Source organism: Geotrypetes seraphini, chromosome 7 (genome assembly GCF_902459505.1).
Source record: "Geotrypetes seraphini chromosome 7, aGeoSer1.1, whole genome shotgun sequence".
Classification (NCBI taxonomy): Eukaryota; Metazoa; Chordata; class Amphibia; order Gymnophiona; family Dermophiidae; genus Geotrypetes; species Geotrypetes seraphini.
This window is the reverse complement of record NC_047090.1, coordinates 141,779,787-142,068,144: the sequence shown is the minus strand read 5'-3', so window position 1 is coordinate 142,068,144 and position 288,358 is coordinate 141,779,787. Positions and strand designations below refer to the sequence as shown.

Genomic DNA, 288,358 nt, shown 5'->3' with positions numbered 1-288,358 from the left:
GTGAGTGGTGTCCGTGGTGGTGGCACCCCTCCCCCGCCATCTTCACCGCCCACCCATTCCTTCCCGACCTGCCCCCATGCCTGCCCCCTCCCCATACCTCTTTAATTTTCCCAGCGCGAGCAGCTTTACAAAACTTGCTCACATCGTGTGGGCTCTCCCCCCTGACATCACTTCCTAGGCACAGGATACGGAAGTGATATCAGAAAGAGCCGACACCCACGCGGGCAGCAGGTTTGTGATACTACTCGTGCCAGGAAAATTAAAGCAGTATGAAGGAGGGGAAGGCAGGGGCACTCACACAACAGGGGAGTGGGAAGGAACGGGGAGGGGGGGACAGAGAGGACAGGTGCTGGCACCTCTACGAAGATGGTGCCCGGGGTGTACTGCCCTCCCTTACTAATAATAACAATTTAATAATAATTTTATTGTTATATACCGCCATACCAAAAAAGTTCTACGCGGTTCACAACAAGGTGAGCTAATACACGGGATACAGATAAAATACAAATTAGAATAATGGTCTTAAAAACAGATAAAGTCAGACAGCATTTACAATATAATGCAGAAAATACCGGCATGGCAGGGAAAGAAGTAATACATAGAACAGATAAAATACATCAAGTTGAATATAAGGAACTTGATTGAAAAAAATGAAGCAGAATGCATTAAGATACCAGCCTATCAAGGAAATACTTTCTTTTTTTTTTTTTACAGAAAGGGTGGTAAATGCGCGTAGTCTCCTGGTAGAGATGGTGTTGACAAAGACTGTCTGAATTCAAGAAAACATGGGACGGGCACATGGGATCTCTTAGGGAGAGGAGGAGCTAATAGATGCTGCAGATGGGCAGACTGGATGGGCCACTTGGCCTTTATCTGCCATCATGTTTCTATGTTTCCCTTAGCCTTGTGTTACTCAACTACCAATTCACCATCCCATCTTCAGAAGTGACTGCTTCCAGGTTAGAAAAATATTAACCTGCCTAGTGCTTTGGATTCATGTTTGAATAGAAGGGGCTGGAGGAGTTGCCGTACAGTGAGAGATTAGAGAAACTGGGCCTCTTCTCCCTTGAAAAGAGGAGACTGAGAGGGGACATGATCGAAACATTCAAGATAATGAAGGGAATAGACTTAGTAGATAAAGACAGGTTGTTCACCCTCTCCAAGGTAGAGAGAACGAGAGGGCACTCTCTAAAATTAAAAGGGGATAGATTCTGTACAAACGTAAGGAAGTTCTTCTTCACCTAGAGAGTGGTGGAAAACTGGAACACTCTTCCGGAGGCTGTTATAGAGGAAAACACCCTCCAGGGATTTAAGACAAAGTTAGACGAGTTCCTGCTGAACCAGAACGTATGCAGGTAAGGCTAGTCTCAGTTAGGGCACTGGTCTTTCACCTGGGGGGCCGCCGCAGGAGCGGACTGCTGGGCATGATGGACCACTGGTCTGACCCAGCAGCGGCAATTCTTGTGTTCTTATAAATCAAAATGTTTACTATCATTATTACATTAATGGAGCAAAATCAAAGTTTTGCTCCCGGTTCTTTTTAAGAACCAGCTACAGCTAAGTACTGTGTACACACTCCTCACTGTGCCCCTATAGTTTACAGCACATTACCTGTCATACTCTACTGTTTTGGATTTTAATGCATTTAGGTTAAGTAATTGATTTATTGGGGTTGATTATGTGTGATCCTACGCTCTCTATTCTTTGTTTATATGTGTTTTGATTTACACCTCTTGAGAAAGCAGCAAGCGGTGCTGTGAAATGTCGGGGCACGTCTCAACCCTGAGCTTATACCTTTGTGGAATAAATAAGTGCTTATTTTGCATAAACTCTCCTGATGCCTTTTGCTGCCTGTGTGTGCAGACAACAGCTGATGTCTGCTGCTCCGAAGCAAAACGGTAGGTAGAATTTCAATTTTCGTAGGTATGCGAATCAGTTGCTGAGCTTTAATTTTGACATTATTCATTACTAGCTGATGCCCCGGCGTTGCACGGGTATTTAATTATAGCAATAACACTGTAAATGGATTCAAATAAAGATACTTTATAGTGGTGAATGAAATTATTTATTTACAGCTTTATAAAAAGTACAATAATCAAATTATAATGTGAAATATTTGACAAAATGAATACAATACAACTAACGCAAAACGTGATTATAAACAACATTTTTAGTTTCACCTCCTGGAGCAAGAACATATAAATTCTTGGGTGAACCCACCCTTGATCAAGCAACATAGAGTTGTCCATGGGAAAAACAGGGGGATCTTAAATCCAGTCCACAGTATGTAATAGTCTGTCCCAGTGATTTGTTGATTGTGATAGAGAATGCAAGTCTCACTGGAATTTGCAATCTCTTAAACTGAAAAGGAAGATGTGTTGCAAGTTTCGTTCAAATCGGGCAAGCCGTTTTTGCATTGGCAGCTTTTTACATTTTTTCCATTGACATGAATGGGTGAAATCTGATTTTCTGTTTGTAGCTCCGCCCACGTGTGCAGGTGGGCCGCGAGACCCCCAGAACATATCATCCCAGGTAGTGAGGGATCTGCATACCAAGTTTCGTTCAAATCGGTCAAGCCGTTTTTGCGTGATCGCGGCACATACACACACACACACACATACATACCTCCGATTATATATATATAGATTGCTATTTAAAAAAAACAACCAAAAACCAGCCTAACCATAGAAACAGATGTAGAACTATAGAATATGATATCAGATAAGACAGGTATGGCCCCTCATCTGTCTAATTATTTCAATGTTGTAGACCAGTGTTCTTCAACCACCGGTCCATGGACCAGTGCCGGTCCACAGAAACTTCCTGCCGGTCCACAGGGCCAGCATGTGCATCAGGCCCAAAACAATGTTCTTCAACCGCTGGTCCATGGTGCGATCGATGCGGCATTATCTTCGAGCCAGCTCCCTCTTCCTTACAGATTCGGTGCACAAAGCCACGGGCAGTGGCTCCTATGGGCATCCTGCGCCTGTACCGGAAGCCTTCTCTCCGATGTTACAACGTCAGAGGGAAGGCTTCCAGATGAGGCACTGGACGAGCAAGGTGCAATTAGTACTATTATGGGGGCGGGGTCTGGGGTGGAGATTGAGTAGAGATGGGCGGGGTCTGGCCCACGACTTAGCCCAGTGTTCTTCAACCGCCGGTCCACGGACCGATGCCGGTCCACAGAATAATTATTTTATTTCTGCTGGTCCATAGGTGTAAAAAGGTTAAAAAACACTGTTGTAGACTACTGCTACTATTCATCACTTATAAAGTGCTGAAAGGCTTACACAGCACTGTACATCTGACCTCGTTTCTAATCGTATGCTGAAAGGCTGGAGAAGCTGGGGCTCTTCACCCTGGAGAAGTGGAGGCTTAGAGGGGACATGATAGAGACTTATAAAATCATGAAAGGCATAGAGAAGGTGGAGAGGGACAGATTCTTCAGACTAGCGGGGACAACAAAAACAAGAGGGCATTCAGAAAAACTGAAAGGAGACAGATTCAAAACGAATGCTATGAAGTTCTTCTTCACTCAGAGGGTGGTGGACAATTGGAATGCGCTCCCAGAAGAGGTGATAGGACAGAGTACAATATTGGGTTTCAAAAAGGGATTGGATGACTTCCTGAAGGTGAAGGAGATTGAAGGATAGAGATAGAGGGTAACTATACAGGACACTAAATGAATAGGGAATACACAATTTAGGTAAAGGATCACTTACAGGTCATGGACCTGGGGGGGCCGCTGCGGGAGCGGACTGCTGGGCACGATGGACCCCTGTTCTTATGTTCTAATCTAATCTAATTCTTAGTCTTATATAATGAATCATCTCCTAAAAATAGGAGCTTGGTTTGGTTTACATAATTAGATCACAAAGAAAAAAAATTACTTGGAGCTATAGCCTAAAAAGCAGTGAAACATAGGGGCTGTTTTACAAAGCCGCACTATTGGCTGCCGCGTGGCAACGGCCCCGAAGCCCTTTAAATCTCTATGGGCTTCGGGGCCGTTACTGCCCTGCAGCCGCTAGCGCGGCTTTATAAATCAGGCCCATAGTGGGTTTTTTTTTTTTTTTTTTTTTAAAGCTTTGCAAAAGATTTGGGGCTCCTTTTATTAAGCTGCAATAGCGGTTTTAGCACACGCTTAGCACCCGCAGAATTGCAACGCGCGCTAGACGCTAATGTCAGCATTGAGCTGGCATTAGTTCTAGCCGCGTAGCGCAGCTTTAGCGTGCGCTACAATTCTACACGTGCTATCGCAGCTTTAGTAAAAGGAGCCCTTGATCTCTGGCTTTGCCTCACCCCTTTATCCAAAACAAGGAGTGAAGATACTTTTACAGATCAATCAAATAAAATCTCCACAAAGTTGCATCATATTACTGAATGACATGTTGAAATATTGATGTATTTCACTGTTTTTCCCAGGCTTTTGTGAATGACATTATTCCATTTAATCTGTTCACCGTACCTGGGAGGCCGTGCCATGTATCTACCACCTTTACCATAAAGAAATATTTTCTAATGTTACTCCTTGGTGCATCATCCTATGGCCTCTGGTTTTAGAATATTTTTGCCACTTGAAGATATTTGCTTCCTGGGATTTCATTGTCTGTCTTATCCTCCCTCTTTGGGATAATGTATATTTAGCTGAAATTTTATTTTAGATAAAATGTAGAAATCAAAATTGATGTATTCAGGTTGGGACTTACTTAGGGTTGCAGAGTTTTCATTTGCAACACTAAGTTAAGTAATTTTTGGATTCTTTAACTTGCATACAGTAAAACCATGGCTTGCGAGCATAATTCGTTCCAGAATCATGCTTGTAATCCAAAGAACTCGTATAGCAAAGGAAATTTCTGCATAAGAAATAATGGAAACTCGGACGATTCATTCCACAACCCAAAAACTTTAATACAAAATACTGTACTGTATAAAGTAAAAATATATAGAGTAAAATAAATTAACCTGCACTTGCAAGACCTCGCTCATGTAAAACAAGCCACTACACTCCCGCAGCGTCAGAGAAAGAGAAGAACCATCGGCTCGGTTGTGATGGCGTGATGCTCGTGTACTGTACGTACTTGTATTGCAAGACCTTACTCGTTTAGAACAATCCACAGCGTCAGAGAGAGAAGAACCATTGGCTCAATTGTTATGTACGTATACTGTACATACTCGTAAGACAATGCTCGTTTATCAAGTTAAAATTTAATAAAGAATTTTGCTCGTCTTGCAAAACACTTGCACACCAAGTTACTCGCAATCCATGGTTTTACTGTATTTTGAAAGGAGAGCATATATGCTGGATATTTCAATAAGTTAGAATTGTTTCTAAGGCATTTGGATGTTTGTCTTTCAAATCCAACATCTAGTTTAACTGAGTGTTCATAATGTTTGGAAAGCACTTCTTTTTTGTTTTTTCATAAGACCTCAGAACCACCACTCCTCCGTCCCATCAAAGCGTATATACGGGGAGTTACAAATGGTGAAATCCTCACCGGTCTCTTCAAAGTTTTAAATAACATGCATTTCTTAGTGTATTATTACTTAACTTAGTAATGGTGAAATCTTGTTTTTCATGCGGACTTACCGTTCAGTCCGCATGAAAAACAAGATTTCACCATTACTAAGTTAAGTAATAATACACTAAGAAATGCATGTTATTTAAAACTTTGAAGAGACCGGTGAGGATTTCACCATTTGTAACTCCCCGTATATACGCTTTGATGGGACGGAGGAGTGGTGGTTCTGAGGTCTTATGAAAAAACAAAAAAGAAGTGCTTTCCAAACATTATGAACACTCAGTTAAACTAGATGTTAGATTTGAAAGACAAACAGCCAAATACCTTAGAAACAATTCTAACTTTATTGACCAGATTTCTAAGGAAACAATCAGCCTTTTCATATAAGTTTGAACGGATATTTCAACTAAGCAGCCTGTAACCACAGTGTGCACTAAGAATTTGTTTGCTGCATTATAGCTTACTGCCACAGCATCTACAAAATCCTGAGTGGAGTAGAATGGGTACAAGTGCATCAATTTTTTACTCCGTCAAAAATTACAAAGGCTAGGGGACACTCGATAAAGTTACAGGGAAATACTTTTAAAACCAATAGGAAGACATTTTTTTTCACTCGGAGAATAGTTAAGCTCTGGAACGCGTTGCCAGAGGTTGTGGTAAGAGCATATAGTGTAGCTGGTTTTAAGAAAGGTTTGGACAAATTCCTGGAGGAAAAAGTCCATAGTTTGTTTTTAAGACATGGGGAAAGCTACTGCGTGCCCTGGATCGGTAGCATGAAATGTTGCTACTCTTTGGGTTTTGGCCAGGTACTAGTGACCTGGATTGGCCACTATGAGAACAGGCTACTAGGCTTGATGGACCATTGGTCTGACCCAGTAAGGCTATTCGTATGTTCTTTAGATCTACGGTTCTCAGGCCATATCGGGCAGTTTTTTCAACAGCAAATTTTGCTTGAATGAACTCTTTTTGATATTTTGTTTCTCTAATGATTGGTTAGGGAAACAACTGAAGTGTTACTTTGTCTCCAACGTATAGCCAGTTGGCTTGCGCATGATTAGTGTTTTGAGTTTTCCCCTTTGTGAATTTTGACTTCAAAACCTTAATAGTGCAAGTTTCTGGCTGTAGTTTTATAAATCCTGTTGGCACTTAGTATCAAAACTCACTAAGTACGATTTTGTCACACATTTAGGGCTCCTTTTACTAAGGTGTGCTAGCGTTTTTAGCGCACGCGCTAATCTTAAGCATGCACTAAAAATGCTAGCGCACCTTAGTAAAAGGAGCCCTTAATGTTAAGAAGAATTTCCTAAAAAAAAAATTTTTTTTTTAGGATCAATGAAAGATATCTTAATCCATAGATAACCAATAGACATTCAATCAGTCCATGGTTTTGATTTCTGAGATCCTTTTCCTTCTAATCAAGTGATGATTACTACATCATTTAAATTTGATGGTATGCATTTTCATTTGAGTGAATTATTTTTGGTGTATTTATTATACTGTATATTTGATTCACTCACATTTTTGTATATTTTGGGAGGTACAGATTGTGAGCCCACTGGGACAAACAGGGGAAAATGCTTAAGTACCTGAATAAATTCATGTAAACTGTTCTGAGCTCTCCTTGGAGTGCTCTGAAATTTTAGGGTTTTACCAGATTTTACTATTGTAAATTCTGGACCCATGGCCCCGCCCCCAGACCACCCAGTTCCAACCAGCCCCGCCCTGTTCTGCCTCCCCTGTCTCTGCCCCCTCAACCTGTTCTCGTGCTCAGAGCTGCATCGGGAGGGCATCTGCGCATACATCGGTGTGATACGATGACATCACATGCATGCGCACATGCGCATGAAGTCACCGCGTTGCATCCATGCATGCGCAGATGCCCTCCCAATGCGGTCCTGAGCTGGAAAATTTTCAAAACCTGGACAAAGTGTCAGGTTTTGAAAAGCCATCCAGATGCCCGGACATGTCCTCTAAAAAAAAATAAATAAATAATAACATAAGAATAGCCTTACTGGGTCAGACCAATGGTCCATCAAGCCCAGTAGCCAATTCTCACGGTGGCCAATCCAGGTCACTAGTACCTGGCCAAAACCCAAGGACTAGCAACATTCCATACAGAATCTTAAAGAAAACAAGATTCTAGAATCCCAAGGACTAGCAACATTCCATGCTACTGATCCAGGGCAAGCAGTGACTTCCCCCGTGTCTTTCTCAATAACAGACTATGGACTTTTCCTCCAGGAACTTGTCCAAACCTTTCTTAAAACCAGCTATGCTATCCGCTCTTACCACAACCTCTGGCATTGCGTTCCAGAGCTTAACTTATTTAGGTACATATACGAGTAAATCCGAACGCCTGGTAGCCCTATGAAATTTAGGTGTGCATGTTATCAAATAGGGCATATGAAAGATCCATGCATGCATATTATGGCAAATCTAGTGCAAATCATAAACTGTTAACTCTATGTTATTTATGTTTAACCTGTAACCCATTCTGAACTCTTTGTAGGAAAACGGGATAGAAAACAAATTAAATAAATAAAATATATATTTTCTAATTACTGTCAATTAAGTGCTTGTTAACTCCAATTGATTGTTAGTGCTTAATTGCCTAATTAGTTTACAGGTGGATCTAGGGTCCGTTCCCAAATTTGGGAGACATATAGAATCGTTTTTTTAGATTCTGATCCGATTATTTGGAAATTCATTTCAGCTCTTTGGAAAATCTTTTTTTTTTTTTTTTTTATCTTTATTCATTTTAAAACATACACAAAGTGCATACAGAAATATAACAATTGGCACCAAATAACTGCACTTATTACTAACAAATAATAATATAGACATATTTTCCCCCTTCCCCCCAAACCGGATGTGTGTAAAACTTAATAAAATGTAAGGCTTGGACTATTACTTGGTGGATACAAAATTTGCTAATGAGCCCCAAATCTCATTGAAGTTTTTACCATGACCCTTTAGTTCCGAATTTATACGTTCATATCAATAACATAAGCACAGGGATTTCCACCAAAAGGTGTGATTCAGTTTATCACAATTCTTCCAGTTTTTTTTGTATATTTTTCTGGGGGTAAGGCTCTTTGGAAAATCTGAAGTGGATTCCATTGAAATTTTTGAACCTGTGGCCTCACCTGCTATAAAATAAATTTTTAGTGTGTGAGTTCAAGTGCATAGGCCCCAATGAGGCTCAGGACAATGGCCAGAAATGGGTGAAAACAAAATGAATGCTAATTCTGTGCCTATCACTGGTTGAAATTTTCACTTTTGGGTCCAGTTTTGGAGGTTCTGATGCCTAAAACTCAGGCTTGTTTACGTACTGCTAAGCTCTTCCTCGTCCTTGGTTACCCTTGCGATCAGGCAATGGAACAAAGGAAAGAAAATCCACAAGCTGAGAAACAAAACTAAAATTCACAGGGATCTGCAGTTTCAAATACCTAACCATTTACGTAGTATCGGATTACCTTTCATCCTTGCTCAGTTGAGTTACATCCACCTACAAAAAGAATGAAGAAAAATGACACATATTGTCCTGACACGAAGAAGAATGTTTTGGCCTTTGAAAGCTAGCCAAAAAATGTTTTAGTCCATTAAATAGGAATCGCATTATTTTCCTGTTTTTGGCTTTATTTTATTTCTATTTATTACCTTTTAAAGTGGACTAACCCTGCAATTACACTACTTTATCTAAAATGATACTGTATTTTGTGTATGTAATTTTCCATTCTAAGATAAATAATTAAAGCTTGAACTGGCAGAAATGGGTATGATGGTATTATGCCTGGTTCAGATCCTATATATCAGAAAGCAACAGTCCATACCATTCAGCAGCATCTCATTGCCACTTTTTCTTTTTTTTTTTTTTGGGGGGGGGGGTGAGAGATGGGGGAGGTGAGATGATGGAATTTCATATACTGCCTTCTCCGAGGACAAGCAGGCATAATATTCTCACATGTGGGCGAATTCATCCACAGAACCCAGTATGGACACTGCCAAGAGCACTATCACTTTAAATATTTAGGCAGTACCTATCCTGCATGCATGGTGGTGCCTTCCCACCTGACTTTGGTTCACGGGACCATCAGTTCATAGTTTTCTGTTGAGCTAAGAAGCTGTGTCTTCAGTTTTCTTTTCAATGCATCGAACCTTTGCCTTATTTTCTTTGTGCCTTCTTAGGGTTACTATATTTGTCAAGCCAAAAAAGAAAACACCCGGCCCCACCCATGCCCCAACCCCCACTCTACCCACAGTGCCCTGCCCTGACTCCCACTAGCCTGGCCCCTAATCTGCCCTACCCTCCCAGCTCTGCCTCTCTCTCTCTCTCCAGCCCCCCACCCGGGCCACTTCGGAGTCAGGTATGGCTCTGTCCCACATACCTCCTCCAGCCTGCAATTTCAAAACTTTGGGCAGCCGGCAGTGTTAGTGTCATGATCTTTGTTGCCATCAGCCTGCCCTGGAAGCCTTCATTCTGCATGCTTCTGTTACCACATAGGTGGGAAACAGCAGAGCGAAGGCTTCTGGAGCAGGCTGGCGGCAGCAAGATAATGTCGTTAATGCTGCCGGCTGCCCAAAGTTTTGAAATTTCAGTGCCAGAGGAGGTATGTGGGGACAGGGGAGATGCAGAGAGCCATACTCATCTCCTGATGAGGACTGAACTAGAGAGTGAATCCAAAACCCGGACAAACTCCCTCCAGTTCCGGTAAATCTGGACGTCTGATATCCCTGTGCCTTCCTATACTTATTTTTCAGTGTTTTCATCATACTTTCTTGTTTTTATCGTGTTCCAGTATTTTACCCAACTTTGGTTCATTTTTGTCAGTTTTTCATTTGTTCGCCTTCGGGTCACTACAAGCCCTTATTTCCTCCTGGGAGTGTTGACCAGTTTTGGCATCCTAGTTACTTAACCTCCCCAGGCCTTTGAGCCCTTTGACTTAGTGTTGGCCATTTTTCCCTCCATGTCAAAGGGGGTACTGAGTGGCTTTAAGAAATGTTCTCAAAGAAAAAATGTTGGTGATTAAAAATGATGTTTTTGGGTAAGGTCCACAGTGTACTTCACGCTGTCTGCGGGATCTATCTGGGTGAAAACCTAAAACGATAAGGTTATTCCCCAGAAACTGATATTCACCTTCATTGTTGTTGAACTAAACTTGGTTAAGCCGGACCACTTCAGGCTCTGACCCACATAATTGTTGTGTCCCATGTCTGGGTTCTTAACATTGGGACATTCACTGTGACCTCTGTCTCCACATGCAAAAGAGGTCACTGAAAGCCTGAAAACTTCAGTTTGAAAAACTTTTCAGTACTGTGTCATCATCGACATCAAGCATGGTGAGGCACTCAGAACTCGACACCTGGCATCCTATGACTCGAGCATCGACATGTGCATTGAAAATGCATCCAGAGTGTCAGGTGTTGGACTTCTTACTGAGACAGGACTCTACTTCTTCTAAGCCTTGCACATTGAGAGACATGGCACATAAGAAAGCTAAGAATCACAAACATTATTCCCTTCTAGGTATGGCACTGTGTCCTCCCAAGCATCAATTTTCTCAATGCATAATTAGCATCAATGCACCGAGGACCACTCTCCTTCCATCCAACTGATGTCTCCTCGTAAACATGCCTCAACATTAAGATTTCTCATGTCCCAACATCCAGTACAGCAGCCTACTTCCATGCTGTCTCTTACAGTACCAGCACCGTCTCTCCAGGAAAAGATCTGGGCCAAAATGGTGGGCCTTCTCTTTCCCAGTACATTGTGGGATGCACTGGGGAGGGGCCTAAGGCCCTGATTGGCATAGGGGCTTAAAGGCCCTCCCATAGGAGGGGCTTTAAGCACCTGGGCCGGCCAAATCCCTTAGGCCTTTTCGGGGGTGTGTGGTGTGGCTTAAGGGATCTGGCCAATTGGAATCTTAGGCTGAAACAGGGAGGGAAAATTTGGTCGCTGTGGGTATGAGGATAAGGCCATTTAGTGCCCCGTGGAGCGGTTAATGGCCTTGTCCCTGCAATTGAGGGAATGCATGCAAAATACTTATTACCCCTTGTGATTGTGCAGTCTATCAGCCTCTCCCTTCTTCCTCCTGATTTCTGTGGTCCAGACATCTCCCTCCCTTCACTGGTGATTTTCATTGTCTTTGAGTAACATGAGCATTTAAAGAAGTCACGCATGGCTGCCTGAAACTTCTCTTCTGACGCAACCGGAAACAGGAAGTTGCGTCATAGGAGAAATTTTGGGCAGCTGCATGCGACTTGATTAAAGGCTCATGCCGCTCGGAGACAATGAAAATCACCAGCGAAGGTGAGGGGAAGGGAGTGGGCTGCTTTACCGCATGAAGGGTGCTGAAGGGAAGTGGAGAGAGGAACAGATGCTGAAGGGAAATGAGGAGGAGAGAGTGGGGAGAAGACGTTGAAGGAAAGTGAGTAGGAGAGAGAGGGGAGCACATACTGATTGGAAGGAGGGGGATAAAGGAAAAAGGGCACATGCTGGATTTGGGAGACAGATACCAGATCTGAGGGGAAGAAAGGAGGAGAGAGAGAAACAACCCCCTCTTGGGACAAGAGTTTACCATCCAGTCATTGCATATTTGATAAATCACTCTCTGAGAAATGGTAAACGCTGGTTTATATCTATTTTTCAAAATTTTAAGTTCAAAAAACGTTTCTTTTCTTGTTTTGCACTTTTGTTTAAAACATGTGTCACTGGAGCATTGTTACAATCTCACTTATCTTATGAGGAAAAAGTCCTGTAGAGTCCCAACGCGGTCCTGTTTCGTTATCTGCTTCAGGAGACCCAGCTGTAAAGTTGAAAAGTTTCTCACTCAAAAGATAGAACTGAAATGCTGTTTAAGATGTCCGTGAAACTGATTCGCTTGAAAAATCACTAAGCGAATCAGTTTCACAGACATCTTAAACAGCATTTCAGTTCTATCTTTTGAGTGAGAAACTTTTCAACTTTACAGCTGGGTCTCCTGAAGCAAATAACGAAACGGGGCCGTGTTGGGACCCTACAGGACTTTTTCCTCATAAGATAAGTGAGATTGTAACAATGCTCCAGTGACACATGTTTCAAACAAAGGTGCAAAACAAGAAAAGAAACGTTTTTTGAACTTAAAATTTTGAAAAATAGATATAAACCAGCGTTTACCATTTCTCAGAGAGTGATTTATCAAATATGCAATGACTGGATGGTAAACTCTTGTCCCAAGAGGGGGTTGTCTCTGTCTTCAGAGTTTCACTTCTCTGAGCGTACTTCAAAGTAATTTCACTCTCTTGGAATTGGTGCTCATTATAGTCAGTTTGTTTCTATCATATTTAGACTTTACTGACGTTCTATAAAAGCATATTATCCCTGTTTTTTGTTAGATACGGAGTTGCATCCATCTTTGGCATTAACTTAATGTTCAATTTTTCTGCTTTCTTTTCAAAATCTACGTTTCCATGTCTTACCTTCCCTTCCTCTCTCTCTCTCTCTCTTCTTCCGTCCTATTTCCATGGTCTGGAATCTCTTTCCTTCCTTTCTCTCCCTCCCTCCCTCCTTCCTTCCTTTCCCCTGGTCTGGCATCTATCTCCTTCCCTTCCCCCATGCCCTGGCATCTCTCCCTCCCCCCTCCATGGTCTGATATCTCCTTTCCTTCCCTCCCTCCCATGAACTTGGCTTCTTCTTTTGTTCCTCTCCTCTCCCTTCCCTCTCTTTCCCCAATTGGGTGCAGCAGCAACAGAAGCAGCATTTCCCTTCCCCCTTTCCTGTGCAGGAGAGGCATTTCTCTTCCCCTTTCCCTCCCTCTCCCTTTCCCTGTACAGCAGCAGCAGCAGCAGCAGCAGCAGCAGCATTTCCCTAGGATCCTCCTTTCCTATGTAGCAGAAGCATTTCTCTTTCCCCTCCCCTTCCGTTCTCTTCCTTGTGGAGCAGCAGCGTGTCTGGCCAGCTCGTTCCGTTCAAAACCGCTGGTGGAAGCTCCTTGTGAGATCCGCGCCTGCGTCTGAAGCCTCTCTGATGTTGTGAAGTCAGAGAGGCTTCCGATGCAGGAGTGGATAGCGCGAGGAGCCACCAACCCGCGGCTTTGAATGGAACGAGCCGGCCAGATACGCTGCTGCTCCAAAAGGAAGGGAAAGGGGAAGAGAAATGCTGTTGATCGCGGGCTGCGTGTTTGAGACCGCTGAGCTAGAGGGAGCTGAAGTGAAATCCCATGGTAACTGTAGAATTGGCCTTTGGTAGTAGCAAGGGTGGAGGCCCAGTACGTTACAGTGGAAGCTAGTGGCAGGCAGCAGTGAAAGATTATCTTGGACCTTGGGCAGTTTGGCAGCAACGGTGGTAATGATTCTGGGCAGGAGGAGGGGAGCAGACACTGCACAGAAGGCAGTAGGAAGTTATAGTTCACATAACTTCCTATCACCAATTTTTGAGGGTGCCATGGCCCTCGTGGCCCACCTTTCTGATGCCTATGTGTAGCCTGATAAGGAGTTAAAATATTAAATACTATTCTCTCTCTGATGATGCATCTAAATACAATGCTTAGAACCGATGCACTTACTTTTCTTGAGTCAACAGGGCACAAAGGAGAAGAAAAGATAAATGCATTACTGGCACTTTTTCAAGGTTCTGGGCTTCACGTATAGGAGTACCATGGCTACCGCTACAACTCAAATAATGTCTGATTTCTTCAAAGCAAGGGCTCTCAACTGGTGGCATCATTAGACAAAAGTATTTGAGGAAAATGGTGGCACAGGGGAGGCAACCCATATTTCTGTACATCACAGCCCTCCTTTTCCTTCCCCCGATCCCTCTTTTTCATATTTCTTTCCTCCGCTTCTTCCATCTGCCTCTCCACCTCTCCCTCTTCCTTATCTGCTACGGTTCTCATTCACGTGTGACACAGATCATTCTGGACTCCTGAAGAAGGAGTGTTCTTCGAAACATGGACCATGTTGGGTCCTGCTCTCTCACAAACGAGAATCACTTTTTGGCTTACTACAATTCATTTACTTCAATAAAGTTCCTGAGCTTTGTACATCATTTCTGCAGTTTTTTTTTGCTTTTGTCGATTCCCTTCTCTGCAGACTAATTGGACTTGTTCTCATTCTGGCTCGAGCCTAGTATTACAAAGCATGGGTAACATAGAATGACACTACATGGCAAAATTGGTAAAACAAGCGTGCGTGATGAAACACAGCGTAGAAAACGTGGAACAGCAGACACTGTGCGGCAGACATGGCATGAGAGATTGAAGCATGGTAGACAGTGTGGCTAACATAATATGGCAAATATGACGCATTGTATATAGTAGATCAAATGGATACACTCTGGGCATATATCAAAATATTCACAGCATTTACTAAGTCACACTTATATTGTGCTCAGAGAACCGTTACAAGGTAAAAACACCCTGTCAGTGAACTAGAAAGTCTACCTTTGAAAACAGTTCAAGTTCTCAGTCATTGCACAACGTACCAAGGATGGAGGGGGGCAGACCGCCACGGGTGCATGCCCTAGGGGAGTACACAGCTGTCAGGGTCTGGAACCTCCTGGGATCTGCCAGTCTACCCCGGCGACCAAGAAAAAGACTAAGAAGCCGGCGGGAGCGGCAAAAACGTCCTTTAAGGAACACCCTCACGATCTGGCTCTATCCCACCCCCTTTGTGACGCCACCGAACAGCGTTCTCAGCCATTGGTCAACCCAGGCAAGGCTGACCAATGGCTGAAAATGCTGTCTGGTGGCATCACAAAGGGACAGGGCAGGCAGGCCTAGTGGCTGGCAGGCAGGTAGGTACAGGGGACAGGGCGGGTAGGTAGGCAGGCCTTTATCCCCACCCCCCAGGCAAGCAGCAGGAAAGCCCCGGCCTCTCCCTCCCAGGTAGGCAGCAGGCAGGCCCGGCCTCTCCCTCCCTACCCCCCTGGCAGGTAGCAGGCAGTCTCCAGCCTCTCCCTCCTCATTCCCCAGGAAGGTGGCAGGAAGGCGGCAAGCAGCAGGCAGGCCCCGGCCCACTTTCTCCTCCCCCCCATCGTGCGTACTTTTTATTTTTACTTCTGGTGCCTCACTCGCTGAGAGTGGCACACAAGGGTTGTTGGCTGCCTGGTTCCCGCCACTTTTGCTGAGAATGGCAGACAGGCTGCCTCTTCTTCTGCTCTCTCAGGGCATAGCGGCGCACCAGTTTTCCTGCCTGGTCCCACGCTGCTATGCCGTGAAAGAGCAGAAGAAGAGGCAGCGGCATCTGCCGTTCTCGGCAGGGACCAGGCAGCCCTTGTGTGCTGCTCTCAGTGAGTGAGGCGCCAGAAGTTTAATTTATAAAAAAGGTACGCATGGGGGGAGGAGGAAGAGGGCAGGTTTTCAGGATCTCCCTAATACATATGCATAAATGAAATCTTCATGCCTACTAGTCCTAGTGTATTCAAATCTCTTTTATGCATATTCATTAGAGCTATCTTGAAAAACCTGACCTGTCGATGGCCTTTGAAGAGAACGAGAGGGCACTTGCTAAAGTTAAAAGCGGATAGATTCCGTACAAATGTAAGGAAGTTCTTCTTCACCGAGAGAGTGATAGAAACCTGGAACGCTCTTCCGGAGGCTGTTATAGGGAAAACACCCTTCAGGGATTCAAGACAAGGTTAGACAAGTTCCTGTTGAACCAGAACGTACACAGGTAAGGCTAGACTCAAATAGGGCTCTGGTCTTTGACCTAAGGACTGCCGCATGAGCGGACTGCTGGGAACGATGGTCTGACCCAGCAGTGGCAATTCTTATGTTCATTGATCTATGTGGTTAGCAAGAAAGCAACTGCATACGTATGAGCTAAACAAAAATACTTTCCAGAATCTATACAGACAGGGGCAGCTCAAGACAATCTGCTGCCTGAGGCAAGGGATGAGCTGGGCCCCACCTTCTACTGAGCATCCAAAATGGGGATGGGGCAAGGCCTTCCCCAACTATTAGGCAAGACTAGCTAGCTGCCTATGGCAGCAGCTTCTTAGAGGGTAATAGCTTCAGTAATACAGTAAATGGCAGCAGAGCCTCGCATACCACTCCTTTTAGGCCCAGGTTTCCAATGTTTAAAGCAAAATAATAAATCCTGCCATGTTTCTCACCACACATACAGTACTTTAATTTGTTTTTCAGCAACCCCCCCCCCCCCCAACAAAGGAGATAGATGATGCTCAAACAACAAGGAGCAAAATGAGAAGGAAAAGCTCAGTTTAACACACCATAATAAAATTAGTTATATGGGAGCTAATATTCTACCTCCCCACAACATGTAGATCAGAACTAGAACATTTCTCTACGGAAATCACCATACACAAAAAAAATAAATCCTGATTTTCATGTTATTTGAGCAATAGCAACACAAAGCTCACCATTACCAGGCACATTGTGAAATACAAAACCTGAAAAGGGGCTCCAGATTTTGTACTGAATACAGTACAAAAACATCTGCAATTAATATTGCCCAAAGCTAACACATTTCAATTAATAAATTCTAAATAAAGCATATTATTCTGACTTTGTTTTCTGTACGGTTTCATGTTCTGTTATGGTGGTTCCAGTTATTTGTCTACTTTCCTGTCTTTCTTGTTTCCAGTGGCTGTTGTCTCCTTTTCAATTCTCAACTCTCCTTCTGCCTTGTTCCTTTAATATACAGTATGGGGCTCATAATCGAAAGTTAAATACATCTAAAAAACCCAAGTCGGCACGTGGACAATCTAAAAGACAGGTTGTCCAAGTGCCAATAATCAAAACGGCTTATTAGACAAATCCAGGGACTTTTTAGGCCTCTGAATCCTGCTGTGCACCCAGAGCTGAAAGGCATGTTTTTGAAGGAGTGGTTAGCGCAGGATGTGGGCCGACCTAGACTTAGTCGTCCTGCAGGGATAATCGAAGGTTTGACGAGACTGCCTAGATGGAACTTATATGCTGTGAGTTAGACAATGTAAAGACACGTATAAGTGCCCAAAAGATATCCAAAGTGACCAGAGAACCATTGCAGGGACAAAGTAAAGACCCCTTACACTCCCCCTCCCCTGTGTTCACTGACCCCCTCAAACCCCCACAAAGTTCAGAATAAAAATGCACATACCTGCCTCCAGAACATCAGCACTTGGCATAGGAAAGCCTAGCAGAGCTGCACAGAGGTGTCTTAAATAACCTGGGGTGGGGGTGGGCTAGTGAACCATAGAGAGGCAGACCCAGGCCCATAAGCCACTCTAACCACTACATTCATGGTTGAACATGTGAGCCTACCAAAACCCTATTGTACTGCCATATAAGTGGCACCTGCAGCCATAAGGGTTATTGGAGTTGTAGACAGGTGAGTATAGTAGGTTTTTGGGGTGTTTTGGGGGGGGGGGGCTCACCATAACCTATAAGTGAGTTCTGTTGAGATGTTTATGTGGCACCCTTTTTGTGAAGTTCACAGCAGTGCCCTGTAAGGTGCCCCACTGGTCTCCAATGTCTGGATGGCCTGTAGGTCACAATGCTGACCCCTCCCATATCCAAAAAGTCTTGTTCTGAGCATTTGGGTGAATTTTTGTTGAGAATAAGGTATAAAGATAGATGTAATGGCGATCTGGACAATCAAATGCATGGACGTACAGATAGACGATTTACAAAAAAATAAAAAAAATTGGATGTACTTTTTGAGAATGGACATTTTGCTGCTGCCCACTCAATTAGCACCCTACGTCCAAATCGGATTTAGACATATCTTTTGATTATGCCCCTCCACCTATCTCTGACATACAGATTTTTCCTTTTTTTTTAGTTTTTTTGCTCCTGTCCACTCAAATTTCAGCCTGCTCCTTTCCACTTTTCACCTGCCTATCAACTTTCCATCTCCTTCTCTCACCCCCTAGCTCTGCCATTTTCCATCTTGCCCCTTCCCCAGCCTCTTATTCCCACTTATCTTTCCCTATTTCTCGTTACCACATGTGTATCTTCTGTACTAGTGCTGCCCAATTCAGGGCACTGCCACTGAGGAGTTATACGGGGGCCAGCAATATTCATTGGTAGCCCCTGCATAGCTAACTGGGCATGTAGGACCACATAAAATGCAGTCCTAACTTTGCCCCATTAGCTATGAGGGGCATTTTTGACAGGACGTTTAAGTCTGAGGTTGGACGCTTTAGGCAAAACATCCACAAACCCAGCAGAAAAAAATGTTCATTTTTAAAACTGCCAGACATCTATCTTTTATTTTTGAAAATGACCTATATATAAGTTTTGGTCCTTAGGACATCTATCTTTTTTGGCCATTTTCAAAATTAAAAACTTCTACATGAAAAACATACAAAAGCAAGTTTTGTAGATGTACCCAACTATCTTGTCTGATGGTGGCACTGGAATCCCCATCAGCTGAGTCGGATTTGGGGATTCCTGCTGGCTCAGGTGATGGGGATTCCCCCTGCTAGGATCAGCTGAGCCGAGGAGCCCTACACCCCTCACTCTAAGCAGACTAGATGGGCCATTTGGCCTTTATCTGCCGTCATGTTTCTATCTCCCAACATCCCCGGACCCCTACACCCCTCCAACATAATGGACCCCCCATACATACCAGATTCTCCCCAACATCCCCCATCATTGTTGTACCCTCCTCCCACATTCCCGGACCTCCCCAATACCTGCCGATGACAGATTGGCAGAAGAGAAGCTCACTTCCTCCTGCCTACAGGGCTGCGTGCTGTGAATGATGGGCCTTTTCCCTCCCAATGCATCTTGGGATGCAGTGGGAGGAGCCTAAGGCCGCAATCAGCTCATGGCAAGCCCTCAATGTGCTGTTTTGTACCCCATCTCTGGGTAGTGGGTGGGGGTCATGCCTTAAACCCTCCAGTGGTCATCTTGTCATTTTGGTCACCTTTGAGGACTAAGACCTGTTTTACTTTGGTCTAAGTCCCAGCGTGTAAGTTCCACCTAGGATATCCTGGAAAAGCTTCGATTATTGCTTCAGGACGTCCAGGTGAAAGCCCGCACGATTGCTGCCCATAACACACCTCCTAACATGTCCCTTTGAGCTCTGAACACACAGACACTGCTGCTGAACATCCAGAAAGTTTGTTTTGATTATCGGCACTTGAACATCCCTGCTATTAAGACGTTCAAGTACTGACTTAGGCTGGCCTTTGACGTTTTAAAGTTTTGATTATGCCCCTCTATGTGGGTGCTGGTATTGAATATCAGCTGGCAACTCATACAGTGTTAGTTGTGGCCTGAAGCCCCTCTTGACCCCTGGAGAACATCTGATCCACCATCCTGCTCATTGCCTTCCCTCTCGTCCCCTGGAGCCTGTGGCGTAGCGAGGGTGGGAGGCACCTAGGATGGTGGCGCCCCCTTTTGCCCTCCTCTCCACCACCTTCTCCATCCATGTGAAACCCCCTTTTGCTCCTTGCATGCCCCCATGTCAAACTTGCTCCCTCCCTTCCCACCACGTACCTCTTTAAATCTTCGCCAACACAAGCAGTTTTCCTGTCTGCTGCTTGTGGTGGCACCCCCCTATGCCCTCCTCTCCACCACCTTCTCCATCCATGCAAAACCCCCTTTTGCTCCTTGCATGCCCCCATGTCAAACTTGCTCCCTCCCTTCCCACCACGTACCTCTTTAAATCTTCGCCAACACAAGCAGTTTTCCTGTCTGCTGCTTGTGGTGGCACCCCCCTATGCCCTCCTCTCCACCACCTTCTCCATCCATGCAAAACCCCCTTTTGCTCTTTGCATGCCCCCATGTCAAACTTGCTCCCTCCCTTCCCACCACGTACCTCTTTAAATCTTCGCCAGCACAAGCAGTTCTCCTGTCTGCTGCTTGTGCTGCCATTGACTTTCCTTCTGATGTCATTTCCAGGCCCTGTGACCCAGAAGTGATTTCAGAGGGAGCCAGGCTGGCACCAGCAGCTGGCCAGAGTAATTGCTCATGCTGGCTAGATTTTAAAGAGATACAGGAGGCAGGGTAGGGAGGGTGTGAGCATGGCATGGGGGGGTGGAGAGGTGCTGACACCTGCACCAAGATGGCACTCAGGACAACCCTCCCCCCCTTACGACGCCACTGCCTGGAGCATATCTGATCTGCCCTCCTGGTCCTTAAGCACTTCTGATCCCTCTCCCATTCCCCAAAGTGAATCCAATCCCCCCTCTTTCCCCTCAGATGGGACCTTCTTTTTAACATAGTAACATAGTAGATGACGGCAGATAAAGACCCGAATGGCCCATCCAGTCTGCCCAACCTGATTCAATTTAAAAATTTTTTTTTTTTAAGCTAAGATATTGAAGATGGATGACGGCAAATTACTGTGTGTATAAAATGCCTTTGGTGTTTGTCTGAAGTCCTTATGGACGTGAGGTTAATAAATCTAAGAAAGAAAAAACAGCAGCCCTTCTCAATTAGGAGCAATGAATATTGACAAGTTCTGGTATGTGACCTGTGCTCTGCTGTAATCACCCTCTCCTCTCTCTGGATCTCATTTCTCACAGAACTCAGAGCTAAGAGACAGAATCAAACCTATTCTAGCCACTCATATGCCTCATGGGACTATTAAAAGGTCGAATCTTTTCTGCTTTACAAATTTGCACCATACTGATGATTTTTGCCAACCATAAAGATTTGAAGTGTCCCCTGTATGTTTTTCCCCCTCCCCATGGTTTGTTCACATATCACAAAAGTCCTTAGCTAGGCTCTGCGCCTTGGGAGGTGAAGCTAATTTAATACTCCTGGAGATTCAGCTACTGGCTGCAAATCATCAAGAGGCCATAAATAAACCTACCACCATATAGAAGAGACAATGAAGTTACATGTACACCTACTACCTCCAATTATAATAAGAGCAACAATTACAAGGTTGCACTCCTACAGCCACCCTGATGGGAAAATGAGAGGAAAATGTTCCATTAGCCTAATGAAGAGAGCATGAGAGAGCTACGCTTCCATTTTCTCACTATTAGTCCCCACAGAGTGTCACAAGCCTAGGACGAAAGTGAGAGTTTGAGAGTAACAATTAAACTTTCTGGCAATTAGCCCCTCCGACTTGCATACAACTAACCTGATGAGAAAATTAGAGTCAAATTTTTGAGTGTCTCGCCATTATTCTCTACAAGGTATCACTCATTTACTAGAGAAGCTTACATGGCCTTAAAATAAAGTTTGCTGCATGACTGAAATGCCACTCCCAGAATGCGTGCTGGAACTGCAGATTAGTGTTCTAACTGGTAATTGCTACGGAGAGTCAAAGCAACGAAGAAGGTTCAGTATAATTGATATACTGCAAATGCAACTAAGTGGTTTAAAGGGAAATCTCATAGATACTGTATACATAGAGGGGCATAATCAAAACAAATGTCTAAGTTGAATTTGGTCATATGGTGCTAGATGCCCAAAAGTCGGCAGTAAGAAAATGTCCATTCTCGAAAAATATGCCTAGAATATTTTTTTTTGCTTTTGAAAATCGTCCATTTAATGTCCAGGCTATTGTTCATACAGACTGCCATCTTTATACCACATTTTCGACCGAAATTTTGTCCAAGTCTCAAACACCCAGAGCAAGATCTTTTGGATGTGGGAGGGGCCAATCTTGTAATGGACTGGCCACCCAGACATTTCAACAGAGCATTAGGGCACCTTACAGGGCATTGCTGTGAACTTCACAAAAAGGGTGCCACATAAACATCTCATCAGAACTCCCTTATAGTTTATGGTAAGCCCCCCAAAACCCACTATACCCACCTGTTTATAACCCCAATAGCCCTTATGGCTGCATATGGCACCTCTATGGCAGTATGGGGTTTGGGAAGGTTTTGGTGGATGCACATTTTCCAACATAAATGTAGTGGTTAGAGTGTCTTACGGGCCTGGGTCCTCCTCTCTATGGTTCACTAGCCCACCCCCTAGGCTATTTAAGACACCTCTGTGTAGCTCTGCTAGGCTTTCCTATACCAGGTACTAATCTTCTGAAGACAGGTATGTACGTTTTTATTCCGATCTTTGTGGGTGTGTGACGGGGTCTGTGAACACTGGGGGAGTGTGTAGGGGTCGTTACTCTGTCTCTGCAGTGGTTATCTGGTCACTTTGCATACCTTTTTGGCACTTATACCTGTTTTCACATCGTCTAACTCACAATGATTAAGTTCCATCCAGGATGTCTAGTAAAACCTTTGATTATCCCTGCAGGATGACTAAGTCTAGGTCGGATTATCCCTGCACATCCCTGTACACCCCCCCTAACCACTCCTGCAGATATGATCTCTGGGCGCACAGCGGGATTCAGAGGCCTAAAAGGTCCCTCAACACATCCAGAAAATTGATTTGATTATCGGCACTTGGACAACCTGTCTTTTTTAGTTCGTCCAACCTGTCTTTTAGTTCGTCCAAGGATTTAGACGTGTTTAAGTTTTGATTATGAGCCCCATATTCTTTCACTTTCACCTTAGTCAGATCCTAGGCTGGGACTGTGCACTATTCTGTAGTTATCTCAGTGAGAGTCCTTGCCAGGGGCACGACCTTAAGGGGATTGTTTATGAAGTGCGTGACTTGACACACCAGCACGGTATCCATCACTGCAGTGGCATGCATTCAGCGTGTACCAGTTGCATAAGGCAGTGGTTTCCAAACCTGGTCCTGGATAGGGTTGCCATATTTTCCTAGACCCACCCCCAGGACCGACTAGTTCCGCCCATTCCCATCCCCCCCCCAACCCACCCTAGCCCCGCCCTCTGATTCCTGCTCTTGCGCGGACTTTTTCCCTGCCTGACACAACTTTTCAAAACCTGGACAAAGTGCCATATTTTGAAAAGCCATCCGGTCCCCCGGACATGTCTTGAAAAGGAGGACATGTCCGTGGAAACCCGGACATCTGATAACCCTAGTCCTGGAGGCTCCCCAGCCAGTCAGAGTACTGTGTGCAATTCTGGAGGCCGCATTACCGCAAGGATGTGCTGAGACTGGAATCAGTCCAAAGAATGGCCACCAGGATGGTCTCGGGACTCAAGGATCTCCCGTACGAGGAGCGGCTAGGGAAGTTACAGCTCTACTCACTCGAGGAACATAGAGAGAGGGGAGATATGATCGAGACATTCAAGTATCTCACGGGCCGCATCGAAGTGGAAGAAGATATCTTCTTTTTCAAGGGTCCCGCGGCAACAAGGGGGCATCCGTGGAAAATCAGGGGCAGGAAACTGCACGGTGACACCAGGAAGTTCTTCTTCACTGAAAGGGTGGTTGATCGCTGGAATAGTCTTCCACTTCAGGTCATTGAGGCCAGCAGCGTGCCTGATTTTAAGGCCAAATGGGATAGACATGTGGGATCTATCCGCAAAGATAGATAGGGAGGGTCATTGGGGTGGGCAGACTGGATGGGCCGTGGCCCTTATCTGCCGTCTATTTCTCTGTTTCTATGTTTCATTGTGGATATCCTAAAAGCCTGGCTGGCTGGTGTGCCTCCCGGACCAGGTTTGGGAACTACTAGGACAGGGAATAAGCATGGACTGTATTGTGAAGATAGCACATGATACTTTACATAAGCAGGAGCACGCTACAGGGCTTCAAAGAAAGTTTGGATAGGTACCTAGAGGACAAAGGGATTGAGGGGTACAGATAGGAGTAGAGGTAGGTTATAGGGATAGGATTAGAGGCAGTTACAAAATTAGTCAGGGACGCTGTTCAGGCAATTAGGCCTGATGGGCCGCCGCGGGAGCGGACCGCTGGGCAAGATGGACCTCTGGTCTGCCTCAGCGGAGGCAACTTCTTATGTTCTTATGTACTGCACGCTGCCACTTACGCAGTCAGAATGGATTCACTTATTAACTATCACTACAATCACGGTGCAGTAAAATACTTTTCTGCGTGAAAACCATATGGGGACATGCCGAGAACACTCCTGACACTGCACGACCTTTGCTCTTATCACATGTGAATATTTTTATCTAATGCATAGGATAGGGAGAATTCTATACATGGAACCCAAAGTTGGGCGCTGGGAATCGACGCTGTCAATCACGTAATGGCACTGTTTGGAGAATCGCGGCTACGTGGAAGGTAGACACCAGAAATGTAGGCCAGGGTTTTAAAGGCCTACATTTCTGGTGCCTAGTTTCCATGAGAATCACATCTACAGAGGCGCCTAACAGCGCCTAAGGCCACTTCCGGTGTTAACCATGCCTACAGTGGCCATCGGAGCTCTTAGGTGCTTCTTTAGTTGGGATCTAGGTGCCATTTTTGGAGGCACCTTTAGGCGTCTCCATTTTTTTAAATGATGTTTTAATTGCTTTTTAATTGGTGCACTCAATTATTGTGCTGATTGAACCAATTCAAATGATTAAGTTAGTTGGTCGTAGGGCGCCTACCATTGCCTAACTAATGGCACTGTTTTGAAAATTTGCTGCTTAGATCGGAACTCCTCATACTCAACTGAAGGCCTAATGCCTAATTTCTGGGAATGCTCCAGAGCGGCCCTTGTCCTTTCTACCCATTTCATCTTTCACCTTTTCAGTACTAGCTAAAGACAAATTAGAGGCAGTCTCTGAGTTACAGATGCCTGACTTAAATACAACTTAAGTTTGTGGGTTCAAACCCACACTGCTCTTGTGACCCTGGGCAAGTCACCTAATCCCCCTATTGCCCCAGGTACATTAGATAAATTGTGAGCCTGCTGGGACAGACAGGGAAAAATGCTTGAGCACCTGAATAAATTCATGCAAACTGTTCTGAGCTCCCCCTGGGAGAACAATATAGAAAATGCAATAAATAGTGTGAAAAGTTTCAGCCTCTGATAACCAGAGCTGGTATTGTGACATCATAATGCTTCATTCCACCAATGCCTAAGAGCCAGCCTCATCAGTGATGTCACAATGGCTTGATTGTCCTATACTTGACTCACTTTTACTACACTTTGATTTCTAGAGTGGCGCAGTGGTTAAAGCTACAGTCTCAGTACCCTGAGTTGTGGGTTCAAGCCCACACTGCTCCTTGTGACTCTGGGCAAGTCACCTAATCCCCCCATTGCCCCAGGTACATTAGATAGATTGTGAACCCGCTGGGACAGACAGGGAAAAATGCTTGAGTACCTGAATAAATTCATGTAAACCATCCTGAGCTCCCTTGGGAGAACAGCATAGAAAACTGAATAAATAAATAAACATGGTTGCAGCTTCATTTGATTTCACTGAGCAGTATTTCCAGTGGGGCATAGACTCCTACTCTTCTCTTGTAGCAGATTCAGGAATGATGCATGGCCACATTAAGAACAGGGTGTGGTTGTGTTAGAAGATTGTAGCGGTCCCGGCATGTTTTTTTGGAATAAGCTAAACGCTAATAGCCTGAACATTTCTGTACCTTCCCCGACCCTGAAGAAGAATGAAACGCGTCGGTGGGGAATGAAACAGTAATGGTTCAAAGCTAAGTTTTCATATAAATTTATAAACGCATTTATAAATCGATTTAAATATCGATTTTAAGAAAAGAGCTGGCACTTTAACAATGAAATGAAATGAAAAACTATAAATAATGTATAAAATTATAATTAGATTGAGATAGAGATGAATTGATACAACACCGGCTTTTTAAGTTCCGATGAGGACAGTCACCACACAGGCTCTCCAGTTGTGAGTTTAAGTGTGGCACCCTAAGGAACTTCGGTGGGATAATTAATTATCTAAGGATTTGCATCTAAAAACGATTTAGTGGAAGAGTTTATTTAATTGGTGCCACTATTTGTTTTGATGTACCTTAGAAGAAACACTGGTAGGGACAGTTGGCCCTTTTGTCAGCTGGGAGCAAAGGTAAGCAGCATGAATCTTAAAATCTACAAGTTCTGAATTACATACAAATCTAACTTAAGAACAGCTTTAAAAACGAAACTCATTCATAACCCGGGGACTGCCTGTACTTCTAGGTACACTACACATTTCCCTGTCCCCAGAAGGGCTTATAATCTAAGGAGCATATCACATGAACTAGATGAAAAAATCACCATGGGCCATCCAGATTCAGGAAAATCAAGTAGAAACAGTATTTTGAATGGATTAGAGGCGGCTCTGTGTTTCACTTTTTGATAGTTGTATAAACCTCCAGTTTCTTCAGTGTTTTTTAAACTCACATCAATGAACCCCTGAGGCAGGCATTGTAGGACACAACACAGGCACGCTGAAACAAGGCCTGTGTTGGGTCCTACAACAATAAATTCTACGTGATTTTCCTGAATCTGGATGGCATGTGTCTATAATACTGCCAGAGGGTTGTTATCAGCTACTGTCTCTGTTGGAACAAGCTGCCCGAATCCCTACGGCGGGCTCCGTCTCTGGCAGTGTTCAAGGCTCAGTTAAAAGCCCACCGATTCGAGAGTGCTTTCGACTCCTGACTCCTCTCACCTTGGGTTCTGCATCCCCAACCCTATATGTCATATCTGTCTGTCCAAGTTAGATTGTAAGCTCTTCCAAACAGGGACCATCTATAAATGCCAAAATGTACAGCGCTGGGAACGCCTTTCAGCGCTTTATAAGTCATTAGTAGTAGTAGCACTTTTACAATCAATGGTACAATTATCTGTTTTCTCCTTCTATAGCACTATCAGCAGAGTTGTGATCAGATGCTGTCTCTGCTGCACTTTTAGCACTGGTGCAAATTGGCTGCTTTCTCTAACTGCAGAGCCAAATTTACCAAAAGCAGCCACTCTTTTCACTCTGCCAGAGCTATTTGCTTTGCTTTTTGTCGCCAGCAGGCTAATTGGTGCAATCAAAGCAGTGCTGGGGACAGTGAGGGCAACCAGGGATGTGATCCTGCTGCTGGTTGTCAGCAGGACTTAATGGAGGTAATTTTGTAAAGCTTTTTTTTTCTGCAAGAAACTATAGACTGGTCAGTTTGACTTGGGTTCTGGGAAAATGGTAAAAGCTATTCAAAAAATAAAATTACTGACCATATACACAGACACAGCTTAATGGGAATGAGTCAGCATGGGCTCAGCAAAGGCAAGTAATAAATTAGTGGTAGATTTTTTTTTTTTTAAAGATGTAAAGAAACATATGGATAAAGGTGAGTTAGTTATTTTATTTAAAACATTTATAGTCCACTTGTCAATCCTTCTAGATGGATTACAAAAAATACATTCATAATTAAAACTAACATTCTAAAGACACAACAATAATAAATGATAAAAATCTCAGCATCTGCAAACACAGTCAATAATTATGCAAATCTGTATGCCTTCTGGAACAACAGGGTCTTCTACGAGAGGGTGCTGAAAAGTTCTCAGCCCAGCCAAGACGAGAATGACATGCCCAAGACATCTAATAGATGATATCACCCCCCTCCCTCCCAAAAAAATGATATTTGAGTGTCCAGCAGTTTGCCATTCGAAAATGGCCATTTTTGTTCCTCCAGTTTTGGATGTTTAGCTAGAAACATCCAAGTTGGACATAGATGGTTTTTTGGGTTTGGTTTTGTTTTTTTTCCAAAAAAATGCCCCTCCAAGGATACAATCCAGCTGTATTTAAAGGTCTCTCAAGAGGCAGTGTCCCATAATTCACACCTGATGACAGCCACCTCACCACCCATAGATAGAGTTTTAGGATGTTTTGCAGATCAGATATTATGACAAACTAAAATTACATTAATGTTGTGATGTCATCTCAGGCCAACACACTGCAAAACACTAAGCAGAAACTTATGCAAAAGCAAACTCAGAACCTTACCACAACATAACAACACTAACTTCCAAGACTCAAAGAGCAACAGCCTTACCCATGAAAAGACAGCACAGTAAATATTACTCTGGGCCCTAAAATACCAATACACCACCTGGTGAAGAAAACAGAACAAATGGGACTGCTACAGTTTTCTACACAGAAACTACATACAGTATAAGCAGAATACTGCACCATGGTCATATGCGCAAAATATAGACAGTCCCTTAGAAAATATGAAGCAAGGGACACAGATATATGAATAACAAAAAAAAAAAAACCCTGAACTAAAAGAAATAAGAATCTGCATACACACCAATATTAAAGAAATAGAAAATGAAACCAAAATGTCAGAGGTGAGCATATGTGACACCCGGGGCCCATCATTTTTTGACACACCCCTCATCTATTTGAAAAATATGATTTTTAGTAACAATTCACATATCGCACAACAAGAGTGTACCTAGGAAAAGGCAGCATCTTAAATACTGCAGTGAGCACTAGAACACCAACACATACATTGTAAAACTAAACATGCTAAACAAGTCAATGGCAACAGAAACCCTGTCCTTTTCATACACATAGAACAGAGATACACCTCGTCCAATATGGAATAATCACAAACTAAAAATAGAAATATGTAGACAAAAGTTAAACTGAACCGCCAAGAAACCAGACTCTGCATACAATACAACACCACAACACCAAAGAAACAGTGACACATGTCCCCTAATACTGTGCAAAATATAATGCCAGTAGATGTAAATTTGAGAAAAACTGATACATAACAATCAGCACTTTACAAATCAACAAACAGAAATAAAACAAATAATGAAAAATAAGAAAATACCATTTTATAGGACTAATCCATTTCAGAGGTGAAATCTTTCTTCAGAACAGTACAGTAAACTGCTGTTATGGTATCCTGTTCTGACCTGATAAAAGGGGTTTTAGTCCAAATAAATTGCTTTATTTCCATTTGCTATTTATAAACTTTTATTAATACAGTTACAATACTACTTGATTCTAAGTAAAGAAACAAAAAAACTTTCTACCTTTTGTCATTTCTGCTTTAATCATCTTCTCTTTGCTCTCTTCTTTCTATACAGCATTTGTCCTCTCTCCCTTCCATGCAACATCTGCACCCCCCTTTGCCCCTTCCACCCAGCTTCTGCCATCTCTTTCTATCCCTTCCATCTACTGCCCACACTCTCTCTGCCCCTTCCATCCACTGTCCACTCTCTCTCTCTCTTCCATATGGCATCTTCCCTCTTTCTATGTCCCTTCATTATCCTGTGCCCCTTCTCTCCTTTGTACATGATTCATTTCAGCTTCACTCCCTCTCTATTTTTCTGTTTCCACCCCCTCCCCTATGCTTTGGCATCTTTCTCTCTCTCCTCCTTTCCTTCCTCCCCACTCCACACCATGGTCTGGCATCTCTTTCCCTACATGCCCTGGTACCTCCTCCCCCTCTGGTCTGACATTTGTCTCCTTAGTTTCCCTTCCAGAGTCTGTTATAGGGGAAAACACCCTCCAGGGTTTCAAGACAAAGTTGGACAAGTTCATGCTAAACTGGTGAGACTGGACTCATTTGGAGCACTGGTATTGACTTTGGGGTTGCCGTGTGAGTGGACTGCTGGGCAGGATGGATGATTGGTCTGACCCAGCAGCGGCAATTCTTATGTTCCCTCCCCCATGCTCTGGCATCTCTCTCCTCTCCTTCCAATCCCCCTTCCCCTCCATTATGTGACATCTCCTCTTCTTCCTTTCTCTTCCTCCCTCCTTCCTTTACCCTGGTCTTGCATCTGTCTCCTTCCCTACCCCCCATGCCCTGGAATCTCTCCCTCCCCCTCCATGGTCTGGTATTTCCTTTCCTTCTTTTCTTTCCCTCCTTCCCATGGACTTGGCATCTCTGGTTCCTCTCACTTGTCTTCCTTCTCCCTCCTTCCCTCTTTCTCCCCAATTGGGTGCTGCAGCAGTAGCATTTCTCTCTTCCCCCCTTTCCCTGTGTAGCAGCAGTATTTCTCTCCCCCTTCCCTGTGCAGCAGCAGCGTTTCTCTTCCCCCCTTGCCTGTGCAGCAGCAACATTTCTCTTCCCTGCCCTGTACAACAACTGGCCAGCGTTTCTGGCCAGTTCCTTGCTGCAGCCAGTTTTCCATTCAATGCCACGGGCATCGACACCTCGTGCGATCCGTGGCTGCGTTGTAAGCCTTCTCTCTGACGTCGTGACAGAGGGAACGCTTCCAACGCAGCCGCGAATCATGCGAGGAGCTGACGGCTGTGGCTTTCAGTGGAAAAACTGCTGCAGGGGAGCCTGCCAGAAACTAAACACCCGCCAGAGGGAGCACAACCTGGGCCGCAGACACCCCTGATTTAAAATTTACTGCCACTGTTGCTGGTTAAGGAATGAAGTAGCGGCAGAATAGGGAGGGTAGCTGGCTGTGCACCCCCTTGGGGCGTGCATCCAGGACGGACTGCCCCCCCCACGCCCCCCTTGGTACACCACTGATGCATTTGTAAAAGATTAACCATACAAATCACAGACAATAACAGATACTCAAAAAGAGGTTTACAACATTCCAAAAAGTGCTTAAATGAAGGAAAAAAGGATCTCAGAAATCCACGCCAAAGGTCATTACAATCTCAATTGTGGATGGGAGTTTCGTTCATCGATCCTTAAAATACTTTCAAAATAACAGGATTGCATACACAAACTAACAATCTTATCACATACTAAAATCATCCATCTTTTTTTCTCTTTTGTCTAATTTTTAATTTTTTGTCCCTTTAAGTTGATATAATAATAACCAACAGTTTTATAGAATGTCATTAAACACTCACCAATCACCGTGCCGAGGCAGCTAAGAGACTGCAAGTGAATTAAAGCATGAAATAAATCATATCTCAAAAAATGTTGGTTGTTTACCTTGAAAAAGCCCGATGTGTAGGGCGAAACGGGTCCCATTGGGAAGCACAACATGTGAATTCATGAAAAAATCAATGGTTGACACTGAAGAAGAGTTTTCACATGCTCTATAAAAGATAAGCGTTGTGCTAAGCGCCAGGCACTTTATTTCTTGAGATATGATTTGATGTGATCCTGAAGTCTGGAGATCTCTTGAAGATTGAATTTTCTTCTAGTGTACTGGGCATTCTATTGGATTCTTCACTTTCGTTTCAAAGCCAGATTAACCATCTTTCAAAAAAAAAAAAAAGTTTCTATAGCCTTCGTATGTTAAGGAAAATTTGTTATTTGTTTCATTAACAACATTTTGCTGTATTAGTACAAACCATAATTCTGGTGCAGCTGGACTACTGTAATTCCATCTATGTAAGCTTGAGTAAAGGCAATTTAAAATGGTTACAGATAATCCAAAATAAAGCTGCAAAATTTGGTCATGTATCCCCTTTTTTGATGACTCGTCATTGGCTTCCTGTCTGCTTTAGAGTTCAATTTAAATGTGCAAGTGTGATATTTAAAATTCTACATGGAATATTCATGCCTTTAGGTCCTTTGTCTTTCAACTCTTTATTTCCTTAGATTCAAGAAATTCCCAGAAGTACAAACTTTCTTTTCCATCTCTCTCAAAGGAAAGAAATCGGTAGATTACATCACCCGATCTTTTCAAACATCCTTACAGTGATTTGGAATGAAATTCCCTCTAACATAACAATACTTTTTCTCTTCAGATTTTTCATAAATCTCTAAAAACATTACAATTTCAATGTTTTTTTGATAATTGTTCAAACAAGTGTTAATGATCTATTATTAAAGACTGAGGTTTAATCTGGTGTTTTGAGGAAGTTTTGTCATCTTAATTTGAATCAGGGCCGGATTAAAGGGTAGGCCCAGTAGGCACGTGCCTTGGGCCTGCGAAGTTCAGGGGGACCCGATGTGCTGCTACGATGACATCACATCATGCCTGGGTTAGAAGGCTGCAGGTGGCAGTGATGGTTCTGTGTATATCTTCCCTGCTTCGGCAGACAATGCTGCTGTTGGTGCTTGCCTGCACCGTTGCCCATCTGCTTGCGGCCTGCCCGCTGGCTCCATTTAATTCCACTCACTGCTGCTGCTCCAAAAAAACCAGGCACACGCAGCAAGTGCACGCTGCCAGCTCATAAGCCTTCTCTCCATCAGAATTGACGTCGGGGGAAGGCTTATGGGTCGGAGGTTCAGTTGCTGCACACGCCTGGCCCTTTTGGAGTTGCGGCAGCAGCGGGGGGGGGGGGGTGTTAAATGGAGTCGGCGAGCAGCGACAAGCAGTGGCGGCGGGCAGGGGGTGAGTGGCGGGAGGTGGAATCAGTGGCAGCCGGTTTGGGGGAAGGCAGGCAGGCTTCGGGGGGAGGAAGGGAGGATTCTGTGTGGATCCTGCACTTCTTGCCATGAGACTGGACCCACAGCAGCACCAAATGAAGTACAGTATGTTTAAACATTTCTTCTGCTGCCATCAGACTGCTGCATGATAAAAAAAAAAAAAAGAGATCAAGTGTAGGCAGCCTCAATCAGCCTGAGAGGAGAGCTGAGGGGGAGGAGGCAAGGAATGAAGAGCCAATAGGAATAGGCTATGAAGGAGTGAAAAAGTACTGAATGAAGGATGGGAATGAGAAAGAGGAGACAGGAAGAGAAATATAGGGGTGGAAAGATGATAAAGAGTATTTGGAGAGAGGGATAGAGTGAGCAGAGATCAATGTCTGGTGGGAGAAAGGGAAAGAAAGAGGACAGTGAAGAGTAGAAGTAGAGAAGCAAAAAGGGGAAAGAAGTAAATAAGAAAATGGGTACATGTGGGCGGGGCAGGGCATGGTGGGGTACCCTGGGCAGGGGACGGGGCATGGTGGGGTGGTGCAGGGGGCCCAGTGGACTTGTGTGCCTAGGGGCCCTCTATGAATTAATCCTGTCCTGATTTGAATTATTGATATTTTTTCTATCAATCTATGTAAGTATATAAACCGAGTCGAGCCCCTAATTTAGAAGATGCTGTATATAAATCTAAGTATTAGATTGGATTGGATCTGTACTGGGACCGGTGCTATTTAACATATTTGTAAATAATCTGTACATGAGAATGACAAGTGAAGTGCTTACATTTGTAGATGACCCATAACTATTCAAAGTTGTTAAAACATATATGGACTGTGAAAAATTGCAGTAAGACCATAGAAAATTGAAAGACTGGGCATCAAAATGGCAGATGAAATTTAAGGTGGACATGCACATTAGGAAGAATAATCCAAAGCATAGTTATTAACTGCTAGGATCCTCCTTAGGAATCCGCACCCAAGAAAAAGATCTTCCGCCTAGTGTGGTTGTGGCCAGAAAAGCAAACAGGATGCTAGAAATTATTAGGAAAAGGATAGTAAATAAGACCAAGAATATTATAATGCCTCTATATCATTCCATGGTACAACCTCACCTAGAATATTGCATTCAATTCTGGTTACCTCATATTGTGTCCAGTATTGGTCGCCGTACCTCAAGAAGGACATGGCGATGCTTGAGAGGGTCCAGAGAAGAGCGACAAAAATTATAAAAGGTATGGAAAACCTTCCATATGAAGACAGGTTAGAAAGGCTGGGGCTCTTCTCCCTGGAAAAGTGTAGACTCAGAGGAGACATGATAGTGACTTTCAAGATCTTGAAAGGCATCGAGAAGGTAGACAGGGACAGATTCTTCAGACTATTGGGGACCACAAGTACAAGGGGGCACTCGGAGCTGAAAGGGGACAGGTTTAGAACCAATGCTAGGAAATTCTTTTTCACTCAGAGGGTGGTGGATACCTGGAACGCGCTGCCGGAGGTTGTGATAGGACAGAGTACACTACGGGGTTTTAAAGAAGGATTGGATAAATTCCTGAAAGATAGGGGGATTGAGGGATACAGATAGAGGTAGAGATGGGATATAGAGAGAGTATAGATAGAGACCAAGGGGGATTTAAGGGTTCAGACAAAGATCACCGTACAGGTCATGGGCCTGATGGGCCGCCGCGGGTGCGGACTGCTGGGCGCGATGGACTTCTGGTCTGACCCAGCAGAGGCAACTTCTTATGTTCTTATGTTCTTATATCTCTAAAAAGATATCGTGGGATTAGAAAAAGTTGTAAGATCAACCAAAATGATAAAGTTTCAAGTTTCAAGTTTATTTAAAATTTCTTATACCGCCCAATCAAGCCTTCTTGGCGGTGTACAAAAACACCAAAACAATGTGCCAAGGGGGGCGCTGTTGAGCCCGACAAAGATGGTCGTCTGAACAGCAGGCTCCAGCAACCTTCACCATCTTTTTACTCTCTGGCTGCACTGCACTGGTGTTAGACCCCTCCATCCAGCTCCATCCACACTATAAACGATGGCTACAGCTACTAAGGGCAAAAGGCACAAGCCCGACCCTCCCTCTCCCGCAAAGGACTCTAAATTGGTGACACAGGATGGCCCTGAGGCTCCCTCCATGTCTGATTTGTGGAATGCAATCAAAACAGTCCAGGATCTGATGACTGAGACCAAGGATGCCATCTCTGAGCTTAAAGATGACTTATCTTCAATCCAAACTGAACTGACCACCTTCAAAGTGAAAATAGCTGATCTGGAAATAAAATCAGCAACCACAGATGCCAATGTTAAGGCATTACAGGGCCACGTGAAACGCACGCTGGCCCTGGAAAAAGAAATGGAGGACGCCAGTAATCGTTCCCGCCGGAATAACTTGAGTCTTTTGGGGGTCCCGGAGGGGCAGGAAGGCAATAATATGGTGGCGTTCTTGGAGTCCTTCATCCCCAAAATCTGCACTTTAAGCATGATTTTGAAATTGAACGTGCTCACCGCTCTCCATCCTCCAGGTTCCCGCGTGATCGCCGGCCACGACCCATAGTGCTTCGGATCCTCCGCTACCCGCAGGTCCTAGAAATTCAGCAAAAAGCCCGATCACTAGCGCCTGTGACCCACGAGGGAAATAAGATCCTTTTCCTCCCAGATCTGCACAAGAACACTGTTAAAGCACGACAACAACTGCTTGCATTCAGACCACAACTAAAAAAGATGGGAGCCCGCTTTTCTACCCGGCAAGAATGAGGGTAACTTACCTAAATCAAACAAAAGACTTCACTGACCCGGAGCTTCTGGCTACTTACATCGAAGAGACTTCACCAACCCCGATTGACTCTGTGTGAGCCTGTTTCCCTCTGTGCCTGATGCTCATCTGCCATGCTGCCTCTGAAACTGACTCTTTCTACATGTTATTCTAACTCTACAATTGTTATTTCCATGATTATTTCTCTCTCTTTTACTATATATCGCTTGAATGACTCCTTCTCTAATTTATTTTTCATTTTTACTACCCTTTTACCTTTCCACTGCATCGCAGGACCTCTAGGCATGTTCGTTACTCTCTTCTTTTTACAGACATGTGACTCTGCACTGCAAGACCATGCACCTCAGCCATTTTGTGTTTTTTTTTTTTTATATTATATTAAGTTACTGGACTATTATGCTCACTCTACCTGCTAAAACCCTTTGAACCTCTCACTCTTTTTCTTCTCGTTGGTGCGGATGTTAATTGGTAAGCATAATGAAAGTACAGTGGCTTTAAATTTACACTTTTAAATGTCCAGAAACTTAGATGATGAATGTTTACTACATAGGTTTGGTCTTCTGCAATTTTTTCACACATGATTCAATTACTGTGCCACGGATTTTAATCTTTTATTTATTTTATGAATTTCCTTACTTGTATTATCCTATGACATCATAGGCTTTGCTATCTGATGTCATTTATACTAGATCAGAGTGCTAATGTCCTTAGTGGGACACACTGACTGCCTGAGTAGTTCATCTTTCTGTATTATTATGCCTCTCTTTCCATTTATTTATCCTCCTGAACTCTATAATCATTATATATTGTTTTTAGTTTCTTTCATTAATGTTACTTCCACAGCAGGCATTCATGGCTGACTGACATTGAATGTGCCTCTTTATTCTGATGACTCACTTGTTTTAGTGGTTGCTGTTGATTGCCATTGTTGGCATAGTTCATTCATTATAAACACAGCACTTAAACTTTTTGACCTGTTGTTTACTTTAGTTAATTGTGCATACAGCTAGAGCTACCTTTTGCAATACACTGATCAAATGGTTGCTGAGTTTGTTTTGTTCACTCGGCTATCTGTCCCCTCCTCGGCCACCCAAAGTTTTTTTGCTTGCTGTTTTATTACAGTGGGCTCTTTCTCCTTTCAGGTACATCTCTTACTCCTCTACTATAATCCTTTTGTTGATTTCTCATTTTTGTTATAAGATGCATACATCTTCTGCTTTTTTTTGCCATAGTTGTATTTACGTTAAAGAAAAATACAGGGACTCATATATGAAAACCCTAGTCAGTAAGAGTATTTATGATAAAAGATGATAGACTGACTACATTGGTAATAAATGCCAGCGGGGAGAGAGCTGATGACGGCTTAGAAAAACGCTCAGAAAAAGTGAAACTCTGAGGGGGGTGAATACCTCCCCTTGGACAAGAGTTTACAATCCAATCATTGCATTTGCTATTTGGAGCATCACTCTCTGACCACAATTCTTAAAAGCTTGCACAGATAAGTGTATAGTATCATTCAATGAGCAAGAGATTTTGTGCATGATACTTTTGAACAAAAATTTTTTTGTCAACTAAAAGTCATTGAAACAATTGAATTTTACCAGCGGTCAGAGAGTGATGCTCCAAATAGCAAATGCAATGATTGGATTGTAAACTCTTGTCCAAGGGGAGGTATTCACCCCCCTCAGAGTTTCACTTTTTCTGAGCGTTTTTCTAAGCCGTCATCAGCTCTCTCCCCGCTGGCATTTATTACCAATGTAGTCAGTCTATCATCTTTTATCATAGTTGTATTTACAGCTTATAAGTCCCACACCAAATTTTGTCTGGCTTATATAGGTATCTCAACCATGCTAAATATCATATATCCATGCTTTCAATGTCATTATCAATAACATCTTTAAATATCAAAGGTCTAAATAATGTGATTAAAAAGCGGAAATTATTGTCTTATATTGATGATCTTAAATCAGATATTATTCTGCTTCAGGAAACTCATCTCAATGAATCTAGCTCAAGTAAATTTCTTAAACAAGGCTTTTGTGCGCCATTGTTTTCCCCTGCTCTGAATGGAAAAAATGGTGTAATTACCCTAATTAAACATCATCCATCCATCTCTATTTTATCTAGCTCTCATGATACTTATGGTAGATGGGTTAGTGCCAAACTTTCTATATCCAATCGCACATTACGCATTTTAAATATATATGCACCAAATTTAGATTCTCCTGAATTTTTTCATAATTTGGCCAATCATATCTTACAGGATCCCGACACCCCTATTATTATTGGAGGTGATTTTAATCTTATTTTAGATCCTTCCAAGGACAGGAAATCACATGCCTCCTACAAGAAACCAAAATCATGGTATGCATTGCATGATATTATAGCCCAGCTTCACTTAACAGATCCCTGGAGATTGCAGCATACTGCCCTTGATCAATTTACGTTCTTTTCAGCGCCACACTCGACTTACTCCAGGATTGATTACTTTCTTGCCTCTTCTTCTATCTTACCTCACATCACCACCTCTGATATTCACTCTATCACAATTTCTGATCATGCAGCTATTTCCCTGACTTGCTCTTACTTTTCTCTTACACCTCGCAGTAGGCAATGGCGGTTCAACTTTTCACTCCTTGCTGAAAACCAATTCTCTGAAAGTATTACTGCGGCCATCCAAGAATTTTTTCATTTTAACATCCCCACTCAGTCCAATTGGATCAACACCTGGGATGCCTTCAAAGCTTTCATACATGGAACAATAATTCAATTTACTGCTAGACTCCACTCCTCTAGAAAACGAACCCTACGAGACCTTGAATCTCGCATACGTGAAGCGGAAGCTACCCATATTTCAGACATTACTGATATTACAGCCCTGACTACTCTTCGTAACCTTAGAATCCAATACAACTCTTTATTGAGTTCATCTGCTGCCAATTCAGTCTTCGTCCAAGCGGCTTCGTACTACGCAGAAAATAACAAACCTGGACATCTGCTTGCGAATTATTTGAAAAAATCCCAGGATAAAACTACCATATCATCCATTAAGGACCCCGCAGGAATACTTACTACAGATCCTTCAATCATCTCATCCGCCTTCCATAATTTCTATCAAGATCTTTATTCTTCAGAAATCACCTCCTCTGAAGCTAATCTCAATTCCTTCTTATCTTTCCCGCACCCCACTCTTTCTCCTACGGATTCTCTCTCACTTTCTTCTCCCTTCACTTCCTAGGAAATCACGGATGCCATTAACTCCATGGCTCCGAACAAATCTCCAGGCCCGGATGGCCTTACAATAGAATTTTACAAAGCCTTTCTACCAATTTTACTTCCACATTTGCTTCCTTTCTTTCACTTCTTGTGCAATCAAGGTCATTCCACAGGCTCCTTTACAGAAGCTAATCTCATTGTCTTTCCTAAACCGGGTAAGGACCCTCAAGAGGTCAAAAATTACCATCCCATCTCATTAATCAATGTAGACGCAAAAATTTTCGCTAAGATCCTTGCTTCTCGGCTTCAAACCGTACTTCCTCTGCTCATTTCCTCGGACCAATCTGGTTTTCTAAATAATCGTTACTCTTCTAATAATACCCGACTCTTGTCTCACATTATCCATCACTCATCTTCTCACGCAGATAGACTGGTAATCATGGCTCTTGATGCCGAAAAAGCCTTTGATCGTCTAGAATGGCCCTTCCTATTTCATATTCTACGTTGGTATGGTTTTCCTGATCCCTTCTTATCTATGATTAAAGTTCTCTACTCTCATCCCACGACACGAATTATGATAAATGGACTTCTTTCCCAACCCTTCTCTCCATCCCGTGGCACAAGACAGGCTTGCCCCCTATCTCCCTTACTCTTCAATCTTGCTCTTGAACCACTTTTATCTGCTATACGGAATGATTCTCGAATTGCTGGCTTTCATTACAATGATTTTTCAGTTAAACTCTCGGCATATGCCGACGATGTTCTTCTTTATGTTCATCCAGAATCTATTATCTTTATCCTTGAACAAATTAATCGCTATTCGGCGATTTCTGGATACAAATTAAACATCAATAAATCTGAACTTTTACCTTTAAACTGTATAGATATTCAATCTGATTCTTCCCAATATGGTTTCATATGGTCCCCTTCTAAGATCAAATATCTTGGATTGTATTTTGGGCCCTCTCTCGACTCCACCTCACGACTTAACTCTGACTATATCTTCTCTATTATTCGCTCCTGCACTTCCAGATGGTCCCCCCTTAATCTCTCCTGGTGGAGTAGACTATCTACAATACGTATGATGATCACTCCGAAAATTAATTACATCCTTAGTATGCTTCCCTTTCTCTTCCCTCACTCAATTTATTCTCGTATTGAACACTTACTCACTTCCTTTTTATGGCAAGGCAAACAGCCTCGGATTGCACTCCATAAACTGAAATGTTCTAAGGAGCAGGGAGGAGTCAATTTTCCTAGCTTTCGCGAATATCACCATGCATTTTTTATGTCTCAGGGCTCCTTATGGCTGAATGTTGAGTCTATGCGTGTAAATCCTACGTGGTTACCTTTGGAACTCTCTTTAGTTGATTCTTATATATTGCATCATGCTCCTGCCATTCCTCTTCCTCAATTGGCAAAACAAAACCCGATTATGTTAAGTACTTGGCAGGCGATCAATTATATTGACTCCCTTTCAAATATGAAATTGGCTGATTCAGTATCTGCACCTATCTGGCATAACCCCAAACTCAAGATAGGCAATGCGGTGATGGTTTGGAAAACTTGGCAACAGCGAGGAATTTGGCATATTTCCCATCTTTTGACTAATGACAAATGGATTACTTTTTCAGATATCATGGCCAAATATAACATCCCTCCCTCTCAATATTTCAATTGGATTCAACTCCACCATTGCCTTTCTGCGAGGTATCCTTCTCCAACTTCTCTTCATACCACTTCAGACCTACACTCTATGGCTCTTTCCTTCTCTGCATCCCATGGACAATCATCTAATTGGTATAAATATATACATTCAAAATGTTTCCCTGCAATTTCGGCTTCCCTGACTAAGTGGGATTTGGTGTTGCAATCTCCGTTAACTGATCGTATGTGGACGGAACTGTGGATTAGGATTTTTAAATCGCTCCACTTGGCCTCCCATAGACAAACTGCGATTTTTCTGTATCATCGAGCCTTCTGGACTCTGTCCAAAACAGCTAAAATTAAGAGATCCACGGATAGCTCCTGTTGGACCTGTAAATCCTCTGAAGGCTCCCTACGACATATGTTATTTGATTGTCCCCATTTACAGATTTTTTGGTCCTCTATCTGGAATGTGATTACCAAACTTTTTATTATTAATGACCCCTTCACATTGGATGTCTTACTTCTGGGATCCTCGGCACTGTCCTCACCTTTATCTTTGTATCATGATCGTCTTTTGACCCTTTTGTTATTCATAGCTCTTCAATTAATTTTACAAAATTGGAAAGACTTCTCTAACCTCAGCCTCACTCATTGGTGGAATTCAGTATGCCTATATGCTAAATACGAGAAACATATGGCAGAACGCTCTAAGTCACTATCCACTTATGATAATACATGGTCTATACTAATAGACCATTCTACTCAAGACCTTTGAAATAATGCTTATGAGATCATTTATTGATTTAATATCACTCATCAATTTGTTTTAATCTTTCACACTTTTCATTGGTGTTCCTTATCTGATGTATCTCAGGAATCAATATGACCCTCTCTCCATTTATAATGCCAGATTCTATTAAGCTTTTGTATTCTCTATGGCTTTACATACTAGACTACATTATGATGCTATACATAATTCATGGTCCTGCCATCCTATTTATGTATTTATCTTGCAATGTACTATGACCAGAAGACTGTGTTAGTTTTCTCATTATTATTTGTTGCTTCTATCCTTGAGTATCGATAATATTTCTTATTGTGATATGATGTACTGAAGGGAGCTGTCACTTGGTTTTTCTTGTTAGGCTTCCTCGGAAGCCTTTGTTGTATATTTTCTATTTTATATCTATGAAATCAATAAAAATATTTTGAACAAAAAAAAACAAAAAACAATGTGCCAAATAAAATATAATTTACACAGAAACAGACCAGAGGAAATGACAATTTTTAAAGACATTGACGAACGGGAACAAAAGGAAAGAAGGGTTAGAACTACAATTGATAGAGAGAAAGAGAACAAACAAGGGAAAGAATGACAAAGGGAGGGGGAACAGAAGGTAAAACCTTTCTTGAATTTCAGTCATCCTTAAAAGGACAGTTTAGGTGAAATCTGTTTTTTATTAAGCAACAAACTACAACAAGTACAAACAGCAGGCCGAAAGTCAAATATAGAACACATAGCTCCCCTCCCCAAGAGGACTGGACTCTTATGTCTTCTCAGGTTACAAAGCGCCCCATCCCCCCTATCCCCCCCCCAAAGCAGACCCCTCCCAGAACCCCACATCCCCACCTCCCCCAATCCCCCACCCCCCAGATCAGACAGGCAGAATGGAATACAACTGCAGTCTATTCAAGATACGACTACGAACCCGGGGAGATAAACTGTCCAAATAGGGAGTCCAAATATGAACAAAGTCTCTGCTCCGGCGGCGAGAGGTAGAAACCAACGTGGCCTCCCACCCTAGAAGGTCATGTAATTTATTCCTCCAGTACCAGAAGGAGGGCGGGGTATCTGCCAGCCAGAAATTCAATATACACTTCTTCCCCAAAATATAACATTTGCTCAAAAACAGTTTCTCCGCAGAGGTATACACAGAAAACAAAGAAAAATGAGTGAACAGCATATGATATGCAGAGACAGGAACAGACACCCGTAGGAGACCCTGAAGAAAGGAAGCCAAGGCCCCCCAAAAACTCTGAATACTCTCACATTCCCAAAGACCATGAAAATAAGAGTTCACCTCCGCTTGACAGGTGAGACAGTATTGGGTAGCGACACAACCCATATGGTAGGCCTGGCTCTGGGAGGCATACCCTCTCATCAAGGTCCTGAAGTGGCACTCTCGGAGCTCCGCACTATGCACCAGAGTAGGAATATGGCGAATAGCCCGCAGCAAAAACCCCACCCCAAGCTCCTGCCCCAAATCCCTCTGCCAAGCCTCCAGCACCACGGTAAAATCCCTCGGGGGCCCTAGGGCCCCAAGCTGTTTGTGATATACAGAGACCGAGATCCCAGAGGCAAGGTCCTCTCCCCCCTCCAAAAAGGCACGAAAACTGATCCCAAAATCCAAAGAAAGAGAGCTCTGAGGAAGGGACTGCACATAATGCTGCAATTGACAATGAGCAAAGAGAAGGCCCGATGCAGGCAGACCACAACGCAGCAACTCATCGCAAGAGAGGAGCGTCCCATCCTCCCGCATCATATAAAAAAGAAACTCAAACCCTCGAGCCCGCCAGCGCCCAAAAACAGAGGGAAGCAGCCCCGGGAGAAAGGAGAGATTACCGGTCAGGGGCAATAACACACTAACATGAGGATCCTGGCGCCATAAAGACAGCACCCGGCGCCACACTTCCCAAAGGGGGCGAAACAAAACACTACGGCGACAGAACCCCGGCAGAACTGCCATCCGAGACTGCAATAGAGAGAGCAGATGAGAAGGATAATAATAGTCGCGCTCCAGGAAAATATCAGTATAAAGGTCAGTACCCAAGACCCAGTCCCGGACATGGCGTAAAAGACACGCCTGATTATAAAGAGCCATATCCGGCACCCCAAAACCGCCCCGGTCCCAGGAGCCCACCAGCAACTGCCACCGCAACTTCGGTCTCCGACCCCCCCAAAAGAATTTAGACAACAAGGAGGAGAGAGCCCGGATATCCTTACGCAAGAGATACAGCGGTAAAGTCTGTAAAACATAAAGCCACTTAGGGAATAAAACCATCCGAAAAAGTTGCACCCTCCCCATCAAAGAAAGCGGCAGATTACGCCAAGCGGCCAACACGGAACCGGTAATGGAGAACAAATGAGCGACATTCAACCGGTAGAGCTCCCGAACATCCATGGACAACTGCACGCCCAAATAGCAAAACGAGGAATCCGCCCATTGCAAGGGAAAAGTCCCTCTCCAAGAACGCCGCAGACCTGCATCAGAGGCCAAAGCCTCCGATTTCTTTAAATTTAAGGTGAACCCAGAAAAATCTCCATACTCCCGTACACTCTCCAAGAGAGTAGATAAGGAACGCTGCGGATCAACCAAAAAGACCAAAAGATCATCAGCGAAGGCCGCAATCTTAAAATGAGCGGCCCCCAATTGAAGACCCTTGATGTCAACATTAGATTGCAGCTCTCTGATCAAGGGATCCAAAGAAAGCACAAACAGCAAAGGCGACAGGGGACAGCCCTGACGGGTCCCCCTACTGATGGAAAAGGGGTCCGAATAGCCACCATTCACTGAAATCCGCGCCACCGGATCACTATATAGTGCTAATAGGGCGTTAAGAAAAAAAGGGCCAAAGCCATAGGCCCGCAGCGTAGCAAAGAGGAACCCCCACCGCACCCGATCAAAAGCCTTTTCGGCATCAAAACTCACGAGTACAGCGGGGTCACCGTCCATAGCAGACTTCTCCAGGGCCAGCAAGATACGGCGAAGATTCTTAGATACCGGCCGATCACGCACAAATCCTACCTGCTAGTCCGATATTAAAGAAGGCAGCACTCTAGCCAAATGATTCGCCAGCACCTTAGCCATCAATTTCGTCTCAAAATTCAGCAGGGAAATGGGTCTATAGGAGTCCGGCAGAGTGGGGTCCCTACCCGGCTTAGGAAGAACTATTATCTGAGCAGAATTCAAATAACGTGGCAAAAACCCCTTAGCCACATTCAAATTAAAAATTTCAGACAACACCGGAGCAACCTCATCCACCAGCACCTTATAAAATTCACCACGGTAGCCATCGGGTCCCGGAGCCTTGCCCAACGGGCTAGCACGAATCACCCACGCCACTTCCTCCGCCTCCACAGGGCGTTCCAACATTGCCAAGTCAACAGGAGAGAGATGGGGTAAATCCAAGCTGTCCAAATAAACCCCCCCATCAAGCACATCCGGGCCAGGCGCGGCATACAAGTCAGCGAAAAAATCCCGCAGAATACGACTAATATCCTCAGTCTTATGGTAAAGCGTTCCCTGCGCATCGCGCAAAGCTGTGACCCTCGCGGACCCACGAGAGGAGCGAGCTAAATGCGCCAACATCCTGCTACTCTTATTAGCGAACCTGAAGAGCTGGAATTGATAGTGTTCCCGAGATCTCTGAGCCCCCCTATGCAGGAGCTCATTCAAGGCCTGCTGCACCTCCAAAAGCTGCGTCTTAAGCGCCAACGTGGTGGCACCTGCAAAGCGGTGCCGCAGAGTCCGAACCCTATGCTCCCAGGCCAGAATCTCTCTCTGACGCGCTCGAGCCTCAAAGGCAACAAATGACACGATTTCCCCATGCAACACTGCTTTCGCAGCCTCCCAATAGAGTATGGGGTCCTCTCGATGCTGCAGATTCGCACTTTGGAAATCCCTCCATCTAGTCAACAAAAATTCGTGAAAGCGGGTATTACGATATAAATGACAGGGGAACCTCCATGAAACACCTCCTCCCCGAGGTGACCCCTAAAGCCACCGCAGGCCCACCCAGGCATGATCCGATATTTCAATCGGTCCCAGGATGGCTTCCTGAACCCTAGGGAGGAGATCCCGGGAAAGAAGAATAAAATCAATTCGTGAAAGCATCCCATGTGCTCGAGACAAATGAGAATAGTCCCGCTCCACCGGATGAAGAACCCTCCAAACATCCAATAAGTTCAAAGAGGAAGCCAGCATGCTAGCCCCAGTGCAGGCCCTTAACGACTCCCGTCCCACCGAAGAAGAACGATCCAGCCATGGATCAGGGACCTCGTTGAAGTCGCCCCCGAGAATCAAGGGAATATCGCCAAACTGCAACAAAAGGTTACGCAACTTCTGAAAAGATTTGGCAGAAGGATTTTTAGGAGCATAAAGATTACAAAACAACAAAGGCTTATTGTTAAGAGAGACCGAGGCAAGAATGTACCGACCTTCAGGATCCCGAAGCACCTTATGTACCTGCAGGTGAAGGCCCTTACGAAAAAGTATCACTACACCTCCCTTCCCCCCCAGAGCCGGAGCCTCCAAATGCGTATCCACCCACCAAGAGCAGAGCTTAGCATGCTCTACAGAGGGCAACCGGGTCTCCTGTAGAAAAGCAATGGAGGCCCTCTTACGATTCAGTGCTTGCAATATTTTATACCGCTTAATAGGCGGATGTATCCCCCCCACATTCCAAGAAATCAGATTATGTTCCAGGAAAGACTAAAAAGAGCGCCAAAAGCAGATACAGAACATCCCATCGCAGCATGCCAGAGGAGCATCCCAGCCACCACCCCTCCAACCACACACTCAAAAAAACCACCCATCCCCCACCTGTCTGAACCAAAGGAAACCCCAGTCCCCCCCAATCCACCCACCCCCTCCCCCTATCCCCCCAACTCCCCCCGACCCTCCCCCGCCCCCCCAACCCTTGCCAAACCAAATACTGCACCCCAATAGGTGCCACTTCCAGAAAGCAGGCGCGCCCACTGCAGGCCTCCCTCAAACCCCTCAGCCCCCCAAACCCCCCCCAGAAACTAGCAGTCAAAGACCAACACTGAAAGGGAAAGGAAAACTATCTGTGCCAGGGACCAGGACCTCCAAACCAAAACAGACCCCTACCTCCCCCCCAGGCATCCCACGAGCAAACAAACACTCTTCATCCCCACAGCCAACAAGCGGACCCAACAGCCAGCACCCACACGTCTCTCCCCCATCCACTCCTCCACCCAGGCTATCTGACACACCGATACAACCCCCCTAAACAAACCCTACTACCCCCCTCTCCAGAACCACGCCGTCACCCCTCCACACTCATACCGATACAGACCAAACACTCTCCCCCTTTCCCCGACACAGCAAGGCAAAACAAACACAAAATGCAGAGAACCCAACAAATGAAGCACTGTTCATAGTGTGGAGTGAAAGCAGGTGAAGTCCCAGCGTCCAAGGGGGAAGACCCACAGGGGAGACAGCGCAACACCAACAAAGTCAAGGTCCACAGCTGCGAACTCCCAGCACAGCCAACCCCACCGAAGAAGACGGTCAGCAAATCACGGTGCCGCCTCCGGAAACTTTTCCTCCACAAACCGCCGGGCCTCCTCTGGCGTATCAAACTGGTGTGACCGGCCGGAGTGCATCACCCTCAGCCTCGCTGGATACTGAAGAGAAAAAGGAATACTGCGCCGGACAAGACTGGAACAGAGGGGAGAAAACTTGCGCCGAGCCTGAGAGACCTCCGCTGAATAATCCTGGAAACAGAGGACCGGCTTGTTGTTGTAGAGCAACTTCCTCCCCTGGCGCAGGGCTCTAAGGACTGCAATCTTATGACGATAGTTGAGCAGACAGCATATGACCACCCGTGGACGATCCAGGCCATCTCTCCAGGGCCCAGGCGGTGCGCCCGCTCGATATAGAGGGGGCCCAGCTGCTGCGGCAGGGCCAAAGACTCCATCAGCCACTTCTCCAAAAAGTCCCCCAGGTCAGAGTCCCCCAGAGACTCAGGCAGACCCACAAACCGCAGGTTGTTCCGGCGGGACCGGTTCTCCAGGTCCTCCACCTTTGCCCGGAGCGCCGCCAGAGAGGTAGAGTGGCCCGCCTGGTCTTGCGTGAGCCTTTGCACAGCGTCCTCAGTAGAGCTGACCCGCTGCTGTGTCTCCCTTACCTCCGAGGACAAAGCGGCAAAACGCTGATCCAGGGTGTCCAGCTTGTCTAAAATACGTTGCAGCTTGTCCCCCAGTGTGCCCTCCAGCGCAGCCTGCACTTCCGCTGTAACCTCCGCGACCCAGAGGGAGCTGGGGGTTTTGGGCGATGCAGGCGCCACGTGCGCTGCCATTTTACTATCAGGCTGCTTCCTTCGCTCGCGGTCCGTCCTGTTCGGACGAGCGGCCATCCCCCAGACAGCCGCTGTGGGGACACCCGACAGTGCTCCCCTGCTTGCAGACACCGGGAGCCGAGGTATTCAATGCTGATTAGCAATTACTGCTGCGGGCGCGCCGGAGCCACGAGCCTGTCCTGCTCACAGCCCCATGCTTCCGCCGGAAGTTGGATAGTTTAAATTACAAAAGCATCAAGGAAGAGAAAAGTCTTTAACTTCACCTTAAAATTGGCAAGAAATGTTTTTTCACTTAAGTAATTTGGGATACTATTCCAAAGAGAGGGGGCACTAACAGAGAAAATTGTAGTCTTCATTGTGCTGATATGTTTCAATGAGGGAATGGTAAGACTACAACAGGAACTCACGGCAGCCATTTGGTATGAGTGATCTGCATAGGGCAGGATCGAAGGAAGATCCCTCCTTCCCCGAAAGACCGCTAGACCACAGGTAAGATCCGGGGAGGTCCAGGAGGCGGGAGAGAGGTGGAGGTGATTCCAATATGAGGAAATCGCGAATAATTGAAATTGCGAGTCCTAAAACCACGAATTGGGAGGGGGAAGCGTATAGTCATATTATATTATATTAAATTTATATTTATTCATTATTTAAATCTTAGCAAAAAACTGTAGCATTACAAAATTGGGAACTTATCTGTCAGTCTCAACGGAGCCACCTGTTTAACTTCTTTACACCTTCATCTAAAGCTAGTTCTCACTCACACAATATCCAATACATTTTGTTCACATATATTTTTTCCATTTCTAGCACAGTTTTGCAATGTAAGAGATAAATACGAGTACCACATATTGTTGACAATTATCAGCATGGTATCAAAAATGCATGGACACTATTACCAAGAATTCTTTTTATATACAGGGACAATAGGTTCCATCTACAAAAGGCAGATGGGAAATAAAAAGATGCCATTGCCAAAAATATGGGGTGTTATTGGCAGGAATAGGAATTAAATCCTCGACTGATGTTACCAAGAAGGCCAACATCTGGCTTGTGAGATTTCTTGGTCTAGTAGATAACATCCTATACCTAGTCTGGGGGTCCAAGGGAAACGGGATGAAGAGGTGGAATAATAAGTGACAATATCCACTTAATAATGACTTTCTCTTTTGTTCTCTTTGTGATTCCAGATTCCTACCTTGGCACACCTAAATTTAGGCATGATTGTTCACGGCAGGTAAATGGTAAATGGCCATGTCTAATTGCAAACCCCTGGAAAAAGGAAGCTGATAGTGAATTCAAATGCTCAATAAATGAGATACATATCTTACAATGATCCAATCAATGTTCAAAAATTATCCTTTACTAACTTTATATTTCTTTAGCATTATTCTGTTTTCATCATTCTCACTTGCACACAATTCAAAACAAGCAGGGCTTTGTTTTGCTTGTAACAGCTTCCTCAGAACCAGGTTTCCCCCCAAAAACAACTGTTGTGAAGCATCCACACAAAAAGTGGCTGATTCTTGCTGTATCATGGCCTAAATGCGTCATACAGAACATGTAACATAATATTCTATAAGCTTTGTGCATTAATTTGGAGACATGCCCATATCTTGCCCATGTTCCACTCATGTGCACACCCCCTTACAGTTACACTGCCTCCTGGATTCTATTTATGATGCCCAGATTTGTGTGCCTAAATTTGGGTATGGTCCCCAGATGTGCATGCAAATAAATTGACTAACAAGCTGTTAACCATGAAATTGGTTGTTAGCAACCAATTATTGAAGTTAATTGGCACCCATTAGAATTTGCTTGCACATCTGGCTGCGTGCTGTACTGCTGGCTGCGGGATGTCTCTCCCCCTCACCCTATTTTTTTCAGGGTGCAGGGAGATCTTTTCTAGTTAGTCCCTGTTTTTTCTCCCTCATATTTGGGTTTGATTGGTGTACTATAAGGCAGTGCATCTAACTCACTTATCAAAAGGGGGTATGGCCATGGGTGTGTGTTAGGTGTGTGCCAAAAATATGTGCATGTAGTTATAAAACTTGGGCGCCAGAATTTACATCTTGTTTCACCTGGGAATTGGTGCCAAGCTTGATTCGATAAAGGAGGCGTGTCTTTTATAGAATCACACTTTGGGCCAGATTCTGTAAACGGTGCTGAATAGGGAAGTAGTGATCATCAAACAGTTTGGTTTGATATAACGGCTAAAGTGGAGAGCAGCCGCACAATACTTAAAGTCCTAGATTTCAAATATACGGACTTTAATGAAGTGAGAGAGTACCTGAAGAAAGAGCTGTTAGGATGGGAGGACATAAGAGAAGTGGAAAGACAGTGGTCTAAGCTGAAAGGAGCGATAAAAATAGCTACGGACCTTTATGTAAAGAAAATAAATAAAAACAAGAGAAAAAGTTTCAAGTTTCAAGTTTCAAGTTTGACCTTTATTTGATAAATCGCTTATAATAACATCTAAGCGATGTACAGTAATAAAAACCATCAGGGTGTGGTAATACAATTAATTTACAATAATTACTCATAAAACAAACAAAATTAGACGAACAGGAGGGGGTGGGAAGGAAGGGGAAAAGTTACAATCTTGTTCTTAGTTAAAGAAAGACATCGAAAGGGAAGCACATTGGGTATTAAAGGGTAAGAAAAAATGTTGGACCTAAAAAATGCTAAAAGGTGGAATATCATATGTCAAACGCGTCTTGAAATAGGTAAGTTTTTAAAATTTTCTTAAAAACAGCGAGGTCAGTTTCGTTTTTAATGAAATTTGGAAGGGAGTTCCACAGTGAGGGGGCTTTTACAGAAAATATGTCATTTCGCCTAGTGCCTATGACTTTTAATGAGGGTACTGAGAGCAATTGCGAAGAAGAAGATCTAAGAGAACGTGAAGTTTTGTGTGGGACAATCATTTTAGCAATATATTGAGGTTCATTGAAGATTAGAGATTTATAAACCAGGAATAAAATTTTAAATGTGATTCTATGGGTTATTGGAAGCCAGTGTGATTTAATTAGTAAGGGGGAAACATGGTCGAATTTCTTTGCGTTATGGATTAGTTTGATTGCTGTATTTTGGATAATTTGGAGGCGTCTATTTTCTTTTTGAGTTATATTAATTAGAAGAGAGTTGCAGTAGTCCAGTTTGGAAATAATAAGTGAGTGAATTAAAATATTAAGGGATTTAGTATCTAAGAATGTAGAGATTGAACGTAACAGTCGTAGTCTGTAAAAGCATGATTTGACTATTACACTGATATGATCGTGATAAGATAGATCGACATCAAGTGTTACACCTAGGATTTTTAGCTTAGGTACTGATTCTATTAAAATATTGTCGAGTGTGAATGGTATTTTTTGGGATATATCTCTTTTCCAATTGAAAAGCATGGATTTGGTTTTTTTGGTGTTTAAAGCCAGTTTGTTATTACTTAACCAGGAAGCCAATATGGTTCTCCAAACTAGTGGTGGAGAAAATAAAGGTGAAAGAGTTGACGTTCGTGAAATATAAAAAAACCCAAGAAGAGGAGTGCAGAAAGGACTACAGAGTGAACCTGAAAGAAGCCAAGAGAGAGATACGCCTGGCGAAAGCACAGGCTGAGGAACAAATGGCTAAAAATGTAAAAAAGGGAGATAAAAATTTTTTCAGATATATTAGTGAAAGGAGGAAGATGAAAAATGGAATTGCTAAACTAAAAGATGCTGGGAACCAATATGTGGAGAGTGATGAGGAAAAAGCAAATGTGCTAAACAAATACTTCTGTTCTGTGTTCACAGAAGAAAATCCTGGAGAAGGACTGAGATTGTCTGGCAAAGTTATACGAGAAAATGGAGTAGATTTTGCGTCGTTTACGGAGGAGAGTGTTTATGAGCAACTTGAAAAACTGAAGGTGGAAAAGCGATGGGACCAGACGGGATCCATCCCAGGATACTGAGGGAGCTCAGAGAAGTTCTGGCAGGTCCTATTAAAGACTTGTTCAACAAATCTCTAGAGACGGGAGTGGTTCCCGGGGATTGGAGGAGAGTGGATGTGGTCCCTATTCACAAAAGTGGTCACAGGGATGAAGTGGGAAACTACAGGCCGGTGGTGAGCCTCACTTCGGTTGTTGGAAAAATAATGGAAGTGTTACTGAAAGAAAGGATAGTGTACTTCCTTGAATCTAAGGGGTTACAGGATCCGAGGCAACATGGCTTTACAAAAGGTAAATTGTGCCAAACGAACCTGATTGAATTTTTTGATTGGGTGATCGGAGAGCTGGATTGAGGACATATGCTAGATGTAATTTACTTAGATTTCAGCAAAGTCTTTGATACTGTTCCTCACAGGAGGCTGTTGAACAAACTTGAAGGGCTGAAGTAAGGACCCAAAGTGGAGAACTGGGTTAGAAACTGGTTGTCGGACAGATGCCAGAGGGTGGTGGTTAATGGAAGTCGCTCGGAGGAAGGAAAGGTGAGTAGTGGAGTCACTCGGGGTTCGGTGCTGGGGCCAATCCTGTTCAATATGTTTGTGAGTCACATTGCTGAAGGGTTAGAAGGAAAAGTGCCTTTTTGCAGATGATACCAAGATTTGTAAAAGAGTAGACACTGAAGAGGGAGTGGAAAATATGAAAAAGGATCTGCAAAAGTTAGAGGAATGGTCTAATGCCTGGCAACTACAATTCAATGCGAAGAAATGCAGAGTAATGCATTTGGGGATTAATAATAGGAAGGAACCATATATGCTGGGAGGTGAGAAGCTGATATGTACGGACGGGGAGAGGGATCTTGGGGTGATAGTGTCCGAAGATCTAAAGGTGAAAAACAGTATGACAAGGTGGTGGCTGCTGCCAGAAGGATGCTGGGCTGTATAAAGAGAGGCGTAGCCAGTAGAAGGAAGAAGGTGTTGATGCCCCTGTACAGGTCATTGGTGAGGCCCCACTTGGAGTATTGTATTCAGTTTTGGAGACTGTATCTGGCAAAGGACGTAAGAAGACTTAAAGCGGTCCAAAGGAGGGTGACGAAAATGATAGGAGGCTTGCACCAGAAGACATTTGAGGAGAGACTGGAAGCCCTGAATATGTATACCCTAGAGGAAAGGAGGGACAGGGGAGATATGATTCAGACGTTCAAATACTTGAAGGGTATTAAAGTAGAACAAAATCTTTTCCAGAGAAAGGAAAATGGTAAAACCAGAGGACATAATTTGAGGTTCAGGGGTGGTAGATTCATGAGCAATGTTAGAAAATTCTACTTTATGAAGAGGGTGGTGGATGCCTGGAATGCGCTCCCGAGAGAAGTGTTGGAGAGGAAAACGGTGACTGAGTTCAAAGAAGCGTGGGATGAACACAGAGGATCTAGAATCAGAAAATAATATTAAATATTGAACTAAGGCCAGTACTGGGCAGACTTGCATGGACTGTATATGGCCGTTTAGGGGAGGGTGGGCTGGAGAGGGCTTCAATGGCTGGGAGAGTGTAGATGGGCTGGAGTAGGTTTTGACGGAGATTTTGGCAGCTGGAACCCAAGCACAGTACCAAGAAGAGCTTTGGATTGTTGCCCAGAAATAGCTAAGATGAAAAAATTGAAAAAATTTAATTTGAATCAAGTTGGGCAGACTGGATGGACCATTCAGGTCTTTATCTGCTGTCATCTACTATGTTACTATGATTATCTGGAGATCATTTCTTTCCCTCTGCATAATGTTAACAGGCCAACTCAGGAGGAAATATTCAACTCTGTCTCTCAAAGGTTTACTCCTGTGTACCCTACAAACTTCACAGAAGTGAGGTCCTTGTTCAGCATCAAAGGGGGAAGGAAAAAGCAGGGTTGCTGGCCACACAATTCAGCTGTTGGTTGACTGAATCATGGAGCATTATGGCTTTCAAGAAAGCTTCCTGCATGCCTACTTTATAAAAGCAAAGTGTTGCATTTAACAGCTGGTCATAGGACAAGTTGGAGGGAGCTTGAAAGAACTCAGGAAAGGTGGTGTGTAACAGTGCTGCGGGTGAAAATTTAACAAAAAAAGAACGGGGTAAAAGATGAGGATGGAGTGGTGGGGAGTTACATTCTAAGCTCAGCATCACCTTGGTGCTGCAGTGCTAAAGACTTTCCGGCTTTGAATGGCCTTCTTAGTGCTTTATGAACCAGTGAGCATAAAATGGCAAATCTGAGTTCGACCTTCCACCCTGTAAGAGTTAAGAAATGATTATTATTATCATTACTGTGCTTTTACTTTATTGGTTAAATTAACATTTAGTTTTTAGGATTGCTGTGCAGTATACATTATTTTACCTACTGTGTGTTCAAAGTAGTCTTGTCACAGCAACAGCATGCCAGCGTGAAAAAGCTTTTTAACAAATAGGCAAATACATGTCTTTTGTGAATTAAAAGGTGTAATTATATCAGCTTCAATACATTTGTGGGTGAAAAGCTAAAAATAAGTGGAAATGAAAATGTTAGAAAATATTGAAAATTAAAAAGTACAAAAAAACGTGTTATTTGGTTGAGAATTATGCATGTTTCTATAAATTAAACATAGCTATTAACGTTTTCTGTTCATAATGGGCTTGGATCTCTTCAAGTCTTAAAGACATTAGAGTTACAGAATATTAACTACATGAAAAAAATAATGCATGCCTTCATATTTATTTCATCTCAGGTTTAAAAAAAAATATATTTGATGCCCATATTGTTCTTTATGGACAGACTATGTCATAAGAACATAAGAACTACCATCTCCGGATCAGACATTCGGTCCATCAAGTCTGGCGATCCGCACACGCGGAGGCCCAACCAGGTGTACACCTAGCGTAATTTTAGGTCCATATGCCTCTCGTAAGGAGATGTGCATCTAGTTTGCTTTTAAATCCTAGAACGGTGGATTCCGCAATAACCTCCTCTATTACTTTAATTTTACATAAGAACATAAGAATTGCCACTGTTGGGTCAGACCAGTGGTCCATTGTGCCCAGCAGTCCACTCTCGCGGCGGCCCCTAGGTCAAAGACCAGTGCCCTAACTGAGTCCAGCCCTACCTGCGTACGTTCCAGTTTAGCAGAAACTTGTCTAACTTTGTCTTGAATCCCTGGAGGGTGTTTTTCCCTATAACAGCCTCCGGAAGAGCATTTCAATTTTCCACCACTCTCTAGGTGAAGAACTTCCTTACGTTTGTACAAAATCTATCCCCTTTTAACTTTAGAGAGTGCCCTCTCGTTCTCCCTACCTTGGAGAGGGTGAACAACCTGTCTTTATATACTAAGCCTATTCCCTTCATTATTTTGAATGTTTTGATCATGTTGCCTCTCAGTCTCCCCTTTTCAAGGGAGAAGAGGCCCAGTTTCTCTAATCTCTCACTGTACGGCAACTCCACCATCCCCTTAATCATTTTAGTCGCTCTTCTCTGGACCCTTTTGAGTAGTACCATGTCCTTTTTCATGTACGGTGACCAGTGCTGGATGCAGTATTCCAGGTGGGGGCGTACCATGGCCCGGTACAGTGGCATGTTAGCCTTCTCTGATCTGTTCGTGATCCCCTTCTTAATCATTCCTAGCATTCTATTCGCCCTTTTCACCGCCACCACGCATTGCGCAAACGGCTTCATTGACTTGTTGACCAATATTTCCATGTCTTTTTCCTAGGGGGTCTCTCCGAGTACTGCACCAGACATCCTGTATTCATGTATAAGATTTTTTTTACCTACATGCATCACCTTACCACATTACCTATCCACGTTAAACCTCATTTGCCATGTCATGGCCCATTTTTCGAGTGTGTTTATGTCCCGTTGCAGGTCTTCGCAATCGTTCTGCGTCTTCACTACTCTGAATAGCTTGGTATCATCTGCAAATTTAATCAACTCGCTCGTCATACCAATTTACAAGTCGTTTATAAATATGTTGAAGAGTACGGGTCCAAGCACCGAACCCTGCGGCACTCCACTTGTGGCGTTTTTCCAGTCCGAGTATTGTCCTTTTACCCCCACTCTCTGTTTCCTATCCGCCAACCAGTTTTTTTATCCACATGAGTATTTCACACTCGATTCCATGGCTTGCAATTTTTTGAAGTAGTCATTCATGCAGGACCTTGTCGAACGCCTTCTGAAAATCCAGATAGACAATGTTGACCGGCTCGCCCTTGTCTGTCTGCCTGTTTACTCTCTCAAAGAAGTGCAGCAAGTTGATCAAGCAAGATCTTCCCTTGCTGAAGCCGTGCTGGCTGGTCCTCAAGGTGCTGGCTGGTCTGTCAAGGTGATCAATGATGTGGTCCTTTATCAGCACCTCTACCATCTTTCCTGGTACCGAGGTCAGACTCACCAGTCTGTAGTTTCCAAGATCACCCCTCAAACCTTTCTTGAAGATCAGCATAACATTCACCACCTTCCAGTCCTCCTAAATCCTTCCCGATTTGATTGACAGATTGGTTGAAGCAGTTCAGCTATAGCCCCTTTCAGTTCCTTGATTACCCTCGGAAGAAGGTCATTTTAAAAGCATCACCACATGTAAATAGTGACCTTTACCTGTGAAAATAGACTCCATATGTAAATAGCAAGTTTAGAAGACCACTATTTACAGGTATAGATGGTTGGCGCACTGAGAAATTGAGGGTGTGTGTTGTGGGCATACTGGAGGAATTCTATATGTGGATGCCTCCTTTAGGTGCCTATTCTTAAAGAGCATTCATGCTGTTATGGAATATCAGTGTAACCCAGTACTGGGGAGAAAGACTCTCTAGTCCAGTGCCTCACAATCTTTTTTCAGCCGCAGCACCCTAAACTCGGGGCTGCTTCTGGGGGTCCACTGAGCATTGATGATGTCAAACTCATGTGCGTGGTGTCGACGTCCACGCATGCTCGGGGGCCCTCCAGAAGCAGCCCTGAGCTCATGGCCCTTCCAAAACCCAGACAAACTGCTGGGTTTTGGTAACCCCTCCATCTGGTAGCCCTAAAATTCTGATACACCGGGGGGCAGAGAGGAGGAGAGGCACCGGCGCCAGCAGTGACAGTTGCTTATCTCTCACGGCACGCCCGGAATCTCATCACAGCACACTATTGTAGATAGGTTCCCCACTGTTCATTGAAACTACTTATGTTCTTTTGTTACCCGTATTGAGCTTTCTTGGAGGACGGGATATAAATCGAAATAAATAAATACATGAGCCACAGACTTAGGGTGTACGTAACTTACAGCATTCTGTATGGTTTATATGTAAGTGCCACCCATGCTTTGCCCATGCTCTACCTCTGCGTATGCCCCTCTTGCAATTTAGGTGCTCCCTTTCAGAGTAGTGCGTAAGGGCAATATTGATATTTATATACCTATGTGTCTACATGTGTGTGATAATGTCAGTATTCTGTACACAAAGAATCCCAATAAGATGGTTATTTCATCAATATTAATCTAACTTGGAATCACATATAGCTCATAAATATTTCTTATTCCAAGTAATAAATGTCCGTTGTAATATGTATAGCTATGATAAACATTTGAGCGATGAGTGGTGTTTCTGAGGTCCGAAGCTTCAGTAAAATTATGAAACTTATAACTATTAAGAGTGGTTCAATCATATATTACAACAGACATTTATTACTTGGAATAAGAAATATTTATGAGTATTCTGTACACGTGCATATAGGCCCTGATTCTATAAAGTCTACCTAAAGTTAGGTGCTGATAGCACCGGTTCTATATAACTTAACACCCATTATAGAATCATGCTTAGGTGGTGCTCAGCATCCTATCGTTTAGGCGTCTCCAATTTATGCCAGGGTTTCCTATGCCTAACAGCACCTGATTCACAAAGAGGTGCCTAACTCAAGAACATGCCATTTGGCCTTTATCTGCTATCATGTTTCTATGTCTCTATGATCCACCCCCTAACCACAGCCACTTTTAGTGTAGTTGCTTTGGGCTAGGCACCTACTTTTATAGAATCAAGATTTTTGAGTTATGCGCCTGACTTGCAATTCAATTAAGGCCGATTGTGAGGGGTTTGAATGCCAATATCAGCATTGATTAAGCCTATTGCTCAATTACAGTAGGCACTGATATCGGTGCTTAACTTTAGGCGGAGTTTATAGAATCACAGCCCTTGGACCAGATTCTATAAATGATGCAAAAAAATTTGGCGCCATTAAAATTCAACATTCAACACTATTCTATAAAGGGATGAGCTCAACTTTGGGTGCCGAATTTGGACCTCAACTTTGGATGCAGGTCTTCGCTATTTTGTAACATTGCATGCATCTATTGTGAATGTACCTGAGCTGCCTGTGCCCCTCCCATGCCCATGCCCCCTTTTGGGTTGTACAAGATCCAATTTAGGTGCCCATTGTTACAGAATAGCACGTAACCAGATTGATGCCAAATCATAACTAGTGTCAATTAAGTGCTTGTTAGCTCCAAGAATAAAATCATTGGAGCCCATTAATTAATTTAGACGTACGTATCAAAAATGGGTATTTTTTCCACTGCTGACTTTAGGCGTCTAGCACCATATGCCCAAATTAGACTTAGACGTATGTTTTGATTATGCCCCTCCACATGCATAGCCCTCAATGGAGACTATATTGTTTAACTTGCATTTTTACCAAACTATTAAAATCACCCTCATCATTTATTTATTTTCCGCATATCCTACAATTCCATGCGGATTACAAATTATTCAGGTACGCAAACATTTTTCCCTATTTGTCCTGGCAGGCTCACACTCTATCTAATGTACCTGGGACACTGGGGGATTAAGTGACTTTCCCAGGGTCACAAGGAGCAGTGCGAGATTTGAACTCACAACCCCAGGGTGCTGGGGCTGTAGATCTAACCACTACACCACACACTCCCCATATACACACTATGGCCCTGATTCTGTATAGGCCTTTAGGCAAGCTTAGGCGTCTTGCGGGCCTCCCTAGGCTCCCGGAGGCGCCTTCAATATAGGCGGCCTGCCTGGGGAGCATTTTTTTTTTAAAAAACGTGCATCCCGATTGGCTGATTAGACAGCTGTAGGACGCCTACAGCTGCCTAAAATCGGGACGCACTTTGTAGAATCAGGGCCTATATGTTGTTACTATATAGTCATGTGAAAACATTAGGACACCCCATGAAATATTCCACAAAAATGTGTATTTTCTCTGGCAAACTTCAGTCTGGCTTTGATGTTTCTCTTAGAGAGCAAAGGTTTCCTCCTTGCACACCTCCCATGCAAGTTAAATTTGTGCAGTCTCTTTCTGATTGTTGAGGCATGCAGTTTCACATCAACAGTAGCAAGAGCCTGTTGTAGGTCCCGTGATGACATTTTAGGGTTTTGGGAGACTTCTTTTAGCATCTTGCGATCTGCTCTGGGGGTCAACTTGCTTGGACAGACAAACCTGGGCATTTTGGCACTTGTTTAGAAAGTTTTCCACTTAAATACTATTTTCTGGACCAATGGAATGGCTAATGTCAAATTCTCTCGAGATATTTTTAAATCCATTACCAGACTTATAAGTTGCTACAATCTTCTTTCTGAAGGCCTCAGACAGCTCTTTTGATCTCACCATGGTGTTCAATCTTACTTCAGTAGTCATGAGCACACCAAACTAAATGTCAGGTTTAAGTAGGGCAAACCTCCTTCAAAATGCTTAGTAACGATGTTCTAATCATGTGCACCTGATGTGATACACCTGAGTGTGATTTGAGCCATTTTAAGTGGGAGGATATGTGAATATGTGAGGGTGTCCTAATTTATTCCTCAGTTAGAATACACATTTTTGTGGATATCTTTTATTTCATGAGTAAATCAAGGAAATCTTTTGTTGTTTACCTGCAATTATATCACTTTCTTTTCCAGAGATAAATAAAAAAAAAGATTTGACATCGATATGTGATCATTTCTTAAGAAAGACCTGAATATTTCATGGGGTGTCCTAATTTTTTCACATGACTATATATATATATACATACAACAAAGGTGATCTGAAAAGTTTGATAAAAATTTATTTATTGAAAATATTTATATCCCGCAAATCCAACAATGCTAAGCAGATTCCAAAAGTATATATATAATCAAAAAATAAAACAAAATAAGACAAAATCACAAAAAGTACAAAATCTATATAATAAAAGCTAAAAAAAAATCCACACACACAAAAACAACAAATTTAAAACATCATAAAAACTGGATAATTAAAAAACAAAACAAAAACCAAAACAAGTCATACAACTAAAAAAGGTATTCAATTAAACCCACCTCAGGCAAATTTATAACCTCATAAATCGACGTTGCAAATAAGGCTGTTTTCACACCTTTCATGAACTGAATCAAAGTAGGAGCCTGCCTTAACTCCAAAGGAATAGCATTCCAGCAAACCGGACCCTGTATGGAAAACATAGTTTTATGAGTTACAGATAGTTTCACAAATGTCAAAGATGGTACTTTCAAACTTGCCCCATCCATAGAATGTAATGTGCGTGATAGCTGATAGACTTACAGACCAGAGCACAACACTGTTGGGCAGTTATTCTGCAACAGCCTAAAGATAGTGCATAAGACCTTAAATTCAATTCTAAGGTCAATCGGTAACCAATGTAGAGCACACAAAATCGGCGAGATATGATCGAATTTAGATGCCCGTACAATCAAATATGCAGCAGCATTCTGTGCCATTTGCATTGCCTGCAAAAATGCAAGTTAAAAAACTTAGTATATACTGTATATACTTTCTCAGATATGGGGTCAAAATGAACAGGGCCATTTTGAAGGCCAGAGTGCAAGGCAGAAAAGGTGCAAAAATCACTCCCTATCCACATGGTACAATGGGTGGGGTGGGGTGCCAGGGGTTGCGATGCACAGGACGTGATTCCAGCTTGGAATGTTCCTGAACATCATTTATTTTGTTTTTCAAAAATAAAGTAAGTTAATATTCAAGTTAATTCTTAATCTCCTCAATTGGTTATGTGATGTCTATATGTATTATCTTTTAAAACTAATAACAAGAATAGAAATTAGGCCTAAAACTGGGAGTAGGGATGTATTACTCTGTATGGCCAGCTGTCAGTTCTTGTCTTTTGTGACAATATTTCTTTTCTTTTGTAATAATTTACTGGAACATATTCAGTGTCAGCCGGTCATCTCTGATCCTTGAGTACTTTAAGCTTGATACACTTACCAAATTGCATACTTCACTTTGAGTATCGTATATTACAAGCACACACACACACATACACACCATACCACCGTGGAAGTCTTTGATGGCTCTCTTTGAACTGGCTAATTGCTATTATATATGCTGTAAGCTTCCATGCAAAGGATTATAGAAGGATCACCTAGACATTTGATAAGTATTTCCTTTAAGAACTGAGATGTATTTGTGCATTGCAGGTGAACCTGATTTCCTATAATGAATGCTTTTTATCTATATATAGAGCATGCCAAGTTTCCTGGGAAGGTAAGCTTTGTGTATATCCTAAATATTTATGGTCTCTATCTCCTGAGCAATATTGATGCTTTGCCATTAACAGGCGATGTTAGCATGACACATTCAGTGGGTGTTGGTTGTTTTTTTTTTTTTTTTTAAATTCTGTGTGGAAATAAACCCTAGCTTGTGCTCAGTTTAACAATTGTTTATCAATATATCAATATTTGAGGACATACAAGTCTTAAAGACAGACATAGTATATTCTAAATTCTTGTATAGGGAATTTTGGCATCTTAAACACACAGAGTGTATAGGGACAGACTTAAAGATCTCAATCTGTATACTTTAGAGGAAAGGCAGGAGAGGGGAGATATGATAGAGACGTTTAAATAACTACGTGGCATAAATGCGCATGAGTCGAGTCTCTTTCAATTGAAAGGAAGCTCTGGAATGAGAGGGAATGAGATAAGAGGTAATAGGCTCCAGGGTAATCAAATGAAATATTTTTTTTTACAGAAAGGTAGATGCATGGAACAGTCTCCCAGAAGAAGTGGTGAAGAAGGCATGGGATAGGCACATGGGATCTCTCAGAGAGAGAAAGAAATAATGATTACTGAGGATGGGCAGACTAGATGGGCCATTTGTCCTTTTCCTGCCATCATGTTTATTTACAAATACATAAAAATAGATTCATTATTACAGGTTCATAGGTTAGTTTACTCTTCCATGATACTCTCCACCCTTTAACCTGGAGGCCTAGTATTTATTAGGGTTATAAACTGGTCACGACCCAAGATACAAGTGATTTATCATGTGTTTCCTTTCCAGAAGGGCAAAGAGATGCAGATTCAGCAAACAGGTCATACATAATGTATGTAGTTAATGATCTTACTAGTTCTAGAAGAATTCTAGCTTTATACTAGTGATATATTAATATTTCTAAGGTGGAATTTTTCCAGTTCCACAGTCCCTCTTGTGGTCCTTGTGATCTCTATAAAGAGCGCTATGGACTAAACAAAGTTGCTAACCTCTGAAATCCCTTATCAGTTTGTTCCAGAAACACTATATTACTTAACTGAGCTACTATGACATTGGTACAAAACACAAATAATAATAATTCCAATTATGACTATTAGTATTTGAACTATCTTCTTCTTCTAATCATGTTATCCTAATTCATTCTCTTGTAATAGCAAAATTAGACTATTGTAACTCTTTGCTACTTAATATTACTCAAAAAGAAAAACGACAACTTCAAATCGTCCAAAATACTGCTATTAAATTAATCCATGACGCCAAAAAATTTGATCATGTAACTCCTCTCTTCATCGAATCACATTGGCTCCCTATTTGCCAGCGCATAGAATTTAAGGTTTTGTTACTTATATTTAAAAATCTGATATTCAATCAACCCCAATGTATTTCTAAAATGTTGATTCCTTATAGTTCCACACGCACACTTAGATCTTCTTCCCAAAACTTACTAGTTGTTCCTTCTTTAAAAATAATAGGCACTCGACGATTAGATATGTTCTCTGTAGTTGGCCCCCAATGGTGGAATTCATTGCCCCAATACATAAAAATTGAAAAAGACATTTTATCTTTTAAGAAATCCCTAAAAACATTCCTTTTTAAACAGGCTTTTAATATCTAAAATTTATTTTATTTTTAATTGTGCTTTTAAAATTCCCTTATTGCCTAATGTTCTTTCCTTTAAATGTATTTCCCAATATAACAGATGTAACTTTTACCCCCCTTCCCTCCCAATTGTTGTTGGTCATGTTGGATTTCTATTGTTTCTATATACTGTATGTGTTTTACTTAATTGTATTTTTTACTATGTACATCGCTTTGTATAAAGATATAGCGATTCATCAAATAATTAATAAACCTTGAAACCTTGAATCCCTTTACTTTGAAGGTCTACTAGCTTTAACAGAACTTTCTAAAACCCACATAGAGGCCTATGAGCTAAGACAGGCTGCAGTTTCTCATGAGAACCTAATAGAAAAACAAACAAACCTTGAAGCCGTCGACCTATTCTGCATTCATGTAGGGGTTTATTAAAAAGAACATTTCTCCATTGGGGGAAAAGAATCAGAAGAGAATAGGGCTACAGCGTTACAGCAGAAAGAAGAGTGCTTTCCATGTATCTGAAAATGCAACAAATAATATGGCCGGGACATGTCGTTAAGTGGAATTAAGTGTTTTAATAATGTGTTCTTTGTTAATGCCAATCCCAGCTTTCCACAGCCTCGGACACTGAGCAGCAGCTAGCTAAGTAGGAACAGTCTGGTGCTGAAAGAATGTTTCAGCACCAGTTTGCTTGTTCCTATTTGCTTTCCAAGCCTTGTGATCCAAATTGTTATGGAGCCTGTAAAAGGATCTATTTCTATTAATTTGGCCCAGTCATTTCTCTTGTTCTGCTCATATTCAGTTTCTTTAGCAGTTCCACTGAGTAAATTAATTGAGACTGAAGTGACACCAGCAGCCAGTCCTCCGTTCTACGGTTTCACGCATAAAACCAGCCTCCTATCTGCCCTAGAAACAGATATGCTGCACCTGCTGAGAAGGTGAAGAAATGCTGAAATGAATGTTTCAGGTCCATTTCTGCACTAAATATAAGCACTGCTTGTTGGCCTTCCCGGTGAAACAAAAAGAGAGGGGCTGTTTTAATTAAGCAATCTCTGGATCCTGTTCACCTGAGAGTTTTGCCACAGGCATGGCATAAAAGAAAACCTTTGCTCAGATAACAGCACAGGACTCGGCTTTGTTTTAATCTTGATTGGGGGGAGGGGGGGGGAGGGAGGAAGAGACAATACTTCTGTTTAAATCCCAGTGCTTGAGTGACTACAAAACTTTAAAGTTGTTCCCAGATCTGATCTTGACATGAAGCTGGGCTTTTATTCCATGGTACCTCTTACATGTACCACTTTAATAAACATTCAGGGGAAGGGGAGGGGGAGGGGGGGGAGAGTAGCAACGAGGAGGAAATAATGTCCAAACCCCATTTGGTATAAAACTTATAATTGTTAGAAGTTTAATAAATCCACTACTGGTATCTTTGTGTAGCTATTAATCTTGAAATTACCAGCTTTATTCCTTTTTGTTTATATATATGAATACATATATCTTATCTTGAAAATATTCACATTCTATCTATATAAGTGCTCAGTCTTGTATTTCCTGCATGGAGACCATAGCAAGAATATTCCAGGACCATCATCGCGCTTATAGGTCCTTCAACTCAAACATAATAATCACCCTTAATATTTCTATTCAAATTGAAAAAATTCCACTTATCTCAATCAGCTTGGATGATGAGGTGATTATAAAATAGTGCTATGGCTTCATGATGATTTCTTCTTTTTGCCAGTGTAGTGTCATTCAATATATAAGTGTGCAAATTGTGCCTTTGTACAAAAAGTGCTATTCACATACTCCTCAACTCAGTCCTGAGTTTCACCCCTATGGCTTCATCAGGAGGAGTTTAATACTGTAAAACAAACCATACCATATTAAATATAATTTTAAAACCTTAAAATATACTGGTCCTTTATTTTGCACTTATTAATTTTTATTTTTGTCAGTCTGTTGTTTATAAATCTTAACATGTTGCCTTATAATATATAAATCCATTCTAACGTCCTTTCGGCCTGACAGAAAGAGTCCGGTATTGTCCGAACCTTAAAACCTAAACCTTCAACTCTCAATGGTAAATAATTCTGCTATATATCAATCTTCTAACCATATAACTAAATTCCCAAACTCTAAATCCATATACCTAATCAATCTTTTGACACACATACCTGGTAAAGATAATGTGTAAACACTGTATAAACTCGTGCATCGTAACACCGTTGAAAAAGTCCTTAAATCGTAGCTCATGCATTGTAACACCATCACTGGAGCTCAGGTATTGTAACATCATTATAGAAGCTCATAAACTGTACCTCACGTACAGTAACACCATTATGGAAGCTCATGTATCGCAACACCGTAATTGAAGCGAATGTAAATAGCATTAATAGCAGTATAGAAACTTTCAATACACATAAAACATGTCTTCTTTACGGTGGTGGCTGCTAGCCATTGCTATGACTTAAGAATGCACCAAAACATCAGAATAATTATTAAAGCCATCTTAGAAACTGGGAAAATAACCTTTTGCTAGTTCCCTGCTTGTTGGAGAAAGAAAAATTTTGTTGAATAAAGGCCTTTATTCTTTGCAGGAATTTGTTTAGCTTCATAACCTGCTAAATGTTTCATGGTACCACTAGAGGGCAGAAGAGATCCTTGCAGAATATGAAGAAGGCCTGCAGTATAGTTACAGGATATTGTATAATGATATATCTATTTAAAAAAAAATCTCTGTGATAGCATTAATGATGTGTAGCACACTGGTTTACTCATACCTTTTATTTTACAAGCCTTTTCTGGAGTAGCCATCTCTTTAGCCTAGAACACGCTTCCAGAAATACTTTGCTTGACACAAGACTATCCCTACCTCAGGAAGCAGATGAAAGCATGGCTCTTCTCCTGAGACTTTAATGGAAGAAGCAACTAGGTATCTAGTCCTGACGAACTCCCTCATTTATTCTAACCCTAGCTGAGATTATATTCAAGCAACTTTTCCTTAAATTACTCACCCTTATTTCTATCTGATTCCTGTTACTCTTATCTATTATGTTCCATCTCCACTTACAACCTATGCTGTCTGTTAAATACTTTGTGTACTGCATTGAGGTATATTGTGTTAACCATGATATAATATGTACTGTTATTTGAATATGTGAGGTGCTGTATTTTGTTTGGGTCTGGGATATAGTTATTGTACACCACCTTGGGTGAATTTCTTCAACAGGCAGTAAAAAAAAATCCTAATCTTAATCTCTCAAAAATGCACCTACACTGGAAATCTAATATATATGTTTGAAAATGTGTGACATGTACTTCTTAATGTTGCCACCAGATGAGAGATGAGTGTAGCGGTCTCTGGTAGGGGAGAAGCAAAAAACATAACATTTGAAATCATTGTTTTATAATAATAATAATAATAATAATCATAATTTATTCTTATATACCGCCAGATCAAGATGGCTCTAGGCAGCTCACAACATATGGAGCTGATACATTCAATGCAGATAAAAATACATCAAATTATAAATATAAAAGAACGCTTAGAGAATTAAAACACAATGCTTTAAGATACAAACTTAAAAAAATAGTTGTGTCTTTAACAATTTTCTAAAATCAAAATACGAAGAAACCTCTAGCATAATTTTTCCAAATCAGACATTCAGTTTGGCGGCCTACATACAGTGTACAACATGAACAACAAAGTACAAGTACAACCTGTTTAAGTGTTAACATCCTTCAAAGTAGTCTCCCGGGTTGTCTTGTGTGTCATCCAGTTTGTGAGAGACACACTGTGAATGCACAGTATTACAAGTCATTTCTGCAGTACCACCTGCATCGTGTAGTATGGGAGAAACATCCAGAACTGTTGCACAATGCCTTAATCCTACATGACGATGCTTTGAAGTATGTTAAAAGTTAAACATATTCATTCTCAAGCTGATTTATGTGTTTGATTTAGTGAAACAGCTAACATTTATTACTTGTTTGTTAATAAAACGATGATTTCAAGTGTCATTTTTTTTTTGCTTCTCATCTACCAGAGACCGCTGCACTCATCTCTCATCTGGTGGCAACATTGAAAAGTACGTCACACACTTTCAAACGTATATACTGTATTAGATTTTTTAATAAAATAATTTATATTCCGCATATCTTACAATTCTATGTGGATTACAAATTATTCGGGTACTCTAGCATTTTTCCCTAACTGTCCCAGTGGGCTCCCACTCTATCTAACGTATCTGGGGCAATGGGGATTAAGTGACTTGCCCAGGGTCACAAGGAGCAGTGCAGGATTTGAACCCACCCACTGCACCACACACTCCCATAGTGTTGGCGCATTTTGGAGAGAGAAAAAAAAAACCTAGTTGCCGTGACTCATTAATCAACCCTCATATTAGTTTTGAAAATGTTGATCTATTCTGCTACATTGCCTTTCAAGGAGGCATTCAAGACTCAGTAGGGTTTCATGGTCTCATAAGGTTTGCCTGGAGGAGCTGGTCCAACCATTAGATAGGACTAAGCAACTATCTATGACAGCAGCTTCTGGAGAGAGAGAGAAGCGTCATGGAAAAGTGTGGCACAGTGTGGAAAAGTGCGGAGAGTGTGGCATAGTGGTTAAAGCTACAGCCTTGGCACCCTGGGGTTGTGGGTTCAAACCCACGCTGCTCCTTGTGACCCTGGGCAAGTCACTTAATCCCCCTATTGCCCCAGGTACATTAGATAGATTGTGAGCCCACCGGGACAGACAGAGAAAAATGCTCAAGTACCTGAATAAACTCATGTAAACCGTTCTGAACTCTCCTGGGAGAACGGTATAGAAATTTAAATAAATAAATAAGCGTCATGGAAAAGCTGGAGTCAAAGCAAAACGTTAGGTCTTGACAACCACACAAACTCAAAAGAAATAAGTGTGTGGGGGGGGGGGATGAGAGAAGTTTTCAAATACTGTACTCCTTTTACCCAGATGAGGGGTGGTTCGGGGGTGAGTAGTTTAATTTATTAAAAAAATTGACTCTACCGCCTTTACTGAGCAAACAGGACAAGGCAGTGAACGATCTAAAACAGTGTCTCGCAAACTTTTTGGCCAGCGGCACACTAAATCCAGTGCCTCGGTCGGAAGGCACCCGGAAAGGCGCGGACGTCGATGAGATTACGTCACGCGCATGCGTGGAGGCCCATCTGGCTGTGACCCGCTTCAGTGGAGGGATCCGGGAGCTGGGGGGAGAGGAGAGACGCCGGCCAGGAGGAGAGTCACCTGCACCGCGGGACTTCCTAAGGGATGTGCCTCTCACCGTGAGAAGCACGTCCTGTAGGCAGGCAGCCGGTGTGGATGACTCTCCTCCTCGCCAGTGTGTCGCGGCATACCTGAAATCTCAGGAGGCACACCGCTTGCCGCGGCACACAATTGACGATACACTGATCTAAAATATAAATGTTTAAAAGAATGCCATTTTTAGATAGGAAAGCACAAGATGGGGGGTGAGGATGGAGGGTATACACTAGAGAGTTGCACGGGGACAGAAATCCCACCCGTCCCCGCCAGGATCCTCTCCGTCCCCACCCATCCCTGCAAGGAATTACCTCCATCCCCGCCCGTCCCCATAAAAAGCAGCAATTACTTCTGACAGGATCATCAATTCCACAGTTTCTTTTGTGTTTGCGCTGCTGTTTTCCTTGTGGAATCTCTTTGGTGGAACCCTTTTTTTGTTTTCTGTTCAGGTAATTAACTTATAAAACCTCTCTTTTACTAAGGCTGACGTGTCCATTATATTATATGGATGAACCCTGCTTCCAAAGCATTCCATCCCCGTGAGAGTCCCGTTGGCTAGAGGGGGGTCCCCGTGGGAGTCCCGTGGGTTAGGGGGGATTCCTGCGGGACCCCCGCGGGAACCGCAGGATTCCCGCGATCCCCGTTCCTGTGCAGACCTCTAGTATACACAGCTTTATGCTTCACTGTTAACAGCACTGTTTGTCTGTGTCTTATTTTTGTAAAACACACCAGTTAATAAGAAGTGGCATTAATGACCACGTAAAACAAAGCAATGCCTTTTTTTTTTTTTTTTTTACTGGATATGTATTGAAAATTTGTGATTAACGTAGTACCATAGGGAGGAGTAGCCTAATAGTTGGAGCACAAGCCTCAAACACTTATGATTTTAAAGTGTTTAAGGCTTGTGCAGATGAGGACAGTCTGAAGGGATGGGGCAGGGACAGAACTTGCAAGGACGGGATGGGAATGGAGACAGATACTTATCAGTTCGGGCTTTCAATCTTAGGTTCTGAAAAATCTTCCAGTTTTTTAGACAATACCAATGCTGTGAAAATCTATTAAATGAAAAAATGGTTCAAAGTGTTACCCTTAATTTAGAACCTGAAAGTGTGAGGAACATTACCTAATGTTAAACATTCAAAATTGCATCTGTGCAGTTCTGATATATATCATTATCTCACTCATACATTTGCTGAGAGGAACGTTTCCGTTCAAGCACTAATGCATAGCGGTGGAGTTTTTTCGCCAATGACTGAAGGTGAGCCTACCTGTTTTATGTTCCCCGGTGGGGTTCCTTATATCTGAGGCTTTTTTCTCCACTTTCTACTCTGTGTGCTGAATGTCTGGGCTCTTGTGTGGTGTAGATCCCATGGGTAAGGGAACAAATTTGTCCCCGGCTCATTCTCTACCCAGGATTTCACTTTTCCTCTGTTGTTCGCATACTTAAATTCTATTACAGTGCCACTTGGATTGAAGACAAAGTTTTATTTTATTTTTCTTTCCAGCTTATGATTTATCTTTAATCTTATCTATTGTTTTGCCTTTTGTCTTTGTTTTGTTCTATTTTTATCATTTAAATTTCTCCCTTCTGCTTCTATTCCTTTCTCTCCTCTCTTCTACCTTCCAAAGTACAGTATTTAGATCAATGCTGTCTTGTTAAAATGTTTATTTTATTTTTATTTTTCCTCTAACTCTACTTTTCACTTCTCTATTACCCTCCAGGTACTTTAGTTAGATTGTGAGCCTTCGGGACAGTAAGGGAATTTTTCAAGTACCTTTCTTATTTCTAATCTTAATGTATATTTTCTGTAAACCGCTTAGAACCTAACGGATGTAGCGGTATATAAGAAATAAATTACATTACATTACATTACTTCTGACCACTTCTGCGTGTATTTTATTCCAGGCATCTACCACCTCTCTCAGGAAATGAATTTTGCCGCATAATTCTTCTGAGTCTCACTGCAATGTAATGCCCCTTTTTTTATTTAAGATTGTTTATTCAATTTTCTATTTCAGCTTTCATTACAAAACGTGTTACAAAAATAACATACAAGTATATTTGTGGCTATCTTTAAAATAATATCAAAATATTATCAGTAGCTGTAATATAATCCTACATGTAACAAACTTTGGCCCTCTTTTACTAAGCCATGGTAGAGGTGTCTGCTTTGGCCCGGGGTGCCAAATACTCCAAAGCTGCTCCGATGCTCATAGGAATTCTATGAGTGTCACGAGCAGCGTCAGAGTATTTAGTGCTCGGGGCCGCTATAGAAACCTCTACCGTGACTTACTAAATGGGGGGTTTATCACATAATTACGATCAACATATAGTAACCACATAGGTCAAAGTTCAAATCACCTTGACAGTCCTCGTGACCTTGGACAAATCACTTAATCCTCCATTGCTCTGTACAAACTTAGGGTCCCTTTTACGAAGCTGGGGTAGCACTGATTTGTGCATATCGCAGCAGAGAATGGCGTTCCATGGTAATTTGGGGGATGTGCGCTCTGCGTCAGGTCTGAGGGCAGAGAGTAGGCGTGCTGTGTGCTAATTAACGCGTGAACATTGTCATGTGCTAGCCTATTACCGTGTTTCTCTGAATATGACCTACCCCGAAAATAAGCCCTAGCATGATTTTCGGGGAAGGTCTTAATATAAGCCCTACCCTTGAAAATAAGACCTAGTCGCCGTCCCCCGCTGCCGCACAGCTGAACCCCTGCTGACGCTCCATCCATCCCTCCCATCCGAACCCTGCCGACCACGAACCATAAATACCTTTTACAGGGCAGTGTCGGGCCAGCAGCACTCGCTGGGGCCTTCTGTGTGCTGCATTACTGATAACATCATCAGTGACGCGGCAGCGGGAATTCCCCAGGGAGAAGTCCGCAAAGCAGTCTGTTTAGAGTGCTGCTGGCCTGACGCTGCTCTGCATGAAGGTATTTATGGCTCATGGTCAGCGGGGGCTCAAAGGTTCTGTTGCACGAGGGATGGGAGGAATAGAAAGATGCTGCAGAGGGAAGGCACAAGGGGATGAAAGATGCTGCACATGTGGGGGAAAGGAAAGAGGAAGAATTGGGGTGGAGAGGACGGGAGAGATGATCATGTACATGGAAAAAAATAAGCCCTACCTGAAAATAAGACCTAGTGTGTTTTTTAGGTCCCAAATGAATATAAGACACTGTCTTATTTTCAGGGAAACACGGTAGCAGAGGTTTAGTGCACAAGTCCCTAATGCCTCCAAAATAGATGGCAGTAGGAGCTCATGAGTTAATGGGAAAACTAATGTTGCCATTAATATGAAAAGTAGGAAAATCACCTGTTTTACCCCGGTGGTAAAAACAGCCTTAGTATGTTGAAATGACCTGCTTAAGGGCATGTTACATTTTACCGCTGTTTGGTAAAAGGTCCCCTAGATTGTAAGCACTGACCTAGGTGGGACTCAGTGGGCACTGGGCAGGAGAACAGAGAAGGGAACTCCCCCGCTCATACATACACCTGCCCCAGATCCAGCACCTCCAACCCTGCGCTCAGCTCCTTACCCACCTACCGGATCCTCCTCAGCCACAGCATCAGAGACAGGGCTAAAGAAAAGTTGCCTGTCTGGTGACAGGACCTTTCCTCTCCTGTGTTCCACCCACAGGAAGTTACATCAGCACAATGGGATGCAACCAAAGATAAGTCCTGCCAGCCAGAGGGGCAACTTTTAGCACTGCCTTTGATGCTGTAGCTATGGAGGACCCGGTGTATGGGTAAGTAGTTGAGTGAAGGGATGAGTTGGGGCTGGACTTCAGAGTATAGAAGGGAAGATGCTTTATGTAGCTGCAGGCGGCCCCTACCATTGAGTGACCCTGGACATTTTATTGAGCTCGCTCAATAATAGCTACACCCCTGATTGTAAGCCTTCCTGGGACAAGAAAATACCCACCGTACCTGAATGTAACTCACCTTGAGCGACTGCTGGAAAGATGTGAACTACATAAAAATATAAATAATCTTGAGCCTCCACACTGCCCAGAGATAAAATGAAACTCACCAACTGAAGAGATATTCAGAATTACAACTGCTGAATGATGCATACGTATGCTATACTGTACATCTGATAATGTATTCTGTTAGAGTGGGCACCTGAAAATGTTTTATATTTTGCTGTTTTCGGTGTCATTTACAGGAATTTTTATTTTATGTGCTGTTGTCATTACAAGAGCAATGTCATTCTCCAATATTATCACTTGCTGTTTGTACAACGGTTTCATATGGATCTTGGTTCCATTATCAGGAAATAGTGTACCTTCTTTTCAAAATGATGCATCATCTTTCCCAAGAGTGTTATTATCAGCAAACAAAAAAAAAAAAACCCCCACCCACAAATGGCATTTTTTCCTGCTCCTTTTTGCTTGTTCACAACAGGCAATGTCATGGGATATTTCTCATGTTATTCCAAACAGCAGCTCATCCCTGGTATTCTGGTATGTCAGTTTTCTTATGTTTATGCATGCTTAATGTCAACTTTGTTGCTTGCTGAGAAGTTATTTGAATTGATGGGCTAGAAATAAGTTTCAATAATAGGCAGCTATCATGTGATACATAACCAAACAAATAAAACAGAAAAATAACACACACAATAATGCCAGTCTTTAGCAGACACTATTTAATAATAATTTAAAAAGTAGATTAACCGCCCTTAAATTTCTTATTTTATGGAAACTTGTACCTTCCTGTACTTTATGTGGGTATACATAGGATCTTATTAAGGCTGTGGACCCTGTTAAACATCTTTTTTATAACTGCCAATTAGATTTGATCTAAATCTGTTAAGTATCTTTATGTAAACCAAGTCAAGCTTCTATTTGGAAGAAGATTCGATATATAAATCTAAAGATTAGATTAGATAAAGCTTGTAGTTTATTGAAGCTGGCTAGCTATTTGACTATTTCTATCATATCCTCTCCTTTCTTTCCTCCAGTAAGTGCATTCTGAGTGTCTTAAGCCGCTCTGTGTTGACTTTGCGCTACAGGCTCTGTATAATTTCAGTAGCCTGATTTGATTTATTGTCAAAGTGGTTTACAACAAAAATTTAAAAACAAGTATGAAAGAATGAGAAATGAGAAGTAGTTGTAGTGTTCCCCTGCAAATTCACGGTTCACAAATTGCAGACTCGCTCATTCGCGGTCTTCTCCGCCCGCCTCTTCCTGTAGTAGTCGGGCTACACCAATCAGGAGCTGCGTGTCAAAGCAGCTCCTGATTGGTGTAGGCCATATTTACTACAGGAAGAGGCGGTAGGAGCAGACCACAAGCGATTTTCTTCACCCACCGGCGCTCCAGCTGCCCTCTCCTGTCTCCCCTGCGGTTTTTTAAAATTCATGGGGGTTCCTAGAATGGAACCCCCATGAACTTCGGGGGAGTACTGTTTTTTTTTTTTTTTGATAAATAAAATACAACCACTTCTCACGCTTTCAAGGTTGTTACAAAGATATGACCTCAAGAACTGAAGATGGCACTCAAGATGGGGCCTTGCTAGTGGCCTAGAGAAAAGGATTATTTACCTTTGTATTTTTGCTGTCAGTTCCCCTCCTTTAGAACACGAGGTTTCCCTATTGCTTTATCACACTGACTAGCAATCTTCAAATTGTATAAGATGATAAGATTTGCAGTTCTTAGCAAATTCCGTACTAGCCAGAAGTCATTTTTTTTCCAGTGTAAGAAACATTCTTGGATGAACAAAAACTTTGCCATGCATTCCACTATAAGTGTGCAAAGCCAAAATGGTTCATGTTTGCAGTGGGCTTTGTTAAGTGAATAAGAAAATGTGCCAGTGTTTCCCCCCCCCCAAAAAAAAAAATAAATAAAAAAGTCCTTTTGGGGCTGAAACCAAAAGAAGCCGCTTGTTCTCCTACATAAGAAACAAACTTCATTTGATATTCAATTGACTTTCTAACTTAGCAGACAGGATTTTCCATCTTCAAATACTGAAAATAGATTGCATTCTTGGCCCTTGCCTGAGAAGGTTATGGAGAATAAATGCACACCCTGGTAGTGCTCTAGTGATCCCCCTAATCTCAGTTGCACTTTGTCAGAACGAGGTAACTGGTAGTTAAGTGAAATACCCTAGATCAAAGGGGGGATTAATCACCAACTGAATCCATGCTGAATAAACCTGTCATTCAAGAAAATTATTTCCACTGAACTTAGCGGAGGATTGAAGGCATTTGCATAAGAGGGACCAGGGCTCTTCAGCCAGGTTAAAAGGTTCCGAATTCATCCAGTGTTTAGCTTTTTGCCTCCTTTTCCTTTCAGCAACCTCATACAATCTTTCCTAATCTGATAATACAGCTAACTATCTCAATGATGTCAGAACAGGAAAAGTATTGCAAAGTTTGCATGTCGGATGGATCAATTTCACTTTCAGTAACTCCTAAATCTGATTTGTTGGAATTTAAGATGTAATCCTCAAAAAAGTCCCTTAAACCCGAGGAGTGTTTATTAACATCCTTGTTTTCAACTTTTGTCTTAAAGACAGCTATTTCGAGGCAGCCCTTCAGTAGGGGCTCTGCCAGAATTCTGAACCCAGGTCAAGTCTGGTGACAGAACTTTAAAGTGGCATCTGATGCCCAGCTGCCCTCATCTTGCAGCTGTGGTTACACTAGAAGTTTGTGTTCCTCTCAGAGCATTCATCCTGTTTTGATGCCACATATTATGGCCCTGGTTATGAAAAATTAAGCATCATGCTTATAATTCCATGTAGCATGTAGAACAGGCATTATTTCCATCTGACAAGCCAGTGCAGTTTCTGAGAGCTGTGGTTGCTTACAAAATAGCACCACTCAAAACTCCATTTCCAAAGGGAATAAATTGATCCACATTTTTAAAAAAAAACAAGTCTACTCTGTGGACCTGGATTCAGAGAGCTGTGGTACAGCTGCCCTGTTTAACTCAGTTTGCAAAAGGGAAATGCAACTTTTTTTTTAAATGTCAGTCATGTTTCCTCGAGCACATCTACTTACTACCTGTGCAATCTGGAGTTTTCCATTTCTCTCACATTTTCCTTAATGCGTAAAAGTGTTTTCCAAAAACCTGGACCTCATGCTTCCTCATAATTTGATACACACTGGAATCCTAGAGAATGACACGGGGATAAATGTGTCCCTGTCCCCAAGGGATCTATCTCCATCCCCGTCCTATCCCTGGCAAGCTCTGTCCTCATCTGTACAAGCCTCGAACACTTTAAGATGGGGCAGGGACAGAACTCACAGGGACGGAGATAGATCCCGCGGGGATGGGAACAAATTTGCCCCATGTCATTCTCTAAGACCTTTATAATACATATCTGATGTGATTCAGTTCTTCACAGTTAAATTAGTTTTTATGGAAAAAGTCTTCTTTTTTTTATTTTCAATGAGACCCTTACATTCAAGACATCCTTTAAGTTAGAATAACAAAACAAAACAAAACAAGGTTATGAAAGAAGATGAGGGAAATCCATATAGAAGTAATTTTTCTTTGAGAAAATGATTAAAGTTTTAACCCAAGAAAGGACTTGGAGTTTCTTATAGCTTAGAATAAGAACTTGTCAATCACGCTTAAGCTTCTGGAATCGGAATCCCTTTGAAATGCAGCTGTTTCTTCTTTTAATTGTGGCAGCGGACTCCAAAGAACAGAGAGGTCCAGCCTTAAAGATGAGTAAGGAATACAAAATAAGGCCGGATTAGCTGTGGAGTTCAAAGGTCGCTAATTACACTAAGGAGTTCCCAGACAAGGGGAGAACACTGAACAGGTCAGCAACCAAACGGGAAACAGACTTTGCACCAGCTTTAAGCCTTGGGCGAAGGACCCGCAGTGCATTTCGCGTAAGCTTTGTCTTGCCCAATTTTTTTCCCCTGGCAGCAAATTTGAACCCTGTGAACTGAGGCGCTAATTCTGAACAGTGCGGGCAAATTGACTTGTGAAGTTTGTGTGACATTTCTGTGCATTTTGTAATAGAGAAGTTCAGAAGAGGATCTATGTTCAATGGGATGGTAATTAAGGAGATAAAACAAACAAGGTATTTATCTCCCAATAATGCTTCCAGTGACTGTAATACTCACTTTAATCAGATTGATCCTCAGTACTGCCAGTTTTGCAACTTTGCTGCTGCATTCTTTTGTAAGCTTTTGGAGAGATTTGATGAATGTTCTTTCACCCTAATAACACCTATGAAGGAGTGCTGAAAAGTTCTCAGCTCAACCAACTTCACAAAGTCTGAGCATTTGTTTGCCACTGTAGCTGAAAATGGCGTTATTTCCTTAAGTGCCAATTTGCAGAACCAAAATTCTTTGTTTTGACATTGTTTCAGATCATTGATTGAACCATTTCCACTTCATTCTCGTCTTGGTTGGACTGAGAACTTTTAAGCACCCCCGCAAGCCACCCACACCTATACCAAAATATAGGCTTAACAATATTTAAAATCTTTGATCATCTCCTTAAGATGAATACTGCTTTCCGAATTTCCCATTCCTTTCCCTGGCTCCTCTGCTCCACTTGTTTGATTGCCCTGACTGTTGTTCCAATTTACATTGCTAAAACTATGAGCACTTAAGAAGAGCCAAACTACATAAGACAACGATGCCTTAGGGCAACAAGCGGACCTCTCAAACACACTATCCCTTCACCCTAATCGTACAGGCTCTCATACTAACTCACAGACAGCAACCCTCTCAGACATCTCAAACTCTCAGTCTCTCAGACACCTCAAACTCTCAGTCTCTCAGACACCCTTATCTTTCAAGCACTAGATATCCCAATCTTCCAACTCTCAGACACCCTAACTTTCAAAATCTCACACCTGCTCACAGACAGATTTTTCTAATTTTCCTAATTCTCTTCCTTACTGACAGGCAGACCTCAATTACAACTCAGCAATGGCAGGGAGGACAAGAAGCGTGAAGTCTACAATCAAGACCAGTATTCCAGTCACTATGGGGATCCAGGAAGCGACCACGGACTGCGTGCAGAAGGAGGAAGACCCAGGACGATGGACAGAGGTCTCTGTGCAGACCGAGACCATCCCCCAGCGCTACACTACAGTCTCTACACAGACAGAGGAGGCTGCGCAGCTGGATAGAGATCTCATGCAGGAACTAAGGAGCCTCAGGGAGGAGGTGATACGCCTGAGAAGCATCCGAGAGGACGAGGCCTACATCGACGGAGTCGTCCAGGAGCAGTCCCAAATCACCGAGCAGGCCCATGACAAGTCCATCCTCGAGACACCCAAATCATCAGCTTTGAAACCAACAATTGGGATACAGGAAATGGCTAGCGGCACTGACTCCTGGCAGCTGGTGACCTCCTCCACGGGCAAACATAGGAGACCCCCCCCCCCCCTTTTTCAATCTCTTCATCTTCTCCTTCTTCTTACAAACAGGGCAGCTATACATCAACCCCTCAACTCGCCCTGCGGAACAGATTCTAGATTCTTCAGGAAGGAAGTGCCGATGAGGAACAGGAGCAGGCCCAACACACAACTCCATCTCCAGGGACAACTGACCGGCTCCCCCCAAAGAAGCGCAGAGTAATAGTCATCGGGGATTCCATGCTGAGGGGCACTGAGGGACCAATTTGCAGACCGGATATGCAATCTAGGGAGGTCTGCTGTCTGCCTGGAGCCAGGATACGAGATGTCACCGCCAGTCTGGATAGACTACTCACGCCCCGAGACCACTTTCCTATGCTTCTTGTCCACATAGGAACCAACGACACTGCCAGGAACACACCGGAGCCATCACCAGAGACTTTGGAGCACTGGGTGAGAGGCTGAAGCGGACAGGAGCGCAGGTGGTTTTCTCATCGATCCTCCCTGTTAGAGGCAAGGGAAGAGCTAGAGATGAACGTATCCTGAGGACGAACGAGTGGCTACAGGGATGGTGCCGGGATATGAACTTCGGATTCCTAAACCATGGGGAACTGCTACAAGGACTTCAGGGACCAGACGGACTCCATCTGACCAGTAGGGGTAAGAACGTCTTCGGACACCGACTAGCCCGCCTGCTTCACAGGGCTTTAAACTAGGTAAGTCGGGGGAGGGTACCCATTCACATATTAGCGCAGAAAGGAATTATCCTGATGAGGTGAGTCGAAACTCCGCTTCCATGTCCAAGGTAAGTACCCACATTGCAAATAGTTCTTTGGGAGTCACACCGACTCGGGTAGGATACGCCTCACAGGGACTTAGCAAACACAAGATATGGAGGGCCATGTATGTCAATGCACACAGTTTAGGTAACAAAATTCTAGAATTGGAGGCTGAAATAAGGAATGCCGACCTAGATGTGGTGGCAATATCTGAAACTTGGTTCACGGACTCACATGGGTGGGATATGGCTATACCGGGCTACAATCTACTTCGTCAGGACAGAGAGGGCAGGTTAGGAGGGGGGGTAGCTCTATACATTAAAGAGGACATCAAAACCACCAGGATCACAGATGTCAAGTACACCGGGGAGTCCCTCTGGGTAAACCTGGCAAGAGGCAGAGAAAAATGCCTGTATCTAGGTGTGGTATACAGACCCCCAAGACAACTGGAAGACATGGACGCAGAATTAATTGAAGACATAGAGAATATCACTCTACGAGGAGAAGCTGTACTGCTAGGGGACTTCAATATGCCTGATGCAGACTGGAACTCATTTTCAGCGACAACCAGCGGTAGCAGGAGGCTCTTAACCTCCATAAAGGGAGCACGTCTCAAACAAATGGTAACGGAGCCCACTAGGGCCCAGGCGATCCTCGACCTGGTACTCACCAACGGGGAAAGCGTCTCAGAGGTCTCAGTAGGAGATACGCTAGCCTCCAGCGACCACAACATAGTATGGTTCAACATAGTATAGTTCGACCACAACATAGTATGGTTAGGAAAGGCTTCCCTAGATCAAACACGAAAACAAAGGTACTCAATTTCCGGGGCACAGACTTCGCACGCATGGGAGATTTCGTCCATCAGACGCTGCAGGACCAAGCGGAGACCGATGATGTAGAAGCTAAGTGGTTAACACTGAAATCAACCATACATGAAGCAACTAGCCGCTTCATAAAATCAGTAAAAGAAACAATAAACCCCAATGGTTCACCGCGGAGATCTCACACCTCATTAAGGAGAAGAAAAAAGTGTTTCTCTTCTACAAGCGCATGGAGAAAAGAGAGGCAAAAGTAGAATATAGGACCAGGTCTACAGCGGTCAAAATGGCAGTTAGGGAGGCAACACTTCGAGTGGAAGAAATTCTGGCAAAAAACATTAAAAAGGGGGACAAATCCTTCTTCAGGTATATTAGTGACAGAAAAAGGAACACAGGCGGGATAGTACTCCTTAGAAGACCGGACGGAAGTTACGTGGAAGCAGATTCCGATAAAGCCGAACTACTGAATGAATACTTCTGCTCAGTCTTCACCTGTGAGGCACCGGGACACTGTCCGCAGTTGAAGGCAACACAAAGCACAGAAGACCTGTTTCAGAATTTTGAGTTCACACCAGGTGAAGTTTACAGTGAACTGGCAAGACTCAAGGTGAACAAAGCCATGGGACCAGACAATTTGCACCCAAGAGTGCTCAGAGAATTGAGCGATGTCCTGGCGAAACCGTTGGCTGAGCTATTCAATCTCTCCCTAAGTAAGGGGAAAGTTCCCCTGGACTGGAAATTAGCTAATGTCGTTCCTCTGCATAAAAAGGGTTGCAGGGCAGAGGCTGCGAATTATAGACCGGTGAGTCTCACATCAATAGTGTGCAAACTCATGGAAACACTAATTAAAAGCAAATTGGACACGATCTTGAATGAAGGGAATCTTCGGGATCCCAGTCAGCATGGATTCACCAAGGGTAGGTCCTGCCAATCCAATCTCATCAGCTTCTTTGACTGGGTAACAAGAAAGTTGGACTTGGGAGAGTCTTTGGACGTCGTGTACCTGGACTTCAGTAAAGCTTTTGACAGTGTCCCACACCGCAGGCTGCTAAGCAAGATGGAATCGATGGGGTTAGGAGAGACACTAACTGCATGGGTCAGTGATTGGCTGAGTGGCAGACTTCAGAGAGTGGTGGTTAATGGTACCCTCTCTAAAACATCGGAGGTGACCAGTGGAGTGCCGCAGGGCTCGGTCCTGGGTCCACTCCTTTTCAACATATTCATAGGGGATCTGACTTAAGGGCTTCAAGGTAAAATAACACTATTCGCCGATGACGCCAAACTATGTAATATAGTAAGTGAATGCAGTTTACAGAATTATATGGCGCAGGACCTGCTTACATTGGAAAGTTGGTCCTCAACCAGGCAGCTAGGCTTCAATGCTAAGAAATGTAAGGTCATGCACTTCGGAAGCGGAAATCCATGCAGGACGTACTTCTTGAACGGAGAAACTTTGACTAGGACTTCAGCAGAACGAGATTTAGGAGTAATCAACAGTGCAGACATGAAAACTGCCAATCAAGTGGAGAAGGCTTCATCTAAGGCAAGGCAGATATTGGGTTGTATCAATAGAAGTTTCGTCAGCCGAAAGCCTGAAGTCATGTTCTGCTTCACTCAGAGAGTGGTTGACACCTGGAATGCCCTCCCAGAGGAGATTATTGCGGAATCGACCGTCCTAGGCTTCAAGAGCAAACTAGATGCATATCTCCTTAAGAGAGGCATATAAAGATATGGTGGACTATAAATTACGCCAGGTGTACACCTGGCAGGGCCTCCGCGTGTGCGGATCGCCGGACTTGATGGACCGAAGGTCTGATCCGGAGATGGCAGTTCTTATGTTCTTATGTTCTTATGTCATAATGCCGTTGTACAGGGCCATGATGAGACCTCATCTGGAGTACTGTGTGCAATTCTGGAGGCCACATTACAGTAAAGATGTGCGCAGAATTGAATCGGTTCAACGGACGGCCACCAGGATGATCTCGGGGCTCAAGGGTCTCTCGTACGAAGAGAGACTGAACAAATTGCAGCTCTACACTCTTGAGGAACGTAGGGAGAGGGGAGACATGATCGAAACATTTAAGTACCTCACGGGACGTGTCGAAGTGGAAGATGATATTTTCTTTCTCAAGGGACCCTCGGCCACAAGAGGGCACCCGCTCAAACTCAGGGGCGGAAAATTTCATGGCGACACCAGAAAGTATTTCTTCACAGAGAGAGTGGTTGATCATTGGAACAAGCTTCCAGTGCAGGTGATCGAGGCAGACAGCGTGCCAGACTTTAAGAATAAATGGGATACCCATGTGGGATCCCTACGAGGGTCAAGATAAGGAAATTGGGTCATTAGGGCATAGACAGGGGGGGGGGTAAGCAGAGTGGGCAGACTTGATGGGCTGTAGCCCTTTTCTGCCGTCATCTTCTATGTTTGTATGATAACATGAGATCAGCATAGCATGCTTTGAAAACATGCATTATGCTAGCATTGTAGGTCAGAAGCAGGTTTGATATGTATACTCGCTGTGAGACTAATAATCCCAGCAGTTAAATTAAAATAACCAGTTATGTTAAACTCCCAAACTTCTTAATGTCAAGCAGTGGTGCAAGGACCTTGTGAGACTGGGCATCAAAATGGCAGATGAGTAAGTGCAAAGTGATGCATGTGGGAAAGAGGAACCCAAGCTATAGCTACGTGATGCAGGGTTCCACGTTAGAAATCATTGCCCAGGAAAAAGAATTCAGGCCCAGATTCTCAAAACTTTAATGCCATCGCTAAACTGTTTTCCGATGGTTTAGCCTGCAGGCATTTTAGCAGCGGATTATAAAAATGGCTTATCCCTTTCTATAGCGAGGTTTCTAGCAGTCTCCGACACTAACATGCAAATGGGCTCTTCAACACTGAAATGAGCACTCCAGTGGATTCTTAACAATTATCAAGCCATTTTCTAGGAGCGTCGTTGGCTTTTGGTGACAAAAATCAGCACTGGTCCAGGGGTGCCTGTACAGTGACAGCACTGTTTAAAACCCTGGCATGGCAGTGTTGGAGACTGCTAGAAATCCAACTGACCCCTTTCCCCCAAGCAGCGGAAGAGATGCCGATTCTCTCCCGCCACAAACACCACTCTCCTGAAGCGGTGACCCCACCCAGCAGTGGGAGATATCCATTTTCTCCTGCCACAAACAGCCCCCCACCTGCAACAGTGACCCCCCCCAGCAGCAGGAGAGATGCCCATTCTCTCCCAATACAACTCCCCCTGCAGCAGTGACCCCCCTCCCAAGCAGCAAGAGATATGCCCACTCTCTCCTGCCACAAAAAAACACACACACCCCAGCAGCGGGAGAGATGCCCATTCTCTCCCGCTGCCACACAACACCCCCTCCTGCCTTCGACCCCTCTCCCCCTTACCTTGAATTAGTTGGCTGACCAGAAGGATGGCCCGCCTCTTCAAAATGGGCCTTCCCCTGCCCGGTACATCCTGGGATGCACCGGGGAGGGATCTGAGACTTAAACAACCTGGGCCAATCAGAGCCTCAGGCCCCTCTAGTGATCTCTGTCTTCTAACAGGGTAATCAAAATAAAATAGTCATAACTTCATCATGTGGGCTTCAAGTGACATATCCGGTCTGATCTCTTCCAAAATTGGTTTGTTAGTTCTCCTGGAGGTCCACAGCACACATAAAATCCTTCTCCAGCAGCAGAGGTCAAATGAGTCAATCCTCTTTCTGTCTTATTTCTGTAATGTCCAGCTTTCACATCCTTAATTGACCACTGCGAAAATGAGTACATGGACCAATCTGATCTTTGCTTTAACTGGTATTTCCTTGCCTTTAAATACATTATCAAGAACCTTCCTTATAGAGCGACCAATTGCTATTCTGCAGAGTATTTCTTCACTGCTAGTTGCTTCCTTGTTTACCAAAGAGCCCAAAAGATTAAAACTCTTTACAACTTCTATTCTATCACCTTCAAGCTCAAAATCTTCATCATTTTCCATATTCATAATCTTTGTTTTGTTTATATTCAGTTCTAATCCCATGTTATGACTTTTGGCTTTAACTTTTCTCAGCAGATACAACAGGGCAAATTCTGCAACCAGAAACTACATTTATCCAGCATCTATCAATCCCTGTGGGTGCTGGTTAACTGAGAATCTAATGTAATTAAAAAAAGGGAATGTGTACCATCACATTATCAGTGAAAGGGGATGGGATAGCCTTTTTTTTGGTTACAATCACGGCAGATTAAACATTATACACAGGTACATTTCAAGCAAGAAATATTGAAAATTCCATCAGGAGGTGTAATCTCCGGATTATTAACTTTCCCAAAGTTTACCCAATAACTGCTTTAGTTATGTTTAAGAAATATATGAATGAGATTTTGAAGGTGCCAGAAACCTCTTATCCACCTCTCTCTAAGATATATTATCTTTCAAAGAGAGTTAAGTCTCAAAGTCCAAACCAGCAAAATTTATCTGCTGATAGTTTGGACTTAACTAATTTTCTTGAGAAGTCGGAGACTGAGGTTCAGGCTTCCGCAACATTGTTGGTACAGTTTGCTATTGATTCTGATAGAGAATGGATGTTAAAGTTGTTTTTTTAAATATAAAGATGTTCCATTTTTGACTAATATTATCAGAATGTTTCCAGATGTATCTCGGAGAACCCAGAAAAGATGAAAACAATTTCTTATTTTGAGACCACAGGCCATTCAGATGGGGGCAACTTTTGTTTTACGATTCATCTGTAAATGTGTATTGGTTTATAAGAAGGACAAGTATGTCTTTTATGACCCACAGCAGTTATCTAAATTTATATCTAATAAAAGTAATTCTTGATTAATTATGAGTAAAGCAGGCTCTTAGATAGCTCAGAAAGAAAGAATAGTTTAAGAGCAATCAGACTGCATCTTTATTTTCCTTTTTACCATTTGCATATTACTTCTAAAAATTTTCAGCTTATCACCAGCTTCACCTTCATTTAAATGGTGGACTAACTATACTTTGTAATATTCTATTTAAATTCCTATATTTTGATCCTATGTTTGATGGTGATTACATTGTATTTTTTCTTTCATTTGAAATTGTAAAATTCTCAAATGATAAAACAATAAAAATTCAAATTATAAAAAAAAAGATTCTACAATTAGGGGGATGGGGTAGACAGGGCCAAAGAGATGTTTCATAAACATTCTATTACAATAACATAAATGAATTCACAGTTGGACCAACAAAACATACTGCATACCACCACTATTTTAAACTGTTTATTTAGAATGGAGGGGGGAAAAAAGCAGAATTAGCTGGCAAAAATAAAACTTACTAAAGAGCAAGCCATCAAATAGGTACTTTTGGGATGACACTATTCAGAGACCATAGAAAGATGTCACCTGGTAGAAATGGAGAAAAGGTGTACCGTACATTAAATTAAACCACCTCAGACTCATCTTGCTCAGAAACTTACACACGTTGCAATAGTGCTTGTTGAGCTTGGACGATCACCTTGATTCTCTTGGATCAGTGGTCTCAAACTTGCGGCCCGCCAAGTACTATTTTGAGGCCCTCGGTATGTTTATCATAATCATAAAAGTAAAATAAAACAGTTTCTTGATCCTATGTCTCTTTAGCTATAAATTACAATATTATTATTAAGACTTAACCAAAAGGAAAGATTTATAAACTACTAGCTGATGCCCCGGCGTTGCACGGGTATTTAATTATAGCAATAACACTGTAAATGGATTCAAATAAAGATACTTTATAGTGGTGAATGAAAATATTTTTTTACAGCTTTATAAAAAGTACAATAATCAAATTATAATGTGAAATATTTGACAAAATGAATACAATACAACTAACACAAAACTTGATTATAAACAACATTTTTAGTTTCACCTCCAGGAGCAAGAACATATACATTCTTGGGTGAACCCACCCTTCCCACGTGTGCAGGTGGGCCGCGAGACCCCCAGAACATATCACCCCCGGTAGTGAGGGATCAGCATACCAATTTTCGTTCAAATCGGTCCCACAGCGTTTTACATTTTTTCCATTGACATGAATGGGTGAAATCCGATTTTCTGTTTGTAGCTCCGCCCACGTGTGCAGGTGGGCCGCGAGACCCCCCAGAACATATCACCCCAGGTAGTGAGGGATCTGCATACCAAGTTTCGTTCAAAGCGGTCAAGCCGTTTTTGAATTACTGTGAGAATGGCAGATTTTTACATTTTTTCCATTGACATGAATGGGTGAAATCTGATTTTCGGTTTGTAGCTCCGCCCACGTGTGCAGGTGGGCCGCGAGACCCCCAGAACATATCATCCCAGGTAGTGAGGGATCTGCATACCAAGTTTCGTTCAAATCGGTCAAGCCGTTTTTGCGTGATCGCGGCACATACACACATACATACATACATACCTCCGATTTTATATATTTAGATAAAGAGTTTTACCTCATGCAAAATTGTTATTTCTTTAATACGACATTAACTATTTTTTTCTGAGGCCCTCCAAGTACCGACAAATTCAAAATGTGGCCCTGCAAAGGGTTTGAGTTTGAGACCACTGTCTTGGATCTACAGAAGGACAATTATCTGGGAGTGTAAGCAATTTGCAATGATAAGTTGAAACAAAAACAGCTACCATTAAATGCTTTTTAGCCTACTTTCCAAAGGGAAGAAGACTTACAAGCGTCTACCCCCTTCCCCCCAAATAAACTGTGTTTGTCTAGCACCCTAACCACCCTTACCCCTCCCTTTTACAAAACTGTGAAAGCCGTTTTTAGTGCTGGCTGGTGTGCTGAATGCTCTGCGTTGCTCCTGACACTCAGAGTTCCATTCAGCGTGCTGGCCTGCGCTAAAAACCACTTTTGCAGTTTTGTTAAAGGGGGGAGTCCATCAGGTGTCCAACAACATCCAGAGACTCATTTCATTTGGATTCATGAATATGTGTGAACACATTCTGCAAAGTAGGCTCCATCAGTTCGACATCAAACTTTTTGATTATAGAATGATCTCAGTTCTGCTGAACTATTGTTGGCTTTTCTGTTAACCACAGTATTTGATTGAGTTTCTCTGGACCATTAATACAAAAACCATTAGTAAAATAAATTTAAATATGATTTACAGCAATACAAGTATACAGATATCATCAATAATAATTTAAGATTGTTAAAGTTGCCTCTTTTCAAAGAATTAAGCAGTAAAATCAGATAGATTAATTTTTTTCACTATTCTAATGTTCCGTCATTTCCCTTCATGAGACGTAACAAACACCAAGTGAAACGAGAACTTTAAAACAGTCAATTTTGAAAAATATTTTCATCCAAAGGGATCTTTGGCTGTAATCAAATCAAATCAAATCACATACTGGACAAGAGAATTGTCTGTCACCGAAATTAATTCTGATTTCCCTCAGGACAAATTTCAACATATTAGTCTTAATTTTAAAAAAAAAACCAAATCTGAGATGATTTTATTTGAACTGTTTAACACATGTTTCAACAGGTTCAGTTCCCTTTTCAATTCAAGAAGGTTTAATCAGGCTATTATAAAAACGGAGATCTGTACACTACCGGTGCAGGTGCTTTAGAATTCCAGATATAGTAATCAGATGAAATTAGTTCCCGTGCTAAAAAAATGAAAAAAAATAAATTAAAATATTAGATGCAAACACCATGGGGTTAATCCTTCCTAACTCAATGCCTGTGTTTCTCAGTAACATACATGGGAAATGCTGATTTTTAAAGCATCTTACTAAACCCCCCTTTTACAAAACTGTAGCGTGGTTTTTAGCGCCGGCCACAGCGGTAACAGCTCTGATGCTCATAGAATTCCTAGGTGCATCAGAGCTGTTACTGCCGCAGCCGGCGCTAAAAACCGCACTGTTATGTAAAGGGGGATGAGTCAAGCATCTACATAAATCTGATCGACTTACATTATGCAAAGTAAGCACTGTGCGTACTAAATAAACCAGTATATAGTGCCTTATATATTATTTGCTTCCTACTGTCTAAAAAATACAATTCAAAATGTATTAAAAATACGAGTTGATCTATATAGCATACTCTATACATTCAATGTAAACAATCATACAAATATCCCAAAAATAATTAAAATGGAGGGAGCCCCATATATCTCACATATTAATTGATAGCTAAGGATGAGGATCAGGGTGCACATTTTGTGGGAAATTTGATAAGTGGTGCCCAAAGTTAGGTACTCTCTCATTATATCAAAACATTATATAAGGGTATTTGCCAAAAAGATATTCGTCACCTACAACTGATACAAAATACTGCCATAAAAATTATCACAAATAGGAAGAAATTTGATCGTGTCACTCCCCTGCTAAAAAGTGCGCACTGGCTATCAATCCCACACCAAATTATATATATATATATATAATAGCTATTCTCTCCTTCAAGTCCCAAAATGCTAAAGAACCGGCCTTCTTTCACAAGCTTCTTATTCCACATGAACCTTTAAGAGTCCTAAGATCTTCCTCTCAACATCTTCTTCATACACCGTCCTTGAAAATCATTAGCACGCGTCGGGCCACTTCATTTGCAATTATGGCCCCCCAAGTATGGAATTCCTTGCCACTTCATATCAGGGCTGAACAAAACTTAGATCAATTTAAGGGAAATCTAAAATGCTACCTCTTCCAAGATGCATATGATTGTTGAATAGTCTTAGTGACTGCCAGGATTGTTTAATAATCTTTATTCCCTAGCTTCCCTATTGTTGTTTACCTTTCATGTTTCCTTTGCTTTTAAGACTGTAGTTCTCCCCATTTTCCTATTGTTTTTATGTTTGTCAAGTATTGTTTAGTCGGTACTTATCTGTTTAATGTTCCCCCCCCTTTTTTAATATAAATTGTAAAACGCTTAGAATTCATGATTAGCGTTTTATCAAAATTTTAATAAACTGGAAACTTGACCTGCACTAAGCTAGCATTCTGTACAACTTTGGATGTGAGCACTTACGCCTGCCATAGTCTGAAGGCAGTTAGGCACACCAATCCAGGTATTCTCTAACATTGGGCTCATTTCTGGGAACATCCCTGGCCCCACCCATGGCTACAAACCCTCTGGAGTTGCATGCTATGAAATTTATGCAATCTGTAGAATAGGGTGTGAGGCAGATCTGAGCATAATTCCTAATGAATTGCAATTAAGTGCTTGTTAACACCAATAATTGATTGTTTTCACCTAATAAGTTTATGAGTGGATCTGGGATTCAAACCCAGATGTGGACAACCATACAGAATCTGGGGGATACTGTATTCCACAGGCAGGCAAGGTTTGTGGCTCCTGTCTATCAGCCCTATGCATTTCCTCTGAATATCTGCTTATTGTATTTCGCTGAATGTCCAGCACTCTTGATTGTAAACCGCCTAGAAGTCGCAAGATTGTGGCGGTATAGAAGAATAAAGTTATTATTATTATTGCTCCAATGGCTAGGATAGCGTGTGCTACTGTAGTGGGGAAACTATTCCCATTATTGCATTATGCTACATATACAACTGACAAAGAAAACTTTATAGAACTTACATGTAATTATTTTGGGTTTTGCAGATGAAAACACTTGAATAGAATGCTGATCTGTATAACAGCCACTGAGGGTGTAATCTGGAATCCTAAAGTAAAGCTGGTAAACAGAAAAAAAAGTTATATTAAATTCTCCTGTATTAATGCTTATTGACAATTGTTTTTGTTTTGATTTCTCCATGGGCTCCCACTTCCTCCACCTCCCCATTGCAACTAACTCAGGCAAGCCTTATGTTAGGCTATGTCCATACAGAAAAGGATGTCATTTAAACCACCATAGGCTATGGCTTTTCGGAAAATGCTGCAATTTTAAACATCCTATGTCCACTAAGTCTATATCTCCAAACCTGTAGGGTATGACTATACTGTAGAAGACGAAATTTATACCACTATGTACACCAAATTTGTTTTTCCCACCAAAGTTTGTCCTGCTTATGCTATGAATGTACTCTTGTAACCCATTCTGGGCTCAATAAATGAATAAACATGTGAGGAGGGGCTGATGCCCCTGCACTAGCATGGACCACTTTTGCCGTGATAGTCGCCGTTCATCCTTCTCTCCCCGAGCCCAAGGACAGCATCTTCAGAATGCATCATAACTCTTGTCTCCACCGCAGCTGAAGCCAAACCACACAAACTAACAGAGCATGCTTATTCTTTCCAAAATGACACATAAGGGGTCAGGAATGTCTGTCCGTCTGCCTGCCTGGCAACAAAATAACTAAGAATTTAACAGAATGGTAGCAAGTTTGGCTGGGAGGGTGTAGATGGGCTGGAGTAAGTCTTAACAGAGATTTCGGCAGTTGGAACCCAAGCACAGTACCGGGTAAAGCTTTGGATTCTCGCCCAGAAATAGCTAAGAAGAAAAAAAAAAAAAATTTAAATTGAATCAGGTTGGGCAGACTGGATGGACCATTCGGGTCTTTATCTGCCGTCATCTACTATGTTACTATGTTACTATGCCGGAAAATTAATTTAAAAAGACACATAGAATTCGAAAACGAATCAGATTGGACGGAGATTTCAGAGAAACAAACAAACAAAAAAATGGCCCAATGCATTTCTCTGGAAAAGCAGCTCCAGCTTTTGCAGTATAAACTTTGATATCGTGAAATATAGCAATTAACATAAGACCATAAGAATTGCCATAATGAGACAGACTGAAGGTCCATCAAGCCCAGGCCCCAAGGACCTACCTAGATCCCAAGTAGTAAAACAGATTTTATGCTGTTTGTCCTAGGAATAAGCAATTATGTAACTGCCTCCTGTTCTCTACTTTTGTGGTCATGAACAAATACAGAACCAACACATACACATTACCCTCTCAAACTTATGAATACTCCAAAAATATACCCACCACACACACACACACAAAACATAGGTACACACACATTGGGAAAAATAGTGTTCCTGATGGGTTGCCTTTTACTGATACACTAGTATTTAATTTTCTTTGTTGTTAATTCTACTATGAAATCTACAGACTGGATCATAGCAGCCCATAAAAAAACTGTATATGTACCACCAGCCAATAGGCAAGGCTGAATTAAAGCACTGGCTAACTAGGAACATGCCTAGAGCTGAAATGCGTACAGGGGCTCTGTTAAATGTGCTCAAGCCTTGAGAAACTAGGATTGCCAACTGTCCTGCTCTTTTCAAGATTCTACAGGTTTTTGCATTAAGGATGGGATTTTATAAATGGCAGCCAAAGTTAGGCGAGCCTCTGAGCTGGCAAGCCCTTCCTCACTGCCATTTTGTAATAGTGTAGAGCAATGTTCCTTCTAAGAAAGGAAAGCAACTATGCAAGTCTTGATGTGTTCTGAGCAGCAGTTGGTTTGGGTTGGGCTGGCACGTGGTGAGCAGGAAGAGGGAGGAGCACAAAGGCAATTTTTTAAAATTATGTCAAATTATATTAAAAAATTGAGAAGCTAAATTATTTCTATTGAACTAAAAAGAGAATATAAAAAAACCTGAACATTAATGTGTCACACTGCACAGAATGGTTTTTGACACCAGAAAGAGAGAAAGAAATGAAAGTCCCCCCCCTGTACTGTGCAAAATACTATCCTGCCTCTTCTCTCTTCCCCACTTCCACTTCTCTCTTCCCCACTTCCTCTCTTCTCCCAATTTCTATAAAGCGAGGGCCATTTTGGGTCCAAAAGGGGTGAAGGAGTGCTGACAAATATGTTCCTACTTTAGGCCATGATACCAATAATACTTTTTGACACCAGAACACCTGGCCTTGATTACACATGCAGAGCACAGATAAACCCTATGCAAATACAACACCACAAATATAAATGAACCCCTAATGCCAGACTCTGCATGCATGTAGTACAACACCAGAGAAATAGAAACAAATGCATTTCTTCCTGAAGAGAGCAAAATATAGACAGCAGATGTAAATTTTCAAAACCAACATATTTCAAACATTAAATTGAAAATAAAATCATTTTACTACCTTAGGATTTTATTTTTCTACACATCTTTTCCCAGTCTTTGGTTGCACTTCCTTCTGTCTGTGCTTTTAACTCTGTTTCAGGGTCTGCTTTATCAATTTGCTGTTTCTCTCTCCTTCACTTTTTGCCCTACATCCATCTTTATAGCTTTAACTTTTAATATTCAACTTTCTTCAATTTTTCTTCTTCCTTCTCAATTTTATCTACTGCTTCATGTCTTTCCTTCCCATCTATCCATGTTCACCATCTTCTCCCTCTCTCCACCCTTCCCCTCCTTTTCCCTCCATCCATGTGTACCATCTTCCCTTTCTTTCTTCTCCCCTATTCCCATCTTTTCTTAAATAGCATTTTTTTCCATCTCTCTTCCTTCCCCATCCCTCCCATTCCGGTGCACCACTTCTTCCCTCATCTCCCATTCCTCTCCATCCCTGTGCAGCATCTCCTCCCTTTCTATCCCCCCCCTGTAGTGGTCTGACAGCTTTCTCCTCTCCTTCCCACAGTCTGGCATCACTCCCTTCCTTCCCTCCTTCCCTTTGTGGTCTGATATCTCTCTCTCCTACCTCTTTGTCCTCCTTCCCTGGTCTCTGACATCTCGCTCTCTCTTTCTCTCCGTCTCCAGTAGTCCATTTTTCCTTTCCCCTTTCTTGTGATCTGGTATTTTTCTCCTCTCCTTTCTTTTTCCTCCCTACCCTAGTCTGGAATCTCTCTCTCTCCTCCTTCCCTGGCCTGACATCTCTCTCTTTCCTTCTCTCCCCCTCCAGTAGTCCATCTCTCTCCTTCCCTTTCTCCCTTCTTGTGATCTGGTATCTCCTCTTCTTGCCTTCCCTCTCTTCTTCCTCTCTACCCTAGCGAGTAACACATGGCAAATACACGGAAGTCCTTTAAATTCCTATGGGCTTTGGTGCATTTGCTGCAATGGCCTGCGCTAATTTAGTTAATAAAAGAGGCCCTATGTGCATTCTTGCATTTATAGCCTACAGAAACACTGTTATTCCTTTTTTTCCCCACAGTTTATAAAATATGTACATATAGGGGCTACATAAAAGGATTGACGATAGGACATCATGTTCAATTTGGATGCTTAAGGCAGAACTGAAACCACCCATTTGACTAACCAAGTGACACAGCATCTAAATGTTTAGTTTTGTTCTTTTAGCTTACAGGATCGATTGCTCCAATGTCCAATATCTAACAGTATTCTCAGCCTTTAGAAATTCAAGTTAGGACCAAGATGGGTAATATCATATTACATTTAGTTCATGCCTTCCTTTGACACTGGTATTTGAATGTAACTATTCAGCAACCCTTAATACTTACCCCCTCTTCCATGAAACTGTGTTAGCAGTTTCTAGCGTGGGGAGCCGCGCTGGATGGCCTGCGCTGCTCCAGACGCTCATAGAGTTCCTATGAGTGTCGGGAGCAGCGCGGGCCATTCAGCATGGCTCTCTGCACTAGAAATTGCTAGCGCAGTTTCATAGAAGAAGGGGTTAGTGAGCTGCCTTTTTTTAACCTATGTTTTATAATGTATATGGTCTCTATAGGTATATCTTCATAATACTTTTAGAGATTTCACAAACCTCAGTAGTGCCTACTGCATGAAAACAAAACTTTCTTTCATACAGACCAATGGCACACAGAGATTAATAGTGCAATTTCTTTATTAACTCATGCAATGTAGATAGTAATACTCATCTCAGTCTATGCGGGTGGGGACAGCACTCCGACATAGAAATTATGTCTCTAGATATACTGTTTGGAGTAATTTGGCTTTTTTTTAACCTGTCATCATTTTGACACACATTTTTTTGCTGACAATATAATATTATTGGGCCTTTAAAGAGCATTAGTTTAAGAAACATTAAACTTTTTTTGCATTTATAGTTCCCAACAGCACCTTTATGCTCAGCTTTGTTTTTTTATATCTTCTATCCTGATTCGTTTTTAATACATATACATGAGATATATAAAAAGGTTCAACGTCCCATAATTATGGTTTTAAAAAAAACCTCTTATTTGGTGGTTGTATATGTTGGCTTTTCATGAACCATCTTTTATTTTCAAAATGATTTATAGCTGTAAATATAGTCATTTTATTGTATATTTAATTAATACACCTGTGGGAGGTTTTTCCTTTCAGTTTGGTGGTCGTTGTGACTGTATATGTTGGCTTTTCATTGAAGATATTTTACTTTGCAAGTGATTTTAATAGTAAACATAACTTTTTTTTATTACATATTTAATATACTTGAGGGATGCTTTTTCACTATGGGGTTCTTTTACTAAAATCGCAACAAAAATGGCCTTAGCGCACTGCTTATACTTGTGTGTTGTGACCGGAAAATAGCTGACCTTTCCATTTTTACCAATTAATCGCCAGGCGCGAATTTCATCATTGGTGCACAGTCATTAACAAACGTTACCGCATGAGCCCCTACTGACACCTATTTTATAGGCGAGAAGGACTCAAATGCTAACCCTGCACTTAACTTTGTTGGCTGATTTTTCTGTTTTTAGTAGGAGGCATTTTATTATTTCTAGATGGTTTAAGATTCTACTTTTAGATGTACATTATTAGCAGTTCTGAGCTCTTTAGGGAGGACGGGATAGAAAACAAAATAAATAAGGGATCCTTTTACTACGGCGCGCTAACCGATTTAGCATGCACTAATTAATTTAGCGCACGCTAAATGCTAACGCGTCCACAGAATATAATGGGCACATTAGAATTTATCACACGCTAAATCGATTAGCATGTGCTAAATCGGCTAGCGAGCCTTAGTAAAAGAGGGGGGGGGGTAAATAAACAGTATTGGTTAGTCTAAGTATATTTTTTTGCTTTTCATAAATGGTTTCTTTTATAATTTTATTCATTACGATGAAATTGTATGTGCTCCATAGGTCAATATATACTGTATACCTATGGGGTTCTTTTATTAAGGTGCACTAGCAGTTTTAGCGTGCACTACAATATCGCACGTGCTAAACGCTAATGCCTCCATTGAGTTTGCTTTAGTATTCTTCGTTTAGTGTGCGCTAATCTTTAGCACACTCTAAAAACGCTAGCACACCTTAATAAAAGGAGCCCTATATCTATCTAACTATCTATCTTTATATATCTATACATATCTATATATATACATATATATATATATATATATATATATATATATATATATATATACACACCTATCTTTTTTTATATAACTTTTTTTGCTAGTTAAATGGCTTAAGTTTAGATTTAATTTTCCATTGTCTTTAATAATATAGTTATATACTCTTGTTATTACATGTATGTTTTATTGCCATTGTGAAAATATTTTTTATGGCTCTTATTTCTGATGTGTTTCAGAATATTGTCTGACTCCCAAGTCATGTGGTAACTCTACTGAAACACGGCCTGTGTCAGATCTTTGTAGCATTGTGATTTTTGTTTTAATTAAAATCTGGTATTTATCCCTTGGTCTCTGGAATTTCTTTGGTCCACTGATAAATTTGGGGGAAAGAAGTCCATGAGCCATGCTCCACACTTGCTATTTGTGAATATATTTCAATGGCATCTTTTCATAACATTTGGTCAAAGGGCATCATGTTACAACTTTATTGAGAGAACACTAACAGCAGCAGAGCTGTAAAGCTACCAGAATCAGACAACACAATTAAATAGTTCAAATGACAGGACTATCAGTGGATGCTAACAGTACAAATCAAACCCACACACAACAACATATGTAACACATATGTTTTGTAATAAAAATCATATCTGAACCAGGAGCTTCAAATAGTATATGACAAAAAAGTAAAACTTACTTTAACATAGGCAGTGTTCCCAGTACAAATAGGATTAGATGGTTGCTGAAGCTGGCTCACTGAACCAAAAGTCAGAGTGCCAGTAAGAGAAATCTCCAAAGATTTTGGAAACTTCTGACCTGAAAATTTATATATATATTTCTGATTAAGCACAAATAAAATGATTAACTGAAATGTAATCAAAAGGAAATAACAGTAAAAGTAATACTTACCGATGACCCAAACCAATACACCCTTCTCCCGTAATACTTCCAGCTGGCCATAACTAAGTTTATGCTCAAAGTGTGCGATGGAACCCCTACAGCACAATAATAAAACACATTAGCAGTGGAGCAGTGTAAATGTGCCAGCAACCGAACATCTGAACAAACACAGAAAAATATATTTGACTAATTCTAATACAGATCCTGCTTCTATAAAGACTCATTTCATTTTCAAACATTAAATAGATGAGGAATTTGTACAAACTGCAAAAGAAAAAAAAAGCAGCAATCTAACACATCAATGCTTTAAAAATTCTTAAAAGGTTGATGTACATATTTGTTCAGTGTATGGCTCCAAAGCTGGACCCGTGGGAGGTAATCATAAATGAGTGCTTAGACTAGGGTGGGCTGGAAGATGCCGATTTTATAAAACACCAGCATAAATTCCGCAAAGATAGTGTAAATGTCTGCATGTAGACCACTGAACTATCCCCCCTCCCCTTTTTTACAAAACCATGAAAGCGCTTTTTAGCACTGGTTGGCGCATTGAATGCTGTGCGCTGCTCTGATGCTCATAGGAACTCTATGAGCGTCGGAGCAGCGCACAGCATTCAGTACACTGACTGGCGCTAAAAAACACTTTTGTGGTTTTGTGAAACGGAAGGGGGGGGGGTGTATATGTGTTTGGGTATGGGCAAGAGCAAAGTGGAAATGTCCAATCAGATTGGTGCACAAAAAAGTGTCTTTCAACTCATCTGATAAATCCAATGGTCTTTATTAATCCAAATTAGCTCATACATCCAAAGCAACTCAACGACTCGACATGATCATGTTTCGGCCACCCGGCCTGCATCAGGAGTCTTAGGAGTCTCTGGGTATCAAATAGTCTCAAATGGTCTAAAGCAAAACGAACAAACCGTTGCTCCGAATCTGTAACACCACAGAATAACACAGCTTTGCAAAGCTCCTAAGACTCCTGATGCAGGCCGGGTGGCCGAAACATGATCATGTTGAGTCGTTGAGTTGCTTTGGATGTATGAGCTAATTTGGATTAATAAAGACCACTGGATTTATCAGATGAGTTGAAAGACACTTTTTTGTGCACCAATCTGATTGGACATTTCCACTTTGCTCTTGCCTGTTTGATTTTGTGGAATTGCTTCCCCTGTTTTATTGTGTATGCATTTAGGTATTTCATAATCTATGCACATGCTTGGTGACTCAATCCAGGCTCTGGTCAGACCATGGCCCTTCGAATGCATACAGTAAAAGCAGGTCTGGTCATGCCATTACATGTATTGTATTTATACGCCTGGTGCAACTTTATATCAGCAATGGCAGTGGCGTAGCAAGGATGAGAGGTGCCCGGGGTGGTGGTGCCCCTCCCCCGCCCTCTTCTCCGTCCCCCCCACCCCCATTTGCTCCTTCCCCCGTATCTCTAACATTTCCGGCACGAGCAGCAACCCCAACCTGCTGCTTGCGCCAGCGTTAGCTCTTCCTCTGATGTCACTTCCTAGATACGGGGCCAAGAAATGACATCAGAGGAAGAGCCAACGCTGGCGCGAGCAGCAGGTTGGGGTTGTTGCTCGCGCCGGGAACATTAAAGAGGTACGGAGGAAGGGAAGGGGCGCGCGTGTGGGGAAGGAGCAAATAGTATAGGGGAAGGGAAGGGGTACACACATGTGCGGTAGTGGGGGAGGGGGGAGGAGAGGAGGACAGGTGCCGGTGCCCCCACCAAGATGGCGCCCGGGTCAGACCCCCCCCCTGCCCCCACTCTTCTTTCCATGCCACTGTAAGAGGGTAATTTTACAAGTGGAGGCTTAGATTTAGGCACTAATCATGCACCTATTTAAATCTATTCTATAAAGAAAAGTATGCACCTACTTTTCTTTACAGAACAGTGGTGTAAGTGGCAAAAATACACCTATATTTAAGGTACAAACACTTACATCAGCTATACAGCTAAGCACATGCTCATTCTTTGATTGCAAAAGACAATGCGTAAATTATAACATTCTATAATCTAAGGAAATACTTTACAGAAAGGGTGATGGATGTTTGGAATGGTGGAGATGAGGCTATATCTGAATTTAAAAAAGTGTGGAACAGGCATATAGGATTTCTTACAGGGAGGAACAGACAGTGGATGATAGGCTGGGCAGATGAGATGGGCCATATGGCCTTTATCCACCATCATTTTCTCTGTTTCTATAATTTTATAATTTACACATGTTTAACGCACTGGTTTCTAGCTAAGCAGTATTCTGTATGTATATGCCAAACTGTGATGGGGGAAGCGAGACTATCCACAGAGGAATTTCAGTTTAAAAGCCCCATGTGACATAAATATCTAACAAAATGGGAGCCTTGTTCAGGGGGATAGGCTTAACAAAAGGAAACCCCATTGGATGGGATGATGTGATTTTTTTTGTGGGGCTTTCATTTAAAATTGACCTTGCAGGCCTGTGGAAATAATGACCCCCCCCCCCCAAGTTGGCAAGTCTGATGATCTGTCTCAAAATTTGATATTAGAATGCTCCCATTATTACCTGTTAAAAAAAGGTATGCGAGCTTCACAGTACTCAAACCCGTTTTTTACACTTTCATGAAGTTTTAAATTTACTGTTATTTTTAACTTCAATTCTTCTTCTTGCATCTGGTAAAATCCCAAAATTGGTGGTACAGGCACCTAAAATAAAGATGATAAAAGTTAACATTAATATATCCATGATCATCACTTCTTTCCCAACATCAGTAGCTACTAGAAATTCATTTATTAAGGAGGAAAAATCACTAAGTAAATTTAAAGGACTGTTAAAATGCTGTTTGTACAAGGATAAAACAAGAGCAAACAAGACAAAACTGCAGATCTGTACAAGACGTAGGCAAAATTTGTGACAAAAAAAATTTAAATGCAAACCCTTTACCAATCAGGGGACCCGACACTGTCCGTGTTTCGGGCAAACCTTCGTCAGGGATCCAAAGTATGGGCGACGTCAAGATCCGTCACTGTAATAAGCCGTCGGGTCCCCTGATTGGTAAAGGGTTTGCATTTAAATTTTTTTTGTCACAAATAAATTTTGCCTACGTCTTGTACAGATCTGCAGTTTTGTCTTGTTTGCTCTTGGTTGTTTTTTTACTGCAGTTTAGGTTGGAACTCTTCTTTTTGTTTTGTTGGTTGTACAAGGATGCCTTTGAAACCTACCGTATTTTCACTCATATACCGCGCACCCGTGTAAAACGCGCACACGGGTATAGCGCGCGGGGAACACAAATTTATGTAAAGAAATTTTTATATACCGCGCACACCCGTATACCGCGCATGCCGCCCCGACTCTCCCGTCGCAGGACAACGGTAGGAGCTTCTCCATGATGGGGGGGGGGAGGCTGTGGGGGTGCGAGCGGTCCTTCGGGTTGCGAGTGCGAGCGGTCCTTCGGGGTGGGGGTGCGAGCGGTCCTGCGGGGTGAATTGGACGTCGGGGGGGGGGGAACTATGTAAAAAAAAAGTTGTAAAACGCGTTCACGCCTATAACGCACATGGTTATGCACGGTTTGTAAAATCGTGTATAACGCACGCGTTATATGCATGAAAATACGGTAATCGTCGGATTCTCTTTTGACCGTTCTCTGCAGAAATTCACGTATCCTCTGTCTTAGGTTCCGAGAAATTAAAAATTACCCTCCCTTTGTACTTACCCTTCATGTTTCCTTTACTATGCTTATAGTAGTTCTCCCTACTTCCCTTATGTATCAGTTCATAATGTTTGTGTGTTTGTTGTAGTTAATAACTAAGACCTTGTTTTTAATTGTAAATCGCTTTGAATTCAAAATTTTAATAAAACTTGAAACCAATGGAACTTATTAAAATAAGGATTTTTTCCTTTTTTGTGCTTACTGAACAAAAAAAAAATATTGAATAAGGCTCAATGTTTAAGTACAGTAACAAGTATCACCTTTAAACTTGTGCTTAAATAAGTTACTAGTTAAAAACTCATCACCAGAAAGTGCAGAAAATGATACTGTGTATCTATAGAATGGCAACTTTTCATAGGCAAGAATCAGTTTTGTACAAATTAGAAAGAAGGGAGCAGATGACCAAGCCCATCCAAATGGAACAGACCGGGTAGAAAAATATTCTAACTTTTCCCCCAAAACTATTCTGGGAGAAGTGAAGAAAAATGATATGTTGCAGCATTTATTCTGCTCTGCTTCTTGTTTGGTCATGTCAGCAGACAATCATTTAAAAATTTCTATTTAGGGCACTGCCTCCAATACATGCAATCCCTCTCAAGAATGCTCATTAGTAGACATCCTGAAAACCTAATTGGCTGAGGAGTCCCCAGGACAGGTTTGGGAATCACTGATTTAGTGAATGGATTTACTACTGAATGATAAGCATCCTGCAGTGTTACGTTCTCTACTGCATGGGTCCCGGTTCATCACTCCTTTGGACCATATCGGGATACAAACCGTTTATGTTTAAGCAATACTTGTTGAATAAAGACTTGGCATCCTGTACATCATCTCTACAGTTTTTCCCTTTTGTTCGTTTTTTGTTCTACTGCATCTCTTGAGTTTTTTGTTCTACTGCATCCCTCTTGAGTACTAAGATCTGAAAATAAGGTGTTTGTTTGTTTTTAAATTGTCCCAGCTAAATGTGAAACATTCAAGGAAGGGGTAAAGACCTCAGGCTCCCCTCAGTGTCAGGTCAAAAGCGCGCTGGGACAAAGGCGCGCCCAGACAATTGAGCACAGTGCGGAGGCGCGCGCCGCTCAAAATTACTGTTTTTAAGGCTCCGACGGGGGGGCGTGGGGGGGGAACCCCCCACTTTACTTAATAGACATCGCGCCGCGTTGTGGGGGCGTTGTAACCCCCCACATTTTACTTAAAACTTCACTTTTTCCCTGTTTTTAGGGAAAAAGTTAAGTTTACAGTAAAATGTGGAGGGTTACAACCCCCCAAACCCCCCCTAACGCCGGCGCGATGTCTATTAAGTGGGGGGGTTCCCCAACAAAACCCCCCATCGGAGCCCCTAAAAACAGTAATTTTGAGCAGCACGCGCCTCCGTGCTGCGCTCAATTGTCCGGGCGCGTCTTTGCCTTTCGCGCCGTTGTCTATGAACCCTCCCCTCAGCTCATTTCAGTACAACTATGCGCTGATCAATTGTACGGGTTGTCATTTTAATCATCGGTCTTAATTACCTCCTTCCTCCTTTTTAATTTAAGAAAATAAATATGGAACTTAGCTTTAATCTTTGGAATTCTGACCCCGATTCCAAAGATTAAAGCTATGTTTCATATTTATTTTCTTAAATTAAAAAGGAGGTAATTAAGACCGATGATTAAAATGACAACCCATACAGTTGATCAGCGCATACTGTACTGAAATGAGTTGAGGGGAGTCTGAGGTCTTTTTACCCCTTCCTTGAATGTGAACACAGTTAGCTGATGTTACAAAATAAAAAAAATTTGATATTGATTTTGAATACACGCTCAACTCATTGGTTGTTATTTAGTAAATAGATGCCATTGAATAAAACAGGGCCTGCAGTAAAATAATGCAGGTTATTAGAATTATTTAGTAACTAGCTGTAGGTATTACTTCCTTTAGTTTACTGTGAAAACAGATCAGCCTCTTCTCTTTTACTACTTCTAGAATGACAAAATATGGTAAAAGATCTCTGATGCTATGGCTGAATGATCTGCAATCAGGGGTGTCTAACCTGTGGTCCCGTGAAGTATTTTGTGTGGCCCTGATCGAGGGAGATGCAGGGTTTTCCTCTGCTGCCCCCGGGTGTTTACCGTCTTGCCGGCTCCCTCCTCTGTCTTGCTGCAGCATTTTTGCGGCCCCAGAAATTTTTTTTCGGCCCAGGGAAGCCAAAAGGTTGGATGCCCCTGCTACATGAACATGTGAGGATGAACAGCTGAAGAACTGGCAAATAAGGAAAACTGTATCATGAAAAAACAGAGTAAATGAGAAGTATCGAGGGTAAAAGGGGAGGGGGGAGTCACTGATGTAGCAGTATGATCCCCTCTTTCAGATCTGTCTATGGGGGAAAAAAAGGTGAAAAACCGTATCTGCCTTGTAGTCCAAAGAACTTGTTCATGTTGTAACTGCTACTGAAATTCTAGAGCAGGTTGCCATAGGACGTGAGGTGAGAGAAAGTTTTCTCAGCCCCTTCCTCTATCTAGAAGCTTCGCTTAGCCTGGAGGAATGGTTATTCCCGGTTCTTCTGAACAGACAGACAAGTGATCATAGAAACATAGAAATAGACGGCTGATAAGGGCCACGGCCCATCTAGTCTGCCCACCCATAATGACCCTCCCCTACCTTTCTCTGTGAATAGATCCCACGTGTCTATCCCATTTGGCCTTAAAATCGGACACGCTGCTGGCCTCAATAACCTGAAGTGGAAGATTATTCCAGCGATCAACCACCCTTTCAGTGAAAAAGAATTTCCTGGTGTCCCCGTGCAGATTCCCGCCCCTGATTTTCCACTGATGCCCCCTTGATTTTCCACGGATGCCCCCTTGTTGCCCGTGCAGATGAATGGCATCAGTGGACAGGTTCGGACAGGGTCTGTAATGTTGTGGTCTTGGAGTCCCAAAAGTCAACATTGTCAAGGGATGTTGCTTGAAATGAGGTTTCTACTAAGCAGCAGGAGATGGTGACATACCACAATATCATCAGATTTTTTATCATCAGATTGTTGAATCTTCGGCTCCCTCGGTTAAGTCTAACGTAACATAAGAATAGCATTACTGGGTCAGACCAATGGTCAATCAAGCCCATCCTCACAGTAGCCAATCAAGGTCATTACCAAGTTTATTTAAAAATTTGTTATACTGCTTAAAATAATTCTAAGCAGTGTACAGGCTTCATAAAAATAGGGTTATACATACAATTATAATCAGTGGACGTACAAGAGACTAAGGGCTCCTTTTACAAAGGTGCGCTAGCGTTTTTTACGCACACACCGGATTAGTGCGCGCTAGCCAAAAATCTACCACCTGCTCAAAAGGAGGCGGGAGCGGCTAGCGCACACGGCAATTTAGCGAACACTATTCTGCGCGTTAAGGCCCTAGCATGCCTTTGTAAAAGGAGCCCTAACTGATGGACAAGAGATAGAGGGTAGAGGGAGAATTCCATTAAATCAATAGGACAGTAAGACGGTTAGGGATAGAACAGTAGGAAATAGCAAAATCCCAAAGTGTAGCGACATTCCATGCTATCGATCCAGGACACACAGTGGTTTCCCCCATATCTTTCTCAATAACAGATTATGGACTTTTCCTCCAGGAAACTGTCCAAATCTTTCTTAAAACCAGCTATGCTATCCACTCTTACAACCTTTGGCAACGCATTCTAGAGCTTAACTATTTTCTGAGTGAAAATATATTTCCTCCTATTAGTTTTAAAAGTATTTCCCTGTAACGTCATCGAGCGTCCTCTAGTAATTTTTGACAGAGTGAAAAATCGATCCACTTGTACCCGTTCTACTCCACTCAGGATTTTGTAGACTTCAATCCTATCTCCCCTCAGCTGTCTCTTTTCAAGTTGAAGGGCCCTATCCATTTTAGTCTTTCCTCATACGAGAGGAATTCCATCTCCTTTATCATCTTGGTCGATCTTCTTTGAACCTTTTCTAGTGCTGCTATATCTTTCTTGAGATAAAGAGACCAGAACTGAACACAATATTCCAGGTGAGGTTGCACCGTGGAGCAAAACAGAGGCATTGTAACATTCTTAGTCTTGTTAACCATCCCTTTTTAATAATTCCTAGCATTTTGTTTGCTTTTTATGCTGCTGCTACACATTGGGCAAAAGGTTTCATTGTATTGTCTACAATGATGTCCAGATCTTTTTGTTGGGCACTAACCCCCAAGGTTGACTCTAGCATCTGGTAACTGTCATTTGGATTATTCTTCCCAATGTGCATCACTTTGAATTTGTCCACATTAACTACCATCTGCTGCTTGGATGCCCAGTCCTCTAATTCTCTAAGGCAGTGGTTCTTAACCTTGTTGGAGGTACTGAACCCCACCAGTTTCATATGCGTGTTCACCAAACCCTTCTTTATTCCCTTAGTTTTGCCGGAGCTAGACTAGAATTACTCAACTTGGCATTGCAAATCATGCAATTAGGACGCTGACTCCCATCACTTTCTGAATCCATATTGTACATATTCGTCCGACCACTTTCGTATTTTGCTCGACATAGTTAGTAAGGGATTAAAATATTAAGATAGGTATCACACGACGTACCATCACAACAGTTACAATTTGACTACTGTGCACATCAAATCCCCTGCAGCACAGATAGGCCAAGCGATGTTGCGTGATCACCTGCAGCCAATTATGGACAAGCGGGATGTATCATCACGAATCATAAGCGCTTTGGTCACGTTCAATCATCTATCAGTTAAATCACAAATTTTGATCAGGAATTGATTGATGTATATAAGGCGTTAGTTACAGATTGATAGATCAAGAAACCTAGTACATGATCAATCTTGATCAAAATCACTGAATAACTGATAGATGATTGAACGTGACCGAAGCACTATATGAGTCGGAGGTATGTTTTGATCTCCACCGAACCTGCGAGACTGACTCACCGAACCCCTGGGGTTCGGTCGAACCCAGGTTAAGAACCACTGCTCTAAGGTCTGCCTTCAATTTTTCCACAATCTGCATGCATTTTAACAACTTTGAACAGTTTAGTGTCATCTGCAAATTTAATCACCTCACTTGTTGTTCCAATTTACAGATTATTTATAAATAAGCTAAATAGCATCGGCCCCAGTACAGATCCATGTCTAAACCTAAAAATATTTCCCTTGAAGGTATATAGAAGGTGACTGCTAATTTTCAGAAGTCTTTGTTCTCAAAATATACAGATGCTTCAAATGATGTCTAGGATGGGTGTAAGAGTAAGTGAACCAATCAGGAGTCTACAAATGTAATTAGGGCATCTCTATTAGCAAGTAATTAGCTCTTAGAAATACAATCTACTAGACCCTTAGGGCTAGATTCACAAAGCAAACCGATCGTGTACCGATCAGTTTGCTAGCCCTTTGCGACCCAATTTCCCTCCAACCCGATTCACTAAGGCCTATTGCAATCCGATCCTGATCCTCCCATGAAAATTAGTAAAACCCCATGTAAAATAGCCAAGCGATTGATTCACTAAAAATTGCTTGGCTATTTTGAATCGGGTTTTACTATTGGCAAACCCGACTGCTGCAGACCTGTCAATAACTGAGTTACCGACAGGTCTGCAGGTTTTTTGATAGGCCTGCCTGTCTTTTTTATTCATTTTTTTTCCTATGGCACAGATATTGCAAAATATCTGTCCCATTAAAAAAAAAAAAAAAAAAAAGACAGGCAGACCTGTCAAAAAACAGCCGAGGGCCGCCCCCCCAACAAATGCAATTCCTCCCCCCGCGACCCACAAATACCAAGAGGGATGCCCACTTCCTCCTGCCACCACCTGATGCTGGCCTCCCCGCCCGTGCGAATATGGCAGGAGGGATGCCAACTTCCTCCTGTCACCAACCAACTCACCCCCTGACCAGCAGGGCCTACCCCCGGTCCAAAAATCACCCGGATCTAAAAGTTGGGAGGAGGGGTGCTCAGTCCCTCCTGCTCTGTAGGCCTCCCACCCCCCAACCCAGATCTGACAGGACCACCCCTGGGCCTGGCCCATCCTCGGCCTGAAAATCACCCATATCTAAAAGATGGGAGCAGGAGGGGTGCTCAGTCCCTCCTGCTCCGTAGACCTCCCACCCCCCCCCAACTGAACCCGAACCTGACCGGTCGGTCCACCCCCGGTCCGGCCAGGCACCCCCCTACCTCCAAGTTTGGAGCAGGAGGGGTGCTCAGTCCCTCCTGCTCCTCCGGATTCCAGCAATGTGTCTGCCTGGGTCTTAGGCCCCACCCCAGTGCATCATGTGATGCACAGGGAGAAGCCTAAGGCCCTGATTGGCTCAGGCGTCTCAGACCCCTCCCAAGGGGTCCCTGATTAGCTCAGATGCGTCAGGTCCCTCCCAAGGGGGGAGGCGCCCAAGACGCCTGAGCCAATCAGGGCCTTAGGCTCCTCCCTGTGCATCACATGATGCATCGGGGCCAGGCAGACACGTTGCTGGAATCCGGAGGAACAAGAGGGACTGAGTACCCCTCCTGCTCCCAACTTGGAGGTAGGGGGTGCCTGGCTGGGCGTGGGCCATCCAGTCAGGGGGGTGGGAGGCCTACGGAGCAGGAGGGACTGAACACCCCTCCTGCTCCCAAATTGGAGGTAGGAGGTGTGTCTGGCTGGGCTGTCCAGTCAGGTCCGGGTTCAGTCGGGAGGGGGGGGAGGCCTACGAAGCAGGAGGGACTGAGCACCCCTCCTGCTCCCAACTTTTAGATATGGGTGATTTTCGGGCCGGGCCCGGGGTAGGCTGGCCGGTTCAGGTTCAGTCGGGGTTGGAGGCCTACGGAGCAGGAGGGACTGAACATCCCTCCTACTCCCAACTTTTACATATGAACGGTGCCGTGCCAGGGGTGGGCTGTGCCTGTTGCAGGAGGGAGGCCTACAGAGTAGAAGGGACTGAGCACCCCTCCTGCTCCCAACTTTTAGATATAGGTGATTTTCGGGCCGGGCCTGGGGGTGGGTTGGCCAGTTCGGGTTCAGTCGGGGTGGGGGGCCTATGGATCAGGAGGGACTGAACACCTCTCCTGCTCCCAACTTTTTAAATACGAACGGTGCCGTGCCAGGGGTGGGCCGTGCCTGTTGCACGTGGGAGGCCTACAGAGTAGAAGGACTGAGCACCCCTCCTGCTCCCAACTTTTAGATATGGGTGATTTTCGGGCTGGGCCTGGGGTGGGCCGGCTGGTCCGGGATCAGCTGGGGGTGGGGGGGGAGGGGAGGCCTATGGAGCAGGAGGAACTAAGCACCCCTCCTGCTCCCAACTTCTAGATATGGGTGATTTTCGGGCCAGGCCCGGGGGTGGGCTGGCCGGTCCGGGTTCAGTTGGGGTGGGAGGCCTACGGAGCAGGAGGTACTGCTACCCTATTTCTCCAAAATAAGACCTATCTCAAAAATAAGCTCTAGCTCTAGCATGATTTTTAAAGATGCTCCTAATATAAGCCCTAACTGAAAAATAAACCCTAGTTAAGATCGACCCCAGAAGCCCCTCCCAAATGTTCCCGACACTCCCTGTCCCATCCCTGACACTAGTGCTGCCCGATTTGCTGAAAAAAATCAGACTCATCAATTCAGCAGCCCCCACCCCGCTGCTTTAGGAGACCTTGGAGGTATGTCAGTCTCACGGTGGAAGGATCGGGGGTTCTGCTGTACAAGGGGATGGGTGAGAGGGGAGGAATGATGCTGCACATGGGGGGGGAAGGAAAGAGGAAGAATTGGGGTAGAGGCGAGGAAGGGAGAGATGATTGTTGCACACACAAAAAATAAGACATTCCCGAAAATAAGCCCTAGTGCATTTTTTTGGACCCAAAATTAATGTAAGACACTGTCTTATTTTCGGGGAAACACGGTATCTATATAGGTAGTGGTGCTAATATATGGAGAGTGTGATCCCCACGCTAGCTTTATTCATTTTGTTAGCAGTCTTAAGCTAAACATATAAGTTATCTGGCTAGTAGTGGAATATTCTGATATCTGGATCATATGTTCATCCTGCCCTCGCTCAATCCTAAACCCAGCTCCTTCTTATCATGCAGATGTGCCTAGACGAAATGGGAATATCAGGAAGAGTGTGGACCTGGTTCCAAGGTTTCCTAACCAAACGATCTTATCAAGTGGTCCATGAAGGAAATTACTCTGAACCCTGGAAAAGCCCCTCGGGAGTCCCACAAGGTTCCCCCCTATCTCCCACCTTGTTCAATATATACATCTCTTCCCTAGGCCACCTTTTACAAAACCTTAACCTAACTTATTACATATACGCAGATGACATCTCCATAATAATACCAATAACAAATGTGACCTCAACCAATTCAAAACATATCTCCTCCATCATGCTCGAAATAGAAAAATGGACTTTAAACTTCAAACTGAAATTAAACTCAGAAAAGACAAAGATTTTCCTTGCTAGCCCAAACGAAAAAATCTCCGCAACTACAATATATGTAAATGGCCATGATCACCCAATACTAAAAACCATAAAAATACTGGGAGTCACCCTGGACACCCACCTGACCCTGACCGATCACATAAACTCAGTGACAAAAAAATGCTTCTTCATCCTTTGGAAACTGAAAACTATAAAAAAATACTTCGACCCGCTATCCTTCAGAATATTGGTACAATCACTGATTTTATCCACCTTGGACTACTGTAACATTGTCTACTTGGGAATATCTAAAAAAAATGTGAGAAAACTGAGAATAGTTCAAAATACGGCCATCTGTCTAATATTCGGACTAAAGAAGAGCGATCATGTTAGTCCATTCTACAAACTCCTTCATTGGTTACCAATTGAAGCACGAATTTTATTCAAATTCTCCTGCCTCTGCTATAAACTAATCTGGGGATTGGCCCCCAGCTACCTACTACCTCACTTCGAATTCCACTCCTCTATTAGGCCTACCAGAAACGGTAACCTTTTCACCTACCCAAATATCATAGGCTGTAGATATCGTACCTTCTTTGATAGAACATTCAAATTCCAAGCAGGTAGACTGCAAACTTGGATAGGCTACTTCACTGATGCCGCCAGAGAATCATATAGTATCTTTAGGAACGAACTAAAAACCACCTTGTTTAAGAAATTTATAACCTAACCAGACTTCTCCCCTAAAATCGGAGCCTCCTCCCATCCCAAGGAGTCCGTCTACCCTCTTCTGCCAAAATTTCTACCTTTAATTGTTACCAGTTTTCCCATTGGTGCCCGTCCTTCGTTCAAATGTACCAAGTTTAACAACTTACTTCTCATCAACATGTTATGTTATCTTTTGCACCTTTGTAATTCAAAGCGCAAACTCCTTTCTCTTCTCCTACTTATGCTCTGAATACCATCGACTGTATAATGCTACTCATTGTGAAACTGTGTAATACACAGACCCTGTAACTCTCTTGTTACTATCACTAGATGTTCAATGCTATACTCTGTAATTCGCTGTCTGTACAGTTTCTCTTCATTGTAAACCGCCTAGAAGTCGCAAGATTGTGGTGGTATATAAGAATAAAGTTATTATTATTATTAACCTTGGTATTCAGATAGATCTCATACATATTTGCTTCAGAAAACCTGGCTCAGTTGCAGGCCTCAAGGACCAAGGATGAGCATTCCTGGATAACTATCAATGTTGTTTAGTCTAATTTTCAGCTCAAAACTCTCTGTATAAGACCTAAAAATCTGGCTGCCAGCAAATGTATAACCTCCTTTGAATAAGGCCTGAATATTTCTGTCTACAGGAATAAGTATTCTATACCATAACGGTTAAACCAAACTGTGACTAAATTAACAGAGAGAGGCTTTAAAAGATATCACTGAAAGCAGACATTCACAAATAAAAACACTGGGTCATCAAGAAACATATTGTGCAACTAGCTGGAACCTAGTGAAGTTCATCAGAGGAGCCTGTTCACTCCCCCTTGTTGCCATTAATTTTCAGCTCAGTTCTCAGGATCTACCGAGCCAGTCAGATTTTCAGGATACCCTTAATGAATAAGCACGAGAATGTATGGAAATCTCTCTCATGCTTATGTCCCTAGGAATAGATTCAAAACCTCTGCACCCAGCTTGAGCCCATCATCTCTGTCCTGAATACCTGGCCCTCCCATTACAGCCCCAGCATCACACTCTCTCTCCATCCTCTCCCTTCACTACTTCCCTTCCTGCTCCCAGTATTGCTCTTTTCATCGCCCCTCTCCTGCTCTAGTGATCTCTCTCACTCTGAAGTCGATAAACTGAGAAGACTGCCTCCCTGTGAGACCTGCACAGACGAAGACAGACTCTTCTTCTCCTGCAGCTCCTCTTATGTGGCTCTAAACGCTTCCTCTGAAGCCAAAGTCCTTGGGAAACGAGAGGAGAGGATTGATTAGAGTATTCCTCTGCTTTATTCTCTCTGCTCCCGTTTTCACCCTTCACGCCTCATCTCTGAAAGCTGCTGCCTGTAAGCAGAGAGGCCGAGAACAACAGGAAGCAGATGGACATTCTCTGCAGGGCACCAGCTACTAGCACTAGAGTACCAGCCCAGTAAACTGTGAACAGCAACAACACAGAATAGCACCAGGACCTAATACTTTTCCATATTATTAACCATTCTGTACTCTTGAATATTAGTTATTCTTGTTTGCACTATTTTATATTATTTTTTTCCTTCTCTTAAGCATGTTTATACTACTTTGACAACATGCAAAAGTTTGTCATGCTAATAAAGCTTTCTGAGCCAGAATCTGAGAAAACTACCAGGAAGGGAGAGGAGAGAGAGAGAAAGAATGTATATTCATTAGGGTATCCTGAAAGTCAGACTGGTTTGCAGCCCCTGAGGACCAAAATATATCTCCAGGGGTTACCCCCACCTCTTAATGTCAAGCAGAGCCATCCAGGAGGGTAGAAAGAGAATTGGTGTTACCACCCAGTGCCCCGTTCCCGCACAGTAGCCACACTCCCTGACCTGCTGCAGGGCTCAGAAACAACAATGATCCTCCCTCCTGCTGGCAGAGGGCATAAGAGCCCAGTGTGCTTTGCTGCTGCAGCATGGGAAAAGCAGCAAGGAGTAGAGAAGGAAGATGAGAGAGAAGGACCATCGTTTGTTTTTTTCTCATGCTCCTTCCATCCCCGCTATCACACTGAAGAAGTGTGCATATAGATTTCTTATAGGCACAGGTAGTAGGGATATTTTGAAAATCCAACCAGTATGTAGCCCTCGAGGACCAGAGTTGTACATCCCTTGTATTTTTATAGGGGGGGGGGGGGTGCCCAGTTTCTTCCAGCACAAGCAAAACTAGGACAAGGATCTGGTACCACGAGTCTTCATTTGCAATTACTCAGAATGTTTCAACCTTTATCTTAGAGCCCTCTCAACTCATTTTGTCTATCACAGCAGCAGCTCTTGGTCATATAGGAGGACTCCTTCCAGAATCTTGCCACTCAGTCACTAGGGGGCTGATTCTATATAAACGGCGCCGAAATCGACCGGCGACTAGAAAAATGGTGCCGGCCACATGTCAATCACACTTAGGTGCTGATTACAGAATTGCAGCTAGTGACACCTACGTAAAAACTTAGGCACCTGAAATGCAGGCCAGAGTTTACATTTCAGGCATCTAAGTTTTTGGAAAATCACACTTAGTGGATCTAAGTCACGCTCTACCCACAGAAATAGCCACTTAGGTGTTAGGAGCCACTAAACACCATGTGATAGGTACCTATTTCCCAATTATTTTTTTTCTATGATTATAGAGGCTATTAAGGGTATTTTGCCAATTAAGTTAGGCGCCCTTTATAGAATCAACCCCTATGTGTCATTACTGTACATATCTTGAGATTTTATCCCCTTTCCTCCATTCCTTTCTCCAAGGACCTGTGAATGCTAAAGAGTTCCTAGTCCCAATCAGCCTAAAGAGCAGAAATTCCAACCTGGGAATCTAACCCAGGTTCACCACATGGCAGTTATCTGTCAGTGAGCCAACCCCATTTCTAAAGAATCTTTTAATGTATCCCTGAACATACACTTCCGTTTTTAAAATACGAGGGTTGATTCATAAGTCATGGCAACCATTATGTAGCATTATCATACGACACAATTTTATTTGGCATGCTGATGAGAGCTAAGCCTCAAATATCTGCTAATAATAATAAGCTTTTGATGATATTGACAGCAGTTGCCATTCAACAAATAACGTATAACTGGAAAGATTGTACAAGGTTGAATTATTGTTTCTGGTGGAATTCAGTATGTCATGTGTTTAAAATGGAAAGAGCGTTGGCAGTTCAAAAAGGTTACTATAATAAATTTAAGGATGTGTGGGGGCCATTTTTAAATGATTATAATGAATAATTTACACTTTTCCCAATTTTAATTCTTACATGTGGATCGGGGGGGGGAGGTTGGATTTCTATTAATAATATATATGAATGATAAGATATTATATTCATGTGGTATATTTTTTGTTGTATATGGAAGTGGGAGGGGGTGGGGGGTTATATCTTTTTGTTGTACGATATGGTAGATTTTCAAGTGATATTGTATTCTAATTGTTTGATATTTACTGTACACTTGTTGTGAATTATAAAATGAATAAAGAATTAAAAAAAAAAAAAAGTCATGGCAACAATTTTTTTTTTCAGAAATGCATTTGAAAGTGTTTGACATGCACTTCTTAATGAGAGATAAAGGCAGCGGTCTCTGGTAGGAAAGAAACAAAAAAATACGACATTTGAAATCCTCGTTTTATTAACAAACAAGTAATAATTAAGAACATAAGAATTGCCGCTGCTGGGTCACATCAGTGGTCCATCATGCCCAGCAGTCTGCTTACGCGGCAGCCCTTAGGTCAGACCAGTGCCCTGAGTCTAGCCTTACCTGCGTACGTTCTGGTTCAGCAGGAACTTGTCTAACTTTGTCTTAAATCCCTGGAGGGTATTTCCCCCTATAACAGCCTCCGGAAGAGTGTTCCAATTTTCTATCACTCTCTGGGTGAAGAAGAACTTCCTTACATTTGTACGGAATCTATCCCCTTTTAACTTTAAAGAATGCCCTCTCGTTCTCTCTACCTTGGAGAGGGTGAACAACCTGTCCTTATCTACTAAGTCTATTCCCTTCATTATCTTGAATGTTTCGATCATGTCGCCTCTCTGTCTCCTCTTTTCAAGGGAGGAGAGGCCCATCTAATCTCTCACTGTATGGCAACTCCTCCAGTCCCTTAACCATTTTAGTCGCTCTTCTCTGGACCCTCTTGAATAGTACTGTGTCCTTCTTCATGTACGGCGACCAGTACTAGACGCAGTATTCCAGGTGGGGGCGTACAATGGCTCAGTACAGCGGCCTGATAACCTTCTCTGATCTGTTTGCGATCCCCTTCTTAATCATCCCTAGCACATATTACTAGATTTGTAGGAAAGACATGACTTATCAAATTACTGGGTACTGCACAGAGAATGACATGGGGGCAAAGTATTTCTAAACACTACACCTAGGCACCAGGGTCAGTATACTCCAATAATTCAACTCAAATCAGAATCCTACACGGAAAAAGATACAGACTCTGCAACACTAAAAGGCTTTAATCGCATACATTCATCATCAACACAACATAGCATACACCAGCAAGAAGAAAAAAAGAAAAGAAAAAAGAAGTGGAGAAAAAGGCCTCAGTTCGGCTTCATCTGACCAAAAAAAAGCTCCACTCCTTCAAAGACACTACTCCTGCATGTAAACCAAAAAATGTATGAAAAAAAGCACTGTGTTAGCCTGCAGAGTAATATCAAACAGCACGCCGGGGCACTCACGCCCCATATGATGATATCAGTGGGCTAGTGAGAGCTGTAGCACTACGGTCCAGGATATAGCATAAGAGGCAGTTAAACAGGAAAAAAACCCATTTAGCTGCTACTGGCATCCAGACAGTTCACACTTCAAAACTTCTCCTCCAAAGCCAGGCAGCCCATAAACCCAATGGGGAACCCTCCGTTTCGCTTCGTATCGCTGCGTCAGGGGTGTAGGCTCCACTGCTGCACAGCTGCACATGCATATTTTCCAGACCCACCATGCTTCTCAGGCTCTCAAACCACTTCACCGATCAATACTGGAGCAAGGAGACGCCACAGCAATGTGCTGAAAAATCTCACAAGCTCTGCCCCCTAGTGCAATCCACCAATGGGAGTCTCTCAAGAGCTAAAGAAGGCCGCCCATTCAATCCGGGCATTTAATCCATCAGGTTGAACGGATTGCAGCAAATAAATCCATCTTTGCTCCTTCTGCCAAAGACGACGTCTCCAATCCCCACGTCAAATAGGAAAGGCCAAATGCTCGATCACAATACATCGCAATGCCCCAAATTCATGATGAGCCTGCAAACAATGCAAAACCAAAGGCTCCTCAAGACGTTGAGTGTTCCAACAAGATCTATGTTCAATTAGTCTGGTCTTAAACTGACGATATGTATGTCCCACATAGATTTTTAAACAGGGGCACATAATAATATATATCACCCCTTCTGTTGAACATGAAGTGGAACACCGTAGCTTGTATACATGACCCGTCTTAGGATGTACAAACTCACCCAACTCAATCATTAGGAACACACAGAACAATGACCACAGCTCCGATGGCCAGGTACTGTCCCTGAATCCAAATCAGGTAAGGCTGATCTCAAAACATTAGGGCTTAAAAAATCACTCAGATTGACACTGGTCTCAAGTTCGGGTCAAAGTTTGTCTCTGTTCCCATTCCTATCCCATCCCATGCCATTCTCTAGCTGCACAGATAAGTGGATCAAGTTAGCAGACCCAGGAACTAAATCCTCATTTGAAATGGAGTAGCCTAATTGTTAGTGCACTAAGCACAGAACTGGGAAAACCGAGTTCAATTCCCACTGGGCTCCTTATGATCTTGAGCAACTTCCAATGCCCCAGGTTCAAAGATTGTGAGTCCACTAGGAATAGAGAATGTACCTATATGTAAAATGGAAACCACTTTGGTTGTACCACAGAAAGGAGGTATAGCAAGAATCTAACAAACATAAATCATTAACACACAAATGGCACTTTTGTTAACATCACCCCTCTCTTCCCTCATATAATATCAGACACTGCTAGCATGCTTAATAGATTTTAGAGATCAATATGTTTTAGGTTTATGTCTAGAATATGTTCATGCAAAAACAAAATTCTTTACCTGTGAGGTATAGTAGCACAAACTAAACCAATCTAACGGTGGCGTGAATGGAAATTTGTATGGTCCACTAAATGCAGAGTCATCTGTTAAATCAACACTGTTGGAAGTCAGAATAGAGGAGTCAAGGGAAGCCACACATGGATGAACAAGGATATCCTGAAGAGGAGAGCCATTGGCAGGAAGATTCAGGCTGATGATCACATGCGGCATTACTTCCTCCAAATCGCACTTCAAAAACAACCAGCAGGGAGTTATTGAGCAAAAATCCAAAGCAAAGCATTTAACTACCTTTTTCTTTACACACATACCCACACCTACCCTCCCTCTCCCTTTCCTAGTGAGGTTTTGAATACTTATGTACTGTGTATACTCGAATATAAACCTATCCAAATATAAACCAAGATAACATCCCATTTTTAGGGGAAAAACGTTAACTTGAATATAAACCAAGGGTTTATATTCAAATGCCACCCAGCTGTACACCCATCCGCTCTCTCCCCTTCTCAAACCCAGCACTGGCCTCCTGGTAACAATCCTGGTAGTGCAGTGGTGAGGCGAGCTGGGACAGCAGTGAATTCTCCCTCCCTCGAGGTGAAGCGTCGGGTCCTGTTCTGGCTGTCAGTCGGCTGTAGAATCACCGTGCAACCCCTCCCTCCCTTCCTGCCTCGGAAAAACAGCGTAAGACTCCCCCGGATCTATCTTAGTCACTGGTTGTTCAGTGGGGTGAGTTGGGCAGGAGAGACCCTCTTATGCTCTTGCCTGTGCAGTCTCGCTGAAAAAATGGCTGCCCCTGTACGGCCACACCTTGAATACTGTGTATAATTCTGGTTGCTACATCCCAAAAAAAGATGTAGTGGAATTAGAAAAAGTACAGAGAAGGGCGACAAAAATAATAAAAGGAATGGGACTTCCCTATGAGGAAAGGCTAAAGCGGCTAGGGCTCTTCAGCTTGGAGAAAAAAAGACAGCTTAGGGGTGATATGATAGAGGTCTATAAAATACTGAGTGGAGTGGAAAGGGTAGATGTGAATCGCTTGTTTACTCTTTCCAAAAATATTAGTTCTAGAGGGCATGCGATGAAGCTACTAGGTAATAGATTTAAAACAAACTGGAGAAAATATTTTTTCACACAACGTGTAATTAAACTCTGGAATTTGTTATTAGAGAATGTGATGAAGTCAGTTAGCTTAGCAAGATTTAAAAAAAGGCTTGAATAATTTCCTAAAAGAGAAATCCATTATGGAGATGACTTGGGGAAATCCACTGCCTATTCCTAGGATAAGCAGCATAAAATTTGTTTTACTACTTGAGATCTAGCTACGAGCTTGGGACTTGGGTTGGTCATTGTTGGAAACAGGATGCTGGGTTGGATGGACCTTCGGTCTGTCCCAGTATGGTAATTCTTATGTACAAGTTCTCACGGCAACCTAATGAGGCTGCTGAAGTCTCACGAGGTTGCCACAAGAACTCAGGGGTAACCATTTTTTTTTTTTAGCAAGATTGCATGGGCAGGAGCGTAAGATCACTCCTGCCCTGACTCACCCCGCTGGATCACCAGTGACTAAGGTAGGCCTGGGGGAGAAGGCTACACTGCTTCTCCGAGGCACGGAGGGAGGAGGTGCGCAGTGCTTCTACGGCTGGCAGACAGCTGGACTGGACCTTACACCTCACCTTGGGGGAGGGAGGGATTGCTCCCATCCCAGCTCAGCTTATCACATCACTGACTAACCAGGATTTTGGTGGACCTGAATATAAACCAAAACCTCCATTTTTGGGGCCCAAAAATCTCAGTACATCACTTTTTCTTCTAAGCTGAATGGGAATCTTTGACCTACAGTCCTGCCAATAGGGAAGCTGTTTTACTGTCATATTTTCAATAATGAGGGACAGGCAAATTCCGCAGGACTCTAGGGAACCTACCAGTCCGTAGTGATTGAAAACATGATACTGAAACCCCACTCCCCAGTGGCAGCAATGTAGCTAGATAACGTTTGCTCTGCTTAGAGCAGGGGTGTCCAATGTCGGTCCTCGAAGGCCGCAGTCCAGTCGGGTTTTCAGGATTTCCCCAATGAATATACATGAGGTCTATTTGCATGCACTGCTTTCATTGTATGCTAATAGATCTCATGCATATTCATTGGGGAAATCCTGAAAACCCGACTGGATTGCGGCCCTCGAGGACCGACATTGGACACCCCTGGCTTAGAGAGAACAGTGATGCACATCCTCAATGTATTTGGATAATCCAGGTTTATCCTCTAATAGATTACAATTCAGATTCAATCAGGCTCCAAATTCAGACAAACAATGATTTACTAATACCAGTACAAATAGGGCCAGATGTATTAAGTATTTTTTTTTCCATAGACACATATGGACCTGAATCATTGAGGCTTTTCTTCCACTCTGTGTCTATGAATAAAGTTTAGTGAATTAGGCCAGATATGAAAAAAATAGAAGAGATTCCCAAGCTTTTCAAGAGAATGGCCATATAGGGCCCCCCAAATCAATGAAAGGGCTGGCCGAGAGGGCTCCAATGGAGTTTCTGAGAGTAGTGGCTGCATCCCCTTTTGAGGCTGCTGAATTTGTTACCAAAGCCATGTTACTCTGATGTTCTTTAGCTGGTGGAGCCTGAAAATCTTGTTCATCTTTCTGCCTCTATTTTTTTTCCATGGATGGCAATAGCACATTTGTGCTAAAGAATTGATTTAACTGCAGGTAGGAAGCAAAATTTGTGGACAAATGTTAACTACTAAACAAGGATCCACAAACTAGTTAGAATCAATACATGTACCAGTCTTCTAAACACAGTTGTTCATGGGGGAATTACAGGGAAGCTGCTTATCAATAATAAAAGTATAACAATAATGTTAGCATTTAATACTGTTCTACTGTCATTGTTTACAAAATGTTGTTAAAAGTAACTGTTAAGTCAAACTTTAAAAGCAATATCAAAGCATCAACTTATTATATTTATTCCAAAATGATTTATTATCAAAAAGTAGCTTCCAAAAATGTGGTTTTATTCAAGACAATATACCCCTTCCCCCCCAAAAAAAAACACCAAACCCACAACCATCCAATATTTCGGGTACCAAAAATGTTCTAATTGCATGTGCATTATTATACTTAGAGCTTCTTATTTTACATTTTCACCAATACTGATAAAATATGCCTAAAGGGACTCCTCCCCCAGTATTTACTGGACAAATGCCACAGAACGTCACTTCCCACTGCTCCCCTGGCATGTCTTGTATCCTCCATTCAAGCTTTTTGCTTTTTCTATGCTGATGACTCCTATATTGATTTTCTTAACATAAGGTGGTGTTGTAAGTCACCCTAGTTACCTTATACCCACACTGCTTTCACTCTCTCAGCCCTCAGAGATGCCACCAGGGGATCAAATGATCATATCCTCTGGCTTTATGCACCTAATCGTCATAGGGTTGATACTGTACTTTTAGGTATGTTTATAATTTTATTATTTTTTCTTTTACTGTTATTAACTCTTATTGATAATTTTTAAAACAATAAATATACTAAAGAGTATTGGTACTTAGCTTTATACGGAGTGGTTGCTGGAAAGGGATAAACAAGCCAACATTTTTCACCCGTAAAGGGGGTTTCCTCAGGGCTACTACCCCTCGTTTATTCGTTGTTCACGACGTGACCACCCGATCTAAGTCTTTAAAACTTAGATCGGGTGGTCACGTCATGAACAACGAATAAACGAGGGGTAGTAGCCCTGAGGAAACCCCCTTTACGGGTGAAACATGTTGGCTTGTTTATCCCTTTCCAGCAACCACTCCGTATAAAGCTAAGTACCAATACTCTTTAGTATATTTATTGTTTTTAAAATTATCAATAAGAGTTAATAACAGTAAAAGAAAAAATAATAAAATTATAAACATATCTAAAAGTACAGTATCAACCCTATGACGATTAGGTGCATAAAGCCAGAGGATATGATCATTTGATCCCCTGGTGGCATCTCTGAGGGCTGAGAGAGTGAAAGCAGTGTGGGTATAAGGTAACTAGGGTGACTTACAACACCACCTTATGTTAAGAAAATCTTTGTGACTTCACCTTATACAAAATTTGAAGAGTTTAAGCCAATCTTCCAATTCAGATGACTCCTATATGACACAAACATTTGTATCTGATTTCACTGGAAAAGCTACTTAGCAATAGCATCTGTATCATTAAAATACTGATGCCGATTCTTTGCACCATCAAAAAAACCTCTAATTAGTTTGAAAATGAACCGCTGACATGCATTATGCAGACCTTTACACACATTTCTAATGTTAGTTTGAGTTGAAACCACTGTTTATTTCAGTAATCAAGCAAAGATGCATACTTATGCTAATTGATCTGTTTTTTAAAGACATTTCCTCACCTTGCAGGTCACAGTTCCATGCACTTGCCACATATCAGTGACGTCTTTCTTGTCATACTGCATGCACTTCACTTTTTCTGAAATGCAGACTTTCACCTGTGCTTTACCTTTATATTTGCTGGTCTTCCATGCTGGTTGTTTTTGTATCTGATTCCCAGGCCCCCCCGTATTGCTGTCCAGTAGACCCTGCAAGTTGCTGTCTGTTGGGGAGCCAAGAGGACAAGCCTGTGTAAGCAGAACAGGAAGCTGAGCCACTTTTGCACAGAAATCAGTTTCATTTTTCTGACCAGAACTAATAAACCCCATTAATCCTGCCAAGAGAGTAAAGGCTTCAGAAATTCCACTAATGGTAATGAGTGGTGGAAGAGGGTTCATGGATTGCTCCACCAGTGGAACACAGACATATAGCAGATCATTGTTGGGAATGGCAAGGACAGGCCAGAGATGTCCTTCTCCTACAGGAAGTGCGTAAACAGAAGTCTTATTGATTCGAGAGCAACTATCTCTGTACTCCACAAAGTTCTTATCTGGGTCTGTCAGACCAAGTTCTGTTAACAATGCTGGAAGTAGAAGGTCATCCTCTGGTATATTTACATAGCTTTCTCCATTGAAGGCCTTTGCTCGCTTTTCAACAGTGGGATATCTCCTGCATTATAAAAAATAAAGATAATTCAAGTGCAGATTAACATAATGCAAAAATATATAGGTACCAGTAAAGCAACTATAATATTTGTGTGTCCAGTTTATCTAGCTTAACTAGATTGTAAGCTCTTTTGAGCAGGGACCGTCCTTTCATGTTTTTGGTGTACAGCATTGTGTATGTCTGGTAGTACTAAAGAAATTATAAGTACTTAGTAGCAGTAAACAAACAAACAAACAAAAATAAAAGAGTAGAGAAAAGCAGCAGGAAAATTATTTTGTGGACTAATTCCACTCTAATTTTTAAAATAAGTGAGGATATTTTCTCACATTTTGGCCTAGGGAATAATTCTTTGGCAAGGTACTAGATATTTAATTTATGCCTCAAGATAACAAAAATATAGCCTTTTATTTTAGGCCATCAATATTGAAAACTCATAGCAATTTCAAATAAAATTATGAACCTACTAATCATACAAGTATATATTACTATGATATAAAGAGTTTAAACGATAGTTCCACACAAGCTGAATATCAAAAATATTATAAAACCACTAAAAGAATATTCATACACTGAATCCCCTTACCAGAGACTTCAATTTAGCAGGTATCTAAATTATATGGAGAAAAGACCTCAGTGTTCCAAGAGAAAAACTCAAGGAACTTCTATGGCAATTGCAAAACTGTCATAGGAAACACATCCTTGGTCTATGAAAAACTCTGTTCAATAAATTATTATCACATAAACATATTTCCAAAAGTCTTTTAAATATAAGACCTGCACTTATCTTTAATGGTATCTTTCTGTCCTCTGGTGCAGTGATCTTGCCCACACCAGATACCATTAAAGATACCATTAAAGATAAGTGTAGGTCTTATATTTAAAAGACTTTTGGAAATATGTTTATGTGATAATAATTTATTGAACAGAGTTTTTCATAGACCAAGGATGTGTTTCCTATGACAATTTTGCAATTGCCATAGAAGTTCCTTGAGTTTTTCTCTTGGAACACTGAGGTCTTTTCTCCATATAATTTAGATACCTGCTAAATTGAAGTCTCTGGTAAGGGGATTCAGTGTATGAATATCCTTTTAGTGGTTTTATAATAAAGGGTTTAAAACCATCCGTTGCTTACAATTTTGAGAATAAATGACTTCTGCTAATATTATTAGCATAATAGACAATGAACAATTAAACCACAAGTTGTTGTTTTGGGTTTTTTAAGTGGCCATAACACAGATTTCACCTGGAGAACTTGACGACTCCTATTCCCCCCTTTTCATGACTTATGAGCCACAGTCCGCGAATAGCCATCTTTTGCTAGAATTGATCCCCTTTCTATGAAATTCTCAGGACCGGCCTCCCCCGGGACTTTTGTCCTTGCAGTGCAGGGTATCCCATGCTCTCACATAAAAGCAAACAGCATCAATTTTTTAAAAACAAACTACACTTGAGAAAAAGAGATATACAAAGAAAAAGCGATCCGTTTTAGAATGCCATGCACCCAACCCCAATACAGAAAACACGTAGTTTCCTAGCTACTGTATAGTTACAGCTCACACCCCTCGCCTCCACTTCCGGGACGGGACGGAGCGTGCGCAGGTTAGAGGTCACCAGCTGTCTGCGCAGAAGGCGACATGGGGGCCTTCGCGCAGCTCCATTTCCGTTAGCTACCGACATGGTGACAGAGGAGGCGGTGGCGGAGCTGCGGGCGTGCTTTCACTTGCTCTTCGGGTCTCTTGCTCGCTCTTTTTAAAGCGCATGGCCCTGGGTTTAGCGGCACTCCGTTTCCGACTGAGCTTCCCCCCTGCTCTCGGGCTCAGCATGTGATCGGGGGGTGTACGGGAACCTGTTTGTGGACAGAAAATCGCGCCGGCAATCGGCGCGGCAGCTCCGGTCGGAATGGCCACCACGGCGGAACTCTTTGAGGTGGGTCTCGGGCTGGGGCTGGGCCGCCGGCTTTTGATCGTTGCTTGCGAGACTGCTGGCACGGCTGCGGCTTATGGTTGATGACCAGGTATATATTTTCAACTGTATTTGCTTCCAGATGCCTGGAGTTCCTGGGTTGGTGTCTTAATTCCAAGTTCCACATCTGTGTTTCTAATTTCCAGACTGTCCATATGTGCAAGATTTCAGCCTTGGAAGAAAAATAAGTTATATGGTATATTGTCAAGAGATGTGGAGGGTTTGGAAATGTGCAAATCCTGCAAATTTTTTTTTGCATCGAGATTTGAATTTCTTTAGGGCAGGGTATGTGCAGAACAGCAGGTAAAGAATATTAGCTTGCAGGCAGTGAAATAGGGTTGCAGTTTCGTATGCCTTTTATGAATTGTCTAGCTTCGATCCCTCCTCTTGAGTGTAGTAAATGCAATTCTATACATGAAGCGTAGGTACACACATATGGAATTTCTTAAATGCTTTGTAGTTAACATTTTATTTTTGGATAGTGCATCAGTTGATTCCTTTGACGACTATTGTTTTTTTCTTTTTTGTGAAAATAATTTTTTACTATTTTTACTATAGTAGCTGGTTTTGGGTTTTTTAAAATTGAATTCTTGGTTCTCTTTTGAAGATATGAAGTTTGTTTCTGTTTATTGACATTTGATATATTACTCTGTTTTGGAGAAGTTCAGGATAGTGTACAATTTTTATTTATTTTTTCCATTTATCTCACTGGGTTTATAATCTAACTATTCTATACTCTGTATACATGGTTCATTTTTTTTTTTTTAATTTAGAACATTAATGATGCAGTGCAACCCCCACTGCTAAATATGATATGGCTATAGAGCCAAATGAAGAAAATATTTTTTTTTAGTGTCTTAATATCATTGTTCATAAAATGCTTTGGGCATCCACAGGGAGATAAGAAAGGCATGAAAAAATAAGCATAGTTTGCAATATAAACAAAGAAACAGTAGGTGTAGATCTTTACCCTAAAGTCTTTACTGTCTAGGATGAGACCATGCTGATGGCCAGTCTGCATAAGGATGTTAATGTAGGATATGGAAATACATTGTGTAGATTGTTTTAAAGGAGAGTTATGGTTGAATAATCCATGTTAATTTATGGCCATCACTATGACAGACAAATTTGTTTATTGCTTTGCAAAACAATAAGGGCTCCTTTTATTAAGGTGCGTTAGGCGGTTAACGCGTGGAATACTGCGTGTTCAACCGCCTGCCGCGTTAGTTGCTAACACCTCCATTGACGAGGCATTAGTTTTTTGGCTTGCCACGGGGGTTAGCGCGTGATGAAATGTCTGATGCGCTAACCCCCGTAGTGCGCCTTGATAAAAGGAGCCCTAAGGGTTAGATCTTCTAAAGTGTGCTACAGTGTTCATGCACTGTGAGAATAGGTCCTATCGCATAAAATTAGATCTATGGTAAGTGACACACATTAATGTGAAGACATGGCTAACACACACTTGGGCCTCTTTTATCAAGCCCGATGGCACTGTAAACGCACCGAAGCCCATAGGGATTTAAAGAGCTTCTTGCATTTGCCGCATACCATTCGTTGCAACAGGGTCCCTTAGAAGTAAATTCTACAAAGGTTGCCTAAAGTTAGTCACTAGGATATAGGTCATTAAATGTGAATTCAATAATAGCAATTATGTATATAACTAGTGTTTAAGCCCGTTACATTAACGGGTCTAGAAAGCAGCCCCCTTTCCTCTCTCCCCCTCCAGTTCCTCCCTGACTGTCTCTCCGTGGCCCCCTTCTGTCTCCCCCTCCCCCAAGAAAAGCTGTCTGCCTCCCAACACACCCCTCCCTCCAAAGCAGCCTCCTTTCCCTCTCCAGTTCCTCCCTGACTGTCTCTCCGTGGCCCCCCTTCTGTTTTCCCCCCCCAAGCAAAGCTGTCTGGCTCTCAGCACACCCCTCCCCCACAGCAGGCCCCTTTCCCTCTCCCCCTCCAGTTCCTCCCTGACTGTGTCTCCGTGGCCCCCCTTCTGTCTTTCCCCCCAAGCAAAGCTGTCTGGCTCTCAGCACACCCCTACCCCAAAGCAGCCACCTTTCCCTCTCCCCCTCCAGTTCCTCCCTGACTGTGTCTCCGTAGCCCCCTTCTGTCTCCCCCCCAAGCAAAGCTGTCTGCCTCCCAGCACACCCCTCCCCCAAAGCAGCCCCCTTTCCCTCTCCCCCTCCAGTTCCTTCCTGACTGTCTCTAGTCCCTTGCCCCCCCCGCCCCCTTCCCTTCCCGCAGTCCCGACAAATGTGCAGACTCTAGCAGCACTCTAAACACGCTGCTTCGCGGTTTTCTACTGCCCTGATTTGCTCAGGCATCAGTTGGGGGCTTTTCTCGCCCGTGGACTTGTAAGCCTTGCACCAGTTTCCTTTGGCCTGACCAATGGTGCCTCCCTCCTCCTCCTCCTCCCTCCCCCCGTCATGGCTCCCCATGTCCCAGCTCCCTCAGTGAGTGAAGGTGGCTGCCGCTGCCGGCCCAGCGCCCGCAGCCCCGCCGTCATCTCGGTGCTCCAGGAATCGAGAGGTGGGAGGAGGAGAGGAGCGCGAGCGGAGCCGCAGCGCTCACAGGACCGAGCGCTCGAGAGGGAGACGGCTGGAGTTTGCAGAGGATCCTCCACCTCCTCTGGCGGTGAGTAACGGCAAGGGAGGAGTTGCTCCGTGTTCAAAAATCGAATTCGGCACGGAGGCACACCTCACGGCGCCAGGAATCACGGAGTTTCAAGAGCGCATGCGCACTCTAGGGTTTTATTATTATAGATTACTGTCATAGAATAGTAGCTCAAGTTAACATTTAGGTGCAGCCAATTATCTCCAGTTATTGTTGATTATTGGTCGTTTTCACCAATTAGTGCCTAATTTATCAATTTTAAATTATGTGACTGCCGGTATTCTATAACTTGCATGCACAATTTTGAATGCTAAGCGTGAAAATTTGTGCACAAGTTTATAGAATTAGGAGGTAATCTTTATGTGTTCAGGCAAAATAACACTTGTATTGTCAGACATTCAGCATTACATGGAATGATACACCAAACTGCAAGTTACATTATAACTTATGAAGCAGTGGCTTTGTAATATTTGTTGGTTTCAATGTGATTATATTTATGTAATTTACCCTCTTTTACTAAAACCAGCAGCATGGAGTGTCGCGGTAAATGCTCCGACACCCATAGGAATTGAATGGGTGTCGGAGCATTTGCCATATGGCACTTGGCCGTGCGGCTTTGTAAAGGAGGGGCCTTAATCTGAAAGTAGGATATGCATGCCTCCCTCCATATTCATGGGGGTTAGGTGCAAAGCCAGCCCGCGAATAACTTTAGGGCCGACTCGGACTCACCCCTGCTTCCCTCCCGCCTCCTGGACCTCTCCACTTAACTTACTTTTTAAAGCCTGGTGGTCTAGCAGTGAAGCTGGCAGGAACGATCTTCCTGTGCTCCTGCCCCGTGCAGAGCTGCCTACAAAAATGGCTGCCATGAGTTCCTGCTGTAGTCTCATGAGACCCCGGGAACTCATGGCAGCCATTTTTGTTTGCGGCTCTGCATGGTGCGGGAGCGTAGGAAGATCGCTCCTGCCCCACTTCACCGCTAGACCACCAGGCTTTAAAAAGTAAGTGGAGAGGTCAGGGAGATGGGGTGGGTCAGTGAGATGAAAACTGTGAATAATCGAAGTCACGAGTGCCAAACCCCTGAAATGGGACTTGTAAAAATATACTTAAGAAAGGTTGAGAACCACAGGTTGTAATACACCCGACAGATGATGTTCAAATGTGTCTGACTACACTGAACACTAAAATTCACAGTTGACAAAAAAAATCTTAAATATTTTCATTATTAAAAAATGATGCAAGGGAAATATAAAATATTCTTAAATATTTATTTGGTTTATAATTTGTTAACATTAAAGTTTATTATATTTTATTTCTCAAAGAAGTTTTAATCTTCACTTTATCGGTGAAAAATCCAGGACTGATATGTTGCATATAGTTTTTTTAAAATATGGGATTGAATAATAGGCAAATTCACACTAAACCTACTGTCAGTATCAAACTTATACCATTCTAGCGTCTATTTAGTGGATAGAGCTAGGATGTTTCTGCTTTCAACTTATAGATAACAAATGTTTAAAATTGTGGTGTTACCTCAGTAACAACAACGTAGAATCTTTCTACCGCTGGATACTGTGAAGTAACACAGCCCTACAAAAATTATGCTCAAACTAGGTAGCAAACAGAACATATGGATAGCAGATCTGTAGTATTTTCACTTGGAACTGGTTGCAACAGCTATCATTGTGGGTATTGGGGAGGAAAAAACAGTTATGAGGATTTTAAGTACTGTATTTGACTCTCTAGTTCCTTCATCTTGTGTAGCCACAAAATTTATTTTTATGGCTTCATTTTATTTCATTAGATTTCAGAGATTCTTGAAACCACTGAGCTCTTGGAGAGCTGTCATAATTTGTGGATGAAGCACTTACCGTCCCTTTGAGATTCTACAGTATATACTCGACTATAAGATGAGATTTTGGGGCCAAAAAATGGGGTCTCATCTTATATTCAGGTCAGCATCCACCCGCCCCCCTCCCAGACTTGTTGCAGGCTTCCGCGGGCCTGCCGTATGACCCGGTGGGCTGGGACAGGAGGGATTCCTCCCGTCTTCTGTCCCGGTCGACTCTGACAAGCTTTCTGTGCTCCTGGCCCAAGCTGAACCCCTCTGAATGGTTGCTGCGAGTTCTTGCGGTCCAGTGGTGTACTGGGCAGGAGTGAGCTTTTTGTGCTCTTGCCCAGTGCTGAGCCACTCGCTGGATGGCTGCAACCAGTTTTCATGGGACTCGTGGGCGCTTGTCCAAATGCTATGAAAGGTATCAAGTATTAAAGTAAGCCAAATCCTGAAAACAGTGCATTTCAGCTTGTGTGGGTTTGATTGTATTTTCTGTAGAGCAAGAATTAAAATCTTCCCATGACAGAATAACTTTTTAGTGCAAAAGCCAACACTAGTATAAATCAGTATTTTCTGGATATACCTGGAATGTCTGTTGAAGGCTTAATTGTTTTTGTCCAATAGAACAGATAGGAGAGCAAGGGATGGTCCTAATGTATAAAATCCTTTTTATCATGTGACCAGGAGCCGTTTGTTGCGGATGAGTATATTGAGCGCCTCGCTTGGAGAACTCCTGGTGGTGGTTCCAGGGGAGGGGCAGAAGCCTTTGATCCTAAAAGGTAAAATGACAACATTTTAATCATTGAATAAAAGCTATAAGTTATGCGCATTAAGCTAAGTAGAACAAATTAATAAGTAAAATTCAAATCATGAGGATTTGAAACAGTACAGAGCATAAAACCAGATTTAGATGTACGAAAGTGTCTTTCCCTATTTTGTGTTTGGTAATAAAGCCTAGACTGACTCAATGTGTTGCAGTAACATATTTACCTATATATTTAATACCAGCAATTGCCTTCCTAGTGGTGAACAAGAAAGTTAAAATCCCACACAGCAGGAATATACAAACTAGTGCTATGAATAAATAAATTGAACACCAAAAATTGATAAAATAGAGACATTAAAGTACTCTGTTTTTGTTTTTCATTCCTTTATGAATAATTCCTATCATACAGTAGAATCTCAGTTATCCGGCACACATGGTGATTGGTGGATACCAGATAACTGTTTTTCTGGTTAATTGAGAGTGTGTTAGAAACTCTACTGCCCCGAAGCAGCAGCGGTCCTGAGCCACAAAGCCCTCCTCCTTCCCTCAAGCTCCGAAGTGGCAGAAGCAAGTAGCGGTCCTGAGCCGTGAACCCCCTCGCTCCCTCCCTTCCTCCCTCCCTCTCTTCCTTACCCAAAGTGCAGCGGTCAGCAGGAGGCACAGGCTGCTTACGGCCAGCCCTGGCAGGGCCTTTCCTCTGATGTGTCACTTCCAGCCTGTCAAGAGGAAAGGCCCTGCCTGGGCTGGCCATGAGCAGCCTATTTTGAGGCTGCCTCCTGCTGCGCTTTGGGTAAGGAAGCACGAGAGAGGGAGCGAGCGAGGGAGTTCGCAGCTCAGGATCGCCACCTGCTTTTGCCACTTTGGGGCTTGAGGAAGGGAGGAGAGCTTTGCGGCTTAGGACACTGCCACTGGTGCTTCGGGGGACTTTTTTTTTCCCCTCTCCACCAGCAATTTTTTTGCTGGTTGTGTGAGAGTCCCAGTTAACTGAAACTCTACTGTATTTGTTTTGACTGCCACTGCAAACAGCTCATAATTTCAACATATTGTTGGGTTGGCTTACACTTGTTTTTATATTGGTAGCCCAAGATGAATTAGATGCTGTAACATATTTTTCCATCTAAGTTTGTACCTGAGGTAATGGAGGGTTAAGTGACTTGGACCAAGATCACAAGGCGCTGCAGTGGGATTTGAACCGGGTTCCCCTGGTTCTCGGTCCATTGCTCTAACCATTAGGCTAGTTTACTCCATCTCAGAACTGGAACAGGTACAGAAAAAGGCACCCAAAGGGATAAACAGGGTAGAATGAATTCCCTTTTAAAGGCTACCGTATTTTCGCGGATATAACGCGCGCGTTATACGTGATTTTACGTACCGCGCATACCCCTCGCGCGTTATATGCCTGAGCGCGGTATACAAAAGTTTTTAAACATAGTTCCCACCCCGCCCGACGCCCGATTCACCCCCCCAGCAGGACCGCTCGCACCCCCACCCCGAACGACCGCTCGCACGCGCTCCCACCCGCACCCGCATCCACGATCGGAGCAAGAGGGAGCCCAAGCCCTCTTGCCCGGCCGGCTCCCCGACGTCCGATACAACCCCCCCCCCCGGCAGGACCACTCGCACCTTCACCCCGAAGGACCGCCGACTCCCCAACAATATCGGGCCAGGAGGGAGCCCAAACCCTCCTGGCCACGGCGACCCCCTAACCCCACCCCGCACTACATTACGGGCAGGAGGGATCCCAGGCCCTCCTGCCCTCGACGCAAACCCCCTCCCCCCAACGACCGCCCCCCCCAAGAACCTCCGCCCGTCCCCCAGCCGACCCGCGACCCCCCTGGCCGACCCCCACGACACCCCCACCCGCCTTCCCCGTACTTTGTGTAGTTGGGCCAGAAGGGAGCCCAAACCCTCCTGGCCACGGCGACCCCCTAACCCCACCCCGCACTACATTACGGGCAGGAGGGATCCCAGGCCCTCCTGCCCTCGACGCAAACCCCCCTCCCCCCCAGCCGACCCGCGACCCCCCTGGCCGACCCCCACGACCCCCCCACCCCCCTTCCCCGTACCTTTGGAAGTTGGCCGGACAGACGGGAGCCAAACCCGCCTGTCCGGCAGGCAGCCAACGAAGGAATGAGGCCGGATTGGCCCATCCGTCCTAAAGCTCCGCCTACTGGTGGGGCCTAAGGCGCGTGGGCCAATCAGAATAGGCCCTGGAGCCTTAGGTCCCACCTGGGGGCGCGGCCTGAGGCACATGGGCCAAACCCGACCATGTGTCTCAGGCCGCGCCCCCAGGTGGGACCTAAGGCTCCAGGGCCTATTCTGATTGGCCCACGCGCCTTAGGCCCCACCAGTAGGCGGAGCTTTAGGACGGATGGGCCAATCCGGCCTCATTCCTTCGTTGGCTGCCTGCCGGACAGGCGGGTTTGGCTCCCGTCTGTCCGGCCAACTTCCAAAGGTACGGGGAAGGGGGGTGGGGGGGTCGTGGGGGTCGGCCAGGGGGGTCGCGGGTCGGCTGGGGGGGAGGGGGGTTTGCGTCGAGGGCAGGAGGGCCTGGGATCCCTCCTGCCCGTAATGTAGTGCGGGGTGGGGATAGGGGGTCGCCGTGGCCAGGAGGATTTGGGCTCCCTCCTGGCCCAATATTGTCGGGGAGTCGGCGGTCCTTCGGGGTGGGGGTGCGAGTGGTCCTGCTGAGGGGGGAGAAGAATCGGACGTCGAGGGGGGGCGTCAGGCTTTCAGGATGGGGACAGGACTTCAAGGGGGGACAGGCAGACCTTCAAGGGGGGACAGGCAGACCTTCAAGGGGGGACAGGACTTCAAGGGGGACAGGCACGGAGAGGCGGGGCAGTGCACCGAAAGTCAGGGCGGGTGAACGGTGAGTCGGGGCAACCAGAGGAGAGTCGGGGCAGTGCACCGAAAGTCAGGGTGAGTCGGGGCAACCAGATGAGAGTCGGGGAGGGCGAAAGGAGAGTCGGGGTGGCCAGAGGAGAGTCGGGGAGAGCGAAAGGAGAGTCGGGGTGCCCAGAGGAGAGTCGGGCAGCATGCGCGTTATATGCCTGAGCGCGGTATAGAAAAGTTTTTGTACATATCATCGTGATTTCTGTGCGCTATACCCCTGTGCGCGTTTTACAATGGTGCGCGTTATATCCGCGAAAATACGGTAATCGGCTTAGAGAAGAGACAGCTGAAAGAAGATACGAGTATGACAGAGTGGAGTGGAATGCATTAGCAAGGAACAGTTTTGTCCCCTAGATTTGAGTCTATTTGTAGACTTAGTAAGTTTCTAATGGTTGGTTGACCATATACTTATTAGTGCTATCCATAGCATTTTAGCTAGCTTTTTGAATTCCTTGATGTGGTGAATTTTGATTCTATGTTCCCTCCCTGATTTCTGATATCTCCTACATATATGTCTGTTGTGTGATCCTTTAGTATGTTGAAAAAAAAATTGGGGGAAGAAGCATACAGTCTTCTTATTGTTAGACTTGTGTTTGAGTCCTAATGATTTGATGAACATTCTCAAGTTTTCATGGCAGAATATAGAAGTAGATTGCCGGGCCTTCTGCGCAGTATAAATTCAATGTTGATGCTGTTGTCGCATCAAATGTGATCCTCCGACTCCAACACAGCCCAACTGCTGCTGCCCAGATGGGTGGTACATCATTAGTCTGACATCTCTACTGAAATCTGTCTGCCTTGGGAGGTCCTGCTGGTAGTGAAACTACTGACAGCATAGCTTTCAGCCTCTTATATGAGTGCAAGCCCATGTATTCTTAGTGTTATGTATTTAATTAGTCATTTTGTATAACTGTTTTATGTTCTAAAACCACAGGTGAGGTTTTTGGAAGTGTGGGGTTTGTTTGCTTCTCCTCATTGGAGTTCTTTCATTGGTGTTTTTTTTTTTCTGTGTTTCTTGGAGTTGTGGGGGAGTGATTCCTCTGGTTCTACTTCTACTACTACTACTATTACTATTTATAATTTCTATAGCGCTGAAAGCGTACACAGCGCTGTGCATTTAAAATTCAATAGACAGTCCCTGCTCAGAAGAGCTTACAATCTAATTTGAAGACAGACAGGACATCTCAGGGTTGGAGAGATTCTGGTAGAAGAAATGATACAATGGGTATAGATATCTGACCAGGGACAAATTCTGTCCTTGTGTCGTTCTCTGTTCCACAGCTTGTTGGAAGTGCCACCTTTGCAAAACCTATTCTGTTTTCTTCCGACACCACATGACTCTCAAAAGGTTTGAATTCTCAGTGCCCAGTCTCCCACATTGATTTCAGTATTATGAGAATATAGAAGGAGTTTGGCAAACGACGACTCAGGCTAACAAAGAGCTCTATGTTGGAAGTAGAGAACAGCGTATGTGGGAGTAGTGTCAGTTGGAAGACTTGGGGGGGGGGGAGGGGATGAGAGAGAGTCGGACAGCCAATTTAGGGTCAATAAAGCTGCCAAACTTCCCTTTGTTGTCCTCCCAGTACAGTTTCACTTCACCTGATATACAAGTGGATAAGTAACCCATATATCCATGATAGCACTATACATTTGTTCCATAAAGAGAGTCTGTTCTAACTGTAGGGGTTTTTGGGTAGAATGTCTTCTGTGCTCTACTTCAGAGGGAAAATATCTTTGTATGACTATTCAGTGAAGCAGTATATTAAGAAACAAATAAATTTGCCTTATTGTATAGTCACACAAAGCAGTTTACATTTAAGCAGGAATAAGGCAAAGAATGGCATTATTCATTAGGAAGGACTGGAAAGCTTAAAATGGAGGAGAGAGGGAAATGCAACAAAGGACCATGCAGTGGCATTCCAAGGTGGAGGCAGGGGTTGTCTGCCCTGGCTGCAAGCACTAAGGGGGTGCAGCTAGCACATTGGCACCTCCCACCCTTCTCTGCTGCCGCTGCTTTGCCAAACTAGCAGCAGTAAACTAGCAGCAGTAAACTTTAAATGCAGCCATCGCAGGACCTTGGGGGCAGCCCCTCCCTGCTGTGATTACTGATCCACTCTTCTCTGATGCACTTCCTTCTTCCAGAGCAGAGTGGCAACTGTGAGAGGGTGCATGAAGGTCCTGCAAAGCCTGCATTTAAGTTTACTACTGCTGCTGGTTCAGGAAAGCAGCAGCAACAGTGGGGAGGTGAGGGGGAAGGATACTGGGTAGAATTGGGATGGAGGGAGAAAGAAGGGGCAGGATACTGGATGGAAGTGTGATGGAGGGAGAGAGAAGGAGGCAGGATAATGGATGGAAGTGGTGTGAAGGGAGGGAAAGAGAAGGGGGCAGGATACTGGATAGAAGTGGGGTGGAGGGAGAGAGAGAAGGGGACAGGATACTGGGGAGAATTGGGGTGGAGGGAGAGAAGGGGGCAGGATACTGGATGGAAGTGGGGTAGAGGGAGAGAGAAGGGGGCAAGATATTGGATGGAAGTGGGGTGGAGGGAAAGAGAAGGGGGCAGGATACTGGATGGCAGTGGGGTGGAGGGAGAGAGAGAAGGGAGCAGGATACTGGATGAAAGGAGTGGAGGGAGAGAGATAAGGGGGCAGGATACTGGATAGAAGTGGGGTGAAGGGAGAGAGCAAAGGGGGCAGGAAACTGGATGGAAATGGGGTGGAGGGAGAGAGAGAAGGGGGCAGGATACTGGATGGAAGTGGGTGGAAAGAGAGAAGGGGAAGGATACTGGATTAAAGTGGGGTGGAGGAAGAAAGAGAGAAGGGGCAGGATACTGGATGGAAGTGGGGTGGAGGAAGAGAGAGAGAAGGGGGCAGGATACTGGATAGAAGTTGGGTGGAGAGAGAGAAGGGGCAGGATACTGGATGGAAGTGGGGTGGAGGGAGAAAGAGATGGGGGTCAGACGCTGGATGGTAGTGAAGAGAAGAGCAAGAGAGGAAGATGCTGAATGGAAGGGGGTAGAGAAAGAGGGTGCATACTGGATGTGGGAAGAGGATAGCATTAGCGAGATACTGGAGGAAATGAATGAGAGGTGTCAAACTTTAGGTATACACAGTGAAATGAGGAAAATTGAAGACTGGGGGCAGATTCTCAAAACTAAAATCTGCCTTTAATGTGCTCGCTAAACTGGTTCTAGCAGATTTAGCATGCAAATGTTTTAGTGACGGATTATCAATGTGGCTTAGCGAGGTCTTTTCTGAGTTTTCCAGCAGTCTCCAATACTGCCATGCAAATGTATTACAACGGGGTCATTAATATTAAAATGATCGCTCTGAGCGATTTTCTAACCTCGTTGTGCCATATTTGCAGCCAAAATTTACTGACAGGTCTAAGCTGCCATTGCCTTAATTTCTGATCAGTGCCTGAGCACTGATTGACTCAGGCACTGACAGGAAAGTAAGATTTGACAACTCAGACCTCCCTCCCCCACGCAAATTAAAATAATCTAAAAAACAAAAACAAATTGAAGATCGGCAGGAGAGATGCCCACTCGCTCCTTCCACGTCGCAGAATCACCTGACATTGCTAAGTTCCCCCACATAAATTTAAAAAAAAAAAAAAAAACAACAACAACCCAAAATGAAGTTTGGAAGGAGAGATGCCTACTCTCTCCTGCCACGTCGTCAACACTAATAACCCCCCACCCCCTGCAGGGGGAGAGTTGTCCACTCTCTCCCGCCACCACGCAACCCCTCCCCTCTGACGACCCCCGCCCTCTTCCCCTTACCTTACTTAGATGGCTGGCCGGAAGGATGCCTACTCCCTCCAGCCAACAGGCCTGCCTCTTCAAAATGGCAGTTCTTCCCCTCCCTGGTGCATCCTGATTGGCCTAGGTTGTTTAAGGCCCCTCCCCAGATGTACCAGGAAGGAGCCTAAGGCTCTGATTGGCCCAGGCGCCTAAAACCCCGCCCATAGGAGGGGCCTTAAGCAACCTGGGACAGTCAGAGCTTTAGGCCCCTCCCTGGTGCATCCCAGGATGCACCGGGGAGGAGAAGGTCTGCCATTTTGAAGAGGTGAGTCTGCTAGCCGGAGGGAGTAGGCATCTCTCTGGCCAGCTATCTAAGTAAGGTATGGAGGAAAGGGTGGGGATTGTCGGAGGCACGGGAGGGGGTTGCATGGCAGTGTGTGAGTGGGCTTCTCTCTCGCTATCGGTTGAAAGTTGCTTGACTTAGTGGTTGTTGCTGTTTTTTGGGGTAGTCTCATGCATATTTTGCGAATCTTCGCTACTTTCCGCCAACCTCATTTACATGAGTGTTTTTTAGAGAATGGCTCATTTTTTAAATATCGCTACTATAACAGCTGTGACAGCAGTCCATCGGTTTTTAACACAACTTTTTGAGAATCTAGGCCTGGATACTAAGAATTTAATCTAAATAGAGACAGAAAATAAATTGAGAAGGAAGACCAGGGAAGAGAAGAAAATGAAAGTGAGAAGAGAGTGAGAGATACCAGACTATTTGGGGGAGGTAGGAAAGGGGAGGAGAGAGATGTCGGAACATTGGGGGAGGGGGATGGAGACAGAGATACCAGATCTGAGGGGGTGAGGGAGAGATGGAAGGGAAGGAGACAGCGAAGCCAGACAATGGGGGTAGGGGAGGAAAGGGAAAAGAAGATGGATACCAGACCAGTGGAGGGAGGGGACGGTTAACAGTTTCTGGAAGGGGCATAGAAAGAGGGCAGATGCCATTCAGAAAGAGCAGAGAGAGGACAGACTGTGGATGGAAGGAAGAGATGACAAAGGTAAAAAACATTTTTCTATTTTTTTTTTTGCTTTTGGATAAAGTAGTATTGTAGCTGTGTTGATAAACATTTACAAATGGAAATAAGGTGATCCTTTTATTGGACTAATTTTAATACTTTTTTATTTTTTTACTAACTTTCAGAGACCAAAACCTCTTTCTTCAGGTCAGGACAAGATACTATGACAGCAGTATAATTTACTGACCTGAGGGAAGGAGGTTTTGGCCTCTGAAAGCTAATTGAAAAATGTATTAGTCCAATAAAATGGTATTATCGTATTTTCCATTTTTGTTTTATTGTTATTTATTAATTTGTAAAGTGATGATTGTTATTTCTCAGTTTTTTCAAATTTATATCTGCTAGCTTTATATTTTGCACAATATTAGGGGACATGCATCACTGTTTCTGTGGTGTTGCGTTGTCTTGCTTCTTGGTCGTTTAGTTTTGTCTACATATTTCTATTGTTAGTTGTGATTACTTATTCCATACTGGGTGAAGGTGTTTCTGTGTTCTGTGTGTATGAAAGACATGATTTTCTGTTAGCATTGACTGTGCGGGATCGATCTATACTAAACTGACTTGTGTATTGATTTTCTAGTCACGTGTTCACTGCAGTGTGTAAGATGCTGCCTTTTCCTAGGTTCACTCTTGTACTAAAAATCATGTTTTTCAAATAGAGGAGGGGGGGTGTAAAAAAAAAAAAAAGGATTGGGCCCAGGTTGTTACATATGCTAGGTACGCCACTGGGACCAGGACTCTTAGTGGCTGGGTACTGCTCTGCATATGCCTTCATAAGCTATCTGGACATTAAGGGCCAGATTCTGTATAGGATGCCTGCTCTCAGCAGCCACTTAAATGGCTTTTGAGAATCGCCAATGGGCGTCCTATATAGAATCACATCTGTCCAGCGTTCATGTCACAGTTACTGGTTAGAAAATTGTGTTGCCACTGAACTGACTACCACAAGGGAATCTCCCTGCGGGCAATCAGTTTAGCAGCCGCAGCAAGAAACCCATCCCCCCGTGAAATCGACTGACAGGAGGGATTCCCACTCCCTCCTGCCAGAACCCCCGAAGCCCCCCCACCCTCCCAAATGTCCATGGCAGGAAGAGTGCCCAATTCCTCTTGCGCCCCCCCCAAGATCACTGGCAGGAGGGATGCCCCAGCCCACCCGGATCCCACCAGCACCTATTTTTTGTAGGCCGGCTGGAGGGATGCTTACTCCCTCCAGCTGGCAGGTCTACCTCAACAGAATGGCAGGCCTTCCCCTTCTTGGTGCATCCTGGGATGCACTGGGGAGGGGTCTAAGGTCCTGATTGGCCCGGGTGCCTAAGGCCCCTCCCATAGGAAGGGCCAACCGAAATCTTAGGCCTCTCTCCCAGTGCATTCTGGGATGCACTGGGAGTCGCCTAAGACTCCAGTTGGCCAGATCCTTTAGGCCACTCCCATGGAGGAGACGCCTAGGCTGCCTATGTTCACCTAAGGCCACTTTTGGGTGAAACCACACCCAAGCCTATCCTTGGGCGAGCTTAAGCAGCCTACACGCCTCCTTAGGCTTGCGAAAATGCCTACAATGTAAGCTGCCTGCCCCAGGGTGGTGGGGGGGGGGTTTGGTGTTTTTTTTTTTACATTTAAATGCATCCCGATTGGCTGGTTAGACAGCGGTAGGACGCATGGTAGGACGCCTACCGCCGCCTACAATTGGGACGCCGTTTATAGAATTTGCCTCTAAATGTCTTAATTACAATTTAAATTTTATATTTAATGGTTCAGACCAAATGAAAAATGGTAGGGAACTCCAGAAAGCTGTGACTGTATAAAGGGAAACCGAATGCCAAATAAACTTGGAATAGAGAGCCTGGATTCACAGGTAGAATGGAGGGCTCCAGTTGGAGTATAAGACGTTTATTAAAGAAGAAATGTGATGGTGAGGGGTTTCCAATGAAAGGGCTTTGTGGATTAGAATGAGAATTTTGAATTGGATTCTATACTGAATAGGAAACTAGTGGTGATGGGCCATTAATGGTGCGATGGTTTAATTTTTTTTTTTTTTTTTAATATATATTTTTTTGGCATGGGTGAGTATATGAAGAGCAGTGTCTTTAGCTAGGCCAGGAACAAAGTTAACTTTCTGTGCTTTGGCAGTCTTGGATTCTAGTCTGGAGTAGCAGTTTGGGAGATTTCAGTCTACACAATACCAATAGCTGTCTGGAGCACCCTAGGAAGCTCTTCTAGTGCCAGCTACTGGCATAAATAAGTTAACATTGACCTGGATGGAGTTTTCCACTGTAAAATCAAGCTGTAGCCTACATAACTGAAATTTTGATTGAATAGATATCCCCATTAATAAGAGTGAAATCAGCTGTAGCTCTTTTTCTCTATATTAATCTGCTGTCAGATAAATATAATCCACTTCTCTAGACTAATCTGGTGAAAGTCAAGGAAAAAAAATAGCACCATAATAAATAGTAAATGATGGCAGAAAAAGACATAAGAATTGCCGCTGCTGGGTCAGACCAGTGGTCCATCGTGCCCAGCAGTCCGCTCCCACCTCAACCCCCAGGGCAAAGACTGAGACTAGCCCTACATGCGTACGTTCCAGTTCAGCAGGAACTTGTCTAACTTTGTCTTGAATCCCTGGAGGGTATTTTCCCCTATAACAGCCTCCGGAAGAGCGTTCCAGTTTTCTACCACTCTCTGGGTGAAGAAGAACTTCCTTAACGTTGTACGGAATCTATTCCCTTTTAACTTTAGAGAGTGCCCTCTCGTTCTCTCTACCTTGGAGAGGGTGAACAATCTGTCTTTATCTACTAAGTCTATTCCCTTCATTATCTTGAATGTTTCGATCATGTCCCCTCTCAGTCTCCTCTTTTCAAGAGAGAAGAGGCCCAGTTTCTCTAATCTCTCACTGTTCGGCAATTCCTCCACCCCCTTAACCATCTTAGTCACTCTTCTCTGGACCCTTTTGAGTAGTACCGTGTCCTTCTTCATGTACGGCGACCAGTGCTGGACGCAGTATTCCAGGTGAGGGCGTACCATGGCCCAGTACAGCGGCATGATAACCTTCTCCGATCTGTTCGTGATCCCCTTCTTAATCATTCCTAGCATTATGTTTGCCATTTTCACCATTGCGCAGATGGCTTCATCGACCTGCCGACCAGCACTCCCAAGTCTCTTTCCTAGGGGGTCTCTCCAAATAACGCCCAGGACATCCTATATTCGTGTATAAGACCAGCATGGCCCATCACCCTTTTCATGAAAAAGTATTCCCTGATGTTGCTTAAAATTCCCTCCTTTCAGCTTCATTCCATATCTAATCTAATCTAAACCTTAAGTTTATATACCGCATCATCTCCATGAGAATGGAGCTCGACACGGTTTACAAGAACTTAAAATAGTGGGTAGAGAAGAAGAAAAAGGATTACATGAACTTATGTGTAGAAGGGGGGAGAGAAAGGGGGGAAGGATAGAGCTACAATTTGCTGAAAAGCCAGGTTTTCAGTTGTTTGCGGAATAACTGAAGGGAGCTCAGGTTCCGCAGCGGGGTGGTGAGGTCGTTCCAAAGACCTGTGATTTTGAAGAGAAGGGATTTTCCCAGTTTGCCTGAATAGTGGATGCCGCGTGGAGAGGGGAAGGCTAGTTTAAGCCTTTGGGCAGTTCTGGAGGAGTCGGGACTGGAGGAGTTGAAAGACAGTGGGATAAGAGGAGGCAGGATTCCGTGAATGATCTTGAAAGCCAGGCAGGAACATTTGAAATGGATTCTGGAGATTATTGGGAGCCAATGAAGTTTGGCAAGGAGTGGGGAGGCATGGTCAGACTTGCGTTTTGAGAAGATCAGTTTGGCTGCAGTATTCTGGATTAGCTGGATATCCTTTAGTTCTATAGCCTACTTATTTTTGGGAAATGTTTGTTCATTAATATTGTTTAATACCTGTTTCATATTGCCCCTGTCTCTCCTTTCCTCCAAGGTATACATATTCAAGTCTTCTCAATTCATACATCAAGTTTCAAGTTTAAGTGTCAAGTTTATTGTATTTAATATACTGCCTAAAAACCTAAGCATAAGGTTACATAAGAATAAACTTTTATACAAAAGTTTAAATAAGTAAAAACAACAAAGGGAAAATTAACATAATCTAAACCTGCAATGAATATCACAAGATACAGAAAGAAAAAATTGGGAAAATGATGCATTCTTGTCATTGTCTTCTGAATGACTTTGTCATGTTATATTCTTGGCAAGATATGGCCTACAATATTGAACACCAACACCATTGACTTTTCAGGGCCATTATTACATCCTTTTTTTGCTGTTTATGTCCTTTTCTACATTTATCATTCTTCTGGTCTTGGCTGCCACCTTGAGATCTTCAGTCACCCCAAGTTCCCTCTGCTGATCTGTGCATATCAGCCTCTCCTACATATAGTTCCTTTGGATTTCTGCACCTCAGATACATCACTGAACAATACTTCAGATTAGATTAAATCGTTTTAATGAAAATTATACATTAGATCACAAGCAATACAGAACTTCAACAACCTATTATCATGAACAGAAACCCAAATCCATCCCCTCCAATGGAAAAAGAAAAAAAGGAAGACAACCCCCACTGAGAATTGTTACCCCATCCCCCCCGAAATTATATTTCTTCATATTAAAGCTTAACTGCCAAGCATTTGCTAAAGTTAATTTTTGTAGATCACTTTTCATGCTTTCCACCCACTCAAGATTGTCAACTCTGTTGCTAATCTTTGTGTTATCTGCTAAAGGGCATGCTTTCTCTTCCCTTCTAACTTTTCAGCAATATTGCAGACTAGATGGGCCATTTGGCCTTTATCTGCCATCATGTTTCTAACATGGATCCTTGAGACATTCTACTACTCCTTCTTCTGAGTGAATTCCATTTACCACTGGCCTCTGTCACCTGTCAGTCAATCAGTTTGTAATCTACTTTACTATCTTTGGTCTGATCATCAAACTGCTTAGTTTATTCATGAGCCTTCTATGCAGAACAGTTTTGAAACTTTTCTGAAATCTAAGATCACATCCAGCAAATGCCATTGATCTAGTTCTTTATTCACCCAGTCAAAGAAATCCATCAGATTCATTTAGTGTGATAAAGTAATGTTTTCTTGGATTTTGCAAGACTTTGAATTTTAACAGATAAGTCTAAATTTCACATTTGAGATCTTTTATTCTACTGGTGTTTAATCACTGTAACAGAAGATATTCAGACTCATTTTTATTATTTATCTGCTCCTTAAGAAATCTCCAGGCATTATCCAGTATGCTGCAGCCTGGATGAGGGAAGCCATGAAGAGCGAAATTGTACCTGTCCTGACATGAGAGATGGGGATTATTTATGGCAATGCAAAATTTCTTCTTAAATATTCTATATACAGAGCTTTGTCATTCATGTGGATTTGTTTGCAATTTATAAAATATTTTGCCACTGATTTGCAAGTTTAAGTGTGCTGTTGATACTAAAATGAGAGGATTTTTATTTGGTTTATTTCATTAATTTTAGTTTTTCCCTCATAACTCTCCAGTAGTAGTTCAAGATGAGTTATATTTAGATACAATAGGTATCTATCTGCCTGTCCGCAGAGGACTTACCATCCAAGTTTGTGAAGGGGGTTAAGTGACTTGCCTAAGGCCACAAAGAGTGTCGGTGGGATTTGAACCCTGATCTCTAGTTCATAACCTGCTGCTCTAGGTTACGCCTCCATTCTGATTGTTTGACTACCTTCATCAAAAGTCTTAACTGTTTGCTTGTTTTCTTCCTTATCATCCATGAAAGATTAAAATTCTATACAGCCTCAGCTGTGAGCAAGCCATTGAATTTGTTCTATTAAATATAATCTCAACTCCTTGACCATCATGGCATTCTAACTATCAAGAAGTCCTTCTGTTAACTCATTATCAGATTGTTAGAAGAATTTGTAAACCATATCCAAGAATTGAAGATAATGGATGAGCGAATTCAAAGAAAGGTTGAGAAGCTAGAGCAACAGTGCCAGAAAGAAGCCAAGGAATTTGCCAAGAAGGTACAAGAATTACAGAAAAGCAACCAGGTAAGACAAAATCAGTCTTGCTATCAGTTGTGGTAATCACACACCTCTTAATTTTCACCTGTGTCGTGCTACTTTTGGATTTGGTTGGTGGGTTCCAATTAAAATGTCTTTTTTTTAAGTTAAAGCAAGGACACAGACACTGCTTGACTGCATTGGCCAGATCTTTCTAGCAGCCCCAGTGCAAAAGGCATTAAAGATTGATTGTCTAGCCAGCTGAAGCAGGAAAATGAGAGTTCACTTTCTGTCTGTAGAAAGATATCATATTATCAAGTGTTGGAACCAGCTAAAAGATGCATTCATAGTGGGGCTTGAGATTTTTTTCTACCCTTGACACTGGAAATACTTCTGTAGTACTTCCAGCCAAAGAAGTAGAAAATCAAACTGGTACCTAATATGTAAGAGTTCACAATAGGGTGAGTCAGGAATGTATTTTAGGTTTTATACAGAAGCTCAACTTTGTGCTGCAGTTATCAGCCCTTCTCATGACAGAGAGAAAACTTCTAGATAAGTAAGTTAAGTTTCCAAGGACATGCAGCCTACTTGGGAGATGGATTTAGAGGTCTGAGGAAAGACACTGTCATGGTTGTATCCAGACATGGTTTAGGTATGTTTTCTTGAGCTTTCATTTGTTTATTTTTTTACTTGTATATTATTTTTAGGCAAAATTGTGGGATTTTATTTGAAAGAACATCAAGTCCATTTGTATATGTACTTTTTTTCTAGATTGCCTTCCAACATTTCCAGGAGCTAGATGAGCATATCAGCTATGTTGCAACTAAAGTCTGTCACCTTGGCGACCAGCTGGAGGGGGTAAACACACCAAGGCAACGGGCAGTGGAGGCCCAAAAACTGATGAAATACTTTAATGAGTTTCTGGATGGAGAACTGAAGTCTGAAGTTTTTACAAATTCTGAAAAGGTAAGAGCTGCCAGCAGGATAAAGTAAGTTCAAAGCTGTAAGCAGCACTGCTCTAATTACAAGCTGCTACCATAACCCGCCATAGACTTCCAACCAGTCAGTGACTGGCTTGTTGAAGTTTTATTGTTCCACAATGTAAATTAACAACATTAGCCTGCAGAGTGCTGATAAAGCATTTTTATTCATCAACTCTCCTTGGGATCTTGCCAGGTACCTGTGACCTGGGTTGACCACTATTGGCAGCAGGATACTGGACTTGATGGACCTTCGGTCTTTCCTAGTCTGACAATTCTTATGTTCTTAACATGGCAATGCTAACACTTTTTTTCATTTTATAAAAGATTTGAGATGCTGAGTGAGCAGCTATCACATTTGTAGCCATTTTTTCCCACTTAAAAAGCACTAATCCAGGAACTGGGATAGATTTATTAAGCTTTTGCATTCATGAAAAGAATTAAGGGTTAGGTAGGGTTTTTATTTGTGCTCAATTTGACAAGGCTTAACTAGGCCCATGGCAGGTTGTGCTTTCTTCCACTTGCAGGTCAGTGATGTGTTTCTTGAAAGTTTGTACTTGGGCAGTATTCAAGAAACTTTATGACTAGGGCTGTACCTGAGGATTGTGAATAGTAGGCATCTATCTTGTGCTTTGTGTTTTAGTGGACATGTTAGTTTGATCTTCTCCCACAAACAAGAGGAGAGCTTGGACTTTTTACATTGTCTTGTGGCACCTCTGGCTCGGTAAATACTTTTTTTCCCCTGTGCTTTTTATTAGAAGTTTTACTTTTAATTAAATACAAACAATGGCAGGGTACATCCAGAGACACATAACATAAGTAACAACAATAAAGTACAACGTATCCACCCATTTATCCATAACATCCTCCAATACTACCTTTCTTTGTTTCATCCCACCTCCCTTCTCCTCTAATTCTCCCAAATTTTCCCCCCCTCAGTGAAACGTACAGTACAAATGTGCGCATGCTCGTTCCCATTATCCTGAAGATCTAGGGTGAGCTTATCAAAAGATTTAAGCTCTGCAGTTACTTGATACCAAGCCTCCACAGTAGGACCAAGGGCAGTCTTCCAGTATATTGCTATGCACATCTTGCCAATAATAAAATTTGTGACCGGTTAATTGGTGATTTCCCTGCTACCAGTTGCTGGGAGCTATACCTAGTATACACATCCCTTTATTTTGCCTGTAATCTGCTCCAGTCCAATTGCAGATATAGTCTAAAATTCTTATCCAGAAATTCTGTGTAATAGGACAGTCCCACCATATGTGTTCTTTAGAGCCTGGTTACCCACAATTTCTCTAACACAGTCCCCTATGCTCAGATGTAATATTTAACATGCAGGAAGGTGTCCAATACGCCCTTAAATGATCTGATATTGAACTTGTTTATAGTTTGTAATAAGAGAGCATGAGTGAACATAGGTGTATGTAGTAGTCCAGGAGTCCTTTGGCACTGGCATCCCCCACCAGATTTCCCACAGTCGTTCTACAGAGGTTGTTGAAATTGAATGGCAACACTCTAATGCAGCTTAGATCTTTGATAACAACTTTTTGCGCATTTGGGACTTAAACAGCACTATTTCAATCTCTTTAAGGTCTCTTTCAAGGTGCTCTTGTACATAATGCCTATGTAGAAAGTCTCTACCTTGAAAATACTGAAAAAACGGGATCCTCTGGTGTAACAGCTCTTGAAGAAATGCAGTAGATATAGCCATCATCCATATAAATTAAAATCAAACCTACCGGTGGGTCAGTTCCTTAGGTTAAGAAGGTTGTGTTCTGAAGAGGAAGAATTTATGAAGCAATCTAAGATCTTGGAGACCAGAATTAGTGAACAGGGCTCTCCTAAAACATGTATTCATAAAGCCTTTTTGAGGGCTAAATTTGCAAATCGCGAACTACTGTTACAGGATAAACCACAGAATATAGATGACAAGCTTCTCTGTGTACGTCCATCTTCCCTAGCCAGTACTGTTCTAGTAACTTCCTCTTTGTGTCCATCCTTATGTTCCTCATCTGCCTTTTCAGGAACCCCCATCTCCCTCTTTTCTAGTGCAATGGATATAGAGATCCGTTAGGTAGTCGCCCTCAAACCTTGCAGAAGGCATCAATCATTTTCTTTGGCTCCGCCTCTTTCCTCAGTGGGCTGTGCTGTAGCCCTTCAGTTTTTACCTTCTGCAAGCATGTTCAGAAGGCATCTGATCTGCTCTGATTATTTTCAGAGTCCTCACAGGGGGCCTTGGGTCCTTCTGTTCAGGTTTTTACGCCTGATTTTGTTAGTTGTGCTTTATGATGGTTATTTGAATTATAAACAGCAATTTACAGGTTCTGTGCCAGCACCGGTGGTGACACAGAATGGAGAGCCCCCTAGGAGTGCAGAGTCAGCTGGGTAGGTATCAGCTGCACACCAGGACTACCAGTCTCAGACGGACTGGGATACTGGGAGCTTAGACTCTATGCTGCTTGGTTCCCACAGTGACTTTTCTGTTTTCAGAGGTTCAGAAGCTCAGGCAGACACCAGCGGGCAGCAGGCTATAGAGGCTATGGACCAGGGAGACGACCCAACAGGGCGCAGGCTTTTTAAGCTGGCGGAGCTGTTGGATATTAACACAGAGGCGTTGCAGGAATTGAAATTAGAACTGCTTCAGACTTCGGCTGCGCAGACTTTTGTAATGAGTAGGTCTAAAGCACAGTCCTCATGCCTCCCTTCACATTCGGATGTTATGTTGCTCCTTACGGAGCAATGGGAGACCCCGGAGGGGCAATTGCGGGTGCCTAAAGCCATAACAAAACTATACTCAACAGATGTTTGTCATCCCAAAGGTAAATTCATTGGTAGTGCAGGTTACTAGGTGAATTTCCCTTTCCTGCGAAGGGAGAATAGTTCTTAAAGATGTGCAAAATTGCAGATTGGATTCATAAGAACATAAGAATTGCCGCTGCTGGTCATCGTGACCAGTAGTCCGCTCCTGTGGTGGCCCTTAGATCGTCTAGCTTTACCTTCGTATGTTCTGGTTCAGCAAGAACTTGTCTAACTTTGTCTTGAATCCCTGGAGGGATTTCCTCTATAACAGCCTCGGAAGAGCATTCCAGATGTCTACCACACTCTGAGTGAAGAAGAACTTCCTTGTGTTTGTACGGAATCTATCCCCTTTTAACTTTAGAGAGTGCCTTCTCGTTCTCTCCATCTTGGAGAGGATAAACAACCTGTTTTTATCTACCAAGTCTATTCCCTTCATTATCTTGAATGTTTTGATCATGTCGCCTTTCAGTCTCCTCTTTTCAAGGGAGAAGAGGCCCAGTTTCTCTAATCTCTCATTTTACGGCAACTTCTCCAGCCCCTTAACCATTTTAGTCGCTCTTCTCTGGACCTTTTTAAATAGTACCATGTCCTTCTTCATGTACGGCGACTAGTGCTAGACGCAGTTATTCCAGGTGGGGGCGTAACATGGCCCGGTACAGCGGCATGATAACCTTCTCCGATCTGTTTGTGATCCCCTTCTTAAACATTCCTAGCATTCTGTTTGCCCTTTTTTCTGCCGCCACGCATTGTGCAGACGGCTTCATTGACTTGTCTACCAGTATTCCCAAGTTTCTTTCCTGGGGGGTCTCTCCGAGTACTGCACCTTAGTGTTAGGCTCAAAGCAGCTGCAGCAGCATCTTTTGTTGCTCGTGATTGTCATGCTAGACTATGTCGCTCCCCTCTGTTGGAGAATGACACTTGCCCCCACTTGATATTGGCAGGGGTAAATTATGTCGCAGACTCTCTGTTTGACATTTTTAGGGACATGAGCAAGGTGTCTGCTTATTCAATTTCTGTCTGCAGAATGCTCTGGATCAAGCAATGGGCAATTGATTTCTCCTCCAAAGCCACTTTGAGCAGGCTACCTTTCAAGGGGCAAATGCTCTTTGGCAAGGGTTTGGATGATCTGATTGCCAGTATAGTGGAATGACATCCTAAAACTTTGCTGGATGCTCATCCCAGGACCACTAAGAGGTTCGGGCATGTTAATTTTGGGGGTTCTTAGTGTTTTTGCCAGTACACAGGGGAGTTCTCTGGTCAGAAAGAGCCTACCAGGGATCATGACAGAGGTTTGGGGGCACCAGTCGATAGTTGTAGTCCTGCACATTAGAGGGAGGCTATTGGAATTCTGGGAGGCTTGGGTGGAGATTGACTTGGACTAGTGGGTTTTGGACTTAATTCGAGAAGGTTACAAGCTCAAGTTCTTCCGTCTTCTACAGGATTTATTTCTTGATTCTCTGGCTGGTTGGCCAAAAAAAGGCAAGTGTGTGTTGATAAGTAATTTTTAATCAGAAACTCTGAATGTTTTTTCAGAATATTGATCATCATACAAATAACCTTTTTTTTCTTTTTTTGATAGATTAAAGAGGCAGCTGATATTATTCAGAAATTACATTTAATTGCACAGGAGTTACCATTTGATAGGTGAGTTGTGCTCAGATGAGATGCTAGACCAGTGGTTCTCATCCTAGTCCTCAGGAGCTTCATCCAGTCTTGATTTCAGAAGGTTCACAGTGAAGAGACATGAGAGAAATTTGCATGAGCTACTGGCTAGGGTCAACTTAATCATTAGGCAGACTGTGAGGTTACCTGGGGTAGCAGCTTCTGAGGTGCACCAAAAGCAGCTGCAGTCCAACTCGAATAATAGATCTGAGAGCCACACAAACCCAAAGAGCCAATGGTGCAAACTTTTATTGACAGAGATGATGGGCAGTTTTCACACAGGCATTTGCCCAGAGAAGTGTGTGTGTGTGTATATATATATATATATATATATATATTTTTTTTTTTTTTTTTTTTTTAAACATTTAACCTAATCATGCTTGCTCAGTTATCAAATCCTCAAGGAGCGGTGTGCAAAATTTAAGATTTGTTCTAGTCCAGCCAGCTCATCTTATGCAAATCTCTCTTGCATATTTATTGTGGACAGCCTGAAACCTTGACTTGTTGAGCAGTTGAGAATTGCTGGTATTGAAAAGTTTAAGTCCGTTTTGGATGCCTTGAGGCCATACACAGATCTAGTTTTCAGAATAACTTGAATGTGCAAAGTAATTCAATGTGTGGAGTAGCTCTGTCAAAATTAATTTAAAAAGCTATGAATTTAAGACAAAGAAATCAGAAATTCCTTCACACACCCTTGCACCTTCCGATGAAAAATCAGAAAGAGGGATGCCTACTCCCTCCTACTGATAGGGCCGCTTCTTCAAAATGGTGGCCTTTCCCCCTTCTGGTGAATCTTGGGATGCACTGGGAGGTACCCAAGGCCCTGATTGGCTTAAAATGGTGGCCCTTCCCCATCCCAGTGAATCTTGGGATGCACTGCGAGGGGGGAAAGGCCACCATTTTAACAAGGCAGGCCTATTGGCAGAAGGGAATGGGCACCCTCCTGCCATTTTTCATCGGAAGCTACATGGGTGTGTGGGAGGATGTTGGAGGGGTGTTGGTGGGTTCGGTGAGTGAGAGGGAGGGAGAGAGGAATCGGGTTTGGTGGGAGGGGAGCTGTGGGGATTGGTGGGTGGGTGGGAGGGAGGGAGAGAGGAATCGGGGCTCCGCAGGAAGGCAGTTGAGGAATCGGTGGATGGAAGGGAGGGAGAGAGGAATTGGGGATCTCCCCTCTGGTTAAGCTGATCGCATCAGGGGCATCTCCGATCAGCTGAGCTGGCAGGATGCCTTGAAGCCACGGTTTTGAATCGTAGATCTCTCTGCTGGTTCAGCTGATTGCGGCTGGGGATCCTCGCTCAGCTGAGCTGGCAGTATTTCCCAAAGATGGTTCAGCTGATCGCAGTAAGGCAATCCCTTATCAGCTGAACCGGCAGGACTTCCTGGAGTCCCAGTTTTGTGGAGTCCTACCAAGCATACATCCCTTCCTAGTGAGGGGAGAGGTGTTTGTATTGATGAATGCACAGGATTGCTGAGTGGACATAGTCCTCAAGGATCAGTTTTTAAAGCCCTTGCCTTGGGTGTTAAGGTGGCCTCAGCGGCCTCTTTTGTGGGGAAAGCCTGTCGTACCAGAGTCTGTAGACTTACCAGCATGGCCGATGAAGTGTGTTCTCAGCTGATTAAGGTGGGAATTGACTAAGTGGCAGATGCCCCATATAACATTATTAGATTCCTGAGTAAGGTCTTGGCTTATTCCATCTCTGCCCGTAGAATGCTCTGGGTTAGGCATTGGACGAGAGATTTAGATTCTAAAGCCCCCTTGAGCAGACTCCCCATTAAGAGACAGATGCTCTTTGGAAAGGGCCTGAACAATCTTATGACCAGTGTGACTGATCGTCGACCAATGATGCTTCTGAACAGCAGACCTTGGAACTCCAGGGGGTCTGCTCAGAATAATTTTTGCGGCTCCAGATGGTGTTGTCAGTACTTTGGAGGATCCTCCACCCAGAGTGCATGGCAGGAGTTCCATCAGAGATTTGACACCTCCAGGCGTACACAGTTCTCCAAACCGCACTCAGCCACAGCCTCCAGGAAGTCCCAATGATGCTGGATGATAGCCATCCTCCTTGCATTTGGGAGGAAGGCTAACAGAATTCTGAGAGGCATGGGTGCGGATCAGCTCGGAACAATGGATCCTGGACATCATTTGGGAAGGATATTGGCTTGAATTCAGCTATCCTTTTAAGAGATCATTTTGTTGATTTGGTGGCCGGATGGGGGATGGGTAAAAAATATCATCCAGTACTTTTTTTGCATGTTGATGCGAAGTGGAAGCGCGTGGTGTCTTGAGACTCCATGAATACCCAGCTGGAGGACTTGCAGGCTTCCTTTACTTCTCCTGCACCAGGCTTCTCCCTAGAATTTGTGAATCTTATATTGGGAGCCTTTCTGACACATCCAGGTCAGGGGGCGCAGCCTATGGGCACTCAGCCTTCAGCCCATCTTCTCCAGTATCTGCTTTTCATATAAGCAATCCAGCCCATTGCTCCAGCAAACTTTCAGATCACAATGGGTCGGATAGCATGTCAGATTGCATGTCACTTTTGTCCCTGGATTCTGATTCTGTCCTGTCTGGCCTGGCAGTTGTGAGGCCTTCTGACTAGGGAGATGATCCTCGTGTTCGCCGTCTTTTCAGGTTGGTCTCTGTCCATCACTTTATTTCCGATGCGATGTTGGGATTTGAAACTGGGACCGCAACCCTCCACTTTCAAATGCACGGTCATGAGTGACATTAATGACCACTCATGAGTGGCTTTTTCTTTCTGGCACATTCAGCTATTACTGCCCTGGTTACGGAATAATTAGAAGCCCCGGAGAGGTCCTTGCGGGTTGCTAAGCACATGATCAGACTTTCTCCCATGGTACCTGAGTTCCACCAACTCTTTGCCCAGCCAAAGATAGATTTGGCTGTCGCTCAGGTCACCAAGTGTATTGCTCTCCCAAGCGAAGGTGGTGTCATGCTGAAGGATGTGCAGGATCGCATGGTGGATTGCTCTAGGCATCAGGGCTGCTACTACCGCTTCTTTTGCTGCCACACCAGGCTTCACCCAGACTCTTTTGGCGGAGGAGGACGCCTGCCCTCATCTCATCCAGGAAGATGTAGATTGTGACAGATACTCTCTATAATCTTATCAGAATCATGAGTAATTGGTGTTTCCAGAGAGAATCTAAAAAAGAAAAAGCGAAACATAAAATAAAACCTTGTGATTCTATTACAGCACCACATCAATGCTAGAGTAACTTAATGAAATTGAAGTATTGCAACTACTTAGTAAAGCTACACATTAGAAGCAGAACAACTTTTAGTATAACTGAAAAATGTTTTGGCTGTTTTAAGTACTGCTTTTAGGATATTGTCACCTAAAAATTTATGTTTTAAATAATAGCTGTTTGCTTTCTCTTACAGATTTGCAGAAGTAAAATCTAAAATTGCAAGTAAGTTTTTGACAATGTGATGGGTATATTTAGTTCTGCTTTATTCTCATCAGCATCTACCAATCTCTCACCCTCGCACTTGACTTACAATGCCTGTTTTGTACTTTGTCCTTTCAGTATCTAAAAAAAAAAATAAAATAAATCTTGTACTCCCCACTTTTTGTATTGGTTACTTTTTCTTCCTTTTAAGGATGGTTTTTGGCTCCCCATAGGCAAATATCATGATTTGGAGTGTCAGCTGATTCAGGAGTTCACCAGTGCACAAAAAAAGGGAGAAATTTCTCGTATGAGGGAAGTAGCAGCGGTTTTACTTCACTTTAAGGTAAAGAATAGCTATAATATCAGAATTCACACTGTACATGAGGATGGAAATTGGATGTGTGCTAGCAATTCCTATCCTTGAGAAAGCCTAAGATCTAGACAGGCTACAAACAATACAATGCAAATATACAAATAATATAAAATCAAGGATAGGACCCCGGAAATATCTCATAACTATTTATCAACAAGTCCCCAGAAATTCCCAGCAGTCCTCATCAAAGTTCAAATCACTCTCATATTTAGCATAATGCAAAGGCCCAATGGAAGAGTAAGGGTTTAAGTTCCTTCCTAAACAAACTTCCAGACTGGATATCCCCCAGTTTCTGAGGGAAGGCGTTTCATAGTTTCAGGCCTACAACATACTGTAAACGGCGGTGTCACGCCGAGCATTCTAGCAGTTTAGAAGAACCCACCAACAATCACTAAGTACTTGATCTCAGTGGTTGGGATGACTGGTAAGCCTGTATAATATAAGCCAAAACAGCAGATAGTAGACCCATTCTGGCCTTAAAAACAAGACATAGAACTTTAAATGGAATATGAAAAGCCACTGGCAGCCAATGCAGATAAATTAGTGTTGGAGTGATGTGCTCAAAATGATTATAGCCCAGCAAAATATGTCCCACAGAATTCTGAGCCATCTGCAGAGCTTTCTGTTGCCATTTAAAGATACTTTATTAACAAACTATTGCACTAATCAAGGTCTGGACAAACCACACTCTGCTCTACTGTCCGGAATTTCATGGAACTTAACAAAAAAAAAAAAAAACTTGTACAGAAATGATATACACAAGCCAGAGTAACAGGAAATACTATATAAGAAACTATTAAGTATGTATTCCTCAAGTCCACAATCAAAGATCTAAGATTAAGGGCTCCTTTTATGAAGATGTGCTAGGGCCTTAACGTGCAGAATAGTGCATGCTAGCCGCTGCCACCTCCTTTTGAGCAGGCGTTAGATTTTCAGCTAGCAAGCGCTAATCCGGTGCGTGCGATAAAAACCGCTAGCACACCTTCGTAAAAGGAGCCCTAAGTGGTATCAAAAACAGGAAATCAAAATTTAAGAAAAAAATCAGCACTTAACGCCTGTGAAGAGGAGAACATTTATTAATTAATAGAGAGCAAATTACTAAAATTCTCTAGAGGACTTAATGATCTTTTTAACCTCCATACTGTGTGAAGCTTTATATAAACAGTTTTAATAACATTCTATATATGATATCTCATGGATAATAGTGTCCAAGATAACCACTAAATATAAAAGAATGTAGCACATACTTTTTATGTGTATATTTTGGGCAGTTTTAGAATTGTCTTTTTCGGTGTGAAGTAGATTTACATACTATGGAGGATGCTCTAGGACTGGCTTACAAAATTCAGCTTTAAGAAATGGGTGACAGTTCTGGGCCTGCTTTTTTAGCTGGGTGGCTAACATTTAAAATTGCACATCAGCTCTAGTGTTCAACTTTAGATAGATAATCAGTGGCATTATCTATTTTACTACCACTGAATATATGTATAAGCAGTGACTTCCAGCCTGCTATTTATCAGGTTTAAATTAAATGGCTAATAATCGTGCAAAGGGCAAGTTTATAATCCAGGTGCCTATATTTACATGCCTCTTATGTGCATGTACTGTACACTTACCCATGGAAATGCTAGCAGGGCATCTAAGCACTGTTCCATAATGGCACACCTAGCTTTCAGAGCACATAAATGCAAGGTGGGCTTACACAAGGGCAGAACGTGGACGGGGGCTCCCACTTACACATGTAATTTATGAAATACTGTCAGTTACACATGCCTATGGCTGGCGTAAATGGGCACCTACATGTAGGACTCCCTGATACTTCTTTAACTAGTAATCTACAAAACCTATCTGCTGTTATAGAATAGGTATGCTGACACCAGCTTACACTAATATTTTATAAAACCAGGTGTCATTATACTATAGAATAGACTGTCTTTGCACAGCATTGAAGTGCCTAAATGGAGGTACCCACTTATAGAAGTTCCTCCTTAGTGGCTAAATATCACCTCAAGGGAAAATTGACAGGTTAGTTTGTGCTCCTCCTTAAAGGGGAAAAGGGATGGGATTTGTATACTGCCTTTTTGTGGTTACACATTTAAAACGGTTTACATCTATGCAGGTACTTATTTTGTAGTTGGGGCAATAGAGGATTAAACTGGTTCATTATTATACAGACAAAATCTGTCTGTTTAGCCAGTTAATCTGTGTAATAACTGAAAGGATATGGTAGGCAAATTATAGGTTTGCTGGCAGGCAGTGCATGCATAACTCACTTTGACTGTCGAGTCCTCTGACTTCTAGTACTTTGCTTCATATATTAAATGTGCTTCTACTTGGTTGAGGAATTGATCTAATCTATAGCAGATTTTAAAAAAATTGTTTTGAAAAATTTACTCATTCTTTTTGGTTGTGCACTCAATTTTTTTTATTCTGCTCAATCCTAAGTGGATTACAACAAATATACATATCTTATATAAACAAATCTAAAAAAACAATACAAACTAATAACTGCCAATATATCTCAGTTCACAGGACATCCCAATCATCATACACTGTTAGCTGCCAGTAAATCCTTTGCACAGTAAAGGACAGGTCTAAAATTCAGAGGAGTACTACTTCTGGAAATGAGTGTGTTTTCAATAATTTTTTCAATGATTTCACATGACTAAATAACCGCAAAGAGCCTGGAAGAGCATTCCATAACTGAGGACCAGCTACAGAAATAGCTGTAGACCAGTGGTCTCAAACTCAAACCCTTTGCAGGGCCACATTTTGGATTTGCAGGTACTTGAAGGGCCTCAGAAAAAAATAGTTAATGTCTTATTAAAGAAATGACAATTTTGCATGAAGTAAAACTCTTTATAGTTTATAAATCTTTCCTTTTTTTTTGCTAAATCTTAATAATAATATTGTAATTTATAGCTAAAGAGACATATGATCAAGAAACTGTTTTATTTTACTTTTGTGATTATAATAAACATAGCGAGGGCCTCAAAATAGTACCTGGCAGGCCGCATGTGGCCTCCGGGCCGCAAGTTTGAGACCACTACTGTAGACCATGTTTTCATGTGACAAAGATTATTCACGGATTCAATAATTAATCTCATTGTTGTATCTGATCTCAAAGATTGAGTTGACATATATTTCTTTACAATTTGAGTCAGATTCCAGGGTGCATTGCCATAAACCATTTGAATAATTGTCAAAACTTTATATTCATTCTTAAGAGACTGGCAACCAGTGTAGTTGTCTCAATACAGGAGAGTTCTGTTCATACCATGATACTCCAGCAATCATTCTGGCTGCTTTATTTTGAATTATTTGTTCTTTTAATTATGAAGTGTGTGCATTTTTATCTGAGACACCTTGATTTATCTGTATTCATTTCTAGGGTTATTCCCACTGTGTCGACGTGTATATAAAGCAGTGTCAAGAGGTAAAGTCTCAAAGATTTATGTAAAATTTGGAAGACGTAGATGGTTTTCTATGTTTTCTGCTAGCAGCTATTATCAGAAAATTATGGAGAACTCTGTATTTGTTATATGTTTTTCTCTAGGGTGCTTACTTGAGAAATGATATATTTGACGATTCTGCCATGCTGTGTCAGCGCGTGAGCAAGCAAGTTGGAGAAATCTTCAGCAGCCCAGAGGCGGTGCTGGCCAAACTTATTCAAAATGTGCTGGAAGTCAAACTACAGGTAGTCTCTAGTGTGGCAATCAATTTGCTTTTATTGAAGAGTTAATTATACAATGAAATGTAGCTTTTGAGTGTGTGATTCTGTTATGCCCAAGCCTTTTAATAAGGGAACCATATGAGCAGGCAGAACACTCTACCTAGGTCACCTTTTCAGGAAGTTCACCGAATGCATTAGAACTAACTTGCCGAGGCTGCAGTGTTTACACATTACACTGCAACAGAATAATAGAGGCAATTTTCAAACAGCCTACTCCATTGAAAAGAATGTGGGTATCTTTAATATGTTTATTTTATACAGATTTTTAAGGAAAACAAAGAAACCATGTGAGCTGTTCTGCTTTAAAAATTAACATAATATATACAAGTTAAAATTGGTTGCATGCTTTGCATTTGCTTTTTTTTTGTGCTTGGGCAGCCGAGAGAGGAAAATAGCAAACGCATACATGTGCTGTTTTTCTCCTCTGATCTAAACATGCTTCTGGGAATGTTTCATCGCAGTCTAGCTAAGTGCACTTGCACTTCAGAAGAGTCTGCCTACTGTTAGCCAGAGGAGAGCAATTTTGAGCTGAGATATTTTGTATGGCTTGCATGGGCTTTGAAAATTGTCTATCTGCACAACATTTTAGGTAGGTTCCAATTTTCTAAACTGCTTCTTTAAATGGTAGGTACTACTTAGATGACTTTATTTAAACAGCCAGCCCATTTTGGGGGGGGGGCAGAAAGAGTTTCCTACTGCTGCTTCACATTTTCAGCTTTATCAGAACCAGGCCTGAAATCTGGTGCCATCATCCTTCATATGCTACAACTTGGATTATTTTTTTCTGGATTTTATATCTCCTAACCCTCTCCACCTCAACATACCTAGTCTAGTCGTCGGAGATGGAGCCCTAGGCCACTAATTTGCACCTTTAGTGAGCATGACTCCCTTCTCTCTCGGGCTGTGAACACTGCCTGTGCAGCATCTCCAGCTGTCCTAGGGAGTAGATCTGAGGGATCAAACCTGAGGACCTTCCATGTGGCAGTGCATTGCAATTAACACTTGAATGAGCAGGCAAGCTGTCTTTCTTACTTTGTTCCCCAAAAGTTTTGATGTCCCATTGTCTACCTCTTCCCTTCCCCAAAGACCTTCAGAGCACCCCTGCTACCATCTGTTCTTCCTGACCACTTTCTTTTCTTAGCCAAGATTCTGTCTGCTCCTTTTTCCTTTCTAGTCCTCTATGGATCCATGGCTCTTGTTCCTTCCTCTCTTTTGGCCTGTTTCAGTAGTTATAAGCTTTATAAAAATCTGTGGTTCATATTAGCAATAGTGGTAATGTGCATTTTTATTCATCACTTCAAAGTACATGACCATCTTTCTAGTGCCTTTCTAGTATATAGAACAGGGGTCTCAAAGTCCCTCCTTGAGGGCCGCAATCCAGTCGGGTTTTCAGGATTTCCCCCATGAATATGCATGAGATCTATGTGTATGCACTGCTTTCAATGCATATTCATTGGGGAAATCCTGAAAACCCGACTGGATTGCGGCCCTCAAGGAGGGATTTTGAGATCTCTGATATAGAACATTTTTATTCCAGGCAAGCAGGCAGCATATTCTCACACTTGAGCCCGAGTCAGCACAGTAGACCTTTTTTTCCAGGCAGCAGCCAGCACCAAGCAACTGACTGTTAACTATATAAGTTAGCAAGTGTTGAGTCTTAGCTCATAGACTTGGAGAATCCATATTCAAGACAATATTCCATCTGTTTGGCTGGCTTCACTGCTATCATTTCTGTTCCCAAAACACTTCTACCTGTGGACAGGCCCACAGATATATTGAATAGTATCCTGTCTACCACAATTTCTCCAACATACCATATATACTCGAATATAGAATGAGATTTTTGGGCCAAAAAATGGGGGTCTCATCCTATATTCTGGTCATCACCCAGTGACCACCTGAGCCTCAGCGCAACCACTCCATCCGCTCAATAAACTTTCATAGTGGTAAAAATTTATATGTCTAAATCGTCACTGGCTCTGTTTTATATTTTGTATTGAGGACTATGTCATTAAACATAATATTCCTAAATTTTATCATAAAGAATTGGCGAAGAGATGGCACTAGCAACAAATGCTGCTGGGTAGAGCAAGGGGATTGAGCTGGAACATATGGTATCAAATACCGAGACAAATTCTGGAGAAGCTCCTTGTTAAGTCTTAAACATTATACGTTTTCCATGGTCTCACAGATTTCATTTGTAGTCTCACCTTGTAGTTATTCGGTTGATTTTTCTTCTGAGAAGAAAAATGTTTGGGACACTGCTTTGGTTCTCTATTTTGTGGTGCTTTTACCTGGAATCCTGAATCCATCCCGTTGGAAAGAGATTCAGGGAGTTTTGTTTGTGTGTTTCAAAAATACAGTACTGCTAATCTGGAGCTGTGCAGTGCTTTTTATAGGCAGAGCATGCAAACAGTTGGTTGATAGGCATAATTCATTGGTTCTGACTCAAGAAAAAAAATGAGAAGATAATGCAAAATTTCTCCATTTAACTTTTTGGCAGTCGCAGCACACTGAAAGGAGGAGATTCTGTAGCCGCTTAAGAAGCAGCTGAGAATCGCACATAAGCTGAGAATCGCATCTGCCCTAAGGAACAGATGCCCAACCCTGCCTAAACGGCCTGATTCTCTAGCCAGCGTCCATGTCACAGCTGTTGGTTAGAAAATTGCGACTGATATCACTTCCCATCAGCTGATCGCAGCAAGGGAATCCCCCTGCAGGGCAGGGAACCTATCGTGTGTGTGTGGGGGTGGGTGGGTGGGTGGGGAGGTTGTTTCGGGTGTTCCAGCAGGAGGAAGTGAGCATCCTTCCTGCTGGGGGACTTTGAGGGGGGTTCAAAACTGGCGGCGGGAGGGATTGGGCATACCTCCTGCTGCGGACATTGTCAGGAAAGATTCAAGGGTGGCATCAGGAAGGATTGGGCATCCCTCCTGCCATGGACAGTGGTGGGTGGGAGTTCGGGGTGGCAGCAGGCATTCCTCCTGCCGTGGAAAGTGTCGGGAGGGGAGGGTGGAGTTCGGGGGTTGGAGCAGGAGGGAGTGGGCATCCCTACTTCTGGCTGATTTGCATTGGGGTTTGGGGGTTGCCTGTCGTGGCCGCTCAGCTGGTTGCGGCAGGGAGATTTCCTTTCCGCGATCAGCTTTGCAACTGCATCTATTTGAAATATGGGCCAGCGTTTTAATGATCTACATTTCAGGTGCCTATCACAGCCCTGGGGAGATGCCTAGTGCTGCTTAATCTCACCCAAGGCCACTTCTGGGTGAAGCCATGCCCACACCCAGCCTTGGGTAAGCTTAAGCCACCCTAGGCACCTCCCTGCACCCATGACAGATGCCTATAGTGTAGGTGGCCTACCTCGGGTTTTTGGGGGTATTTTTTAGAAAAAGTGCGTCCCAATTGACTGGTTAGACAGTGGTAGGACACCGTTTATAGAATTTACACCAAAATATCCATACCTTTTTCACAACTGGCGATTACTACATGGAATCCAGCATTGTGAACTTGTAATAGGGATTAATTTCCCTGTGTACATCACTTTGCCCTTATCCATATTTAGAGTCTTCTGCCATTTAGATACCCAATATCCTTGTATTACAAGATAATTCCAGTATCCTAGTATTACAAGATCCTTCTTAGTTCTCAGCTGTTTAAATGCCTTTGAATAATATTTGTGTCTTCTAAAAGTTGTGCCACCTCCCTTGTTTCTCTTTTTATAGATCATTTACAAATATGTTAAACAGCACAGGCCCTACCATGGCGGTAACTGCTCCAATGCTCATAGAATCCCTATGAGCATTGGAGCTGTTACCGCTATGGCTGACTGCTATGGTTTTGTAAAAAAGGGGGAGGGGTAAATAAGGTGGTTTTATAGGTGTGATTAATCCAGGTAGGGATGATTTAAATTGAGTGGTTAGAAAGAAGAGACCTTTTACGTAACTATATGTGAACGTACACCACTTTGATTGCTTTTGGGCATGCAGACGGTATATAAAAATAAAATAAATAAATAAAAAAGATTATAAAACCACTAGGTCATGGCACCCCAGAAAAATGTGATTTACCATATTTTTCGCTCCATTAGATGCACCTGACCATAAGATGCACCCTAGATTTAGAGGAGGAAAACAAGAAAAAAAACATTCTGAACTAAATTCTCTCTGTCAGGCTCTGCACCCAACCCCACACTCCTTGCCAGGCTCTGTACGCTTTCCCCCCTTCCTGCCAGGCTCTGTACCCTATCCCCCCTCTGGTGGTCTAGTGGTAGGCCGGGACAGGGCAGGCAGGTCTAGTGGCTGGCAGGCAGGTAGTGACAGGGCGGGTAGGTAGGTAGGCAGGCAACCCCCCAGCAGCAGGCAGGCAGGCATATCCCCCCCCAGATAGGCAGCAGGAAAACCCTGGCCTCTCCCTACTCCCTCCCTATTTTTAATTTGGCAGGGCAGGCAGGCACCAGCCTCTCCCTCCTCTCTCCCTACCCCCAAGGCAGGCAACAGGCAGGCCTTGGCCCTCTTCCTCCTCCCTCCTTACCCCCAGACAGGCAGCAGGCAGTCCCTGGCCTCTTCCTCCTCACCTCCAGGCTGGCGATAGGCAGGCCCTGGCCCTTTTCCTCCTCCCCCCCGCCCCTCCCCGCATATACCTCTTTTTTTTTTATACTTCTGAACGTGGCGCACAAGGCTGGCTACTTGGTTCCTCCGAAAACTGCCGGCTGCCTCCTCTTCTGTTCTCGCGGGAAGCGGCACGGGACCAGGCAGGCAACCTGGTGCGCTGCTATGCAAGAGAATGGAAGAGGAGACAGCCGACAGTTCTTGGAGGAAGCGGTACGGGACCAGGCAGGCAACCTGGTGTGGTGCTACGCGTGAGAACAGAAGAGGAGTCAGTTGGCAGTTCTCGGAGGAAGCAACAGGAATCATGCAGCCAGCCTTGTGCGCCACTGTCAGGGAGGGAGGGCACTGCATCCAACGAGGGAGGGTGGCCACATTAAAATAAGGTAACAGGGGGAGGGGGCGCTTTGGGTATTCGCTCCATAAGATACACTCTAATTTCCACTCGCTTTGGGGGGAAAAAAAGTGTGTCTAATAGAGCGAAAAATACGATAGGTTAGATTCAGATGAGGATGAGATACACTTAATATACTTGGAGAAAACTGCAAGAAATCATGACTGTGATTCAGTCTACAAGAGGAAACCCCAGGGTCCTCAAACAGATTCTCCAAAGACAGCAGGCCTTTTCCTTTTCCACTATAGTTTACTATTTAAAATCCCACCTACATTTGCAGTTCAAAGAGGCTTTCAACACCTCAAAATGAGAAGGTTTATCCAGTTACAGAAGGTACCTCTATTACCATTGTTTAATTAAAAATATGCCCTACCATTCTCAGGTAGCATTCAAGCTAGCATTTCATTCGAATTTGTTGGCATAGTGCATGATTAATCAGAAAGAACCCACAGACTTTAGACTGTCCTCCTCTATTTTTTTGAAGTCAGAACTTAATAATTTTTTTTTTTATTTTACAGGGTTTTGTGAAGAACCAGTTAGATGAATGTAGAAAATCTGATGCAGAGCAATATCTAAAGAACCTTTATGAACTGTATACCAGGTAACTATGATTACCATTAATTCTAAATTACATGAAGGGAATTTGGAATAAGTGTGTTTTTCTGCTTGTTCATTTGAGAGGCAGAAGTATTATCTACTTTGGACTATTAATCCTTAACTTCCTTGTCAGCAGCAGCAGTTGAATCCAGAGACTTATGGATTAGACCATCTACCAGCAGGTGGAGGTAGAGAGCATTAAACTGGTCAGCCAGTATTCTCCATCTCCATCAAGTAGATAGATGGTTTCTTACAAGCTCCTGGGCTTCTTTGCTACTTTGCTCCTGTTCTGTTGAGCTGAGGGTGTTTAGACTAAGTGGTGCTTATTTAAGGAGTGCACTTGGTGGTGCCAAGCATGTACACTTCCTTTCTGACCCATATGAGTGTTCTCATGTGCATGGCTTAGAGGCAACAGTGGCTCCTATGACCTGTGCTGTATTTCATACAAGAATCGATGGCGTATTTCCTGATATTATGTGGGTATCTATTCTCTGAATTTTAGCTATGAATTTGATTGTTAGTGCTGGTTTGCAAATCCAGCCTCTATCTGCCTCATGCCATGTTGGTAGTTGTAATACTCACAGACAGGGTCTGGTGGTCCATGGCGGCGTTCTTGTGCATTTGTCTAGCTTCCTCAGTTTCTGGCTTTCTCAGCCTTTATCCTGGTTGAATTTAAGGGTTGTCTTGGCTTTCTTTCATCTCAAGCTATCCTTGACCTGCTTCAGTCAGGCTTTCATCCTCTTCATTCCACAGAAACTGCCATTACGAAAGTCTCCAGTGACCTGCTACTGGCTAAATCCAAAGGTCTCTACTCCATCCTCATCCTTCTTGATCTATCCACAACTTTTGACACGGTAAATCACCACCTACTCATCGATACACTGTCTTTGCTTGGATTTCAGGACTCTGTTATCACATAGATTCCATCCTGTCTTTCCCAGCGCACCTATAGCGTATGCTGTGGTGGATCCTCCTCCACTGCTATCCTGCTGTCGGTCATTGTATCTCAGGGCTCTGTCCTGGGACCACTTCTTTTTTCCATCTACATTTCTTCCCTTGGTACTCTAATCTCCTCCTGTGGCTTTCAGTATCACCTCTATGCCAACGACTCGCAGGTCTAGCTCGCTACACCTAAAATTTCAAGACATTCAATCCCAGGTTTCAACCTGCTTGTTTGACATTGCTACCTAGATGTCTTGCCGCCAAATAAAATTAAACAGTCACTGGCCAGCAGAGGGAGCCTGAGTAGTGGAGCTCATCAAGCCTGAGAGAAGAGCTAATCTGCATTGAGCTGCAACTGCTGCTGGGAGCTGTCCATTCACCCTGAGTGGATTGTGGTGCTGAAAAAAACAGCTCCCAGCACAGAGAGCTCAGAAGGCAAGAAGCTCTGTTGGGTGACCCTTGGGAGGAGGAATGTTGGCTTCTGGTCTAACTCCTGGTAAGCCCTGAAGGCCACTGCTGACTGGCGCTGACAGGGGGCCCAGTGCAGTGGAATAGAGTGGTCAGGCTGACCAGTCCTGAAGGGGGACTGTTGAGAGCAGTAGAAAGCCCAGTGGTGGGAGGGTCCTTGTGGACCTGCACACCGGCAGAGAGAGAGAGGTGGGAGAGAATTCTGGCCTTGTCGTGAAGCCCAGTGGTGAGAGGTTTCGCTGGGACTTTTAAACTGGCAGGAAAGAGCTAAGAGTAGCTGGAGGGCCTGGTAGAACCTGGAGTTAAGGAAGTGGCTCAGGCTTGACAATTGGTGAAGAAAGGTCCAGGTGGTAGGGTCCCAAAAGGTCAGGGAATGAGAGAATGGCAGTGCTCCACAAGAGGCAGCTGGAAGAGCAAACAGAGTCCAAAGCTGAGGGGGTCAGGCAGCTGATCAGTGGTGAGACTGGCGGGCCCGGTGGTGATTGGCAGAGAGATCGATGATGGCACCAAGAGCTGTTCAAAGACTCCCTAGGAAGCAGCCCGGGAGCATTGGCCAAGATCTAAGGAACATCCGGCTGGGACAGTGGCGACTGGCAAATGGCATCGGAAGCTGCCGAAGATGGAGAGGGCCAATTGAGGGTCAGTGGAAGGACTTGAGAAGACTTGGAGGAGACGGAGTCCAGGGAAGACCTGGGAGAATCACAGAGTAAGGGGAGGACCCAGAGAATGACCAGAAGGAGTTGGGAAAACCTGGTCATGAATTTTAATGAAATGTATGTGTATGTAACTCTGTTGTATTGTTTTTACAGAGAACAAAGGTGCCTGGGAGTGTGGATATGTGATGGGTAATTCCGCTCGGCCTGGTCACGTGATGACATCTAGGCAGAAAAGCACCTGGAGACACTGTTGGCATGCTACATTGTGGAAAAGACCAAAATATAGATGAACTTCAAATCATCATGTTTTGGAAGCCGGAGAGGGGAGCTCAGCATAGAGGTCTTCAGTAGCATGGTCAGGACACAGGGAACATATTTCATGGATTTGATGTCAACAGTGAAGAATTGCTAGGTTCTTTATCAGAATGACAGCACCTGAGGGGCATATGCCCTTATGATGCAATATCCATATTTAAGAATTTGCTTATGCTGGATAATGCAGCATATCCTGGCACATTGGACTATAAGATTTTGGTTGCCCCAGATTGATCAAGGTGGTCTTGCTTTGGACATCAGAGGAGACTAATGGCAACTCATTTACTACTTTCACAAGTCAAAGGGCTTCTGCGACAAGGGCTGATAGAGCTGGAAGACCTCTCTCCATACTTTTATGACCTGGCTTTTGAATGAGCAAGGCTAAGGAAAATGAGTTTCTTGAAATCAGTAATCAAGACTGTTAAAAGCTAGGAGGAAATCTTAAGATTTGAAGACTAATTAATGCAAGGATTATAACAGAACTTACATCAAAAAATAAAATTAAAAGGAGGTAAAAAGGGAAGGGAAAAAACAGAGAGGAGAGAGGAAAGGGAAGGCGCTTCTTAAAAGTGGTTCTCATGGTTTGTATGATGTGATTAGAGAAAGAATCTTATGTGGTGTTTTGGTAAGCATCTTGAAATAGAAAGATTTTGAGTTTGATTCTGAATTTGTCAAGAAAATTTTCATGGTGGAGATGTGATGGCATAGCATTCCGGAGGACAGGGGCTGTGGCAGAGAAGATGGTGTTTCTGATGTAGAAGAGTTCTTTAATCAGGGGAACGGTCCGTAAGTTCTGATTGGCGAATCTGAGGGCCCTGGATGAAATATAGGGAATAAGATGCTTGTCTAGAACAGCTGAGGAGTGGGTACGTTTAATTTTGAAAATGAGCAGAAGTAGTTTATATGTAGTTCGATGGGAGACCAGTAACCAATGAGCTTCTCGGAGTAGCAGGGTGACGTGGTTGTATTTTCTTTCTTTGTAGATAAGTTTAATGGCGGTATTTTGGATCAGCTGTAGTCGACGGATTTCCTTTTGAGTTATTCCGTGATATAAAGAATTGCAATAATTGATATGAGAGATGATCGAAGAATGAATTAAGTTTTGGTTAGAGGCAGAACATAAGAATTGCCGCTGCTGGGTCAGACCAGTGGTCCATCGTGCCCAGCAGTCCGTTCATGCGGCAGCCCTCTGGTCAAAGCCAGCACCCTAACTGAGACTAGCCCTACCTGCGTACGTTCTGGTTCAGCAGAAACTTGTCTAACTTTGTCTTGAATCCCTGGAGGGTGTTTTCCCCTATAACAGACTCTGGAAGAGCAGAGGTTATGCAGCGGATAAGACAAAGTTTTTGTAGAAACACTTTTTGGTCAATGAACTGATTTGGTCGTGATAGGTAAGATCTATGTCTAGGATGATTCCTTTGGGTTCCATTTGAATTGGACAAGATTTGATACATATTTGTCCTTTTAGGGTTTCATTGTTTTTAACTGGAAAAAGTAACCCCCCGGGATTTGGTTATGTTGAGAGATAGTCTGTTGGTTTGGAACCATGAGATATTTTGTCAAGTTTGGTATTAATTTCTTGAATATCATTAATATTTGTGGGGTTGATGGGATGTAAAAGTTGAATGTCGTCGGCATAAGTGAAAGTAGTAAATCCAATTGATTGAGCTAAAGTCAGTAGAGGAGCTAAGAAGATGTTAAAAAGTAGAGGAGAAAGAATTGAGCCTTGTGGAACGCTGTAAGAATGGGTGATTGGGGTAGAGGATGTTCCTTTGGAGTGAACTTTGAAATTCCAATCTGTGAAATAGGAGGAGAACCAGAGGAGAGCAGAGCCTGAAATTCTGCTGTTTTTGAGATGATTGAGGAGGGAGGTCATGATTGATTGTGTCAAATGCTGCCGATAGATTGAGGGATATCAGAAGAACAGATTTGCAGTGATCGTGAAAATAGTAGATGGTGGTAGTGAGACTGTTCTGTAGAATGATTTATGTGGAAACCCTTTTGATTTGGGTGAAAAGCATTTGTTTTCTTGAAAAAGTCAGAAAATTGATTGAACACTATTTTTTCGGTGAGTTTGGGAATGAAAGGCAAGTTGGCAATAGGTCGGTAATTAGAACATTGGGTTTCATCTGAATTTTGTTTTTTTTATTTTGGGGAAAACTAAGGCAGATTTCCAGATTTTTGATACTACGTTGGTTGAGAGACTTTTGGTTATCATTCCTAGGAAGAAGGGACCGAAAATAGAAAATAATTTTTTTTGAATGGATGGTGGGATATTCTCAGTAGGGTTGTTAGAGCTGTTTGTGGATGAGATCAGAGAAGTTAGGGAGATGTCCAAAATTAGAGTTACAAGCTCTGAAGTGTTGGGATGGTTTGGTTGGTCAAAATGTATATTGCAGTCCCTAAGATGATAGGGTTAGGATGAGAGATGCTAAAATACATGATTTCAGACAGAAGAGTAGAAAGCGAGGCTTTGGTGACTGGGGGAGGGGAGGTAGATGAGTAGGAAACTTAAAAGCGTGTTATCAAGAAGTGAGAATTGGAGAGTTTTAACTGGAAAAAAGTTAGAGGTTAAAGAGGTGTCAATTTTGAGCGGGAGTACTGTGGTGCAACAGAGTATACAATACATAGAGAGGTACGTAGTTTTGCTTTGTCTCCCCCTGATGGAGAGAGGGTATAACCTGAAGTATTATTGGTCTGTCAAGACTCGAGGAACAGTTACTACCAAGTATGCATAATTGAACCTTAAAAGGTGAACACCTGGCGCTGCCTCCCATAGGATAAATTTGGCAGCCTTTCAATATGAGGGAGAGCAAGCTGTGTATTTTTAGGAGTATTTTCTGACAACAGAATTAATGTTTGTTGGCAGCGAGTTTTTCTTTTATTACAGAAGTGTAAAAATGTTATCCATGGAGTAATCTGATCTGGTCTTAATTATCCTAGAGCAAGAGTAATATGATTCAGGACTAAGTGCTGCATGGGACAAAAGATGTGTATTTGGCAGAATACCCATGTGTGGACTGAGTGGAGTCCATTAATAGAGCATCTATGATAACCCACATGCACATTCCAAATAATTTTCTTTTTTTCAGCCATGACCATTTTTAAAAATGATAAGTATCTCCTAAATATCTGCATCTGGTGGTTGCTTATCTGGGTTACTGGGTGAATTGAGCCTTAAGTTATCCAGAACAAGTTTATGTTCACTCTGCTTAGATGATTGTGGTTTTCATGTTTTGCAGTTGCTCAGTTAAGAAATATATCAATTGAGTGCATTAAACATTTTAAGAATTGTGTCAACCTAAAGTACAATGCAATTAATCGTATGTCTGCTTCTTTTCCCCTTAGGACAACAAATCTGTCAGGCAGCCTGATGGAATTTAACCTGGGTACAGACAAACAGAATTTCTTATCTAAACTTATTAAATCCATTTTTCTTTCCTACTTGGAAAACTATATTGATGTTGAAACTGGTTACTTGAAAAGTAGAAGTTCAATGATTCTCCAGCGGTATTATGACTCCAAAAACCACCAAAAACGACCCATTGGCACAGGAGGGTATGCGTTTTCCTTTTCTCATAAAGTCCTAGTCGTTTTTTTCCTGAACACGTTTCTTTAATCCTGAGGGCTTGTATTTGATAAGCTGCATCTGTAGCATAAGAGATTCATCAATAAATTCTTATCCTACCAAGCAGCTTCTAAAGATCCAGAATGGAGTCATCTGGTCCATTCTTCTACATCATACATGCATTTTAGGAAGCTCCTGAAAACTCACCTCTTCCCCAAACCTGACGACGCAGTTTTAAATTAACCCTTGTTGACCCAAGACTAGATAACTTTCACTCATCATCTTACCCCATCATTAACCTAAATTTTTGGTTTATTGTTTTATGCGTTTGTAAAACTGTGTTATTCTAATTTGCTAAAAATTGCTGTGCCTTGCTGTTTTTTACTATCCTGTATATCGCCTTGAACCGAAAGGCTAATGTGGTATATAAATAAATATTTATGTTATGTTATTTCTAACAATAGTTGCAAAAAAATTGTCATTTAAGTACATACAGTGGCATAGTAAAGGGGGGCTGTAGGGGGTGTGGACCGCCCTGGGTGCCGTCTTCACGGGGGTGCCAGCGCCTCTTCTCTTCTCCGCCACCCCCCCACACCCCCCGTCATACCTGTTGAAATATTTGCTGGTGCAAGCGACATCTTCCACCTTCTGCTCGCGCCTGCCTCAACTTCCTTCTGATGTCATTTCCCAGTTGCGGGACCAGAACATAACGTCAGAAGGGAGCTCAGGTGGAAGATGCTGCTTGCGCCGGTCAACATTTTAAGAGGTACACGAGGGGGTGGGGTGGCACTCAAGCAGAGGGGGCACACGGCACGGCGGGGAAGAGTGGGGGGCGCACAGCATGATGATGCTGGGTGCCATCGCCCTGGGTGCCATCCTCCCCAGTTGTACCACTGAATGCATAGGGCTAGATTTTGTAAATGTCGCTCAAATTTGGGCACTGGAACAAGATCAGCACTGAGCTCTGTTCTAGAAATGGCACCCAAGTTTAGGTGCTGTTTATAGACTAGCACATGCCAAACCTGGTGTAAATCCTTGCACATAAATTAGGTACGGATGCCCCAAATTCTCTACTACTGCATACCTCCTTTAGGGGTCCTTTTACTAAGGCGCACTAATCGTTTAGCGCGTGCCAAATGCTAACGCGTCCATAGAATATAATGGGCGCGTTAGCATTTAATGCACGCTAATCGTTAGCGTGCGCTAAATTGGTTAATGCGCCTCAGTAAAAGGACCCCTTAGTGAAGGACCCTGAGCAGCCCATGCCCCTTCCGTGGCCACATGTCCTTTTCAGCTGCGCACTACAAGATTTATGCGCTCATTTTTATACGTAGAATAGCACTTAGCAAGGTACGTGTGCAAATCCAAATTGTTCCCAATTAATGCTAATGATTGTTGGTGCCCAAGTATTGGTGCTGATTGGCTTATTACCTAATTGCATACACAAATTGGGCGCACAATTTTGAGTACCATAGAATTCAGTGGATAGTGTGTGTATGTATGTATGTATGTATATATATATATATATATATATATATCTTTATATTAATCTCTTAGTTTGCTCTTCACTTTATCTGAGACTAGAAAAAAATCTGAACATTTACTTTCTTCTTGCTCTGTCATAGTATTCAAGATCTGAAAGAGAGAATCAGGCAACGCACAAACTTGCCACTGGGGCCAAGTATTGATACTCATGGTGAGACCTTTCTGGCCCAAGAAGTAGTAGTTAATCTATTGCAGGAAACAAAACAAGCTTTCGAGAGGTGTCATAGGGTAAGAGACTCTGGATTTCATTATGCTTTATGTGCTAAATTACAGTTTGGCCAAAGTTTTATTTGTTCTGTTTAAAGCCATATTCAGGAGCAGTTTTCAAATGGTGTGTGTAGTTTAGAGGTCAGGCAAGAGCAAAGTGGAAATGTCCAATCAGATTGGTGCACAAAAAAGTGTCTTTCAACTCATCTGATAAATCCAATGGTCTTTATTAATCCAAATTAGCTCATACATCCAAAGCAACTCAACGACTCGACATGATCATGTTTCGGCCACCCGGCCTGCATCAGGAGTCTACGAATTACATACATATAAACAATCATAAGTGAATAAACATAATTATATATTAGAACATGAACAGCAAATATTAAAAATATAAAAACATATATGAAGAAATGATGTTAAAAAACAGCAAAGAATAAAAGCAAAAAAATATAAAATATATAAAATACAGCATTTATTTAAAACAAAAATCTACTACGTCTGCACGAGTTATAAAACGCTTTTGACCATAACACTCTGCAATAATAATGCATAGATGCATCAAGATCGAGAAGAAACATATTAAGACTAATGCTCATAAATTATTCACTGATAAACGATCAGTGCAAGAAAATATGATGGAAATATAAATGACCAATGGGTTAGTGAACACACAAACATAAAAGAGTGAATAAAACTATTTTCAATGTAATAAGATAAATGGCAGACAGTTTATAACTCAAGTGGTCATCATGAATAGAAAAAATAAAACTAGTTTAAATGTAATGAAATGAGTGACAAAACAGTTTATAGCACAAGTAATCGTTATGAATGGAAAACATGTATATGGAAAAATATATATAAAAAAACCAATAATCAAGATATACAGCCAAGAGTCTAAACAACCTATATTGTATCAAACACATATGAACTTATTTAATAAGGCAAAGAAGACACATGCATTTCTGAAAGAAACAAAAAAATAAAAAAATGTACCTTAGGAGTCTTTGGGTATCAAATAGTCTCAAATGGTCTAAAGCAAAACAAACAAACCGTTGCTCCTGCAGTAATAAAATAAAATGAAAAATGTATACAAAAAAAGGGGGGAGGGCCTGCCATAAACCCGGCATAAAAAGCAAAAGGCAAGAAACAAGTCCCATTTAGAACCGAAGAAGAAAAACCAGAAGAAGGGGGGAGGGGGAAGATCACAAAACAACAAAACTAAGCCTGTGGCATTATGAACAGGCATATACAATGAATAAAAGCAAAACGGAACCCCAAAGGAACCATGTGAAGAAACAAAAACAAAATAAAAATAGCAGAAGAACTTACCGAATCTGTAACACCATAGAATAACACAGCTTTGCAGTGAAGGAAAACTTAGTAGGGAACAGGTGGAGTTTAAAAAGGAAACCCATAATGAGCTTGATGACATCATGACAATGAAAAAGAGGCTTGGAGCGCACAAACCAGGAAAAGGCATAAAAAATGAAACAAAATCGTGAATGAAGGGAAATAAAATAAAATAGATGAAAAGAAGAACCGATATAAACCATTTCTAAAACTGCAAGACCCAAAACAAATTAAAAAAAGTGACAGACCTGATAAAAATGTAAACGAGGGCTGGAATGCATACAGATCAGTAACCATGAAAACATGTGAAAGTGGCTTGAACAAACAAACACCAAAAAAAGGCACGAAAGAAGGGGGGGAGGAAAAAAATAATATTATTTCGTAGACTCCTGATGCAGGTAGGGTGGCCGAAACATGATCATGTCGAGTCGTTGAGTTGCTTTGGATGTATGAGCTAATTTGGATTAATAAAGATTTATCAGATGAGTTGAAAGACACTTTTTTGTGCACCAATCTGATTGGACATTTCCACTTTGCTCTTGCCTGTTTGATTTTGTGGAATTGCTTCCCCTGCTTTATTGTGTTGTGTGTGTGTGTTTGTAGTTTAAAGGTCTGCACGGAACGAGGATCGCGGGAATCCCACGGGGACACTCCCCTGACCCATGGGACTCCCATCAGGATGCCCCCCTGGCCCACGGGACTCCCACAGGGACTCCCCCTCCAGCCCAAGGGACTCCCATGGAGATGGAAACAGAGTTTGATTTACTGAAGCCTATCTAAATTCCGGCAATGCAGCTGAGAGACCAATCCGGTGCTGCGGTGGAAACAGCCATGCTGAACAGTGAGCTCAGCATGCACACAACTGAAAGCCTTGCTTGCTGATTGGTCCGGCGGCGCAGCGGGGCAGGAACAGCAAGCAAGGCTCTCAGCTGTGTATGTGCTGAGCTCACTGCTCAGCACGTACACAGCTGAAAGCCTTGCTTGCTGATTGGTTGGCAAGGCTAGAGCGGGAAGAGGTATTTAGTGAAGAGACTGACCCGAGGAGGCAGGAGACGAGGAATCGAGCAATTTTTTTTTTTCAGACCCGAGCCAAGGACAGAGCAGCAGTGAGCACAGCGGGAGGGAGGAGGTGCTTATCAACTTTCCTTCTCTTTCTCTCATGTTCTAATTCTTCCATACCCCGTCTCACTTTTTCTTGATCTATTCCCCATTACCACATTTCTACCACCTGTGTTCGCTGTCTTCCTTTTACTCATGTCCTTTCTATTCCCCCCCAATAACCATATAGTTCTACCATTTCCACTTCTCTCCTCACTCCCTCTCTAGTATCTTTACATTTCCTTATTTCTTCCCCTTCACCCGCCAAAATCTTTCTATTCCATCTCTTTCCTCCTGCCCCATCTTTCCTTCCTTCCTTCCACCCTCCCTGCTGTCCTCTCCTTCACACCCATTAACCAATATGTCTTCAGAGAGGCAGGAAGATTCGGCATTGATGATCCTGATGAAATCTTTTTACTGTGTTTTATATTTTTATATTGTGTTTTATTTTTGAATTCATCTGCACCTTTTTCAAATAAAGATTTCAACAGGATCATCAATTCCACAGTTTCTTTTGTGTTTGCACTGCTGTTTTCCTTGTGGAATCTCTTTGGTGGAACCCTTTTTTTTGTTTTCTGTTCAGGTAATTAACTTATAAACCCCCTTTTTTATTAAGGTGCACTAGCCGATTTAGCGCACGCTAAATGCTAACGCATCCATAGAATGTAATGGACACGTTAGCATTTAGCGTGCTGAATCGACTAGCGCACCTTAGTAAAAGAGGGGGTTTATAAGTTAATTACCTGAACAGAAAACAAAAAAGGGTTCCACTAAAGAGATTCCACAAGGAAAACAGCAGCGCAAACACAAAAGAAACTGTGGAATTAATGATCTTTTCAGAAGTAATTGCTGCTTTTTATGGGGACGAAGGGGATTCCTCGCGGGGACAGGTGGGGATGGAGGGGATTCTGGCGGGAATGGGTGGGATTTCTGTCTCTGCGCAACTCTCTAGTGTAGTTTGCTAATTCTGAGGGTGATTTTCAGGCTCATGTAAAGTTTCAGAGAAGTTGCTTGCATTGTTGTTTAAAAATTAGCAAGTATACTACAAATATTTTGTTAAAAGTATGACTGCTATGGAAGGCTGCAGCATTCTTTCTGCTGCTCTAAAGAGGGTAATTCAGTCAAGCTAATTTACTTACATAAACTGCTTTTGAACATTACCTTCAAGAATTCCTGCTTTACAAAGCTTTTACCCCATAGACACAGAATGGTGGGACAGTGCTTGGTGAATTGATATTACTGTCTATATCTTAAGACAATACTAACATGAATCAAAAGTTTTCCACAGGCACAATAAAATTGCAAATACTGAAAAGGGGTAACAACAATCAAGAAAAAAAGTTATTTACCTTCATGTTTAGGGGAACAGCCTATACAAAAATGTGCAAAATCTTTCCCTAGTAGAGCACAGACTAGAGCAGTGTTCTTCAACCTTTTTACACCCGTGGACCGGCAGAAAAAAAATAATTATTTTGTGGACCGGCAAACTACTAGGACTAAAATATAAAAATCCCGTTTCCGCCCCATCTCCGCGAGCTCGGTCCCCACAAATCATCTGATCCCATCCACACAAGCCTCAGTTATGATTTTATATTGAATGTATTTTATTAAAGTATAAAAAGAAACAATATTCTGTAGAATTGTCATTTTATAAATACAAATAATTCAGAGCAAGGATCAACAAAACCCCTGTCTCCCCTCCCCTTCACATATATCCCCTCTACTATCAAGAAAACTGAACAAGCCAAATTATTACAGAATGCTACACAGAAATATCATGCTAACAGAATACTGAAGTAACACATGACAGGAATAGTTTTAGGGGAGTGCAACTAGGGCAACTGCCCCCTGGTCAGAGAGCGCCCTAAGCCAGCTGAAAGTTAAGAAGCACTGCCTGGGTTTTGCAGTCCCCAGTTATGTCTAACACCAGCTCTAGCAGGATATATATTTCAAATCTGATATATTCTAATCACAAAATAGAAATAAAATTATTTTTTTCTACCTTTTGTCGTCTCTGGTTTCTGCTTTCAATCTTTTTTTCACTCTCTTCCTTCCAGCGTATGCCCTCTCTGTCTCTTCAATCCAGCATCTGCCCCTTCCATCCACTATCTGTCCTCTCCCCCTTCCATATGGTATCTGTCTTCTTTCTATGTCTCTCTCCCCTTTCCATCCAGCTTGTGCCCTTCTCTCCTATTTACATGATTCATTCCAGCTTCACTGCTCTCTTCATTTTTATCTCTCCTACACCAGATCTATCATCGTTGTCCCTCTGCTTATTTTTCTGCTGACCCCTTCCTATCATCAATCTCTCTACTTTCTCATGCCTGTGTCTCCCCTTCCCCTCCTCTAATCTCTCTGCCAGCTGTTTCCTTCCTTTTTTCATTCTCCCTTCCCTCCTCCTCCTGTCCAGCAGTAACTCTCTTCCCTTCCTCCCCTCCCAGCAGCATCTCTCCGTCTCCCTCTCCAGTAGCAGCTGTCCCTTTTTTTTCCTTGCCCAGCAGCTTCCCAGATTCCTTTCCCTCCTCCCCTCCCAGAAGCATCTCTCCTTCTCCCTCTCCAGTAGCAGCTGTACCTTTTTTTCCTTGCCCAGCAGCTTCCCAGATTCCTTTCCCTCCTCCCCTCCCAGAAGCATCTCTCCTTCTTCTCCCTCTCCAGTAGCAGCTGTCCCTTTTTTTATCTTGCCCAGCAGCTTCCCAGATTCCTTTCCCTCCTCCCCTCCCAGAAGCATCTCTCCGTCTCCTTCTCCCTCTCCAGTAGCAGCTGTCCCTTTTTTTCCTAGCCCAGCAGCTTCCCAGATTCCTTTCCCTCCTCCCCTCCCAGAAGCATCTCTCCTTCTTCTCCCTCTCCACTAGCAGCTGTCCTTTTTTTTCCTGGCCCAGCAGCTTCCCAGATTCCTTTCCCTCCTCCCCTCCCAGATGCATCTCTCCTTCTCCTTCTCCCTCTCCAGTAGCAGCTGTCCCTTTTTTTTCCTGGCCCAGCAGCTTCCCAGATTCCTTTCCCTCCTCCCCTCCCAGATGCATCTCTCCTTCTCCTTCTCCCTCTCCAGTAGCAGCTGTCCCTTTTTTTTCCTGGCCCAGCAGCTTCCCAGATTCCTTTCCCTCCTCCCCTCCCAGAAGCATCTCTCCTTCTCCCTTTCCAGTAGCAGCTGTCCCTTTTTTCCCCTGCCCAGCAGCTTCCCAGACTGATAGTGGTTTTCTCCCCTCCCAGCAGCTCTTCTTACTTCCCAGCGCAGCGATTCACGAAGGCAGCCTCGGGTCCTTTGTTGGGTCGCGCCGCCTCTGAGGAAAGAGGAAGTTGCATCATCAGAGGCAGCCGCGACTCAGCAAAAGCCCCGAGGCTGCCTTCGTTAATCGCTGCGCTGGGAAGTAAAGGAGAGCTGCAGAGAGGGGAGAAAGCCACTGTCGGAGGCTCCCCAAGATCTCTCCGGCCCAGCGCACGCTTCCGATGCTGATCTTGCCGGTCCTGCGCGGACCGGCAGGAAGTTCAAATGAGTCAATCTTGCCGGTCCTATGAGGACCGGCAAAAATTTCCTGCGGACCGCTACCGGTCCGCGGACCGGCGGTTGAAGAACTGTGGACTAGAGAGTTGCGCGGGGACAGAAATCCCACCCATCCCCGCCAGGAACCTCTCCATCCCCACCCGTCCCCACTAGGATCCTCTCCGTCCCCACCTGCCCCCCGTCAGGATCCTCTCCGTCCCCACCCATCCCCGCAAGGAATTACCTCCATCCCCGCCCGTCCCCATAAAAAGCAGCAATTACTTCTGACAGGATCATCAATTCCACAGTTTCTTTTGTGCTTGTGCTGCTGTTTTCCTTGTGGAATCTCATTGGTGAAACCCTTTTTTTGTTTTCTGTTCAGGTAATTAACTTATAAACCCCCCTCTTTTACTAAGGCTGACATGTCCATTATATTATATGGAGGAACCCTGCTTCCAAAGCCTTCCATCCCCGTGGGAGTCCCGTTGGCTAGAGGGGGGGTCCCCGTGGGAGTCCCGTGGATTTGGGGGGGATTCCTGCGGGATTCCCGCGATACCCGTTCCCGTGCAGACCTCTAGCACAGACCCTATGCTAGGCCTCTGAGGACATTTGTAAGAGTCAAAATGGCCTGTATTTCAAGAGCTCAGCAGGGAACTTGGATTCCCCCGTTGAGGGAATTCAGTTTCTAGTGCTAATTACCCCCCAAATATGTAGCTAAATAACTTCTTTTTTAATATGTTTTCACTCTTAAGGGCATTAAACATTTTGTTATTGGTGACTTTTGGGTCTTATGATAAAGTGCTTGTTGAAATAGTACTATTGCAGAGGTAAGAACAGTCTATGGCAGGGGTGTCCAATGTCGGTCCTCGAGGGCCGCAGTCCAGTCGGATTTTCAGGATTTCCCCAATGAATATACATGAGGTCTATTTGCATGCACTGCTTTCATTGTATGCTAATCTCATGCATATTCATTGGGGAAATCCTGAAAACCCGACTGGATTGCGGCCCTCGAGGACCGACATTGGACATCCCTGGTCTATGGTATCATTTTATTTGTCTTTATCTTCGTCTTTGTTCTATGCCCAGTACAGAACTGGTTTTATTCCTTTTCGGACAATGCTCAGATGTGAGCTTTGTGTGATGAGGAATTAGGTTTGAATTACAAACACTTGTTAGTAAATTAGTTCATTAATGTTACCCCATAGTGCTACAAATGCAAGATTTTGAATGTTCGTCCGTAGTATGTTAGACCGGTAACTTGTAATATCAAAGAAATGTGGAATTGCGATTCATGTAAACCAGTTATATCCAGAAACTCAATATAGAGTTGTTATAGTTCTTAAGTTAATTGCTTCCGATAGCTGATTTTTCTTTTACCAACAATATTTACATGCTGCCATGCAGAACTTCTGACTTATACAAGGGAGTGCTGGAAAGTTCTCAGCCCAACCAGCTTCCTAAATTCTGAGTGTTATTTTGCCACTGTAGCTGAAAAGAGTGTTATCTTATTTTAAGTGCCAATTTGCAGAAACAAAATTCTGTGTTTTGACATTGTTTCAGATCATTGATTGAACCATATCCACGTCATTCTCTTCTTGGTTGGGCTGAGAACTTTTCATCAAACCTTCGTATTGCGCTTATAGAAATGCATGCCATCTGGAAGCACATATAATTTGCAATTATAATGTGTAGTTTCATTATTTTTTAGCCTAGTACATGCTAGGAAGTCTCTCTTTTCCTTTCCCCTTTCTTTCTGGTAACTCCCTAACCTCACTATTGAGCCTGGATAGGGGACTACACTTTTTAGCTAGTCACCTATAGAAGGTTGGCTAGCACTTTTTATTGTATTTTATTTAACAGAACCTTCTTGTTTCCAAAAGGTTTATTTCTCAGTATAATCAGATGCAAAATTGACTGATTATTACTTTTGGCTAGTTTTAATAAAATGCTTCAGCATGGACATTTTACCTGATTCAGCCAGCTCCCCTAGTGCTGAATCCATGCTAATTGTATGTAGCCTCGCGGTGGGATTGTTCTAGCAGTTCTCATCACCAGTCTGTGCTGTTATAGCAGCTGCGTCCACTTATCCTCCTTAGTACACAAAAGCTGGCAGCACTGGGTGAAATTTCTGTGCTGGAGAGAGTGCCAATGTGTCATTTGCCAACTCAAGAAACTGGACAGAAAGAACAAGTAAACAATAATTAACAACCTGACAGAATTGTCATCTAGATTATCAAAATATACATTGTCCTGGATTTTACTTTTTAAATGTTTGTTTACCTTTAGATTTTAGTTTCAGTTGGATTAATCAATTGTTCACCAGTTGCAGGCTGCCTTTCTAGATTGTAATAGCATATACCCCATGGAGAAATGTTTTGTTTATTTTTTCCTCTAAGTTGTCTGATCCTTCTGATCTGCCAAGGAATGCCTTTAGAATCTTTACGATTCTTGTTGACTACTTATGCATCGAGCACATTGATTATGCCTTGGAAGTTGGACTTGCTGGTAAGACTAAACTAGTGTGTTCATAAAATAATTCTTGAAAATCAACTATTCATTATCTGTTAACATAGACACTGATTAGAAATGTATGACTATACAAGTTTCTGTTCAGATGGTGTTTGACTTTGCTTATTTTAATTTCCATTGATCACCTTTGGAGTTTGAGAAATGCATGGTCTGTTAAATAAACATAGGGGTCCAGTAAAAAAAAAATATATATATTTTTTTTTGGAGGGGAGGGGGAAACAGTAGTTTCTCCATTTACTGAGTTATTTTCCTCTGCTCTCTCCCTATGTGTTTTAGCCCCCTGTTGTGCCATATCAGTAGGCCTTTGCCCTGTTTTTTGTTCTTTATTTTCATTAGACTTCAGAACATTAATGATCACGTATGATCACAGCACTCATCAGAGCCCTTCAGTATTGGAGCAATTATTAGCTTTCAAAATAATTAATTATTTTTTTTAAAAAATGTTCCCATGGGGAGAGCTTGAATTGTCCAAGTAGAAATTTCTATGGCTATAACATGTGAAGAAAATAGGCAGGCAAATATTGTCTTATGTAGCGCCAAACAGATACCGTATTTTTTGCTCCATAAGACACACCTGACCATAAGATGCACCCTAGATTTAGAGGAGGAAAACAAGAAAAAAAAACCCATTCTGAACCAAATTCTCCCTGCCAGGCTCTGCACCCAACCCTACACTCCTTGCCAGGCTCTGTACCCTGTCCCACTGTTCTGCCCTGTCCTGTAACCTGCCCCCAGTACCTTTTTTAATCCCCCCTCCCTTTTTTATAGTACAACAATTTTTATTGGTTTCCAAAATAAATTACAAACAGGGCATAGCCCAAAACAGAAACAAGTCCCATACAATAATCAAGCATACCACAGCATGACAGCTCCCCCCCCCCCCCCATCCTAGAGCAGGAAGCAACCTTCAGTATGCAGAACAATGAAACAAAAATTAAAAACCAAACTTTTTTAACCCCCGTCCCTTTTTAAAACACCCCCCATCCCGTCCATCTCTCTTCAAATCTCCCCCATTGCCTGGTGGTCCATTAGTGCATTGGCCTGCAGGCGCGAGCGCTCTACGCCTGCCTGGGCCCACGCCGCCTCTTCCCGCCTTGTTCTGCACCTCCTTAAACGTCTCCCATTACCTGGTGGTCCAGTGGTGTGTCGGGCCTGCAGGCGCGAGCTTTCCGCCCGCCTGGGCCAGCGCTGCCCGCTGAATGGTGCCTTCATTTCTCGTGACTTTCAGACTCGCGAGTTCAGACTTTGGAGTGGTCTAGTGGTTAGAGCAGCTGCCTCAGCATCTTGAGGTTGTGTGTTTCATTCCCACTGTGCGCAAGTCACTTAACACTTCATTGCCACAGGTACAAAATAAGTACGTGTCTAAAATATGTAAACCGTTTTGATTGTAACCACACAGAAAAAGCAGCATATTAATTCCCATTCCCTTTACGTTGTATTTTCTATTAAAATGTTTCCTTTAACCTTTTGTTCATGGATAATATAAGTGTAGCAGGACTTTTAGCTGGAAAAATAGTCTGTGATTAGTACAGTTGTAGAATGTTGGTACTGTACAGTGGGTTATTTTTTTATGCTGCATGTAGATTCATTGATTGGGGTGCGAGGCTTACTTTTTCTTTCTTTCTTTCTTTTTTTTTTTTTTTTTTTTAGATGTGTTTGCTATAAAGTCTGTCCTATGTTTGCTTCTGTTTTAGCCATTCCTTCTCCCGATTCCAAGAATGCAAATCTTTATTTCTTGGATGTTGTGCACCAAGCCAACACAATATTTCATCTGTTTGACAAACAGTTTAATGATCATCTTATGCCACTGATAAGGTGAGAGACTTTTTCTCTTTTATGGCATTCCATGAAAGGATGCTCCATGCTAAAAGCAGAGTTAGAGCTGTAATAGGGAAAAACCTCTTGGAAATGTGGAAGCTATCCATGCTAATCATGACTTAAGTATTCATTGCCTCAAGTGTTGAGTAACCTGAGGCTTATGATCCCTGCAAGAATGAATATTTCTGTTCTTTCTGTGGAAGCTAAATATAGTCTAGAGCAGTGATCTCAAACTCAAACCCTTTGCAGGGCCACATTTTGGATTTGTAGGTACTTGGAGGGCCTCAGAAAAAATAGTTAATGTCTTATTAAAGAAATGACAATTTTGCATGAAGTAAAACTCTTTATAGTTTATAAATCTTTCCGCTAAGTTTATAAATCTTTCCTTTTGGCTAAGTCTTAATAATAATATTGTCATTTATAGCTAAAGAGACATATGATCAAGAAACTGTTTTATTTTACTTTTGTGATTATGATAAACATATCGAGGGCCTCAAAATAGTACCTGGTGGGCTTCATGTGGCCCCCGGGCCACAAGTTTGAGACCACTGGTCTAGAGAAAAATATAAGCCAAAGGCGCATCACTGCATTTCCTATTATTCAAGTGTGGCAGAAATATGAATGAAATTAAATAAATAGCTTAAAAGTTATTGGATGGCAGGAAGCAGGCGTATACGCATACATATCGATGATCTCTGACAGACTAGAAAGCAACACAGTTTTCTGAAGCAAGTCTGACTTCTTTTGGAAGGAGAATGAGTTTTTCTATAGAATCCAGTATTGCCCAATGAACTTGAGGATAGTCATAAAGGATAGTAGTCTAACTTTAATTGCAAGGCTCCCAAATTGGTCTTTTGAAAATTGATGGGCATAACCTACTAAATTTAGGCACCAGTTTTTGATTAGGCCCCTTAATTTAGATCCTTCAAAAGTGGGTACAGTTTTATATTGAGATGTGCTCTTACTTACAGTTATCCCAGGACAAGCAGGCAGGCATTCTCACTAGTGGGTGATGTCATCCGACAGAGCCCCGATACGGACATCTTGCAAGCATGTCTTGCTTGAAGAAACTCAGAAGTTTTGAGATGCCCGCACCGCGCATGCGCCAGTGCCTTCCCGCCCGATGCTCCGGGCGTGTCTCCTCAGTTCTTTTTCTTCCGCGGAGCTGAGAAGTCTATCTTCAATTTGCGCCCATTGAATCTCTTTTTTGCCTTCTATTTTGCCGCGGGTTGAGTTCTTTTGGCTCTCCTGTGCATTTATTTCTTTCTTTGATTTCTTTTAAAAAAAAAAAAAAAAAAAAATTTTTCCTTCCAATACCGGGTCGGCCGTGTGGCTGGGGCCCCGTGCCTTCGACCTTGCGGCGGAGCTTTTCCGGCCTATGTCCCGTCCGATTACCGGTTTTAAAAAGTGTAGCAAGTGCCAGCGCGCGATTTCGCTCATGGACCCTCATCGACGCTGCTTACAGTGTCTGTGACCGGATCACTTCCCGAAATCGTGCCGGCCTTGCTCCACTCTGACGGCGAGAGCGTTTAAGCGCCGCTGTCTACTGTGGGAGTCCATGTTCAAGATGGAAGCTTTATCGGATCCTGCAGCTTCGACATCGATGGGTGCTTCGACTCCTTCCGCGAAGCCCTTTGCCTCCCCGGCTGCTTCGGGCCTCCTGAAACCGGCATCGTTCACACCGGTTTCGGCCCCGGCTTCGGCGCCGGGGCCTTCCTCCGTCTCCTCGGAGCAGGTATCGACCCCGACAGTTCCACCGGTGGTGCTCAAGGTGCCGAAGACTGGCAAGCAGAAGCACGCAGCACCGAAGGAGCGCGGAGACCGTGCGGAAGGGCCCCCTTTTGGTGCGGATCCATCCATATCGGCTTCGTTGCGGTCCCTTCTGGAGGCTCAGTTCGTGGAGCTCATGCAGACCATGGGGCCTCGGCTGATTGCCACCATCCAGGGTGACCTCCCAGCTTCAGCTTCGAGGGGCGGACCGCCCCCTCCTCCTCCTCCTCCTCGTCGCACGACCTCGTTGCTCGGCGAGGAGGAGCGGCGAGCGGTGTCCGGGTCCTTGAGGAGGTCCTCCATTAGTGCTGTGCCTCCTTTGGAACCGATTCCCTCGAGGAGGGCCTCCCTTAGTGATAGGCCTCCCTTGGAGCCCATCCCCTCGAGGAAAGCCTCGTTTAGTGACCTGCCTCCCTTGGAACTGATTACTCCGCCCCATGACTCAGTGTGGCGTCCACCTTCGGGGCCACCCAGTCCTGGGCATAGCAGGAAGCAGGACGAGTTCTTCCGAACCCCCTATCAAACCTGGGCGGTGTCGGGGGAGGCGCCGACTCTTCCGCCTCTGCGATCGACGGCATCGAGTCCGATCTGCTCCTTGGAGGCGTCTGAACCAGTTTCTCACAGACGGGCTCGATCCCCTTCCAGGCATCAGGAGGGGCATCGATCCAGACATTCTTCGAAGCATTCCTCTCGGCACTCGACCGTCTCGCCTCAGAAGAAATTGCCTCGGTTGGGGTATGCTGCTTCGACTGGGTCTCCTCCTCCGGGCCCAGAGTTCGAGGACCCCGAGGTTTTCTACTCGTCCTGTTGCTCGCAGACCTCTCTGGAGCCTGAAGCCTCTTCTTCTTCTAGTCCGTCTCGTAGACCGGCGACGGCAGACCAACTGTCCTTTTCATCGTTCCTCAGGCAGATGGCAGATGACATGGACATTACTCTCGATGCTGGGTCTCGATACTCCAAGGAGTACCTCGATACCATGCACTTGCCTCGTCCTCCGGTGGAGTCCTTGCGACTTCCCCTGCACAAGCTCCTCGACCAGACCTTCATGCGATGCTTCGAGTCTCCTTACTCTATCCCTGCGGTCCCTGGCAAATTGGATGCGCGGTACCGCACGGCGCATCATAAAGGCTTCGAGGGTCCTCAGCTTTCTCACCAGTCCCTCCTGGTCGAATCCTCGCTCAAGCGGTCTCATCCTGGCCAGGTCTATGCTTCAGTGCCTCCGGGCCGCAAGGGCAGAACCATGGATAAGTTTGGTCGACGCATCTATCAGAATTCGATAATGGCGTCTCGAGTCCTGAATTACAATTTCCACTTTGCAGCCTACTTGGAATTTTTTCTACCTGTGCTTCGGAAGTTCACACCCTACATCGAGTCCCAGGCTAGGTTTGAGTTTGAGGAAGTGGTTGCTTCGCTGTCCCAACTTCGGCTTCAGTTAATGCAATCTGCCTATGATGCGTTCGAGCTCTCAGCCCGAGCGGCGGCCTGCTCGGTGGCGATGCGCCGGTTGGCCTGGTTGTGGACCATTGATATGGACCCGAATCTTCAGGACCGCCTGGCGAACGTCCCGTGTGCTGGGGCGGATCTTTTTGACAAATCCATCGAGACTGTTACGAAGAAGTTGTCTGACCACGAAAAGTCCTTCCAATCTATCCTTAGGCCGAAGCCTAAGTCTCAGCAGTCTCGACCTTCTCGTCCGCCGTTGATTTATCAGCGGCGTTATCAGCCGAGGCAAACTCCACCTGCGAGGCAACTGGCGAAGCGCCAGCCTCCCCAGAAGGGTCAGCCTAAGTCTCAGTCGCCTGCTGTCCCTAAGACCACTCAGCCTTTTTGACTGTCTCGTCGAGGGCATAACCAACCTCGTTCTGCCTCCCCCTGTTTTTCCCATTGGAGGGCGCCTCCATCATTTTTATCATCCCTGGGAGGCCATAACAACCGACCTCTGGGTCCTTACTATCATCAAGGAAGGATACTCTCTTCATTTCCATCGGGTCCCTCCGGACCACCCTCCAAGAGAGTATCCTTCCAACTTGACTCAGACCGCCCTTCTTCTCCAGGAAGCTCAGGCTTTGCTCCGGCTTCGTGCCATGGAGCCGGTCCCGACGGACCAACTGAACCAGGGGTTTTACTCCCGGTACTTCCTTGTTCCGAAGAAGACGGGCGACCTGCGACCCATTTTGGACCTCAGGGCCCTCAACAAATTCCTAGTCAAGGAGAGGTTTCGCATGCTGACACTTGCTTCTCTCTACCCTCTCCTCGAGCAGAACGACTGGCTATGCTCTCTGGATCTCAAGGAGGCCTACACTCACATTCCCATTCATCCGGCCTCCCGCAAGTTCCTCAGATTTCGGGTGGGACATCTACATCTGCAGTATCGAGTGCTTCCATTCGGCCTGTCCTCGTCTCCCAGAGTCTTCACGAAGTGTCTGGTGGTGGTGGCCGCTGCACTCCGGAACAGGGGTCTTCAGGTATTTCCATACCTCGACGACTGGCTCATCAAGGCCCCGTCAGCTCCAAAGGTCATTTCGGCGACCTTGACCACGATCTGCTTCCTGCAGAGCCTAGGCTTCGAGATCAATTTTCCCAAATCTCATCTGCAGCCTACCCAGTCCCTTCCCTTCATCGGGGCGGTACTGGACACCATTCAGCTTCGAGCATTCATTCCTCCTCAGCGCATGGATGCTCTTCTTCGTCTCTGCCAGTCTGTATCTTCTCGCCAGTCCATCTCAGCGAGACACTTGATGGTCCTCCTGGGCCACATGGCCTCTACAGTTCATGTGACACCCTTTGCCAGGCTCCATCTCAGAATTCCTCAGTGGACCCTAGCTTCTCAATGGACTCAAGTGTCAGACCCGTTGACTCGACACATCATAGTCACTCCTGCTCTTTAGCAGTCTCTACTTTGGTTGATGACCTCTTCGAATCTATCCAGAGGTTTGCTGTTTCACACTCCTCCTCATCAGAAGGTTCTCACAACCGATTCCTCGACCTATGCCTGGGGGGCTCATCTGGATGGGCTTCGCACTCAGGGATTCTGGACCAGTGCGGACCGACTCCATCAGATCAATCTTCTGGAGCTCAGAGCCATCTTCTATGCTCTTCAAGCTTTTCAACATCTGCTTCACGACATGGTGGTCCTCATCCGTACAGACAACCAGGTCGCCATGTATTATGTGAACAAGCAGGGGGGCACGGGATCGGCCTCCCTCTGCCAGGAAGCTCTCAGAGTCTGGGATTGGGCAGTTTGCCACAATGCCTTCCTCAAAGCTGTCTACATTCAGGGGAAGGACAATGTCTTGGCAGACAACTTGAGTCATCTCCTCCAGCCTCACGAATGGACTCTCCATTCCAACCCCCTTCATCAGGTCTTTGCACAATGGGGGACGCCTCAGATAGACCTCTTTGCGGCTCCCCACAACTTCAAGCTGCCTCAGTTTTGCTCCAGGATCTACACTCCTCATAGCCTCGAGGCAGATGCCTTTCTGCTGGATTGGGGGAATCGATTTCTGTATGCGTTTCCTCCATTTCCTCTCATTCAAAAGACTCTGGTCAAGTTGAAATCAGACCAAGCCACCATGATTCTGATAGCTCCTCGGGGGCCCAGGCAACCTTGGTTCTCCCTTCTACTTCAACTCAGCAGCAGGGACCCGGTCCTTCTCCCAGTGTTTCCTTCTCTGCTTACTCAACATAAAGGATCACTGCTTCATCCCAACCTGCAGTCTCTCCACCTGACAGCTTGGTTCCTCTCAACGTAACCCCTCACCAGTTTTCTCAAGCGGTGAGGGATGTCTTAGAGGCTTCTAGGAAGCCTGCTACTCGACAATGCTACTCCCAAAAGTGGACTAGATTCTCTTCCTGGTGTATTTCCAATTCCAAAGAGCCTCAGCGTGCTTCCCTATCTTCTGTGTTGGACTATCTTCTACACCTGTCTCAGTCTGGTCTCAAGTCGACATCTATACAAGTCCACCTGAGTGCTATTGCGGCTTTCCATCAGCCTCTACATGGGAAACCTCTCTCTTCTCATCCTGTGGTTTCCAGATTTATGAAAGGACTTTTTCATGTCAATCCTCCTCTCAAACCGCCTCCAGTGGTTTGGGATCTCAATGTTGTCCTTTCTCAGCTTATGATACCTCCTTTTGAGCCTCTGAGCAAGGCTCCACTAAGGTTTCTCACTTGGAAAGTGGTTTTTCTGGTGGCCCTCACTTCTGCTCGCAGGGTCAGTGAGCTTCAGGCCTTGGTGGCGGACCCACCTTTCACAGTATTCCATCATGACAAGGTGGTCCTCCGCACTCACCCGAAATTCCTGCCTAAAGTGGTCTCTGAATTTCACCTCAACCAATCCATTGTGCTTCCAGTGTTCTTTCCAAAGCCTCATTCTCATCCTGGAGAATCAGCTCTTCACACTCTGGACTGTAAACGTGCTTTGGCTTTCTACTTGGATCGCACCAAACCACACAGAACTGCTCCTCAACTTTTCGTCTCCTTTGATCCAAACAAGTTGGGACGACCTGTATCGAAGCGCACCATCTCCAACTGGATGGCGGCTTGTATCTCTTTCTGCTATGCCCAGGCTGGATTACCCCTTCCCTGTAAGGTCACAGCCCATAAGGTCAGAGCAATGGCAGCCTCTGTAGCCTTCCTTAGATCGACACCGATTGAGGAGATTTGTAAGGCTGCCACTTGGTCCTCGGTTCATACATTCACCTCTCATTATTGTCTGGATACTTTCTCCAGACGGGATGGACAGTTTGGCCAAACAGTGTTACAAAATTTATTCTCCTAAGTTGCCAACTCTCCCACCATCCCATTGAGGTTAGCTTGGAGGTCACCCACTAGTGAGAATACCTGTCTGCTTGTCCTGGGATAAAGCAATGTTACTTACCATAACAGTTGTTATCCAGGGACAGCAGGCAGCTATTCTCACGTCCCACCCACCTCCCCTGGGTTGGCTTCTCTGCTAGCTACCTGAACTGAGGAGACACGCCCGGAGCATCGGGCGGGAAGGCACTGGCGCATGCGCGGTGCGGGCATCTCGAAACTTCTGAGTTTCTTCAAGCAAGACATGCTTGCAAGATGTCCGTATCGGGGCTCTGTCGGATGACATCACCCACTAGTGAGAATAGCTGCCTGCTGTCCCTGGATAACAACTGTTACGGTAAGTAACATTGCTGACTTTGCCTTGGGTGAATCTCTTCATAAAAGTGCTTAATAAAGCCCAATAAATAAATGCAACAGACATTAAAATACTTGAAAGACATTAATGAAAAAGTAAGCCTTTTCAAAAAATGAAAAGGCTTTAAAACTAGAGGACATGAAATAAAACTGCAAAGAGGAGAACTCAAAAGCAACATTAGGAAATATTTTTGCACAAAGAGGGTGGTAGATGCCTGCAATGCTTTTCTTTGGGAGGAAATGGAAACAAAAACAGTGACAGAAATTTTTTTTAAAAAAGTTGTGGGATAAACACAGAGGAACCCTATATAGCAGGGGTGTCAAAGTCCCTCCTCGAGGGCCACAATCCAGTTGGGTTTTCAGGATTTCCCCAATGAATATTCTTGAGATCTATTAGCATACAATTAAAGCAGTGCATGCAAATAGATCTCATGCATATTCATTGGGGAAATCCTGAAAACCCGACTGGATTGTGGCCCTCGAGGAGGGACTTTGACACCCCTGCTATATAGTTAAGAATGGAACAAAAATACAGAGCATTTCCACTCAAAGCAAAACTTAAATGTATTCCACACTTCAGTTATAACTGTAAAGGCAAAGGGTGGTATGGGGAGAAGTGGAAATGTTCTGCAGAGAGCAGCAAACATATCCCTTGCCACATTTCTGGGAGACTGGATGGGCCATTCTAGTCCTAAAGCTGAGTTTTAGAGCAAATTGGACAAGTTTCTGGATATAGATTCATTAATAATTAGGCACGTGGGGGGTGGGAGGTGGAATTGTATAAATGGTGCTCAAAATTCAGGACTGAATGGACATTCTGGGATCAGTGCCCTTTGTAGAATGGCATGTAGCACCAGGATTTGTGCCCAACTTTGGCGTGAGAAGTTATACCAACTGAAACCAGGTGTAAATCCTGGCATGCAAGTTGAGCGTGGATCCTCCAAATTCTGTACACATTTTAAGGGAATACCTCTGGCCCACCCATGCCCCTCCCAGGGACGCCCCCCTTTTGCAGATCTGTATGGAAACATGCTCTATTCTATAAATGGGTGCTTAAGTGTGTTTTTGTGCAGATCTGCCTTTTCAGTGCCTTGCATCTGTTAAAATCATTTTTTTTCATGCTGAAAATTCAGTGCAGAAATAGTGCCTAATATTTGGCCCATGTATAGAATTTTCCCTCTTAGTATTGGGTATATCCACTTATTGTTTCTGGGAGAGAACAGTATGGGCCAGACTGTCCTCTTGTTATCTGTTGGGTACTTCTAAGTGGCCTGGACATGCCACTGTTGAAGATGGGACACTAAGTTTGATGGACCTCTGATCTGAACCAACATAGCATGTCTTATTTTTTTATGGAGGTTAATAAGTACTACCCGAGTTCTTGGTCATTAACACTTTCCCAGAATGAAATATTGGCTTGATCAGATCAGTTGTATGAGATTTATGTTTTCGGTTGGTAATATATTGATTTTCATACACTTGCAGCTCTTCTCCTAAACTGACTGAATGTCTCCAGAAAAAAAAGGATATCATAGAGCAAATGGAGGTGAAACTAGACACAGGCATTGACAGGCAAGTTTAATCTCATCACATTTCAAAAATAAATCTAGCTAACTCTTCCAGCAATTTGAATACCTCTTGTACTGGGAGGGGCCTAAGGCCCTGATTGTTTAAAGTAGGCTAGGGGCATCAGTACTGCATTGTTTTATGGGGACAGGTTTGGTACAGTGTATATGTATAGATAGATATGCCTTTCTCAAACAAAAGTTTGACCAAACAGTTAGCAAAAATACAATCGGATGTATTCGGACCCCAGAATAACTGAAGTTTGCCCAAAGAGCCACAAGTTAACAATAGTCTGCAGAGGAAATAAAAGAGGAGGAGGAATTGCCATCATAGCCAGAAACACCATAAACCTAAAAATACAAGACAAAACAACCAACCCATACATGGATTTACTAGCCTGTCAACTTTCAAGCACATCACTCAAAGGAACTCTAACATGCATACTCTGCTACATAACCCCAAATAACTGGAACACAGCAAAACCAATATTTGAAGAATTCATATATCGAAATTCACTAACGACAACCTACAACCTAATCCTAGGAGACCTCAACCTTCACCTCGAGAACCAATCATGCAAACATATAGAAATCTTACTATTATACCTTGAGGCCTTAACATATAAAATTCTAGATCCTCAAACCACACACAAAAAAGGACACCAACTCGACATTGCAGCCTACATGTCCCAACAACTCACACAACCAGAAATCCAAACATCAAATGGAAAATGGAACTGCTCCATATGGTCGGATCACTACACATACTCCTTCAAAATCAATTGGACCAATAACAAAAGCATTCCAATTAATCAATAAATAACTTACAACTCACACAAACATATAGATCCCACCATATTCTGGACAAAAGCTGACACCATAATCCCAAAGACTACACTCCCAAAGACTTCATTTCACAATTGAACCATCTAACTGCAACCATCTAACTGCAACCCTGGAAGAACAAGCTCCAGAAAAACCCAAAACCAAAATCCACAGAAAATCAGACAAGTGGTTCGACAACGAACTACTCCAACTCAAAAGGCAATGCAGACAACTAGAAAGAAAATGGAGAAAAAGTAGCCAAGAATCCGCAAAAACAGCATGGAAATAATGAACCAAAAACATAAGCAAAAACTGAAAGAAAAAAGAAAAATATACTACTCAAAACAAATAGAAGGACCCCAAGACATTAAAAAGCTATTCCAGCTACTAAAAAACCTCACAGATACCATACCTTACTTAGCCAACAGCAACTCCCCCCCTCCCTCAGCCACCCTCTTAGCCATATACTTCAAAAGCAAGATCGCAAACATCAAAGCCACGTTCGCTGGAACTCACACTCGCACAGAAGAGACCTCATTCCCCCCCCACAGAAAAAGAATCAGTTGCAGCAGATAGAACCTGGTCCCACTTTGCACCCATACAATGGTCAGACTTCAATAAACTATATAATAAATACAACCACGCAGCCTGTGACCTTAACCACTGCCCCCCATACCTATTGAAAGCTTCAAGTACACTATTCCGCTCCCTGCTCCTACAATGGATACAATCTCTACTCTTAGATGGACATTTCCCACAAGACCTCAGTGAAATCAATATAACTCCGATACTAAAAGACCCCAAAGGAACAACAGACCAACCATCCAACTACAGACCTATAGCCTCAATCCCACTGTACGTCAAACTGATGGAAGGCCTCGTAGCCAAAACATTAACCACATACCTAGAAAACCACAACTTACTCCACCCCACACAGCCAGGCTTCAGAACCAACTACAGCACTGAGACTAATGGACTGAGACTAATGGACACAGCGAGACAGCATCTCAGTACAGGCAAGAAAATCCTGCTCATACAACTAGACCTCTCTGCAGCCTTCGACCTGGTAGACCATGACATCCTCCTACAAACACTAGAATCCATAGGAATCTCAGGCAAGGTACTCGCGTGGTTTAAAGGCGTCTTACAATCCAGAACCTACAGGGTTAAAACAAATGAAGAAAAATCAGAACCATGGTCCAACTCCTGCGGAGTTCCTCAGGGATCACCTCTCTCTCCCACATTATTTAATATATACATAGCCTCCCTCAGTTCCTACTTAGACAAACATGGCATAACCTCATACAGCTTTGCAGATGACATCATCATTCTCCTCCCCTTCGCCCACCCAGAATCCACCATGACAGGCACAAAACAGAACTCTCAAAATAGTAGCTGCATGGATGACAAATCGCAAACTAAAACTTAAACTCTGACAAAACAAATTCATCCTCCTAGAAAACAGCAAAACTCCAACCTTAACAAAACTCGTAATAAACTCGATATCATACCCTATTCAACCCACACTAAAACTTCTTGGAGTTCTGATCGACAGAGGCTGTACCATGCAACCACAAATCAACAAAGTAATAAAAACATCATTCATGACTATGAGAAACCTAAGACAAATCCAAAAATTCTTCGGCAGGAAACAATTCTAACTTTTGGTACAATCTCTTATCCTTGGACTAATAGACTACTGCAACATACTATACCTCCCCTGCCCAGCAACCATGATAAAGCAATTACAAACAATACAAAATACAGCCCCAAGACTCATTTACTCATTGAAAAAATATGATCACATCACAGAAGCATACCATGACTCACACTGGCTCCCAATACAAGCAAGAATACACTTCAAATTCTACTGCCTACTATACAAAGCTATTAATGGAGAAAGCCCAACTTACTGGAACAACCGACTGGCCCAATCCACCTCAACCAGGCACAGGAGAACCCACTCACTATTCACACACCCACCAACCAAAAATGTCAAAAGAGAAAAACTTTGACAACCTAATGGCCACCAAAGCAGCTAAACTGGACAGACAAATCACCAATCTGCTGTCTACGACCACAGACTACAAAAAAGAAACTAAAACCCTACTCTTCAAAAAACACATAAAACCTGTTTAACATGACCAGTTCCTTCCATAACTCCACCTACCACACACTCCACCCATATCCAAGCTAAAATGTTTCTAATTACCCAACATGTTGCTCCTTAAGTTCTCGACAATTCTTATGTACCCGGTAATTCTTCTTAAGTTCTCGACAATTCTTATGTAAATTCTTTAGTTCTCGACAATTCTTATGTAATTCTTATGACAATTTTTATGTAATGTTACAACTCTTGTAACCTCCTGACAACTCTTTTGTAATCTGCCTTAAACCGCAAGGTAATGGTGGAATAGAAATCACTAATGTAATGTTGTATAACAAAATATATTGATAGAATAAGATAATTTCTAAAATGTTGACAGCCTAGAATAGTGGTTTTCCATAGTTTTTCAGTTTGGACACACCTGAGAGATAATGCTCACAGATGGTACAGAATGGTCCTCACTGACCTTTAGTCTAACACAGTATAGAAATTATTTTTTAATTAAATGTGCAAGAAGTTTCTGCAAGGCTAATATGTGCAAATAACATTCTGGTTCGCGTACAGATGTGTGCTGGCACTTTCATTTTTGTTCAGATATATGTGCACAGTGATGGCGCCTTTACCACAAAACCTTCATGTGCATGTATGTACCAAATGGACTTTCCCCGATTAGCATGCAAGTTTGTTTTATTGTTTATTGAAAGCTTCAAGTTTATTTAAAATTTCTTATACCGCCTAATCAGGCTTCTAAGCAGTGTACAATAATCATAAAAACATATATTGACTAAATATACAGATTTAAAGTTAGGGTTAACTAGTACATTCAAAGACGTTTGAAACTTGGACAAACAGGAACGGAAGGAAAAAAGGTGAGAACTACAATATTCTGAGAAAAAGGAAACAGATAAGGGAAGAACATTAGGAAGGGTTGCTGTAGACAAACTGTGTTTCAATGTGGAGTTTGCGTTTCCTGGGATGGTTTCAATACATACGTTATTAAACCATAATCAATGCTTGTGCTTTTGTAAAGGTGTTACAAAACAGAGTTAGCGTTTTCTGAGTTGTATTTGTTTCTGAGTTGCTTTTCAGTTTACAGTATCACATTAATCTTGCAGTAGAAGCTGCAGGCAGGGTCAGGGAAATAACCTGGTGTACCTTAATGTAATTCACCTTCAACTGCTTGCTAAAACCCCTAAAATAAATATATATGCACATACCCTTTTGCCGTTGTGATTATTTAAAATATGCTGAGGCAACAAAGTTGCTTCAGGAAATTGGACTTCTGCCAGACTTATTTGATTTTGTTTTTCAATTTTTTCTTCCAGTTTATGAATTATTTAAAATTTTATTCCATTGTTTTTACCCCTGTTCTTTTTATTTTATTAACTGAATTCTATTGTTTAACGGTTCCTCCCTTCTATTCCTTTTTACATATTCCTTTATTTCATTTATATATTATTTACATAGATGGTGTTCCTATATGTAAAGTTAGGAATTTCTATGAAATATTGTACATACTTCTCTCCTCTCCACTCCTTCCTGCCCTCCGTAGTCCTCCCTACCCTCTTCTAACCCCTTCCTCTGTGATATCTTTACTTTTTAGTAATTGTTTTCTCAGGTACTTTAGCTAGATTGTGAGCCTTCGGGACAGTTAGGGAAGTTTCAAGTACCTAATTTTATTTTTATTTTATTGTAACCCTTTCTGGGCTCTTGGGGAGGACGGGCTATAAAAATGAACAAATAAATAAATAAATACAGTAGCCAACTGTTCTGGGAAGTGTACAGGCCAATTAAAAAGAAATCTTGAAGTGAGGCAGTCCTGCAGACAAGTCAGATATTTTTGTCTGTGGGCCATCCTCTCCCACAGCTTTTTCCCTTTTGGCACGGCAGGTCCTCTGACTGAAGGAGCTCCGCTGGGGTTGCCAACTCTTTGCTAGAGATAAACCTGAAACCTGTCCTGCTCCATGCCTCTCCCTTGCTCCCTCACTCTCCCTCCAAATTTCTTGCCACACCTCCTGTTGCACCCTTTCCCTGTCAGCCCCTCTATAACAAACAGTCCATACTAGAGTTGCTATCTAGGAAGAAAAAAATGACACATGTGCATACATTCTATTATTACACAAACCCTGTCTGATGTTATGACAAACTAGGCACCCCAGTGGCAGATGACATTTAATGTGAGCAAGTGCAGAGTGATGCATGTGGAAAAGAGGAACTCAAATTATATCTGCATGATGCAGGGTTCTACATTAGGAGTCACTATCCAGGAAAAGGATCTAGGAGTCATCGTTGATAAGTCGAAACCCTTTGCTCGGTGTGCAGCGGCAGCTAATAAGGCAAATAGAATCCTAGGAATTATTAGGAAAGGAATGATATAATGCCTTTTTCTTGTACAATCCCACTCTATTCCTGGACAAGTGGGTTATGCATCCCATGTCACGAGACTGCTTGTAGGAAGCCTTATTTACATAATTTTTTAGACCCTCCCTTCCTAACTCAAGACTGTTCTCAGGTTTCCAGTTGCTTTCCTACATTTTTTTGCTTGTGTTTAATTTTTTTCTTAAAATTGGTATTTTACACGCTACCCTGTTTGACTTGAATCTCAATCTTGTTCTGCAATTGCTGGCTCATCTACCTTATGAGCCTTTGGAGCAGGCGTCCTTAATGGATCTCACTGTCAAGACAGTTTTCCTGGTTGCCATTACTTCAGCCCACAGGAGTTCCGAGCTTCAGGCTTTATCCTGCTGGAATCCTTTTCTTAGGATCACATATTCTCGCATGTTTCTATGCACTGTTCACTCTTTTCTCCCAAAGGTGGTCTCTAGCTTCCACATCAGCCAGGATATCTAACTTCCTACCTTTTTTCCCTCCAGTTCTACTAGAGGTGTTTCCTCTTCTTGGGCAGAGTTGATGGCAATCTCTTTGAAGGAGATTTGCAGAGCTGCTACCTGGTCCTCCTTACATACTTTTACCAAGTTTTACAGGATCAATGTGGTGGCCAAGCGGGATGCTCTTTTGGTAGCAGGCTTATCAGTCCCACCCTGACTCTATAGGATTGCTCCCACTTGTCCAAGAATAGAGCAGTATTGTGCAAGAATGAAAGATTAGGTTCTTACCTTTGCTAATCTTCTTTCTTGTAAATCCACACTCTATTCCTGGAACCTACCCTGGGAGTCTCTGGGATTCACCGATTAGGAAAGCCACAGAGAAGGGCAATGAAAATGATAAATGGGTTGGGACACCTATGAGGAAAGGCTAAAATAGCTAGGGCTCTTCCGCATGGAGAAGAGATGACTGAGGGGAGATATTGTAGTGATCTATAAAATACTGAGTGGAGTGGAATGGGTAGATGTCAATCGTTTGGTTATCCTTTACAAAACAACTAATATTAGGGGGCATGAAATGTAGCTACTAAATAATAAATTTAAAACAAACCACAGAAGATGTTTCTTTACTTAATGTGAAACTAAACTGAAATTCATTAAAAGAGAATGTGATAAAAACAGTTAGCTTAGCAGGGTTCAATAAAGGTTTGGATAATTTCTGCTACTACTACTTACAATTTATATAGTTCTGCCAGACACACTCAGCGTTGTACATTACGTTAATCATGAAGAGACAATCCCTGCTTGATAGAATTTACAGCCTAATCAGGCAGATAAACAGGACAGTTAGGGTAGGGAACTATAGAGGGAGTGACAAAATAGACGTCGTTACTTTACAAGTGGGTTGGAATTATTTTAGGAGTTAAAAGCCGCATCAAAAAAGTAAGCTTTTAACCTGGATATGAACACTGCCAGAGACAGAGCTTGACGTACTGACATACGGTGCAGTGAGATAGAAGGAACAGAGTCTGAAGTTGGCAGTAGAGGAGAAGGATACAGTTAAGAGAGACTTACCCAATGAGCAGAGTTTCAAGGGGGGGAATATAGGGGGAGATGAGAGAAGAGAGATACTGAGGAGCTGCAGAGTGAACGCACTTGTAAGTTACCAAGAGGAGTTTGAACTATATGTGGAAATGGATAGGGAGCCAATGGAATGACTTGAGGGAGAGAGGTAACGTGAGCATAGCAAAGTGGCAGAATAAAAACCATGCAGCAGAATTCTGAACAGATTGAAGGGGAGAGAGATGGCTCAGGGGAAGACCTGTGAGAAGCAGGCTGCTAATTTCCTAAAAGAAAAGTCCTTAAGCCATTATTAAGATGGGAAAATCTACTACTTATTTCTAGGATAAGTAGCATTAAATCTGTTTTACTCTTTGAGATCTTGCCAGGTACTTGCGACCTGGATTGGCCACTGTTGGAAACAGGATACTGGGCTTGATGGACCTTCAGTCTTTCCCAGTATGGCAGTGCTTATGTTAATCTTCAATGTCTGTCTCTTGCTGTAATTTTTTCTTACAAAATTACATTGATTTTTGCATCAGTATCCATTTCTCCTCTTTTGTTTAGACCAATTGAGCCATTAAGCATTGTGTATTTTATATCAGTTGTCATTAGATTAATTGCCCTTTAAACAAACTGTCTTTAGACTAATGTCTTGGACCCATGTTATCTTTAGTAGAAGATATTTTCAAAATAGGACATTGTTGATAGCTTTTTCAAAAATAGCTTAGCTAGATAAGAATTTTATTTCACTAAGTAGAGTAGACCAAGCACTAGCAGCTTAAGAAAATAAAGAAAAAACACTTTAAAAGATGAAATACCTCTAGGACAGTGATCTCAAACCCTTTGCAAGGTCACATTTTGGATTTGTAGGTACTTAGAGGGCCGCAGAAAAAATAGTTAATGTCTTATTAAAGAAATGATAACTTTGCATGAGGTAAGTACCTACAAATCCAAAATGTGGATTATCTGAAATCTGAAATTATCAGAAGCAATTAAGAAAATATTTATAAAATATAGTTTATAAATCTTTCCTTAATTACTTCTGATAATTTCAGCTATACACAGCTGAAAGCAGTGCAGCATGCAGAAAATGAAAAACTATCAAAGTATTAACTGCAAGAGACAAGATTTTGGATCAACTATTTTGAGGCCCTCGGTATTACAAAGAATGATTCTTTATGGGAAACTTGTGCCTTAAGTATCTGGTGGTTGCGTCCACAACTGCTTTCAGCTCTCACCTCCTCCAGCACCGGACACACGCACAAGCTGCACTGCCTCCAATGGTTACCTTACTTTCTGGAACGTTGCCCGCCTCATGTTCCCGCTTACTGAAGGTACTTCTGCTTCAGGCACAGCATTGGACAGAGGAGGATAGACAACCTCTTGTTGACCCTATAACACACCAGGGTTGTGGTGGGTTACCCTGTCTGAGAATCACAGGTCTGGAAACTGCTTTGTACTCGCTGGGAAAGAATAAGGGCTAGATTCACTAAGGATACCGATCATATCCTGTCCAGTTTGCGACCCCGACCCGATTCACTAACCTTACTCCCGATCCAATCTGTGCATACAAATGAGGGGGAATGGCATGCAAATGTAGGAAGGCAGCGATTCACTAACCAAAATCAGGAACATTGACTGGGATGGCCGATCAACAAAGTGACTGCTGGAGGGACCAGTCGCTGACGTCCTTTCCGACTGCCCTGCTCTCTGCCGCCCTGCTCTCTGCCCCGACTCTCATGCTCTTGCCGCCCCGCTCTCTGGCCCGACTCTCTTGCTCTTGCCGCCCCGCTCTCTGGCCCGACTCTCCTGCTCTTGCCGCCCCGCTCTCTGGCCCGACTCTCCTATTCTTGCCACCCCGCTCTCTGGCCCAACTCACCTGCTTGCCACTCTGCTCTCTGGCCCGACTCTCCTGCTCTTGCCGTCCTGCTTTCTGGCCTGACTCTCCTGCTGCCCCGCTCTCTACCCCGACTCTCCTGCTTGCCACCCTGCTCCCTACCCCAACTCTCCAGCTCTTTCCACCCCGACTCCGTGGTTTTAACCCGTGGGTTTAAAGCGGGGCTGCACTAAGGCGTGTTCTGTTAAGTTCCAGAACACACCACAGTGCAGCCCTGCTTTAAACCCGCAGATTAAAACTACGGGCTCACGAGTCAAAATTAAAAAAAAAAGTCAAAAAAGCAATTTTGTTCACGGAGAGCAAAAGCACATGCACAGACCATCTACAGGCAAAGAAGATGGGTCTGCGCATGCGTCAGGATCGCTCTCCAGCGATCCGTATGGTCGGTTGGGGGCGTGACTCGGATTGCCCCCATTTGCATGAGGACGCGTTGTGAATCGGGTGCCAGGCAACCTCAAGGATTGGATTGCAATCGGATTGGATCCATGAGGTTAGTGAATCTAGCCCTAAATCATTAGTCCATCTATTTGAATCCAGTTCCCAGCTTCTGTCTCATTCATTTTTAAAACTCCAGTTGCAGAGGTTCAGCACTTCACTGGTAACTTATTGGTCTGATTAGGAAGAACTTGTTAAGTGTAAAGGTTGTTGGTGATCAAATTGTCCATTTTGCAATGTAGGCTCACTAGCACTTGTCCTATCACCTGATTTTCTTTATAAACACCCTCATGTGTTTGAGCATTCACATCTGCTTTTAGCCTGCTTGATCTCCCAGTGAATAATTGTTCATGCTGCAGAAACTTTACTAGGTTTGAAAATGATTTGCTCCCTAGATCTGAGTCAAGACTTAGACAACCATAACATGGTTACTGACCTACCTTTCTTGTCTGCAAAATATTTTTCCAGAACAAGTTTGAGCATATTCATGGGGTAGTTGGGGGATGTTTGAACTAATACCCTAAGTGCAGGGGCATTACTTTGAGCTAATGGTCTAGTATAGTTTCTAACTTTTCAGTAAGGTGATGCCATTAGAATTAGACTGGGAATTAACAATGTTTGTTTATTTTATTTTATTTCATTCACTCATTCTTTATCCCGTTCTCTCCAAAGAGATCAGAATGGGTTACAGGTTAACATACATAATATACAGTTAACAGGTTACAATTTGCCATAGCTGCAGTACATGTTTTTCATGGTGGCATGTCAAAAGCGCGCAGGACAATGGTGTGCTGACAATCATGTGCCGACACCTGCTTGCAGGACGAATGCGTGCCACCAGTTCCACCGTTTTTATGCCTTCCCATTAGCGTTCTGGAGGGGGGAACCCCTCACTACACTTATAACTGCTCGCGCTCCCGCTGGGGCGGGGTGTGTGTGTGGGGGGGGGAACCCCCTCATTACACTGAAAACTCCCGTACAGCGAGAGAATGGAAGTTTTCAGTGTATTGGGGTGGTGGGGTTCCCCCTCTCAACCCCCCAATGGGAGCGCGACCAGTTATAAGGGTACGGGGGGTTCTACCCCCACCCAACCCTCAGAATATTAATGGTAAGGCATAAAAGCAGTGGAACTGGTGGCGCGCATTCATCCTGCATGCAGGTGTTGGTGCGTGACTGTTGGAGCACCAATGTCCAGCACGCTTTCATCGGTGTACCGTTTTTGATACAAGCTTTTATCCTAACTTGACACATACTAGGGATATAATACCAATACACATAATATTATAATAGTGGTATCTTCTTCTCTTCATTTTTCCTCCATTCTCTCTGTGTTTTCTTCTCTTTCTCCTTCTGTCTTGATCTCTGTCTTGCTGTATACCTTCTTCCTTTTTCCCTTTCTAGTCCCATGGTTACATAATCCTACAGTAGGGACACAGGGTAAAGGGTCATATATTTCTGTGGGTACCTCATATCCCCATAGCTGCCATTCTATATCCATATGTGCTTCCACCTTAGAAGCAGAAACGAACAGGTAGAGGGTCAGAGAATCTATGCTCAAGTCTGTGCTAAGCTACTTCTGCTAATGTAACAAGACTAGAGTGTAAGGACAGTGCATAGTGGCAGCACTGAATGGGAACCCATCCGAGGGATCGAGACAGTCGGACACAGCTCCTGGTTCATCATTCGAAAAGATCTGAGCCAGAGTCAGCTGTTAGGCTTGAGATTTACAAGACCTGCCCAATACTCAACCTGCTCTAGTCTTGTGTGCATATTCATGACTGAGCCAATGGATGCTACATTTCCTCAGTTCTGATGTATGAAAATCACTTTTATCTTTTTAATTCAAAGGACATTGAATTGTATGATTGGACAGATGAAGCACATCCTTACTGCAGAACAAAAGAAGACTGATTTTAAGCCAGAAGATGAAAATAATGTCTTGATTCAGTACACCAATGTAAGAGAAAAATAATTTTATCTTAAATAAGTAAAGTAGTCTAACAGTCTTTGATAGATTTAAGCATTTACTAAAAGTTTTAGGCACTAGTAATATGTCATAATATACTGTATTTTTCGCTCCATAAGATGCACCTGCCCATAAGACACACCCAGCTCTAGAGGAGGAAAAACCAAGAAAAAAAATTCAGAACCCTGTACCCTGTCCCCCACCCTCTGGTGGTCTAGTGGTAGGCCGGGGCAGGGTACAGGGCACATCTAGTGGTGGGCATGTCTAATGGTAGGCAGCCACAAGCCAGCCCCCAAACTAGCCAGCCAACCAGCTAGCTCCAGGCCAATCAGCAGCCCCAGGCAGGCTAGCCAGCCAGCCAGCCCAAGACCAGCCAGCCCCAGGCCAGCCAGCCAGCCCTAGGCAAGCCCCCCCCCATACCTTTTTTAATTCTGCCCAGCAGCTCCAGCCGGCTTCTCTCCCTCCCTGGCTGCTGCAGCAACCTTCACTCTTCGGGGCTCCTCATTTCCCGGCCAGCGGCGAAACAAATCAGGAGCGCGGATGTCAGGAGCAAGCTTTACGCTAGAGAATGACATGGTGACAAAATTCATCACCGTTCCCGTCCCCGTGGATAACCGCGGGAAACCATCTTCATGTCATTCTTTAAAGAGAGAGGGAAGAATCAGAGTATGAATGGCCACAACCACTGACCCACAAGCTTTGCTTTGAAGAATGCTGGTGTAGAAGGACTGAGGTTGAAATAGACACTAGAAAATGACATGGGATTATTTCCCGCGGTTATCCGCGGGGACGGGAACGGTGATGAATTTTGTCACCGTGTCATTCTTTACGCTCTCCTGCTCGGCCCCGCGCTGCTTTCCGAATGGCTGCCGTAAGTTCTCGCAAGAACCTACGGCAACCATTTGGAAAGCAGCACAGGGCTGAGTAGAAGAGCGTAAAGCTTGTTCCTGACATCCGCGCTGCTGATCTGTTTCGCTGCTGGCTGGAAATAAGACGAGGGTCCTGGACCACCAGGTAAAAAAGGGGGAATGGCGATGACGGACGGACGGGGGTGTGTGTGTGTTAAAATAAAAAGGTGGTTCGGCGAGTGGGTTTTACAGTGGTACAGTGGGGGGGGAGGGTAACAAAATTTGTACCTTTGCTTCATAAGATGCACCAAGATTTCCACCCACTTTTGGGTGGAAAAAAGTGCGACTTATCGAGCGAAAAATACGGTAGATTCTTCAACAAGGTGGCTGATAAGACTGGTTTAAAACTGCTTTCAAGCAGATGTTAGATGATGGTCTGTGAGGATAATCTGGCTCCAGTGAAGCAGGTCCAGAAACAAAATGCATTATCCAGCCACCATGCAGAAAGCATTTCTCAGCAGCATTATTATCCTTTAAATTCCCTCAGTTAACACTTTTTTCTCTTACCTAGTATTGCTTGAGAGACGTTTGAGCATTCTGATCTTTTTTAAAATGTTCTGCAACTGTAAAACCTCTCGAAGGGATATACCTTTACTTCTGATTGGCCTTCCCAGATATTTGTCTGCTACTACAGTTAGAATTTGGCATGTACATGCTAGGTAGTATTGAAAGGCTGAAGAATGAGGATATGTACAGGATGGTGCGTGATGTGGATGTGTATATTGTCTCTTTAACTTGTTTGATAACCTGACAAATGAGTCGTATAGCATATAGTTACTGAAGGGAATCTATTATATAATTACTGGAGGTAATCCTATACTGTTCTGTTTATCAGATGATATAACAAGACCAACACCTTTTAAAAATTCACACTTTTTTTCTAGGCCTGTGTTAAAGTTTGTGGCTATGTCCGAAAACAAGTAGAAAAGATCCGAAATTCCATGGACGGGAAAAACGTTGACACAGTACTTATGGAATTTGGAGTTCGTTTTCATCGACTTATTTATGAACATCTGCAGCAGTATTCCTACAGCTCTATGGGAGGCATGCTTGCAATTTGTGATGTGGCAGAGTACAGGAAATGTGCCAAAGACTTTAAGGTCGGTGTTCTTGTTTGAGAAATATGGACAAGAGTGTACAGAGGAGGATGTCATTAATTGGCCACACAATGCAGTACTTTCAAGGGACACAATCTGAAATCTTTTTGCCTTTGGAGGACAGACATTGGAAAAACCCAGAGAGGAACTCTGGCCTGACAAATAGATTGTGAAGTAAATCTGTGGATATGCTATTGAGGCCTGATTCTATAAATGGTGCCTAGCAACATCTATATTGTAGACACCACTCGGCAAAGTTGTCAATCAACCACTTGGCGCCGTTTATAGAATCCCATCTAGCGGTGCCTAGGCATCCTAGAGGTAGGTGCTGGTATATTAGGCTAGAGTTTTCCTGGCTCAGTTTACTGGTGCCTAACTCAGACACCTAGCAACGCCTAAGTAAACCATGCCTATTCGCTACCTCCTAATCACTCTTGCTTTTTAGGTAGGCATCAGAAGACAGGTAATAACCATAGCACTGCTCAAAAAATCGTGCAAAATGTAGAAAAGTATTTCATGCTTTTCGACATTTTGCACGATTTTTTGAGCAGTGCTATGGTTATTACCTGTCTTCAGAATCAAGTTCCTTTTTATGGCGGGGTCTCCTGAAGCAGACACTGAAACGGGGCCGCGTCGGGACCCCACATAGCTTTTGCTATTTGAATCAAGTCAAGCTCTTAAGCTAAGTTGAAAGTATTAGTGGCAACCTGAATTGCAAGAAAGTTTCTTTTGACCTATTTGCATACAGTAGTTTCAATTAAGTAATCAAGTGTTACAAACTTAGTTGATACACTTTTACACCTTTGAGCTGGTCTCGCTTTTAACATTGATTAAGCAATGATTGGAAGACAAACTCTTTTCCCAAGAGGGGGTAACCTCTCCCTCTTCAGAGTTTTATTTCTCTGAGCTAAGTTTTTGTATAGCGAGCCCTCCTCTTAGGCTGTGTATATTATTGAGTCAGTCTTTTTTTTCTTATAGTTCAGTGCTTTTTCTGACTCTTAGCAATCTAGTCCCTGCTGAAGTTATAACATGAATTTTAGGTTAGGCATAGATTTTAGTTAGGCGTTGCTAGTCAGCCTCAATTACAGCACCTAGCGGCGTTTAAGTAAGACACCATTTATAGAATCAGGCCCTTACTGCCTACCTTGCCATTCACAGATATAACCACCCATTTGGGTGCCTAGGGAAGCCAAGTTGAAATGCAGTTTGTTTTCCAAAAAGTGATTAAAACATGGTTGTTTCCACTACAGTTTGGATGAATGGTATGAGTATATTAGCTTGCTGATAAATCAAGCAAGCCAACTTAAATTTAATTAATGAATCAAATGGAAGGCAGTGCAATGATGTCAACAAAGGCGATGCTCTATCAAATTTGCCTAGGCAAAAAATAAGTCTAGCTGTAGTGTTCTAGAGAAATTGAAGCTTCTGTATCGCTTGGTAGACTGATACAGTCCTTATGAATGGGTAATATGCCTCACTGCTACCAGCAGGTGGAGACTGAGATCAAACTTGTATATCAGCATAGCATGCCCCTCTTGCTACTCCAGTTTTCCTCAGTCTCCGGTAGCAGGTGGTAAGACTTTTCAGCTCCCCTCTTAGCACTGTTAGAACTTTGTTTGTGGACTCCTGGTTCCCCTTTTTTGTGCCAGATAGAGCTTGGGCATGTTCTGTTTGGGGATCTGTCCGACCTCAGGGGTGTTAAACCTGGCGGGTTTCGTGCTAGGTCCCTCCCCCCACCTTCCTCCACCTCTCCATATTTTTGTAGTGGGCCTCAGCAGGCGGCCTGGCCCTCTGGTTGGTCAGCTCTCCAGCTTTGAGAGCTGTGGAGTCTGTTCTGACTAAGTAAAAAGACATAACAAAAAAATCCTGAGGTGTGCTGGACTAAAGGGCTCATTTCCCTTTATAATTGCCTTTTTTTGTGTGTTTTTTCTCAGATAACCGGCACTTTCTTTACAGCTAGGTTGGTTTACAGCACAATGAGCTCTTTTAAAGGGAAAAAGTGCTCCTTGTGCTCCAGGCGCGAGGTATTCGTTGCCGGCCTGTGCAAGCATTATGCAGGCCGGAGCGGTGGGGAAACCTCATCGGCAGCGGATGCAGGCAGCCAGGATACCACGCCGCATGTGCCTTGCGGTTCGGCTTTGGATCATGGGGAAGCCCGAGCTTACCCCGACGTCCACGCAGGGGGGTTCCCCTGCCGCCGACAGTCAGGGAACACAGGATTCCCTTACCACTGGTTTGACTGGGGATTCCCTTTTCACGTTGGTCGGTTCCTCAGCCTCAGAGTCAGGAAAGTCCCAGGCTTTTCAGACACAACAGGCCGCAAGAGCTCCCATTTTGGGCGTTTTCAGGTCCAATTTCGGCGGGAATCTCCTCATTCATTTTAGTTACCTCAGGTGACCTTTCACCTGTTCTGGAAATACAGGGGCAAGGTATGTCAGGATCCCCTGCTGGGGCAGGGAGTCCCTTGGGGCCGCCAGGGGTCTTTCCTCCTAAATTTATGTTAGCACTTTGTAAAGCTTATTTGCTGGCGGCAGGAGGTTCCGTGTCTACTCCGGGGGTCTCGGTGGGGAGGAGATGTACCCTCAACATCTTCCCCGGTGTGGCCCCACACAGCAGCAGTTTTGCCTTCCTCTACTCCTCTCTCAACCAAATGCCCGAGGGTCTCTTGGGGGGATGATTTTTTTCCCAGAGGAGCACGAGGTGATTGATGAGGACCTGGACCCTTGAGGAGAATTCCAGGATTCTCTTGGGGGGCCGGATTCCGCTGGCGAAGAGTTTGAGCACCCCCCAGCTGGCACAGATGCATCTGTGGTGCACATTTTTCAGTGGGAAGAGCTCCATGAGTTAATCCTTCAGGTCTCCTCGGTTTTGCACTCTGAGGACACCGTGTCGGAGCCCCCGTGTATGATGGACCCCTTGCTTAAAGGGATTCACTCTGCTTCCCGCTCTTTTCCTATGCATCAGGATATTCGGGACATCATGCTCGCACAGTGGCAGGTGCCGGAAGCCCCTTTACGCTTTGCATGCTCCATGGCCCGCCTGTATCCCATTCCAGAAGGGGATAGGGAAACTGAAGTCGCCTGTAGTGGATGCGGTGGTCTCAGCCATCTCTAAGCGGCATACCGTGCCTGCTGAGGGCGGTGCAGCCTTGAAGGACCCGGAGGAGTGTAAGTTGGAGTCCCTCCTTACACAGAGTTTTGTTGTGACAGATCTGTTGGTCCAGGCGGCTATGTGTGGCGGGCTGGTGGCTTGGGCGTGTTTTCATTGGGCCCAGCAAGTACTTGATGATAAATCTGAGAATTAGGACTTGCTAAGGCAGGCAGTTGCCAAAATCGGATTGGGTGCTTCTTATCTCTCGGATGCTATATATGACCTCTTGCAAGCTTCTGCCAAGTCTCTGGCCTTAGGAATGGCAGCATGCCGTACCTTGTGGCTTCGCGCTTGGTCGGCGGATTTGGCATCCAAAGCTAAGTTGACGAAGTTTCTTTTAAAGGATCTTTCTTGTTTGGTGAGGACCTGGACAAGTTGGTTCAGACTCTCACTGATTCTAAAGTGCCTTGTTTGCCTGAGGATAGGCCTAGGTCGCTGGCTCAAGGTGGCGCTGCTTGTGGGCATAGGCGTGATTTCCACCGTTTCCGCTCCGGTTGAGGGGCTGTTTCTTTTCAGTCTTCTGGGTTCTCAAGAGGCAGGTTCTTCAGCACATGCAGTCCTTTCGTGGGGCCCGCCGGGGTGCAGATAACGCCCCCGCCGGGTCCCCTGCCGCCCGTCCTGCACAATGACTTCTTGCCGGCGCCCGTCTTGGTTCCAGTGGACGCCCGGTTGAGAGACTTTTATCCACAGTGGGCAGACATCACGTCCAATCAGTAGGTTCTGGAAGTGATCCGGGACGGCTATGCGCTGGAGTTCGCCTGGTCCTTGCCAGACCGTTTTCTCGCTTCTTCCTCGCAGGTGATGTTGAAGCAGCAGTCCCTTCAAAGATTGTTAGATCTTCATGCGGTGGTTTCAGTTCCCCCGCTGGAGTGGGGCACAGGTTGGTACTCAATTTACTTTGTGGTGCCAAAGAAAGAAGGGACCTTTTGACCCATCCTGGATTTGAAGGGGGTCAACAGGGCTCTTCACGTGCCTTCCTACTGCATGGAAACTCTGCAGTCTGTGATTCTGGCGGTTCAGCCGGGGGAGTTTCTGTCCTCTCTTGATCTGACTGAAGCCTACTTACACATTCCTATTCAGGGCTCCCATCATCGCTTCCTGTGCTTTGCGATCTTGGGGCAACACTATCAGTTCTGTGCACTTCCCTTTGGTCTGGCCACGGCTCCGCGGATGTTCACCAAGGTGATGGTGGTTGTCATGGCGGCATTGCGCAAAGAGGGCATGCTTGTTCATCCTTGTCTGGGCGACTGTTGATTCGAGCCAAGTCGTTCCAAGAGAGCACTGGGGTCACGGCTTGGGGGGGGGGTGGAGTTTCTGCAGTCGCTGGGATGGGTAGTTAACCTTGTAAAGAGCCAGTTGTCTCCATCTCAGCGCCTGGAATATCTTGGGGTTCTGTTCGACACCTCTTTGGGGACTTCCTAAGTCATCACATGCTAAATCCTGGAGAGTGGTGTCTAATCTCCGTGGCCTTTCAGTTGATAGTGCAGTCTTGGGGTCAGCCCCTCATGGATCTGATGGCCACAAGTGTCAACGCCAAATACCCACTTCTTCAGTCGTTGCAGAGACGGTCGGGCCAAGGGCCTGGATACTCTGGTTCAACCATGGCCAACGGAAGGGCTGTTGTATGTGTTCCCTCCGTGGCCATTAGTGGGCAGAGTTCTTCTCCGCATGATTTGCCATCCGGCCCTCGTGGTTCTGGTGGCTCTGGATTGGCCTCGACCGTGGTACGTGGATCTGGTGAGGCATCTGGTGGCGGATCCTATTCCTCTGCCTCTCTTGGACGACCTCCTAACTCAGGGTCCCATTCCAATGTTCGATCCAGGTCCCTTTTCCCTGATGGCTTGGCTCTTGAAAGGGGTCGCCTAGGTAAGAAGGGATATTCAGATAAAGTGATCTCAATGCTCTTGGGATCCTGGAGGCTTTCCACCTCTTGGGCTTATGTGAAGGTTTGGCGTCTATTTGAGGAGTGGTGTGATGCGTATGGAGTGATCTCTTTTCATGCTTCCCTGCCTAACATCTTAGAATTCTTGCCTGGATAGGGAACTGGCATGGTCTTCTCTCCGGGTTCAGCTTGTGGCCTTGTCAGCCTTTTGGGGGTTCTTGAAAGGACAGCATTTGACTGCCATTCCTGATGTGCTTCACTTCTTGTGGGCAGCCAAGTTGCTCAGGCCTCCCGTACAACCCTCTGTTCCATCTTGAGATCTGAATCTGGTTCTGTCTGTTCTGGTGCACCCTCCTTTTGAACCGTTGGGTGACTGCTCTTTGAAGGACCTTACTCTTAAGGTGGTGTTCTTGGTGGCCATTACTTCAGCTAGACATGTTTCTGAGCTGCAGGCTTTCTCTTGTCTCCCTTCTTGGAGTTTTCTAGGGAGCGGGTTGTCTTGAGGCTTGTTCCTTCCTTTCTGCCAAAAATGGTTTCTCCTTTTCATGTCAATCAATCTGTAGTCCTCCCGGTGTTGGGTTGTCGGGAGGGATCTTCTGAGCAGAGACAGCTGCGCAAGTTGGATGTTAGTCGGGTCCTTCGTTGTTATGGACAGAGGACCCAGGAGATCAGGAAATCAGATCATCTCTTTGTCCTTCTAGCAGGTTCTTGTAAGGGCGCTTCTAAGGCTACTATTGCGCACTGGATCAGGGAGACTATTGCTTCCACTTATCTTCTGCAGAAGAAGCCTGTTCCAGACTTTCTCAAGGCTCATTCCACTAGGGGTTAGGCAGCTTCTTGGGCTGAGTCTTCTCTAGTGCCTCTAGTGGATATTTGCAAGGCTGCAGTTTGTTCTTCTCTGCATTCCTTTGTCAGACACTACCATGTGGATGTTCACATGCGTTGGGATGCAGTATTCGGTGAATGTGTTCTGGTGTTGGCCCTTCGGGGGTCCCACCCTTGATGGGTACTGCTTTGGTATGTCCCATTCGTAAGGACTATACAGTCTACCAAGCGATACAGAAGGAGAAATTTAGGTTCTTACCTGCTAATTTTCTTTCTGTTAGCTTGTAGACTGGTATAGTCTCCCACCCTGTCTGTCTTTGTGCGGTGTTTGCGGGTTTTTGCTCATGTGCAGATTTTGAATTTTTCTGCGAGTTCTAGTATTTTTCTAGGGCCGGGAAGAATTAAGAACAGCAGTGATGGCTCAGCTAGCTTAGCTGGTGAGCTGTGGGGATGTTTTACTTCCAGGATCAAGTTCTATACATGTTCCAACAGTTGTTTAAAAATGTTTGTTGTTTTCTTACACTCCTGTTTGGAGTATCATTTACTGTTTTTCAGTTAAGAAATTTCCTAGGTTCTCCTTGGCGGTTCGGCAAACTGGAGTAGCAAGAGGGGCATGCTATACTGATATACAAGTTTGAACTCAGTCTCCACCTGCTGGTAGCAGTGAGGCATATTACCCATTTGTAAGGACTATACCAATTTACAAGCTAACAGAAAGAAAATTAGCAGGCAAGAATCTAATTTCTCCTTTCTTTGTAATCAGTAATAGTTTTCATAATACAGAATACATTTTGATATTCTATTTTGCTTTTTCCCAATACAGATTCCACTTGTGTTACAACTTTTTGATACCTTGCATGCCCTTTGCAACCTCCTTGTGGTAGCTCCAGACAACCTAAAGCAGGTGTGCTCTGGGGAACAGCTCGCCAGCCTAGAGAAGAGCATGCTTCACTCCTTTGTGCAGCTGAGGGCAGACTATAGATCTTCACGCCTCGCTCGCCACTTCAGCTGAGACTGCGAGTGGATCTCACCTTTGCTGGGTCCTGAATGAAAGCACAGGGGATTGTTCTATATTAAACAAAAGTTACTTTACTTTTTAAAGGACCGTAATGACTGGACAGAACATGAAAGGCAGCCATATTTGAGAGATTTTATTTGAAGACTTCTCATTAGAAACAATTATTATACTGATATTTTTCCACATCATCTAACTTGATCCACTCCCTCCCACAGTGCTGAAATGGTTGAAAGCCAGTCAGTACTAATTTTGTACTTGAAAATATTTATGTAGGAAGACAGTCATTTACAATATTTGACCTGTATCTTTAATTAACAGATTTCCATTTGTGAAGTTTCCACTACAGCACATACGTAATATGACAGAACTGCTTAAAATATGTTTATTATCTGATTCTAATGACATTTATTTCAGCACAATTGGTCAATTATTTTTACCCATTCCTATTTCTATGCCATTTGAGTATTTCAGAATATAATAATCTCTTTTGGTATCATTTCTTGGATTAAGTACACTGTAGCTCTTTTGGATTGCTTTTTGATGCAACGATATCCCGGGAAAGATGTAATTTATGTACAGATCTTTAGGCTAAATCAAAATTAGTGACAAGTTTTATGCTAATATTAATCAGAAGTCTGTATCTGCTTAGCCTGGTACTCTTGTTTACATGCATTTTAATTTAATACAACCTTTATATTTTACATTGTATAGTTTTGGGGAGTAATAGAACTTTGGGGCTTGTATATAACACAAATCAAGATTTTTGGGGTTAAGCAGAAGTATGAAATGTCATTTAACCTTTGCCATTGCATTAGTAGGGGGAATGCCACAGCAATCATCTTGTACGTAATTTAACTTGTTGGAGCCTTGTCTAGGAATTGTCATCAGGCTGCATAGTGCAGTATGTAAAGCAGAGGTTACAATTGTCTGATCTTTGTTGTGAACAGCATCCTATTTCTAATCACTGGGTATAGCCCTACATTTTTTTGTCAATGCCCAGGGAATGGAAAAATAGGTGGAAGGCACAATTCTCTCTGTTTGAGTTGGAGGAATGGAATGCCCTGTTATACACTGCAGTGGTTTATAAGTTACATTTGGGCTGCCACTGCTTTTTCCATATCCACTTGAAGGATGACCCCTTTTGGAAGCAACGGGGAAGCTAGTATGCTTATCTAGATAAGCTACCTACAGGGGAAACAAAAGTGGTGTCATTCTTCATTGTGCTTGTAGACATCCCATTTGGGGGGTTATTTACTAACAGCATGCGCAGTCTGCTGCGGGGCCCACGGGAATTAAATGGACCCTGTGGTGGCTTGCACACCAAACCTTGATAAATGACCTCCTTTAAGTGGTCCCACTTCAGCATCTTCCTGCCCCTTCACAAATTTCCAATCCTTAATTGTGGATATTTTCCTTTGTGGCTTCAAAATATCATTTTTGCAGCTTCCAGTTACATCGCAAGAGGAAGGTTTCTTGCTGCAAAGAACTGAATTGTTTTATTCAGTGCAGTATTAAATTGGTAAATGAGGGCAATATGGCTTTTGACAGCTTCAGAGCTCTTCTTTTCCTTGAACACAGCAGAGCTGCAAAGAGCCAGAACCGTACTGAAGGCAGTGCTTATACCACTGCCATGTTAGAAAGCTTTGATGCGAATTCAAATTATAAGTCTGTTGCTGAAGCCAACGATTGCATAAGGCAGTGGTTCTACTAACCATATAAAGTCTTTGTACAAGGTGTCAAATTGTAAACACTTCAGCGCCCTATTGAATGAAAAAGTGTAAGTTATCATTTTAAGACTACAAATCACAGAAGTGCTTCAGAATTTTTATACTTTGTACCTTGTCTTGTTTTGAGTTATATTTTAAAGTATTGCATATACTAATCATTGTACTCTTTTTCTTAAATACAATATTAGCTATTTTGATTTCTGTGCACAACTTCTCTGCAGTATTTTCCATTATGTTCATTAAGAGAATGCCGACAAAATCTAATAATAGGAGAGTAATTGCATTTCAAACATTGTAAACATTTTTTCCACAATAAACAAAAATTCCCCCTCCGCATGCTTTTTGTTCATTTCAATCCATTTCAGCATTAAAACAGCTTCATAGTTAACTTCATAATTTATTTTTTATATTGAAAAGATCCAAAGTAATTGTAGGAAAGCAAAATTTAAAGGGTCTGTCACTTAGCAGTAGATGGCAGAACCTTTGGGAATCACAGTTAGGAAAATTGTATTCAGCCTCATTTTAGGTCATAGAAATGGGAATTGAGATATACAGGTCAGTGTGCCTCAAGTTTCACCAGTATTTTAGAACAAAATCTGCTAATGTAGAGCCTTTCTGAAAAACAGGAGAAGTAGGCATTTATGCACTGGAGATGTGTACATAAATATTTTTTTCAGAAAAAAAAATCACAAAGGACTCCTTTTACTAAGGTGCGCTTGTGTTTTTAGCGCTCGCAGGAAATTACCGCGCACAACACCGCGCGCTACGCTTCTAGAACTAGCACCAGCTAAATGCTGGCATTAAGGTTTAGCGCATGCGGCAATGTAGTACGTGCTATTCTGTGCGTTAAAGCCCTAGCGCACCTTAGTAAAAGGAGCCCATAATGACAAATTCAAAGCCAGCACATAACCAGTTATCTTTATGACTTTAGAAACATAACCAAGTTATCTCTGTGCTGTCAGTGGCCAGTTTGGTATTGGGGGGGGGGGGAGGAACCACGGGTTGGGGAGTGGAAATTAAGGGGTCAACCCTGCCAATCCCTCCAGTGGAGTACTGCTTAATAGCAGCTGTTTACTAAAACCTCAGTGGAGGAGAGTAAACAGTGGAGTGCCGCAGGGGTCTGTACTGTGACCAGTGCTATTTAATTTAACTTATTTATAAATGATCTGGAAATTGGAATGACGAATGAGGTGATTAAATTTGCAGATGTCACTAAACTGTTCAAAGTTGTTAAAACGCATGCAGATTGTGAAAAATTGCAGGCAGACCTTAGGAAATTGGAAGACTGGGCGTCCAAGTGGCAGATGAAATTTAATGTGGACAAATGCAAAGTGATACACATTGGGAAGAATAACCTGAATCGCAGTTACCGGATGCTAGGGTCCACCTTGAGGGTTAGAGCCCAAGAAAAGGATCTGGGTGTCATCATAGACAATACGATGAAATCTTCCGCCCAATGTGTGGTGGCAGCCTAAAAAGCAAATAGGATGCTAGGAATTATTTTAAAAAGGGATGGTTAATAAGACTAAGAATGTTTTATTTGCCCCTGTATCGCTCCATGGTCTGACCTCACCTGGAGTACTGCGTTCAATTCTGGTCTCCTTTTCTCAAGGAAGATATAGGGCTCCTTTTATTAAGCTGCAATAGCGTTTTTAGCGCGCGCTAAACCCGCGCTACATGGCTAGCACTAACGCCAGCTCAATGCTGGTGTTAGCGTCCAGCACGCGCTAGAACTGCTATCACAGCTTAGTAAAAGGAGCCCATAGTGGTACTAGAAAAGGTTCAAAGAAGAGCGACCAAAATGATAAAGGGGATGGAACTCATCTCGTATGAGGAAAGACTTGAAAAGGTTAGGGCTCTTCAGCTTGGAAAAGAGACGGCTGAGGAAAGATATGATTGAAGTCTTCAAAATCCTGAGTGGAGTAGAATTGGGTACAAGTGGATCGATTTTTTTTTTCACTCCATCAAAAATTACAAAGACTAGGTGACACTTGATGAAGTTACAGGGAAATACTTTTAAAATCAATAGGAGGATATATTTTTTCACTCAGAGAATAGTTAAGCTCTGGAACACATTGCCAGAGGTTGTGGTAAGAGCGGAAAGCATAGTTCGGTGGTCTCAAACATGTGGCCCGGGGGCCACATGCAGCCCGCCAGGTACTATTTTGAGGCCCTTGGCATGTTTATCATAATCACAAAAGAAAAATAAAACAGTTTCTTGATCATATGTCTCTTTAGCTATAAATGACAATATTATTATTAAGACTTAGCTAAAAGGAAAGATTTATAAACTATAAATGTGGCCCTGCAAAGGATTTGAGTTTGAGACCACTGGTATAGCTGGTTTTAAAAAAGGTTTGGATAGTTTCCTGAAGGAAAAATTCCATAGTCTGTTATTGAGAAAGACATGGGGGAAGCCACTACTTGCCCTGGATCGGTAGCATGGAATGTTGCTACTCCTTGGGTTTTGGCCAGATACTAGGGATCTGGTTTAGCCTCTGTGAGAACGAGCTACCAGGCTTGATGGACCATTGGTCTGACCCAGTAAGGCTATTCGTATGTTCTAAGTGTGCGTAAGAACATAATAGCCATACTGGGTCAGACCAATGGTCCATTTAGCCCAGTTTCTAACAGTGGTCAATCCAAGTCACAGTATGTGGTAAAAGCCAAATAGTAGCAATAGCAGACTGTGAACGTGCCAAACCTTTCTTAAACCCAGCTAAGCTAACCATTGTAACCACATTCTCTGGCAAAGATTGAGTAAAAAATATTTCCACCTATTTGTTTTAAAAGTATTTCCATGTAATTTCATTTTCTATGCCCTCGTTTTTGTGCAGTTTGAAAGGGTTAAAAATTGATTCACTCTTACCTGTTCTAGATTAAACATTTTAAGTGCCAGTTTATATACATATCAAATGTGAATCGGGATTGTAAAATGAAAGTTATTATATTCACTAGTCATATTAAAAGCAGAGCAGTTGAGTGTTTCAAATGCATTTAGTTTCCTTTGGTGCACCATGGCCAACTGCTTATCTTATTTTAGAAAATTCACTACACCAGAGCTTCCCAAACCTGTCCTAGGCAACCCACTACTAGTCAGTTTTTCGGTATATCCATAATGAATATTCATGAGCTACATCTGCATGCTTTGGAAACCCAGCACTGGCAAATTTATCGCCTGCACATTCCTAGTGGATATCTTGAAAACCTGACTGGCTGTGAGGTCATCAGGATAAAGAAACCCTCTCCCATCCTATTGAACCTGTCCTTCCAAAAAGAAAATCAATTTTTCCCACCAGTGGCATTGCTGTTCGGGTTTCAGAACCTGCTTTCTTGCACTAAAATGATGTTATTAGTTCTATGGCAACGTAATCTTGTATGAAGAATAATTGTTAAGCTTAATTTTTAGTTTTGTGCTTTCATGTTCATTAACATATCTTAGCATTAACTTGTCCATTTATTGCCAGTCTCTTAAGAAAAAAAATTATACCTAATTTTTAAAATTTTATTTATTTAGATTTTTACTCACAGCAAAAAGTACGAGTTGAATTTTATTGCAGAGTAGTTTTATATAGAGTCCGATTTGTTCTCTATTGATTAAAAATACTGGTGTCCATAGCATTTTCTTGTAAGCTCTACTGAGCGGGGACTGTCTCTTAAAATGTGTTGATGTACAATGCTGCGTATGTCTATCAGCACTATCAGAAATGTTAAATAGTAGTAGTATTTTCTTAGGCAACCTTTGGAAGGCTAAGGGGTCCTTTTATCAAGCCACGCTAGCGGGGTTAGCGCGTCAGACATTTTATCACACGCTAACCTCCGCGGCCGGCTAAAAAACTAACGCCTGCTCAATGCAGGCGTTAGCAGCTACTGCGGCAGGCAGTTTAATGTGCGGTATTGCGCGCGTTAAACTCTTACCGCAGCTTGATAAAAGGACCCCTAAATCCCTAAGTTAACTCATGTTCTCTTTATTCCTCCAGTCAGTTATCTCTTAGTCGTTTCATCTTTTCACTGCATTTTCCAGAATAACTTTTGTAAGTCTAATTTCAGGGTCGTTGGGCCTTCCCTCTGTAATGAATGTCTTTGGATCTCCAAATGGAGCCTTCTCTTCCTTGTTTAAAGTTAAAGACATTTCTTCTGCATTTATCTGGAAGTGCACATATTAAAGCGTCTTCAAACATTACAAAATACATCAGTTAGCATTTTATGTAATGCCAGAAAATTTGATCATGTAATGCCTTTATTAAAACAATATACAAAAATTAAAAACCATTTGCAAAGGATCAAAAATAGGCCCTGATTTTAGATTCCCTATAAAAATCTCAACTTTTCATTAAGTTTATTAATTGGACTATTAAATATTGTTAATAAAACTATTAATCTTTTAATCAACTTAAACTAATTTAATTCTAATGGGGACAAGCCTCAGACTTAGGAGCATATATTTCCCAAAATGGGATTGCATCACCGGCTATTACCCCACCTCCCTACCAAAATAAATTAATTTAATCCCTATTAATTTATTTTTTTTCTTTTTTTTTTAAACTAAATATGTATAAACTTTATTTCCACTCTTTATTAATTTAAATCCTTAAAACTTATTGAATTCAAACTACAAATCACTATTTTGGTGTGGAGTGTACAATACTTTAAACAAATCAGCCTGCCATTTTTGAAACTCAGATCAAACTCCTGCTAAGTCTTCTACATTTATCTAATCATACTCAATCAGAATATCACATCCAAAGTCCTTTTTCAATTTTATTCCATTTCATTTTCTTATGTTACCATTTCATTCCATTTCCTTTCTTCAATATACTGTATATCTTGCATTTTTCTTCATTTCATAACTGACAAAAGATCTTAATAGCTCTTTTTATACTTAAAGTGCATAGTGTAAAGTGCTCAGTGAAAAGTACTTCAATACTATAAATACTAAAAAAATTAAACCTTCAAAAACTTGCAATAGTTCATGTCTTCAATTCAAAAGCAAAAACATTTAAAAACATTCAGTTCATGAAAAGACGCTGAATTCATATGAACTTATGGCTTTCCAATCAATATTTTAGAAACTTCTTCAATGATTCATTTGAAAAAAGACGTTGAATTTTTGTATATTTTGTTAATACTGTACCATTTGAAATTTGCATTGTTTTGTTAAAACAATAACACTGGCTTCCAGTATACTATTGTATACAATTCAAAATTCTTACTTTGACTTATAAGGCATTACATTCAGGAATTCCAGAGTATTTTTCAACATTAATCATCCCCTATTCACTTTCTCGGACTCTTCGTTCATGAACAGATAATAGACTTGTTATTCCTCACCCCTTAAAAATGAAATGGAAAACAAGATATTCAGCATATGGAATTCATTTCCCTTAAATCAACGCTTAGAATCTTCATTTACCAAGGGCTCTTTTTACTAAGCTACGATAGCGTTTTTAGCGCGCGCTAAACCCACGCTACGCGGCTAGAACTAATGCTAGCTCAATGCTGGCGTTAGCATCTAGCATGCGCGGCAATTCTTCACGCTAAAACCGCTATCGCAGCTTAGTAAAAGGAGCCCCAAGTTTCGGGGACTTCTAAAAACCTATCTTTTTGATCAAGCATTCTCCAACTTATGAAAAGCAGAAGTAATGGAGAGCATACCTTTTTTGTAGTACAGTGGTACCTCGGTTTACGAGTGCACCAGTTTGCGAGTGTTTTGCAAGATGAGCAAAACATTCGCAAACTTGGTGCCTTGTAAACCGAGCTTGCCTCGCAGTACGAGTGCCCCCCCCCCCCCACGATCCGGAATCCCCCCCAGCGATCCGGCATCCCCCCGCTCCACCCCCTCCACCTCCCCGCGTTGCCCCCCTCCACCGTGATCCTACTTCCCCCCCCACCCCACCCCCGAGCAGTCAATGACACCCTTTACCCGACTTGGCACCAGTGCTGGTGCCCGAAGATCTTTCCTCTTCTGGCGCAGCCTGGGCTGGGCGGTGCGTCGGAGATCCTCCTTCTGGGCTGGGCTGGGCTGGACTGGCTTTGAGCATTTGCGCATGCTCAAAGCCTTCTGGTCTCGCTCTCAATCTCGGAGAGAGCGAGACCAGAAGGCTCTGAGCATGCGCAAATGCTCAAAGCCAGCCCAGCCCAGACCAGAAGAAGGAGGATTTCCGATGCACCGCCCAGCCGCGCCAGAAGAGGGAGGATCTTCGGGCACCGGCACTGGTGCCAAGTCAGATAAAGGGTGTCATTGCTCGGGAGGGGGGAAAGTAGGATTGCGGTGGAGGGGGGGGGCAACGCGAGCCGGGGGGATGCCGGTTCGCAGGGGGGGGAAGCTGGATCACGGGGAGGGGTTTGGAACAGCGTTGGATTCCTCAAGGGGGGGGAGGATGGAGCAGCACTGGTAGCCTCGTGGGGGGGGGGGGGGAGGAGGAGGTGGAACCAATCAAAGCAGTTTCCCTTACTTCCTATGGGGAAACTTGCTTTGATATACGAGCAATTTGGTTTACGAGCATGCTTCTGGAACGAATTATGCTCGTAAACCAAGGTTCCACTGTATTAGGTTCTGAATGTTTATGTCTCTGGAATGAATGATAATTTCTATCCTATTTTATTAATGGTGTTCTATTTCTGTTTTGTAGATTATTTTTATTGTAAACCGCCTTGAATTGTGCTGCAACTAAGGCGGTATTTCAAGTTTAATAAACAATAAAACAATTTATTTTTTTTTTATTGCGACTGCCCTTTGCTGTCCCTCTCGCCTGTCATGCACAGTCATGGGATGGTGGGTTTGTGACCTGTGAGACCTTTAGCAAAGTGTGACACAATTTTATCTTTTCTTTTGGGGTTTTTTTTCCTTGAAAATTTATTGAAAGTTTTACAAAATACAAATGCAAAAGGGAAAGTGGTACATAAAAAAAGTACAATAGTCAATAATGTACAGACAAAGTGTTGGTGTCATATGAAAAGTACATAAATGTAGGTGAGGAAGGGGTATAAAATATAATATTCAATGATCCCTAGTCTGATGGAGGTAGGGGCAGAAAAAAGAAGGATAAGAAGACAGGGGAGGAAAGGAAAGAAAAAAGGAGGCAAGATAGAATCAGTAGGAGGGAAAGGAAAAGCTATCTAGGAAAGAGAGGAAGAGGAGAGGGGCAAGAAAGATAAGGAAGAGGGAATTCTCTTTTCTAAAGTTATGGAGTTCCTTTCTGCCTATTTTATTATGTACCTTTTTTGCAAACCACTTGGATGATCTATCAACAAATATAAGCTTGAGCCTGTGAATTAATGCCCACAGTTTGACTTCTTCAACCTACATTTTCAAGGTCGAATCTCATTATCCAGAGAACAGATTCTATTTTTCATACTATATTAGAGATAACTAAACAAATTTATGCGAGGTGGTTTTGGTTGTGGTCACATTGTGGCTCGTGCAAACGTGTCTTCTATCCGGCAAATATAACCAGCTTTGGGGTGTAGCTCTGTGGTACATGCTTTCCTCATTGGAGGTACTGGCTGTTCTGAAAACGCTCGTCGTGTTTAGATTAGAACACTGAACTAGTTAAATGTGAGACAGAATGCTGTTCTGTTTCTTATTACAAACTATGCACATGGAGAATAATGGAGAAGGGGAGGCATTATTCAGAAGCTAAATGGAAAGTAATGCAGCCAAATTAAGGAAGGCTTTATCTACTGACATACTGTGATAATTTTCTCACCAGTTGGCTTTTGCGTACTGTCCCAAACGTTTGCCAATCTTTTCCTGGTAAAAAGGACTGTTAAAGTCCAGAGAGAAACCTAGTCTCATTCATTCCTGCTCAGTGACACAAGCCTCAGGCAAATAACAGATTGCTATTAGCAATGTTTATTGACTATGGTTAGATACCAGATGTTCAAATTGCTCTGCTTTGCAATTTCACAGACAATCCTGCTGATTTCAAAGGCAAACTAAGGAGTTCCCTATACAAGTTTGGAGGTTTGTAGAGTAGCTTGTTGTAGAATTTTTTTTGTCATTCATAAATATGTCTGTGGCCCAGGACTGCAACTCAGTTTGTCGACAGCTGCAAACCATGCCCAATGCTACACAGAAACAATTTTATTTGCATTGCATTTGTCCTCTACAAGTGCACAGGGGCATGCTTTTTTTTTTTTTTTTTTTAATACTGAAAAATCCTAATTTACATAGGTGTGATGGAAAGAAATGCGTGCAGGATAGTTTGTTAAGCACTTCTGCTTTGACATTTAGATAGCACTGAAAGTCTATGGGGCTCATAATCGAAACAGAAGTACGTCTAAAAATCGGCCTAAATTGACACTTGGACGATCAGTAACACAAGTCATCCAAGTGCCGATAATCGAACTGGGTTTTAGGCGTGTCTAAAAATGACTTAGGCCTTCACAATGCTGCAGTACGCCCAGAGCGAAAAGGGGCGTTTCAGGAGGAGTGTTGAGGGCTGTCCTAGACTTAGTCGTACTGCATGTACTGTATAATCGAAAGTTTTACAACACTGTCTAGACCAGTGGTCTCAAACTCAAACGTTTTGCAGGGCCACATTTTGGATCTGTAGGTACTTGGAGGGCATCAGAAAAAATAGTTAATGTCTTTAATTAAAGAAATGAGGTAAAACTCTTTATAGTTTATAAATCTTTCCTTTTGGCTAAGTCTTAATAATAATATTGTAATTTATAGCTAAAGAGACATATGATCTAGAAACTGTTTTATTTTACTTTTGTGATTATGATAAACATACTGAGGGCCTCAAAATAGTACCTGGCGGACCGTATGTGGCCCCTGGGCCGCGGGTTTGAGACCACTGGTCTAGACGGAACGTGGACATTGTGACTTAGGCCATCTAAAACCAGGTCTAAGTCCATAGAAGGTATCCAAAGTGACCAGATAAGCACTGCAAACACAAAGTACAAACCTCAATATACTGCCCCAGTGATCACTGACCCCTCCCCCCCCCATAAAAATCATAATAACAACTTTACATATCTGCTTCCAGAACATCATCACCTGGCAGCCTGGCATAGGAAAGCCTAGTAGAGCTGCACAGAGATGGCTTAAGTGGTCTTGGGGGTAGGTTAGTGAACCACGGAGAGGAGGACCCAGGCCCATAAGCCACTCTAATCACTGCATTCATGGTGAAATGTGCACCCCACAAAAAAAACAAACAAACCTTTTTGTACTGCTATATAAGTGGCACCTGCAGCCATAAGATAGATAGATTGGGGTGATAGACAAGTGGGTCTAGTCAGTTCAGGGGGTGTTTTGGGGAACTCACCATGACCTATAAGGTTGTTGTGGTGAGATGTGTATGTGGCACCTTTTATGTGAAGTTCACAGCAGTGCCCTGTAAGGTACCCCACTACTCTGGTGCAATGTTTAGATGTCCATTCCATCACTTTGCTGACCTCGCCTCTATGTCCAAAATGTCTTTTTGATCACGTCACCCCTTTTGTTACAAAAAGCCTATTTTACATAGGATCACCTATAAAATTGCCCTCTTGACTTTCAAAACCATGCAAACTAATACCCCGGCATTCATAGATAGACTACTGATCTCTTATGACCCTCCCAGAACTTTAAGATCAACCTCACAGCATTCCCATAACATCCCATCCCTAACGATAATTGGTACTCGTCATACTCTCATTTTTTTCAGTCACCGTCTCTTTAATTTGGAACTCTCTCCCTCTATATCTTAGAGCTGAACAAAATTTGCAGAAATTCAAAAACAGCCTTTATAAAATGCTTGCTTTTTAAAGATGCCTATAACTGATTTTTTACACACACATTTACTTCTGCACTTTTTAACTTCCCCCCTCTCCTATTGTATTTTCCTTTTATGAATTATTTTTAAGAAATTGTAGTTCTTCCCTTTTTTCCCAATGTTATCAGGTCATAAGCATGTTTGTTTAGTTGGTGTATGTCTAATAATTTAAAAATGTTCGTCTCCCAGCTATTTTAAATTACTATGTACAACGCTTTGTACTTTTGGATAAGCGTATAATCAAAATTTAAATAAACTATGAAACTATGATTATGCCCCTCTATGTGTTTTAGAACTCAGATTAGCTGGATAGTAAAGGAAATTTTGAGAAGCTTAAGTAAAATATGCAAAATGAGATGAGAAATAATTGACAAAATGTTGAGGAATCATGAAAATTGGATTTTAGTCCTTAGACAAGGGGTGTCAAATGTCGGTCCTCGAGGACCACAATCCAGTTGGGTTTTCAGGATTTCCCCAATGAATATGCATGAGATCTATTAGCATACAATGAAAGCAGTGCATGCAAATAGATCTCATGCATATTCATTGAGAAAATCCTGAAAACCCAACTGGATTGCGGCCCTCAAGGACCGACATTTGACATCACTGCCTTAGATCTTCTGAAGGCTTTTGGGTTGGCCGTACCTTACTGCTCTCTTCACAGAGGGAGGAGCCAACTCTACTCAAAGGAGGAGCTGAAGTACTTCCCTCTATATCTGGGGTGTCAAAGTCAGTTCTCGAGGGCTGCAATCCTGCAGGGTTTTCTTTTCTAATGAATATATATGAGATCTATTTGCATGCACTGCTTAATTGTATGCAAATAGATCTCATGCATATTCATTGGGGAAAACCCAACTGGATTGCGGCCCTCGAGGACTGACTTTGACACCTGTGCTCTATATAGTGTTCAGAAGGGCCTCATTCCCACTGCTGTAAAAGGTCAGATGGATTATGGTGGGTGAAAGCGAGATGTCATTTAAATGATACCAATGCAGAGTACTTTCACAGCACTGTAAGTAGATACTGTTATACAAGCATCCTTTATGGTGACAAGTTGAAGAAAGGCAGTCATTTGAAAAGTAACCCACGAGTAGTTTGAAATAACAGGGAATATCTCCTAGTGAGGCCATTTGACAACAGTGATCATAACATGATCAGATTTGATGTAATATGTAATTGGAGCAAGTAGACAAACAGGAAATACAGTATGTTAGCATTTAATTTTAAAAAGGAGATTATAATAAAATGAGAATAGTGTAAAAAATTTGAGAGGAGCAGCCTCAAAGGTCAAAAAAAAAAAAAAAAAAAAAATTAGTCATGGATGTTATTCAAAAATAGTATCCTGCAAGCCCAGACCAGATATATTCTATGTATTAAAAAGGTGAAAGAAAGGGTATTAGACCTCAAAGAACATCCTTAGAAAACAGAAGAAGAATCCAACTGGAGATAATAAGAAATAGCATAAGGAAGGCAAATAAACTTTGAAAAGAAGATCTTGGAGGCAAAAATATATGATGCAACCCTTTCTTTGTATTTTAGAAACAACAAGCCAGTAGAAGGAATTAATTGGGCCATTAGATGATCATGGAGTAAAAGGGTTACTCAGGGAAGCTATAGCAGAGAACCTAAATGAATTCTGCTTCAGTCTTCACCGAGGGAGATACCCATGTCAGAATTGGTATTTAATGGTGATGAGTTGGAGGAACTGAAACAAATCTCTGTAAACTTAAAAAGAAGTAATGAGGAAATTTGGCAAAGAGTAGCAAATCACTTGGACCAGATGGTATACATTCCCTAAAAAAAATGAACTTGCAGAACTATTGTTAGTATTATGTAATTTATACTTAAAATCAAGTGTGGTACTGGAAGATTGGAGGGTGGCCAGTGCAATGTGAATTTTTAAAAAATGATTCCAGAGATGACCCAGGAAATTATAGACAAGCGAGCCTGGCAGCGGTGCCAGGCAAAATGGTAGAGACTATAAAGAATAAAATTACTAAGCATATAAATATGTAGGCATGGATTGGATGATCATGGAGTAAAAGGGTTACTCAGGGAAGCTATAGCACAGAGCCTAAATGAATTCTGCTTCAGTCTTCACCAAGGAAGTTATGAGGGAGATACCCGTGCCAGAATTTGTAACATTGTAAGAATTTATATTTCAAAGAGATGCAGAGTTCTTATACTTCAATTTGACCTATCTAGTGCCTATAATTTAGCAGATCATGTTCTATTGCTAAGAATATTGGACGAAATAGGCATATCAGGGAACATTTTAAGTTGGTTTAAACATTTTTTGAAAAGATCATGTAAAGTAAAATTGTCTTCCATGATATCCAAAGAATGGCAACTTCCTTACGGAGTCCCTCAGGGTTCTCCACTATCACCCATTCTTTTTATTATTCTACATTCCATAGGTTATGCATTGGAAAAAAATCTAAATTCATTTCTTTTTGCAGACGATATCACTGTTCTTGTCCCCTTCTCTTGGCCCTTAGAAAATGTCTTTCCATCTATTAATGTATGATGCAAACATTGAGTTACAAATACCCATCATACTCCAGAGTGAAGAAGTGGTATGCAAACTTTAAGTTTCAAGTTTCAAGTTTCAAGTTTAATCTTTATTTGATAAATCGCTTATAATAATATCTAAGCGATGTACAATAAAAACCATCAGATTGTGGTAATACATTTATATAACAAAAGTCAATTAAAAGACAGACAGTATTGGACTGACACGAGGGGTTGGGAAAAAAGGGAAAAAGTTACAATGTTGTTTTACAATAGAAATTAACATCAAAAGGAAAGCACATTAGGTAATAATGGGTTAAGAAAATCTAATAAGAATGTGAAAACTTGAAAAGTTATGTTCTATGAGTCGTATGCATCTTGAAATAGATATGTTTTTAAAATTTTCTTAAATGTGACAAGGTCTGTTTCGCTTTTAATATAGTTTGGAAGAGAATTCCATAATGTAGGGGCTTTCACAGAAAACATATCATTTCGTCTTGTACCTATGATTCTTAGCGAAGGGATTGAAAGTAATTGCAATGAGGAGGATCTTAACGGACGAGAGGATTTGTATGGGACAATCATTTTTGCAATGAATTGGGGTTCGTTAAAGGTCAGCGTTTTGTAAACCAAAAATAAAGTTTTAAAGGTAATTCGATGAGTTATGGGAAGCCAATGTGATTTGATTAATAAGGGGGTAACATGATCGAATTTCTTTGCTTTATGAATTAATTTGCATGATGTATTTTGGACGATTTGGAGACGTCTATTTTCTTTTTGAGTTATGTTGATTAGGAGAGAATTACAGTAGTCCAGTTTAGAGATGATAAGAGAGTGAACTAAAATATTGAGTGATTTATCATCCAAGAAAGTAGAAATTGAACGTAAGAGCCGTAATCTGTAAAAACATGATCTTACTATTTCACTAATATGATCATGAAAAGATAGATCTACATCTATTATTACGCCAAGGATTTTCAGCTTTGATACTGATTCTATGGGAGTGTTATTAAGTATGAAAGGTATGTTTTGAACTATATCTCCTTTCCAATTGAAGAGCATAGTTTTTGTTTTTTGGATGTTCAGGACCAGTTTGTTGTTGTTTAACCAGTTATTCATTTTTTCTAATTTACCGTTGATAATTTTTATTTCATCTGCATTTTCTGGATTGAAAGGATGCATGAGCTGAATGTCGTCAGCGTAAGAAAAAGTTGTAAAACCTAGAGACTGTGACATGGTGATAAGCGGGGAAAGAAAAATGTTAAATAGAAGTGGAGCATGGAGATTTCGAGATCAAAGATGCAGTAAGATCTGGGAGGCCTCAAACTGTCAACTCATGAAATTGTTGACCATGTCCATGACCTGATTTGGTAAATCGATGAATATTGGCCAAAACAATTACTGAGACACGACAGATATCCAGGGAAAGTGGGTGTATAATCCATGAGCAGCTGGGTATGCAGAAACTGTCAATCAAGTGGGTATCCACATGTTTGAATGCTGATGAGAAAAGTCATCGAGTGGACACTTCCAAGTTGATTTTGCGGCATTTTCAGTGACTAGTTAATTGTTAATGAAACATTACACCACTATGATCCCGAGACAAAACAGTTCATGCAATGATGGCACTCAGGTTCTCCAAGGCCAAGGAAATTCAAGACCTAAAATTGAAAGGTCATAGCCACAGTATTTTGGGATCAGGAAGGTGTTGTAATGATAATCTTCCAAGGGGCTAAACAGTTAATGCAGAATGCTACTGTAACTTGCTGTGCTGATTAAAAGAGACATTAAAAGAAAAAAGGAGAAGGAAGCTGTGGAAAGGAGTTCTCTTTTTGCAAGACAATGCACCTGTTCACAAGGCTGGCAAAATGATGGAACAAGCAAAATATCAAACAAAACTAGTGTGAGTCTCTCATGTCTCGGGCACTCAGTTTTTCTCAGTACAGCACCCGAGACAAGAGAGATTCATGCCAGTTTTGTTTGATATTTTGCTTGTTCTATTCTATCTGGTTTCTTAATACTCTATGTATTGATCATCCTGGACCCCTGAGGAAGAAGTGTTTTCCGAAACACGAACCATGTTGGGTCCAGTACACATGAGAACAAGAACCAGTTTTTGGATACATTTATTTCATGTATGCTGTTTATATATGTTTTTATGACTTTTATTGAATAAAATTCCTGCACCTTGTACATTTTTCTGCAGTTTTGTTTTTTGGTTTTCTGAACCGGGGAGAGGGGGAATGCCACAGAATGCTTGCCAGATTTGTAAGAATACCTCAACTTTCCAAACAAGATAATTCCTGTTCTGAAGGAAGGCTTTGCACCAGTTGAATACTGTGCCCACGATGCCAATGCCATTGAATTTGGTTAGGAGTAGGTGGTGGTTGACATTTCATTTCAAATGAATGCAGGCCAAAACTGACAAAGGAAAATTGGATCCTTGTGTTTCAGCTGTAGCCTCCTTTTAAACAGGTATACGAAATAGGAAATGAGACATGCAGATCAGTGCGTCTGAAGTTTCAGTATTATTTTAGAACCTGTTCTAAAATACAGGAGAAATGAATATCTTTGTGTAGGTTAATCATCCATTTTAGAAAAATAAAAAAATTGATGAGTTCAAAGCTGGCAACAACCTAATTCATCTATAGAGTACTAAGAACATAAGAACATAAGAAGTTGCCTCCGCTGGGTCAGACCAGAGGTCCATCGCGCCCAGCAGTCTGTTCCCGTGGCGGCCCATTAGGTCCATGACCTGTAAGGTGATCCTTGCCTAAAACCCTTTATTCCCCTTTATGCTTCTATCTATATCCTTTCATAATCCTATCTCTATCTGTATCCCTCAATCCCCCTATCCTTCAGGAATTTATCCAATCCTTCTTTAAAACCCCGTAGTGTACTCTGTCCTATCACAACCTCCGGAAGCGCATTCCAGGTACACACCACCCTCTGAGTGAAAAAGAACTTCCTTGCAATGGTTCTAAACCTGTCCTCTTTCAGTTTCTCTGAGTGCCCCCCTTGTTCTTGTGGTTCCCAATAGGCTGAAGAATCTGTCCCTTTCTACCTTCTCTATGTCTTTCATGATCTTGAAAGTCTCTATCATGTCTCCTCTGAATCTCTGCTTTTCCAGGGAGAAGAGCCCCAGCCTTTCTAACCTGTCTGCATATGAAAGGTTTTCCATACCTTTTATCATTTTCGTTGCTCTTCTCTGAACCCTCTCAAGTATCGCCATGTCCTTCTTAAGGTACGGTGACCAATATTGGACACAGTACTCCAGATGCGGGCACACCATCGCACGATACAGTGGCATGATGACTTCCTTCATCCTGGTTGTAATACCCTTCTTAATAATACCCAACATTCTGTTTGCTTTCTTTGAGGCTGCCGCGCATTGTGCCGTTGACTTCATTGTTGCATCCACCAGCACACCCAAGTCTTTTTCAAGGTTACTTTCCCCTAGTACTAATCCCCCCATTTTATAGCTGAACATCAAGAGCAGCTGTTTCACAAATCTTAAACATGCTTGGTAATGGATGCCATCAATCTTTTAGGACAGTTTTTCTCAACTCCACTCTGGAGTTACCCCCCCCCCCTCCCCATGCCAGTCAGGTTTTCAGGATATCCACAATGAATATTCTTAGACATTAATAGGGACTCTTGTTTTTCTGTAAAGTCTACAAAATCCTGAGTGGTGTAGAATGGGTACAAGTGGATCAATTTTTCAGTCTGTCAAAAATTACAAAGACTAGGGGACACTCGATGAAGTTATAGGGAAATACTTTAAAAACCAATAGGAGGAATTTTTTTTTTTTTTTTACTCGGAGAATAGTTAAGCTTTGGAATGCATTGCGAGAGGTTGTGGTAAGAGCGGATAGCATAGCTGGTTTTAAGAAAGGTTTGGACAAGTTTCTGGAGGAAAAGTCCATAGTCTGTTATTGAGAAAGACATGGGGGAAGCCACTGCTTGCCCTGGATCAGTAACATGGAATGTTGCTAGTCCTTGGGATTCTAGAATCTTGTTTTCTTTAAGATTCTGTATGGAATGTTGCTACTCCTTGGGTTTTGGCCAGGTACTAGTGACCAGGATTGGCCACCGTGAGAATGGAGTACTGGGCTTGATGTACCATTGATCTGACCCAGTAAGGCTATTCTTATGTTCTTATGAAGCATAAACTTGATTTGTAAACACTGCCTCCATTCTATGCAAATTTCTTTCATGAATATTTATTGTGGATAGCCTGAAAACCTGACAGGCAAGGGAGGTATTCCAGGATGGAGCTGAGAAACACTTTTAGGACAGAGGATGGCAACCATGGGTCTCAAGGGCCATAACCCAGTTGTGTCACTCCATAAAAGGGCCTAAACGTTTATATCCTAAAATGAGTGGTGGTCCACCACAGTCCTGAAGGGCCACAACCCAGTTGGTTTTTCAAGATTTTCAATTCATTTTCAAGCCTTTGTGAAAAGGTAGGCCTTTAAATGTGACTTGAAGATTCTGAATGATGTTTTGGTCCTTAGATCTCATGCGAGAGAGTTCCACCAAGTGGGAGCCATTACACAAAAACAAGAGCCTATTAATGTCCAAGAATATTTGCCTAAAAGAGGGGACAATCAAGATTTTGTTGAGAAGAGTGAAGATTCCTATGAGGAGAGTAGGGAATTAAAAAAAAAAAAAACTAACCAGAAAAGAAGGAAGACGCGAAGGACATTGTGAAAGAAGATTCAACTGATTCTGAGTCTGTTCTGAGGACTCTTCCTGTTTAAGTGAATCTTGCCAATTGGAACACGGCATTCATCTGATTCCAGCCCTGGTTCAACCATCCATTGTCTCTCCCTGCTGTATAATACACTTTGCTCACACTGCAGTGGATACCGATTACTCCTTTCTTGGGGGAAAGAGGAGGATTATCAAAGCTTTAACCATAGTGGTAGTTTGGGAAGAATTCTCATTTATCAGGTTTGGCACACTGTGAAGTGCCACATCTGGAGAAAAAACAGTACTAACTTGGTGAAGAACACCATCACCTTTTTTCTATCGTTCTGACTATTTCAAAAGACAAGTGGTGTCTATAAGTCCATTTTCACATATGTAGGTTCCCCCACTCCAATAAAACCAGATGACTGCTTTAAAAAAAAATAGGGGTGGGGGTTACTCTTAAATATGACCTTAAAGCTTATCTCCTAAATGTTTTGAAACCTGTAGACCTAAGAGGAAAATATGCTGAATTGGCTCATCTCTGAAATGAATATTTTCAGGCTTAGGGCTCCTTTTACTAAGGTGCGTTAGAGCAGTGGTTCCCAACCCTGTCCTGGAGGACCACCAGGCCAATCGGGTTTTCAGGCTAGCCCTAATGAATATGCATGGAGCAGATTTTCATGCCTGTCATGTCCATTATATGCAAATCTCTCTCATGCATATTCATTAGGGCTAGCCTGAAAACCCGATTGGCCTGGTGGTCCTCCAGGACAGGGTTGGGAACCACTGCGTTAGAGCATTAACGCGCAGAATAGCGCGTGCTGAATTGCCACGTGGGCTAGACCGTAATGCCGGCATTGAGCTGGCATTAGTTCTAGCCGCGTAGCGTGCGGTAATATCCTGCGTGTGCTAAAAATGCTAGTGCACCTTAATAAAAGGAGCTCTAAGTCTAGTTACTGAATGCAAAGGTTACACTTTCTACTTGCTAATTCATCCCTCGTGCCAAAGAGTGAACACAGAGCATTTTACAAGTAAGTTAAACAATCCCAGTGAAGAAACATGTATTCAGCCTGCAAAACTTTAAACTTGGCAGCAGTGATGCATTACTGATATTATATAATTATTTCCAATACTATTTGAGCAGGTGGAATGGATTAGTACTCAGTCAACATTATACTGCTGATAGCATGCATTTATCTAAATGAATATGTACTAGGCAACACATATAAATATTGTCAATAATTCATAGAAACAGAGAGCAATGTTTATACTTCTGTTTTCTATGAACAGATTGGAGAGTTGGAAATGTGTGCAAAGCCATGCTAGATTTAATTTTAATAATTTAAAGGACAAATTAATTTCACCCTTGAAACTGGGTAAATGGCCTAATGCTGCTTTAAAGTTTTAGAAACTCTACAAAGTGACAAAACAGGAGGTACAAATAGAGGACCACATTACCTCACACTAAGCTATTTTCTCTGAGTAAACAAAGAGATTAGGAACCAGCTGAGCTAGTAAAACTCTTTGAGTGAGCCTGAGATTCTCCATCAGCATTGCCACCAGTAGATTTTGTTCCCTGTGGTCTCTTCTAGTCCCTTTTAGTCTATACTTTATACCTATTTATAGAAGAAAATAAATATATTTTTTGAACATCTATGCAGATCTAAAATGCCAATTCTATCACTCACGAGAGTTAGGATTAAGGCAAAATTGAAATCTTTTAAAATGTTAAAAACGGGGTGGTGGTGTTTGGTTTGTTTTTTTTTTTTTTTAAAAAAAAGAAGCATTCAGACAAGATTTGATCCAATGTGAAATTACTCGTCTTCTAAGGGCTCCTTTTATGAAGCCGCGTTAGTGGCTTTATCGCACGCAACATTTTAGCGCGTGCTACCCCCTGCCCTAGCTGTAAAACGACTGCCTGCTCAAGAGGAGGCAGTGCGGCCGGCAAATTAGCACGCGCCATTATGCGCGTTAAACACGGCTTTGTAAAAGGAGCCCTAAATGATTTTTGGATCTTCAGTCAGCAGTCCTGTGAAATCTTAATATGATATTATTGTTTTATCTAGGAGTGAATAGGAGGAGTGTGTGGCGCAGTGGTTGGATCTACAGCCTCAGCACCCTGGGATTGTGGGTTCAAACCCCGCGCTGCTCCTTGTGACCCTGGGCAAGTCACTTAATCCTCCATAGCCCCAGGTACGTTAGATAGATTGTGAGCCCACTGGGACAGATAGGGAAAATGCTTGAGTACCTGATTGTAAAAACCGCTTAGATAACCTTGATAGGCGGTATATAAAATCCTAATAAACTTGAAACTTGAGTGAATGTTATTTGTATGCTTGTTGTTTATGTGGGTTAGGTCTATTCTGTTTAACGATGGAGTTCTTTTTATTTATTTATTTTTATTTGATTGTATTATGTAAACCACTTGGACCAGTAAAATGAATGAGTGGTATAACAAGATTAATAAACTATAACCAAAACCACTGAAAGCTATTTCCTATTGACCACTCTTAAGATGAGCAATATATTTTACCATGCTTAAGAATTTCAGTGCTTATTACTTAGTATGCTAAGTACAAGAAACTTGTCAGTTTTTAGGGGTCGGATAGACCAGAAACCATGGTGGGACTGGTAGGGAGAGCTGTCATTTAGAACGAAATATCCCATGCCATGATTCTTTTTTACAAACAAAAACAAGCAGTAAAAAAGACAATATTGCCAAATTCTATATATGGTGCTGAAAGATTGGCGCCAGTATTTGTGACTCGAGCTCTGATCTATGCATGACTTAGGGCTCCTTTTATCAAGGCGCGCTACGGGGGTTAGCGCGTCAGACAGTTCCTCACGTGCTAACCCCCATGGCTGCCTAAAATCCTAACGCCTCGTCATTGGAGGCGTTGGGTACTAGCACGGCAGGCAGTTTAACGTGCGGTATTCTACATGTTAAACCGCTACTGCACCTTTGTAAAAGGACTCCTTAGTTTCAAGTTTATTAAGTTTCAAGTTTATTTAAAATATTTGATTTGACCACAAAATCCAAATCCAATGCAATTTACATTTAGTTAAAAATTAGGTAAAAAAAAAAACCAAAAAAAACCCCCAAGACAATTAGTACTAATTTTAATAAAATAATATGTTTGGAAAAGGGAGGAGAAAAAAGTGGATTAAATACAATTCATAAACAAATTAAAAGGGATAGGTAATGAAACAAGAGGTTGGGGAAGGTTACCCACTTAATTTTCATTTAGCAGTATTCCTAGTCCACTGTAAAATCATAAAATTTAAATGAATCAGTTAAAAGCGTCCTTTAAAAGCCATCTTAATTTGGTCAATTATTGATTAATTGGTGCAATTAGGGTTAACAAAAGACAATAATTCCAACTTTGTGAATGCCTTCTCTGTAACCGGACAGTATGACAAAGATATCAAAGGTAAAGATGAAGATGCAAGTGATGAATTAGAAAGCACTACTTCTAATGCAGATGATTAATGACAATCATGATGATAAAGTTAGGGTTACCAGACGTCTGGATTTCCTCGAACATGTCCTCCTTTTGAGGACATATCCAGGGGTCCGGACGGCTTTCCAAAACCCGGCACTTTGTGTGTCTTTCTGTCTCTCTCTCTCTCTTTGGCCGCTGTCTTTCTTTGTCTCTCCTTGACCACTGTTTGTGTGTCTTTCGTCTCTCTCTCTCTCTTTGGCCGCTGTCTGTCTGTCTTTCTTTCTGTGTCTCTCCTTGACCACTGTCTGTGTGTCTTTCTGTCTCTCTCTCTTCTTGGCCACTGTCTGTCTGTCTTTCTGTCTCCCTCTGTCGCTCTCTGTGTGTGTCTATCTTTCTGTCTCTTTCTCTCTCTCTCTTTGGCTGCTGTCTGTCTGTCTTTCTGTCTCTCTGCCTCTCTCTCTTCTTGGCTGCTGTCTGTCTGTCTCTCTTTCTCCTTGGCCGTTGTCTGTGTGTCTTTCTGTCTCTCTCTCTCTCTCTCTCTCCTTGGCCGCTGTCTCTGTGTGTTTCTGTCTCTTTTTCTCTCTCTCTCCTTGGCCGTTGTCTATGTTTCTTTCTGTCTCTTTCTTTCTCACTCATTGGCATCTGTCTTTCTGTCTGTCTCTCTCTCCCCCCTTGGCCGCTGTCTGTATGTCTTTCTGTCTCTTTCTCTCTCGTTTGCCACTGTCTGTCTATCTTTCTGTCTTTCTCTCTCTCCTTGGCCACTGTCTGTGTGTCTGTCTATCTTTCTGTCTCTTTCTCTCCTTGGCCGCAGTATGTGAGTCTTTCTGTCTCTTTCTCTCTCTCTCCTTGGCTGCTGTCTGTGTGTCTTTCTGTCTTTTTTCCTCTCTCTCTCATTGGCCGCTGTCTGTCTGTCTTTCTGTCTCTCTCTTTCTCTTTGGCTGCTGTCTATGTGTCTGTTTTTCTGTCTTTTTCTCTCTCTCTCTCTCTCCTTGGCTGCCGTCTGTGTGTCTGTCTTTCTGTCTCTTTCCCTCCCTCCCGTTCCCTGCCTGCACCATGCTCCCCTTCCTTTGGCCGCTCCCCCAGCCCACCCCAACCCCCTCTGCGGCAGCACCACCAGCCTCCAACAAATCCTCATCCTTGACCCGCCCAACGAACTGAAATTCACTCAGAGGGGAGAGTGGAGGCAGAGGAGAAGGCCGTGTGACCAGGGAGCGGCAGTGGTTGTGGTTTTCCCTCCCTTAGCTCTGTAGCTCAGTCACCGCCGCCTCCTTCTCTCCCCAATGTCAGCTCAGAACATGCGCATGCGCCGCACATGCTCCCAACGTGCACATGTGCCAAACGCGCATGCGCCGCACTCTCCAACATTTCTCTGCTGGCCACAGAGCTACAGATGCATGGAGCCACGAAGATTGAAGTGCGCATGTGCGCTAAGGGTAGTATTATATAGGATGGTGCTAGGTTCCTCATTAGGAGTTTCCAAAAGATCTAGGTATCATTATGAGCAACACTGATAGCGAAAAAGAGCAAAGAGAATGTTAATTATTAGGAAAGGAATAGAAAGTAAAACAAACAAAAAAACTATAATGCCTCTGTCCATGGTGTGACCACACCTTCAGTATTGTGAGCAATGCTGGTTGCTGCATCTCAAAAAGATATAAAGATATAGTGGAATTTTAAGAACTTTAGAGAAGGGCAACTGCTTTGGTGGCAGTTAATAAATAAACCAAAATAATTAAGGAGATAAAAAAAACAAACCCTTGTATAAAGAAAGGCTAAGGAGGTTGGGAGTTCTTCAGTTTGAAGAAAAGACAGTTGAGGAGAGACATGATAGAGGTCTCTGAAATCCTGAGCTGAGTGGAACGGGTAGATGGGAATCAATTCTTTATTTTTTTCAAAAAGTACAAAAACTAAGAAACACATCATGAACTTACTAAATAATGAAATTAAAACTATTGGAAATGTATTTTTCACTCAATGCATAGTTAAGTTCTGGACCTTGTTACCAGAGGCAAGTTGTAATTTGTTCCAAGAAATTTACCTTGTTGCCAGAGCATTTGGTAAAAGCAGCTAACCTTGCTGGGTTTACAAAAGGTTTGGGCAAATTCCTGGAAGAAAAGTTCATAAAGTATTAAGGCAGACTTGCAGAAAGCCACTGCTTATCCCTGGGGTAAGTAGCATGGAATCTTGCTACTTTTTGGGTTCCTGCCAAGTACTTCTGACTTGGACTGGAAATAAGATGCAGGCTAGATGGACCTCTTTAGTAAGCCCTAGAATGATAATTCTTATGATCACTATATGTGTACACTGAGGGCTCCTTTTACAAAGGTACATTAGGGCCTTAATGTGTGGAATAGCACGTGCTAAAATGCCGCATGCTAGCTGCTACCGCCTCCTTTTAAGCAAGTGCTAATTTTTCAGCTAGTACACACTATAGCACGTGCTAATCTTGTGTGCGTGCTAAAAACGCTACACACACTAGATAGAATATGAGCCCACCAGGACAGATAGAGAAAAATGCTTGAGGATCTGAATGTAAACCACTTAGGCTATAAGTGGTATATATATGTGTATATATATATATATATATATATATATATATATATATATATAAATCTATCTAGCTATATCTATCCCCCTTTTTGCAAAAATTTGCATATGACACTAAACTGTTCAAAGTTGTTAAAACACATGCAGATTGTGAAAAATTGCAAGCAGACCTTTGGAAATTGGAAGACTGGGCATCCAAGTAGCAGATGAAATTTAATGTGTACAAATACAAAGTGATGCACATTGGGAAGAATAACCCGAATCATAGTTACCGGATGCTAGGGTCCACCTTGGGGGTTAGCGCCCAAGAAAAGGATCTGGGTGTCATCATAGACAATATGATGAAACTTTTTGCCCAATGTGCGTCAGCAGCCAAAAATGTAAACAGGATGCTAGGAATTATTAAAAAAGGGATGGTTAACAAGACTAAGAATGTTATAATGCCTTTGTATCACTCCTTGGTGCGACCTCATCTTGAGTATTGCGTTCAAAGAAGAGCAACCAAGATGATAAAGAGGATGGGACTCCTATTGTATGAGGAAGACTAAAAAAGTTAGGGTTTTTCAGTTTGGAAAAGAGACGGCTGAGGGGGAGATATGATTAAAGTCTACAAAACCCTGAGTGGAGTAGAACGGGTACAAGTAGATCGATTTTTTACTCTGTCAAAAATTACTAGAGGACACTCGATGAAATTGCAGGGAAATACTTTTCAAACCAATAGCAAGACATTGTTTTTCACTCAGAGAATAGTTAAGCTCTGGAACACGTTGCCAGAGGTTGTGGTATGAGCGGATAGCGTAGCTGGTTTTACGAAAAGTTTGGACAATTTCCTGGAGGAATAGTCCATAGTCTGTTATTGAGAAAGACATGAGGGAAGCCACTACTTGCCCTGGATCAGTAGCATGGAATGTTGCTACTCCATGGGTTTTGGCCAGGTACTAGGGACCTGGGTTGGCCACCGTGAGAACAGGCTACTGGGCTTAATGGACCATTGGTCTGACCCAGTAAGGCTATTCTTATGTTCTTACCATAGCATGGTTTTTAGAGCCGGCCATGGTGGTATCAGCTCCGACGCTCATAGAATTCCTATGAGCTCTGAGCTGTTACCACCATGGCCGGTGCTACAAACTATGCTATGGTTTTGTTAAAAGGGGGGAGGGGGGTTATATCTATCTATCTGGCTTTTGGTGTTCTGTGAAGTTCATGCATCTTGCATTTCCTTTTCAAAGAGAAGTTGCAGGTTAAAAAGTTGAGTAGGTAGGAGAAAGGATTTCACAAATCAAGGCATGGGGGAACTAAAGCGCATATATAAGCCTTATTGTGCAAGTTGTAATTTGTTCCAAGAACTTTGCCTTTTCCGATTTCCTTATGAGATTTCTTTAAATTGCAATGAGGTAAGAAAGCTTGTAAGTTTATTTCAAACTGCTCACCAATTGCAGGTTCTTCCTGTCTCTGTTCCGTCTGGGCTGTTCTTACTCCAATAGATGTTGAATCTTCACTCTCTAAGTTCAGGCTCTCTTGAGAGAACTGAGAGCCTAGGCTTCTGCGCTCCGGATCGATTTCTCTGGCCTCAGGAGTAGAATGTACACCGTCTCCTGGCAACACTCCCTCCCTCGGAGAGCTAATAGTGTGAGGTTGTAGAGGTGGTGCTCTAGTGTCGGGGCTGAGCATTGTTTCCAGCCCCAAGGAGGTCGTCGGCATCTCGCTTCGTTGCCGCGCCTCCAGCGGGGGAACTACCGGCGACGCCGTCATGTCCTGAAAAACGTACCTTATGAATCATTAAAGTAAATTCCAATTAATGAATTAATGGCAATGTCAAAAATAGATATGAATTAATAGTAGGCAGACCAATCGATCCGGTCATTAAGTCCGTTAGGAGCCAGCGTCTGCAAAGTGAAGATCCAAGAACATTCTCTGCATTTTAAAGCTGAACCTCTATCTCCTCCTCATTCGTTCTTTTTTATCACATCAATAATGAACCCTTTAAGATTATTAAATGTGTGGGAGGCCTCAATACAATGTTGTACAAGTGGTTCTTTTGTATTTGTTGTTTTGATATTAGATTTGTGCTCCGCGAGGCGTGTCTTGAAGGGTCTAGTTGTCATGCCGACATAAATTATGGGACATGGGCAAATAATTATATAAACTACATAATCCGTTTGGCAAGTATTGAAATTCTTTAACTTATAAGTTGTATGATTAGTAAAATTAGTGAAGTCTTTGATCTGAAGAGAAAAATCACAAAAAGAGCAATAGCCACATTTAAAGTGGCCTGTAGGAAGTATGTTTGCAGGCATTTTTTCATTCTTTTCATGGCTCAGAAATTCTTTTAAATTTTTTTCCCATGGAAAAAGCAAATCTCAGACTGCTTTGTTGAAAAACTGGAAGAGATTGAATAACATCCCATCTATGTCTAATGATTTTGGTGATGTCAAAACTTAATGTGGAATGTTGTAATACACATGTGATAATTTCATCAGGTCTCATAGATGAACCTATTTTAGAGTCCAACAATAACAGCTCCCTGTTATTGTATTTAGCTCTCCTGTAAGTATTCTTAATAACATGTTCAGGATATCCTCTTTGTTTTAATTTGTTACTGAGATTTTTAGCTTGCATTTTAAAATCTTTAAGTTGAGAACAGTTACGTCTAAGCCTAAGCATTTGTGAAAAAGGCAGGCTCTTTTTCAGGTGTTTTGGATGACAGCTGGAATATTCTAAAAAAGTATTTTTTGCCATCGGTTTTTCAAATGTTTTGGTAGTGAACATATTATTTTCCCAACTGATCTGTATATCTAAAAAATGGATATTCAAAGTAGAAAAATTGATGGTAAATTGTATGTTAGAGTTACATGAGTTGAGCCATGTAACAAAATTCTTCAATTGAAGCTCAGAACCTGTCCAAAGAAGGAACACGTCGTCTATATAGCGCCACCAAGTATAGATTTTGTCTTCAAAAGGCGAGTTGGATATCTAAAAATCTTCAAAAAAAATCATGAAAAGATTAGCTATCGATAGTGCAAAAGTTGCACCCATCGCAACTCCTTGTATTTGCTTGTAGAGTTTTCCAACAAAAGAAAAGAAATTTTCACTCATAGCCAATCTTGCTATGGACATTAAAAATTCTGTAGGGATGGCATGCGGTTTTTCTCTTGCTTCAAAGATCTTTTTAATTACGTCCAAAGCATCCTGCTGGGGAATGGATGCATATAGAGATGAAACATCTAAGGTAGTCATTATAAATGGTCCCCTAGAGATGTCTATGGAATCCAATTTTTTCAAAAAATCTTTAGAATCTTGTATAAATGATTTACATTTAGGGATTTCAGTTTTCAAAAATTCATCCACAAACATTGATAGTGGTTCTAAAAGAGACCCACGATTTGAAATTATGGGTCTGATAGGTGGGTTTTGGCTGTCTTTGTGAAGTTTAGGTAAGAAGTAAATATGAGGGATCATTGGATAAGTTCTATTTAAGAAACGATGATCTTGATTGGTCAAAAAACCTTCTTTTAAACCTTTGTTTGTTAGATTATGTATAATATTCTGTAATCGTTTTGTAGGATCCAGATGAATTTTCAAATAAGCTTGGTCATCATTTAGATGTTCAAATGCCTTGGAATTGTATACCGATGTATCTTGTATAGCAATTGCTCCACCTTTGTCAGCATGTCTTATTATAATTTTGTTGTTTTTCTGCAGGAAAATTAAAGCTTTATGTTCATCAATTGATAGATTAGATTTATATTTCAGTTTGGTCAGATGTTTAAAAAGCAAATTGCAATCCTGGATAACCAATTGTTTAAACACATTTAGTGTAGCATCAATTGGACCCAGTGGCAGTGGCGTACCTAGCATATGTAACACCCGGGGCCCATCATTTTTTGGCACCCCCCCCCCATCTGTACGAAAAACATGATTTTTAGTAACAAGCCACATGTCACACATGAGTACCTAGGAAAAGGCAGCATCTTAATTACTGCAGTGAGCAGTACAACATCAATACACCCATTGTAAAACTAAACAAGCCAGACTAGTACAGATAAATCCTACACCGTCAATCCTAACAGAAAACCATGTCTTTCGAACACACAGAACACAGAAAACACTTTCGCCTAGTATGGAATATGTCATCACAAACTAACCCCTCCCCCTTTTACAAAACTGTAGTGTGGATTTTAGCCATGGTAGTAACAGCTCTGGCGCTCATAGAATTCTGAGCATCAGAGCTGCTACCACCATGGCTGGCGCTAAAAAATGCTCCACCGTTTTGTAAAAGGGGGGATAAAATAGAAATACATAGACAAAGGTTACATTGAACCAGCAAGAAACTGGACTCGGCATACAATGCAACACCACAGAAACAGTGACACATGTCTCCTAAAGCAATAAATAAATAGAAAATTTTTGTTCTACCTTTGTCTTCTCTGGTTTCTGCTTTCCTTATCTTCTTGTTACTCTCTTCCTTCCATCCACTGTCTCTCTTCTCTCTGCATCTTCCATTTGCTCTGTTATTGTGCCTCTCTCTTTCTCCCTTCTTCCAAATTGGTCTGGCACCCATCTTCTTCCCTCCGCTCCTCCCATAGTCTGGCATCTCTGTCTTCTTCCCTGCCAACGTCTTCTCCCAACTCTCTCTTCCCCATTTCCCTTTAGCGTCTTCTCCTCACTCTCTCTTCCTGCAGCACTCTTCTCATTTTCCTGCAGCATCTTCTCCCCACTCTCTGTTCCTCATTTCCCTTCAGCATCTTCTACCCACTCTCTGTTCCCCATTTCCATTCAGCATCTTCTTCCCACTTTGTCTTCCCCATGTGCTTTCAGCATCCTTCTCCCCCCTCTGTCTTCCCGATGTGCTTTCAGCATCCTTCTCCCTCCTCTGTTTTACCCTGTTTTCCTCTCCACCCCACCTTTTCTCCCTTTCTCCCTTCCTGCCCCTTACCTTCGTGGCGCTTTCTACTCCCCCCCCCCCACGGACAACAGGCCCGGTCCGACAAACCTCCCTGCCCTGTGGCCGGCGATATCTAAACTTCTTACAGCAGCCTGAGCATTGTAGTTCCATATGGCTGTCGTAAAGGTCGTCTCTGATGCAACTTCCACTTGCGTCAGAGATGATCTTTACGGCAGAAACACGCAGCTTCAACGCTCTAGCTCAGGGGTGCCCACACTTTTTGGGCTTGCGAGCTACTTTTAAAATGACCAAGTCAAAATGATCTATCAACAATAAAATTTAAAAAAAAACACAAAGCACACTGTATGCTGAGAAAATGTTAATTATCATTCCTATTCTGGTTTTTTTTCAAAGAGATCAAGGCAGATGACTCTATGCACTGTCACTTCAGTAACAACCATACAAAAATAGACAAATACCCCCCTCCCTTTTTATTAAAGCACAATAGCAGTTTTTAGCGCAGGGAGCTGCACTGAATGCCCAGGGCTGCTCTCGATGCTCATAGGCTCCCTGCACTAAAAACCGCTATTGCGGTTTAGTAAAAGGGGGCCATAGTGCAAAATATAGACAGCAGATATAAATTCAGACACATTTTGATCACTAAATTTAAAATAAAATCATTTTTCTTACCTTGTCTGGTGATTTCATGAGTCTCTGGTTGCACTTTCTTCTTCTGACTGTGCATCAAATCTTTCTTCCCTTCTTTCAGCCTATATGCTTCCTCTCCTCCAGACCTTATTTCCTCCCCCAACTTTTTCTTCCTCTCTCCCTTCCCTTTCTTTCTCCCTGCCTCCCTTTCTTTTTTTCTCTCTTCATGCCCCCTTTCTTTTTCTCTGTTTCCTTTCTTTCCTTCTGTCTCCCTGCCTGCCCCTTTCTTTCTTTCTCCCTGCCCTCCCCAAAGCCATTGCTGCCACCATCAGGGAACAGCCCCCCAAGTCACCGCCATCGAGTAACATGCCCCAATGTCGCTGCTGCCCCAAGCTCTCCTTCCATGCATCGGGCTGACCAGCATTCCTCTCCTGGACATCAATTATGCGGTCGGAGAGGAAGTTCCGCCCAGCTAGACAGCGATTGGCTGGCCCGAACTTCCTCTCTGATGGCAGAATTGACGTCGGGGAGAGGCAGGCTGATCGGCCCGGTAGAATTTTCCGGACCTGGCTGGTTGTGCACCCCCCTTAAGGCTGCACCCGGGGTGGATCGCCCCCCCCCCCCTCCTCCCCCGTTCCTTCCCTTGGTACGCCACTGCCCAGTGGTTTCCAAATGGATTTTGGTGCAATTGTTGTTTTGTCCGTATTGCAAGATTTATCTGCACAAAACAATTGTAATTCATGTCGTCTCATAAACCTCTCAAAATCTATGTTGAATTGAAATTCATTACTAGGCACAGTAGGAACAAATGATAATCCATGAGATAGTAGATTGTGCTTAAATGATATTGAAATAAATTTACTGTCACAGATTGGTGGACTGTAGGGATCTCGTCCATGGTCTCCCTCGTTGCTGATTTCTGCCTCTCCTTCCTCTCCTTTATTGGAAACTTTGATTTTTGCCTAAAAAAGTTTTACCAGAGTTTGTACTACTCAATGAACTTGCACTTGAAGAAGATATAGCTTGATTGGGTAATGTAAGTTGTTGAGATGTGGAGTGTTGTTCCTCTCTAGGAGTCATCCAGTGATACACTTTATTGTTGGAATAGTCCTTTTCATCTCTGTGAAACTTTTTCAGTTTTTAAATTTTTTTATGTTCTCTTTAAATTTGTCTAAGTTTTCTTTCATTTTTATCATCTGATTTTCAAAAGCTTCTACTGTATTAGCTTCTTTTAAAGAAGTTGTAATCTTTTCTAAATCTACTTTTTGATTAGCTATCATTTGTCTACTTTTTTCTATGATCAGTAGCATTAGATCAAAAGAACATTTATTCTGTATCATATTCCATTTCGATAGAAATTCGGGATCAGTTGAATAACTTCCTCCAGATTGAGAATTAATTTCAAAATTGGAGGGAATGCTGAGAATAGATTCAGTTTGTTGAGAATTGAAGCCGAAAGTAGTGTTCCAGTTGCTTGAAGACATAGTTGTATCAATAGTGGTAACACCAATGAATCAAATACAAACAAGGGTGTACAGAATAAAAAGTCAAAACCAACAAACTGAATCTATTCTCAGCATTCCCTCCAATTTTGAAATTAATTCTCAATCTGGAGGAAGTTATTCAACTGATTGGAACAATTTTTTCAATCAAAATAAAAAGATTGTTAAATTAGAACTTAATAGTGGCATTCTCATTGAATATTGCAAATGCGAATGAATACCAAGAGTCAACAAAGAACCTCAGAATTTTAAAGATGATCCCGAATTTCTATTTAAAGTGGAATGAGAGTCAAATATGTAAAGCAAAACATAGGTGGAAAAACCATTATATGCATTGTGTATGGGTTTTTTTCTCTAAAAAGGCTGCACGGGTATCTTGATTTTGAGCTTGATAGTCACAAGAAAATATGAGTTGCTTGTTCTGACAATGCAAGGATATTCAACAATTATGCTTGAGATGAATCTTCCACAGGCTAGAATCAAATGCTGTCCAAGTTGGCCCATATAGATTTGGGGATTTTTAATAGAAGAGAGAAAAAAAAGGCTTTTTATTGTGATTCAGGTTTTGATAAGTTCTGCTTAGAGGTATCACATCTGTTACTCAGCATGCTTCCCTCTACCTCCCCAGTGAGATCCGTCACCCACAAAACTTCAAAGCAGCATTAGGCCATGTACCCAGATTCAAGGGGGAAATTAATTTGTCTTTTAAATTATTACAATTAAATTGGGCTGATATTTTGCGTGTGTAATACACGCAAAATATCTGCCCAATTCATTTTTTTTTTTTTTTAAAGCCAGCAGAAGCCCTGACAGCAGTGACAGGAGGCTGCTTCTCCTGTCACTACTGTCAGGGCTCTTCCCCGGCTCAATCGCTTTGAGTTGGGAGTTTGCATGCAAATGATTTGCACCTCCGTGCAAATCATTTACATGCAAAAAAGATAGTGACTCAGCCGCTGTTTTAAAATCGGCCAACAGTGATTGACTCCCTATTTTCAGTGAATCTGGGCCTTAATGGAGAACTAGACAAAGGCTTAGATTGTCAGCCCAGTAGAGAAAAAGTACTTCCATATAATATGTAAATTGCTTTGGTTGTACCACAGAAAGGTGATATATCAAGCCCATGACCCCTTAATCTTTGCCATTTATCAGGAGTCCTCAACCCAGTTCTCAGGACATACTTAGCAAGTCAGTTTTAGCATACCTACAATTAATATACTACAGTTCACAAAACAGTAGCAAGGTGGCTTACAAAATCAAGAAACACGAAAGCTAAATAGTTATAGTCTTAAGTATTAAATACTTTTTAAAAAGCCAGGTTTTGGGGAATTTTTTTTTAACAGAAAATGAAGGCTCAGTCTTTAACATGTGCTGTAATTTTGATGCTACATATGAAAATGTTGTCTCTTTAGTAATGTCCAAGCATATAGCAGAGGGATGAGGGAAATGTAATAGTTTTTGATGAGACGAGTGGAGAGTATGTGATGGATGGTATATGCTTGTATCTCAAGCATATTTATTAGATATCCTGAAACCCTGTCTGGCTAGATGTGTCCCATATGGCTCCAGAAAAAGACATCCAGGCTTTACTTCCACTGAAAGCAATGGAGGTAAGTAGGACAGATAGAGAAATCTGGGTTTTACTTCCATTGAAAGCAATGGAAGTAAAATCCGAATTTCTCAATCCGTCCTCCTTTTTCTGGGGTAGGCAATTCTGGTCCTCGAGAGCCACAGGCAGGTCAGGTTTTCAGGATATCCACACTAAATATGGATGAGATAGATTTGCATCTCAGGATATCCACACTAAATATGGAAGAGATAGATTTGCAGTGCATGCAAATCCATCTCATACATTTTCAATGTGGATATCCTGAAAACCTGACCTGTGGCTCTCGAGGACTGGAATTACCTACCCCTGGACTAGAGGAATAAAGCCTATTAAGTAGATCAGAGGTCCTCAGATCTGATCCTCGAGGTCCACAGTCCAACCTGGTTTTCAGGATTTTAACACTTTCCATTGTATTCACATCAATATCATACATATTTATTGTGGAAATCCTGAAATCCTGGCTATGTTGTGGACCCCTGAACTAGATCCTTATAGGTGGACTATGAATTGTAAAATTTTAAATTTAAACTTATTTCACTGAGGCTTTAATCAAATACGACAAACTCACTGTCTTATGACAAAGTTTAAGAATATTTTGCAGCTAGGTCGCAGTGTTCGGCATTGCTACATGTCCTTCTAAAGCTGTATTTAGAGAGTTTGTGTATCATCTTTTTTACACACCAGAAGACTCATAAGACTCCTGAGGCAGGCCGAGTAGGCCGAAACATGTGCATGTCGGGTCGCTGAGTCATTATATGAATTTTGGATGAATAAAGACATTTGGATTTATCAGTTGAGTTGAAAGACACTTTTTTGTTGTGCACCATTCTGATTGGGACAATTCCACTTTTGTTCTGTGCTTAAGAATAGAACAAGCATGTTTCCAATGCCTAGTAAAGTTTGCTCCAGTCAAAGAATCCTAATGAAACTTTAGGGAAACTTGGACTTATGCTGTTGCATCAGTATCAAATGAACCCAAGTGAAGGAAATATCCATATCATACCACTAGAGGGCACTTTCATTGCAAACCTATGAGATGAAATTCAGGCTACTATTTCTCACTCTAATACAGGCACTGGACTGCAGGTGTGGAGCAATCCTTCATCTTATGAATCAGACAATTTGTGAGATGGACTTAGCTAATACAGAGCACTTTGTGTATTCTTGCTGCTTATCTCTAAGACAGGGTTATAATTAGAGGAGGGTGAGAGGGTGCAGAGCCTGGGGGCATTCAAATGTCCAAAATGCAAGTGTAAAAAGCCAGGCAGACGCAGAAATCGAGGATAAGCGGTGTGACAGTTGGGTTGGAAAAAGAAAGAAGGGAGAGTGCAAAGTCTGGATTGGGAATGAGATTGGAAGGGGTGGAGAGAAAGAGCGAAACAGGGATTAAGGTAAGGATGGGAAGTACAGATACCTCTGGTGCTAACATCCGTAGTTACAGCAGCCCTGTTCCAAGAGGCAGAATTTGTTCTGGCTTGTTTTCTTCTGGGGTTTTAATCACACAATAACATTTAATTGTTTCCTGGCTTCTTTCACCTCCCACCATCCTGCAACTTTCTAACAAAAATGCATTTGTGGCTGAAGGCCAATAAAAATAATTATATCCTTTATTTGAAAAAAGTTGGCAAGGTGCCCCACACCACTGGGAAATCCCAAATAGGCCTGCTTTAAGGGGGGGGGGTTATAGCTCTGTTGCCAATTAGATCTTTTTTTTTTCAGAATAAGTCAGTTGAGTCCTAGATTTTCCAGCCATATGCATGGAAATCACTAGGGAAATAAGAACTACAAACTAGAGAAGAGAGAATGGAAAACAGAGCCGTGTTTGCCCCACGAATGAGCTCAATTTCTGCAGTATTACCATGCAGAGGTCCAAGAAAGGCATGCTCACGCCACACCTATACCTTTTTGGAGGCGGAAGTTTCCCTTAACTAGTTGTGGTAATATCCATAGGACTTGACATCTGCCAATCACATTGGGAAAGTGAGGTTCGAAAGGAAGCCTGCCTTACCTTGCTCAGCTCTATGCAAAACATCAGATGCAGTCAGCCATACACTCAGAAAAGAAAAGAAAAAAAGCATCCTATGGCAGAAGAGTGACTCTTGCCATTCATTCTTCCTACCATGTCATAAAGGCTGCTGTTTGTTGGGAAAAAGGCAGAGATGCCATGATACCCAGTTCCAGTGGCGTACCTAGGGTATGTGGCACCCGGGGCCCATCATTTTTTGACACCCCCCCCCCCCATGGAAAAATTTTTTTTTTTTTTTTTTTTTTGCAATAACCATGAAATGGAATAAATGGTCAGAATAGAAACAGGCAGTGAAAATTTTCTTTTATTGAACCTCATTTATGTAACCATTATTCCAAACATAACATAACATAAATTATGTCGGAATTGTCATGACATCAGAAGTACATATGGAGTAGTTGCAGGTGATGCTTGGGACAGTTCTGATTATGTTAGTTTGGTTTTATGTGTTTTTTGAATAGAAGGGTTTTTATTTCTTTTTTTAAGGTTTTGTAGTTTGTGGTCGAGGTCAATAGGTTGTAGAGTTGGGGGTCAAGTGTTGCAGCTCGAATGGCTAGGAGGTTGTCGAACAGTTTTTTTCTTTTGACGTTTTTGGTTGGAGGGTGTGTGAATGGTGCGTGAGTTCTCCTATGTCTGTTTGAAGTGGATTGAATTATTTAGCTGAAGAAATTAGTTACCCCCCCATTCCACACACATTAATTCTCTTCCATTTTTGTTCCCATTATAAAAAAACACTGATAATTTCCCAGGAAAAAAATACATTAAAATAAGAAGTGAAAACAAAGGCCCCTACAGATGAGAACATAACATAAGAATAGCCTAACTGGGTCACACCAATGGTCCATCATGCCCAGTAGCCCATTCTCATGGTAGCCAATAGTGCTGCCCGATTCAGAGAAAAATATTTCATTCGATTCGATTCACCCTGTTGAATCGATTTTTCGATTAGATTCACTGTTAATGACACCGCTTTTTAAGTTTAAACAAAGTATAACAATAAATTTCACAACAACAATAAATTTCACAAAGTACTTAAAAAAAAAAAATCACATTTTTCCATTAAAGCAGTTCTGGAGACATTTGCTTGAACAGTCTTTTTTCCCAGTCCATAAGCAAGCAATATGAAAAAGATTTCCTTAATTATCTACTCAAACATTTTTGCTATTTACTTTCATTGTACCTAGACTATTATTCAGTAGAAAAAATTTAGTTTGTTCAATCAAGCAGAACATTCACTCATAGAAGTCCAATGTCCACACAGGATTTGATTGAACAAACCATATTTTTTCTACTGAATAATAGTTTAGGTATACTGAATAGCAAAAATGTTAAAGCCACACAGAAAAGCAGTAAAAGTCAATAGGTTCTCCAAGTGGGAACAACCTGATGTCTCAGCACTTGAGGAAAAGACCACGTAATAATGTTTATAAGATAAATCATATAAATGATTATACTGAAGCAGGGTGTCCTCAGCGTGAGAGGTAAGCGAGAGGAGAGAATTCTCCAGTGCTTTACACAATAAGGCTCCTCTGCCTGCAGTGCACACCATCATAGGACACCTCAGGTGTGCTCAAATTAATCAATGTGATAAATTAAACAGTGATAAACAATTGGTCAATCACAAGAGTGCAAGATCAAACAGGTTGTTCCCACTCAGAGAACCTATTGACTTTACTGCTTTTCTGTGTGAGTAGATAATTAAGCAAATTTCTGATAGCCTACAGAACTGATTCTCACCTTCCATCCCCAGCCCCCAAGACTTACCAGACCCCCCCTGCCGATGCATTTACTTACTGCCTGAACTGGATATTAAATCGTGGGGAAGAGAGGAGAAATGCGGGGAAAGAGCCAGCCAAAACTAGTATTTGTTGCTGCTGAGTGCACCAATCCAGGGCAAGCAGACGCTTCCCCCATGTCTTAATAACAGACAATGGACTTTTCCTCCAGGAATTTGTCCAAACCTTTCTTAAAACCAGCTACGCTATCTACTTTTAACATAACTTCTGGCCACTTCATTTTTAAGCTTAGATCTTTCCTTCCAAACAGAGACCTTGCTAGATGTCAAATACAGCACAAGGTAACTTCACATGGACTTAACTGTGCAGGAAATGAATCTCCTCATACACCCACCATATAGTGCAAAAATGTGCAAAGGTCTGTTTTTTTCTTTCGATCACTACATAGCCTAATGCCACACAAGCAGCGCTGTTACAAACATATTCTGAAGGTCAATGCTAAGGTTGACAAAGTTTCCTTCCTTGGACCAGAAGGAGATACTGACAAACCACTGGAAGAGATTCTAAAACAACTACCCAGAAATAACACCCAAAGACCCACTCAGTGTGTGATCCAGTTGAGTGGAGTGGACTAACTGGGGGTGGAAATGGGCCCAGAGTTTGCTCAGCAGAATTTCCCAGACTACCTCTTCCTCTCAACACACTGACATGCTACCACCACCACCAACACTAGGAACACCTCACCGAGTATGCCAGCAATGCTTATAAACTTTATAAAACACATTATTATATTTTCTTATAAAGCATATATTTTAACTGAACTCAGCCTTGCCATTCACAAAAATAGAAAAGTTCCCATTTCAAGCTGTCTCATGTACACTTTTCAAATCTAACATATTGTAATCACAAAACAGAAAATAAAATTATTTTTTCTACCTTTTGTTCTCTGATCAATATTCAAATCTTGTTGGTCCCAGGCTCTTGTTGTCTTGCTTGCCAGGGTCTCCTTTCTCCTTGCTAACCATCCGTCTGCCATCTCTGTTCTCCCCTTCCGTTTCCCTTCCCTCTCCCGGAGATCTGGCATCTTTCCTTTTTTTTGTCTCCATCCACAGATTCACCTTTTCTCAACTCCCCACCACCCCAGGATCCACCATCTCTCCCTTTCTGTTCCCAACTATCCTCCTATCCAGTATCTCTATCCCCCCTCCACACCATCCCCTGTTTCCAAGTTCTCTCCCTTTCTGTTCCTTCCCTCCCTAAATCCCATTATGCACCATCTCTCTCCCACTCCTCTGTTTTTAGACCCATTATTTCTAACCCCCAAAGTCTGGCATATGCACGTATCTTTGAACCCCCCCTTCCCTCTCTCCCTCTGTGTACTTTTACACCAGGACCCCCCTCCCCCGAAGGTCTGTCCCCCCTCAGAAGGGCTACACCCCACCCCTGAAGACCTGCACCCCCCGAAGGACTTTACCTCCCACCCGAAGGTCTGTCCCCCTCTGAACGCCTAAACCCCACCCCTGAAGGCCTGCACCCTCCCCGAAGGATTGTACCCCCCACCCGAAGGTCTGTCCCCCCTGAAGGCCTGCACCCATCCCGAAGGCCTGCACCCACCCCGAATGCCTGCACCCACCCCGAAGGCCTGCACCCACCCCGAAGGCCTGCACCCCCGAAGGCCTGTCCCCCCCCCTTGAAGGCCTGACCCCCCCTTGAAGGCCTGCCTGCTTGTCCCCCCTTGAAGGCCTATCCCCCCTTAAAGGTCTGCCTGTCCCACCCCCTTGTAGGCCTGTCCCCCCTTAAAGGTCTGCCTGTCCCACCCCCTTGTAGGCCTGTCCCCCCCTTGAAGGCCTGACCCCCCCTTGAAGGCCTGCCTGCTTGTCCCCCCTTGAAGGCCTGTCCCCCCCTTGAAGGTTGGCACCCCCCCAAAGGCCTGCACCCCCTTGAAGGCCTGTCCCACCCCCTTGTAGGCCTGTCCCCCCCTTGAAGGCCTGCCTGCTTGTCCCCCCTTGAAGGCCTGTCCCCCCCCTTGAAGGCCTGCACCCCCCCTTGAAGGTTGGCGCCCCCCCAAAGGCCTGCACCCCCTTGAAGGCCTGTCCCACCCCCTTGTAGGCCTGTCCCCCCCTTGAAGGCCTGCCTGCCTGTCCCCCCCTTCAAGGCCTGCACCCCCTTGAAGGTCTGCACCCCCCCCGAAGGCCTGCACCCCCCCGAAGGCCTGTCCCCCCACTTGAAGGCCTGCCTGCCTGTCCCCCCCTTGAAGGCCTGCACCCCCTTGAAGGTCGGCACCCCCCCCTGAAGGCATGCACCCCCCCTGAAGGCCTGTCCCCCCTTGAAGGCCTGTCCCCCCCCCCTTGTAGGCCTGCACCCCCTTGTAGGCCTGTCCCCCCCCCTTGTAGGCCTGTCCCCCCCTTGAAGGCCTGCCTGCCTGTCCCCCCCTTGAAGGCCTGCACCCCCTTGAAGGTCTGCACCCCCCCCCGAAGACCTGCACCCCCCCTTGAAGGCCTGCCTGCCTGCCTGTCACCCCCCTCCCCCTTGAAAGTCTGCCTGCCCGCCCGCCCGCCCCACCCTGAAGGCCTGATGCCCCGACCCACCCCGAAGGACCATTCGCCCCCCTGGCCTCCCCGCACTACCTATGAAGCAGCCGCAGCAGGATCGCGACGTCAGCTATCTTTGCGCTGCTTAGGAGCTGCTTCCTGCGCCGGGCTACCTTAAGCTACTGCCCCCCCCACGCCTGAAGGACCGCTCGCCCCACTGACCTTCCAGCACACCTATGAAGCAGCCCGAGGGACGGGGAGGAGGGACGGGAGACGTCAGAGGAGGGACGGGACCGCGGCGCAGGAAGCAGCGCCCAAGCAGCTGAGGGATTGCTGACGTCGCGATCCTGCTGCGGGCTGCTTCATAGGTGTGCTGGAAGGTCAGTGGGGCGAGCGGTCCTTCGGGCGTGGGGGGGGACTGAGCGGCAAGGCCGGGAACACCCCCTCAGGGCTGGTACCCGGGGCGGCCCGCCCCCCCCGCCCCCCCCTAGGTACGCCACTGCCCAGTTCCAGTCTCGAGGCTTATTGGCCAGCGTTGTTTTAGGGCTTACATCCCAATGCAGTGTGGGATTTGTAATTCCTGATCCTGCCAATTGAAAACAGTGTCGCATGTTCCATAATACACTAGGATGGGGTGGTCAGAAATACTGGGATCAAAACATTCAAAATACTGAAGGGAATAGACTTAGCAGATAAGACAGATTGTTCACTCTCTCCAAGGTAGGGAGAACGAGAGGGCACTCTCTAAAGTTAAATGGGGATAGATTCCGTACAAATGTAAGGAAGTTCTTCTTCACCCAGAGAGTGGTAGAAAATTGGAACGATCTTCCGGAGTCTGTTATAGGGGAAAACACCCTCCAGGGATTCAAGACAAAGTTGGACAAGTTCCTGCTAAATTGGAACGTACGCAGGTGAGGCTGGACTCAGAGCACTGGTCGCCGCTGAGCGAACTTCTGGGCACGATGGACTACTGGTCTGACCCAGCAGTGGCAATTCTTATGTTCTTATGAATGTCCAAAACAAATGCTTATTTTCTGAAATAAAACATCCAAATTATGAATGGCAAAAAACAAACAACCAACCTAGTGACAAGGACATCTGTCTAGCAGCATTTGTACAAAAACGACCACACAGACATCCCTGCAAAGCAGAGGGGCAGCCTAGCGCAGTAGTCTTTAATCCAGGATTTTAAACCAGGTTCATATTCCACTGCAACTCTGTTATTTTAAATGGTGAGCCTTCCGGAGAGAGGGAAATGCTTACTATACCTGGATGTGCAACATCTCAATAGTTCTCAGGCTTGTCTTCATAGGCATCCACTCTGTGGGTGCCTGAGCACCTCCAATATTTTTGGGACCTCACGACTAGGGCCAGCGTGCAATCTGGGCATCTCTTCCCCTTCTGTCCCTCTCCCTCCCTCCCTTCACCTCACCTTCTCAGTCTCCTTTCCAAAATCAAAATCTTCTTTTTCAGAGGGGCCCTGATGCGGCAGCCATTCTCACAGGCTGCTAGTGCAGCCTCGAAGCTCTCCCTCTGCCGTGATCCACCTCCCTCTGATGCAACTTCCTGTTTCTGCCTGGGCAATCACAGCAGAGGGAAAGCTCCATGGCAGTGCCAGCAGCCTGTGAGAATGGATGCTGTGCCAGGGCCCCTCTAAAAAAAGAAGATTTTGACTTTGAAAGGAAATGGGAAGGTAAGGGGAAGCAAGGAAGGGAGATGGATAGAAGGGGAAGAGATGCCTGGACTGTGGGGCCCCCTGAAGCTGCTTTAAGTTAGCCTGGGGGTGGGGAGGGATGAGAGCAAGGGGAATCGCAGACCAGTGGGGTGGGTGGGAAGAGAAGGAAAGAGAGAGATGCTAGACCATGGGAAGAGGAAAGGGAAGGAGAAAGATGATGGACCACAGGAAGGAGAGAGATATGCTAGACCAGTGTCTTTCAAACTGTGTGCCATGGCACAGTGATATGCCCCGAAGAGATTCTGGGTGTGCCATGAGAGATTCCAGAATTTTACTTTATTTTAAAAAATTCCTTTCATAAGTAATTCAGGAAGTTCTGCTTCACGCAATGAGTGGTGGACACCTGGAATGCTCTCCCAGAAGAGGTAATTGCGGAATCCACCGTTCTAGGATTTAAGGGTAAGTTAGATGTACATCTCCTTATGAGTGGCATGAAGTGACATGGGTAAGGGTAAGCTAGATGCACTTCTCTTTACGAGAAGCTTAGAGTGATATGGGGACCAAAACTATGCCAGGGTACACCTGGCAGGGCCTCTGCGTTTGCGGATCGCCGGACTTGATGGACCTAGGGTCTGTTCCGGAGATGGCGCTTCTTATGTTTTAAGTATACACTAGAATAGATGACTTGTATGTCACGTATGCAAGAGTCTGTCAATGTTATGAGCGTCTGTGTACGTAAGGATACAACCATTCATGCAAGCATCATTCTTTGACTTGATTGGGCAGAAAGTGAAGAAGGAGAGAAAAAACACCAAATGGATAAGAAGGCCCTGGAAACACAGTTAAGAGCACAGACAGAAAGAAGTGCAACCAGAGACTGGGAAAAGATGGTTAGTAAAATATAATCACCAGACAACAAAGGTAGGGAATATGATTTTACAGTGGTACCTTGGAATCCGAACGCCCCAGAATTCGAACGTTTTGGAATCCAAACTTTTTTTGTAGTAAATTTTGCCCCAGAATCTGAACTCTGATTTGGAATCTGAACACCCTGCACATTGTGGCCCTGATTCTACAAAGTGATCCCAATTGTAGGCAGCTGTAGGCGTCCTACAGCTGTCTAATCAGCCAATCGGGAGGCACTTTTTCTAAAAAAAAATTAAAAAATGCTCCCCGGGCATAGCGGACGCGGCTACGGCCACCAGTCTCCCCTCCCCAACACCCCCGACGATCGTGGCAGGAGGGTGCCCAATGCCTCCTGCTGGACCCCCCAATGGCCCCCCTAAGATTGCCGGCAGGAGGGTACCCAACCCCTCCTACCTTCAATTTGGCTGGATGGCAACTCGCACCGTCCAGCCAGCAGGCCCGCCTCCATCCAAATGAGGCAGGCTGCCCCTCCACTGCCCAACCCACAGGATTCTAGGGCCTGATTGGCCTAAGCACCTAAGGCCCCTCCTATAGCGGGAGTGGGATTTGAACCTGGTCTTATGGTTTACAGTCTACTGCACTGACCACTAGGTTACCCTTCAGTCCTACTTGCTGCTGAATGCCCATAATTCCTGATGTTGTCAGGGAGCCTAGTTTCCCTTTCTAGTATCACTTTCAGGTGTGAAGGAAGGGGGTTTGAAGAGGGGTCATGCCTTAATCCCTCCAGTAGTCAGGTACTCAATTAGGGCACCTTTTTATATCTTGGACACAATTGAAAAAGGTCTAACTTAGGAAGCATTTCTTTTTTGACTTAAGTACTTATTCCTGTTTGATTATCACTGTTGGATGTCCTAAATTTGGACCCTTCTTAGTACCACCCTAATCATGCCCCCCAAATGCCCCCTTGCTATTTGGACAAACTGCAGTGCAGGATGTCCAGATTGCTGTTTTTGTGAAAGTCACAATTTTGGCCACTTTTTGGCAAATGGACTTTTTATGGGCATTTTGAGATGTCCACCCACGTTGAAAATGAATATTCCAACCTTCAAGGCATTCTTGGGGCTAGTGACACTGATTTTAAAGATTTAAACAAATGCCCAATGGTATATCTACAAAAATATAATCATAGAAAATTGAAGGCAGCTAAAGATTGGATGGCCTATGAAGTCTGCCCATCCATGCCATCTGCTATACCTTCCTCTCCCTCAGAGAGATCCAAATGTACTTGTCCCAAGCTTTCTTGAATTCAGATAAAGTCTTTTGTTTCCACCAGCTCCAGCAGAAGGCCATTCCATGCATCCACCACCATGCTTTCCATGAAGTGTTTCCTAGGATTAATTCTGAGTCTGTCACCTTTCGCTCACTCATTCCAGAGCTTGATTTTGGTTGACTTACTTCCTCTGTATTTATTTCACAGATGTATTTCAACATCTTTCTCATATCTCCCCTCTCCTGCATTTCTTCCATATCAAGGCATTTGTACTAAAATGCCCCCCAAGCCCTCTTAGAACAAGTTCATTTGACTTACCACCTCTTTTACAAAACTGTAGCACGGTTTTTAGTGCCAGTCATGGCGGTGACAGCTCCAACGCTCATAGAATTACTATGAGAGTTGGAGCTGTTATCGCCCTGGCCGGCGCTAAAAACCATGCTATGGTTTAGTAAAAGGGGTGGGGGTTAGCGAGGCCTGTGGTTCATTTTTCCCAAATGTGTTTTAGTCCATTTTACACATTCATTTAATTTTTTTTTTTCCTTTTACTTTACACAAATTGATTGTACTCACATTAACTTTATGGACATGGAATTGATTTTGCACCTTAATATTTTTAAGGCTTCCAAATAAATGCATTGATATATACTGTATGTATGTATGCAGATTGTGAAAAATTGCAGGCAGACCTTATGAAATTGGAAGACTGGGCATCCAAATGGCAGATGAAATTTAATGTGGACAAATGCAAAGTGATGCACATTGGGAAGAATAACCTGAATCACAGTTACCGGATGCTAGGGTCCACCTTGGGGGTTAGTGCCTAAGAAAAGGATCTGGGTATCATTATAGACAATACGATGAAACCTTTCGCCCAATGTGCGGTGGTAGCCAAAAAAGCAAATTGGATGCTGGGAATTATTAAAAAAGGGATGGTTAATAAGACTAAGAATGTCATAATGCCCCTATATCACTCCATTGTGCGACCTCATTTGGAGTATTGCGTTTAATTCTGGTCTCCTTATCTCAAGAAAGATATAGTGACGCTAGAAAAGGTTCAAAGAAGAGTGACCAAGATGGCAAAGGGGATGGAACTTCTCTCGTATGAGGAAAGACTAAAACGGTTAGGGCTCTTCAACTTGGAAAAGAGATGGCTGAGGGGAGATATGATTGAAGTCTACAAAATCCTGAGTGGAGTAGAATGGATACAAGTGGATTGATTTTTTTGCTCCATCAAAAATTACAAAGTCTAGGGGGACACTCGATGAAGTTACACGGAAATACTTCTAGAACCAATAGGAGGAAAACTTTTTTCACTCAGAGAATAGTTAAGCTCTGGAATGCGTTGCCTGAAGATGCGGTAAGAGCGGATAGCATAGCTGGTTTTAAGAAAGGTTTGGACAAGTTCCTGGAGGAAAAGTTCATAGTGTGTTATTGAGAAAGACATGGGGGAAGCTACTGCTTGCCCTGTATCAGTTGCATGGAATATTGCTACACCTTGGATTTTAGCCAGGTACTAGTGACCTGGATTGGCCACCGTAAGAATGGGCTACTGGACTCGATGGACCATTGGTCTGACCCAGTAAGACTATTCTTATGTTCTTACAACCCTCTTAGATTGTGGTGAACTGATAGTAGGACCGGATTCAAGGTACGCACATTCTTCTTGCTGAGCCTCCATGCACAAAGCAGGAATTGCTCCATTATCTAATAATCTCCTCACCACTCAGTCTGACCCAACAAGCAATCAAAAAGGCAACCCCCCAACTAATTCAAAAAAATAATTTTTTTTAACCTCTTTTTAAAAAATTTTATTGGGAACCCCAAGTGCATTGTTAAGCTAAGGACTTGTGTCTCTTCATGGCTCAGTTTCAGTTGTTAAGGCTTTTCAAAATCCTCCAGACATTCCTGACACACAGATCTGGACGTCTGAGATAACAAATTCCAAACATTAATGTCCTGCGGTGAAGTTCTGGCACTGCCTCTTGTTCTCTTTAATAGAGGCAGAGGACCCTGGAAGGCGATGCAACCAAACACTATATCACATTTAAATTGCATTCACTGTTCTTTTTAGTACCTTTGTTCTGTCAAGCTAAGCATTAAGCTTTTTTTTTTTTTTGTCCAAATGTATTTTGTTGATAATTCTGCTTATATATTAGCACTTTTCTGTCCTTCACGAAAATGAACACAAAGTTCCTGATAATTTATGTCGAGAACATATTTTGAGGATAATTTTTGAAAGCATTTCTGTAGGTAAAACTGGTTTCCAAGCAGAAACAGTCTTTTCTGAAGCGGACCACCCAATATGTGCATAAATTTACAACCATGTGACTGTACATGTGTAACTTGACCTGGGGCAGGGACAGAGAAGGGTTTACATTTATGATCAGACTTTTGAAAATATGGTGTAGGCTCAAAAATTAAACCAGAAAATTTGTGCATGTGAGAATGTAAGTGCACAATTTCCCAGGGGTAATTTTTAAAGCAAAATTATGTACACTCTTTTGTTCTGAAAATTCAGTGAAGCACACATGAGAACAAGTGTGTGGTTTTTGTCTGGGCGGAGTCAAAAAGTAGCTCCCCTGTGTCTAGTAAAAAACAAACAAACTGCAAAAAGAGAGTGAATGCAGATAGAGTCGAATTGGAAGTGCTTTGATTTATTTCTTCTAAAACTAAATAAATCATGTACCACATATTACTGTTAGAGCAGCTAGTCATTCTCTAGATATAATGCAGTGATGTGGACAGACCTGATATTGTGGGTGGGCCCAAAGGTAACTAGGATGTTCCCTTCGGCACCCACCACATAGCTCAAAATCTCCCCTGCCCTTCCCAAGCCCCTCTTTCCATGTAGACATATAAAGCACTCCCTTGTCCCTCTGTTTCTGAATACTTTCCAGCATAGAACAAGATTAACTGTTTCTGTTATGTTTGTCTCTAGTCAAGCCATTTTTAACCTGTGAAATCTACAGTGGAACACTTTTTTTTTTTTTGGGGGGGGGGGGAGGGCCCAAAAGCTTTTCCCCAGGACCCTACCTAAGTTCCTCCCCTGACCATAATAATAGTACAAATTATAATTTTTTCCATTCATTTTTCATATAAATACACAATATAACCTTATTAACAATACATAATGGTTAACCACAAAATTAAACTACACAAAGTACACTATATGCTTCCCAACATTCATTCCTTCCAGAACACCTGGCCTTGGTCACAAATGCAGAATACAGATACCCCCTATACAAATACAGGATCACAAACTAAAAGTATAAAATATACCCAAATTAAACCCCGAAGACTCTACATGCAGTACACCACCAGAGAAACAGAAAGAAATCAATTTCTTCCTGAACAGTGCAAAATATAGACATCAGATATAAATTCTCAAAACTAGCACATTTCAATCATTAAATTGAAAATAAAATCATTTCCCCTAAGTTATATTTTTTAATCATCTTTTCCCAGTCACTCTTAATTGTGTTTCCAGGACCTTCTTATCCATTTGGTGTTTTTTCTCTCCTTATTCACTTTCTACCCTACATCCACCTTTGACATTAACTTTTAACATTCAGCTTTCTTCCATTTTCTGCTTTCTTCTCAATATCTATCTACTTTTCCATGTCTTACCTTCGCTTCCCATCTATACATGTATATCATCTCCTCTCTCTTTCTTCTCCCCTATTTCCATCTATCCATAAGATGCATTTATTCTCTCTCTTCCCTTCCACACCTATCGCTGTACAACATCTCCTTCCTCTCTATCATGTTCCCCTCCATCTCTGTGCACCATCTCCTCTCTCTCTTCCCTGTCCCATAGGCTGACATTTCTGTCTTCCCGCTTCCCCCCTCCTTTGGTCTGGCATCATTTTCCTCTCCTTTCCACAGCCTGGCATCTCTCTCCTCACCCATGTTCTGGCATCTCTCTCTCCTTCCCTCCCCCTTCCTATGGTCCTACATCTTTCTCTTTCCCTTCCTCCTTTCCTGTGGTTTGGTATCTCTCTCGCCTTCCCTCAGTCTGGCATCTCTCTTCTCTCCTTCCTGCAGTCTGGCATCTCTCTCATCTCTTTCCCACAGTCTGGCATAACTCTCTCCCCTCCTTGTCTTCCATTCCCTGGTCTGGCATCTCTTTCTCCTTCCAGTGGTCTGACATCTCTCTATCCCTCCTTCCATCACCCTTCTCCGTAATCTGACATCTCTCCCTTCCTTGAGTCATCTGTCCTCCCAGTGGAGAAGTGTTTTAAATCTTACAACAATAAATATTTCAATTATTTTAATATTTTTGAAATAGGAGGTCCTTGATGTGATTTCATAGTCAGGCGAGTGCAGAAGCCTTCAATACTTAACTCATACACAGAATATATAGCCTATTGCAGCATATCATCCTTGGATCCTCCCTTGGGCTGACAACAAATTGTGCAAAAAGGGCAAGTGTCAATATAAATACCTAAGGTTAAGAGTAAACAAGAGTCATGTAAATTTCACAACCGCAAGAATAAATTTAGCACACTTATCTTTGCTGGCCCACCAGGGCCTGAACAGCTGGATTTTACCAGCGTTTGGTCTTTAAATTTGGTGGCATCCCTAACTTGCCCCTTCTTTTACTAAGACGTGCTAGCCGTTTTAGCGTGCGCTAAATATTATAGTCTATGGACGCATTAGCGTTTAGCGTGCACTAAAATGGCTAGCACGCCTTAGTAAAAGGACCCCTTGGTTGCCACCCAAGGTGGAACATCCCTCTCCTCCAAGCGTGTCAGCCCTCCTCATACATGTATCCACCCACCCTCCCTCCAGTACAGGACTGCACTGAGCTGTTGCGAAGAGGGCATTGGACTGGCAGAGCATGCATGTAGACTGTGCTGATGCGACTGTTCACTGCAGCCCTGTATTGTCTGCATCCAGGGCAGACCACGCTTACTTCCTTGCCAATGGCATAGCAAGGGTAGGTTGGTGCCCGGGGTGGTGGACACCGCCCCCCCTCCCCCCTTGTCAGGTTTCAAGTTTATTAAAAATTTGATATAGCGCCTTATCAAATATCAAAGCGGTTTTACAAAGTATTATTAAAAATAAAAAATACACTAAAATAATTTTCAATACAGCCAAAGGAATACCCATAGACATACGACGACTTACTGGTACAAAAGGTAACTGGACAGAACTACAATATTTAGATAGGGGGAAAAACAAGGGGGAGGGGGAAGCAAACACATCAGCCAAAAAGGCAAGGCTAATGAAAGTATAAAAACGTCCTTAATGCGTCCTTAAAAGGACGATCAGAGATTAAACACATCTTTAATAAGAAATGCTTTTAAACTAACTTTGAATTTTTAAAGGGATGTAATCTCTCTTAAATGGCTAGGGGCCAAATTCCAAAGTGTAGGTGCCATAACAGAAAAATACTGGTTCTCATAGTGTTAATGTATCTTAATGAGGGGAAAAACAGCAGATTTTGATTTGAGGAACATAGAGCATGTTGAGTAGTGTGAGGGATCAATAGCTTGTTAATGAACTCTGGTCCCCCCTGCTCTTTCTGCGTCACCCCCACTTCTTCCGTGCCCCACAAGCCATACTCGCGCTCTCTCTTCCTGCCCCAATGCATCTTTAAATTTTCACTAGCATGAGCAGCTACTCTGACCTGCAGCTCACACCAGCATTGGTTTTCCCTCTGATGTCACTTCCTGGCCCTGCATCCCGGTATTACAAATACTTCCCAACGTCCATTAAAATATGTTCTAATACTTATTATTATTCTCCACCAATAATATACATCCCTCTCTAGCTTAGAGAGATATATTATTATAAAGAACTATTAATTGGGGGGGGGGGGAGAGTTAGCTTGCTTGATTAAAACAGCTCTGTAATCATAATTACTTAATCAAGACTAAGACACGGAACATATATAAGCAAACAGAAAATTTATTTGAGAGCGTTAAAAAACCAAGCAGGTAAGCAGTTGTTGCAAATGGGACCTTTTGAGCTAAGAATTAATAGACATACACAGGCATAATTTCTCTAAGTTCAAAGTTACTCAAACATGTGGGTTGAAAAGTCCTTAGAAGGCCGAGCAGAGGCCGCAAGGCCTAGAGAAGCTGAATGGTGATCTAGGGAGAAGAATTGTAGCTTGATCCAGGCTGGTTTCTGAAAGAGAGTGTGTGTCCATCTTTCCCTACTGAGCTTCATTTTTATAGGGCTGAGGCCTATTCTAAAAATAGAATCCTAGGTCTTTGGTGCAGTTACAATGGCTTGAAAGGATGTCCCAATATGCCTAAGGAAATATACACTAAAGCTGTCACAGAGCATGAGCTTTAAAGAATAGCGCTGATGAAACTGGTTGAGCATGGAGACCCATTATATAACACTGTATGCAACTTTTTGGAATGCCTATGACCTGCTCATGCCCCTCCTGTGGCTACCCACAGTTACAGATATGAAGACAAATCCCAATTGGTGCTAATTAACTTAATTGGTTGTTAGCATCCATAATTGATGGTTAGCAGCTTGTTAGCCAATTAAGTTGCACATACATCTCAGAAGTATTTGGGCAAATTTGGGCATCATATATAGAATATAGTGCATATTTGCAAAGGGAGTGTACACATGAATGGAGCCTGGGCAAGATTCACACTTACATAGGTACCTAATAGAGTATCATAAAGTAAGTTTAGTATTTAGGTATCCGCAGTTATACCGGTTCAAGGGCTGGTATGTATCTAGCTGGTTAGGCTTGCATTCTATAACAAATGTAAGCATCTACTGTACTTTCCAATATAGAATAGGCTTCTACCAGTACTGTTCCCTCTAAGCAGAATGGAAGTCCTTCTCCTACAGTCCTGCCAGTAGGGGGTGATGTTTCACCATCACTTTTTCAATAGTGAGTGACAGGCAAATTCTGCAGGATTTCATGGAACCTGCTTGTCCCTAGTGATTGAAAACAAAATATTGAAGCAGCACCCCCTACTGACAATGGAGGACTCCTGCTCAGCTTAGAGGGAACAGTAATTTTCTGCTGCTCTTTTCTGTGCTTTTTTCCATAAAACACAGAAACTTTGCTGGTTTTGTTTGTTTGAGGTGCTTGCCAAAAAGCCCTTCCACAAAAATGTCTCGGTTTATGCCATCGACCTTCCAATCATTTTCTTTGGTTTGCAGTTTTTTGGCCAGATCAGCCATATCCAGCTGCTTTCAGACCAACAGCTTTAGTTGCCTTATTAAACAGGAAGGAAGTGTACTTGGGGGTATTGTTGCTCATTAAGATTTGGAATTTGCTTATATCATGAACAGAGAAATGGATAAGAATTTTAATCTTAGGAAAAAAAAGAGTTGCCAACATATTTTTGGACAAAAGACCTTAAAATGACAGGTTGTTCCGGGTTTGCAAAATGCCTTTCTTTTCAGATATATTGACAGTCGGAGGGGGGTTAGGATTGAGAATATGGGCAAAGTTGCTGCCAGTTTCTACCGGTATTCGTGTTTAAAAAGAAACTATGGAAACCAGAAGTAGGATTATTAATTAAGTTAAATTTGGAATGTCTTTGCCAGGCGTGCCTGTATGATTTCAATGAAGCAACCTGTTGGGTTGCAATTCACTCTGTTGTTTGCAATTTAATAGAATGCTGAACTGTTCATAAATTAACACATTGTTTCAATAATCTTATTAACAGGTTATTTCATGATAAGATTAGATTTAAGGGCTTTTAAAAAAAAAAATATATATATATATATATATAAAGAATAACTATGCTCCAGGGCTGATCTGTATATTAAAATATACATAATTGTGTGGTTTTGGTTGCAAGATAACATTCCAATTTTAGATGTACCAATTATATTATATCTGGGGTTTGATAGAATTCTGTTTCCACTAATATAGCTGTACCTACTTAATTTCCATCCTTGTTGCATTGGCTTGTAATAATGAAATGTCCAAGATTCTAGATACTTTGTACACAACTGATAATCCAATAGTGAGAAGCTGAAGTGAAATGTGATTTTAGTGAATCAGGTAATTCAGAGCTTTCCTGTCATGTGTTAAATGCTCAAGTCTTGGTCATGGGCATGCTTTATGTGTGGTTCAAAAGTCATAATTCTTTCTGAGACCCCATTTCAAGCCTGAAGTTTGACAGTCTCAGGATTCAGTGTCCTGCAGACTTCAGAGTTAAATATGAATGCCATACTTCAGGAATGTTGCCAATCTAAGAAATGGGCAGCTGCTTTTGCACAGAACTGCTTTTTCATCTGTGTGACAAGAGGGACTATTACATTTGGTAAACACTTACTAGACATGAACTACATCCCCATTTGCATGTGAAAAGTCCACCTTAAATACAACTGTCTGCAGTAGGGGCTTAAAGCTAAATGACCCTTCTTGCTGATTTTATGTGAAATGCAGCCCAGCGAAGGGCCATCATGCACTTCTCCTAAGAGGTAGAAATACCATGTCTAGGTGACAATCTAACATGCTTAGTGGGCAGAAACTAAAAGGAAGTACTTGCTTTTAGGGTCTTAAAGCTGTCCCTTAATCCTGTGTGATGATTGACAATCATGATACAGGATATGAGGTGTCCTTCTGAAATTCATCGAGTGGATGTTATTTGTGTGTCTAGCAAGGCTTAATTTAACTAAAATGACATGAGAGAGGTGGAGACAGGGCAGGATTAACCAATAGGCCAATTAGGCACGTGCCTAGGGCCCGAAATGGTCAGGGGGGCCCGATGAAGGAGGGCATCAACGTTGTTTTTTCCAAATGGTGAAGGGCCCCTCCAGCATCGATCAGCAATGCAGGCCCCCCCCCCTCATCGACGGAAAGTAAGAAAGCAAGCAACGCGGGTAAGAAAGGCAACGGGAACTGTAATTGTGCGAGCGATGCTGCTTGCCCAAAGCTTCCCTCTGACACAGCTTCCTGTTTCTGCCTGGGCGCATGGTGGGGCGGGGCGGGACAGGGGGGGCCCAGTGTACTTGTGTGCCTAGGGGCCCTCGATGAATTAATCCTGCCCTGGGTGGAGAATCAAGATGGCGTCGAGAACGGACATCTGAGTGGGTTGCAGCGAGTCCTGAGAGTTTTTTTCTTATACTCTGACTTACCGCTGAAGTGCAACTCGAACCTGAATGGGGAAGAGAAAGGGAACCATCCACCCCAACCCTCCGGCGCCTGGGACCCCGCAGCACATGATTCAGCTGAAGATACTTAGCGCTTTTACCTGCCCAGCAGCTGTGGAGAGCCTCTCTACTTCAGGGGTGTACCCGGAGTTTCCTGGTGAACTCAGCGCAAGAGCTGCCCGGGCATTCCTGAGCCCGGAGCAGAGGTCAATTCCTCCCCAACCCGGAAGTGTTTTGGTACAGGAGTTCAGCAGCCCGGTTTGGGAGGAATGGACTCCAGCAGAGGAGGGACGCCAGCACTGGAATTTCGACAGGACGGTGTTGGAGATGTTGACCAGCTAACCCCTAACACCATTGAAGGAGAGGTGAAGGGAGCTTCTGGAGGGAATAACATCAGTTTTGGGGAGCTGAAACAACCTGAAAAAACTGATATGGAAGCGCTTTGGCAGGCCTTATCTATCATGGACGTCAACCTTAATTGAGTCTTTCAACTATCAAAACTGACTATGGGACTATCTATTCCAAGGTTGAGCAACAAGGAGTGCGACTAACTAATTTAAGTGAGAAATTGGAGATACAAGAAGAAAGTTTGAAAGAAGTAAAGGCTGTCCAATTGGAAATGGTTAAGGAAAGATCATTTATCTCCTGCAAGTTGGAAAATTTTGAAAATTCACTCAGGAAAAATAATTTAAGACTTTTGAAGTTTCCTAAATGTCCCGTCATCTCTCCAGTGGAGATGGCAAGAAAATACTTTTGAGGTCCTAGCCATCCCATTGGAAAATTTGCCTCCAATTGTTAGGGCTTATTACTTGGATTTTAGGAGACCTCAAGGGGAGTCTATTCCTAAGGAAAAATCTAAAGGTAATGTTAATCTGTCTTTATTTCTAGAAAGTTCTCTTGAGGTGGTTATGGATAGAACCACTCTTTTATTGACTCTAGCCTTGGAAAGTGATAGAGAATATGTTTTACACCTATATTTCCGTCATATAAATGACAAATTTTTGGGCTCTAATGTTAGAATTTTTCCAGACCTTGCTCTGAAAACCCAGAGGCATAGAAAGGAGTTCTTGGCCTTGCGGCCAAGAGCCTTGGGCCTTGGGTCTATTTTTTGCTTAAATTTCCTTCAAAATGTTTTATTTATTATCAAAATAAAAATTTCTTTTTCTTTGAGCCCAAACAGTTATTAGATTTTTTAGGGCCAAAAGAAGGGTTGGTCTCCTAGTCCATTGATGAATGACCTGTCTATCGGCTGTAGGGTGGATATCCATTGCCGTTACTCTATTTTTGAATAATTTTATTCAGTTAATTGAAATTTATTTCCTTTCTTGATTCTAAATTTTGTGGACTAAGGGCTCCTTTTACTAAGCTACGTTAGGGCATTAACGCGCAGAATAGCGCGTGCTAAAATTCCGCACATGCTAGACGCTAATGCCAGCATTGAGCTGGCATTAGTTCTAGCTATGTAGCGTGGGTTTAGTGCGCGCTAAAATGCTGTGTGTGCTAAAAACACTATCGCAGCTTAGTAAAAGGAGCCCTAAATAGTTGATTGGATTTCCAGTATATATTTTATATGTTAAATTTTTTCCTTTATGGATATTTTGATCTTTTTCAAGACTGTAATGCTTGATGTTAAATTGTAAAAGGATATATATATATATAAAAATGACATGAGAGACTGGGCAGTAGATGCTACCCTCTTAGTCTTTGGTTTCTACTATAGGAATGTTTTTGTTTTTTCTAAAGATAGTCCAAGTATAATTAAATGCTTTTTTTTTAATAGATAAGAATAAAAAGTAGCATGCTAACTTCTTATACATTTTAAACCAGAAGAAAAACAAAGATCATTCACGGTAACATTAATCCCAGTTTCAGAATGGTATCTTCTATTCATTTCCACTCAACCTTTCTGTATACCTGCTATTGATTAAGAAGCCATGGCATGCTGACCTTATTAGCGCTATAGTCCAAGGGACAGCTGAGCTATGAGGATGAGATCAGCTCTTTTAGCTACTTATAAACAGCCGTCGAAACGCCATGGAATGGAACTCGTGTTCTTTCACTGAATGAAAATTAGAACTTAAGAATTGCCACTGCTGGGTCAGACCAGTGTTCCATCATGCCCAGCATTTCGTTCACGCAGTGGCCCTTAGGTCAAAGACCAGTGTCCTAACTGAGACTAGCCTTACCTGCGTACGTTCTGGTTCAGCGGGAACTTGTCTAACTTTATCATGAATCCCTGAAGGGAGTTTTCCCCTATAACAGCCTCCAGACGAGCGTTCCAGTTTCCCACCACTCTCTGGGTGAAAAATAACTTCCTTACGTTTGTACAGAATCTATCCCCTTTTAGCTTTAGAGAGTGCCCTCTCGTTCTTTCTACCTTGGAGAGGGTGAACAAAAAATAATCCACTGATTCTGCTGTCCAACCAGCCAGCTGCAGGACCAGGACTAAAAGCAAAATGTAGGCTGGATAAGACAGCAGATCCTAGGCTGTACTGACTGGATAGGGACCGAAGTCAGCAGGAGGGAGAGCCCTTGGGATGGACTGTCAACTGCAAAGACAGCATAAGTCAACTACCTATCTCATTTCACTGTACGTTATTAAAAAATGAAAATGAGCAGAAAAAATAAAAAATGAAAATGAGCAGAAAAAATATGATAATTTCCTCCGGACTGTAAAAAGGTCACCCGGATTTGGATGTGGATCCCATATCCATGTGCAAAATAATTAATTAATGAGCTCCGATGATTAAATTATTGGCATTAGCGAGGGCATAATTGGCACTAATTATATGATTGCCACTAAATTTAGGAATTTAAATTATCAAAATCTATATGAAGTGTCGCAATTAAAATTATATCTGTATAGGATGTGTTTCAATTCACTATATAGTTTCAAGAAATCAAAATGATACATTTGTATATGTGAAGTGTTCAGTATGTGATGTCCTTATGGGGGAAGTGAGCATTAGGAAATGTAGATTAGTAAGCAACATTAGGTTGTTTAAGGATTAGTATTAATTGTGGTGTATGTGAGGTGGATAGTCTTATTTTATTTGTAATTTATACAGGTCATGTCACCCCTCCTGAAGATGCCAGTTTGGCGAAATTCAGGTCTGGGTAGAAAGAAGAGGGGATGTTACGAGTGAATGTAGATCTTTGAATTGAGCACTTGGTGCATTTCATCATTGAAGATGTTCTGCTGCTGAGCCGCTTTGAGTAGTTACCGTCAATTCAAGTTGGGGCTCTTGAGTATCATCGCTATTCAGATAAATGCCTGGTTCCAACATATTATTGATGTTTAAAGTATATTTACAATGTAAAGGAGACATGAGAGTGTGATGATTGTCCCCATGGAAACTCTTTGGTGGCTCGTTTGCAGGAGTTCTGGGTACTGAACACTTCACATACACAAATTTATTATTTTGGTTTATTGAAATTATAGTTTGCTTTTATTTATAATCTGCTTTTTACAAAGCGGAGCACAAGCAACACCGCATTCATCATGCAATAATTAAAATTTCCACATAATCATTAAATATAAGAAAATAAAAACATCACAGCAATAATATTGTACAAACATAAACTTTTTTTTTCTAGAGCCTACTGCATTAATCACATAGCAAATCAACTCTACTCCATTCACCAACTCAACTCGTGTATTTCATAAAGCAAAACAAAAGGTATTTTAGCAGTTTTTTAAAAACACCAAAACTTATTTGTTGCTTAATATAAGATGGGATTCTATTCCACAGATATCATTTTGATTGGGACACATTATGATTGTACATGAAGCTGGCTGCACAGTATCCAATAACAGCGGACGCTTAAATTGGATCAAGTGCAACTCAAGAGGGGTGATGGCCACGAGAATGGCATGGGTAGGTCAGGAGCATTCAAAAGATTTAGGTGAAATGTTCAAGAATATGAGAAATCCTCACCCAGCTTGAGTGCTATGATTGATACCAGGTTTCAACAGGTGTAAGTCCTTGTATCCACCGTTGGGTGAAAAAAATCCACCCTATTCAATAAAGGGTGTTCATCTCAGAGCTGCCTTTACTGAACAGCACTGAATGCAGATTTTCCTGGCACTTAATTCTCACCATTGTTTTTAGAATCTGGCCTATATGTTTGTATGTGCGTGCGTGCGCGCACAGATAAAAATGTGCACTCTGCAAATTAATTAATTTTCTTTTTCAATTCTTTATTGATTTTTAATCAAAAACAGTGTCATATAAATGAAAGAACAAAAGATATTCCACATATTCCACTATTATCTATACAGGTAACATAAATATCATTCAATAATTTCATTTTCCTGCAAATAATAATATCATAATATATCCTAATATACAATACAAATAAAGAATAAAGTTTTTACCCAAATATCACTATCAATATTTATTCCCCTCCCTCCAACCCCCCACCCCCCTGGATGTGTAAAGATAAATAAACCAAAAAAAAGAAGAGATATGATGAAAATACATTATTATGTTTTTACAAATTTAGTCAATGGGCTCCAAATTTTATTAAATACCTCACTAAAATCCCTACATTCTGCATTAATTCGTTCGTATCTGTATGTAGTACACACATTCACCCACCAAAATGCATAATTAATTCTATCATGGTTTTTCCATTGTAATCAATTGAATGGCTATACCTGTTAGGATCATAAATAGACGACTCTTATATTTATCTAGAATGGGTTTCACATGTAAAATTGTTCCACAAATTATAGCCTCATATGACATTGGAACATTTGAATCTAGTACTAAATTTATTTGTCCCCAAATTGACTTCCAATATATTAATATAAACGGACAAAAATACAACAGATGATCCAAAGTCCCTATACCAGTATGACAATGCCAGCATCTATTAGACTTAGAACTATATATTTTATTTAATCAAACTGGGGTCCAGAAAATCCTATGTAACAAAAAAAAACCATGTTTGTCTCATAGATGCTGACGCTGTACATTTCAATCTCCAAGTCCAAATTCTTGGCCAATGAGACACAGAAATATACTGTTTTATCTCGATGCTCCAGATATCTCTAAGACTATTTTTTGGCTTTTTATTCAAAAATCCAGAAATCAATTTGTACTACTGAGCAGCCTGATGACCTACTAAATTGATTTATTTTAAAAATTTCTTGTCTGCATAACACTACCCAAGTCAATTCCTCTTCACTTAAACAATTGCAAAATATGCTATCCCACCAGCCGCTTACAGAGATGAAAGAAAAAGCCTCCGGTCACAGGTGAGCCATTATGCACTTTAGCTCTACCCAACTGGACATCATTGGCATAAAAAAAAACTTTTGCCTATTAAGTAAGCAAAAAATAGGGTTGAAACAAACCACAAAATAAAACAGTGCTTTAAACTTCCCTTTCTTGCCAATGTTTTGTGGCTCTAGACCACTTCTTCAGGGCTACTGGACCTATGTGGTTACTAGATGGACAATTCTGTGGTTTCAGCAGAATTTAGCTAACACCAATTCTGTGGAAGAGAAGGTATGGCCCATCAATTGCCAATGGCATACCAAAGAAGCAGTGTCACTTTCTGTATGAACGCTTGATTTGTGCTCATGTAAACGAATCGTGATGGAACGAATAGTGCGCCCAACATATAACTTTTGACATGGACATTGAATTAAACATATTACTTGAGTGTGATCCTTGGCCAAACAGTGCTCCACAAGTGTGTTACTGCCAAGAAATTGAAGGAACCACTACAACGCTCAGGGCAGGATTAATTCTTTGAGGGCCCCTAGGCACACAAGTACACTGGGCCCCCCTGGCACTGCCTCGCCCCCACACGGCCCATGCCCTGCCCCCATTTATCTGTTTTCTTATTTATTTCTCTATTTCCACTTGTATTTCTTTTTTTTTTTTTTTTTTTTTGTTAAATTCAAAACAAACAAAGGTTAGCATACCAGTGCACAGTTTTTCATCTATGCAACCCCCAAACATCTCTGAACAAATTCCCCTTCCTTCCCACCTACTTACCAGAACTTTAACTCTAAACCCTTTCCATGCATATATAAAAGTGTTCAAATATTTGTAAAGCAGTAATACTATCCAAAATATGTCTATATTAATAACCAAGTTTACAACGCCTCTCAACTGCCTCACTCTACATCAATCAACTGTAACCCATATGTATGTATAAACAACCAAATCTGTAACTCCTCTAGTGTGTTCCACTCCATGTATGTTAACTTGCAACGAAACAACAAGGCAAACAGTCCACCAAAGAATCCAACTTGAAACAAAAGATTGGCAGAAAATAAGGAGATTCAAATCAGGTTAATTCAAGGTGCTCCCAAGAGCCATGCCTGATGCATTTCGCCAAACAAGGCTAGTCAACGATAACAAAAAACAATTTCTTTCATACAAACAGAACACAGAAAACACCTTTACCTAGTATGGAATAAGTAATCACAAACTAACCTCTCCCCCCTTTTACAAAACTGTAGTATGGTTTTTAGCCACAGCCAGCGCTAAAAAAATGCTCTACAGTTTTGTAAAAGGGGGGGATAAAATAGAAATACGTAGACAAAGGTTAAATAAAACCACCAAGAAGCTGGACTCTGCATACAATGCAACACCACAGAAACAGCAATGAATGTCCCCTAAAGCAAAAAAATAAATAAATAGAAAATTTTTTTCTACCATTGCCTTCTCTGGTTTCTGATCTCCTCATCTTCTTGCCAATCTCTTCCTTTCATCTTCTGGTATTCTATGTTACTTCCAGAAACTGTATGCATCCCCCTTCTTCCATTCCCTCCTCGAATGGTCTGGCATATCTCTCTCTCTCCTCTTCTTCCCTTCCCTCTCCCACACCCCCATGGTCTGGCATTTAACTCTCTCCTCTCCCTTACCCCACTTTCATCAGCATCAGCCCCCTTTCTTTCCCTCCAACCCAATTCCATCCAATATCCTTCCCCCTTATATCTTCCCCCTTTCCCTGCACACCAATTCCATCAGCATCTGCTCCCTTTCTCTCTCTCCACTACCCTTTCCACATGGCAATGGCAACAGGCCCCATCCCCAGCAACAGGCCTCCTCCCCACGGCAACAGCAACAACGACGACAACACTGGCCCTCCCCCCGGCATTGACGACGGCAACGTGGCCTTCCCCCCTGCATCAACGGCAACGTGGCCGTCTCAGCTCCAGGAAGATCCCGCAATGACTACTTCTGCCAGAAGAAGTAAGTGACATCGAAGGGGGGATGGACCGGCAGACGCATTCATCGCGGGACCTTCTTGGAGCTGAGCCGGCCATGTTGCCGTTGATGCCAGTGGGTGGCTGTGTTGCTGTCCGTCGATGGGGGGGAGGGTCGGTGTTGTCGTTGTTGTCGATGCCGGGTGGGGGCCCGTTGCCATTGCCATGGGGGGGGGACTCTTGGTAAGTCGCCCTTCAGCAGGCCCCCCTGACTATTTCGGGCCTACTGGGCCTATCCATTAATCCGGTCCTGACCGTGCTATTGTTTGATTGTTTCCTAATTTAAGGTATCAAGAATAGTTGCAGTGTAGAATGATAGGCTGAGGATGTGACAGACAGGGGAGATGACAGTGGGAGCGATAATGCTGAGTAGATGCAGGAGGAAGAGAGAAGCTGTGCAGTTTCCTCTTCAGTGATTTCAGAGAAGGAGGAAAAAGTGGCAGGGGTTGAGGGGGAGTTGGCAGAAAGGACAGATGGTGGGGGGAGGTGATTTAGTTGAGAGCTCAATGTGAATCTTCTGAACTTTGTTGTAGAAGAACTCAGTTATAGTTTGGGTAGAAAGTGAAGAGGGATTGGAGGTGAGGGCCCTTTGAGTAGAGTTTAGTATGGCAAAGAGACGGCAAGGGTTAGAACTAAGAGAGCTAGTTAAATGGGCATAGTATTCTTGTTTGGCAAGTGAGAGGGCAGACCAGAAAGATGTCAGCAGGAATCTGAAGTGTATGGAGTCAGCATGCATGCGGGATTTAAGCCAAAGACCCAAAGACATTCAGCAGATTGGGCACAGGAGTGCAGGTAGTGGATGTTGGAGGTCAGTCCAGTCTAGGGTTTGGCACTCCTTACAGAATGTGAAATAGGAGGAGCGAGGGTATCTAGAGCAGAGGAGAGAATGTTGTTATAGGAGAAGACAGCTGCATTGTCAGACTTATATGACATGGTAGTTGAAGGGAGGGATGAGTCAATGGTGGAAAGGGTTCCAGGGTCAATAGCCTGAAAGTTCCTAAACATATAATAATAATAATAACAGTTTACATACCGCAGGACCGTGAAGTTCTATGTGGTTTACAATGATTAAAAATGCTACAAATTGAGTAGAACTAACAAAGTTAGAAATTAGTGACTAACGGCTCTAGAGATCAGTTGTTGTGGGAAAGATTGTGCAGATCAGCTACCTAAGTACTTCAGGAATAGATATGTTTTTAGGTGTCTCCTAAATTCCCCATATGGGTAATGATTAGCCAGGTTGGGATGTGTGTGTGAAGAATTGTGAGCATTAACAGATGGTCAGAGAGGGGAAGAGCTGAGGTACAGAAACTGGTGGTAGAGCAGTTGGAGGAGAGGACAAAGTCAAGACAGGAGCCATTCTGGTGCGTAGGGGCGGTGGAGCACAGCTGGAGACTGAATGAGGATGTTAGAGTGAGAAACCTGGAAGTGTAGGAGTCGGGGGAGTCGTCAGTATGGATGTTGGCATCATCAAGGATGAGAGAAGGAGATGAAGGAGAAAGAAGGAGAGCCAGGAGTCAAAGTCAGTGAGGAAGGGAGAGAGGAACTTATCGGGGGGGGGGGGGGGGGGGGGGGGGGGGGGGGGGGGGGGGGGGGGGGGTTTCCGTAAATGATGCCAAAATCTATTTTCAAAGTGTTTATTTGTAAAATGATTGTCCCACCAACTACATTCTTATAGGCAGAGCTTAGTTGGTAGGCAAAAGGGAAGGCTAGAATCCTGGATTTTGAAAGGGGTGGGAGTCAGGGGGAAAAAGGGCTGGATTAGGAGTGGCTGTTTTCTGCTCTGCAGACAAAAAACAGAGTGGAATTGTCCAAATCAGAATGGTGCACAAAAAAAATGTCTTTCAACTCATCTGATAAATCCAAATGCCTTTATTCATCCAGAGTTCCATAAATCCATAGAATGACTCAAGACATGCACATGTTTCGGCCTACCCAGCCTGCATCAGGAGTCTTGTGAGTGTTCGGGTGATAACAAGGCCGTGGCGTTTGTTAGTGCTTTATTAAGTTTGAAGCAGCGGTCAATTTGGGCTGTGAATTTTCTTGTCCTCTCCATTGCACACCCGAAAACTCACAAGACTCCTGATGCAGGCCGGGTAGGCCGAGACATGTGCATGTCTTGAGTCATTGTATGGATTTATGGAACTCTGGATGAATAAAGGCATTTGGATTTATCAGATGAGTTGAAAGACACTTTTTTTTTGTGCACCATTCTGATTTGGACAATTCCACTCTGGTTTTTGTCTTTTGATTTTTGTGGTTTTGTTTCCCCTGTTCTTTTGTGTTTTCTGCTCTGCCCCAGGCTCACCCATCTCCTTCTGTGCCCTGCAGGATGCCTGGAAGGGAGGGGCTGGAGCAGAACAGCATTGCTGCTTTGGTCTGTGTTCCAGGTCATTCCCCTGAAATGAAGTACTACATCAAGATAATTAATAACAGGCTTCACATTCCACAGGTATACCTAAAACACAGCTTCTGATTTAACTTTAGGGCGACAAACAAGCTTTTACATGGCTTTCTTTCCATGATGAGCCACACTCCAGATCATAAAGGCAAGCTTTAGTTGCATTGTGGCTCCACTAAAGTCTGTTTACCCAAATCAAACTATTTACAGGATTTAATCCACAGTGAATGGCTGATCCTTCAAAGAAATGAACAGAGGAGTAGTTTCCTATTTACAGCCTTCCCTTCTCAGACTATTTCTGGCTGACCTGGAGATATGCTGCATTCAAGCTCTCAGGAGATTTATGGGTACTTACACCATCTTCAAAACAGGCCTTAAAACTCATCCTTTTTGCAGCAGTTCCTCGCCTGTGGAATTCTCTCCCAGTTATCGTTCGTTCTGAGCTATCCTATGTAAAATTCAGATTAATGGTTAAGACACACCTTTTTAGTTTTGCATTTTTATGAGAAGATTGGTGAATCGGGATCCTTTTGGGGGGGGCAACTATTTAAACAAGATTTAAACAAAATTATTTGCCTTTTAGATTATTTAGATGGTTCATAGTCAGTGGCGTGCAAGACACCAGCGTGCCAACAATCCAGCGCTGACAATTCAGCGCAAGAAAAAAGCACGCCGCAGAAAGCCACCGAAAAACTTATTTTTAAAGAGCTCTTACGAGGGGTTTGGGGGGGAACCCTCATTTTAATGTATAGTGTTCACGCTGCCGTTGGGGGTGTGTGTGGGGTGCAACTCCCCACATTGTAGAGAAAACTGAACTTTTTTCTGATTTTTTTCAGGAAAAGTTCCATTTTCTCTACAATGTGTGTGTGGGGGGTTTGCACCCCCCACACCCCACTCCCAACGGCAGCGTGAACACTATGCATTAAAGTGGGGGGATTCCCCCCACACCCCCCATCGGAGCTCTTTAAAAATAAGTTTTTCGGCAGCTTTCGGCAGCGCGCTTCTTTCTTGCGCTGAATTGTCAGCGCTGGATTGTCGGCACGCTGGTGTCTGGCGCGTGATTATCCCGACACCATTTAGATTACATAGACTTAATTAAGGGCTCCTTTTACTAAGGTGCGTTAGGGCCTTAATGCGCGGAATAGTGCGTGCTAAATTGCTGCATGCGCTAGACCTTAATGCCAGCATTGAGCTGGCGTTATTCTAGAAGCATACCGTGCGGTTTAGCGCATAGTAATTTTGTGCGTGCGCTAAAAACGCTAGCGCACCTTAGTAAAAGGAGCCCTAATTTATTTTTAATTATTTTCATTTTTGTTCATGCTTTATTGTCTTTTTTCTTTTGCTTTCCTATTTTGCATGGTGTTCTTTTCTTTTCTTGTTTTTATATACTTTGTACACTGTGCTGCTGATAAACCGAAGTGCGGATAACTTTTTAACTGAAAAAACAAACAAACAAAAATAAATACTCCACTAAGTAGAGCACAGTCACTTTAGCGTTTTGAGAGCAGGGAAAAAAAAAGGTCTCAGTACCTGTGAGCCTAATGCGTTCAGGCTGACATCACAGGCATAAAAAACTTTCCTGTCTTAATAACGCAGGGGAGAACGCTCTGTTAATTATTACAAAAACTGCAGATACATGTTATTAAGACAGGAAAGTTTTTTATGCCTGTGATGTCAGCTGAGTAGAAAATAACCACAAAGACCCAGCAATCCACAGTAATATCGATCCAACGAGAAGTAAAAACAGACTGCGGATAAGATGTCCTGAAAATGATTTATTTCTCTTTACAACAAAATCATAAAAATACAATAATAGTCCAACCAGACCCTACACGGTCCGTGTTTTGGCAAACACGCCTTCCTCAGGGGTCCAGTAGAAGTAGAAACACAAAAAACAAAAAGGACTAAAAGCAAAGAACTTTTTATTTTTTGTGTTTTTACATCTACAAAAGAGGAAATGGCGAAAAACCAAGATGGCTGTGGGTCCCCTCATTTCTTACTGTTGTTTGCTGCAACATGGAAAATATCAACCGCATATCCCATGTTGTATGCTGTCAAATAAAAAATGAATAGAAAAATCACTTTATTTTTTTTTGGGGGGGGGTTTGCCAATAATAGTGTACACCATAGGCAGTGGAACACTGCTTTGTTTGGGGGGGGCCCAGGAGCTCCGTCCTGGCGCACAATCTCTAAACAGCTCCCGATTCCTCCACCCACCTCCTCCTGGCGTTTTAGTTTTAAATCTTTAGCAGCCGCTGTGCAGCGTCCATGAGCTGGAGTCCCCCTGGAAGTAGCATGAAGGGTTCTGGGACAGGCCTGTTGTCTGTGCGTTGGTTGCACGAAGATTTAAGCAAACACCAGGAGAAGGGTGGGCGGGAAGGCTAAAACCAGAGTGACTGAGAATTTGGGGGGGGGGGGAGGCCAAGGCCCCTGTGGCCTCCCCGGTTCTGAAGCCTATGGTGTAAACTATTTGGAAAGAGAGTGTACTCCTTCCTGAAAGTGCACACATACGCAAGCTATTCGCAATGAGGATGCATTGTTAATGACATTGTTTCTGTAACAATAAAATGACTAAGAAAACCCAAATAAAATCAAAGTAAAAAAAAAAAAAGACATAGAAAATGAGATGAAATGAAAATTGTTATTGCTGCTTATCTCTACTTGACAAGTGTGTTGAAAAATCCAACAATCAGTAATTAATCTTTTTTCTAATGGTATGAAGAATTTGGTACCCTGTTTCCCCAAAAATAAGACCTATCCCGAAAATAAGCCCTAACATGATTTTTAAAGATGCTCCTAATATAAGCTCTACCCCTAAAATAAGCCCTAGTTAAGATCGATCCCCGAAGCACCCCCACGACACTACCTGACTCCATCCCTGACACTAGTGCTGTCTGATTTGCTGAAAAAATTGGACTCATCGATTCAGCAACCCCCACCCATTCTTCTTTAGGAGGCCTCAGAACGGAGGTATGTCAGTCTCACGGTAGGAGGGTTGGTGGGGTTCTGCTGCACAAGGGGATGGGTAAGAGAGGAGGAATGATGCTGCACATGGGGGGGGGAGAGAAATAAAAGAGGAAGAATTGGGATAGAGGAGAGGAAGGGAGAGATGAGTGTTGTACATGAAAAAAATAAGACATCCCCGAAAATAAGCCCTAATGCGCGTTTCTTGGAACCAAAATTAATATAAGACACTGTCTTATTTTCGTGGAAACATGGTAGTTCCATTGATTGCAGGGGTGAAGCTTAGTACAGTTCATATGGAATCTTTTTTTTTTTTTAATTCTTTACCAGTTTCTGGGCCTACTGAATCTAGGGCCCCTTTTATCAAACAGCAGTAGAGCTTTGTACTGCAGTCCAGCTCTGACGCCCATTCCATTCCTATGAGCATTGGAGCATTTACTTTGCTAGCCTGCAGTAAAAAGGTTCTATCGCAGTTTGATAAAAGGGGCCCTAATTATTTAGATTTTAGAAAGAAATTTAAGCATAACTAATGAAGATTAGTTCTGTGCACATTTTGGTTTTAGTACTTTTTTCAGCTGTTTATTTTATTGCTTTTTATTATTTCTAATGGTGTGAATTAGTTTGGCTTGATTAGTTATGTTGCTATGTGATGCCTTCTTTGTTCTATGTAAACTGAATTTTTAATTTTTTTTTTTATTATTCTTTAGTATTCTAGTCCTGAGATGGGAGGGAAAGGTTTTGGTTGGGTGGGATTGTTTCTTGTACAATTATTTTTACCTATTTGTGTTGACTTTAAGACTTATTTCATTGAATAGTTCTTCCTTTAATTGTTCCATTTGTCGTCTATTTATGATTCTAACAGGTATAGCAATTCAATTGATCACAAGTAATTGGAAAAACCATGATAGAATAAATTCTACTTTTTGGTGGGTGAATGTGTGTACTACATACAGATACGAACGAATTAACGCAGAGTGTAGGGGATTTAGTGAGGTATTTAATAAAATTTGGAGCCCATTGTCAAAATTTGTAAAAACATAAGATTGTATTTTTATCATATCTTTCCTCTGATTTATTTATCTTTACACATCCGGGGGGGGGGGGGGGGGGGAAGGGGGGTTGGTTGGAGGGGAGTAAATATTGATAGTGATATTTGGGTAACTTTATTCTTTATTTGTATTATATATTAGGTTATATTGTGCTATTATTATATGTAAGAAACTGAAATTATTGAATGATATTTATGTTACCTATACAGATATTAGTGTAATGTATGTAATTCCTACTATTCTTTCATTTGTATGACACTGTTTTTGATTAAAAATCAATAAAGAATTATAAAGAGAGAAAAAAAAATTGTTCCATTTGACTGTAAATTATATTTGAAAAGGTAATAAAAATGATTTAAATTAAATATGGTGCATATTGTCTTGTGAGTCATATTTTGTGACGTTTGTATGTTTTTTGTATAACAGACCTCTGATGCTGGCAAATTGTCGTAACAGGTTCCGTGTTGGGTCCTCGTCAATAAATGCCTTTATTTACAACGATTGTAGCATCCTATCCTCCATGGCCAAGTCTGTTCTTTATTTGTGCCTGTGAGTCTTATAGACCAGTGTTTTCCAATGTATGTGTGGTTTCCGCCCTGTGCGCTAATATTCTCTAGAGAAATGTAGACGCCTACTTTTCTTTATAGGATATGTTTAGGTTTCATGAAAAAGCTTGATATACCCGCTTTCCTTAACCAGACTTGAGCGCGATTGACCTGCATCTATACTGGGCACCCTCTTATAGAATTACCCTCTCTTTTCTAATTATTTATTTATGTAATTTAATTTTTATTTATTTAAAATTATTTATAACCCGCCTATCTACAAATCTAAGTGGGGAGCAAAAATCACATACAAAATAACACTAAGGGCTCCTTTTACGAAGGTGTGTTAGGGCCTTAACGCGCGGAATAGCACGCGCTAAATTGCTACGTGCGCTAGCCGCTACCGCCTCCTTTTGAGCAGGCGGTAGATTTTTAGCTAGCACGGGGGTTAGCCCGTGATGAAAAGTCACACGCGCTGAAGCCGCTAACGCGGCTTCGTAAAAGGAGCCCTTAAACTTGAACCATATCAAGTTACCATATAAATGGTTATCCAGCAGCACCAGCTAAAGATAGATAACGCCACTGCATTTGCCTAAGATCTGAAACTGTCTAAATTGGATGTTTCAAATGATCTGGGTCTTTTACTAAGGCACACTAGCCAATTGAGCGCACGCGAAAGATTAGCGTGTACTAAATGCTAACACGCCCATTATATTCTAAGGACGCATTAGCATTTAGCTTGCGCTAATCTTTAGTGCGCGAAAATCGGCTAGCGCGCCTTAGTAAAAGACCTCTTATGTGCTCCGAATGCAGTTGAATATCAAGCAACCAAAACAAAAAGACACATTTCCTATTCAAAACTTCGACAGTATGCATTAGTAAATATCTATATCTTATCTATATATCCCAAAACAATCCAATCAATCAATTTACGCAGAATTAGGATAAAAAAAAGCAGACTTTTCTCTTTCTTTCTTTTATGGTACTTTGCATACTTAAACCATTCCCTACTCATACTATACCAGTTATATCTTGATAAATCATATTAAACGATTATTAAGGCCTCTGTATTTGTTGGAGCTCTCGTGAGTCTGGCACTGTAGTAAAATACAAGTGGGAAGAAAAGGAAGCAAAATCCCAAAAGTCTGGCCTTTATCCCAAGGGCTGGCAGCTTCCATTCAGCTTTTATCTGCATTCCAGAGTGTGGCAGTCTCACGCCGGCACCAACAGATGTGACTCTAGAGCTTAAGAGTCTAATGAAAGGGGCATTACGTTACTAAAAGCCACACAGGAGCCAGCAACAAACACCAGCCCCAAAGTTTCAGAGGCGGATTAAAGCTTTGGGCAAAAGGTAGGGCAAACATGTTTGAAAGGACTACTTGTCATTTTACTTACAAGGTTTGGAAACAGCATATTTTTTACCCAAGAGCTTCATTTCTTGCAATTGTAGGAACACATTTACACACAAAAAAAGCACTAGCAAGTGCTATTTGAGAATTTTACTGGAAAGTGTGTTTTTTTATTTTTTTGCAATGTAAATTTTTGCTTGCAATAATTTTTTTCTGTGGAAATAATTTTCTTCCCTGTAGTTAAACAGTAGGTAGGGCATCTGATTCTTGATTATATCCAGAAAACCACAATAAAATATTCCCAATGGAGAAACGTTTGCATTAGTAGCCTCTGTAAGGAGATTTAGAAGGGAATTCATCAACATGCACTAAGCAATATAGCATGCACTAAGAGGCTGATTCTGTATAGGTCGCTCATCTCAGTGGCCACCTAAGAAGCGGCTGAGAATTGTGTACCGGTGACTTACACAGAATCATGTATGTCTTAAAAAACTGATGCCTTACCCCCCAATTCTCTAACCAGTGCCCATGCCACCAGCACCATTTAGAGCACTGTTTCTCAACATGTGGTATGTGTACCCTTAGGGGTATGCGAGCTGTTTGTTGGGGGTACACACACTGGCCGCTGCTGCCGCAGACAGGGATCCCATGCCCTCCTTCATGCCTGCCCCCCTCCACTGAAGCCGACCCAGAAGGCTTCCCTCTGATGTCAGAGGAAAGCCTTCTGGGTCAGCGGAGGATCCCAGTTATCTCTTTCCAGGTGGGCCGTTCCTTCCTGTCTTCAGTGGCACCTGTTGCAAGGACGCGTCAGTTGCTCTTTCACGCTGCACGTGGCTGACCGAGAAACCTTCTCTCTGATGTCAGAATTGATATTAGAGGGAAGGCTTGTGGGTCAGCCATGTGCAGCGTGTGAACCGCTGCCCAAGTGTCCCTTCACCAAGTGCCACTGAAGGCAGAAGGAGTTGCCCAGTTGGATGACCCTGAAGGAAGTGAGTTCGGCTCAAGCAAGTAAGGGAGAGAGAGGGCATGATCTGGGACAAAGGGGGAAAGGAGCACGTTGGGACATGAGAGGGGCACAATTTTGGGACAAAGGTTGGAAGGCAGGGGGGCATGAACTCGGGACACAGAAGGAAGAGAGGGGAGGGAACATGGGACACAGAAGGGAGGGAGGAAGGGGTCACTAACTTGGGACATAGGAGGGAGAGAATAGAAAGGGAGTATTGTTGTGCATGAGTGTGTGAGTGAGAGGGAAAGAGATGGTGCACATGAGGAAAGGAAGAAAGAAGAAAATTGGGCATAGAAAGAGAGAGGAGTGAGGTAGAGGTGCATGGGGCATAGAAGGATGAGAGGGAGAAATGTTGGATATAGTGGTAGAGAGGGAACAGAGGGACAGATTGAAGGGGATGAAAAGGGGAAGAATGTTGGACATAGTGATGGAGGGAGAGATGTGGCATGATATTGGAGAGTGGTGATGGAAGGAGAAATGGGCATGGGGGCTGGTGGGCAGTGGTGAAAAATGCTGCACATGATCCGGGGGATGAGAGAGGGAGAAATATTGGATGTGGCAGTAGAGGGAGTGGGAGAGATGCACCCTGGATCTCTCTCTCTCTCTTTCCCCACTCCCTTTACAGCAAGGGAGGGAATAAGAGAAGGACAGTGAGAGAGAGAGAGGGAAATATATTGCCAATGGGGGTAGAGGAGAGAGGAAGAAAGGTTGGACTCATGGAGGGACAGAGAGAGAGATGGTCTATTTGCTGCCAATATGATCTTCTCACAATAATTTCTATCTCTTTCTTACTCACAGTAAGCACAATATTCCATCAATCTAAAGTAATAATCATCATAATCATCCACATCTTTCATTTTTCTCTACAAATGTGCTATGAGTTCTGCTATGAGTTATCTTGGGCAGACTGGATGGATCGTACAGGTCCTTATATGCCATCATCTACTATGTTACTACATTACTATGACACCTAGTGATAGTCTTGTGGTACTACTGCTAGGGGGTCAACCTTCCATATATGGAGCAATTGCCTTCCATCTGACTCCTTAGGGTCTTGAAATTCATTGGGATATGGCCAAAACAAGAAAACTAAATCTCTTTCGCATATCTATCTATGTATACTTTCCAAGGTGTTATTGGGAAAACTAAGCTCTGTGTATGTATAAAGCATTTACAATGGAGCATAGCATCATATAAAGTAGGACAAACATTTATCACACCATAAAGCTATAAAGCATTTTATACGTTGTTGACAATATTGCTAATTGCATTTGCAAACATCTTAAAACCTTCATGCCACTCTGCAGTTTTGTGCTTTGAATACAAACATGAGGCTGATTTGAAGCATTTGCATGTGAGCATCTTGAAAGCCAACTGCTTCCCAAGCTGGGTCAAGGCAAGGTCTCTCCAGCAGTTATTTCGGAGAAGCTTTCCTGTCATTTCTGTCCAGTTAATTTGAGCAGAGACTGCGAGTGGTCCTGTTCCCACAGAAGTGAATGGCAGCCACTGGAGAGAAGCGACTGCTGCAAAGGCGACCAGCTCTCTACTATTGAGCCATTTGGAACCAGGGCCTCCATCCAGACTTCTGCTAGCCTAATTTGATATCTGTGGAAACACACTGCTTGGAAAGTCTGAATCCAATCTTTCCAGTGCCTTGCTGTGTTGGGTGAACGGTGGAGCACATTCCAGACTGTTGTGCTGTCAGCTCCTCCTGGGAGGCCCATCTTGTTTGTGTCTCGGTATATATTCAAAGTATTTTTCAGATCATCTGTGCTAGAAATTAAAAAGAGAAAAAGCCTTGCAGTTTGTTGTGCAACTTGACAGCATCTGAGAACTGCTATGGCAATTAAAAAAGATGCTTTTTTTGGATGCCGCTATGCTAGATTTTTCAAACTTGTTTCCCTGGCCGTCAGATATTGAATTTTTGAATGTAGAATATAGAAGTGTGTGAACTACTGAGGTATAGTATTAGCCATGGTCAAGAGGACATTCGACTACTTGTTTTTTAGGGGGACTTATAATGTAGTCTACAGTTAAGATGGGGAGTGTGTGGTGCAGGGGTTACAGCTACACTCTGAGGCCCTGGGTTCAAATCCCTTGCTTTTCCTTGTGACCCTGGGCAAGTCACTTAATCCCCTCATTGCCCCAATACACTAGATAGAGTTTGAGCCTACCAGGACAGATATGGAAATATGATAAAGTACCTGAATATAAACCACTTAGGATATAAGTGGTATATAAATAAATAAACCAATCCAGGAATATACTGTATGACCTTTGAAATTAAAATTATAAAATATTTTGACACCCACCAGATGGGACTTAGCAAAAATCTGGGTTTCCTGCTATATTATAAACCACAAAATTATATTACTTTGTCATCCTCTGATCACCCATCCATCTCTTCCTGTTTCTCATCCCTCTCCAATCCTTACCTTGCTCACAAGACTGTCATTGGAATGATTTTATGGTATTCAAACCCTACTCAAAAAATGTATTATTAGTATTATCCATCTCTACCCAAACTAAAGGTTCCTGTCTATATAAGTTTTATCTTGATAAAGCTACTTGTCCTCATTAGAGGCATCTTGCTGTATGAAAACCAACATTTGTCATACCCCCTCTTCTACGAAACTGCGCTAGCAGTTTCTAGCGTGGGGAGCCGCGCTGAGGGCTCCTCTTATGAAGCCGTGTTAGTGGTTTTAGCGCGTGCTAAACCCGCACTACGTGGCTAGAACTAACGCCAGCTCAATGCTGGCATTAGTGTCTAGCGTGGCCGGCAGTTTAGCGCACACTATTACGTGCATTAAACCGCTAACACGGCTTTGTAAAAGGAGCCCAGAAAGTCCTGCGCTACTCCTGATACTCATAGGAACTCTATGAGCGTCGGGAGCAGCGTGGGTCATTCAGCGCAGCTCTCTGCGCAAAAAAATCCACTAGCGCGGTTTCGTAGAAGAGCGGAATAGTCTAACTAGCAAGGAGGAGGACCTGGGAAAATAAAATTAGACTTTCAGTTTTGGTCTTCCTAGAAATAAATGATTGTGGGCAGCTTCTTTGTGGACAGAGACATTTGCAACTACCGTAGTTTTATTCATACATCTGCATGTTCTTTCCATGATTTTTGTGGTACTTTGGAAACCAGTGATTCAGAAGAAATACTTTCACCAGAACATCATAGTCAAATGTTCCCTTTGATGTGTTTAACAACCATGTAAAATATTTCATCAGCAAGACTATGAGGTGCTTAGAGATATATTTATATTTGCATAATGTCTTTCCCAAATGAATCTGTTCTCCTTCAGGGTGTTTCGACTAAATGCGTGTAAAAATATACTTAATCCAATATCAGTTTAGCTTTTTGCTCTTTTTAAGATTTTAAAATTAATAAGCCCTTTTGATATTCTAAATTATCATGAATTTTTATAAGCATAACTTTGTAACTTTAACCTACTTGTGAACACACCCCAGAGGCCTGTGTACTAATGAATGTAAAATAACATTAGAAGTTTAAAGATGACCTTCTTATGAAGTAATGCAAGAAAATCCTGTTAACTGAGCCAAGTGCAAAAGTATGATGTCTTCCAACAAGGAAAACTGTCACAACTATTCATACAATAACCAAAGGATTATTTAACAGAAAAGCAAAATCTAGTGTCTATCTCCTAGACTTCCATATGCAAGAATTCAATTTAAACTGTGGTGTGAGTAGAAAAAGAACTCTGAAATAAGCAGTTTTCTCTGTACTAATTAAAGAATTAGTATCCTAAACAGCAAATGGCTCTGATGGAATGGCCTTGTGGCATATTTTTATCACATTAGCAGCCCAATTCCACAATATCTAAATTTAATTTGTGGAGAAATTTTTGTCTTAAAGGTCATTCAAAATTGCAGCCTTTAACAAAAAAACTTAACTATGGGGTCCTTTCGTCAAACAGCGGTAAAAAGTAGCCCTAAGTGTATCTTACATGGGTCATTCCCACATGCTAAGGCCACTTTTACCACTGTGGTAAAATGGTCAATTTTCTTTTTATGTACAAATGGCCGTACGATAATTTTCCCATTAGCGTGTGAACCCCTACCAGGGCCGCCATCAGAAATTTCTGGGCCCCTTACTGAGCAATCCTATTGGGCCCCCCACGCACCCCTTCCCGCCCCCCCCGACGCCCCCTTCTTCCATGGGCCGAATACACACATACTTTTCTCTGTCGCTGCACTCTTTGACCAAAAGATTTGTAAGCCTGCAACCATGTCAAGGTAGACTCGTTCAGCAGGGCCCTAACCTAACCTAAACTAATCTATACCTATCTATTCTAAACTAACATATGTCTAATACTGAACTAATAACAAACTAACAAACATCTGCATAATAAATAACTAATAAATAATAGTGCTAGTAGCTATAATTCACTTTTGAATGTAAAATCTCAGTTAAGGATTTCTTTTGACCTTTGTAGGCCAGAAGTAGATCACAATTGCACAATTTTTTTTGTAACAAGTATTAAATGTGTTTTTATAAATACTGTAAGCTTAATAAATATATCAGAAAAAACTACACATCTGAGCGCATATCTGAACATACACATCTGTATGATCCCATCCTCCTCTGTTTGCCTATAGCTGCATCATGCATGTTAAAAATGTACGATACGTTGATATGTGAACCTTCCTTCCTTCCCATCCATCCTCCTCAGCCTGTCCTTACACATCCACAGCTGCATGTTAATGATGATGAATATGTTATGATGATAAATAAGTGCATATGAGCACATCATTAACATGCAGCTATGGATGAATATAAAAAAGAAACAATATTCTCTACAATTGCCAATTTATAAATCAGCGTCTTCTCCCCATTCTCTCTTCCCCATTTCCCTTCAGCGTCCTCAGCCCACTCTCTCTCCACTTTCCTTCAGCACATGCACATAAAAACAAGCAAGTAATTTATATCATTTTCATTCCATTCATTCATAGAAATTAAAGTCTAAATAATGCCAGTCACATAACAAAACATGATTTTACAAAAATAATTCCCCGCACAGTCAAGCCTGCAAGGATTACTAGATGTCTTTCAGCAGCTCCCCTCCCTCCCTCTCCCTTACCTTTGTGGCCAAGTCAAAATGATCTACCAACAATAAAATTTTAAAAACACAAAGCACGCTGTACGCAGAGAAAATGTTAATTATCATTTATATTCCACGGGTTTTCAAAGAGGTCAAGGCAGATGACTTTATGCAATGTCACCTCAGTAACAACTATACAAAAATAGGCAAATATTCCCCCTCCCTTTTTACTAAACGCGATAGCGGTTTTTAGCGCAGGGAGCTGCGCTGAATGCCCCACGCTGCTCTCAACGCTCATAGGCTCCCTGCGCTAAAAAACGCTATTGCGGATTAGTAAAAGGGGGCCATAGTGCAAAATATAGATAGCATATATAAATTCTCAAAGCAGACACATTTTCATCACTAAATTGAAAATAAAATCATTTTTCCTACCTTTGGTAATTTCATCAGTCTCTGGTTGCACTTTATTCTTCTGACTGTGCATCCAATATTTCTTCCCTTCTTTCAGCCTCCTGTATGCTTCCTCTCCTCCAGATCTCATTCCCTCCCCAAACTTTTTCTTTGTTTCACCCTGCCCCTTCTTTCTTTTTCTCTCTCTCATACCCCCTTTCTTTCTGTATGTCTGTTTTTCTCTCTCTCTCTCACCCTGCCCCCTTCTTTCTTTCTCTCTCCACACCCTCTTTCGTTCTGTATGTCTGTCTTTCTCTCTCTTTCCGTGCCCCATTTTTCTTTGTTTCACCCTGCCCCCTTTCTTTCTTTCTCCCTGCCCACCCCTATGCCACCACCATTGGGAAAATGCTGCCACCTCCACTGGGGAATAGGCTGCCACTGCCGCCATCGGGAACAGGCCGGCACCGAGTTCGCCCTGCTTCTCTTCCCCATGGGGCTGACCAACTCTCGCCACCCGACGTCAATTCTAACGTCGGAGAGGATGTTCTAGGCCAGCCAGGCAGTGATTGGCTGTCCCAGAACGTCCTCTCCGACGTCAGAATTGATGCGAGTGGCGAGAGTTGGTCGGCTCCACAGGGAAAAACAGGGAGAACTTGGCGCTGGCCTGTTCCCGATGGCGGCGGTGGCACTCAAGTGGCTAAAGAGCCGCAGTTTGCCGGCCTAGGGAGAACACTGGAGGGTGGCCAGCTGTGCACCCCCTTTGGACGTAAACCAGGGGTGGACCGCCCTCCCCCCACCCTGGTATGCCACTATCTGTACCTCACTCCCTCCCTATGAACAAAAATTCTCCTTTCTTCTATTCCCCGTGTACACAACCATCTCTTTCCCTCTCTTCCTCTCTCCCAAGTCCATGCCTTGTGTCCAAAAACACATTCCCTCCCCCACTTCAGCATCTCTTTCCCTCCCTTCCTCTCTCCCAAGTTCATGCCTTGTGTCCAAAACGCACTCCCTCCCCCCTTTTGTGTTCCGCGTTTGCCTCCCAGCCCATCTTTGCAACTTTCTCAGCAAAATGGAGCTCGAGCCGAGAGGCTTGTTTCCTGTTTCCTGCCTGCCCTGGCGCGCACAAATAGCCGACCGGAAGTATTCTCCGACGTCAGCGCTGACGTCGGAGGGCAGGCTTTGCTTAAGCCCTCCCTCCGACGTCAGCGCTGACATCGGGGAACACTTCCAATCGGCTATATGTGAGCGGCTGGGCAGGTAGGAACAGAAGACGAGCCTCACGGCTCGAGATGTATTGAACTCTGCGGGTCCCCCATCCAGCTCTCTCTTGTCCACCTGGGGCAGACCGCCTCCTCCCTAGACTGTGGCCTAGGACCCTGGGGGAGCCCGGGCCCCCTGTCAGCTCCGGGCCCCTGAATGCAGGACTGGTGGTACTGCCCTGATGGCGGCCCTGACCCCTACCACCATCTATTTTGTAGACAGAAGTGACTCACACCTTAAACCTGTGCTAATTGGTTTAGCATGCAACAATTCTCATGCAGTAATCAATTAGCATAGAACACACCCAGTTGGATAATGAGGGTAGGAGGCGCCCAGGCCTCTCCTCCCCCTCCACACCCTCTTCTCCACCCTTCTGCTCCTTCCATACTATCCCCTGTGCTCTTTCCGTGTCCTCACACCACACTTACACCCTCCCTTCTCACCCCTGTACCTCTCTAAATCTTCACTGTGCGAGCAGCTTCTCCAGCCTGCTGCTGACGCTGGTGTTGGCTTTCCCTCTGATGTCACTTCCTGGCCCTGCGACCTGGAAGTGTTTTCAGAGGGAGCCAGGCTGACGCGAGCAGCATGCTAGAATAGTTGCTCACACTGGTGAAGATTATTTTTTTAATTGAAATTTAATTGAAATTTTACAAATACAAAAGTATAAGAATAAAACAAAACAATAAGCTGCAGATACCAAAATATACATAATAATAGGCAAAATAAAGTAAAGTTAATATACAAAGTAAAGTTAATTAGGATTTACATGAGTCCTTACATATTTATCAAAGGGGATCCAAATTTTTGTGAATCTGGCTATGTTATTTTGTTTGAATGTTATTTCCTCATACTTTCTGATGACACAAAGGTGATTCCACTATTCGTAAAAATTAAGCCTAGAATTGTCTTTCTAATTGGAAACAATTTGGTGGATAGCTAAGGCAATCATGAAATCAAACATTTTTGTATATAACGGTGGTATGAAGATTTTAAAGAGGTATGGTGGGGCAGGGAAGGGAGAGCATGAGCATGGCATGGGGAGGGGGGCTGAGAATTGCCATCACTCCCACCAAGACGGTGCCTAGGATGGTCTGCTCCCTTCACCCACCCCTTACTACACCACTCTCTGCTCCCAGACCTGCCTCAGCACTAAAAAAAATATATATATATTTGTGTCATAATCCAAGGAAAGGGATCAAGTCTTAGAAATTGAATTATTCAGCTAAGAGCTCCTTTTACTAAGGTGCGCTAGCATTTTTAGCGCACGCAGGGTTTTAGCTCGCGCTAAACCCACACTGCACTTCTAGAACTAACGCCAGCTCAATGCTGGCATTAAGGTCTAGCGCGCGGCAATTCAGCGTGTGCTATTCCGTGCGTTAAAGCCCTGACGTACCTTTGTAAAAGGAACCCCTAAGTAATCGAGAAGATTGTGATTCAAATGCAACAAACCACATCTTTCTAGCATTTCATTTGCCAGAGATACTATTTCAATTGTTGTAACTGATAAATAGGACCCAACTGACATTGTTGCCTCGTTTCTCAAGTAAGGGTGCACTAAGACTTGATATCTTAACATACACTGTGACACATTTCCCCCCCCCCTCTTTTACAAAAGTGCGCAAGAGGTTTTTAGCGCCGGCTAGTGCACAGAACGCTCTGCGCTGCTCTGACGCTCACAGGAGCTCTATGATCGTCGGAGTAGTGCACAGCATTCAGCACACCGTCCGACACTAAAAACCTCTTGTATGGTTTTGTAAAAAGAAACATAGAAACATGATGGCAGATAAAGGCCAAATTGGTGGTTGGGGGGGGTATTTTTTTTAGGTCATACACATCCCCAAATTTCCATGGGATGTCTCAATATACCCTGGAGTAAGCCATTTTTGTTGTTGTTGCAGTAAGCATGCATTAGTGCTTAACTGCAACTTTGTTAAAAGGCCCCCAAAGCTCAAAAAGTGTAGTTAAATTACAGACAAAACCAAAGCAAAGAAATTGACCCTGGGAGATCTTCAGAGAAGAAAATCCAAGAGAAACAAAAAAAAAAAAAAAACCCCAAAAAAACACGCCACTCTGGAGTGACGATGTTCCTGAAATGGATTTTATTGAAAATTTAAAAGTTTCAAAAGTCTACTTAAGCAATCCACATAAAAGTAAAATAATCCACATAAAAACCTTAAGAACCTAGTCTGCTGAGAGCGTAGGACCCAACACAGTCTGTGATTCAACAAGATAGTCCTCTTCAGGGGTCCCTGAAAGTCCTATGATAGTAGATACGTGGAATAACAAATGCATGGAGAGCGCATTCTCCACGATTCTCCATGTATTTGTTATTCCACGCAGGGCAGGATTAATTCTTCGAGGGCCGCTAGGCACACAAGTACACTGGGCCTCCCTGGACCAACCCCGCCCACCCCCCACCCCCATTTATCTGTTTTCTTATTTACTTCTTTATTTCCACTTGTATTTCTTTTTTTTTTTTTTTTTATTCAAAGCAAACAAAGATTAGCATACAGGTGCACAGTTTTTCTTCTATGCAACCCCCAAACATCTCTAATAAACCTCCGCTTCTTTCCCTTCCCACCTACTTACCAGGACTTTAACTCTGAACCCTTTCCATGCATATATAAAAGTGTTCAAATATTTGTAAAGCAGTAATATTATCTGAAATATAAGTCTATATTAATAACCAAGTTTACAATGCCTCTCAATTGCCTCACTCTACGTCAACCAACTGTAACCCATATGTAAATCCTCTAGTAAGTTCTACTCCGTGTATGTTAACTTGCAATGAAACAACAAAACAAGCAGTCCACCAAAGAATCCAACATGAAACAAAAGAAGATCGGCAGACAATAAGGAGATTCAAATCAAGTTTATTCAAGGTGCTCCCAAGAACCATGCCTGATGCATTTCTCCATACAAGGCTAGTCAACGCTAACAGAAAACCATGTCTTTCATACACACAGAACAAAGATATACCCTCACCCAGTATGGAATAAGTAATCACAAACTAAAAATAGAAATATGTAGATAAAGGTTAAACTGAACCGCCAAGAAACCAAACTGCATACAGTGAAACACCACAGAAACAATGAAAAATAGCCCCCTAATACTCTGCAAAATATAAATATAGCAGATGTAAATTTGAAGAAACTGACAAACAATCACCATTTTACAAATTAACAAATAGAAATAAAACAAAAATTGAAAATAAGAATACACTTCTCCCTCCATATTCACTGTGATAGGGGATTAACAGAACAGCAAATACAGAAAAAACGCAAATAACTTTTTCATATGTTATTTGCTGTTTTCTATTAAAAACCATTGTCAATATGGTGAAACCGTGAATAACATGGTGGGAGACCTGGCCTGTTCCTGAAGGAAAGGCAAAACACGGTGAAGAAAGTGCTGGGAATTGGCGATTTTCTCTGTAAATGCTTGGAATCAGCGATTTCTCTATGCAAGCTGATGTAATTTTGGGGGAGGAGCCAGCGAATACGGAGGGAGAAGTGTATACCATTTTATTGGACTAATCAATTTTTCAATTAACTTTCAGAGGCCATAGCCTTCTTCTTCAAGTCAATATACTATACTCCTGTTACAATATACTATACTTCTGAGAAGGGGTTTTGGTCTCTAAAAGTTAGTAAAAAAAATGTATTGAAATTAGTCCAATAAAAAGATTACCTTATTTTCTGTTTATAAAAGTTTTATCAATACAACTACAATACTATTTTATTCTAAAGCAACAAAAAAAATATATTTTTTCTACCTTTTGTTGTTTCTGCTTTAATCATCTTGTCTTCACTCTTCTTTCTAGCCAGTATCTGTCCTCACTCTATCTCTCTTCCATGCAGCATTAGCCCCTTCCATCCACTGTCTGCCCTCTCTCTCTCTCTCTGCCCCTTCCATCCATTGTCCATCCACTGTCCACCCTCTCCCCATTCCACTAAACTTACCCCCTAAAACGAGGTAAAACGGCAGTTTCCTCTGTAATTGGGGTGGTTCACCCCCTCCACCACCTCCCCAAAGGGAGCGTGAACACTTCTAAGTTTAATGGGAGGGTTCCCCTTCACACCTCTCCCCCAGAGTGCTTACTGTAACTGTTTTAATCTGGCACGCATAAGTCCTGTGCGTGATTGTCAGCATGCCATGGTCAGAGCGCGTTTGTCCCGCACGTTTTAGTTAGTGTACCATACCACTGTACAGTATGTCACTCTACAAGCAACCTGTAATTATTGGTTGCCTGGCAGTCCTAAAATCATTTCCAGCTGTCTCCTGAGCAATATGTATGGCATGTAAAAGTTTGCCTCTCTGGCATGACAGAGGCTGAGGCTGTGATGCTTTTAAGCTGCTGGCAGTGATCCTTATCACCAAGGCAGGATTAACCAATAGGCCAAATAAGCACGTCTCTAGGGCCCAAAATGGTCAGGGGGGACCCGATGAAGGAGGGCATCTTTTTTTTTTTCCAAACGGCGATGGGCCACTCCAGCATCAATAGGCAATGCGCTCCCCCCCCAATCGGCAACGTGGGCCCCACCCATCAACGGAAAGTAAGACAAGCAAGCAATGCAGGTAAGAAAAGCAACGGGAACTGTAATTGTGCAAGTGATGCTGCTTGCCCAAAGCTTCCCTCTGACGCAGCTTCCTGTTTCCGCCTGGGCACATGGTGGGGTGGGGCGGGGCTGGGGGCCCAGTGTACTTGTGTGCCTAGAGGCCTTCGACGAATTAATCCTGCCCTGCTTATCACTCAAATCCAATAGTCAATAAGTACCTGAAGAGAATTTGAAAAGAAATTGAAGGCAGCATGAAACAATAGCATTTGAGCTAAATCTGTGAGCTCCAGGCATATGCCCAGAGGATAATTGGTGGATTTAGCTCTCTAGCTATCTTGAGACATTGGAACAACCAGCTACATGCTACCTTGCTATTTGGATGTACTGCAGTGTTGGACATCCCTATTCTGCCTTTGCAAAATCAGAATTAGGATGTTTCAAGCAGTGCTGTATCTAGGGTATGTGACACCCAGGGCCAATCATTTTTAACACCCCCTCCCCCAATATAAAAAGAGATTGGAGGAGCATTCTCCCCCACCTCACTCCCCCCTACCTTGGTATACCATTGCCTGAGGAAGAGGGCTTTGGTCTCCAAAAGTTAGTAAAAAAAAGTATTAAATTTAGTCCAATAAAATTATTTCCATTTTCTATTTATAAATGTTTTTCAGTGCAGCTACAATACTACTTTATTCTAAAGCAAAAAACAACAACAAAAAATATTTTTTCTACCTTTTCACTTCTCTGGTTTCTGCTTTCCTCATCTTCTTTTCACTCTCTATTCCATCCAGCATCCGCCCTCTTTCTCTGTCCCTTCCATTTTTCTCTTTTGGTTTCCACTCCCTCCTTCATGCTCTGGCATTTCTCCCTTTTCCTTTCCTTCCTTCCTTCCCATTAGAACCCATCCCATGGCCTAGCATCTGCTTCCCTTCCCCCATGCCCTGGGATCTCTCACCTCTCTTCTCCTTCCATCTCTCCCTCTCCCTTCATGCTCTGGCATCTCTTTTCCTTCCTTTCCCTCTTTCCCTTCCTTCCTTTCTTTCCGATGGTCTAGCATCTCAATCTCCTTTCCTCCCCCCATGCCCTAGCATCTCTTCCTCCCCCATCATGGCCTGGCATCCTTTCTTTCCCTAAGGTCTGGCATCTCTCTTTCATCTCCTTCCCTTCCCTGGTCTTCCTTCTTCCTCCCTCTACCCAATCGGGTGCAGCATTTCTCTCCCCCTCCCTTCCCCTCCGCTCCCTCCCTTTGTCACCCTGCAGTTGGCAGCACAATGTTCACAATTCACTACTGTTGCTAGCATCAGGCCTTCTTCTCTGCCAGGTCCTGCCTTTGCAGAAACAGGAAGTAGGTGGGACCTGGCAGAGAGGAAGGCCCAACGTGGACAAGAGCAGTGAATTGTGAACGCTGCTGCCGTTACTGGGAAGAAGTTCTTGATGCTGGCACCGGCCCTCGGAGTCGTTGAAGCACCCCTTCTGGGTTTCACCCACGGTGGCCACCCATCCCACCCCTCTTTGATACTTCACTGGTTTCAAGCACACGGATATCCATTTCAACCTTTTGAAATGTCCATGTGCTATGAAAATAAGTGTTATTGGCATCTAATTTGACTTCCTACCATGACAACTTATTATAAAATTACTTTCTTTCAGGGCATTTCTATAATTGTGTGTCTGTACTTAAATGTGCTTTCCAGACATAAATGTGGGCTTAATGGGTACTTAACATGTATAGATTACCCTAGACACTATCTATAAGGGCACATGTAAGTCCAAGGAGGTGTACTTGTGGGAAGACCATGGGTGGGATATGAGCCCATATAAGGGCTCAACTTATGGAAAACTGTTGTGCATGTTGCTTTGTGCACTTAGGCATAGACATTAATGCTTGCAATTGTTCTGGCATACAGTATATTGGTATTTTTACATTTAGGCATGTCAGTTTGGGTTTATGCTAGCAACCTCATTAGCTGGAAGATGAGGACAGTGCCAGGCAAGCTTTTATGGTCTGTGTCCTGCAAATGACAAGTCAGATTTGGAAAGGCTGGAGGGGGCTTTGATGGCAGCTCCAATGCTGGGCAGACTTCTATGGTCTATGTTCCAGAAATGCCACCCTCCCCCCCCCCCCCCCCCCGATGATCAAGTATTTTGTATTTATTTTATTTTATCACATTCATTGTGGTTTAAGCATGAATTGACTGTTAAGCAGACTGGATGGATCATAAAAGTCTTTATCTGCTATCATTTACTATGTTACTATATTCTAATACAATCCAGGTGCCCAGATGGCATTATAGAATAGTTACTTTCTGTACTGTTTTGGGGTGCCTACATCTAGACACCCCTTTATAAATTGATATTTCTATGTTTAATGTTTTTATAATGCCCAAACTACCTTCAGATCTTGGGATACCTAATTGCAGTATATACTAGTTTTTACAAATTATCTGGTAGGCATGGAGGAGTTTTCTTATTCTTAGGTTCAATTTTTCAAAGTCTTTATAATTTATTCAGATTAGTTTGGGGTCCATTAACTACTTTTGTTACTTCGGTATAATTATCTCTTACCTTTAATTTCCTGTTGCTTTACCTACATATCCAGGGTAGGGTGAGGGTGGAGGGGGGAATATCTCTTTTGTTTTATTTTTTGATTGGATTTACTGGAAGAGAGGAGGGGGGGAATTTATTTTGTATTGTTACTGATTGATTGTAAGTGCTGATTTTGATTATTAATGTATCTATAATTTTATGCACTTTGTATTAGCATTAAAAATTTAATAAAGATTTATTAAAAAAAAAAGTCTTTATGAGACCTAGTCTAACATCTCAAAGTCATATGAGAGTAGAGGGTCTGCAAATTTATTGATAGTTTATACAGTATATTACTCTGTGCTGACACAGAATGTCTGAATATTAGTTTCAGTCTTCTGTAACATTCATTTTTAAAAACATTTTTTATTTCTAAGTTTCAAAAATACAATTGAGATAAAGAGCTTGTACAGAATACTGATATAAAAAAAGAAACATATCAAATTTAGGCACGTATGATATCAATTCTACCATGCACAATAGGAGCAGAATTAAACTAAAATGGCTAAAGTCCACAATTTTAATTTTAAATGGAGAAGTAAGAGGAAAACTGATACGTTCTCTCGATAATTTGGTACGTTAGATAGATTGTGAGCCTGTCGGGACAGAGAGGGAAAAATACTCGAGTGCCTGATTGTAAAACCGCTTAGACAACCTTGATAGGCGGTATATAAAAACCTAATAAACTTGAAACTTGAAACTTGGTGCTCGATTGTTGCTCCTTATACTCCTAAATATTTATTTACACTTTCCTCCTTAAGCTCTTTTACTCTACAGTTTTCTGTCAGAGAGATGTTTTTCATTTCCCTTATGGCCTCTTTTACAAAGCCGCACTAGCGGCTGCGCTGCGCTAACGGTCCCGAAGCCCATAGAGATTTAAAGGGCTTTGGGGCTGTTGCCGCACGGCAGCCGCTAGCGCGGCTTTGTAAAAGAGGCCATTAGTTTTCTATTATGGAAAGTTGCCCTTGCACATTTGTCCAGATCAAAATTCATCCCAGTATTATCTGACAGACTGGAATTTACAGTCAAATGTGATCACGGGAGCTAAATAGCTTTAAATCATCCACAAATATAAAGCGTGTGATCTCCAGTCATGATACATGGGCTTGTCGTGCCACTGGGGCTTGCGTGCATCTGTGAAGCTGAAAGCTATGCCGTCGCTAGTTTCACTACCAGCAGG

General features: G+C 42.8%; 2 protein-coding genes across 4 annotated transcripts; one reads left to right on the top strand and one right to left on the bottom strand.

Moving 5' to 3' along the window:
- Nucleotides 1-85,668: 85,668 nt before the first annotated feature.
- AP5M1 (adaptor related protein complex 5 subunit mu 1) lies at nucleotides 85,669-119,929 on the bottom strand. Of its 3 annotated transcripts, XM_033951322.1 has the most exons (8): nucleotides 119,586-119,929; nucleotides 117,700-118,345; nucleotides 113,302-113,529; nucleotides 97,003-97,142; nucleotides 94,463-94,548; nucleotides 94,251-94,369; nucleotides 87,988-88,084; nucleotides 85,669-86,063 (listed from the first exon to the last, which is right to left on the bottom strand). In XM_033951322.1, exons 1-8 carry the CDS (start codon nucleotides 119,651-119,653, stop codon nucleotides 85,981-85,983), a joined length of 1,467 nt encoding a protein of 488 aa, XP_033807213.1. In that variant the 5' UTR covers nucleotides 119,654-119,929; the 3' UTR covers nucleotides 85,669-85,980. The 3 variants fall into 3 exon arrangements, 2 of the variants coding, with proteins under 2 accessions (XP_033807213.1, XP_033807214.1); XM_033951323.1 differs by lacking the exon at nucleotides 113,302-113,529; XR_004540076.1 differs by lacking the exon at nucleotides 94,251-94,369 and having other exon boundaries at nucleotides 86,012-86,063.
- Nucleotides 119,930-120,015: 86 nt separating this feature from the next.
- Nucleotides 120,016-206,315, top strand: EXOC5 (exocyst complex component 5). The gene is made up of 18 exons (XM_033951321.1): nucleotides 120,016-120,268; nucleotides 125,427-125,521; nucleotides 139,125-139,272; nucleotides 139,996-140,190; nucleotides 144,589-144,653; nucleotides 148,075-148,103; nucleotides 148,316-148,425; nucleotides 151,847-151,891; nucleotides 152,012-152,152; nucleotides 157,699-157,781; nucleotides 163,507-163,716; nucleotides 165,352-165,499; nucleotides 173,804-173,912; nucleotides 175,631-175,751; nucleotides 184,179-184,265; nucleotides 195,258-195,366; nucleotides 197,168-197,383; nucleotides 204,061-206,315. Exons 1-18 carry the CDS (start codon nucleotides 120,242-120,244, stop codon nucleotides 204,247-204,249), a joined length of 2,127 nt encoding a protein of 708 aa, XP_033807212.1. The 5' UTR covers nucleotides 120,016-120,241; the 3' UTR covers nucleotides 204,250-206,315.
- Nucleotides 206,316-288,358: the final 82,043 nt, after the last annotated feature.

Bases quoted from the DNA above. Each gene is read 5' to 3' on its own strand.
- AP5M1 (XM_033951322.1), bottom strand. From the start codon at position 119,653: ATGGCTATTCGCGGACTGTGGCTCATAAGTCATGAAAAGGGGGGAATA. The intron at 118,346-119,585 runs GTGAAATCTGTG...TTTATAATGCAG, and splicing joins GGAGTCGTCAAGTTCTCCAG to GAGATATCCCACTGTTGAAA. The intron at 94,370-94,462 runs GTAAGTATTACT...ATAAATTTTCAG, and splicing joins TGTATTGGTTTGGGTCATCG to GTCAGAAGTTTCCAAAATCT.
- EXOC5 (XM_033951321.1), top strand. From the start codon at position 120,242: ATGGCCACCACGGCGGAACTCTTTGAG. The intron at 151,892-152,011 runs GTAAAGTCTCAA...GTTTTTCTCTAG, and splicing joins ATATAAAGCAGTGTCAAGAG to GGTGCTTACTTGAGAAATGA. The intron at 152,153-157,698 runs GTAGTCTCTAGT...TTTATTTTACAG, and splicing joins TGCTGGAAGTCAAACTACAG to GGTTTTGTGAAGAACCAGTT.